This window comes from Tenebrio molitor, chromosome 6 (assembly GCF_963966145.1).
Source record: "Tenebrio molitor chromosome 6, icTenMoli1.1, whole genome shotgun sequence".
Classification (NCBI taxonomy): domain Eukaryota; kingdom Metazoa; phylum Arthropoda; class Insecta; order Coleoptera; family Tenebrionidae; genus Tenebrio; species Tenebrio molitor.
Window position 1 is genome coordinate 4,638,334 of NC_091051.1, and position 282,479 is coordinate 4,920,812.

Here is a 282,479-nt window from a genome sequence, read left to right on the forward strand (position 1 = left end):
CGTTTCTAATTACGCCGCCGTGGAAAAAGCGCCGCACCTGGTGACAATTACGAAATCGAAATGAGCAATAAATTGGAAGATCAAGTGAAAGCGGATGATACAACAATAAGGAGACAAGTGGCCCCGTATTTAATTACACGTCGCTCCGGTTGGAAATGGAGGGTGTTGTCTTAGCGACCGTTCGGGGGCCGAACATCAAACGGCGGCGTATTTTTGTCGCAATTTCGTCGATACATGCCATAATTGGCATTAAAATATTACACCGAGCACGGCTTAGAGTGGATGTTTTACCGGCGACGGCGGCATTAACGACGACCGACGAGCATTCAAGGATCTCATTAAATTCCTCGGATTGTCGACGACACTCGAGCGGCGGGGGCGCGGCGGGACCACGACGACGTCCCCCACGTTCCGGACGTGCAGAATTTCAGAAATCGACTGTTCGCCATTCCCGTCCGCCATCCTTATATAGACTTGCCGAATTTTGTGGACCACTTAACTAGAAAACCTTACGCTTACACAACTCGCTGCAAATGCAAAATTACACGGTTCAACTTAGCAAGCCGTGAAACCGGTATTAAGCGGTTCCGTGCATGGACGCACCACTGGGCCGAACGCCACGGGGCGGACTCAGGGGGAGAGGCTCACGGCGTCGAAGATGATCGAGGGGCGGATTTCGCAGATCGAGAAATTGATAAGGAACGGACGAAAAACACACACGCAAAATTCAAGACACTTTTTGGCACAATTTCTATTTTAAATTATGGCATTTTACCTTTGTAGAATTACGAAAAGGAACCGTCCACTGGAACCGATTACAATAGACAATCAACATGCATTGTTTACTATCTTAACTCGAACCGATCGATTTGTGTAATTTTACACTCTACTTGACGCCTCATGTAAATTTAATCCTTTAATGTAATTTTACAACAATTTACAAGTCAAAGTGGTCAAATCGAAAGTCGTTAAATTTTGGATTTTTACATTTTTAATTAAATGACAGAATATGTAAACTTAAAATTACATTTAAATTGTGGAGATGTTTTTAAATAGACGATAAAAAATATTTCGTCTTTTTTTTGCAATTCCTCCTATAAGAAATTTTAGCATTTTTGCTTCATTATTTTTACAAATCAGATCTCATTGCTTTTTTCAAAGTCTTCCTTGAGGAAGACTAACCTCACTAACCTAAAAAGCCGTTAGAAGCAATTTTATGCTTTATTGAAAAATCAGGCAATCCCTCGATTAGAAATTTTTGCATTTTTGATTACATATTTATTTTGACAACGTTTTTTAGTTTATTTTCCCTTCTCCAAAATCTTCCTTGAGTAGCACTAACCGAAAAAGCCTTTATAAGTACCGTGCGATCGAAAATAAAAAAAATCGAGATGGCCATGATTAATACACTTCAGTTGCCTTGATTATTTTGTTTTTCCATACCTGAAAAACAACGTGTTCAAAAACAGGTCTGGCACAATTTCTGAATTAATACAAGTAATTACTGATAACTGATAACTGCAATTTAATTGATGTCCCGACTTTCCGAAGGTCATTTGAAAACATGAAGCAAAGAGAGTAACATTATGACTGTTTGGAAGCTGAAGGCAGACATTTCGAACTCTAGATCGTAAATACGATTGGAGCTCCTCATGATTCTTTTACAACGGACGGGTCACACATAATGCACACCTTTATGAAAATCAAGATTTCAACGTTCTCAAAATCACTAACCTAACTTTTAAGACTGACATTGATAATTGAAATTTTAACGAATTGCCAACTGAAATTTTTGGTCACAGACAACTCTAATTTTTTTTTTTCGATCTCACGGTACTTTTTTTTATATTTTTTTAGATTTTAGAAGATCTTCCAGTGCTATAGTACAATATAAAAAATGTTCAAAAAGTGTTTGTAGCTGTTGTCTGTTGTAGAAGTTATTACCACTCCATCCAGTTCATCCCTAACCTTAGTAATTTGTTTCGTTCAAATGATTTTTTCTCAGTTTTAGAACAATACGTCAAAGAACCTGATTTTAATCCTTTCTCATTTAGATGTTCCCAAATATTTGACGAACTTGGAGTCTATGATGTGATATTCCATTTGTAATTTGCACTTCCATAAACTATTTGTTTATTAATAAGAGTCTATTAAATTCTCTCTATTTACATATTTTCTATAAGTTATTTCATTATAATGAATTTTCTCCGTCTTTCACAAACACATATCGTCTTTTTCGTTGTTGCACCACTTGGATTATCTATCATTTTATCTTGTACTAGCTCCATATTTTCGTCACTACTCAATCCCCTCGCAAGATAGTTCGATAGTTTGTGTACTCAAATGCTAGTTAAAGAGACACTCTTATTACCAGTGAAGATCTCAATAAAATCTGTACATTAGATTTTTAGTTATAAGTGATACATACAAAATTTCTCATTTTAATAATATGTTAAAATTATTTAATTTAATGTAAAAATCATAATGTAGCAATAGACAGGAAAACTGTAGTTAGTTAGTTCTAAAAAGATCTATTCTTTACAAAAGAAATCATTTACACCGCTGCTTGTTTTCTGAATAAATGACGTTTGACATCTGATGAAGCTACGCCATACGTTAACGGAAACAAAAGAAAGCACCAAGCCACTGGACTACACATTTTTTAACCCTCTTTATTAGATACACTGGATTCTACATAATTTGTATAAAAAACTCTACAACTTTGTGAAGAGTTGTTGAAGAGTCGATTGTCAACGCCAGCTTTGATGAGAAATTTAAATGAACACCCGATATTTTTGCTGTTGAGAGGTAAAATTTTTACAACGTTCCTGAAACATTGTATAGTTTCGTCATAGCTTCTTTCTTTTCAAAATACAAATCTCGTTTAAAAAATAGTATATTATATATTGAGGGAGAGAAATGCATGATTTTTCCTAAGGTGCAGTTTGTAGCCAGAGGGCGAAGCCCGAGGGCTACAAAGCACCGAGGGAAAAATCAGCATTCTCTCCAGAAGTATATATACTATTTTTTTCACGGTAGGGAGTAGAAACAGCACAAAAATCTCAAATTTTAAGAATAAAAAAATGATGACAAATGAGTTGTCATCTTTCGATGAATTTAATGGAATTAGTAGTTGCCTTGACAACACAATTAGATTTTTGTCACAACAGTCAAAAAAAATGAAAACTCCCTTTAGATTTTTGTCACAACTGTCAAAAAAATGAAAATTCCCTAGGGAGCAAATATTTGCAAATATTTGCTCCCTATGGAGAAAATGCTCTACTTCTGTCACGATGTTGACATCCGAAAAGTTGATTTCTACTCCCGATCGTGAAAAAACAATTTTATTTGTGAAATATTAAATACACACGCTTCAAAATTTTCACAAGAATTAATGTAAACGTACCGATCATCATGTACCAATTTTTGTACCATCTGACTTGTTCTTTTCTCATTTGAGAGGTGACAAATAATTGTTTGAATTCTGTGACCCATACCAGTAATTGAATCTGGTGTAAAAATATTCCTTGAATTTTTATTAATTTATTTCCTTTTGAAGTAGTTAAAACGATAGATTTTGTGTTGGGGAGTTGTCAGCCTCCACCCCTGCGACGAAATTACGTAAATTTTTCGTCAGATTAAAACGTCGGTGGCCCCGTGCGCCACCATAAACGAATTTTTATTCCGGAGCTGTGCAAAACGATCCTTAACGAAATACACACGCTCCACTTTATCCCTTAATGGTTTCTCTGCCAGTTGAACCGCGATTTTAAGCAAATCGATAAAAACTGAATAAAAAATGCCGTGGGTGGCGACCGACTTGTTTTTCCTCGGGAATTATTTATATATTTTCGCGAGAGACGGACCCGGAGGCCTCCGGCGTCGCACCACCGGATCAATCCCGTCCTCACTTATTCAGATAATCTCGTCTGGTTTATTATTGAAATCGGCCGAACGGCTCTGCCCCCCGCAAGATGTGAAGTGCATCATTTTATTGTGGAAATCCATTCCGGCGCATCTGCCTCGCTTATAACCCCCATTGTCTACCTCTTCTTCTTATTCTGCTTATCTCCGTTTCCGTTCCCCGATCATTTCCGGCTAGTGCACTCGAAAACTGGCAAAGCCTTGCACTGCGGTCTTCTCCGTTTTCGACCGATATCTATCTATTATCTGCCATTCCTATTCAGGACATAATATTCTCCGGGGCCATTGTTAAAAATTTTCTGCATTCAACACGGATCACTCCGCACCCTTCTCCCTCGCCACTTCACAAATACTAATTCGATTCCGTCAATATAACCCATTAGCGAATCATCGCCGAGTCATATTTTACAAAGGCCGTGTCAGAGGATCGCATCCGGTTAATGCACGGCCTTCAATCTTGAGTCAATACGGAACTAATTCGATTTGCATGCAAATTCCGACGTCGAAAATGACGATCGCAGCTACACCACCTCCCATCTACACGGTGATCCAATTAACTACCTCTGCAAGCTAACGATGGATCTCAAAACGACAGAATCTCGAACTTTTTCCACATAAATATAAATCACACAAATGACAGCTAAAATTGAATTTGCTTTTAGGTTGGCAACACATTTTAAGTGTTGACATAAGCGATTTTCAAATTCAAGTATTATAGGTCAGTACATTTATTGTAATGCGGATTGTAAAATGAAAATGGCGATTGGATGTATTCACAATCATTGCCATCTGACGTCACAGATTTCATCGAAAAACGAATTAAACCTCCAGAATTTAATAAAAATAGTAAAATTTTTGGTTAGCACTTTTTTTTTAGTAGAACGATGTGTTTAGGCTTTACAATTACTGCCTCGTGGAGTAAAATGCCATTACTGAGGCGAAAATTGTCATAAGTGAGGTTAAGTTTGTGTATTTATTGTTTTTGCCTAATTTTTTCTTTGTGAATCATTTAAATAACACCAAATCACAACAAATGCTTCTTACATCTTAATTATAAGTGTAGCACATATTTTTTCAACTAAATTGTACTTACAACGACTTACAATCACGAAAATGTTGATAGGTTATAAAAATACTTACTTACCTACCAGATTTCAACGTCTTCTGCGACGTTCGATGAACAGTAAATACGCTGGTATATAGCAAGCTTTTGCTTATCTCAGAATTTTCAATCTTCGATAAGAATGATCAAAACACCGTATTTGATACTTTCTGAAAATGTAAACAAATTTTGACGTTTGGTCTTCTTGGTGACGTCACACGCTGTCTGGCCTTGTGTTCTAGATGGAAATGTCACAGCGGTCGGTCGCGATTCCGTCCGTCTTTTATCCAACAAATAAGGTATTAAATTAATAATAATTAACCTGTTCTTATAATCTTTTGTGCTTCAATTTTCTATATTTCAACACGTTAGCTCTTCAATAAAAACAATTTGGGCCCAAAGGTATCTAATTTGTTGGCCCGCGAAATGTTAATAAAAAACAAAGAAAAAAAAGGTCGAAACAACAAAAGACCGTACAAAGTTTAATTGTTAAAATAAAAAATCTCCAAATCAAACGTTTTAATTTTCCAAAATCGGCAACGTATTTCTCGTTAAGGTAGGCGCCCACTAGACCGCATCGTCCGCACGCCCATTACCATCATAAAACAATCTAGATTTATGCCAGTGTCGCATGTTCCATTTGTCAAAATAAACGTCACATCCTCCGCCATCGCTGCCCCTTTTTCGACGAACTTCATTACCCCGACATCGGTATCTGCGTCGTATAAATATTTATGTCGGTGATTTTGTTTGCGCGACTATATTATTAGGGTCTTTCGACACGCCCATTTGATTGAAATTTGTGGCCCGAGGCAGGTGAGATAACACGGGGTCTCATCTCTCCCTAACTGGGGGAAGATGAGTCAAAGTATTTGTTCACATTGTCATCCACACGCAAAACCAGTGCGGTAAGCCATAGGTGGTTTTATTCGAGATGCCATTGTTAGAGCAACGCCTAAAATGGCCGACCATTTTTAACAATTTTAGCAGATGTGCGGGTACCGTTACGAAAATTAACTGGGGTAAAAATTTCAACGGAACAAAATGCGAAACAAGAGGATCGCAGATAGGTTTAGGGTGAAAATTAAATAAAATGACTTGGCGTTTAGTTGGATTTTTTGTGGCTTGTTAAAAAATATGCTTCTATAGCCGGAACGTTATGGATGTGGATTGAGGACTTGTCGTTAAGTTGGCACTACCAGCAAAAGTAACTAAACGCGCCAATAAGGTTATTGGAATTTATGACAGAGACAGATCTCACTAATGTACAGTTCAATCATACGTTTTAAGTGACCTTGAGTTTGACAATCCATATCCAAAACATTTCGAGTATAGGTGTGTTAAAAATAAAATCGTCACGTGCACATTCAGTTGGATTTAAGTCCGGCCAATTGATAGGTCAGACAATACTTCTGGTCTTCAAAACACGACAAATTTCTTCTGTAAAAACATACGCGCACAGTTTTTGATCGAAAATATTTTGACTTCATAGCTTACCTTAATAATGGAGATATCAAGAGAGGTTGACAGTTTCAGACTTTTCATATTTTCAAAATTCACAATTCTGTGTGTTTTAGAAATGTAATATTTTAATTGGTTCCACAAATACTTAGGATTAAGGTCATGGTAATACGATGACGACGGCATATGTTATGATCCTTTCACAAATTTGAGTCGTGATTTTCTTTTAACCATCTTATTCCAAATTTTTGCAATTTCTAAGAGAGAAAACAGAAACGCTCAAAAAATGTATTTTATTCTTTTCAACTCTCATAAATTCTCATTTTTCTCCTTTATAAACTACCTCTTAACTGCCCTAAAGCAAAATAAGTAGATAACGAACCGTTGCCCTAGACAACACATTCAAGGTTACATTTCTGACAGGTCTTGAAAAATTTGACAAAACTGTCAAAAGCAACTGCGAAACCATTTTTAAAAGATTTGGAAGCTTCAGGGACGTCGTTTCAAACAATACAATTTTGTATGCAACTCGTTTCTAGGTAAATTGGGCTTTTCTAATTGCCATCGAGGCCTTAAAACCCTCGCTACGCTCGTGTTTTAACTTGTCCTTAGAAAAGCCCAATTTACACAGAAACTCGTTGCATAAATAACTATTAAAACTCATTAGAAAGCTTTTTACTCTAGCCTTGTCTGTTTTAGAAATGCAATATTTTAGTTGGCTCCATCAATACTCAAAAAGCAATTGGATTAATATCATGGAAACATGAAGGCAATATAATGTTATAATCCTTTTTAATTTGAGTCTTTGTTTTCTTTTTACGAAATCATTCCAAATTTTTGCAATTTCTAAATTAGTGAAAGAAATGCTTAAAAATGCATGGAATGTTCATTTAAAATTATCCTAAAAGTAGGCGTTGAAGAGTCGATTGTGAACACACCACGGATTACAGATCACGGATCAACTGTTTAATCTAACCTTACTTTTTGCGTTGTTTGCGCTTTTACTGTGCAGACTGACCAGTGGTGCGTTCACAATCGACTCTTCAACGCCAGGATTGAGGATAAATTTAAATGAACACCTGATATTTTCAACTTATTAATTAGTTCTTTTAAAGTTTTTTACCTTAGTCTTGTCTGTTCTAGAAATGCAATGTTTTAGTTTACTCCACAAATACTCTATACTATAAGATTAAAATCAAGGCAATATGGAGGCAATATATCTTTTCACAAATTTGAAATTATTCCAAATTTTAGTAATTTTTAAGCTAGAGAGAGAAACGCTTAAAAAATGTACTTACAAAACTTACTAAATCGTTTCTTTTAAAAGCCTTTTATTTTAGTTTTTTTTATATGGTAAGTCTTAGAAAACAATTGCTCTTTTTATTCTCATATAATTTTTCAAAATTACAAAGGCGACTCAGTTAAGCTACTAATGGTGATTTAAACTCGTCGAGGAATTTTTTAATAATAGGTAGGTATTTTATACTTTGTGTATATTATTAAAAATATGATTTATGTAAATCTCACTGAATTATGTATTGAGCGTTCAAAAAAGCTCTCTTTCTTACAACCGTAGTAGGTAGGTTTTTTTAATTGATATGCTTTGACATTTCTTTCAGATACATAACCTCACCTTGACCCTCATCATACCACACTAAAAAACCCAGAACAACTCTCATCACTTAGTTCTTAAAAGAACTGTTTCTCCCCAAAAAACCAATTCACACGACTTCTTGTTCGCTGAATAATCGGCGTTTGACATCTACATTTTGACAGCTGTTGAAGCAGCGCCACACGTTCCGGGTAGCAAAAACAAGCACTTTCGCTAATTTTTTGAACGCTCTTTAATCAACAAAGCAGAATTAAACGAATAATCGGGCAGCGGAACGATCAATTCGTCGTCCAGAGAATAATTGGAAAGTTGGAAAGCTTTGCGCTTTAAGCCGACTTGATGAACCTATTAAGGTAGATTGATGGGTCGAGTCGAGAGTCCTGTTGCAAAATATGCTCTTCAAAAACCCTCCAAGTCGATTGAAATTTATCAGATTAGAACGCTGTGAATTTGAACACGAATTGAATTGGAACATGCGGCGAAAATGTAGCAAGAGCATCACAGCATCTTCTTTGTTTCTGGTTGTTCCATTTTTTTTTCTTCCTCTTACCCTCAATAGTATTATCTACTTTACATGTTTTTATAATATCTTCACTCCTTGCTCTCTCAGGGTCTTATTTAACTGACTCTGCTCTGGGTATCTACTGATAAGTGTTTGTTCTTCCATATCGTATTATTGAAGCCTTCTGCTGCTCTGTTAGCTTAATTTATTTTTCCCTAGTTTACGCCAACTATTTAGTTAATTCTGGTGAATTCGGTGTGGCACTTTGCCCTCGTCCCAAATCGAAAATCAGCGTGTTTGTAAGCATCGCAATTTACAAGCCAATCCGAATAACTGCCATCAAGTTGCACATATTCGGCGCAATTACGTTAATAGCCTGTTTGTAACAGCGGCGGCTTAATCGCAGCATCACACAACAACAAAATCGAGCAGACTTTGGAGTACCATCGACCCCACAACAACTGTATCCCATGGCATAATTTAGTCGAACAATACGTCGCCCTAAACGCCACTTTGTCCCAGCGCACGCAATTACTCCGACATGACTTGCAATCGCCATTAACTCGATTTGGTCGACGGTGCTTGACTCGCCCTCGAACAAGACATTTTTTAGCAAAACTGTTTGGACAGCCCTGCGCGTTATTAACGGCCCAACGAACGCCGCCGCTGCCTCCGACGTGTGTCAAGTGCAGCCGAACGCCGGCCCCAATGATCTCCCCGTTAATTGGATTGGATTTTTAATTAATATGAAAATTTGCACGTTTAATTCTTGTCCGGGCTGACGTATCGACGGGGGCGGCGCCGCGATCGTTCCGGTGCTAATCCACGGTGATTTTATTTTTGGGACGGTCGTGCATCACCGGAAGAGGGCTCACGAATAATTACGCTGTATATCTTGCTCAAGGGATTAGCGCCGAAAAGCGCCAAAACGGCCGCACCGACGGATTCTTCTGATCCAATATCGGACAAATTGGATCGGTCGGATCAAAGGACGTTTTCATGGTCAAGGAGCTCACTTCCGGCCCTTGCCTATATCCGCTCGTGACTAAAACTACGACTTCCTGACGGCAGAAACGCTCAGACTCCAGTAATATCGTTTATTCAAAAACAATTCAAAATTACAAAAGTTCTAACAAAAACGAAACAATCGATTCTCTTTGCAGGAAACGAGGCGAATGACATAACTGATGGTGAAAGCGCAATTTAACCCAATTAATTTTTATATTTACATTAAAATATGTTTTTTTTTTTGGCTCTCACATGCAATATTTTAGATACACTATTTTTAAGACACCTAAACGAAACGGTCGAGCCAAATAACTAAGCATTTGAAATGCACGTATATTTTTTTTTAGATAACTCTTTTTATAATTTGTCACGCGAAAACAATGTAAACCCTGCTAAATACAGTTTAAAGCTTCTAATTTGTCCCTAAGTTATGTACACAGCTTAAGTAAGAGACCTAGTTATTTATATACTTACAAAATGGAAGATTGTTGTTTACCTTAAGAAAAAATAGAAAAATGTGTGATATATAATGCTGTATGTACTTTTTGAATATGAAAAAACGATTACAAAAGTGATTATTATTGGTAAATAATATCGGTAAATATTGCTCCCTATCGAAAAATGCGTAAAACATTGTATATTGATTGAGCAACTTCGTAACTCAGACGTACTCGAAAATATCTTGTGGCGCTCGGAGAACGCACTCGGCAACACGTAAATAGTAGAAATTTGGCAAAATGCAATACACACCGAATCCGGGACAACATCCAAAAATTCATATTTTTATCACAAAAAAAAAGAATTCGAAAAGAAGCGCGCCGGCAGTGTTTCGAGGCGTCCAGGACCGGCCCGACTACTGCTCGAGTTCGCCGAAATGCGTCTTGGTGGGTGTCTTCTGCTGGTCGGGATCGGCGGCGATAGAAAGCGTGAGCGGCTTCATCTTCAGAGGGTGTCCGTTGGTCTTCAGGTCTTTGAAGTCGCGACTGTGCGACGACACCGAGCCGGGACTGACCGCTGGCTTGCTCTTGCTCTTGCTGGTCACTTGGTCGCGGACCGCCATCTGGTAGGCCAGCTCGAAGGCCTGGCCTAGGGTCAGGATGATCTCCGTCGCTTGCTCCTAAATGCATGCTGAGGTCAACACGAGTGCGGGAGGGAAAGTACGAAAGAGATGGGGAGATGTGGAAGGAGATACGGGAGAAGAAAAGGAAGATCCGAGGGGGATATGAGAAAATAGGGGGGAGCACAGGGAGAACCAGAACAGGAAATATAGAGAGATCTGGGAAGGTACAGGAAGTTTTGGAGAAAATCAGATACAGGGAAGTCTAAGGGACATACAGGGAGAGCCGAGACACATAGAGGGACATCCAGGGTGATCCAAGGGAGATACAGGAAGATCTAAGGGACATACAGGGAGATCCGAGGGACATAGAAGGAGATCCAAGGGGTATATAGGGAGATCCAGGGTGATTTAAGGGAGATACAGGGAGATCCAAGGGAACCCAGGGAGATACAGGGAGATCCCTGGGAGATACAAAGAGATACAGGAGATCGAAGGGAGATACAGGAGATCTAAGGGCGATACAGAGAAATCCGAAGGAGATACATAGAAATCCGAAGGAGACCGGGGAGGTACGGGAGTGCCTCGACCAATTTCACAAGATGGGAAATCCAGGGAAGATACAGAAACATTCGTAAGTGATAAAGAGAGAACCGGAGTAGGGAGGGTGAGATCCTGGGTAAATATTGGGAGATCCAAGGGAGATAAAGGGAGATCCAAGGGAGATAAAGGGAGATCCAAAGGAGATACATGGAGATCCAGGGCGATCCAAGGGAGATACAGGAAGATCTAAGGGACATACAGGGAGATCCGAGGGACATAGAAGGAGATCCAAGGGGTATATAGGGAGATCCAGGGTGATTTAAGGGAGATACAGGGAGATCCAAGGGAACCCAGGGAGATCCAAGGGAAATCCCAAGGAGATACAGGGAGATACAGGAGATCCAAGGGAGATACTGGAGATCCAAGGGAGATACAGGAGATCCATGGGAGATACAGGAGATCCAAGGGAGATACAGGAGATCCAAGGGAGATACAGGAGATCCAAGGGAGATACAGGAGATCCAAGGGAGATACAGGAGATCCAAGGGAGATCCCGAGAAATCCGAAGGAGACCGGGAGGTACAGGAGTGCCTCGCCCAATTTCCAGTGGTTTCTCCCTTGGGTGAAGGTTTCGGGGGACTTACCGAAGTCGCCGACTGGAACACGTGACAGTAGAAGGAATCGCCATCCTTGGTGATGTAGGCGAAGTAGCACTGATGGTCCGAGTCCTGACAGGCGCAATTGATGTTGCGAATCTCATGCTCACAAATGGTGTTCTGCAAAAGGCCCCCGATTGTCAAATTTGACATTTGACCACCAACAAATTTGAGTCTCGAAGAACCTACCTTCGTTATCGGATTGATGAACTTGACCCCCCGGTAGGAGATCGAAAGCGTAATCTCTTCACTGCCCTTCTCCTTGCTCTTGGCCACCTTCTGCATCGACTTCTTCGTCGACTCGGTTCCCTTGAACTCGATAATATTGGTCGAGCCCAAGTACTGAAACAGACGAATCAATCACAGCGGACGCTTTCCCCGCGAGCTTACGTTGGCCGAATACAGCACCACTCCGGTGATCAGGAGAATGGGTTGGTGTCTCCACTGCGATTTAATCGAGTTATTCCCCCCGACGAACATCTCCGCTGGCTTCTTCTTCTCCGGTTCTTTTTCGATCTTGATCGGTGGCGGAGGCGCCGGTCTGGACTTCTTGTGGCGGTGTCTGATCGTACCGGTGGAGTGAGCCGACGGCGACTTCATCGCTTGACTACTCCTCTACAAAGCAAACTTCCAAACAACTCCCCACGCGCCACTCGTACTCACCAGATTTAGGTCGGCGTTGATTTCTTCGAGTTTGGGCCCGGAGATGATATGTTCGCCGCTGCTGACGCTCGCCAAGATGCGCTTCCGATGGCCGATCTTGTCGATATCCAAAACCGCCGACAACTCCACGTCCCAGATCCTCTTGATGCGCTCCATGTCGTGGTACAGGTGCTTGTTAAAAGTGTCGAAGTACTGCTCCAGGTGGATGCGATTCAACCAGGCTTCCACCGAGTTCTGCTCGTTGTTGTTGTTGTTGTTGAAGGCTTGGTTGTGGATCTTGAGGGGGAGTTGCTTGACCGCGTCCAAGATAATCTGACGCTCGAGCTCGCTCGTGATTCCCATCTCCCCCAAGTCGCTGTCTTCCAGCACTCCGTTCTTTTACAAGCAGCGACACTTGGGATAACTCTCTCGACAACTCCTCTTACTTACCAGAAAGTTGACGTCGTCGAAGCCGTTCGACATGAACAGACCGACGTAGTCCGCCATTCCGAGCGTCTGCAGCCACTTCTCCACCGAGTCGGCGTTGAGACTGTTCTGCGAGCAACTCAGCGTCATCAACCGGCTCTGGAACTCTTTCTCCAGCTCCGCCACGAAGACCGACTCGCGCACGATGCCGGTGCCGAACGAGGCCATGATCTCCTGGATCTTGGCCCACTCCTCCTGCTCATCAAACGGACTGAGCGCCGAGACTCTCTCTTTGTTCTCTTTATTCTCCGACTCCTTCTCGGAGCTCGAGGACTTCTCGTTGTCGCTCTTTGGTGCTTCGCTAGTGGTGTTTTCGTAAACCCGTTTCAGTTTCTTCAGCGTTTTGGGGCGCTCCGCGGGGGTGTTAGAGCTGATGTTCTCCAACACCCGCGTCGACCCCTTTATCAGACCTACAAGTCAATAACACGTTACTCGCGAGCGCCTTCATTAAGACGGGTGCGGCGGAGCGTTCCCAACAAATAAAACCAACACGGAGAAATTTAATATCGTGTAAAACAAACGCACAAGACGGGTTTAATTAATTTCGGGTTAAATTCGGATTTGGAGCGCGCATCGATCTGGACTAGTACCTGCGAAAGGGGCGTCCGAGTGGTACTCCTCGATAATATTGTCGACGCTCCTGTCCGACAGCGAGACGCTGCTCGACAAGCTACCGCTAGACTCGTCGCAAATCAGGAGGAACTCTTCCTCGGTCTCAGTCTCCATGTCTTTGGACTGCCTCTTGCTCTCCTGACGCAATCAAAATTACTTCTAGCAGAAAGCGTGGAGTGATCATGCGACATGCCCCTATCCGTGCGCCAATCAAAAAAATCGGACAAAAGAAGACAAACAAGCAAACAAAATGCAATAAGCTTTATTAAATAATAGTAACAAATACATAAATATATGTAACAACGTAACGTAACGTAACGATAACATAAAGTAGTGTGTATACGTGGGTCGTGTACAAAATATGACGGAATACTGTTCATGCTACTGGTACGACATCACAAGCTTACCTGGCTAAGCGGTCGAATTTTCTCGTAAATTAAACTCTCGGCTTGCAAAGCGGAAGGAGGAGGATGGTCTGGGGTGGGCGGTTGTTTGTAATGAGTAGGACTGATAGGATAGTTACAATTACTTTTAGTCTCGTCATTATCACCCGACACCATGATGAACGCACTACTAACGTAAGTGGTTTCCGGTGCCGAACAGCTCGCGATCGGCTCTTCTTTCTTCCTAAAATCGTACTCCTCGTACACTTCCGGGTTCCTTCTCAATTTCCTCCTCGGATTCTGCTGCTTGATTATCACGTTCTCGTACATCGACGTTATAGCTACCGGTTCTAGTCTCTTCCTGCAGTCCAGATCTTCGCTCTTGCCTCGGTGCAACTCCTTCGGCCGCTCCTCGTCCTCGTCGAGCGCGATATTAAACACGTTCATCTCCACGTATTGGTCCATGCTCCGGCCGTGCATCAACCGCTCGCGCCGACTCTCGTGCTCCACGTCGCTCAAATTGCTCTGGCTTCTGGTGCCGCTGTGCGCCAGGAATAAGTACTCGTAGGCGCTGTTGCTCACCCCGTCCACCGACATCGACATCGGCTGCAGGTGCGTCGGGGAGACGGACAGGTTGCGCCGCGGCGGCTTCTTCGGAGGCGTCGGCTGCCAAAATAATCAGTCATAACAACAACCGACAGTCTTCTCTACGAGCGGCGAAAAGACTTTCTACGCACGTAGAGGAGACTACACGAGTGGCGAAAAAATTCTACGAGACCAGAAACAACTCTATGAAGGTGGGGAAATCTCCGTCAGCAGAGAAAACACTACGGGTGTAGCGAAGACTCTTTGTGAGCGGGGAGAAGACTCCACGAGTGTAGAGAAGATTCTGGGACTGGGGAAAAGACTACAATGTATAGAAAGCTGTCTCTACGAACGCAAAGAAGACTCTACGAGCACAGAGAAGACCTCTACGGGAGTAAAGAAGACTCTACGAGCGTAGGGAAGATTCTTTATGATGAACGAAAAGACTACGAGACTAGGGAATTCTCTCTGCGAAGGTAGAAAAGACTTTCTACGATGATGAATATGACTCTCTGCGCTGGTAGAAACGAGTAAAAAGTATAGAAGACTCTAAGAATGTAGAGAAGACTTTCTGGGGGCGTAGATGAGACTTTGGGAACTTACCGAGACTTTGCTGTTGGAGCTGGGACTGTGCCCCCCTCGCACGTTGTTCATCGGTATGTAGAGGGGCACGCCGCCGCTGTCCGGTCTCCTGGGGTAGCCGGAGCTGGACGCCGTCGACGACAAGCTAATCTGATCAGACTCCCTGCTCGTGCACAAATAGTGTAGGTCCTCCGAGTGGACGCTGGTGTCCATGAAGGCCTTCGGCACGCAGGGTATCTGATACAGACTGTTGTCGGACTCCCTGGAAGAATCAGAGTGTGTCTCATCACCGACAAATTCGCATGCCGTATAATATGTATCAGTGGAAGCGGTGCTGTCTTTCCTCAAGGACAACCGTTCGACAAAGGAAAATGTTATGCCGTCCAATGGTGAAATGTCAGTCGACGACCGTGAGGTATTATTCGTGCGTTTTTTAGTCGGCAAGCTTTTGTACGGTTTGGTGTTGCGCCTAAAACATGCACAAAACTAAGAGGCCGGACCAAAACGCCGACGTTCTTACTTATCGTGGCTAAAACCATTCAGCTGGGGACTACTGAATCATGCTTTTATTTAAAACACACGAAACTGACTCGACTTACATGGAAATCCCCGAGACTCCGGAGACGCGCCGGTCGTCGAAGGCTTCTGGCGGTCGGGCGTGCCTCTGGAAGTCCCACCTTTGCGGCGAAGTCCCCGGCGACGGATCCGTCGTGGTGGACCTGGCGTTCTTCGACGACGGCCTCACGTTCTCGTACGGACTCCCGATGTCCGAGTCCGTGTTGGGCAAAGTCGGGAACGGGTGACTTATGCTCTCTCCGTCGCTGTCCACTATCGTGATGCCCCTCTTGTGCCCTACTCCCAACTCCTCCTTCACAAATCCTCCAACATCCGCCAACTTACTCTTTAGTATCCCCATGATCTCCTGCGATGCCTGCGCCGTGTTGAACTGGCTCAGCAGATCCATCACCGTGTAGTTGTGCGAGTCGCGGATCGCCGTGTTCACGTTGTGCTCCAGCAGCGTCTTCACCACCTCCACCTTGCCGCAGAGGGCGGCCTCGTGCAGCGCCGTCCCCGACTTCGTCCGCATGTTGACGCTGAAGCCGGCCCCCAGCAGCACCTCCACTACGGCCCTGCAATCCGCGGATTAATCGACTAAATGGTGTACACCTGTGGTGGTGCTTGCGAATGGCAACGCATTAGCGAACGGTGGATGAGCTGCAATATGTGGAGCGATGGCATGTGTATGCAATCTGGTTTCGCGTTCGCATGGCAGCACACGCATATTGCGTACATAACACACGGAGGGGCGGCGGGGGCGGCATGCGAACTGCCACAATGCCAAAGCCGACGGGTTATTGCGGCGTTTCGGGAACAGCCAGGAATTCGACCCGCACCGACGGTCAAGAACTGTTAAAAATTACCTACGCCCTATCAAATGCCATCACAAAAGGTGACACAGCATCGAGGCCGCGTTTATTTTCATTTCTACACCCAGATGCACACCGAAATCGAGCGATCGACAAAAAGGACGCCCGCAGCTTGGGCCACCCGTCCAAATGTTAACCGCGACCACTGTTGCTTAGCTTTTGTAATCAAACGATAATTGGTGTTTTCGACTCGCTATCGTTATTATTATCATCAGACATGTTCTTAGATAGAGAAAAAAAATTGGAGATGTTATAAAAACCTCGAGCGATGTGTTTTTTTTCCACCAGCTGTCGTAATGGATCAATTTGTGCGATTCGGGGTTGCCCGATCGCGCTATAAAAAGACGCTCGAGTGCGTCAGCACGTTATTGCACCTGCACTTGTGATCGGGGGGTGTTTCTGTGCAACAGCTTGTTTACCCCGTGCACCTACGAGCACACATCAAACCGGCAATTGTGGATCGTGCTCGTCGATTCATGCATCGTCGATGATTAAGGGAAGGACTGATCGGGGGTTGTTCATTTAAGGGAAACAGTGCGAGGGCACCCCCGTAGCAACAGAAATCGAGTCGGATTCTCCGCCACTCACTTGTGTCCGTTCCTGCTGGCGAGATGGAGCGGCGTGTGAGGGTAGACGGTGTCGGGGGCGGCCCGCCGCAGGCACTGGATCAGGCTGGGGTCCGTCCTGACCAGGAGCTCGACGGTCTCGAGACGGCCGTACTGGGCGGCCAGGTCGAGGGCGGTCTCGCCCCTGCAGTTCCTGATGCCGGCGTCGCAGGCGTGCTGCAGCAGGAGGCTGACGACGGTGGTGTGTCCGTATTGTGCGGCGCAGTGCAGCGCCGTTTCGTCGTCTTTGGTCTGGAAAGGAACGAAACAAGAAAACTTCAACTATCGCCGAGTCGGTTAATTGAATATAACGAGGAAAGTTTGCGCCGGCTAAAAGAAAGAAACGGCCGTTCTTCGGTCGAGTTTAGTTTTAAATTTTAAATAGGCGAGCTGTCTGTCGGCGGCAGCTACGCCTCGAGCCGGTGGCATCCGAATTAGACGCTGGTCCAACGAACACGGCGTGGAATTGAAAAGATCACGGACTGGCGTTCGCGAGGAGTTTTACAATACAGTGACAAACACGATTCCGTCTCGTCACAGAAACACAAAAACCCGGCTGGGAGAAAAGCCGAAATTAAAATATTTAGCGCCGGCCGACTCCGAACAAACCGGATTATCTAATCCGGGATGGGGGCTCCCAAAATTCCATTTTTACGGTCGGACCTGCACCACTCAACAACGAAACAAAAACAAAACAACTCGAGCAGAGGAAGCGGTCATTAGTCCAGTCAAATCAAAATTTCGCTTGAATTTGCAGAATTTTTACACAACATGTAGATTTTCTGGGAGTTACGCGAAATTGAAACATTTCGCGGTGCTTCCTTGGGTAATAAAGCAATTTGTTCAAGTCATATAAAGTATATTTCTTTGTAGTCTTGACTGTCTTGGAATGGATACAAGTGATGACAGGGATGCTGTGGTAGATTGACTGGTACTGGAGCCGCACAAGGTTCGACAATAGGACCGCTGTTATGACAGCACGGTATTAATTTGAAGAGAGAATACTTTCGTCGTGATTGTTCGATTATCATTCGGGTTAATCCTGGTCCTTTTGCGTATCTGTGCGGGAGCATTAGCGCCGAATCTCGATAATATGACTATGTGACGGCGTCAAATCCGCGAGCTTTGCCACTTCCACGGCTAATCCTTTCATACGGCAGCTTGGCCGGGGATCGAATAATACCCTGGATGGGCACTTGTGTCGGCAATTCGGAAGGTAATTAAGATAGTGGATGACGCGACATTGACAGTCGAAAGGTCGTTCAAGTGGGCAACGTGAAAGGGATCACCGGACCATTATACGGCCCGATGGTGATTAATCTGCACAAACGGATCCTTGCGCTGCCAATCACGTCGATTGCTTGTTTGACTTGCCCCGGCAATTCACTTGATTTACGCTCACGACACGAAACTTATTAGTTCGATTTCCCGTTTACAAGGGATGTGGGGCACGGTCCACGATCCACGTTTTTCCCGACATCCATATTCATAAACGGTGACGGCGAACGGCGCCTGGGAAAAACCGACCGCGAGCTTCCTAGTTGCGGTCGACAATTACTCCAATAAAAATGTGCAAATTTACAGGCGACACCGAAATAGCGAGTGAACATCCGCCGGAATGAGGTCCGATGCTCTTGTTCCTACAAATTTAATGTATTGATTATGAAAATTGACTTTTTTAACGAAAAATCGTAAAGGAAGTAGTACATACTTTTTTCAATCATTTTATTCAATTGCATAATTCCTTTTAGGCCAAATTTCTCAACTTACCACATTATGCAAAAAAATATCGTGTACAACACGTTATGAAAGTCTCTTTTTTTTCACTCATTTGCTTGATTAACTCGGGCTCCGCCCTCGTTAATCAAACTGCAAATTTACCAAAAAAAAGTATGACTTTCATAGCAAGTTGTACAATATACTATTTTTCAACTGTTACACCGGTCGTATTTAATTTTCTTTCATTCAAATTTTATTTTGAGGCTTTATTACAAATAAATCTAAAGCGCTCGTATTTATTTACAGAATATTAAATATTTAAATACTCTTTCAGACGCAGTAGTCATATTTAGTTAGTCTCGATTCTAGATTGTCTCTCATGGGCAAAAGCAAATACCGTTACAACAGAAACGAGTGTGATGTTTGACACAAGTTTGAGAGTAAAAAGTTCAGCCGTTTGCTTATTGCGAATTTTTAAAGAAAACGAATCAAACATTTTAATTTCAATAAAACTGAGCTGATTTATGTAGACATACACATTCAAGGATCCGTGTCCTTCCTACGCAAAATTGGGAAGAACGGAGGTCGGAGATGAACACCTTGTTGGAACAACTGTGGAAAACAACGATGCTGAGCGTGACACGATTTTGGAGGAACGACGATTTGGGTTAAACTTTAAAATATTTTGCTTGAAAAAAAAATTACCTAAAAAAGATGTCTAAACGATGACCAAAAAACGAAAGAGTGACAACGTCTACTCGCTCTACAGTTGTTTTTTAAGATTCTACAAACTTTTTGCATTGTATTTTTTAACTGTGAACGAAATGTGGGTGGATCCATCATTATGATCCATAAAGAAAATAATCAAAAAAACAGACACACTTTGATTTCCTTCGCCTCAAAGCAGCTTCATGTTGAAAAGTATGTTTTGATGAAAACATGCAAGATAATGCTTTTACTGATAACCTCTCGTTGCATTGAATTAGGCTTTCAAGTGCTGATAGTCCTTCATATTTGCCGGATTTAGCACCTTCGACTTATCATAGACTTCCAAAATTCAAAAAGTACAAGAACAAAAGGATGCTCTAGGGAAGTTTTAAATGTGAAAATACGCATTAATGATTTAAAGCAAGAAGTATTGGAAGACATTTTGAAAGTGAGCAGAAAGCTGGATACCGAAATTTCTTTTTGTCCTTTTACTGAAATCGAGAAAAAGAAGTTATCGATTCTGTGGCTACTGGAAGTGAAACTATAGTTCCTAATTATGATCCTCCTGAAAGAAAGTCGAGAAGTTCACCAAGCCTCGAACAAAGAAATACGAAAAAAGATTATTAAATTTTTTTAGGGTTATGAAAATATTATTATGATTGGTTTTAACGAAAACAACAAAGAACAATTATTGCAAAGTCAATTAAGAAATGCTATTAAAAAACAACGACCTGATGAGCCGTCTCAAAATCTGCAAATAACAAATTTAAGACTGAAGAGATGTAGTTTGTGTTTCGAAGAGAAATAAGAATTATTTTTAGAAAAACAAGTTAACCGGGCGCTGTGATAAATAACAATTTTGCTGAAGAAAAGAAAAGTTTTCTCTTAATACTTGTCTTAGAATTTTTTTTTTGGTATCATGTTGTATTGGTAGGTGCTAATTAAGTTATTCTTTGCCAAAGAATATCCGACAAACAAAACATTAAACACAGGAAATAACAACTTAATGAAAAATGATAAAAGTTATTGTTTAGGAAAAATTTTATGTTATAAAAAATTGTCAAAATTTGAACAGTATTTTGAATTAGTATCTCATCTTGTCAAATTAAAAATTTACACGTAAAACAACCGACAAAAACACATCATGGAAGTAGCGCAAACTTTTCAATAATTTATTTAAACAAAACAATTCGGTTGCCATGGTGACCATAGCTCTCCCGATCTTTGAAAATATCCCAATTTAACTATTATAAAAAAAAAAAATAAGCACAAATATAATCTCAAGATAGCAAATATAGCAAATATAGTTCAATCATTTCGTCAAACTACGTGTTTAAAGGTTTAGCATTTGAAACCTTAGGCCCTTGGTGCAAAGAAGCCATCGATTTCATTAATGTCATCGAAAACCGACTTATCGCGGAATCAGGCGATTCAAAATCAAAGAAATTCCTTTTCGAGAGGATTTCCCTTGCCATTCAACGTGGAAACGTTGCAAGCATTCGGGGCACTTTTCCAGATTCCGCAATATTATCGGAAATTTTTGTATTATAAAACAAAAATGTTTATGTAATTATGTTATTAATATAAGCTCTTACTATTTCAAGATTATTTATTAAAGAAATCATAATGAGTCGCTTTTTGTGCCGATGAGTGTATTTAACAACCAAACAATTTTTTATTGTTATTACTCACGATATTTGTTTACATTTTTCCATAAAAAAATCAGAAAAAATGAGTCAACAGTTGCCACGCAGCCTTCTAGACAAAAACAACTGAATAACTTTCTTCAAAATTTATTTTCTTAAATATTATTCACAACAATTTTCTACTTGCTGTCGCGGCAAAAAATTCTGGTCGTCAATGTCATTTCAAGATTTGGTTAGATTGTCACAAATTAAACATTTTCCCTGCCTGAGTATGCCCATGTCAACAAAGTGTCAAAAAAATGACAATTAATGTCATACAACATGATGATAGGTTATGATATTTACGATCGTTTTACAATGGAGCATTTTCCATTGTGCCAAAGCTTGATTTTGACGACCGGTTTTTTTTTGCTCGCGACAATACTTTTCATCTAACTTTCCATGACGTTTATCGCATACACTGACAGATAAAGATGGAGATAATTTCGTCGCCAAATGTGTCAAATAAAATACTGTAGGGAAAGATACAATCTTCTTTTTTTGTAATTAACTATTTAAATTTTTCCACCGGTTTTTAACCAAACAAACAAAACCCAACCACTATTTTTATCGAAACCCATTGTCATGACGTGGAGTCTCAAGATAACCGTGTGAATTAATTCATTATTAAACTTCCCTATTTGCTTTTGCTCCAAAAAATTATCTTATCACGCTGTTTCAAAACAAATATTATCTAAACCACTCTAAAAATACACCAAAAAACGCGTTTGCCTGCCAAATTTATGTTTATTTAGTTGTTCACTCGCGCCACCCAACAAAACAAATAAAAAAAAATCTCAACAAGTACAAATTATTTCACCACGTGTACCATCAAGAACAAAAGTGTCTCCAAAGACATTTCTTTCTTTCGAGGACGGAATTTAATTCCGACAACGAATTTTCTTCTGCACTCTGGTTACGAGGTAGCAGTTGCATAACTGTTTACTTCCCGGAGCCAATTTTCTCTACGCCATTTACGGACACCGCTTGTGCGCAAACAAATTTTTTTTGGTCAAATAGACGCCAGTATTTGCAAGATCTTCGCATCCAAATAGTAGTCTCCGGCGGCAAAAAAAGCGTGCTTTTGTCGCAGTCGGTAGGATTCGAACCTACGCTCCCAGAGGGAATCTGATTTCTAGTCAGACGCCTTAACCGCTCGGCCACGACTGCTCCGCTGCACTTTCGCGGAGAGTCGAACACGACGACACCGCCGTCCCACTTTCGAGCCGACTTACCGTCAAGTTCACATTGCAAATCGATGGTCCGCTCAGCAGCAACCTGACGATATCGACGTTTCCCGACCAGGCGGCCAAGTGCAGCGGCGACGACCCCTTCACGTCGACGATGTTGGCCGAGGCGTCGTGCTCCAGCAGGAGCTTGACGATCTCCCTGCAAACAACGAGTGACGTAGGTACACCTGCGACGAGGACGTCGGCGGCTCCCGTACCTGTGTCCGTTGAGGGCGGCGTGGTGCAGCGCCGAATATCCGCTGCTGTCCTGCACGTTCGCCCCCGGCCCCCTCCTCAAGCTGCAACATGAAAAAAATCCATTCCTGCGGACCGGAGTGGCAATAACGCCGCGATTATTGCCACTCGACGATCCGACGATTTTTCTATTAGCGCCAAGGTGGCACGGCGAAGGGGTGCGAGAGAAGAGGACACCGAGGTGAGGGTGTGGCGAAATAACTTTGCACCGCCGGCGGCATTTATATCGATCGACTGCTTCCTTTTCGCCGTTTGCTTGGCCTGCACGCGAATTGACCCTGTTGCGAATACTGTTCACGGACTATTATGTTATGACGTAATTACGTCCATCGACGTTCGCGTGTCTGGCCCAATTAATTTTATGGACCCACCCGACCCATATTCGCCCCAGACGACCATTCACGGACAACGAAAATTCACCGACGGCAATCAACACAACCATTCGTCTCCCGATTACGACTCCAATTTAGATAGGGCGCTTATCTTCGCGAAAATATTCATGCCACATTCTCAAATCGTTTATCTCCATCATGTCCAATTTCTCCTGCAAATTCCACAACATCATCATTTTTTGTTTACGATGCGATAATACGAATATATCGGATCGTTACATAAACATGACTTTTACGACGTTCCGCTCCGTTCGGTTCTCGTCTTCGTATCTTGACTTCCTCGCGAAAAACTGAGTCCGTTCCCGCACTACGTCTCCTCAATGGGACTCGGATCGGGCAGGTCGCTGGCGCAAACCGGCCGAACAAAGTAATTCTTTATCGCTTCCATTCTCATTTTATCTGTTGACTTTAGAAAAGGATTATTATGATAGGCGACTAACGACGGCAATAAATAAAACGTAAACAAACAATACCGAAATAGAGAGTTTGGAAATAGCGAATTATGTAACGCTAGGGTCGTGACACGCAATCGGTGTCGATTCTGCATTCTTGCGGCTTAATGGGTTAACGATCGTCGATCTGATAACATCGCAAGTGGTGGAAAGTCGATGGATACGAATCGCAACCCAGTTGGGAACCTTGACCAAGAAAGGAGAAGTAACAGGTTATGGAGAAAGTTGCTGCACTTGTCACAAAAACCGTCCGATTGAGATTGATGACCTTCCAGTCGTCGGCGGAAGTTCTTGGATTGGTCGCGGCCGTAATGGAGAAATTCTGAAAGAAGTGGCCTCGCGAAACGTTTGATTTACACCCAATTAGCGTCTCGGTTTTGCTAATTTGCAATGGTAATGTTGAAGGAATTCGACCAGACCGGTCCGCCGCCTGTTGATCGAACCCATTCGGCGAAAAAACCAATCGTGATGGTTGGTGAATCACCCATTTCTCGGAAACAAGACCAAACAACACCCGGTTACTAATTACCGGATTGCTCACGAAATAACAAACGTGTGTCGTTATCGGTCGGCGGCGTGAACCCGCACCCACCCCTCTGTTGCCCCGAGGTGTCGCCGCCACCCTTTTAATACAGAACCCCCGAAAACCGAGCCGAGACGTGCCAGCTGATCACAACAACCCACCTTGCGAGAGGGCCACTCCTTTTGGCCCTTTGCCCTAGGATCTTGTCCACGACGGCTACGTTGCCTTTTCGGGCCGCCTCCAGCAACTCTTGGTCCTTCCCCATTATCCTCCGCCGCCGTGATTGACCATTTAAAATAAATTCATGGCACAACACTAATTTACTCACTACCGTAGTACAAATTCATTGATCGGCTGTCAACCATGACACAACCGCCGCGCCTCTACCGGACTCTTACACAACCAGAGATAACAACAAGACGCGATCGCACATTTCCCCTAGACGCGCAGGCGCGATCGCGTTCTCGTCTTAACGTGGTGTTTTTATTTTGATTATCACAGCTGATTTCGCGGGATTTGGGTCGATATTATGCGAAATGCGACTGATAGGGGTGTTTTTGTTGTGTCTGGCGGTGGGCGAAGGTATTTTCTCGAACTTATGTAAGTGACTGTGACATAACCTATAATTTCAGGACAACTGGTAACCTTCGATTTGACCGACTACCAACCGGGGAACAAGACAACGGAGGTGCACAAGGCTTTTGTTAATTTAACCGCGGGTGTGGCGAAAGTTCAGGTAATTAATGTACCTAGCAATGTCGGGTTTTTTGTCATACAAGTCCACGCGTATCGGGACAATGTCACACTCTCCTCCACACGCAAAATGAAGAGTCACACCACCGTCAAGGGTACTAATGTAGGTCTCGTATCGTTCTCTCACGAAGACACGACGTTTTACGTTAAGAACAAAAATGACACCAAAGCTCTGATTGTCATTGTAATCTATGACACCAAAGGTAAATCTGCACGTTCGACAGACAAAAGTTACAGTTTTGGCCAACAGATCCCATACCCGGGGGTTGCAATTTGACTTTCGACACCGAGTACGCACCGTACCAACTCGTTTCTAACACCGACGACTTGATAATCGTTCAAAGTCAGCCGCCGTCAGCTTTTGACTCTAGTTGCGACAAAAACAAGATACAAGTAGACATGTACCACTTATTTTTACACGAGAGCAGCTACGACCAGTCGGGTTATTTCGACGCCGTCGAAAACATGCTCACTGTCGATTCGATCAAGTCTCGCGGGTACAAAGTCACAACTGTCGACGGCTACTACAAGTACAGAAAACTGTACAGCGCGTACAGGGGAGTGGGACAGGTGTTCGCCATCGTCGCGACCCACCACAACAGGAGCTCCGCATACGTCCCCGCAGTCTCGTACGGCTGCGACCTCGCCAACTTTGACGAGAGCTGCTACGGCCCGGTGACCCCTCACTGGAAACTCCTCTGCGCCGTGCTCCTCATCTTCGGTGTCTTCACCAACTTCTTCGGTCACAAATTCTTCAGGATCACTCTGTTCCTGGTGGGTCTCATGGTTGGGGTCTTCGTGACTTACGTCATTTTGTCACTGAGTAACAACCACCTCACGGTAGCAGGTATTTTGCAAGCGTCGACCAATCAACCTAGTATACAGGGTGTTTTAGAAAAAACAACAGTCTCGCTCATTATCGGCTTGATCTACGGGGCGATCTGGCTCGCGATTTGGTGGAAATTCGGCATTCCGATTCTCTCGGCTAGTTTGACGTTTATTTTGGCGGGATTTCTGATGGCGTCGATCGTGTACTACGCAGGCGTCGGTGAGACCCACTTTTTGTGGCCACCCCGTATATAGTAGTGGGATTTTTCAGCCGACTTGAACGTTTTTCACAACAATGTGAATTTCTGGGTGACTTTTGCCTCGATCGTGCTGGCTTTTCACATGATCTGGACCATGTGGACTCTGGAGGGGCACGTTTTTGGGTGCAGCTTCTTAGGGGCGTATGCTTGCGTAGCCGCCTTGAACTACTACATAGGAGGGAATTTGCAATACATCGTTATCAACTCGTTCAGGAGGATCGCGGTCAAGGATTTCAACATGGCGACTGTAGACCCGCCGTTCCAAATTTTGGGTGAGTGTGAGATTCGCCTCGATCATAGATTTGGAGAGGGTTGTTGCAGATATTTCGCAGAGCATTCTGCTGGTGGTGATGACCACTTTTGGGTTTTATTACCAGATGAAAGAACAAAGGGGAAAGCCTCCTTTCCCTCCGAATCGGTACGCCGCCGTTCAAGAAGGGGTGAGCGAGACTACGGCGCTACTGTGGGACGAAGGGGTCCTATATTCTGATATTTAAATGGTGATACTGCATGGATTTTGTAAGACTCTCTATGTTTAGTGAGACTGATAGAATTTTTTATTGTTGAAATAAAAAAATATTTTAGTGGATTACTCGTTTATTATTCCACGAATGCACTATGATTTTTACACATCTAACAGCAAGTTCTAGTCTACATAAAACTTCAATGTATAATTTAAGTTAATCACAGCAACAATAATTTACACGACATTGAATAATACTTGAAATATATCACTATAGACTATTATAAAAAAGATCGGAGTAAGCATTGCGTTTTAGTAACTAAAAACTGCCTAAAAATTTGGTTGTAACACAGTCCATAACATCTATTTAATATTACAAACATGGCTTAAAGTAAGACATACAATTATTGCTATGTAATTATTTTAAGACAGGTAGTTCGGTGGCTATTGCAAAAAAACGCGTACCGTATCGGGTAAATAAAATTCGGCACCATGCCCCGCAAGAATTATTGCAACTGATTGAAACGTCGCCCTGAAGTTGCGCTCACTGCGTCAGAAACGTCCCTCTGTACACTGAAGTCCCGCGTTATTTACACTATTCACAAGTACCCTGCAGTCCGTGGGCCACTGGTTCGCCAGAATCCGGGCAGGTGGCGCTTCGTCCATTAGGAGGACTCCTGGTCGGCGGCGGCGGCGGCCGGGATGACGGGGGGAGTCATGGAGGTTTGCAGAGTCGGGTTGTCCTGGTGCACGAGGATGCTCGGCGGAGGAAACCCGAAAAGTTGAGATCACTGAATCCTCGGCCAGTAGTTGGAGGTGAGGTTGGAGGAGAGGTCGGGCGTCTGGCTGGGTATCTGGACCGGCACGGAGACTCCCGCCGATATCACGCCTGCGAAAACACACAATGAACAAAAGGTACCGAGGTTAAGCGGGGTCTCGAGAGAGAAGGTACCAAACGAAGCTTGCAACCAGAACAACGGTGTCCCCACCCTCGCTTTAGTTCGCACATTATTGAGCGTTCGCCGAGCCGAGAATTGGAAACCACCCTCCGCCACTTTAAACTGATCACGGACAATGAAATTTACGGCGGCGAACCGGGAAAACTGCTAAACTCGCTCCTTTCTATCAGATAACCGACCGACGCTCGTACATGGGATTGCGGCGAGGGCACGAGGGCACCACCTTGCCGCGGCGGGTCCTTCTTCCGAACGAGAATTCCACGGAATAAATGACCAAATATTCCACTAGGATTTTAACGAGTCCATTACAGAAGGTTTTAATTCGCGGCGGCGAACCGCGCTTTTCTGTTTTGGCGTGACGTGAAATAAAAGCACCAATTCAAATCGATCCAATGCTTTCCTCGCAAGAGGTTTTAATTGATTTTTGTTTGCACAAAATTAAAAATTCTCAATTGTTTTTCAGCTTCGCGATACTTTCGATGTGTTCCTTACAGATCTGATTTCACTTTTCTAAACCTCGACATTGTCTCGGTCTCTGAACTTACCACAAAAAGACTCACTTCTACTCTTAATGATATAATCCACTATTTTTATGTCGAGAAAGTTAAAAAAATACTTTATGAATGCGGAATGTCTTTGGAATAAGTTTTTTTCCTTTTTTCAAATATTCTATTTTAATTTTAACACTTTTGTAGCTTTAGAAGAAGGAACCTTTTAATCAGGTTTTAAAGAACTTTTGACGAACATTTCGTTTGCTAAAGCTTCTTTGAAAGTATGAGTATCAAATAAAAATACGAATGTAAATGATTCTTCGTCTTTACTTTTTTTGTCGTTTTTAGCTTTAAAAAGCTTTCAATCAAATCCTACAGTTGTCCTTGTACTTTTGGAGCTTTTTTAAAAGAACTACAGGAAGAATTTTACTTGAGACATTAGGATGATTTGTAGATTATTTTGGGAAAAAAAATTGCAAAATTCTTTTTTCCTGTTCTGTTTTCTCTTTTAGATTGCAAATATCAAATAAAAACGCTAACACGAACAATTGTTGTTTCTTTCCTTTCCAGTTTTTCCTTTTGCAAATATAATTTTTTTTTGAGCTGACGAAGCTCACCACTTTTTCTGTTCGCCGTTCGACAAATTCCGAAAACCCATTTGAAGCATCCGCCGCCCAAATGAATTTTTCACTTGTCAGGTTGATCGAATTTGCGCTTATCAATTGTGGGGGCGATCGCCTGACCCTCCGCCCTCCTCAAAAAACATAAATATTCATCGTTCGATTTGAAATTGAACGCCGGAGGGCGGCGCTCGGCGAAACCTCGCTTTATAAAGAAAACATCTTGGCGGCGAAGTTGGTGGATTAAAAATACATACCGGTTCCGGTGGAGGCAGGTACTGAAGTGGGGGTCGTCCCGGAGGCGTACGACGGGTGAGTGGTCGGCTGGGCGTGAGCCACCGCCGGATTGCAAGCCGTGGCCCTCGAGTTGTACGAAGAACTCAAAGAGTGCAGCGGATCGTGAAACATGTACGGATAACCGGTAGCATCGCGCTGCTGGAGACAACTGCTGCTCAGGCCCCCCGACATCGAGCTGGAAAAAAAAAGACGATTTCATGAGCGCCACTCCCCACGAAACTATCTCGTTTCCAGATTAAATCCGGGGCGAATGCTTCGCCGTTATTGGGAATTAGGCGCTCTTCTACTTAACGACTCGTCGTGGTAATTGTGTTTCGGAATTTGAGACATGCCTCCAGTTTCTAAGTTCCGTTTACGGTGCTTGACATGAATGTTCGCGAATTCCTCCCGGGCCCTACAGCTGGACTTTCTACCTATTTAATGAGGCAAGAGGATCCCGACTACCACCGGGATTCCACACAAGAAAAAAATAAAACAGTTTTTTTACTAACTGGCTGAGGTTAAAGCACCGCTAGTTGACAGTCTATGATGAACAGTCGACGGAAAACTCTTCGTAGCGCAAAACATTAACCGGTCACATCAGTTAGCGCTGATGGTTTAAGCTGGTAGTGCAGACAGTGTTTGACAGTTCACAGTTTGAATGGGAATGTAGTCAGTTTTTGAGGTTTGGCGAAGAATGAAGATCGATTGTTGAGTTTGAAGATGTAAAAATGATAAACAACTAACGAACTAACCTCACACTATGACGTTTCTGCACGTAGTTGCCAACCTAACCTATCAAATATATTACAGTGTTGTCACGTCTATACCTGAGAAATCTTTGAATAAATTTACTTATTCTTTTTATGCTATTTTTAAATGTCTTGATTATGTGGATTCATTTTCCAATAATATTGATTTTGGTTTTATTTCTCTTTCATTTACTTACCTACCCACCGAATGTCAAATGTCAACTGCTAACTCCAAGAGTGTCAACATTGAACAGTGAGTTTTTGCGGATGTGAAATGTCATGTATTACTGGTGTATTTTAAAAGAAAAGTGTCTTTATAAAGAAACAAATTGAACAAGTGACATTGTCTTGGTTTGGAGTTTAGTAAAAATTGGCGTGGTCGCAAACGTCCTTGGTAAGATACCGGGTGATTTTAAACGAATGTGACTTTTTCATAGGTTGGTAATATTATTGTTGCTTATTCTGCTTTTTAATGTGATAGTTGACATAAACATAGGCGTCCTCGCCTATTTAACACCATTTATTAATACATAAAATGTCAAAATGATTAAGGTATCAAGTTTGCCAAAATAATTTATGCAAAATGTTCCCAACTTAAGAAAAAAAGTCACAATCATTTAAAATCACCCGGTAGAAGTGAGCAAGAAGGACTGTTTGAGTTGGCAATAAAATTAAGAACATTTTTTATTTGACTATTTGCAACAGTGCAACCATATATCTTTTGTTGGTTTATTTGACAGATATCTGACGTATGAACGACAAAATGGTAGGTTATGAGAGTAAAAATTAACGGCAAAAAGAAATTAAACTTGCAATATGAAAAAATTAATGAAAAGAAATATTCGAAGTGCCCCCCATTTTACTCTAAATATAATTAGGTTCTCGAACAGATTCACCAGCACGTTTAATTTAATTTGAAATGTCAAATGTTACTTGTCAGTGATCGGGCTGTCAGTGTCAAGCCGTCAACAACCGGAAGTAACTCCAGTTGCACCATTTAAAAATAAAAATCAGGATTACCAACTCAAACGGTTGTTTTTGATCAGTTTGTTGTAGATGGACAAAGAGACAATGAATATTTTTTGGGTTAAACTGTCAGCAGCGGGCTTTCGCCCTTGTCCCCACTAGCTGTGGTAGTGCGTGTAGAGAGCAGCGGGTGATTTTTTTGGCCCCCGAATTAGCATCCAGCCAGAGCTCCCCCAGCTATCAGTTATCTGGCATCGGAATCCCGCATAAACAAAGGTGTCTGTCGGAATCCGAGCGACGTGACGTGCTCGCAGCGGTCACGTCATGTCGGCGGCCCGCCAGAGGATTAGGCTGTCGTCCTGGACAGGCCGAATCCCTCCACTTAGCCCCAGCAGGGGTCTCGGTCCCCGAGCGTCTCGCTCGTCGCTACCGTCGCTCACCTGTACGTGTCGGCCATGGTGGCGATGGGCTGGGGTATGGACGAGTACATGGAGTTGAATCCGGAGTTGATGGGGAGGCGTCCGGCCGACGCCGGCGGGCTGACGGCGCCCACCTGGTCCACGGCCCTCCGCTGGTTGCGCAGCTTCTCCTCGCGACGCCACTTGGCCCTCCGGTTGCTGAACCAGACCTGGGGGGAGAGGCCGAGTTAGAGGGGCGATTAATCTGCGGCGACGTTTATTCGCCGGGTGAAAAATGACAATTCAACTTGTTTCCCCGCGGAGATGTGATCTATGTACGGTGGGCATTTCTTTTATTTATGTGGCAGGGCGATGACATGGCCAATATTGCGTGGTCGTTTGCGTTAGACACGCTCGACGGACGACGGTTTTTGCACATTTTGTGTGCCGGCCTTGTTCGCAGTGCTCAAACGAGCTGGTTAATTGTCTTTTTTGCGAGCACGTGCGCACGATGATGCCGCCACGCGATAATTGGGACGGAGATGAATTCCGAGACGCATCAAGAGGGACTACCCAAAAACGGGACTTATCGTCGAGCTCCACGAACTGACGGCTAAGGAATGGAAACGCACGCCTCGCTGGGCCGATGCGAAGACGCGAAGCATCGAGAAGTGGTGCAAAAAAAAATTGCAATTTACCTACTCCACACCAAAAGGCTCGAGCGTCTCAAGTCCGAAGTTTCGAAAAGATCAAAAAGATACATCGAGTCCAGAAGGATTTCAGTCTGGCAGATTTTCAGAAGATCTTTCAATAAAGAAGAAAGGGACGTAACGGTGTTGGAAAATGAAGAACAAATGAGTTGGAAAAGAATTTTGAAGGGCACAAGATGAGGATGAGGTGAAAAAGAACTGTTCCAGTAGGTAATGTGTTCTGAAGTTGAAAGAAGTAAATCTGGTTGGAAGGTCAGAAGATTAGAACTTCTAAACCAGAAAAATACTTCAGTCAAATAGTGAATTTTTTTTAGATAAAAATGACCTCCGAGATGTACCTATAGTCCATTTTTTTAACAATTGTCAATGTCAAAATTCCCTCAAAGACCCGGCTGTACCACCCTAAAACCTTTCGTTTCGGAACATCCCTATCGTAAAACTTCCCTAGATCAGATTTGAGGCCATCTCAATAATTTTCAAAAGTCAGAAAAGTTTCAGGCGTAAGCAAATTTTATACCAAAAGACAAGAAATAAAGACGATAATGAAATGACATTGAAAAATACAACTGAAGATATTCAGTAACGTAAGCGTCTTTACATCAAAATGGCTGACATAGAATTGACGTTTAACTTTGCCAACCTAATAAGCATCAAATTACTATGGGCTCATACCAACATGACAACACTTTGACAATTGTTTTAAAGAAAAAATGAACTATTCGAGGATCAAGATTTTGGCAAAAGTTGGCAAAACCGGAAACAAAGAAACTAAACCAAGAAGACGGAAAATTCTTAGCCCGCAAGCTCCAAAAGGAAGATTGAAATTTGGTTAATGGAGGTGCTGAAAGGAATTTTCAAAGAAAAATATGAAAGATTGTCCCTTGCAGTGAATTTTTACAATTCAATACAAATTTATTGTTCGAACTGATCTTATTGTCATATTTTTCTGTATTAAATACTGACATTCTGAGAAACAAAGTCAATTCTTAGATTTATTCGCACAACTGTTCACTTCACATGTCCAAGTTTCAGTCCACAGATATAGTATAATTCAGAATAAGTGGCATCGCGGTAGGCGTTGATTTTCTAAAGTGAGCTTTATGTTATGTCCAAAAATTTACTAAACATGTGAAACCGTCATTACTTTATTCTGAGGTTATGCGTTACATAATTTTGACATGGTTTTCACCCACAGTAGAGATAACCCCCAGGCAAATAATACACTTTTCGTAAATAAAACAAGGAAATTCCAAATACTTATAACAAGAAAATAAACACAAAACGATTCCAATGATAATATCAAGGCCAAATTAAAAGCGAAGGTTACCTACAGCATCGAAACTAGGGTATTATTAGCAAGGGTCTTGCTGCCAACGTAAATTTGAATTTCCAGCGCCTACCGCGATGCCACTTATTCTGAATTACTTATAATATACATTAATTTTTTTATAGACGTATTTTTGATGCTTCCTGAGAACTTGAAGGAAATTAAGCATTCTTCTAAAAAAATTCTCTTTTCGTCTTTTATTCCAAAATTAAAATTCTCTTTTCTTTAGGTGCGTTCATTATTTACGCAATTTTAACAATAATTTAAAAGTGGGCTGTGGTTTTGTCTCTCTTTTATTATTAACATTAACTCTCTTTTATTATTCAACAAACGAAGCTCTTTTTAGTTCGTATGCTTTGACATTTCCTTTAGATACATAACCTCACTTTGATCATGTAAATTCAATAATTACTTTGAAGCAGTGATTTGATTGTTATTGCATTAAGAAAACCAGGAAATCATCGATCTTTCTAAATGACGTTTGACGTTTCTGGTTTGACAGTTGATGAAGCGGCGCCATACGTTAACGGAAACAAAAGCAAACAGTAGACCATAGATTTTTTTTTTGGACGCTTCCTACATCAACGTGTTAAAAAACTGAAGATATTTCCAAACTACAGTCTTAAATATTTTTCTTAAATGTCATCTTCAAATCTGAATTCGCAAGTCAGACAAACATCTGAATTCTCATCGTGATTCTTTCGCTTTTAAAGCTTTAAAAATATCATAAAATGTTTCAAAAATCTGTAATTTACAGAATATTTGAAAATAGCAAATGTTGACGTTTTAGGTTGTATTTTTTTTTTTTAATATGTATAATCAAATTCCAGTATCTTGGGGCCAGGCAAAGACCTACTTTTTGTATTATTGAGACAAAGATTTAATTTTTCTTTTATGGAAATTTTTGGCCCTCAAAACTGAAAAATCTTATGACATTTTTCAAAACCCCCTAATTTAAAAAATATCTTTGGAAATGTTTTCCAATTTACTGCTTTGTTTATTATTTCCGATAAACTTTCAAAATTCCTTTCCTTTCCAACTTGAGTTTGTTCCACAAATTGTAATTTTTCAATAAATAAATTCTTTAAAATGTGATATTCAAATTCATTTTTAGCGGTTTTGTTGACGAATTTTCCAAATTTTTAATTTAGTCATGGTCATATTTCTCTTCTTCAAGACATGTATTTAGAAAAAAAAATGAAAATTTCATAAATCATATTTTTGACGCGTCCTAACAGAACAAATTTTCAGATAACTTTCAGTCATACTTCCATTTAGAATAAAGACAACGATGACGTTTTTACATTATTGTAGCTAAACCCCATCTCCAAATAATAGTATATTATTACGTAAGCAAGTAAAGAAGGTTTTTTAGCCACGAAAATGAAGATTGCCACACGAGCCTAAGGCGAGTGCATGTAAGCATTTGAGTGGATAAAAATCTTTACTTGCGAGTATAATACTATAGTTTATCTACGATCCAATATACAAAAAAAAAATCCTAGTTCAATATTTTTAAATTTTAATGTTTGTTTTATTACCATGACTACGTTCTTGTATTTGCTTAATTGTCTATGTTACTGCGCTTACTGCAAACTCTTACCAAAATGACAATGGTGGAAAAATAGAAATTCCAATATTTCTAAGTTTGATTGGTCCAAATCCCGATGGATAAAACATCCTATCAATTTTTCACATCAATAATGTTGCTTTTATCTGATGATCGTAGATAATAAATATTTTGATTTTTCATTGTATCATACCTAGCTCCCCATTGTGTTCCCTTTGTTGAAAAGTCAAAAAAAGTCCATTTTCATTTCTTCAACATTAGGACATTAGGTACGTTTGTTTTTTTTTATTTATTTAATTGAAAGTGGCGAAGAATGTGTAAAATGATTTTTGTAAAAAATTATGTTGAGTGGAAGCAAAGTACATAATTGAAAAAGTAAAAAAATCAGTAAACAGTGAACTAACTGAAAGATATTACCTAAAGAAAAAACTAATTTATTAGAAGCTGACATCGTTGATTAAAATTTTTCCCGGGAATAAATATTGAAACATTTGAATAAAACAAAACAGCGAATTTATTTTTTGAGGATTGATGAAAGGAAGTTCCTTTTTTCACATAGATAATCAACCCGCACAACGTGTCCTGAAAAGCGATGTTTTCAATTTTTATTTCTAGTCCACACAACTCCGACTCGTCTTTTGAAGCCTTTCCATCCCACCGGATGGTGATATCTCTCAGGTAAGTTTTTCAAAACACAAAACTCCCTAATATCATGACTTATTAACCAGTTGGGAAGTTGCGAAACTTTTCGCCTTCTATTGGAAAACTTGTCTCAATTCAGGCAGCGAGAAACCGATCGGCCGACTTTCATGCCGCCTAATAAACATCACACTCGACATCGTCCGAGTTAATCCGCGACGTGATCCCGACCTCCACACACTCGCCTCAATTTAAGCGAAACGCGATCTCATCTGAATAAAGTCGGAAAACGCTCCGGTGGGAAAATTCGCGATGAAAATGAGCAGAGAGCGATCGGTGCGGATTTGGCGTAACGTTGTGCAAAAATACGAGCGTAAACACATCCGATTCAGGTTTGGCACTCAGCGTGATCAATACCAGGGACCAACGAAGCTTGAAAACATGCGTCAACACCGTGCGGCTCGAATTCGGCGGAGGCAGCCTCTATTTGCCGGGGAGCGAACCGCCGCCGCCGCCGCCGCCGCTCCCGCTGGGTACACACTATTTACATGCAATGATAAATATTATGACGTGAAAGATTAGAGGAGGCCCGAGTCGAGCACTTAAACGTCATATTGAAAGCGAAGCACATTATTAAGCGGTACGTGTGTGCTGTTTGCCGAGAGTCTTATTGGGGCCCCTCAAAAGAAACCAAATAAGGGCAATGTGCAAATAACGAATTTTGCGTCAGGAATCAAAAGATACTCCACAAAAGTACGTAATCATTTCATGTTTCTAAACTCGTCCTGTTTATGTTCACATAAAAGGCACGTTTTACAGCTTTCAGTTGATGAAAAGCCTGTCTGTAATTTAGATAAAGTATCCATGCGAGTTGCGCCATTTTGCTTTTCATTCACCATCCACGTTACTTATCCAAATTGCACCGCTCTCCTGTAAAGACCCGCACCACCGGGAACTTTGATTCCTCCCGGAGATATTTAATTAACGCACTCTTACCTAAACTAAGTTCCTACTGATTTTTGCAAAAAAAATTGTTACCTGGATACGTGCCTCAGGTAATCCAATTTTCTCGGCAAGGCGCTCCCTGGCGAACACGTCGGGGTAGTGCGTGCGCTCGAATTCTGCAATAAACGATTCATGAGAAGGACACCACACAAAGTACTGATTAACAATGGAAATAAAAGTAACCAATAAGACTCATTTCTATCCTCTAGATCTGCCTTGGTTAGAAAAGTCACGCATTTTAACACTTGATACCCACCTGGGGTCATCGCTGACCCCGACCATAGAAAAATCGAAAGCAAAACTATAGTTTAAACTACGCTTCAGTATGGTAGTCACTCCTTGACGTCAACGAGAACTCTGTTTGACATAAATTTCAACGAGTTCTTGAGATAAATCAGTTTATTCTCCCTAGGGTACGAATGGACCCCTGGAAGGTCTACGTTGTTATAAAATGTACCCTTGAATTTTTTCACTTTACTTTCTTGAATTACTTTTTTTTTTAACGTGAAACAACCAAACTTTGTTGCGCATTCACCTGTAAGAAGTGGCAGTTCCAGCAACAACAAAGGAAAACAGAAAATGTATTTTATTTTTTATTTGTAAAGAAAACAAAAATAGCATCATGTGGAGTTTATTAAGGTCTCTTTTATTATGATTTCTGTGAATTAAAAATCTTCTTTTAGAAATTAGAATCTTTTGTAGAAAATTCGTTATTGTTTTTAATAAAAAGGGTTGTTATTGTACCTACGATATATTTCTGAATATCAGAACTCAGAAATATGAGTCTGTCTATTTGTACCTACACTTTCTGGATGATACATTCTCTTGAAATAATTCAAACGCGATATTATGGTGTTGGGTCAAATTTGACCCTTGATTTTACATGGTGAGAATTAAGAAGGAAAATGCATTTTCGCATCAACAAAATCAGAGTAACATATTATTTTACGTAAAAAAATTAAAAATTTTGTTTTCAGGACTTTGGGAATTTCCGAAGACAGAATCTTTAACGCCAAATAACTCATAACTTGCCAAATATGATATTTCTCATGTTGAAATACTAGAAATGATTTGGTCTTGTTGATGCTAACTGACTTCGTGAACAGAATATAATTTTTCATTGCAAAATTCAAATTTCTCGAATTGAAAATTAGTTTGGAAAACACAAAACAGCTTCTGGAATTAGTTCGTACGCTTATTCATGGCTTGAGACGTCTATTCACGTTTAGTATTAGTCATTTTGCTCTTTTATACTTGGTGGGTATTTTACTGCTTAATAAGGATTCTTTTTTTTTCAGTTTTTGTCTGGAATATGTTTCATTTGTTGAAGTTTCAACGAAAAACGATTTAATAAACTTTCCGAAACTTGTAGTGCTAATTAGCTCATACATAAAGGAAAATCTGGAGTAAAAGAGAGTTGGGCAAGTTCTGGAAAACTAAACCGATTCTTAGATTAATTCGTACTCGTCTTAACCTCACTTATTGTCCAATTTACTTTTTGTAGACACATTTTTGGAGCTAACGACACTTCTAGTCTTTAATCACCATTTATCTTAAGAAGATTAAAGTGTTTGGTAAAGAAGGTTCAATAAACAAAGTGAAGATAATGAAAGAGGAATATTTTATATCATACTTTTTTTTTGGTCTCGTCTATTCAAAAATTAGATTTCTCTTGTCGTTACGTCCATTCATTATTTATTCAATTTTAGCAATTATTATGTGTTATTTATTGGCAAAATTGTTCAAATCCGTGTTTTTTGTTTCCTTTTTTGTGAAACCCACATTTTGGAGTTATCCATTTTAACAGATGTTATTTATGCAGATTGAAGAAAATATTATTTTACGTTAAAAAAATTAAAACTGTTCTAAGAACAACAAATTACTTTATGCGAATAAATCTCCGTTTCAAACTGAACACAATATGCTAACCGTGGAGGGTTGACTTTTCCTATTTATTAGAGCAGTCGGGGAGTGACAGAGATCCAATTTGGGTCCCTCGCTCTTGATTACATTTCTCACTGACTCTGTCAAATTACAATTCATATACATATTTAAGCAAATGATTTTTACATCGTTACTCATTTTTATTGCAGCACCAAAAAAAATGTATTTTTAAAAATTCCCAAAAGAACTTAGGACCAATTAATTATAAGTTGTCACGAAATCGTCCCTTTTTCGCTTTCTTTTAACAAGTTCAGGTCTAAAACACATGTTGAATTGTTTTTGTGATTGCTGTAGTGTTTTGGGGACGCCACAAGGCCCCACTCTAGGTCCGGTTCTTTTACCCAGATATATCGCATTTTCAAAACCATCACTAAAGCATGATTTTTTTTGTGCGTTACCTTTTTCCAGACTATCGATCTGCTCGTTGGTGAAGGAGGTCCTGTTCCTCTGGAGCTTCCTCTTGAGCCGGAGCCTCAGCTGGGAGTCCTCGTCTCCCGAGGAGTTGTGTTCGGAATTGCCATCGGACGTGTTCTCGTGCATCGCGTCGGCTGGAATAAGAAAACATTCGTGTGAAGGGTCGGTGTGTTTTTTCGTCGTTTTGTTGTTATTGTTGGGGTGTTTTCATTAAAAACATGGCCGCGATTCGGGAATTGGCCAAAAACGGAGCGCGTGTGTTAGTCGAGGAACTCCGGCACCAGGGAAGTTAACGTCTCTCCGTCGTGCATTTCCCACCCTGTGTGCGCGTCCCTATTTACTTCCGCTTCTGTAAACTCCACCCCATTTCATATCCACCCTCGCCATTTCATTCTCCTTGTTTTATTTCATCTTCTGATCCTATTCCCTCTCCCTCCCTGTTTATGTTTTCCACTGACGAATCTCGCAACGAGCCGAATTTGCATAATTTTAGATTTCGGCGATTTTTTCCCGGCGGATCAGCGATCGCTTTTGACCGCCGCCGCGGGGGCGGTGTCGTCACGCCGGCCAACTTCGGCCTTAATCAGGTTCTTGTCGGGAATTGTTTTCCGGCCGGATCGCTCCGGAGGGTGTTTTTTGCGAATTTTAATGGAGCCGGGCCTGGCTTGTCGAGTGTTACGATGAAATTTACCGCTAACACAATTACCGGTTTAGATTGGGCAGCAAAAGTTCACTCGCACGGAAGTTATGTTCATTTTGAAACGACCGCCCCCTGCAAACTAAATTATTTTATCTTTCCTGCCTCCCTCGGCCTCCGCGGGATCGCCATAAAGGACGCTCACCTACGAACCGAGCGATTTTATGGCGCGGTCGTTGCCCACTTTTTCCAACAGAAACCGCTTCCACGGGGTAATTAATCCCCAGTTTTCGATTCCACTCCCTTCTCCACGATTCCTCCGCACCGGGAGGAAAGAGAAACTGTTGGCGAGAGAGCAACAGGATTCGACAAATTTCATCAAAGGACGAATCGAATGGTCATAACTAAGGCTGGAATGGTCGTCGTGAAAGCAGTTTTTGGACTTCGCAAAGGAGGAATTTGTTGTTGGAGAACAGTTTGTTCAGGATCATCATCCTGTCAAACATTTCGTTTTAGCTTTACTTTCGAGAATATTTAGGAGAACGAACCAAGTTCTTTTATCGGCGAATCGTCTTTAGGTGGATTGATTTTAAATGATTCTTATGATAAATTGCTCCTTAAAAGAACAAGAGACTCTTCTTTAAAAAAGAAATCCAATTAAAAAAGTCGACAAATTATCCAGGGAAAAATCTATTATTTAGACAGTAAGTTTCTGAGTCGCGGGTTTTTGATAACAATTTACACAAGAAGAATTGCTTCTTGGTGCAACAGTTTCGCAATACTTTTCAAAATGTTCTGTCGCATTTACCTTTGTTTCATAATACGTAATGTATTCTCAAAAACAATCTTTTTTAGTTCATTCCTTTTAAGTATGAGACAAAAATTCATTTAAAATTAGAAGAATATTTTTTGAAGGAATGATTTATGGAGAAATTCATCGTAAAGAAGTAATTTGTAAATAAATACCAACTATCTTCAAATTCTTCAGAATCTTCCTAAAACAGTTTCTTCTAAGTAAAGCCAAATATTATTATTGAGGGTAAGTTACTGGAAAAATAAATATTTAGAAAAATACTTCCTTGGTTGTGTTGGAAAGAGAACTGTCTTTAGAAGATTTTGAAAAATAAATGTATTATCGTCCGATAATCAAAAATAAATTTTCGATTAAGCAAAGAGTTATTTAGAATAGAAGGATTAAACAGTTCCTAGAAAAAAACATCGTCTAATTGCGAAAGAGATTTTTTTTTTTATTTGACAGAAATTTACTTAGAAGAAGTGCTTCTTGGTGGATGATTTTTAATGAAACAATTCAACAATCTAAAAATATTATACACAACATTTTTTTAAGCTTCCTTGTAAATAAATCAATGCATTTGAAAAAATGTTAACTTAGAAGAATTTCTTCTTGGTCGAACGTTTTACAGGAAATACTTTTCAAAAGGTTCCATTTTATTTCCTCTTATTTCATTTAATGCATCTTCACGAAGAATTTTTCTAAAAGGGTTTTTTGAGATAGATTTATCAGCAGTATTAGAAAAAAATTTACCTAGAAGAATATTTTTTGAAGGAGTGTTTTATCTCGATTAATTCCCACGCACCTACATCAAACCTGCGTGTTCAGCCAATCAGAGCGCTTGCTTTCATCAAATCAAAAATGTTTATCGCGGTAAAAACGTCCTGCTACTCTGTCATCTGTCAAAAGTGATTAAAATTGCATGCTACTCCTGTCAGATTTTCAAATTGTTTTTAGTAATTGTGTTTTTAATAACTGTAGGTCTTATAAATAAATAATTAACCTTAATGTTTGTATTCTGGAATTAATCTTGCCAAAAATAACACGACCTAATTTTTTGTATCTGATAAATTTCCCAATTTTCGCTTAAACATTTTTGCTTCAGACAAATTTACGAGTTGAATTTGGGCATTTTTATTCAAAGGTTAAACCCTTGAGGTAAAGCTCTCAGGCTTCTGGTTAGGCCCGAGAGCTTTAGCTCGAGGGTTTAACCTTTGAATAAAAATGCCCAAATTCAACTCGTAAAATTGTCAAAGCAAAAGTTTTTCGTGAAAATGAAAATTGTATCCAATAAAAAATTTAGGTCTTGTTATTTTACCTTCGATAATTAAATGCAGTGTCTACAGATTCTAAAAATTAATCTTTCTTGAAAATGTTTCTTCTAGGTAAATCATTGATATTTATCAAAAATTATTCTTGAGGATCAGTTACCCAAAAATTTTATTTAGAAGAATTATTTCTTAGTTGTTTCAGATAAAATAAACTACCTATCTCAAGAAGATTCTGATAAATACATTTATTATCTCCGATGTTTTTATTTTGCATTAAAAAGAGAATCTTTTTGGACGAGTTCTTGTGCACGCAATTATGGCACCTAACAGAAATTTACTTAGAAGAATTGCTTCTCAGTAGAATGATCTTTGATGAAATGAATTTAGCAATGAAGCAATGAAGAGATTTTACAATATAACAATCCTTTGAAGAACTTTTTTAAATAAGTGTTTTTGAAAAATATTTACTTAGAAGAATTGTTCCTGACAAAATGCTTTCGAAAGAAATGCATTCAATGAAATGTCTCTCTTTACATTTTGATAAAAATTAAAAAAAAAACCAGTCCTAGACTGTGAAACAAATTTTTTTTACTTTGCTTTTCTTGAGGTAAACTAATCAGCTCAGAAAAATTGCTTCTTGGCAGAATAATTTATGAAGAAATTTATTCAACAAGATATGTACATCGTTTTTTTTAATGTCTCTTTTAATTTCGTTTCGAATCTCTTCCAAAAGCTCTCCTAGGGAAATTTGCTTAGAAGTTTTGCTTCTTGCTTTCTTTGGAACGTCGCTCCAGCAAAATCTTTCCGATTCCGAGCAAGAACAATGTTTTTTTTATAGTACGTTTTGGATTTTTTTTGTAATTTCTTGCAATTTTATTTGGGGGAATCCCGTTCCTCGCTCGAGCAGCCCCGGCCTTTGCCGCTCCCTTAATCACATCCACCCTGCAGAGCCTCCCTTAATGGCATTCGTACGCAATATCCGGTGATAATAATTTAGGATATTAATGAGCGTCCGCGCCGTGTAATTTGCAATGCGCATCGAATTTAATTCGAATGTAGAAGTGCAAACAGAAAATGCATGTTGTTTGCACATCACGATAATTTATGAATGAACGTTACGGTTTTTGATTAATTAAATTCGGTTTATTTTAATTGGTCCGTCTATGTTTTCGTGCGAATTCACTTTTCCGGCCGGCGAAAATAAACACCGGTTAAAATTACGGTTTTACACAAATATGAGCGCAGCCGATTTAATTAAACAAATCTCGAAAAATTCACCTCGCTTTTGCAGGTCGTCTCTGGAAATCTGGGCGGTGAGGGCGGCGGGGGCCGGCGGCAGGCTGAGGTGGGGCGCCGCGGGGGCGCCCGGGTACCAGGCCCAGCCGGGGGTCTGCCCGTTGAACATCCTCAGCTTGTCGTAGACGCTCTCGTTCTGGGCCGACGCTTGTTGCTCCTTCTGCGAGGCAAGGTTCCGCAGCACTCGGTTTATGGACGAGACCTGGAACATTGGCGGCGGTGGAGATTTTGTGGGAAAAGTGCGCATGCAAACAATGCCGATGCCAGATGCAATACTGTGCAACTCACGCACTACAAACACCCTAACTGGCTTATCCCTATCCCTGGATGGATGTTATTATGGACTATTCTTCGCGGCTAACCAAGTGGAAGCACAACACCTCGTCACTGTACGTCACCAACAGGCGGACTTTTCTTGGGGTAGCGCCGCTCCCCGTGCTACCCCGTTGCCGCAAATTCACCAACCGGATTAAATCGAAACCGTTTTTTGGAAACTCTAATTCTATTTAAAAAAATCACACATAATTACATAAAACGCGTTCAAAAGCTCTGGCTCAAGAAAATGTTCACAAAAAAAAAAAGAATTGCAGAGTAGAAGTGAGTCTTTTTGTGCTGAGCCCAGAGATTGAAGACCGAGGCGAAGTTGAGGTCAGCAACTGGGACATATTCGAAACATTAGACAATCCTGAATTTGTTGCTAAACGAGGAAACAATGTCCTTTTTAATATTTAATCCTAATGGAAAACAACAATGTGGGAGCGTTAATCACGTACTGTTCGCATTTATTCCATCCCGTTTCCATTTGTATTTTGAGCTAATTTGGTTCGTAATTTAGCATTGCATTAAAAATTAAAAACAAACATTTGTTGTGTATCAACCGTCTGCATGTGTAATGTATTGTTGGTTGCATACTTCCGCAAACGAATCGATCGTTAATTAGGTTTTTTCCGTGGACTACCCTATCAACCCCTTCGTCATTTATCTGGGTGATCGAGCCTCGCAGGGAGTTTTTCTTCGGTCGTGCAAACCCGTCCGTAATCAGCGCCTCTTTGACATCGTCCTGCATCTGGCGTGATCAGTCAAGTGTCCGGGCGTCGGGTTCCGGTGGCCTCCGATAAAATCATCAATTAGTCCGTTCCTGCGCAAACACAATGGTCGTCGCCGCGGCGGCTGATTCCAGTTTTAAATCGCCGTCCGCCAATTAGGGTAATGAAATAAATGTAAATGTATGTAGAGCATGCGGCATTGTGGGGCCACATGTCATCGAGTGCCCCCTGTCTCTGACAGGGCAGATCGAGGAACCGATATCCGGTGGATTTGCGAAAACCGCTTCACATCATCCGGTTTGCGTCGCACGTCATTATGCCGTCCACTATCGAGAAAGGGAAAAAGGGAAAATGTGGGGGGCGCGAGAGAGGGAAGAATTTTTTTGAATAGGATCAGCTAAGCGTGTTGTACAATTCGTGTTCGGTCATATGTGAAATAGCCCGGCTCGTGGATGAGGGACAACCACTGCCGGGATGTCTCCTCTCGGTAATAATGCGAATTTCAAAATGAACTCGAAAGAAATTTATCGTAAAATGTAATTGAATTGCGCCGTATTAAATTGTTCAATTTATGAAACCACAGTGATTTCCCTTTCGACAAGCCGCTCCATTCTCCTCGGGCACTCCCCCGGGACAATGCCTCCTTGATGGTAATAACCGCCTAACTCCCGACGCTTTAAATTATAAAACACCCGATTGTGGCGGCGAACTCACTCTTTTCCCGAGGTGCCCAACAAATCGACCAATGCAAATACACTTTCCCGACGAGACCGCACCGGATCTATCCTGTGGAAAGTGCAAATGCGCTCGCAGGTGCCACCCTTTCCACCAAATCAACCCCAGATCTTGGTGCACCCCATTAAACCATCACTTTTTACGTCTCAAATTATTTGACAATCGGCCAATGTTTTGCGAGTTTGTCGATAGAGGGCGCCAAATATGTTGTACTGAAAGTGTTTTAAATCTGTTTTAAAAATATCAATAACTAAACCTTGTCGTATTTTTGACTTATTTAAATTTTTAACTTGTTCAATTGACGAAAAAACGTGAAATTGCTTGGAGTAAACTCATGGAAAAATTCATGCTAAATGCATTACGTGTTGGTATCACTGATTAAACTAAAATTAGTAAACCAATCACAAACACGCACTGTCCAACAACATAACCTCTTTTGTTCGGAATTTTGTTGATCCAGGTTTTGTTGTGAAAAACTGTTTTTGTGAGTTCCCTGTTGGGCTAATTTTGCAGAAGTTATTGTTTTAGTGATTTTAACAGTTATGAAAAATAGTGATGCAGATAGATAATGATAAGTATGTACAGTTTACGTTAATATAACTCATTTTTTACTCTTGTCATGTTTTTGTCGTTTTGATTTATTTACACTAAAAAATAGTGATTTGCGGCATAATAAGGGGTAGGCAGTAGATGCAACCGATGATTTAATTACACTCACTGCGCATAACTCAAAATTCAAAAAATGTCAAAAAATGCTGCCCGAAATTTCGATTCCGGGACTCTTTTTTATGATCAATTGATCAACGAAAAAATCAGATTCAACAAGCATGAACAAATGTACCGAGTGACTATAAATGATTGAAGGAAAATAGTGGATTGGCAACACTGATGCTGTTGGTAGTGCAAGTTTCTCGTGCATCATTTGTCAATCATTTCTATTTAGGTTAGGTTAAGTCACGAAGTACATTGTCGATTTAGATTTTTTTGACGTTTGTTTCAGTTTTAAAAATTGCGTGTGTCATGCCAACGTTGTTGCCAACTAAAGATTTCAAATGTGTTACCAACATAACAAAATAATTTTCAATCATTTATAGTCACTCGGTGCATTTAATCACTTGTATAGTTGGAGCCTCGCCTTCGACCCAGACGCCCAACTTTCGTACTCGTAATTAAACGCACTATTTTGCTCACTTGTATTGAAAATAGCTGTTGTTCATCGGTAGTTCGGAAACTGGAATTTTTTCAGTTCCAAAAAATCCAGAAACATTTTTTTTTTAATGAAAGTTTCGTAAATTTAAAAAAAACCACTTCAAGAATACCAACATGATCACTCTGATTATTGTCTGATTTTTTTTTGTTAATGTAATTTTGAATAAATTTAAACGAAAAACAGCAATTAAAATTTTGTAAAATCTAAAATGTCTTTCTATCTTTACCATTTACAATGATTTAATTTTTGAATAGTTATTTACCTGAGTACGGTAGGTATATTTTCCAGCGCGACAACTAGGTTTCAGGCGCGAGGCGAAGCCGAGTGCCTGATTAGTTGGAGCAGTGTAAAATACCTAAAATATCCCAGTTGGGGAAGCCGAAAAATATTTTTCGATACTTTTGAAATTGGAATATTTTTGAAAATTGAAGCTTCGTAGACTTGGTATGATTTTGAGGACAAAATTGACGAAACAAACAAAGCTCAAACGTGCTCATCCCTTTGATTAAATTTGGAAGCAAAGATTGTGTGTTTTTTGCGAAAGCAATTTTGGCTAGGTAACGGGTCCCGTTTATTTATCATCCAAACATCACGTACGCCATCGCGAATCCCTCTCGTCCTGTTTAGTTCTCGTTTAATTATCGCGCTGTATATTTGTGCGAAAACCGAGTCCTCAGCTGAAAACAAATAATTACGTGAAGAGAGAAAGGACAAGCCTTGTCTCGTAAAGCAAGTTCAGTTGTGTAGTTTGATCGGTGGCGGTTCGGTGCGCGTCGGAACGGCCCTATTTACAGACATTTTCCTCCTTACAGTGGCGTTTCCTGTTCACGTTCGATTGCCCCCGAATTGTTTGACCTATCATGGCAGTCTCGCCCCCAAAGCTATTTATGTCAATGATGAAACTGCCCTCCGATTCCGGCGCCGTCCCCACGCATTGATAACCTTCAAGTGTTACAGCACGCTGCCTAATTCCGAATTCCTCTACGAGTGCGTCGTCCTTGCGGTGCTTCGCAGGATTAGGATCGACTGGCGCAAAAATTTTCGTGAGGCGAACATCTCGTCCGCCACAGACAGGACCTCCATTTTCTGTAATCTCTATCTATTTTTATAATCCCCGCGTTCCAGCTCGCCCGCCCTTGTTGCCGTTACCTTGGTTACACCAACCCCAAAATACCGACACACTCCGATTTCCCTCTTTCTTATTTACTCTGATTTTATTTTCGGTAAGCATTTTCGTACACGATGCCAATTAATATCGATGCGTTCCGCCATCACACATTTACAACGATTACCGAAAAAACAAACACCCTTCGTGAAAATATTCCACTCTTCCCTCAAATTCCCCAGGACTGTCGATAGTTGGGGAGGGTAATTTTCAGGAGCGACGCTCGAAATTTACTGTTAATGTATCAATGTTCAGTAGTTGCGTGATTTTATCAAATTATGAAATTCTGTTGAATGGTGAACAAACATAAAGCGCAATGAACTGTGCAACTACCTAACTAGCAACTAAACACATTTGTTCAGAACAATTCCGAATATTTGCTATTTCAGGTTCTTTGATTTCGTGTTTTCGGTTTTAAATTTGCTGGACATTTTAATTTGCAAATTTTACAGCGACGAATTTCGATTGGTGATGAAAACAACACACACACAAAAACTGGCCTAATCGCTAACAGGATTAGAAGAAAATGGTTTTGAAGCAAAATAATTGATAATGATGAGGATGGTGGCATTTTCAAACGAAAAAATTATACAGGTGTCCCAGAATTGCCTCCCCAGAGAAAAAAAAGGGATTATTTGGGTAAATGTGATGATTTGAATTTTAAAGAAAAAAAGTCCTATCTCAATCGATAGTCGAGAAAAGACATTCTAAACTTGACCAATCAGAGTTGAGCACCATCAAAGTAGGATGATCGCAATTTTGGGTTTCGAAGTCAAAATTCCAAGTAAACTTTTCGCTGATTGTTGCGATATCAATAATAATTATTTTTTCTTTGAAATTTTCGTTCAATTTGCTCAGGTTTCTCGTACGTTTACATTTTTTTTTGCAAGTTTCAGTGTTCAACTCAAAGTGCATTTACGTATTAATTTAAAAAAAATCTGATAGATTTATACAGGGTGTCTCAAAATTCGCGAATTCCGAATTTAGAGCGTGGTAGGGAAGGACCCAGTGGAGCTCGAAAAATACTTGGAAAAAAAATTGGCTCTTCCTAAAGAAGATATAAGCACTTTAATTTTGTTCAATACATAGCAGCCTTCATATCCACAGTGACAAAATACTATTCTAGCTACGTTGCCGTTCCATTTAAAAAAAAAAATACAAAAAATCAAGATTTTTTTACTTCAAAGTAAAGCTATTCTTGAAAAAATTGTTTTACGTTATTATTTTCCACAATCATCTACACCATAAATAACAATAAACCGATTTTTTTTAATTTCCATATTTGGACTGCTGAAGTGATCCCCTACAACGCTCTGGATTCGGAATTCGCGAATTTTGAGACACCTGTACATTTTGTAAACTATTCTAGTTATTAAATTTTTTTCTAAAGTCCTATTTCCGTCTCTGCGAAAATTCGTTGTTTTAGACATTTTTCATTTCACAGAAAATCGTTTTAAATTCTTTCAAAACATACAAAATCATTTCTTGCGCTGAAATTGTCAGTTACAATCTCTCTAGTGCCGAAAATTTTTCCGGGGTTGCGAACGCTTGTGTTGTGTCTTATTTCCGAACAACAAATGCATTTGTGAACTGGGAAACATTTTCGGAAACTACATAATAATTGACATCAAATAATTATCGAGGAGACTAAAACAGTGTCTAGAAAATGTTTTGGTCAGTTTATTCGTTTTTTTAAATGGTAAAACATTTGCGGAGTTTTTTTACTTCCACATTCCCTAAAGAAATGGAAATAGGTACGCTGATAGGGTTGAAAAATCATGTCCGAAATAAGATCAAATTCTGATTGTCCTTTGCTCAAAACAAGGAAAAGTGGGAAACTGTGCGTACGTCTGTGTTTCTTTGTGGGAAATATTTATTTTTGAAAGGATTCAATTCATTCATTCATTCATTAAAGCATTCATTCATTTTTTCATTCATCAACTTATTTGTTCTGCGAAAATGCACCTATTGGACTGTTTCTTTCTGGAAAATATTTGTTTTAGTGAATTTTCAACTGATTCATTCCTTAAACCATTTATTTATGCGTTCATTCGTTAATATTTTTTTCTTCTTAACTTCTGCAAAAAAGCATCACTGGAACATTTTTTTCTGGAAAATTATTTGTTTTCTTAAGAATTCAATTGATTTAATCGTTAAAGCATTCATTCATTCGTTCGTTGATTTATTAATTTTTTCGTTCATAATAACTTCTGCAAAAAAGTATCATTGGAAGATTTTTTGTGAAAAATATTTGTTTTAGTAAAGATTCAATAGATTCAATCATTAAACCATTCCTTCTTTGATTCATTCATTCATTCGTTGAAACATTCATTTGTTCGTTTATTAAATTATTAATTCATTCATCGATTTTTTTGTTCACGATAATTTCTGCAAAAATGCACCAACTGGAATGTTTCTTTATGGAATTTTTTTTTAAGTGAATTTTCAGTTGATTCATTCGTTATTAATTTTTTCTTTCACAATAACTTCTGCAAAAAAACATCACTAGAACGTTTTTCATATTTGTTTTGTTAAAGATTAATGCAATTGATTCATTTATTAAAGCGTTCATTCATTCGTTACTTCATTCATTCATTCATTCGTTCATTTATTAAATTATTCCATTCATTCATCCATTTTTTTGTTCTTCTGAAACTTCTGAAAAAATGCATCAATTGGAATGTTTCTTTATGGAAAATTTTTTTTATTGAATTTTCAATTGATTCATTCCTTAAAACCATTCATTTATTCTTCATTCGTTATTAATTTTTTCTTTCACAATAACTTCTGCAAAAACCACCACTAGAAGGTTTTTTCATGGAAAATATGTGTTTTGTTAAAGATTCAATTGATTCATTTATTAAAGCGTTCATTCATTCGTTACCTCATTTATTAATTTTTTCATTCATGATAACTTCTGCAAAAAGCATCGTCGGAAGCTTTTTTGTGAAAAACATTTGTTTTAGTAAAGAGTCAATAGATTCAATCATTCATTCATTCATATTGAAATATTCATTTGTTAAGACATTCACAAAGTTTTCATTACGAAAAAATGCCCAGATTTGAATTTTATTTGTACCAAATATTTATTGTCGGCGCCAATTGGACTCGTGGTTTTGGAAATATGTAGGTATACGAAACTTTACGCAATTTCTTTCGTTCACGATAGCTTCCACAAAAAGGCACCAATTGGAATGGTTCTTCCTGGAAAATATTTGCTCCAGTAAAGACTTAACACCTTTTAATTTTGCAGCAAATCGGACAAGTTGTTTTGAAAATATGAGTACTTTTGCACTTATCGACTGTCTAAATAAAAATCTGGCCAAAAGTCACATTTTTTTTTTATTTCCTCTGTGTTGTATTAGTCGTCGAACGTTAACTTCTGCAATGAATGGCTTATTATTTGACAGCTTCTATTTTTTTAAGCATTTTGGAACATGTAAATTATGTATGATTCTTCATAACGAGACTTTCACGTTTCTCAAAATTATTGTTAATAACAGGGAAAACAATCTTTCACTCCAAATATTTACTGGTGTACTTTCCAAGTTTCCCTGAAAATTAGCAAGTCAAATGATTCGACCATCTGATGTAGTAACACACTCCACAAACATTCCACATTTAATAAAAAGATAACCAGCATCGCGTGCCGTCCTTTGTACTTGTCGAAGACCGCGTCAACATCCCGCTCTAGATTTGCCCCGTGGCCTATTAATGTGATTTCCCAGTGCATGTCTCGCTCCCAATTACGGCAATTTCATTTAAAGGATTAATGTTGGGCGTGTGTTCGTCCATATTCTGCCACCTCGGCGCCGTCTCCGGGGCCCATCCGCTTAATTACGCTCCTCGACTCCTTCGCACACTCCTAGGCCGACCACCTGGTGACGCTCCCCACACCTCCATTACCATAAAAACAAACGACTCCATCTGCCCAATGGCAGACCGGAAACGCCGCCATTTTCTATCCCCCTGTCCGAGCGCATCCCTCTTTTTAATCTATATAAGGCGCTGACAGCAATTCCGACTGGTCCCTTTTGATGCTTTCACGCAATGCGTATCATAGTTACTATCGATGAGCCGACCTACGCACGCGCCAAATTACCACACTTTAACAGATTTATCATCGTCTTAAACACGCCTGCACACACGCCGGAGGCTCACCAACTCCACAGGGGCAAGCATTTCTTCTTCCAACGACAACTAAAATAAAAATTTCAAAAATACGTATACAGGGTGGATCTGAAATACGTGTGTTCATTTTAACCAGAGAAAGAACTCGCTAATTCATTCAACTTTTCTCTGTAACATTTTTACGAAAAAGCATTACAAATTGATTTAAAATTAAAATTAAAATTGTTTTGGTAAAAATTGGGGAGCAAAAAATTTTGGAATACTTTTGCGAATTTTGCAAAATGTTATAGAGAAAAGTTTCATCAATTGGCGAGTTCTTTCGCTGGTTGAAATTAACACACGTATTTCAGATACACCCTGTATACAGTGTGTACCAAGATTAGTCGAAAATTGTGACTGATCGTCGGTTCGTGAGATTTTGGGGATCGTTTTGTACTATGTACATACTTTGGAAAAAAAATTCCAAAAAATTTTCGAATCTTTGGAAGAGGAGTTGGAGCGAGTTAGCGCTTGAAGTGTTAATTTCAGCGCAACAAAGCTTGGAATTTTTTGGGTTTTGTCGAAGGGAGCCACCTTCGGATGGAGTGGCCCATTTGTTCCAGTTTCATTGACCACGCCGGTCGTTGTCAAGTTGTTTGTTGGTGGACGAGTGGGTCGGGCGGTCCCTCCGGGTCCCATTCTTGGTCGACCCGGTCCCTTTGAAGCCCGGAACGCAATTCCGGCGACAAAAGTGCCTTTCTGCACACAACATAAATCTCCTTAAAGTGACGACAAGGACATTTGTCGCGGCACAATGCGCACGAAACTAACCTATTACTGTTTCGAGTATCGTTTTGATGAATTTGTGTGAATGGGGTCGATCGCATTGTCGGCGAACTACCTGAGATTCTGTCAGCGTTGGGTAAATAGAGCGAGATCTTGTCACTAATAGAGTTTGCACAGGCTGACATACGACATGTTACACAAACGCGGGCCAGATACGAGCACTCGGTGCGAGTGTTTGCCTCTGGGGCGGCGGAACCGCAGGTGGAGGAATCGTTAAACACTCACGCTGGGGATGTTGTCGTTGTTGCAGACGCCCTCGGACAGCAGCCGGTCGCGGATCTCCCAGGCGAAGATCGACGGACACTCGCGCTTGAACTCGGCGATCTTGTTCACCACGGGCTGGGTCGCCACCCGGGGCTTGGAGCCGCCGATGGCGCGCGGCTTGATCGACCCCGTCTCGTAGTACCTGGGGACAATGCTTCCGAGTCATCTTTTCTGCTAAAAACGGACTTCTGGTACAAGGAATTTTTCGTGCAAAGAGAACAAAATTTTTTACAATTTGGATAAAGGGCCGTGGTGGTTGTATTCAGGGTGGAGGGTAATGGAAACTTTCTCTTGAGAATGTTTCAAGAGTGTTTTTCTATGCAAAATAGAAAAATACGAAAATATCAAACTACTAGAGGATTTTAAAAAATTAACAAAGAAGAAGGAATTATGAAATCAATACCTAGGATTAAAAATTAAAAAAAAAAAAAATAAGAAAGTATCGAGAAGTCGTGGAGGAGAATTAAACTAAAAAGTAGATGTGGAGAGGAAATTCAGAAAAAAAAAAGTTTTGTTGATAAGTAAAGAAAAAAGAAAAATCAAATAAAGAACGAGAAAAACAAAGAACAAAAGAAAAAGAAAGAAGCAGAAAAAAAATAACAACGAGGAAAATATGTTGAAAGCTTAATCCCAGTATATTATGAAAAAGTGAAGGAAAAAAAATTATTGAAGTGAATTGCCTGAAAAAAAGCGGGAATAAAAATGAGATAATTGAAGAATATTTTATGAAGTTACTACAGCTAACAGTGCCACGAAAAAACCATCTATGACGCAATAAGAAGAAGGAAGATAAATAAGAGGAAAAGCAGCTACATATTCAATAAATTGACAAAAAAGAAATATTTTGAAGATTTAGATGGGCATTTGAAATAACTTGGAAGAGGTGAAATAGAAAAATTAAAACAGCTGAAATGAGGAAACGTGTTTAGGAAAATGAAGGATAAATAAATATCGAGTGATAATAATCAAGCAAGAAAAAATAACTCGAAAAAATTTATTGTTTTTCTTTTTGTAAAGTGATGTAGAGAGTGTAAAGGACACAGAAGAGTATAATATAAAAAATGAAGTACATATTTAGGATCTAGGTAAATATACAGGGTGTAACAGAAAAAAGTGCATTTATTTTAACAGGTAATAGGATTCATCTACTACAACAACTTTTCTAAATAATTTTTTTTCGAAAACAAATTCTGAAGGGTTTTAAAAATTAATCTAAAAATACTAAAGATTTGCTTATTCGCCTATGGAACGATTTTAACCTAACTACATTTAATAAAGAAACAAAACAAGGAGGTAGCAAAAACAAATGAAAGTGAAACCTTTTTATTCATGAAGCGCAGTTGTAACTTCCCATGACATTCAAGAAAAACAGCAGTAATAAAAAAAAACAAACGAAAGTGAAAACATTTTATTCATCAAATGCAATGCGAAGGGAGTAAAAACATTCAGTTTTTACGATTCCTGTTGAAAAAACTATTCAGATTTATAAAATTGCATTCAGCGTGAACGGCACGTCAAAAGAAAGGGAGGACAAATGGCAATTCAAGAAAAGTTGTTGTAATTGAGGGGTACCTACTATTACCAGCTAAAATAAATGCACTTTTTTCTGTTACACCCTGAATACTAATATAGTACTATTAAAGAAGAATTAAAACACAAGGAAGAGACGAAAACAATGAAACAATTAATTGAACTTTTATTATGGGATTTGGGGAAGAAGGTATAAAAAATGACAATAATACAAAGAAGAAAATCTGTGATATAAGAACAAAACAAAAAAATCCAGAGAGGTAATGATGTTTGAAAAAAGAAAGAAAATAAAATTAAAAGAAGACAAAAATTATATAAATAATAAAAGAGGTGGATAGATCCATGTCAGAGAGGACAATGAAGATAAGATGGAGCAAAATTAAAATAAAAGACAGATATGTTGCAAATTAATTATGATACAAAAATGTAAAATATGTGTTTTCTGTAAAGTAGGCCAAAAAATTAAAGAAAAATGAAGTAGTAAATCATCCTGGTAAAAACAGATGAAGAAACAAACAATATGCTTTTGGTAATGAACTGCAGAGCTAATCGTTTTAGTTATCTTTAGAACTGAATTAGATCAGAGAAAAAAATTTAGGTATTCCCGGAACGTTATAGATGTGAATTGTGGACTTGTTGTTAAGTTGGCACTACCAGAAAAAGTAAGTATACCTACTCTGTTTCTGAGATCGATGCCGCTAAGCCATAAAACGACCGAAGCGCTGACAGATTCCAGTGCGTCCAACACTTTTCATGAATAATTAATTATAAGCAGTATAGGCCATTCTACTGGTATTAAAATGTTACAATTCAACTTTTTGGATTTCCTGCTGTAAAGTACTAGACATCTTCTAAACATCATGTTTTCTCACTGTTACGCCGCACATAGCTTTCACGAGGATGGCCAATTTGTCAACGTGAGCCAAGCGCAAGTACATATTTTCCCAACAAAAGAAATTTGCTTGTGCGTGTTAAGCGGTTTTACGACTTACCGGCATCGAACTCAGAAACGGAGTATAGGCGCGCTTGTAAGGTGTTTGGAATTTATGAGAGATTTTTCACTAACGTACAGTTCAATCATAAGTTTTAAGCGACCTTGAGTTTGACAATTCACATCTACAACGTTTTTACTATAGGCTGTTTTCCCTAATTAGCTTTATGCTTTTGTGTATGTTAATCTATATGCTTTTTTGGCGTTAATAAATCATTATCATTAAAGGTCGAATGTTTTTTTTCATTTTCTATTAATGTCTTTTCGAACTAAGTTCGTGATGAAAAAAAAAAGAAAAATTTGAAAATGGATCAATACCTTTTGGTATTGTTGTTTAGAAAGACCAAAAGAAGAAAAATAAATGGACAGGGGAGGAACAAAGGCCAGATATAAATGAAAAAGGGTCCCCTGTATCAATTTCAAAAGAAATGTCTATAACAAAAAAATCTAGAAGTAAATGTGAATTTCAAAAAAAAGAATCAATTACTAATAAGATGAGGACAAGGTAGTGATAATAGTAAAGGAGCTTTCATTGTTTTTTATTAAAATTAAAAAAAAAATTAAATTTGGAGTAAATATTTGCTGGTAAAATTGGAAGATTCATAACAAAATAAAATGAAAGAAATAAAGAAAATTAAAGAATGGTCTATTAAAGGGAAAATTAATTGGAAAATATTTAGAAGGAAAACGATAGACTGAAAAGATGAAGGAAACAATGACAAAGGAATTGGCGAAAAGAAAAATTCATATAAAATTTACGTTTAAACTATCGCGCGTTCAAATAAAATCCTGGGCTGGAAAGGCGCTGGAAACCGTCAATTCTTTTGCTTTTTTAAAGCGTAGATTAATTGAAGCATTTTGACAACTAACCTAAAATTTGGATCTAAAAAATCATTCTTTTTTTCTTTCTTTGTAATGTTTTACATTAAAAAGAGAATAACTTAACGATTCCTATCCTTGAAGCAATTGTCTGAGGGCAGCCTTTTGCTCAAAACAAACATGTTCAATTATGTCCCGATTAAACATAAACAAATGTCATTCGCGTCAAACGGCGGGAAATTCAAACTTTACACTGTTCTAAACCGTTTAATTTTTCCAACGCCTACTCAACCCAGGATTTTATTTAAACGCGCGATACAAACAATAAGGAAAAAGCGATAACAGTGTATGAAACATGTGGCAACGTGGAAATCGTTTTTGTTGTTGACGTTGAGCCCTTTTATCTACATATTTAAAGATGAGCTGGTTAAATATCTGTACAAATGATTTTTAAACGAGATACGAGAGCGACCATTTTCTTTATTTTCACCACAATTCTCTCCTGAATACAATCCACAACTGATAATCGCGCCAGCAAGCATTTTTGGTCACACATTTCGTCTCTATTTTATTTATGAAAAACGTTCACAGACTCGGAGGTGTTTTTCAACGAACCACCGCCTCTTCACGTGAAGAGACACAAACGAGCTCAAAGCCGAAACGAACGTCGTCGTCCAATTAAAACACTTCTCGTTTAAACGTGCAAAGCGACTTGACAGTAAACGTTTCGCAAAGAGAATCATCGCATTTCTAGTGTGGAATGAGATTTTTCGGACGTCGTCCGACGGCCGCCTAATCTAATCAAACTTGAGCCTTATTACCTCCCCAGGATCTTCGAGACGCACCCGTTGGAGACCTGCAGTATCCTGGAGATGTCGCAGGGCCTGGCCCCCGAGTGCGCCAACTCAACGATTTTCTGCCTGGTGGAGTCCGGCAGCGGGCGGCCGTTGACGTAGACGCCCCCCAGCTGGTTGATGCCGCTGTGTCCGGCGGTGGAGCAGCCGAAGATCGTGTTCTGGCCCATGGAAGCGTGATGCATGAGGTCCTCTTCTGGAAGAATCGATCTTTGTAGTGATGTTTTCGCGATAATAACGGGGGGAGTGCGTGAGCGCAATGCGAGCTAAGGATAGGATTTAATCTATGTCCTATTTTATGCTCGCTCGAGCACGCCCTTCCTCGCTTTGAATTCGCCGAGTGCAGATTAATGTTGAATTACAAGGAAAATTCTTGGGTATTCACGACAAATAACTGTTTCGCCCCGCTAATAAATATCCCACAATGAAGCGCGCGGATCCGGATTTTTTCCGGCTGGATCCCGGAGTTAATCCCGAATGTGTGGCATCAGCCTCGGGCACATGAGCGAATTGAATAGTTGAGGAACTTAGCAACTTCTCAATCCGCCCCCGCTTTATGCCGCCTGCAGAATTACCTCAGTCAGCCTCCTATTCACTAATGTACGAGAGATTATAACGCACTTAAACCCCTTTTATCTATCTGTTCATCCTCTTGTCCATTAACTACTTTGCCGGAGGTTGCCGAAAACATAACCGATTGATGGAATCCGCCGTAATCTCTGGAGAGGTGAGACGCGACCTTCACAGGATGCACTTAGACGCGTCCCGGAGGAATCCGCTCCGCCCCCCTTCCCGGACTCGTGAAAATGGCGGCTCTTTGTTGACTCGGTAACCCGGAGTTCGCGACACTCGCGTTCAAATTGCATTAGCCTTAACATTACATGGCGAATTGAGGATGTACCGAGACGTGAAACTCCGGAGTGGGGAAACTCTTTAGTCGGCAAGATGGTGACAGCCTGGCAAAGTCGACCAGACATAAATTAATGGAGGAATGGAAATGACTGAAAACTAATTCGCGACTCGTGCATAATTCACAACCTAAAAAGACGAAATCTCCACGAATACGCCCCAGCCAAATCAATCCATTCCTCACCTGCACAATTATCCTAATTAAAATCACCACAACTAATTTTACTACTTTCAAACTGTCCCGAAGCTCTCGAACTCCAATTTTGCTTTTAATTGTTTTCAGACGAAGCGGATTAACAGTCAATCGGTCAAAGGCCTTTGACTCTCCACTGTCACTTTTGATCAATAAGTGAGCCAAAGTTTTACTATTTATTAGTAGTGTTTGTAGCGGAGAAAAAATGACACGAGCCTCGATGCACAAACAACTACATATTGATTTGGACAGGTCCCAAAGTGTTGCCCTGAGGCACGCCAAGTACTTGAAAATAATTTATTTGAGAGAGATCTGAACGACAGACTTACAATGACGATCATAGATTTAGAGAGAGAATCCGATTAGGGAAATATTTGGGAGTAAAAGAGAATTGCCTGGAAAAATTAGCACCAAAGTGTCTTTTTGGAAATGTGACAGGTCCAATGGTTTATTGACACATTTGTGGTGTCCTTTGTGCAAACAAAAGTGCTAACCACACCCGTGAAAGTCAGGAAATGATTTATTGCTGGCGAACAAAAGATCTAGCCGAAGGGTGTACTTTCTCAGTTTAATCCTCGAAATATTTTAAGCACGGATGATACACTGTCAAAAGTGATTCCAAAAATCACTTTTCTACCTTGTAGAAATGAAATTTGAAACAAATGATGCTTTCGCAGATTAACCAAGAGACATTTAGAATGTACAGAGTGTCCCAAGCTTAACCCTTTTCGCAAAATTAGTCACAATAAACCAAGAATTTGAATATTATACACTGGGCGACAAAAAAAAGTCTTCTCTCGCCTGTTATTGTCTTCAATTTGGAAATTTTGGAAATAGTTTGCGTTGCTCAAAAGAATGCGAATTTATAATTCTAGACCAGTTAATTTTCAAAACAGATAAAAACCAGTAACAGGATAATATATAAATTTTTTTACGAGACAACTTCAATTGTTTTATAATAACTGTTAGGTCTTGAACTTGAATTTATTGGGATTATTAAATAAAAGCATAAAAATATATGGTGTGTCGTTTTATACCTCCAGATTAAAGTCATTTCCAGAGAAACAAAATTTGAAAATGAGAAGAATTGAATTATAAGAAAACAATTTGTTGTTTTCAAAATCTATAAATAACAGAACAAAAGCCAAAAGATATGATTAGTTTTTTTGTCGCCCAGTATATATGATTTTATACACAGGAATTTAAATGTATTGGCACAACTGTATTCACAATAGACGCTTTAATAGCATCGCAAACATAAATTGTCAATAATATTTGTTTAGGTTATGCAACCAAAAATACATTTGGTTGTGACAACACTAATTTGCATTAAATAACGGAATTATTTAATAGTGTTGCAGGCTTGCAAAATGTGACAACCAGAATGAAATAACTTATAAAAAGAATTAGACAAACAGTTGAAGGCCTGAAAACAAGAGAAAGTGAGAAAAAGAACTGTTAATTATGTAATTCTTTTTGTTATACGTTAACGATCAGCTAGGGTGTTTCTGGAGACCAAATTTGGATTGTAAAAGCACTTTCAAATTCTGTACAAACAAAGAGTGTTCGAGAGACACGAGAAGCACTTCAAAACAGTTTGAAGAAATGCTTCATAAGTGAATAAAATGTTTAAACTAAAGAAAAAAATTCTCTTTAGGTTGTCGTTTCAGCAAAAATGTTAATTAATTACCCAATTTGTTTATCTAAAATGAAACCTTTTAGCAATTCTCATTCACCGTAGTGCTGTAACAAGCAGAACTGAAGCTTCCAGATTATTAGTTTGAAAGTTTTTAAGAGCAGAAAAGTGGCAAAAGAACTGAAAATAAAATAGAATTTTTGATAGAAGCTGGCGAAAAAGTAGAATGTTTTTGGGGGTCATAACTGGACTATACCAAGGAAGAGCAGCCTTCTAAAGAAGCGAAGAATCAGTTTCACTGAAGAACAATTTGAAGAAATTCGTCGAAAAGTATAAAGAAAACTTCACTAGAAGAATTTAGATGTTATTATGCCAGATACGTTTATTTTAGGAAAACATTTATCTAAAATTAATATTTTTGAAGAAGCATAAGAGCAAGTAAAGTTGCAAAAAGAAGAAACAATAAAGTGATTTTTTTATTTTATTTAAGTTAGTTAAAAACCAGAATTTTTCACATTTTAAACACATATTAAAGAACAGCAATCTCTAATTCTAGAGGAGTCTTCAAGACACACGCAAGAACTATGTGAAGAAATCCTCCCAAAGTGAAGATGTAGTGTGAAGAAATTGTTTGAGCAAAAATTTCACCAGATTTTTTTTTTGTTTCGTTCTTTCAGACAAATGTTTTTCAGAATAGAGAACAAAATAAAATTTCTTTCAGAAATTGGTATTATATTTTTGCGAGAACCGCAACTGAAACTTCCATAATCAATCAGTTTTGAAGCTTTTCAGAGCAATGAAATGTAGAAAAAAGAGTTGAAAACAAAGTAGAAATTCTTGCCATAAGTTAGTAAAAACTATAGTGTTTCTGGAGGTCGCGTTTGGGAAAAGTTCTCTCTCAAATTCTAGAGAAACAAATAACGTTGAAGAAACACGCAAGAACAGTTTGAAGAAGTTCTTCAAAAAGTAAAAAGAAATTATTCAGTAATCAAAATTTTTCTTTGTTGTCACCATCAAAAAGAAATGTACAGAACCTGGATATAACTAAACTACCTGTTAATCCAATGTTATTCAAACAGTTGCTTTGTCAAAGCTGATGTCAAAGAAACTCTCCAGCAGGTAGTGAAAACCTCAACAAAAATTTTTCGGTAGTTTTTTAATTATAAGTGGCCAAGTGACACCGACATACATACAAATGTTTCAAAACTGCAACAAATTTGATCGGGGATGAATCAAACGAGGTTAGAAAAAGAGAACGAGCTCCAAGAAGTTTAGTTTTGTCGAAGACACGATAATAGGAGTGGAATAGAATTGAACAATAACGATTTGAGGAAGAATTTCCGCATTTTTACGACAAACAAGGAATGGAAATATGTGCGTGGGTTTTATTTTCGCTTTCATCTTTCCTCGTTAGTGGGCGCTTCTTCGTCCTGCGTCCGGATTAGACAGTCACACGTGAGAATCGTCCTTTATCCGGTCGAAGAACCCGTCTTAATCGCTCGCACTAATTGCCTAATTCGTTCGCAAATCCTCGTCGAGCGTCGAAAAAGGGTCCCGATCGTCGTCCGCCGCCGCGATTCCGGGGGTCCACTCGAAACCGCACGGGATTTGCAAGTCGATGACGCGGTCTGTATATTAACTCGATCATTAGAAGCGGGGTGAACGGGAAAAAAACTCGAGTTAATTGCAGCTTGATTAAAGACCGCAGCGAGGGCGCGATCGCAAAGGGGAGCACACACGCGTCTCGTAATTGCAAAAATCGACCCACCTTTATGGGGCATCTTCCACAAGGCCTCAGCACACGTCGATTCCCTTAGCGAAAGCGTCTTCGCCGCCGAGATCACTGGAGAAAACCCGCCCGGAGTCGGGACGGGTCCGGACGTCGCTCCCAGGGTGTCCTCTTCGCACCACCTGCAAACCAGAAACAGTCAGTCCGAGTGGTACTCGCGCCGATCATGGCGAGGCGTCGTGTTGGGGTCGCACTTCATCAATATAAATCATCGCCAGTCGAATTATTCACTTGTCAGACCCCGAAAAGGTTAACATCTTGTTCAGCGATCGCGCATTGTTCGGTTTGTTTTAGCCGCTATAGAGGGTGATATATGAACATGAGTAGCAAAGATCTATGACAAGCTTTGGCCATTGTTCGCGACGGGTGGTCGGTAACCACCGCGGTTAAATGAAGACAAATTCAAGCCCGCTCCGAGGAGCTTTGAGCCAGACCGCTGATTGCGCGCCAACGAACTTGACGACCGCTGACCGAGCTTTCGTTTTTACTTGTTTTCCAAAACGACGTGGCAAACGTTGTTGAAATATTTTCTCCTGTTTTGGGTGCTCACGTTGTCTAATCGAACAATCAGGTTGTTGCTTGGCGCGGAAAAATCTGCTAAAGGGGAAATTGGCGACGTTTTTAACACTCGGACTCGATTTTAATTAGCAATTAAGGGAGCGACGCCCCACGGCAGGTTTATGCTTAATTTTGTTTGCAACAAAACAGGTGAGATGTTTTCACTTTTTTCATTTTCAACGACAGTTGCTCAACTATTGTTTCTTTCAAAAATATTCAAAATGTTTCTTTTTATTTTATTTTTGAGTCTTTGTAGTAAGTTAAAATTCCGTAACGAACTTACAGATTAACAAAACTACCAAGTCCTAAGTAAATAAATCTGACACAGAATTTGTAAATCATAAGGTTACCAAAGGCTTTATTTTATTTATTACAAGTAAGAGAAATTTCTTATTTGATTAGATATTTTTTCCGTGTTATAAATTTTGTTTTCGAGCTTTCTCCATCGCAATTTTCCGGATTTTTTTGTTTTTTGTAATTTTTTTGTGATCGAAATCTGCAAAATAAATGCAAGCAGGGTAATTATTAAATATTTTGAATGAATGATAATGATATGGAAATCAAACAATGTTTCGATTTGTTGCCTAATTTTGTCATCACAGTTTTACCAACATTGAATTATAAAAATAATTATTAAAAGACATCTTTTATTTTGTATTTTTTTCTTCATCCTCGAATTGTGTTCTGATTTTTATTTTATTAAAAAAAAGAGAAAAACTTCAAAAAGAGAGTCAAACAAGACAAAATCTTGTATTTTTTAAATTTTAACATTTTCATAAAATAAAAAATATAAATTGTAATAAGGTAAAAAAATATCATTTAATAACAGAAGTAAGTATTTGTAACATTGCTAGATATTGTAGGTACGTGAAACTTTACGCAAAAAAATATTTTCTGGGTTTTACAAACATTATTTCCCTATTTTCTCACCCCCCTCCTATTCCCTTCATCCCCCCCGCTACTAAACAGAAGGAAAATATTTCTAAATTTGTTGATAACCTTCACATTGGTTTAATTTACATTAAATTATCAATTAATAATTTGAAGCGCCAGTGAGATCCGAGTGAGAAGTTAATTTCAGTATTTATATTTTTTACATCGCATAGTTTCATTAGCAAGAAAAAACAGAATACATTTTTTTTTGTGATTTTTTTCCCGGCTTCGTATGTTATTATTGTTCATTTGTTTCATTTTTAAATTTTATTAGAAATAAATACGCAAGAGTTAAAATTTCACATTTTTTAGAAATTCTGGCAAATGTCAACATTTCGTTTTACATTATTTGCTCAAATACGCACTTGAATTTTTTTGTAAAGTAACAAAAATATCATGATAAAAGAGAAAAAAGTGGAAGGTTTCAATTGATAAGAGAAATAAGAGAAGTTGCTTCTAATGTCGATAAATATTCCACTTTCAGTTTTATTATAAAAAATATCCAAGGAACGATTGTTCGGATGTTATAAACATTATTTCCAATTTTTTTCAGCTTCCTTGTTGTCACTTTTATTTTCCTTCAGCTTCCGGAACCTCTACGTAAATTTTTGATCTTCGTATTCTGTTATTGGTTACACTTATTTTTTATTTTATTGAATTAAGTAAAAAAAGTATCATTTCATTATAAAAAAAAGGTTTCATCTCACAAGAGATGTTGCTTGCAAAGTCTTCACACATTGCACATTCAGCTTTCCTCAAATAACATCCAATTAACTATTGTTTTGTTTTTATTATTATAAACTTTATTTCTTATTTCTTCTCCTTCCTTTGTTCTCACCTTTAGCCTCTTTGGCCAGACTCTACTAAACAGCATAATCCGAAAATATTTTTAAATTATGTATATAAAATCCTCAGGTAGAAAATTGAAGCGCTAATGAGAGCCAATTGGAAAACTGTATCCATTTATTTATAATCTTATACATCACTCAATTTCATGATCAGTAAAAAATAGAACAAATTATTCCTTTACGACTTTTCACCAGTTTTTTATTTCACTAGAAACAAATATCCAACAGCTAAAATTTTAGATTTTTAAACGTTTTCTGGAACCTCAACATTTCTCACTACATTATAAAATAAAAGAGAATCAAATGGAAGGTGTCATTTGATACGAGAAGTTGATCGCAATATCGCTAAATATTTCCCATTAAGCTGTCATCATTTAATATCCTATCAATCATTTTTTATTATCATGAACGTTTTTTCCTATTTTTTCATTGCACTTGTTAACACTTTTATTCTTCTTTGACTTCATACAAAATAAATATAAACAGGATGATTTTAAAATTTGTTGACAACCTTTGTATACATCGGTTTAATAACAAAACAAAAGCGATTGTGTAAGCTGCATTTAAATTTCATTTAAAAATATGCAAAAGTGAGTGGATTACTTATATTATTTTTCAAATTTTCTTTCCCCACAACCAACAAAACACAAATCTATCAATAACACTAGATGCTCAAAACAATTCTACGAAAATGAATAATACATCTTTTATAATTATAACAGTTTACAAACGAGCTTTTATCTACATATTTAAATATGTAATTGCTAAATAAATTCAGCTCGCATAAATAAATTTATAAATTTTACAATAAGAGTTGTGGCGGTTTTTGTGATTCAAAGCACAGAATATTCCAATGGAAGAGCTTGATTTTGTTTGTTTAAAAATGTTCAGTTCTCTTTGTTGTGGGAAGTCGACAGCAGAAATTAGAACTTTAGTTGTGACAACTTTGCAACTACAAATGAACTACTTAACTAGCGGTGTTAAGCCAAGGCTAATTTGAATCGGCGAGGTTTGAAGAGTAAGAAAAAACTAGCTTGACGGAAAATTCTTGAATTGGATGAAATTTTTGGGGGTGTCGTTTTGACAAACTGAGGGAAACATGAAGTCTTGGGGTTAATCTGGACGCACCGCTGCTAATCCACGGTCTAGCCTGTTAGTCAAAAGTGCGTGTAAAGTTAGAAATTTACACAACACTAGCAGTGTTGCCACAAATGCTTTTGGGTTTAATCAAGTGAATAGTGGTGAGCTTTGCGAAAGAAAATTTGGAGCGAGTAGCAAATTTTTCGATAGAAAAGAGCGGTTTGTTTGTTGAAAAACAGAAGCGACGGGTCCATTAGCTGAGTTGAGAATTTAATTGAAATAAATATCCCGATACTTTGGCAACAGCTAATGGAATGTTTACCGAACGTCCGTCCGCATCGTATTTTAATTGAACGAGCTTAAAACGAGCTTTTAACAAAATATGACCCTCTAAAAAAATCCGCCCCAAAGCCGTCGAAGAGAAACGATCATAATCAAAAACTGTCTAGTTATTAGACGAGAGGGGCGCCGCCGCCGCAGCGGCTCCGGCAAAGCGAATCTCGAGCTTAAAAATAAAGTCAAGTATAAAATCCGGCGGAGCTTTGGCGTCGTCTCACAATAGTGCACCTTTTGACGAGGAAGCTCTCTCGAAATGCAAAACTTGTTTGTCCCTTTGAATCGCTACAATTTCTCGTCAGTCAAAGCGAGAGCAGCGCGTCTTTGTGCGGTTTAACCGGCGGATTAACAAAAAAGCTCTTTGATCGCGGAGCCGCATCCACCTACGTCGTTAACTGGAAAAATGTATTTCTAATTGCGCGTCGAGGGTCGTTCAGAGCTCCCCGATTTGAATGCACCCTCGAGCCCGGAGTCCCGGAGTAATTGGTGTCGGTCGTTACCTACCTTTTCGGCAAATCACAGACCGCACATCGAAAAACCCCACTCGCGAACTAAGGCCAGTCGCACACTACGCGCTTTCGCTCGATTAATCCGGGTGGTCACGTGTCTGGTCGACTGTCAGAGAGCGCCACTGTGCTTCACCATGCGGAGCGAGCCAAAGACTGGCTCAGCTTCACGTCACTCAACGTTCAAGGATGACTTGATCCGCAGAGGGGCGTGTCGGCGCGCGCCCCGCCCTCGTGGTGGGGGGATCTTCGCCTTTCTTCCGCGATTTCTTCGATATCGGCCGGAAACGATCGAGATCGATCGAGATCGCGCCGATCGCGGCGGCGGGCCCGGCTGCGGCGCGTGCGGCGTCTTCGGGGCACGAGAGGCGGCCGCGCCTCGGCGGCCCCGCAGTCCCATTGGAGGAGGGCCGGACGCCATTGTTTCCGGCGGGGCGCGGCGGCGCACCGGGGCCGACGCTCGCCTGCAGCGCCGTCGGAGGACATTAGCGGCCCGACGTCGACGACGATTCCGCGACGCTCGGAGCTACCAGGTTCTGTTGTTCATCGAGTTTGGCCCGGGGTGTGTGCGGGAGGCGACAGGTGAGGAGGATTTGCGTGAGGACCTAAAACAGATTTGCTTTGCATGAGGTGACCACGTGCATGGCCAAGACTCGACGGGCGCGCCGCCCCCGGGTCATCTCTTCTTCATTTCCTGCTAAAATTAAACCAGGGCGACACGAGCCGAGCGGCGGCGCTCTTTGTTGTCCTCACCGGTGGCGGAGTGACATTTGTCATTCGCGACATGTCGACGACGGATGCGAGGCACGCTTGATTACAATGCATTTGTCGATACACATGACGGTAGGCTGTGCATGACGACGGAAGCATGTCCCGGATTGATTCGTCGGTGCTGCAATCGATACTCCTTTTTTTGCATCTCTGTTTTCAGGTTGGCTTGTTCGTTTTTGACTGTACTTTACACAAGATGATTCAGAAAAGTATTTTTTTTATTATTGTTTTTATTTTCAAGCACATCATTCAAGATTTACAATTCCTCTGGGTCTACTAGGATTGTTTGTAGATATGATTAAAGAGAGATATACCTACTTACACCCAGAAATGACATCAACTCTACTTTTTAAATAAATATTAAATTTTGACCAAAAATTAAAAATTATTATTGTTTCGACTAATTTACAAACAAAATTTTTCCACATTTCAAAAATTTGACAGTCTTGACTGAAATTTGTTACATATGTACATATTTAGACCTGTTGTTTTTTCGAAAATTTGAAAGCCTATAAGAGACAAAAATCAATCACAGGATAAATTAAATAGGTACAAAGGAAATCAATAATTATTTAGGAATCACTCTGTATATGTGGTACTTAAAAAAATCATAACTACGTAATAAGAAATATGGAAAATATAGAATTATGTATTGTACCTAAGTTCAATAAATTGTGACCCACTTCTATCGGCTGTTCATTTAAATTTTTCCTTAAAGTTGGCGTTGAAGAGTCGATTGTGAACGCACTATGTAGTCGTATTATGGATTACGGAAACTGTTTAAATCTAACCTCACTTTTTGCGGTGTTTGTGTTTTTACTCTGCCAATTGACAAGTGGTGCGTTCACAATCAACTCTTCAACGTAACTTTGCGGAGAAATTTAAATGAACACCCGATATTTTTCACAGATGTTAGATGAATTGTTTTATTAAATAAAATAATTATTTATCTAGGTTCAGATATTTTTTTTATATATTTTTTTGTATTGAGTAGTTTCGAACAATTTTAGAAACAAATAAAATTGTTGGGAAGTGGTAAATGTTGTTTTTTGGTTCAAATTTGAAGAAATATTTGTACAAAAAATATTTTTGAAGAAATCATCACAGGTTGGTCATACGAGTAAATATACAAAGTGTTCAAAAATTATTGCGGTATCGTAGGTTGCTTGGATCGGAAAAAAAGTTTTTGTACTCATAGCTTCAAAATTGGTATTTCCCGGTTGTCCTCGGAGTGCGGAAACAACGATTTCCCGCACGCGGTATTTTTTACTTTGCAGCAGAAACTAGGGGAAACTGCATTGTCAGATTGGTGATTAATGACGTAGACGGAAACGTCAATTCCCTCTAAACAAAATGGACGCTTCTCACATTTGCAATTGTAAAATTAATTCTCAGCAACACAAGAAATAAGTGATTTTATTAAGAATACAATCAAAAAGGTAACAGGGCCTTGAAAATGTTAAACTAGCTAAATAATTTACTGAACTAAATTTGTTGTATATGTATTACGTTTGTGCTTTACGTTAAAATATGTATATTTTGAAACACTCAGTAGGTACTTCTAAAATATTCTGTAAAAAAATTAAACTGGGCACAAGACTCTTAATTTGTTGATCGTTATAAAAACATTCTTTTTTCTTTTGACCAACAGCCATTTTTCCATCTCTTGGTCCAATCTTTCTTGGTCAATTCTTTTCCAGGGCCGCCCGGAATCCCAAAAAGGCCGCCACAACCCCGTCCATAATCAGATGCACACACGGCCGCTTCTCTTTTTTCTTTTAAGCCGCGTCCAAATCCGACGACATCAACTGTCCGAGCCGAAGACAGAAGACGAGGGACCACCCCGGTCATAATCCTCCCAACTCTTTCCCAAAACTCCAACAATCCACCTCTTATACTCTCACCAGCGAAAATTCGCGGTAGCGTTGAAACGAGATCCACTTGAGCGCGCCGCCTCTGCTTTCAATTATCCCAATTAGCAGCGTCGAGCGGGTTGGAATCAGGTGGACGCGGCGGCCAACTCTGGAGGCGGCGTTATCGATAGGTTTGTTTGCGCTGGTAATAATCGATGATGAGTGTGGGCCGAGTTTATCGTGTTATTAGTTGCGTAATCAAGAATTAGGTCTGTCGTAGGGGCGCCACCCCTATTCGAGGCCCTCGCTATTTACATTATTTGTAACGATTCAATTTCTATTGCTTTGATGAATGGGGGTGTTTTCATCCCGTTGCGACGGCTAAATACAGTTATAATAATTGTATTAATCCACCACCGGGAGGAATCCGGCTCCGGGAAAAAATCCTACGAGATAAACATCGACCATGGCTTATGAACTAAATAATCGGCGGCGCCTTTGAGCCTTACAAACATCGTGTAGAAGGATGAAACTTCCCACTGATCCCAAGAAAGGACGAGGTTTTTACATTATAAGGATTACACGGAACACAGGTATCGAGCCGCGCCAATATTGCGGCTTCAGGATTTAAAAGATTGCCGAAGCTTATCTCGGACTTATTCGAGCACTCGCATCCCTCAACCCAGATCGTCGCCGCTGTTGTTTGGTATTTTGTGGGTACCACGCCGCCCGATTAATCAGTACCACCGGCGTCTTGTTGCCTCCCCCGGGACGCTAATTCGCCCCACAAGTAGCCGCTTCCTGGACGACAATGCAGGCTCGAGTGCTTGCGTACCCTAATTTGCCACCGTCTGCCAACTGCTGTTTTGCCGTTTGATGGACAGGCAAGAATTCGCCGACCTGACGGACTACTCAATTAGGGGAACTTTCCCCAGATTTATTTTTATGTTTTACATAGTTAAAAGTTGGACGGAGCCGGGTTGCTGTTTCGCCAATTGAAATTTTGATTATAATTAGGGGAGTTTGACGGAGTTCGTGCAACTGCACTTTCTTAATAAGAAGACTCTTTCTTTCAAATGTCTGATGCCTCTTTGTTATGCTTCTCTTATCATATTATTCGTTCATTTCCAACTTGGTGTGGTAACAATGATGACGTCCTTCGGCGAGTTGGAACAGATTCTGGGCAGGACTTGAAGGAAACTTCAACATTTTTAAAGTTGCTTGTGGTGAGGAATATCTTGTTTGTGTCAAGACCACTCGTCAAAATTTCTATTAACACTGACGCCGTCTCCGGAAATGCCAACAACATGTTCCAGAGACGGTTTAAAACTGGTCTAATTTGATAAATGAAAATTAATAATAATCTCGTTTATTTTAAAAAAATTTAATTGCAAATATGTTTTTCTGTGACAAGAAGATGTCTGAAGGATGAACAAAATGTAGGGACTCACTCGATATCGCAAGTAAGGACGGTCAAGTAAAAAAAAAGTGTGAAATAAGAGATGACAATGAATAAAAAGTGTTAAAATGAATAAAGATAATATAAAAAAAAGGTGAGAAAACGCAAAAAATGAAATTGAAACATTTTTGCAAAAGGAAAAGAATTGGAAACTTCGTTGAAAATTACAAGCAATAAATACTTTTTAATTTCAACATTGCAAATAAAATTCATTTGGGTTTTTATTAAGAGATTTATTTAACAATTTTCATTAGATTTTCTTAGGTCTAGAATAATTTGTAAAATAATTTCATTTCATTTTTTCCAAAATATCCAGATTTTAAATTGCTTCAAAAATTTAAGCCTAATTAATATCTAATCAAAATGTATTTATAATTTTAGTTTTAGACTTAAATAAATTGTTATTTTTGTAATTTTAATCCATTCTAGCGGATTCTTAAAAAATTTTAAACCTTGAAAATTTAGATCTCGTAAAAAATAGTCGAGCGTGGGTGCAAATAATAGAAAAATTGATAAAAATGTGCATTCTAGCCTTAGCACACTTTCAAAATTATAAACAATTTATAATTAATCAACTTAAGTATGTACATAACATTTTTGGTTTACAAAAATTGTTTCTTTACATTTTCTAAAAAGACTAAAAAGTAGATATTTTTTCTTTGGATTACACTTAAACTAAAAGCTAATCTATAGTCGATGTTTTCAGTTTTCGCGCAGATATTTCCAAGGTCACAGCCCATGAGAGAATCCATCACCTCTGCCTGCTACTAATGTAGACCAAGAATTAACAAGATTTTAGTTATTTTTCAACTCAGACGACTATTTCATCCTTAGCAATTTTCATGGATTTATTCTTTTGTATTCCTCTTAGTACAATTTTTTAATAAATCTTGCCCATTAATTCCACAAACAGCACTCATAAATCAGTTTTTTTTAATTCTTTCATGAAGGTCAAAGTATCTGTACAATATTTCGGTGACATTTTTTTTAATTCAGTAATTTCTTGTAAAAATTCTTCTTATAATCTCCATAAGATTGCCTGTTTTTCTTTGTAAGAATCTATGAAATATTGTCAGAAATGACATATTTATAGTAGTAGTTGATAACGAGCAGAGAAACAAGATTTGAAATAAATGAAAGCAGAAGAAGTAAAAATAATAATCTAAAAAAAATAAATAATCAAAATTACAATTTACAGACAATCAATGTAGGAAGAGATAATTATAAATGTATCCAGTGTTTATTTAAATTTTCCATCAAAGTTCGCGTTGAAGAGTCGATTGTGAACGCACCACGGATTACGGATCATCAACTGTTTAAGTCTAACCTCACTTTTGGCGTTGTTTGTGTTTTTACTCTGCCAACTGACGATTGGTGCGTTCACAATTGATTTCTCAACGCCAACTTTGAGGAGAAATTTAAAAGAACACCCCATATATTATTTTAAAAATCTGTTGTTTCCATAAAAATGTATTTTCCAAAAATGGAGCATAACCATGTTCTTGAAACTTTTACAGAGACTTATAGTTAGATTTTTTTTTAATTAAAAAGTTAAAGAAGAGAACAAAGTCTAAATTGAAAGAAAAAAGGGAAAAATTAAAATAGAAACAAAGTAGGCAAACAAAAACAGAAAACGTGAGCGCTAAGAGGAGGTTTTACTAAAGCTAGAACTTCTGGAAGGTATGAAAAAACTCTTGAATTGTAAATGACAATGGTAACAAAATTTAAAAAATGAGAAGAGAAACGAAAAGTAGGTAAGTGGATTAAAAAAAAAACAGAAAAATAATATAATTTAAAACATTAGCAATTTGACAAAACAAACTCGAATTTCAATTGATAATTTAACTTTAATTGATCCATAAAAGGTTAAAATATGTAACAAGAAAAAATTGTACGGAAGCCAAAAGAAAGAGAACAAGGTTTGAATTGAAATAAACAAAACAATATAATATGAAATACAAAATAATATGAAAAAATAGATAGAACTAAAAAATTAAACATAGAAGACTGAGAAGAGTTTTATTGAAAGTGGAATCTGTAGGATATAAAATAATGCAATACATTTTGGTTAAAAAAGTAGGAAAGAGACTCTTGAACAGTGAACAATAATGGTAAGAAAATTATATAAGAATTAAGAGAAAAGAAAATTTAAGAAAAGAATGTGGAGACATATTTAATTTAATTTAATTTATTTCTACAAGAAAAGAATTTGATCCTTGACCCTTGACAACTTGAGATGACATTCTTAACTCTTCTGCCCAATCAGTCCCAAATGAACTCAATATGCTTGAAATATGTTTTTTTTTCTTGATCAGTCGGCACATCTTAAACATTAGCCTGACATGCTTTACAGATTATAGATGAAAGCGCACCAACTTTATTTTGGATTCATCTTGAATCCATTGAAACGATTTCTGAAGCTCTTCTCCTTTCATCGATCGAACCCGCCGGAAACAAAGTTCTTTGCACCTCGCACCACCGTCTAAAAAAAACGGTTTTCCCAGCCTCCCCCTCTTCTTCGCATTTAATAGGTCGATTACCGAAAAATGATCCGAGCGGCTTGTGCCCCCGCCGCCCCCCAAAATAAACAAGAGCCCCCGCCACCGCGTGTGAATAGTCCGTAATTTTGAATAGGCGCAATCCGAGATCGTGGCCACCACACGATCCTCCATAATGAGACGTGCAGCAAACAAAAAGAAGCTCCGAAGCCAGTAGCCGAGTCCATCCAGATCAAAGGCGGCCATCGTTTAAGAAAGCGGAGTGACTGTCGGAATTCCTGCGATCATTATGAAACACCGCCGTCTTTCATACGGATACAGTCGGATGTAAAATTCAATTAGATCGAGTATAAACGGGCCGCTCTGTATATTTCGCGGTCCCGCTTTTGTGCTCCGGCAAGCAGGCCGCAATAATTAATCCGCATCAGGTATGCCGTATTTGCCATTTCGACCGCGAACGAGGCTTATCGACCAATCGATTAATTAACTGGGATAACGGTGAAGCGGCATTGTTGGCACAGAAATCGACCCCTCGACGACAAAAGACAGGTGAAACCGAAGCTTTTTATCGACACAACCAGGTAATTCCATACGGAACGCTATCTGCGTCAGAAATCAGGCCGGGATGGTGAAATGTCAGTAAGCTGAACCCTTCTCGGGTGTCGACGCCCCCTCGCCAATTCAGGGAGGGCGGGTGGATTAGGGTTGCCGGGGGAGAAACGGAGACGAGATCATCGCCGCACCTGTGCCCCGAAAGGAGACCGGAGAATGTTTACATCTACACGAGACTGGAACTGTTTTGGAATTGCCCTCGCACCCCCCCACCAGCACCCAACACAAAATTCTTCTACACAGTTGGAGGATAAATTGACACCCAATTAGTGCGAATCAGATTTCTTGGAGATATTTCACGATTTTACTGAATTTCCTGATGGCGGCGAAATCGGTGACGAAACTTGGTATAATACAACTGTAGGAATGGTCTAGGAATGGTCACAGTTATGCGAAAACACCTTTATTTTAAGGAAAAAGGAAAAGATGTTGAATAGATATTATTTTTTAAATCAGGTGATTTTAAAATTTGTAAAAAATTGAAATGTCATCAAGATCTCAAAACTTGTGGAAAAACATATGGTTAGAATTTTTAGATTTTTACAAAGTTCACAATTCAAATAATGTGTGAAAGATTTAATAAAATACAAGTTTGTACAAAAGTGAAAGAGAAATTAAAAAAAAAACGTGATTCTAAGAATAGATTACCTAAATGAAATTAGAATCTCGAGAAGATAATTAGTAAATAATACCTAAAAGCAGTAGAAGATAAGAATCAGGTAAGTAACAAAATTCTAAAAGTAATAAAAATTTTGAAGGATGACTAAAATATGTTTGTGACAAAATCAAATTTTGAAAATTTATGTATTTCCAAAACTTTGTGGACTTTTATAAAAATTAGCAATTAGATGATGATGATTTTTTGAAGCCATTTAATTGAAAATTTGGCGGATATAAATGACCGTTGAGGGAGTCATATGATATGACGTCATAATCAATGAAGGTAATTTTCACAAATCAAGCGAAGTTTCGCTTTAGTTGTTCTTCGGCCCGAGCCTGACGATTTGAGCGTGACGTTTTTAGCGTGTCGCATGATACTAATTCACTGCCCGTGTAGTGTGCCTAAAGAAGTTTTCACTTCAAAAAATGTGAATCTAAGAACAGATTAAATGAAATTTTAATCTCGAGAAGATAATTAAAGAAATTTTGGGCGAAAAAAGGGGAGAAAGACTACTGAATTGTGAAAAATAATGAAAATAAAGAATAAAAGAAGCAGAAGATAAGAACCAAATAAGTGACAAAAATTTTGAACTAATGTGACAAAATCAAATTTTCAATATTTATTTCCAAAAACTTCTGTGGACTTTTATAAAAATTGACAATTAGGTATAGCTTAATAATTGGTGAATGAAAGATAAAAAAAACAAGTTTGGACAAAGTATGAGGAAAGGAATAAAAAGATTACGAGAAATGAAAAAAGTAAAAATAAAAAAGCGAACAAATTAGAGACAGTGAAAGTTAAACACACAAAAAAAACATGAGCTATTTAAGAAGAAATTTTAACCTAATCGGAAGATAAAATAATAAAATATTTTTTTTTTAAAGGATATGAAGGAAACTTGAATTATGCAAGACCATGGAACTGAAAGACAGGAACAGAAAATGAAAATCAAATATGTAAATAGTAAAATTAGAAAACTAATAAAACTTTAGAATAGAAAAATGTTTAATTCGGCAAATTCCAATTTCGATTTTTTTTCTCTCTAAACATAGACCATCCCTGTGTTCTTAGAATTTTTTTAGATTCATCTGTTTAGAACTTTTGTAGGTTTTTCCAAAAAATCGCAATTCAGGCTTAATTTGTGTATGAAAAATAAAAAGAGATAAATGTGTACAAAAAAGAAAAGAATGACCTAGTTGGTAAAAGATTAAGGAATTAGAGAAACTAAAAATAAAATACCTACAAAAAAAAAACCAAAACGGGAGGCAAGAAGAAATTTAATGAAACTAGAGGGAGGCCACAGTAAATTTAAAAAATTCTCAAAAGGGTATGAAAAAGGCTCTTGAATTGTAAAAGACATCGATAATAAAATTTGAGAGGCAGAACCAGAAAACCAAAACCAGGTAAGTAACAAAATTAGAACATTTACGAAATAGAAATTTGGAAAAATTTTCGGTAATTGTTCACTTTAACTACTTCTGGAATTTTTGCGTTTTTTCTGGCTAGACAGCCACAGGGCGTCCTCCTAGATCGTGTCCCACCACTCAAACCTTGTGCAAATGCCTTTTTTTTTCTCATTTGTTGTGTTTCAAGGTCGCGTCAAGGTCGCGCCAAGTCTTAGTATAACTAAAGTGTAAGGAAAATTTTCATTTGCACAAGGTTTGAATGGTGGGAAACGATCTAGGAGGATGCCCTGAGACTGTCTAGCCAGAAAAAACGCGAAAATTCCAGAAGTAGTTAAAGTGAACAATGACCAAATTTTCTCCAAACATCACGATATTTTTAGAACTCTTATTGATTTCGTTAATATCTATGTATTTCTGTAATTATTTTCAAAAAGCAATCGTTCAAGTTTCATTAAAAAGAAAAATTCCATGGTAATTGTGACGGTTTACTGAGTAAAGTATACGACAATTTTTCAAAATTTCCCAAAAAATTATCGAAAAAAGACAAATTAATATTCTTTAGCTATAAATTGTATTGATAACCTAATTACATTACATTTTTGATTTACAATGCAAAAATTTCCGATAATAATGCGGAATCTGGAAAAGTGCCCCGAATGCTTGCAACGTTTCCACGTTGAATGGCAAGGGAAATCCTATAAATTAACTAACTCTCACTAGCACAATAAATATAAACTAACAAATTTTGATTTTAATTACGTTCAAAAAGCCAACTAGGCTCTGATGGATCTTGATAAAAATTTTGAAAAGTTGGTATAATTTTTACTAAAGTTAGTCAGAACAAAATATACTGTGCACTCTAAAAAAATATATGCAATCTTTGTCAACCGTTAAGTTTTTCTATTAGCGGTTAGAGTACTTAAATATGTTTCTTTGTCCAAAACAATGTTTAAACTAGGGCTGCCAACTGAACCATAGAAGCGGTACCCTCTGAAGAACGGTACTTGGCAACACTGACAAAACGTCTTGAACGGTGATAATAAAATGTTACTGTTGACTTTTAATTGCCATTTTCTTATTCTTTAAATAAGCTGCCTAAAGACCATACGTGGAGCATAGTGGTACCTCTGAAACATTGCTAAAATAGACAACAAATTTGTAGGTGTCCAATATAATTTTTTTATATTCAACATCAAAGAGATAATCAAGTGCCCGAATCAAATCAGTACCCATGAAATAATCAGCTGTTTTGCAAACTTTGAATGCTTTAATTTTTTATTAAAACATCTAATAAAACTATGTGTGTATGAATTTTTTTCTCAATGGACTATTTGAGCAAAAGTAGTACCTACGAGTACTTGCAGTACTACTGGTGAAATAGGAAATGCATAAATAGAGAATCAAATCTGACAAGAATTTTGCTCAGTTTTAAAACTCTAACGAATTCTTGCTTGCAGACTCTCAAGTACTCTCAGTACCTCAAGAATTTAGCCACAATTTTTTTCTTTCCCTGTCTATTTTTTGCAGAAACTTTTCTGAAATATTTGTTTTACTCTATAAATGCACAAGAAGTAGTACTGCATTTTGCTCGACTGCAACGGTACTACTAACGTTGCGCTTTCAACTCTTTAACCTTCCTCCACGACCAGAACAATCCGAACCTATCTAGCCTCGGACCACCAGCACAAGCCCCGATGTAGCTCCGCAGCGATATTGCGATAACAACTTGTCATCCATCATAGTTGTGGACGAGGACACTTCTTTAATGAAGCGACAGCCGCCTGGTACTCCAGTCATGTTCAGATAATGAGAGGAATAATATCGAATGCAACATAATTAGCCCATGCCCAGATAAAAATTTCTATTTAATAGATACGTCGGGATGTTATAATAACAATCACTGAAATAATTGACACTGACGAGGGGCGTTGTTGCCTTTTTTTCTTCGCGTCGGAGCGCACCGTCGTCGTTTTTACCACGACGAAAGTATATTTTATGCATCGACAACTTGTCCGATTCACTTGTTTGGATCAAATGTTCCCGGACAGCATCCAAAGGCCCCACACGCTACGCATGTTATCTAACAGAGCCGTCGTCTTCAAAGGAAGAATGCCGTGATGATGGCCGATCAAGGCGGACGAGACGGGGACAATCGCGATTTGGTCAGTTCGTTGCACCACCAGATTGCCAACAGTTAAGTTGTGACAAGGGGGGCGGCGAGTTGACTGGGCCACCAGAAGAAGTGGTACCAGAGCAAAAACGGTACCAAATAAGAAATCTTTCATTGTTTTTAATTTTGACAGCAAGGAGAAAAAATTCTTTTTATTTTTTGTCGGTACTGCTCACTGTTTGGTCTATTGTGGAACGGTACAAAATTTACATAAAAGTGTCTTCTGGCCTCTTGAGTTCTTCAAGCCTCTTGGTAAAGCCAGCTTTGTGTGATTTGCTACTCCCATAGACGGTGGCAAAATGTTTTGAAATTCCATCACGACTTCATTAGCCGACCATTTAATCCCAGTTAACACTCGTACCAAGGCAAATTTCGATTTCGAACAATTAATCAAATAAACGTCCATAATGAGCAAAACGAATCTAGTGAATAGGCATTCAACAAGCTAAAATGATTTACGGTGTGAATGTAGTACCTTACACCCATCCTACCTCCTGAAAAGGTGCTATTCTTTCGCAACCACTTCATCCATCTCTTTTTCCGTATGCCCCAGACAAAGAGAGACGCGATGATTGTCCCTCCTCGATATCTCCATCTCTTGCCGGGATCGAGGCCACAACACGACGAAGAAAGAGCGCGCAACGAGGCTACCATCAAACAGTAGCCGATCATTACAAACCATGAGGCAATAACAACTAAGTAAATACAATAAGAAGCCGCCTCAATAGGGGCAGATTTGTTAGACACGTTACTTGTTACAGGGAATAAAAGACTTTTTCTTGGCTTTTTTCCTTTCATAAAGCCGACACCCACGGAATTTTTCCATGAGAACGCGAAACACACTAAAACAGTAGCCCCCACGAAGACGTTATTTACTTGGCAATCTCATGCTTGATTAGGGGCGACTGCGGGGGGCCCGACAGGTAGCTCCGTGTAATAAGCACCAGCAGGGGGTTGGTATAATTGCCGTTGTCTGAAGAGGGTACACTTACGAAGAGAAATCTAGCCGTCACGAAATGCAGATGCCCCAAAGATGGCAGTTTTGACGAGATTTTTTACGAAGTGTGTGGGAGGAGGTGGCGATGGCGCAAATTAAGCGATTTTCGATTACTTCATTAGTGGGGTGTGAACGGAAGTGGCGGCGCAGGGGCGGATTTAGTGACAGCGGGTCCCAAATATCAAAATTGGAACCAAACGAACAACTTTTCAGTTGCTAGGTTATTGATAGGGAATTTTAGATAAAACTAAATCCAACCGCAGTTGGTAACTCTCGGAGGCGCCATTTTGGCAGAAACGTCTCGCTGACTCTCTGACGTAACGACTTGCGCAAACGTTTTTCGACGTACACTGTGTGCGCATTCTATCAAATTTAGTTTTGGTACAAAATTTCCGAATTCAAAAAGAAAATGCTTCAAGTTGAGATCAAACGGTTAATATTGACTTGTTTCGAGGCATTTATTGAAGCCAACGCAAAACAACTGACAAAGACGAACATCACCAATAAAGTTAACTCTATTTGTGCTACTTTGTTGTACATTTTGGCTAGTGTTGTAGTTTGATGCCTTCTGCCTTTTCATCCCCTATAAAACATTTTTCTGAACTTATTGTTTCTTGCTGTCTAATTAGTTTTTATCTGAAAATATTTTTACGAATCAATGCAAATTAATTGAAAGGTCTGATTACCTACCTTTAGTAGTTCCCAGGATTTTTTCGCGTTTTTCTTACTGCCAAATGACTCATTTCCTTCATTCTTCATTTAGTTATATTGGGAATTGCATGAGATGATTTTGAGGTTTTGACATTTAATGATTTGTACCTGGACATAACCCCACTTTTCAAGAGACGTGATCACAGAATCAGACAGACATTTTTAGTTTCTCCTACTACAAATATTAATTTCCGTTATTAATATTGACAAATACATTGAGATCATTGCTTTACCACCATTGTTTTGACAATTTTGACATTTTCACATCACGTTTACATCACACAAAAATTTAGTGCAAAACGTAGATATGCAGCTCACAGCTAAACAGCGCCTACTATTTTTTCCGTTGCGACCACAATCAAAGTAGATAATATACAGGGTGTCTCAAAATTCACAGCCCATGAGAGAATCCAATACCTCTACTTAGATCACCAAAAATTCCCAACATTTTTCTGTTCTTTTATCAACGAAACATTTTTGTCTTTACTTATTTTATTTTACACTTCTTACAGTTAATTGAAGAAGACTTATTTCGAAATATTTTTCGAAACAGGTCCTGACCCAGATCTTCTCCTGACGGTGTTAATTAAAAAATTCTCTGAAAAATTGTCGGTGCTCAGTCAACATTTTTGAATGCAAACTGCCCCAAGATCGTCCACGCACGAGATAACATCCCCCCAGTCCGTCCCTGCTCCGAGCCTCGTGTCGTTTTAATTACTTCGTGTAAGATATTATGCGGTTAAATCTAGTGTGAAGAAAGACCCCTATCATAAGAGTAACAAGAAAAAAACTCTTCCAACCCAACCTCTTGATTTTTGCCCCGACCTGCTCTAATTAGTCCTGCCAACATAATTACGAGTGTCGTCCTTTTTCGCCGCCACAACCGTTGCATTATTTATCGCCAACCTGAATTGTAAGCCACGCCGTCGTGAATTAATAATCGCAATTTCAAAAACAAATACATACAACACTACACTCCAATTAGGCAAACTAGCCGACCGATTTCGACAAATTACATTTGGACAAACTGAAAAAGTAATTTTATGGTAGACAAACCGGCGAATTCAATTACCGCCGACCCGAAATTAACAACAAACAGGACAAAGACGCGGTCCCGGAATTGTAACAGTTAATCTCGATGACTCCATCACCTGTTGTGCACGATGAATGAAACCAATGACGATTGTCTCTTGAATGGCTTGATTAGCTGGTCACGATTAAATTATACTCGTCGAGCTTCAAAGCCTCCGACCATAACTGTGTTCTCGTTAGATGGAAAAAACGGACCGTTTCACGACAATAAATTCGGAAATCTCGATTGTGTTGTCGACGTGGTTAACCAACCGAGGTAATTTAATTATCCAAAGAGTGCTGATTCCGTATTGCGACACCCCCGAACAGAAAGACACGCCAAAATGGCACTCGATTTCGCAAAAAAACAATCACAGGAGGCTATTCCGCGAAAAAAACTTGAAAAATCAAGTAGGTCTGGATTGTTGCGAGTGGCGACACCTGCGGGCCAACGGCGCAAGTGACAGCTCACCAGGAACCTCCGCGAGAACTGTTTTACCGGCTGAGCAACAAGCGAAAGGTGGCACCATGTGTAATCTGGTAAAGGTGAACATCACAGACCATGAGCATGATGGAGAAGATCTCTGTTTTTATTTTTTGGGTCTTCACAGGTACCTCTAATTTTGAATGTAACAAGTTGTTGGTTGGGATTTGTCTCCGAAAGTTTCGGTTTCAAGGAAGAGGGACTTCAGGACCGCAGGTTCGAGAGGATACGTCCGATGTATCGATTAAGTGAAATTTTCGTAAGTGACGTCTGGAAGCAATCGAGTGGGGTTTCACAAGAGTTTCATAAAAAATTCATGAACGGAGGTATCGACCTGACGGAGCTGGCAGCCCTTCCGAATTAGAATTTGGTCGGCTGCGGCGGAAAAATATTAAAAAAGGAAGGAGATAAGATGATTGGAATAATTGTCAAGAGGAAAGACATCGCAAGGTTACGTAAAATAACTAGTTGGGTGTTATCAACTTATCAATTATTATGAAGGTTGTTTTTTTTTGGGAGGAATTATATAATTTTTTGTTTGTGGAATTATAAATGAATCTTGATTTGTACAAGGCGGTGCAATCGCGCACACTGCAGGAGTGAAAGAATTGGTTATTTTGAGCGATGGATAAAACGCAGTAGAGTTGTTTTGGGCGAGATAAAAAATTGTAGTAAAGGAGAAAAGATAAATAAAAATCGCAGAGCGATTAATTGGCAATCTCTTGTAAATTTGCAGCGTGTCTGATCCACAAAAACACAAATCGCGTTGCATAATGGCGACCCAGTTTGCCGCCGCAAGAAGTTGAATGCAAATTCGACTCTACCATTAATCCCAACCATTATTGTTGTTTGTACAACAAAATCGTTATCTTGTCCAGCGGACGTCCAAGGCTACGACTCAATTATTTTTCATCGCTATCACCGACACAATCCATATTCATGCGTTGCACAATTCTCTATTAATTTCACCACTCGTGCTAAAAATTCTCCCACGCCCCCGTCAATCAAACTGTCACAACGCATTTGACATGACAAGTCAAATGTGCAGTGGTCCATTGAAACATGACCGTCGTGAACAGCATCATGGATGAATTCGCAACGCCACGGTGAGTTTATCTGTTCAAGTTTTCTCCAGATGCGCCGCGCCGATTGTGATTACACGGTTTGACAAGTAGGAAATGATTGAATTAGGTTAGGATTGAAAAATGACGGATTTTTATTGGGGCTCCGAGAGTCAAAGTTCGAGAGGTTTTGCGGCGAAGGTCAACAGCAGCGCTGTTGAATTGTTGGTCGTTGTCTTGTAGCCACCGTTTTGTGTTTGGCTAACCTAGTTACAGTCAAAGGACCTGCTAATCATATTTTTGAAAAGAATCAATGGGAAAGGTGTGGTTTTGTGGTTTTGGTAATGTTGTTGCGACATTTTGAGATCAATGTAAACGTAAAGAAAATAGAAGAAAAGACCTCAATTAAAAATGGAACAGTTACTGAAGATACTGGTGAAAAGTGAAGAGAAAAAAGTGAGAGAAGGCACTGTTGTGAAGCAGAAATAAAATTGCAAAGTGGAAAAATATTTAATTAACAACAATGAACTAGAAAAACTTTACTTGCTATCAAAAAAAATTGTTCTGATCTGTGAAGAGTTTTAAGATTTTTAAAATTTAATTTGACAAGGATTTCCTTTCAGAGGAAACTGTTTTCTTTAAAGCTCTTGATATTTTTCAAATTTGCAAGAATTGGACTTCCTTTCAGAAGAAACTGTTTTTGTTCAAGCCTTTGATATTTTCCAAAAAAGGTGAATAAATTTAAATGATAATTTACAAAGACACAAAGTTGATAAGAGAAGAATGCAGCAAGGTAGAAGTCTTGGATTTTGTCATGGACTATGAGTCATATCCTCGCAAACGACGAATATCGGTCTCAAGTAGGCGCTACAAACCGACAGGAAAACATCGTCATTTGTTACGTCAGTGTGGTTTCTCTCGTAATGTAGTCGATGTTTTCAGTTTTCATTGACAAATTCTTCACTGGTTTATCACTCCGCCTTCGCCCAGATATTTCCAAGGTCACAGCCCATGAGAGAATCCAACACCTCTACTTATTCTTGGAGTAGATGTGTTAAACGTAAAAAAATCTGTTGTTCTAAAATGAAGAACCACAAAGCCGATTCCGTTGAGTAACTCTGTGACATCCATTAAAAATGATTTGTTATGCAGTTAACACGATAACAAAAATACTTCCTCCTTCCATTTATGCAAAAGAAATAATTTCGATTTTGTTGAGAGTAAAAGTTCTGCATTTGTAGGAGCAAAGATTAAACAGTTCTTCTAGTTTTTGTAAAATGAATGATGCGAATTACGTCGCTGTATTATACAGCAGTAAAAAGTTCTGGATGATAAAACCCAAAAAGGTACAACAAAATTGTTGACGTATGATGTAACAGTAGATTTTTTTCCATGCTGAGTTACTCTCTGATTGATTACTTTGGATACACCAACATGGGAATTATGTAAGAGTGCTCTGTAACCTTCTTGAATCATTATCTGTGTTAATAACTTGAAAAATTTTACCAACATCAGTGCACATCACGATTTCAGAGACCGTAACAGATGGTAAGACTAAATAATCTGAAGGTTAGCACGTCCAAAACAGGTCCTTGAGAAACTCCAGATTAGCCATCACACTTAAAAAATCCGAAATTTTGCCGAAGACGTTCCGTTTTTACAAAATCGATTTCCTCATTGATATTTTTTTGAAATGACTGTTTTTAATGGGTGGGAATTGTTGGTCAGAAAACAATCACTCTTGAGGAAGAGACAAATTTTTCACTCCTCATTTGGATTTTAGTTCAGAGGACTTGATAGAAAAAGAAAATTTTGTTGAAATATGGACACTTATCTTGCAGTGGAAGTGGAACGTGAAGTACAAGAAATTGCTATTTACGAGGGTGGGTCATTCTAAGATTCACCATAAAAGTGAAGGATCTGGAAAACTTTTTTAAAAATCTCAAAATCTCTTCAGTTCAACATATTTCGTCAATTCAATACTGAAGAGCTTGGTGATGTCAGAAAATGTTTTTTTTGCTTCAACACTTTATCATAGAGCAAATGGATACCACGAATTTAATTTTGGAACCACTGAGAACAAGTTCTGGCGAGCAGAGAATATCTCCCTACTGGAGAGTTGTCCTGATGAAGCAGTTCTTTTTATCCAGATTTTCTTTTTTTGCTTCACAATATCGCTTACCTTACAACAATTTAAAGCATTCATCAGAATCCCAAAAGCTGTTGTAAGTTTAATCACAAAAAGCAACGAGGATAATAATTACACGAGGGATGAAAAGGCCCTTTAGTGCACGACGTGATGTCTCAGTTATTCAATCATAAATGAAATTTGTTCAAAAAGACACCAAAACAGGACACACTAGATTTGTCTTTTTGCTCATAACACGGATCAATGTGACAAAAAAAATGTTACCATGAGCCATTAAACAAACCTTCTCTGACTTGCCTGTTAATTTTCTGCTTCCTCTGGAGCCCCACTTTTCGACGTTGCATTTTGGCTCCTCCTGCCGCCTTCCCGAAATTTTTCCGTCCTCGCAGCAACTTCAATTCTCGCTAAGAGCAACGACTTTGCCGTCAGCAATGTTTACAAACTGCAAATCCACTTTCGTAATAGTCGCAGTGTCGAGAGAGGTGCGCTCGCGATGAAGCCCAAGAAGCGCTACTCCAACCACCAGGTAGATTTTTGCACAATTTAGTCTTTTCGGGGGTGGAGTATAGAGCACGGTTGCCGCGACTCCTCCCCAAGTCCGGTCATTATCTCCGTCGTGGGTCCGGTTCGGGATGCTCCAACAGTATAATTAGCGACTCGAGTGACGTTTCGGATTTCGCGTGCCCTCCTCATGGATTGAATCGGCGCTGACGCAAACCAGTCGCCCTTGACTGAGAGACCTCTTCGCGGTGGGCACCGCTAACCTTTAGAACGTTGCGATACAGCCGTTATGCAAGAAGAGATCCCATTTTTTTCGAATCGGTCGTGACCTCATCGAATCGAAAGCGACAGTGACCCAGAATGGCGCGTGGAAAAAATGAAAAGCGAGCGGGAAAAAGAGACAATTCGTGGCGGCCTTCACCTTTCGGACACTGTACAGGATTGAAGTTGTTTTGAGTGGATTTTTTTTTTTTTTTGTTGATTTGTAATTAAAATGTGCGGCCTTCGCCACTTGAACATGTCACAATCGTCTGCTTTTAAACGGTTGATTTATCGGCGTTTGTCAATGCTGCGGAGATATTGGCAAATTCGGCGCGGATGGAGTGATAAGCGGTTGCTGTCGCGGAAACGTGACGAAATGTGGTCACATTTGGGGTGGAAAAGGAATCTGGTGGGATTGTGGTCGCTGCGCCTTTATTTGCAACCATTTGATCAATGGGTTTGTATTGCGTACGACTGGCGCTTGACATTTGACTTAATGCCTTGTTCAAAAAGAATTGTGCAAATTGAATAAACCTAGAAGGAATAAGAAAGGACTGGTTGAAAACGCTGTGTCAGATTTTATGCCAAAAAATATTAGAAGGAAGTAACGAGCGTTCAAAAAATTTGTAGTCAAGTCGGGGTTTTGACATTTAGTCAAAGTTTAGTTAAAACAACTCTAGTCACTTAGTCCTAAAAAGAACTGTTTTTTACAAAAGAAATAATTCACACCATTGCTTGTTGGCTGAATAAATGACATTTGATATCTATGGTTTGACAGCTGATGACGATAAAAACAAGATCACTTGAGCCTGTAAACTGACATATCAATAGCATATGAAAAATGAAATAGACTGTCAAAAAAAAATTTTTTGTGTCTTGGCAAGTACGTGAAACTCCTTGAGGTTGTGTCTGGAAATTACGAGAGAATTAATCCTTAACGTGAGACAAAGGAAATTAAGCTAAAGAGGTCACAATAGCGATTAAATTTTTTCACATTTTCGATAAAAAAAATCGAAAAAACTAAATATGAATGGATGTCCAGAAATATTTTTTACAAATGATTACATTCTTAGAATTGATGGATGGTACATCAACAAATGTGACGCATCTGAGAGTGTCTCGTTTAAATATGTACCCTCAAGCAGAAATTTGAGATGAAATTCTTTGTTTGGTTTCTGAGGAGAGAAAATATCGCGCGTTCAAATGAAATCCTGGGCTGAGCAGGCGTTGGAAAAATTAAACGGTTTAGAACAGTGTAAAGTTTGAATTTCCCGCCGTTTGACACGAATGACATTTGTTTATGTTAATCGGGACATAATTGAACATGTTTGTTTTCAGCATTGCTTTGAGAATAAGAATCGTTACGTTATTCTATTTTTAATGTAAAACATTGCAAAGAAAGAAAAAAAAGAAATTTTTTTTGGCTCTAAATTTTAGGTTAGCTGTCAACATGCTCCAATTAATTTACGCATTAAAAAAACACAACAATTGACAGTTTCCAACGCTTTCCCACCCCAGGATTTCATTTGAAACCGCGATACTTATTTGCGTGACAAGGGAGGAAAGTGTCGTTTTCTCCCGGGTGTGGAATTTACCCAAGGGAGGAAATGATATTTTTTACTTCAGAGTTATACCTACACCTGAATTTTTTACACACTACACATTCGTTCCGGTGGTGCTTCTGGAGAAATCATCACAAAGTATATCGTGAAAGACTAATTAACAAATAAAGTGTGCTATTTTGATAAATCTAATCTCATTAGAAATTATAACTTGTTAATATGTCAAAGATCTACATCTACCAACTGTTGAGTTATGTTGGTGAAGCAATGAATATCCCCATAATCCTTTCTAGTAACTGAAGACGATACAAGTTGGCACAACTGATATGACATTTAGCTGAATTAATGCATGTGCTGTAAAAAATCTAAATTCAACGAAATGCCGGAAAAAGAATTGAATTTATTAAACAGGAAATTAAACGTAAATACGGTGTACGCAAAAATTGAAATTTAACCTAACTTTTCATGTCTCCCTAAATCCTAAACCAAAATTCAACAGCGTTGCCACGTGGGTCTCCGAGGAAATATCTCCGTAAGGTTCTATTTTTAGGTTTTTAAGAAAATATTTGTGACCTAATATTGACAAAATAAATGTCACTGTTATAAAAATGATCAAATCCTTTCCTAGAACAAAGGATTTTTTTTTGGGATGTCAAAGCCTTTCTCCATCATCACACGAATTTGTTTTGTCCGTAATTCTTAACAAGGAAAATTATTTGAATTTTCCTGTCGTCTTGCTTTTGTCAGGAACAAGAAATAATCAATCATTGTGATACTTAGGGGAACAAGTAACCTTAAACCACCCCAGCTTTCCAATTCCAATTATAGTAATTGTACTCGTACAGTAAGATTTATTATCACCGCCTGATAAATTCATTTTGGACAAAGTGGCCTTCCAAGAGGAGCAGACGGTGAAGATTATTTTGCCAAGGTTAGAAATTAATGGAAGGTAAAATAACGAGACCTAATTTTTTCATGGGATAAATTTTTCAATTTTAGGTCATTTTTATTCTGGTTAGGCCCGAGAGCTTTAGCTCGAGGGTTTAATCTTTGTATAAAAAAATGCCCAAATATCAACCAGTAAAATTGTCTAAAGCAAAAATGTTTAAGTGAAAATTGGAAACTTTGTCAGATATAAAAAATTAGGCCGTTGAATTTTTGGCAAGATTAATTCCAGAATACAAACTTTAACGTTAAGTAATTATTTATTTGTAATACAGTTATTAAAAATACGGGTGGTGGAGGTTCAATTATTAAAATCAATTTGAGAATCTGACAGGAATAGCATGCAATTTTGATCACTTTTGACAGATGACAGAGTAGTAGGACGTTTTTATCGCGATAAACATTTTTTATTGGATGAAAGCAAACGCTCTGATTGGCTGAACACGCACGTACGTGGGAATTAATCAATATTAATTTACAAATTTGATCATTCCATCTTATTTTGACAATTTACGATTGAGCTTCCATCCTTCATTTTCTCATTTATTTTTTATTTATTGCCCTTTGATTTCGTTCGTTTGACGTAACCTTGAACGCATTCATGACAACTAACACCTTCCACGTGTTTCTTTACATTTATTCCCACACTTGCTCATTATCTTAATTTTTTTACCCTTTCTCTAAATCACCCCTTTCAACATTTTCTTCTGCCTCATCTACCCCCGATTCTCGATTCATATTTCCCTTCTAATTTCACTTAAATCCTGTCCCTTCCATCGATCCGCTCCCTAATCCTGATCCTCTCCAAATCTCCTCTCCTACACGCTCCCAATCTTGTTTTCGCTTTTCCTCCGATCATCCGTCGTACAACAAAGCAAATGGACGTCACAAATTCTAGTTCCGCCTTGCTTGACAACTCACATTACACATTTTTATTACACCGGTTCAGACAACGCTCATTCAACCTCTCTACACGTGTTCCCACAATCCTAATCACACACCACCAAGCCAAGAAAGTTGCTTTTCTCAACCTCCAATCACCATTAACCAGCTCCCCGTCCTTGAATCCTCCTCGTCTTCCCTCATTCTCTAATGAACCCCGACAAATATTTGCTCTTCAATTACGTCACGTTTACACAACCTTACTGCTGATGGTTCTCGCCTAATAAGTGTGGGACCGAAAGTGATACACTTTCTACAAGACGGTGCGCCACCGCATAGCGCCAATTTAATGGCGCGAATAAAAAGTGAGATCCACTGAGGATAGTTTTAATGAGCTGTTTACACCGTTAATTGAAAGTCGATTAAAAGTGCAAATTAAAGACTCGTTAACAAAGGAAAAACGTAAATGGATGACTCGCGTGAGCGCGCTCCGGAGCTCCGGAAAAAATCAACAACTATGTATTGTTAATCACGATGATAATTATTAATTTGAGAGAGGAAAAAAATTCTTGTTGGGGATTCAGGTGTTGAATTATTGAACGATTGGAAAGTGATAATTATAAGAAATAAGCTTGACAAGAACAGTTAGGAAGAAGAAGTAAAAGCTTTTAATTTCTTTTCTTTGCTGTCAATTATCTTATTGTTAAATAACTAAAAGAGAATTTGTTTTTAGTTGTTTTAGTGGTGGGTTTTTTGGTAGTTTTCTTGATTGGAGTAATTGCGCTTTGAACCTTGAGGTTGAGAGGTCCAGATTAAAAAAATGTAGATTTCGGCCGGATTTTATGTAGGTGATAACGTTCCTTCCTCGATCTCGTACGTCACCGTCGACACTGACACTGACAATTCCAGATAAAAATTATCCAATTAAGCAGGAAAAAAATTATCGCAGCAGTAAATTGCGTCTGTTTTGAAGAAGCGCGACGTTTATCTGGTGCGCGCAAAGCAGAGGCACGAAGACCGCATCTGATAACGTATCAGTGCGGACACGGCGGCGACAATGGAAGCGAACGTGATTTGCAAACGATAATTGGCGGCGGAAACGCGAAGAAGTCCTCCGAAGGTACGGCCGCCGGATCCGGTCCTTGCCAGTGGAATCGAGCGGTGAAAGTGAGAACGCGGCCCCCTGCCAAGGGGAGCAACCTGGTCAATAATCGGTGCAACGGTGGTTGTGTTGTTTGCGTAAGGATTTTCGGAGGAAATCCGCCGGGGGCGGCTTGCGCAACTGCCATTGTTGCAAATTCGGGACGCGTTCGATAATTAATGGCACTTTCGATCATCGATGCAATCGGACGCGACCAGAATCGATGGTGAGGACGTGGGCTGGAAGGAGTGAGACGCTAGGTGTGGACACGTGAGAATGACGGGGATGGCTGCTAGGCTTGCGGGACTGTTTGCCAAAATTTTTGACCAATGTCCTGGCCTGCCTAAAGTTTCCTAACGCTGATCAATTTATTTATTTATTCTATTACTTTTGACTTGGTGCTAACCCAAAAAAAAAATTAATTATTTTAAAAATATGCATCGTTAACCATCTACAGGGTGTTTGAAAATTGCTAGTACAAAAAAATACTGGTAATTGGTGATGGTGAGTTAAAGTCATCGGCAAAGAAAAATTTTAATAAAAGTCCTCTAGTTTTCGAGATAAAAATTACTAAAAATTGGGTTAGTGCCATTGTTAGTTGCCAAAATCTTGCAAAAAAATATGTATTTTTCATATTGTTGTATAGTCCTTCATTATCACGCTTGGTTACCAAGGTTTAAAAAATACTGCCCCGCCTGAGGCGTAAAATATGCTGGGATAGGGTTACTTTATCCCTTTTGTTTAAAAAAATTAAAAATTGGTTTTTTGGATTTCTTAGGGCTTCTAGATGCCACTGTTTTTTTTTGTACTAGCAATTTTCAAACACCCTGTATACAGGGCACAAGTTTCATTATAAAATTTTGATTTTATTTGAAAAATTTTAGTTTTTTATTTTTTTTTTTTGGCTCTTGAAGAGACTTCCATTTCAAATTTAGGAACTAATAAAATTATCGATGCGTTTTCAAGGTGTCAAGGTAACAATAAGAGCAATGGGTCTTTAAAAATAAAAAAAATAAAAAGAAATAGTTATTTCTGCAACAAGTGAGTAAAGTAATACTTTTTTTTACGAGGAGGAAAATTTGCCGCTCGAGCGAAGCGAGTGCGCAAATCTGCCGAGTAAATAAAAGATACTTTACTAACAAGTTGCATACAAAAAATTTTTTGACGGATTTAAAAAAAAAATTAAAACATTCAGGACAGTAGTTGGTCTGTCATGGTTTGAGAAAAATTTCTAAATTTGTTAACGATTGGTAAAAATTGAAATGATATGATTCCTGTATGTGACGTCATCACTGTGTCGAAGAAATTGAATCACATATTTGGTCGCGTGACTCCAGGCAATTAACCGTTACTAAGTTGGATAATTAATGACACTTTCGATAACAAAACGAACACAGGTGAACGCGATGCGAATATGTTTTGGTCAATTGGAGAAGAAATGTTGTCACAATGAGCCGTACGTGGAAGTAATATTTCGAAAAATACATATGCATGTCTGGTACTAATTGGCTTACGGTAGTTTGATTAGAAGTATGTACTTTTGAATAATTCTTCACTTTCATTTGGCCGCAATTGAGATAGAAAATAATTTTTCAGTGGATTTTTTTTTCAAAATTCATGTGTTATTTTGTACGTCATAAATTAGTAAATTTTGGAAATTTCTGGAGACAACCCTAGAGGCACATTTTCTAAATCCTGTTCTTTAAAAAAGCGATTGTAAGAAACGTATTTGTTGACATTTCTAGATCAGAATGCCCCCTTAAAGGACAAGTCTCGCCTGTCTATCCATATTTGGCCCTCTTTGTCTCGAGCTCTCAGGTGGGGAGCCTTTGCCTTGTCCCCAAGACATTGTCCCAAATCTCGTAACTCAACACTTCTACCACCACACGCGGAAACGATATCTTCTTACGCAAGCGTTTGCGTAACTGGACCAAAACCAACGTTCGCGAGACAGTCCCGAATGGTCTTTGTGCCGCCTCCGAGCGCGTAATAACCTCCTCATTCAATTATTTCGGTGGCTCTTCACTAATTGCTCCTCCATTCCTCATGCTAATGCAGCTTATGACATAATTATGCATAATATCCGCGCCTCATTTTTCCCTCGCCAGATTTTATTCAATCGAGTTATGCAAACAACACTTCCGGTTCTCTCGACCAGGAAATTCGTTCCTCCGGTTCGTAGGAAACACACGTCGTCGGTCCGGTGGTTCCGACATCAGTTGGGCTGTTGACAGTGATCAAGTTTTTGATGGATTCGTTAGTGCTGGTGCAGGTGCGAAGAGTAAAGACGCGTTAAGTGGGGACGAAGATGTGTTAATAAATTTGGTTTAATTGGAGTGTTGGTGAGACCAATCAGATGCTCCCGGTGCGTTCCAGGCCTAAAAGTAGGTAGAGTTCATAAATACAGGATGACCAACTAATCTGGAGTTGTCATCAACCTCGGCTATCTATGTTTTATGGGATTATAAATTTGACACATGACATGACCGATAAAGACGGAAACTTTTTTCGACTAGAATAAAATTGATTCAAAAAAAAATCGGGTTTGTTGCCACCGCATTTATCACACCGACATTTATTTCTTTAATGTCGTGTCATGAAGTAATCTATAAAACGATATTAAATTATTACACTGTCACTAGAGTAAGAAATGCAAACACGAGACGTAAATAATTCCGATCCAATCGTAATCTGTTCGAACAACAAATACAAATAGTTTGTGTGTGAGAGTGGTGGAGTCAATAAACTGGTGCTGCCTCTGTTGGTAAGACTTTTGTAAAAAATCTCCAAAAAGTGTGATTCGTTGAGTGTCACCAGATGGCGACAGTTTTGTTCTCTCGCGCCTAATTAGCATCCGGGTCAGTATAAGAAGCGCGCCGGTGTCGTTCGAGACTTCTTTGTCCAAATTGATTCGTTTTCGGTTAAAACTGAGCGACAGTGATAGATTTGAAACGGCAAAAACTCCACTGAGGATGATTAGTCCGATTCTCGGTGAAAGTCTTATCTGACACGAATCACGCAACGATCTACAGCGACGCTCCAAAACACAATAACTAATCAAGTCTTATTTGTTTTCCATCAACATCATTATCGTCGAACAAACACTTAATTAAAGAAACGACAAGCAAACAACACTCTTGCAAAATGTAAACAATGACGACCGTCCGATACGATATGGCGAAAGAACAATCGAAAAAAAGTCCTGTGAGAAAACGAACAAATTTGGAATTTGCGTTGCGTTCGTGAAGATGGTGCAACCTGGTTGAAACAAGTCCATTCCGTTATCGTCAGTTAACTCCAGCTGTTGCCATAATCCTGACGAAATATGTAGCATTTGGGATTTTTTGCATGGCTGTCTATTTTTGCGCAAACTTTCTCTTCGATTCTGTCACGATTCGTGGTTGGTTTTCTGAAAAGGCCTTCCAGTTCGATTCGATCTTGCCGGACGGGGACAAGGTCGCCGCGATTTGGTACTGGTTCGGTGGAAGGCGTGGAGCGGGTACCACTTTGTCAACATTTTGACAGATGTCAAAAGGGTTAAGAACGAGCGGGAGGCGTGGCGCAAGTTTCGAAGTACCGTTAGGGTCTCCCTTCAAGAACTTGAGTTTTCGAACACTTGCTGAATCTTCAAATGAAGAATAATCGATTAAAAAATACAAAAGCATTGAAGGTACACTCGCGAGCAATAAATTTTGGTCGTCAAGGTCATTCTTTGACGCAATCGAAAATGCTCCATTGTAAAACAGTCGTAAATACCATAACCTATCATCATATTGTATGACATTAATTGTCATTTTTTTCTCAATTTTTTGACACTTTGTTGACGTGGGCATAATCAGGCAGGGAAATTTTTTAAATTTGTGACAATCTAACCAAACTTTGAAATGACATTGATGACCAAAATTTATTGCTCGCGACAGTACTTGATGAGTCATCATGTCAAATTTCAAGAAAGTAGTCTAAAAGACTGAAATTGTAGTACTACTAGTACTGCACTGGGGATTATTTTTTTAACGCTAGATGTAGAAATCTAGACTGATTGTACTCTCATCTATGGTAAGCTGAAATCTAGAGAAGGCTTTACAGTTTTTGTCGTTAGATTTGACGAATTCAATGACAGAATCCTGTGTGTGACGTCATGATCGTGTCGTAGAAGACGTACGTCACAAGCCCTACAAAAATTTTAGTTTCTTGAGCCTCCTAAATTTGCTAAATTAAATTAAAACCTATTAAATTTTCAAAAAAATTGTCAAAATAAATATAACAAAAATAAAAGAAATTTAAAAATCTTCAAAATAAAAATATCAAAAATAAAACATATTTGACGAAAGGTGAGGTGTGATTATGTCAAATTTGAGCTAAACACAACAAAATAGTCAGAAAAATACTCCTGAATTTGAAGTGCTACTAGTAGTGTCCTTGAGATTATATTTTTTCAGCACTAGACGTAGAGATTTCAATCTAGAATAGGTTCTGAAAGTTTTGTCGTTATTTGGATCTGATGAATTCAGTGACAGCTTCCTGTGTGTGACGTGCCCTTCATGCTCTCTAGTAAGCATAAATTTGGAAGAAGTTCGATGACAGGTCCTGTGTGTGACGTCATGATTGTGCCATAGTCGCAGATCACGTGCTCTTCAGCTCCACGATGCGTAAATAAAAATGTTGTAGCGAGATTACTTTTTCAGCGCTAGATATAGAGTTCTGAGCTTTTGCAGTTTTTGTCGTTTCATTAAAATTTTGTGATTTCGATGACAGATCCTGTGTGTGACGTCATCGTGGGCGGGAAACTGTACTCGCGTGTAATTTCTGGTTGCATGACCGCGAACAATTAAAAGCGTCGTCTTCTGGGCAGCAGTCGGCCTCCTCGTCGGCGATTTCCCCGTGGAGGGTCGCGCAGCCCGCCCAACGGGATTCCGGGCGCATACCATCCTCGTCCCGGGTGAACAACCGTCTCGCGAACCTCTCGCGGCTCCAGTTGCATTCGAGGGCGCAATTAAGCCTCCAATTATGTGATACCGCGCGCGCACCCAAGGACTCACCTTGTGCACGATATTCTCTGTTTCAGGTGTCAGTCGCGGCGAGAATGTGGGGCCGGGCGCAGCTGCTCGTGCTGCTGACCGCTCTCTCTGCCTACGGAGACGACGTCCAAGACGAGTCGCAGCTGCGGGTGGGCCGCTCCGTCGACGTCTTCACGCGCTACGGCTACCTCAGCCTGAGCATGAAGGTGGTGCCGCGCAACGACTCCGACTTCCTCTTCCGCGAGCCCACCATCGACATCTTCGACGACCTGGACCGGTTCGCGGTGCGCACCGCAAAGGTGCCCAAAAAGCAGCGGCGCATCTTCGCCGGCGACTTCCACATGGAGTTCTGCGACAACGTCAAGCAACTGGTGCAGGCCTACTTCAGGGACTTCGCCTTCGAGCGGATGGACAACCCCTGGAAGGCCTTCTCGGCGAGCTGGTCTCTCGACACCATCGCCAAGAACCTGGGGATAAACGCGTCGTTCGTGCACAAGGAACACTGTTACGTGCTGGTGAGGCTGTCGAGGTTCAGGGACAGCGTCAAGCTGACCAAAATTCCGAATAATGTGAATCTGGTGGACGTGGTGGCGCGGGAGATTGACAAAATACAAATCGGTGATGTGACCAGTGTTATTCGATTCATCAGGAAGTATGGCTCGCACTATATCGAATCTTACGTCACGGGGAACGCGCTCTATCAGGTACTAAAATGGTTTTTCTCTAATTAAAACTGTAATTAGCAAACACGAATTGAAGTGAACGTAGAACGTTGCATAACAAGCCTTTTTAAAGCTCCAATAACCACTAGAACGATTTTTCTCAAAACCACCACCTCTAGACTTTTTCACGCTCTTTACATAACAGTTCAACATCCAAACCATCAGAGCCACCAATTAGATCCACATTAGCCAGACTGGATTCACGGTCGTCGCTCACATAATCGATTGTCGCTCGAAAACTTTACTTAACTCGATTAACCACAGAAAAAAAAAACAATCGTAACGTCGCCGTTACTTCACATTCTCCTGCTGGAAGACAGTTATCCAAAAATCATTGTCCGACTTCCTAGAACAGTGATGCTCCGGAGTTTGATGGACCGGAACGAATAATTAAGATTAACTACCAAATCATCCATTAGTTTAATTTTGTAACAGTCTTTTTTGTGTCTCGAAAGGTCTCTCTGATGTAATGCACTAACGGGAGCAAAGAAACGTTTGAAATTTACCGAGCTGACCATATGGCGTACTGATTAAATTTCTCCGCAAAGTAAAAATCTCGGCGGCGGCGACTCTTCAATAGAAACTGAAAATTTCCCGAGACAAAAAAATAAAATAAAAAAATCGTTGACGATGTGACCTTTGACGACAGTCCGGTTTGAAGAAATCGTAAAATTCCGGTGTGATTTACTAGGTGCGTGGCTAATGGTACAGGTGTTCAGGAATGGAGGATATCAGTTGGCCATGGAATTTAGCAACCGTTTGTTTTTATACACATTGGTAATAATTACGTTACAATTGTTTCTTTTTTATCGACCGAAAAAATACTTTCCAATTTCGATAGTAAAATATTTAATAACAAAATGATTGTTCGGTTTTGAAAGACAAAACCTTCACAGTTTAATTTTTTTGTTGTAAAATGACAAATTAAAAATCATATTTGTTGAGTAACTGGTAGATTGTACAAGTCCAATTTAAAAAAAATGTGACGTCAGAGTGATCTTAAGATTTTTTTCTGAAGTAAATAACGAGGAATTAAGACCTGTAATTACCAGGTGTACAATTCAAATTAAGTAATTATTCGGTAAATTATCGCAGCCATCTGTTGCAAGAGACAAGGTTTTGTCACGGTCAGCCCCGAGTGGATTTTATTCCTAGCTTGTCTTCGGTCTTGGTTCTAAGTGTGCTTGCGAGGCCACGCTGTATATGCTCTGAATGTCAAATAAGAATCTGACGGGTTTTGGGGATTTTTGGCAGCCATGTTGGCAACAGAGCCTAACGTAACTTATTCCAATAAGAGGATTGAGGTTAATTTGATTTGAACAGGTAATCACGTTAGAAAAACTTTACAGGCTTCTCTTCAAGGCTGCATTTAATATTCGTGTGTTTGAGAATTACCATAAATGTGATGTCAACAAAATGAAAACAAAATCGATTACAGAATTTAACAGAAAATAATTAAAATACGTGTTCTCGAGGACTGGCATGGTAATTTTTATGATCTCCACACCTGCAGGATCTCCATTTTGCCCGATACTGTCCCGAGTTTGTCGAAAATTTGATAAAAGAGAGGGAAATCTGTGAACTGTGCGTATACAGGGTGTCGCATCAAAATGAACACTGGGATGAGAAAATCAATTTTTCTCGCTTTCCAGATGCCACAAAGAGTAAAATTGTGGATGGAATTCAACACAAAGTGTCAATTGTGATAAAACGCGTTTTCAAAAAAGTGTAAATTTGATTTTTGTATTGACAGATGTTTGACATAAACTACTTAAAATGATTTCCGATCCACGCTTGACTGATGTAAAATTTTCTTTTTCAAAAATGATCTGCACCGAAATTTATTTATTCAGTGTTAACAGTTCTTGCGACTCAAAAATCAAAAATTTACAAATTTGCTAGTTTTTCGTTGCCGTTGTGAGAACATCGTTGATTTCCAGTGAATTGTTGTGGTCTTGGGAAAAGCCACAAAAATAATCTTCATCAAAAATTTAATTTATTATGCAGTTTGCGGAAAGGTAAAAAAACCTTTTTTTTCATTTGTTTACGAAATATTCAATCGGGTGGAACACTCGATACGAAAAAAATGATAAAAGTTCCTAAAAATAGAGATATTTTCATGTATTTGTTGTCAACATGGGGGACTACCGCACACCAGAATTGATTTCTCTGAATTGTTGTTGGTGTTGTGTAAGATCTAGTGTAATCTAAAAAATTCCAAACGTGAAGGAAAAGCTGTATTTTTATCCAAACCGGTGTGCTTTTAGAAACACTAAAATTTAGCAATCTTGTTCTACCAGTCCTGACCTCCGACCTGACATTATGCAGGTGATTTTAGCAATCAGCGAAACTGCATATTAATTAAGAATGTAAATTAAATGACGCATCAAGTTGAATGACGCCGAAAAGACCAGTCTGGGCACGGTTTCAGGTGTTGAGTTGCATTTTTCAGTACTTTTTTTTGGTGCGAGGCCCAACCGCCCACGCTCCCAAACATACCCAAACAGAATGAACACATTGACACAGATCCGAACCGGCCCCTAATTATGCGCATAGTTTCGAACAAGTTCGGCATTACCCAATCGATACACCTTCTTCGATCCCGTTGCATTATGCACACGCACTCCCAAAATCCCCCCTTGCGCGAGTCTTAATTCAGGCGATTTGTGCAGGTGTTCGTCTTCCGGAAGCCCACTTATCTGCAGATCAAGGAGCGCCTCAAGACCCAGGGCATCTCCCATCTGGACAAGCTGGAGCTGGGGCAGTACTTCAGTCCGTGGTTCGCCGAGCACATGGGGCAGATCAAGGTGGCGAGCGGCAACAGGACGGTGGAGCAGTGGGCGGCGTCCAAACTGCGCGTCCACTACTACATCTTCACCTATCCGACGCTGCTGAAGATCCACGGGGACGCCCAGATGCTGACGGTGCTGAACGACCTCCTCCGCAACGAGGCCATCCTACAGATGGGGATGAAGACGCTGGCGCCGGCGTTTAAGGACCCCAAGAAGCGGATGTTTTTTGTAGAAGTGCTGGACAATTTTTTGAAATTGTGGGAGAGCAATTTGTAGAGTGCATCCTGTTTTTTGTGATAAAGCGTTGTGATAGGGACGCCTACCAGCGGTGGCAAACCTTGAGTAGGGAGGAAAGGAGTGACTCAAGCGAGTTTTTTAAATAAGTTTATTGCGTATTAGAAACAATACAATTAATTGGTCCTCTATTCTAGTTTTTATTGTTTGCATTCGGAATGAGGCTAGTTCACAGTGATTTGTCTGCTCGAAAGGCGCTTTCACAACGAACGTTCCACACAATCTCGCCCGACATATTTATTTTTATACAACAAACTCTATTTTAATACTCCAAACCAAATATGTAAAGTTTTGTAAAAACCGCAATAAAATGTAAGCAACTGATCACCCCCGATGTTTCAATTCAGTCACTGCTTTCCCGGTACTCCCCCCACAGAGACAAACACAAACGCAGGTTCCCACAAAATCACTTGCAAATATTTTATGTTAATGCACACCACTCTGACGTAATTCAATAATTTATTGTTGTAAAAAATTAGAAACATAATAACTTTCATTCGCTTTCCACATTGCACTCAGTTCTCATTCTGAATTCCAAACAATCGAGTTAATAGTGTCAATCGAATTTTTTAAAAATGGACATCTGCACTCCGGCTTGGAGATCTCTGTTAACCTTTTTACCGTTCACAACCATCACTAGAGGAGTTTCGACTCTGATCAATCGGAATTTATACTCCTGAAACACGAACGTGTCACACTGGTCGTGTGAAATCGGTCCACTCACGTTATCTTTATACGAGAAGTTCACATCTGTGACGTAGGGCTCGGGGATCGCGACCGAATTCCCGATTATCACACCTTTACCGTCGGCCAAATTGTAAACGGTGACGACGACGCAAGTTCCTAGTTTGTCAACCAAACAGAATGTACTAAAAGTGTACACGATTAGATATTTTCGTACTGTAATTTACAGCTAATAAATTTATTACAATGGTACGGAGTCTTCATTTTGTACAGTACACACCACTTTACCCAAAACCACTTTCTCCTCGTTTAAACCCGGCTTTAGGTGCGATAACGAGACTTCGTTCAGTTTTACGGTTTGATTGTGAGACGAAGTGTAGCTGCCGCCCCCGTAAGGTCCCAACTGTTTCGAATCAATCGACTGAAAACATTTCCAATTTCAAAAGCGAGTTAAAAACGAACCTAACCTTACTTTTTCAGAATCATGTTTTTATGATAAAAAGTGACAAGAAATCGATTAAATATAAAATTTTTGCAACACGTAACCATTTCCTAGATCGCCAAACGAATTATAATCGATCAGAATCGAATAAATCCTATTTTTGCGATTTACAATTCAAAAATGACGCACGCGTTGCCAACCTATTTTTTATTATTTGTGAGGTTAGGTTGCGTTTTGCCGTTTTTGCACATTACTTGTAATATCTGCTGCAAACGTTTCGCTTTCATCTTTCCATTTGTTGTAACTAAGTCGCTAATATCATTTAAATACTTCACAAGCTGCCTCTCCTTAATTTTGGGTTGTTCCCAAGTGGGGTCGTACAACGCAGCTTTGTTGAAAGATTCTAACGCTAATTCATACTCTTCTTCATATTTTAAAGTCTAAAATTTCATTAGAGTCACTCTAACAACTCAATTCATACTTACAATTCCTTTATTGTAATGTAAATCAGGTGTACTTTTGGCAACAACATCTTTTTCCTAAAAAACACAATTGCCTTGTTTGTTTTTTGCAAAGATTAAGAGCTTACAGCTTGAGAGTAGGCACTTAAGCATTGTTTAAGAGTTTTTGGGTTTTGCTGAATGCCAAAAAAAGATGACAGGTGCGCATTTCCTAAAACAGCCCAAGAAAGTCCATCTTGTGGGTCCAGCTGGACACCTTCTTTAGCATAGTTGAGTCCCTTTTCAATATTTTCAACTAAATTTTCTCTACTGCTTGAACTTTCTTGCCTTGCTAGCATTGAAAGATTCCTCAAAGACACTTTATTTTTACACTGAAACAAAGATGTGTTACAACTCAATCAACTACAAACTGTGTCAATACTTCTTTTAAAGCCCCCTCAAAACAATTTGTGGCTTTTTTCAACTCATCATTCTTCCAAAAACACTCTCCCAGCTCATTCCATGCATCAACCAGTTTAGGATCAAGCTTGATAGCTTTGGACAAGAGATTCTCCGCCTCTTTACTATATTTGGGAATGACATTCAACAGTCTCCCTCTAAGGAAATTGTACCTGGCCCTATCAGTCTCCAGAGCGCTATTTTCATGTCTGTCAAACACATCTAAAATTTCTGCTAGTCTTTTCTCAATGTCACCATTTTTATGGATGGCATCTTCAATTTTATGATTTTCAAAATAATGATCCCTGTATAAATACAAGCTATTAACTTTGTCCTGTAATAAAACACAATAAAGCACCACTCCTTTTAAGGGATTGAATGTAGGTGGGCGCACCTGGTTCATAATTAGGTCGACAACTTACCAGTAAAAAAGCGATTACGTCCTCTTCGCTTTTTTCAGCCTTATCACCACTCGAGTCCATTATTTTCGAATTTTATGCACGGACATCTCACACTTGTGCCTTCTTGTTTTGACAAGAGAAAAAGAGGTTATGTTGTTTTATTGTCGTTTGATCAGGTGGGGGGAGACATGGGCGTCGACTCGTCACCAACAAAACCAAATTAGCGATTCTCACCTTTAGAAAATATTTGAGAGCGTGTCAATATTTGTTGAAATTATAAAAATCACGTCTGAATGCGCAGTCGAGCGTTTTCGCTCGTTTCCCTTGTAAATTAAATTTTCGATTGGAATTTGTGACGCACGGCGCCTATGGGTAGAGGGCGTTTGACAGGTAGTTGTCATAATCGTTTCGATCGGTCGTTTTGGGCAATTATAAGGGTCGCGGTTGATGAGTGAGAGTTGCGAGGGGTTGATTTGTGCAAGATTGTTGTAATTGTGGTGTTTTTGGGGCGAGAAGTTGTGTGCAGCGGGGTCTACCGGTAGATGTCGCTAGGATACTGCGGGTTGCGTCAAAATAAGTAGTTGCAAGTTGCAACAAGAAACAGTTCAGCTGGTGGTGGCGGCGCAGTCGCGTAGAAAGGTAGCTTGTAAAAGTTGCACTGCATTGTTAGATCCGAGGAGGTCGTTTGTCCGTGTTTCTTTTGGTGTTGGTGTTGTGCAAAGCGAATTGTCGGGTCTGTGTTCGCCCATCCTGCCCATTATGGATAGCTAGAACCCAGTGGTTGTGTGCAACACCCAACAGCTTCATGTCGTGCCATGGAGTAGTGTTGTGACCGTCGAATAATTGCTCAATCTCGTCGAAATCCGAGGATCTAGGATACCGATCGAACCGAGGGCCGAACCATGTCCGGGAGGCATATTCCAGCTGATAAGGTAATTGTCTTTCGAAAACCGCACCCTTCCTGTGCGTATGTGTGTGTGTGGTGCGAAGACATAAGGCGACCTAGTTCGCGACTTTGGGCCCTACGGCCCCCTGCAGCCCCGCCGCCCACGCCCGACCCGGGGCCCCAGCTTTCTCGCCACCCGCCGCTCGTTAGAAAGTTGCCCACGAAAACAACGGATCGCGAGCGCCGCCACTTTTCAAAAATTCACGAGCGCACGTCGAAGAAAGTCAGATAAACGGCGAGCACTTCCGCTTCCTGGGCCGAATTAAAAATTGAGAAATTGCCTCCCCCGGGATCCCGTCCGATGGTCGCTAAATATATTAGGGCCGCGCAAAGAGGGTCGCGATGATGCGGCGGTGTGGCGCAACTTGGGGGCCACGACGCGGGGGAGGCGTGAAAATGCAGCCACAACGGTGCTAATCGCGATGGATGTGCACGTCACACCTTTAAATTTCTATTTGTTTACAGTAGATAGTCCCAGCAGGTTGATAAATAGACCTGGAGCCGCTGTTTTGCGCCGCCGATATCGCCAACGCAAATACCTGCTCCCTATAGTTGCAACAAAGGGTTGCAGACAGGTTCTGCACCCGTTGTTTGCCCATTTCCACCAACAATAGCACCAGAACTGACTTGAAAATACAATTCTCTTCGAGCTTTCCCGAACAGACGCCAACTCGCAAAAGCAAACTCGCCGTTAATTCAACTTTTTCAATAATTCCTTGCTCCAAATTGGAGTTCTGGCAAAGTCGGCCGCAATAAATATAAAAGTGGTATTTACGTAAACACCACTCTACGGAAATATATGTAAATGATACCTAATTTGGGATTTCCAGAACCCTGGGACTCTTGTGGGACGGCAGAGTAGGTAGAATTCCTGTCTGAGCTACGGTCGCTCGGACGATCCCTCAAAATTGTTAAATCTAAATCGAGACCAGTTCGTTTCAATCTTATCTCGAATTTTGATTCACATTCTGTTAACTGGAGTCTAAAGAGTGTTTTGTAATTTATTACAGATCAAGCCAAGTATGGAAGTCATCCTGCGTGTCCAGAATATCATTAGAACCCATTACAATTCCAAATTGATTTATTTCACCGGACACATTACAATTTTTTTTTGGTAAACATTTATGCGATAGTTTCCCATTTCGAATCGGTATCGAGTGCGCTCTTTGTTTTGTTTGTCCAAAGATTATTCAACTGGTAGCGGATTTTGGAATGATGAAATATTTCGACAAGTCTTGTACGTGTTTTTCTGCAAACGGAATTATTTATTCGAGATGACAGGACAATTAGAATAACAAACGTGATCTTTAATGAAGGAAACAAATAACGTCGTAACTACTGTTCCATCAATTCTTCAGATGAGTCACCACTCTGAATCTGAAAAATAGTCTTTGAGGATGAGACCAATAAAACCGTCTGAAATTAGCTCGAAACTTTATTTTCGGTCATGACTACTTAATGCCGAGCCACAGCCAATTATGACACAGATCGGTTAACTCCGGTCCACTTTCCGGTGTCCTGCTGTCAAATGAATTTTCTTTGACTGGTGCGACCTGCGAGTGTCGAGTGTCTCGGCTGCGATGACACAACTTCCCTCTGGTTTTTTAATCAAGTCGTTTATTGTTATTTAGGGGTGGCGGAATGGGGGCGTTGTTTTTTCAATAATTCAGGCGCCCCTGCCAGGCACCTGGTGCCGATCGAGGTGGGATGCGGCCCCTGTGAAAAAATGAAACTGTGGAGACCATCTGGGAAGTCGCGAACGATTAGTCGACGGGGCCTTTGTGCGGCACTTTTTGGAAGTTAATCGATAAACCGAAGATGTTTGGCAGGAAAACGGATCGAGTCTGAAAGTCGCCCCGGCACCGCGATAAAGCGAAAAGATTGAAGCATCCTCTGGAGGATAATGGATTATGAAAAGGCGTGAATTACCGCGATTATGTTGGCGGTTATCGATGGTGGCGGCGGGATTTCGGAATCGCGTCCCGGAAGTCGATCCCGCACTCATCGCAACACCGTTAGAATCAATTCGCGGCCCGTTCTTTCGAATTAATTGAGAGAGGAGAAAATGGAGTTAGCCGACTGTTGCAATAATTATTCTTGCAACGGTTCGAGAGAAACCGACCAAAAAGTCGGAGGCGGGAGCGAACCGAGGGTGGAGCGGAACGGGAAGAGGGACGCGACGGAGGGTTTAATGCAGAATTCGATCAGATTGGGAGAATTTATGGAAATTTACTTTTCGGGACGAGGGAAAAAATTCGGCAGGACGACGGTTAGTGCGTCACACGTGATGTCCCGATAAGTCGGTGGCGGCTCCTTCTACCACTCATAAATTGTGAATGTAGAGTAGGCATACAGGTTCCGAAGATGTTGTGCAATTATGACAACATTTGCTAGTTTTATGAGTCTTCGTCGTCGGCTAAAATGTTTGTGCACACACCAGACCCTTTCTAAATTGAGATTTTTACAATCACGGTTTAGGAAGTGGTTGCTTTTATGACGCTCTACGACGGAACGCCGCGTTAAAAGGTCATAATCGCGCTACATCTCACCAACCGGTATACCATCTGACTCGGAGCAATCCGGAACAAGAAAATATTTTCATTTCGGAAAAGAAATGCAAAACGATCACGTAAACGAACCGGATGCGGGACCGTGTACTAAAATCCGGGGCTGTCCCGGAAAATCCGGTCGTGACAGTTAAAACCGATTCCGAATCGAAAATAATGCCAGTTTTGATTTTTTACTCTTTATTGCACAACCTTATAGAGCACCTACGTTTTTATCAAAGTCTAAAATATACACCGATAATGAATCTCTTGTTGTTGCGTCTCATTATCACTGTAATTCTTGTTTATTTGTTTAACAACGTTAATTTGCATCCGCGTTTGCTGTATCTGGAGGTCTCTTCCTTGCAGTGATGTGGTTTTGGAAGTTTTTAAGTAAATTAGCGTTCGATAAATACGAGGGGCTACTTGTTGGACGATCAATCACAAACTTTTGAATTTTTAGAGGGACTTGGTCTGACGTCACAGATATGCACGAAACTCAAATTTGCTTTAGCGATTTTCCAGAAAGCAAACACTCCCGAACAATCGCGATAAAATTTTATTGGTTACTTTGTAGTAAAACAGATTTTTTGTGTGCGATAATGTTTGCACTTTCGTCGAGGAGAGTATTGTTCTTTAATCTTCTGAGATATCGTCGTTTTGGTGCTTTGTCACCCCCGTGGAGGTAGAGTGTCGCGAAACACAATAAGTGAAACCTTGAGGTTCGCGTTACGCCGGTAACGCAATCCTTTCTGTTGGAATTTTGCGCAAGAAAATGTCGGAGAGTTATCGGCACAGGTGAGAAGAGTGACCTGTCCGTGATTATTACCTCCGCTCGGGAAGGATTCGTACCTCCCGCTAGATAAATCAAACGGCGTCGAAGAAAACATAATGTGGCGTGACGGCACCTTCGACGTTGCCGCCTTTGTCCGCATTCAAATGGCGGCCCGAAGAACCATCCATCTACCTGCGCGGGTCTTTTTGTGTGTACAAATTCGATACAAGATAGAGTCCGAGCCGGACAAAAGGATGGAATTCGAAGTGCGTCCGGTGACGGATCGAGGCGGCGTCACGGAAACGCACCGCCGCCAATTAATGCAAATCGTTTGGCGGCGCGTCGATTGCCGCCGCCGCCAGAGCTGGAAAGTCTAGAGGACAATGGAAGAGGTCGTCGACCACCGAATTGTGAACCCTTCCGCCGCAAACATTTGCATTCGTTGCACAATTTCCTCGATTACAAGGTAAGCGCGTTGCACCCTAATAAATTTCGCCGCACCAGATGGTACTAATTGCACGGCGCATCTGTTCGGGAGTCTTATTTTCGGACGGTTTCGGAACCGCAGAAATGAGACTCCGGGAGCGGATGCGGTCGCGACCGAGTTGTGACGAAATGTGTCAACGGCTTAATGACCAGGTGGACATCAGGAACAGTACTGGATGTGGGCCAAGACCAGAAAGAAATTTTCACGCTTCGGTCGTCGAGGCTTGCACAACCGCTTGTGCAACACCGTTCACTCAAGATTTGGAAGGAGCTTTCGGGGAGCGCGTCCGAGGATGACGGAGCGGAGTTAACAAGACCCTCGACTGGATCTCGTTGTTAACGAGGCGTCTTAAGAGCCGACCTCCGGGGCCTTTTCCGGCGCGCCAGTTTAAGCAGAATTTAACTGTACTTTCTCTAGCGGATGCCTTAATTATAACAGTAACGTTAGTATCACCGTGTAATAATAGACGTCGACGTAAAAAGTCGCACATGAATTATAAGAGACTTGCGTCACGATCCACACAAATTTCCTCGCCGCCCTCAATTATTAACGGGCGAAGGATCGATCCTGGGAGTTGCAGCGGCGAGGAAAAAGTCAGACAAAGGCTCAGCCCCCCGACGAGGTGCTTCGTCTAGTTTGTAACTGGCGCGTGATAGCAGTTATCGCCGTTTCCATTGTGGAAAGTCGGATTTTCACGAGTGTGCCAGCCGAGGAACGGTCGAATTTCCACGCGCCTCAGGTGATCCGCCGGATAGCAACAACGTTTCTGATTACTGCTGATAATGCACGGGTCGAATGCTCCCGAAGAGCTCGAGGCCATCACGAAATCAACAATTCTTGTCCGGAGCACGATCCTTGGGAAATGTGTATCTTGGGCAATCGCCATAAAAACGAGGGAAACTTTCTTTCGCGCCGCGTTGCGGAATACCCGGTTTCGTCAGGCCTGTCAAAGAAGAGGAGGGCTCGCGGAGACGTGACCAGAACGCCGCCACCAAGGATTCGTACTTGCCAGACTCGGTACAATGAGGAAGTGTATTTTTAGATGCGGCCGTGGGAGATCCCGATTACACGTAAAACGGTATTTTCTCATTTGATACGGACGTTAAGTGGGCGACGACTAGTCACAAGCAGACATTTAACCCGATTGGGATCTGGTGCCAGGACCAGGAGGAGTGAAGGGAAATGGTTGGTCCAGGAGGAGGTGAAGAAACACCAAAAGAAGCGAAGCGAAATGGTGTGGTTGGTGTGGTTCCACCTCTTTTTTTTTTCTGGAGTTGTCGTTTTGGTGAAGGTGAAGCGACACGTGCGTCAGCGCGCTTCTCGGGGTCCCACTTATTATCAATAAACAAAATCCGGCCTTGTCCCACCGTCATAAAATTAAATTTACACGAGGCCGGCCGAAAATAGAGCGCCACATTTCCGCCCAAGTGGCGTTTTGCGAAGCGACGAGATGGTCCCGGATAAGAAGAAGCACCACGTCCCCTAATTCGCCGCCGTTTGTAACGACGGTCGTTTTTGGACGGCGTAGGGGGCTTAAGGTTAGGACGAGACATTTGGAGCCGGATCGATAGATGGCGATGACAATATGCAGGTTTTTTATTGGGCGACGGCGGTAACAGCGTAACGGTAGATTAAGCGAGTGAATCAGCTGTTCGCGATTCGAACCTGTGTCGGATTTCTTATCTGGCGGCGGCAGATCGGCCCTCCGGCGGCGGTAAAGGTCGCGCGTAGGATTCGCACCGCCACCGGCGATCGATGGCGGTGCTGGAGCGGTGCCAAACAAATAAAAACTGAACTAGCCACCGCACCGGCGCCCCCGAAAAATCGACGCCAATTTGACACGGATTAGACGTCGCAGTCAAATTAACCCCCACCCCCTCCGACGTGACGCGAATTTAATCGCGGCGCAATTCCGGGGAGAGAGTTTATTACAGGTGGACCGGCAAGAAATTCGATTTCGGCAAGGATTTTCGACGGAACGAGGTCGTTACCTTAAACTTAGCCTTGCCGCGCGTTTTTTGCATCTCGAGCCGAGAAATCGCTCTGCCAAGCTGACCTCTTGACATTGCTTATCACCAACAGCTGGCGAGTGCATCCCGGATGCTCATGGCGAGGAAGTCGTTGTGGAACAATGTCCTAATTGAAAGAGCACACGCTCCGGGAGGAGAAGAAGCGGTCCACGCGCGTCGCGTAAACAATTGTGTCACTCGGACCATCTGTGTGTATCCTTAATTGTTTTCGCAATGTCGGCGATCGAGGCCGATCAGGATCGCGCACAAATCGGCAGCGAGCGAGCGAATTCAGGTTATGGAAAGAGATCGGAGCAGGAACTGTGGAAGGTCAAAAGTCGCCGAGTCGACTGAAAAGTGGAGTGGAGCGAAATCGCCACCGCCGCCTCCACGTGTCGGAACGGCGAAAGAACAACGGGAGATGTTCGACGATATAGCGCATTTTAACTGACGGGCGTCATGTGTTTGCAGAAAAGACGCAATCTTGGAAGTTTTCGGCTGGTCCCTCGCCCCCACAAGTAAGGAGAGACGCTCTCCGCGGATGGCAGAAACGTCAAGCGGCGAGCTTTGAACGTGCCAACCGGTGGAAATCGATAGTCCACATTTGGTTCCGGCGACAAGAGCAAAGAAATACCGAAGACAGCTCGCCCTCACTTTGTTAACGTCCAAAGGAAATTGGCGGAGTCGTAACGAATTTGCCGCAGTCGGGACAAACACGACCAGAAAAATGGCACAGCGTCGAGGGTCGGTCGCAGATGTCTGGACGCTGTTAACACGACGACATCCAAAAGAAACCGCTTCAAAAGACTGGATTGAGTGAGAGGTTGACAAATTATTTGTCCGTGTAGAATTGAGTAGATCGCGAAAGCAGATGCTGGTTCCGAAAATTTCAAAATGTTTTATCGTGGTTTTGGTAGTGAAGCGCTTGCTGAAGAACTACAGAGGGACAGACCAGTGACAATCTTTTGATCGTCCCGCGGCACCATTATTGAATTGGAGAAAAATGTCACCACCAGTTCTTTTCACACGTGGACTGCTAAGAAGATCCAATCTGGTGATTTACGTTTCGTTTCCGTGTTACACTGATTCGTCCAGGTTTCATCACCTGTTACAATATCAAAGACGCTATAAAAGACACCGTTACGAGATTTGTTGGGAACTTCTTGGTCTCATTCTATGCGGATGCGTTTCTAAGCTTTTGGTGAAAGTCTGAAGCAAAGGTGACGATGTAAAAGGAAATCACACTTGGCAAACTAATCGTCAATGTCCCGGAGTGTCATAGGGTTGTCCTCTCCCATCCTATCGTCCACCAGACCGAAGTTTCCTTCACGTTCAGCGGTTACCAGACGTTCACTTGTTCTTTGGTCCTTCATGTAGCACTTTTGAGATCACTAAATTACCACGCGACGGGGCAAGATCTTTGAAAAAGAGAGTTGTCGGAGTCTTCAAGAGCTCTAGCAGATTCTCCATCCAAATGTGTAGGAAAAACGATTTGTTTTCTCAATACCTGGACCAGTTGCAGTTGCTGCTTTGGGTAATCGGAGCACAGAATGGCACAAGTTGCACAATCGCAAAGGCGTTACAAAATCGTAGTTTATGACGTCTGAGTGAATAGTTTGGCAACAGAACGATGTTTCCTCTGATGTTGCACAACAATGCATTTTTGGACACCTTGGAGTGAAATTATGCGAACACCTGCCTGGCCTTGCATTTTGCACAGGTGGGTCATCTAGTCTCGATCAAGCCCTTGAAGGTTTTAGTACTTTTTGTCTTTTGAAAGAGAAGGGTTTCTAGTGGCCGGAAATATTTCCAAATTTGGCCACAAGTCGCGTTTATCGTGTCCGTCATATATTTACTCACAATCTGCCTTTGACACAATCTAAATGTAATCTTGCCGGAACTAATTACTTCGGCGGTTGCGGATTCGGTTTCTCTCGTTAGTATTCATAGAAAACAGCGAGTCCCGAGCCCTCACCTGGGGGAGGATCAGTCGAAACAAAAAGTGGTGACGTCGATGATGGGACGGGTCTTCCGTCTTAATTTCGTCTTTGTTTGGATTGCAAGTATCGACTCGCTCGATAGTGCTAAGCTCATTATGTCGGTATGGCAGGGCGCGAGTTTAAAATGTTGTTTGCGTGTCGACTCTTGTACCCTGTCAGGATTTAAACGGCTAAGTCAGGGGGGCGGACTTTCCGGCGGCGGGGGCGACGACACACACTCTATTAAATCTCGTTACATCAACGGGGGCAGATTCTTCCGTTCCGCCGCCCAATTATGCACCGCGGGAATTGAGTAACAAGCTTCTTTTTGCGGGGATTAATTGCGACCAAGAGAAATCACCGGTCGCATGTTCGCTCCCGACTATTTCTATTAAGTCGCTTGTAGGAGGCGTCCTCTTAGGATTTAATTCGGTAGAATTTAGCCGGAGTAATTTTATCTGGGTGTCGTATCTCAAAAAGAGTTACGAGTCTCGTTTTTTCCGTCCCACCTAAAAGGAATAGAAGAGCCGAAATAGAATTTATGCTGCGGGGTGTTGAGATACTCGAACCAGATGTGGTTCTCGTCGATACGTGATTTTGGGGCTCCTCCGGAGGTGTGGTCTTGTGGGCGAGAACGCACGTCGGGATGTGTGGAAGAGCCGCCGCCCCCGGTTATTTATGTCCTCGCAGAAGGGCCACTCTGCCCGCGACGCTAAACGGCGACCGGCGAGGTCTCCGGGGGCGCGATTCTTCTCGAGGGGCGGCGGAAAGAGAGCGACGCGCCGTAATTATCGGCGATCATTAATTACAGCTTGTCTACGCCTCCTCTTGGTAATTTATAGTTGCGACATGTTGGCCGCACCAGAGCGTGGATGATGGACCGTCGGCCACTATTTATTTTCTAGGTTTATAGTCGACACGACTAACTGTAGATCGTCTCTAGATTAACAGTTTTGTAAGTGGGACGCGCCAACAACGGACCCGTTCAAGAACAAGAGCAAAAAGAACAAGTCCCTCCACGCCAACATATGAAAAGAACGCAATACATCATGTAGAATTAACTTAAACCTTTCGGATCCAGACCCCGTGCGTAGACTTTTAGGCTTTTTATTGAGTTAAAAACGAGGGCGAGAGCGCCGTTCCGGGATCGGGGTTGCCCTTTTTCCGCGCCCGACTCCGAATATAATAAAGGGGCACGGCGGAGGGCCGCGGATAAACGGAACACGGGACCGAACGAGGGGCGGCGCCGTGTACGGGGGACGGTCGCAGGAACGCATTCCTCCACCGTACGTGGAAGAGATCGTTAATTGGAGATTTCTTCGGATGAATAATTTGTCCAATCCTGAAGTTCGATTGGTGCTGTCTGAAGTTTCTACGGTACGGTTTGACTTCGCTGCTAAATTAGATTACGACCTCAACAGTGAACATAGCAAAAGTGGGTCAATATGTCGGTAAAAGAAAAAAAAGTAAAAGTGCAGTTAGATGGAAAAATTCGTCGGTGGCGGTAGTGAAAGTGATGGTCTAGAAGAGCGTAATAAATCAGAAAACACATTAGAAAATAATTTAATTGGGGCGATTTGATTGCCGATCATGATGAACTGGTTTAATTTAATCAGAAATCGATATAGGATGTCAATTAGCCTGAAATAGATCTGCAAAAAAACCCATTTACTATCTAAGTGTTGAAATAAATATTCCAGAGTTTTTTCAATATTGCAGAATTTTCTGACGCATTCCGAACCGCTTTAAAAGTGGTTCTTGCAACGTGAAGCTCTTCTTTTTATATGTTTTTGAGAATATTCCCAAATCTGTGAGGATATGAAAATATGTATTCTGTTTTTTAACGCATTGCAAAAGACTTTTTTTCAACAACAACCATATTCGCGGCTATTGTGAAGGTTTAGATATCTTTTCACATATGAAGTGGAATTTTATTTTTACGTTATTGGACAATGACGATATTCTGGAAATATGTATATGAAAACGGTAATTTTACGTACTCACAAGCGGACGAAAAGTAAGTCTTTTTCGGACGCTGATCGTGGCGCTATCAGTTGGTCTGTTTAGTAAGTTAGCAACAAAACCGATAATTGTGCTGTCACCATAAATTATGTAAATAAGTAATTGTAATATGTACATACAAATACATAGTAAATTTCTAATTTTGTTGGCAAGTTGATAACAAATACTATAAAAAAAATTGTTAGTTGCCTAAAAAATGTAATGTGCACCTGTGCCGAAAAATACCTTTTGTCCTCGCTTGTTTTCAAGCCTCGGCTGTCCCTCGGCCAGAAAACCCAGAGTCGGACGAAAAAGATGCACTTTTTGGCCTTGATACATAAATAACTATTAACCCTAGTATAATATTCCAAAACAATAAAATTTCCTAATCATTACAGCGTTTTAATACGAGTAGGAAATTTGTTTTTTATATTTACACAATGAGATCATCTGGGAGTATTCTCAAACTCGTAGGAATATGATGATAAAAAATAAATATTTTTAATTAAATATCAATAAATTTTCCTTGTTACAGAAAATTTTCTGGTGCATTCCAAACAGCTCAGAAACCTATTCTTAACTATTTGAGGGGAAAATTCAATTTTTTAAGTTCTCGATTAATGAGAACATCCTGACAAAATTCTTAAGTGTACGAGAATCTACCAAAAATGTTTCATGAGTGTACAATTTTTAATGGAATTATCTAATCACTCTCAAGGGCTTACCAATGTGTATTTCTTTTGATTGAAGTAAAAAATCTTCTTTTTTACATCTTTGGACAACAGAACATCAATATTCCTTTTTACTCTTATTTTTACGATGAATTGTATAAACTGATTTTAATCACCTCTACTAAACACTAGACTAAACAAGCAAGCTGAATATTTCAAAGAACTGGACACTCTTTTCACCGTACATTTAACGGAGAAGCTTTTGAGGAAATTGAACTGGACACGAGGAATATTTGAAAAAGGAGATTCAGCCTGATTTTTATTATTTATTCAGGATTTCTGTGCATAAAATGTAGTAGCGAATGTTTGGACGAAACTATTCACAGACTCATAATGGAAAAGGTAGAAAAGATTCATAAATCCGAAAGCTCTATCTAGGAATTTCTATAATTTCTCCCATACTGAAAGGGTAAAGGATTTTACAGCAAATTATTTATAATGGATGGATGGATGCAGTGTTGTATGAATCGATATTTGCTTCGGATCGAAACTAAGTAGGCGGACACCATCTTGACAACTTTATCAATCTAAGGAAGTTGCAGTACTTGCGATTTAGCGCCTTATCGATAGACGATCGCACTAATTGCCAAAACTTTTGAGTCCTCACGAACATGCAGCAAGAGAGAAGAAAAGCGAAGAAGAAATATGCTGGGATGATGAACTTGGAGTTAAAATGTGAAAAAAACAAATCTGATTTCATTTTATAGTTATTTACGAACCAAGTGCGGGAAGACGATGTTCCCGCATGAGCGCATTTTTTAAAGCACGAGCGACGAAGGAGCGAGTGCCTTTAATTAATGCGCGAATGAACGGAAGATGTCTTCACGCAAGTGGTTCGTACAATATTTTTTGTACAAAAATTAAATTAAAATTTTTTGTTTGAATACATTAAACATAAACGAACATAAAACCAAGTAGGCAGTGATTTTTGGTTATTGGAAACAATTGCTTCACTTGCTATTTCAATTTTTGCAATAATTTGTGAATTTTGTAGGAACAATTTTCAACGATTATAAATCTTTCCGTAATTGTTTAATGGAGGAAAACCCAGGGAAGTTGTATTTTATGAACTAAATTTTATTATTATCAGGACAGATTTTTTTTTGAATGCCTCAAAGGGCCAGTGTTTTTTGCAATTTTTACATTCGAGTCGACCGGGAAGCACTCGTTTCGGAGCGAGCGTTGGATGTTGGAAGCGTTGCTTTCAAGGCTAGAAGTACAAAAAAGATTTTGTAGTGTACATATTGTAAATGAATAAATAAGGACGTTTTGATGGATTTTTGACAACTTTCACTATTAAAAGTATGAAAATGATTTCTCGATTAAATTCTTTCCTCCCGAATAACAAAGTTTCGTAAAATTGATTCGGCATTTTGGCAGCGTTTCAAAAATGTGATCCATTCTAGTCGTTCACTGTCATCTTGATTGAAAAACCTGGCCCACTTGTGTTGAAATATGTAACATATCTGGGCCACTGTATACAACAAAGTGTGTTGTTGCGTTCGGTTCTTGCGGATGGTCGTGGGTTGGCCTTTTCGTCGTGGCAAACACCGTTCCCCATGAATGTTACATAAGTGTCAGCTCACGGAAATAATTTGTGTTGAATTCTGATTAGACCGTCCCGGGTCCGGTATCGGTCGTGTCCGAGCTGCAGTTGGTCACGTCAAATCGAAATAATTTTAATTAACCGCCGAAAATAAACAAGCATGAAGGATTTACCGACACGGCAACATCAATACTTCACCGGTTAACGTGCATTTCGGTGGGTGTGTGTGTCAATTTCGAATATTCCGGGTTTCCCCGGAATCAGGACGAGGGACAGTTTTAATTTGTTTCTGAGCCACCCACATAAACATGTTGTTAAAAGCGATCGATGGTCCACGGAGGAGAGGCTCAGGATTTGTCATTTTACGACGTATCAGCCAGTAGATGGGGCTGAGTCATTAACAGTCGGATTTATGTTCGGCGTTCTGTCAATGACACCCCACCGCGCTCTCACCCACACCAGAAAACAATATTAATAGGAACACGGCGTGTACGTGAATCATCCGGTATAACAGTCGAGGAGACAAGCGGAAAACCCATATATGGGTTATTAGCCGCAGATGGAGGCCGCGATAAAAGGGAAAGGGCGATAAAGGGAAATTACGAGGGGAGCGAGGAGAACGGAAAAACCACGCAGATTTGTATCGTTTCGACGGGAGTGACCCCGACGATCACCAGGAGTCGTCACGAGGGGGGACATAAACTTCACTTGATAAGTGCAACGCGCTTTGCCCGGTTATCGATCCGGCGCCGGGGGCTCCTCCCCTCTGACCCAGAACTAGGTTCCTTGTGTCATATACGCCCCTTTGCCTTTTCGCTCTCCACGACTCATTCCGCCGATGCTCCGGTCTCTTATTCATGTCAGGAAGCCGCGGTCGTCAGCCCACGCGCCCAGGACACATTTTTTATCTTTCACTTTTAACAAGGAATTACTGCAACAAAAGTCTAGATTCCAAACCGGCTCACCTTCTTCAAAGAACAACTCCCAAAACAGCGTCTCTATCAATTATCAATTATCAATCTGGAAGCGAAGACGAACTTTCGTCGCCTTTACAGTTATCTAAAAGTCGACAGTAATTAAATTTCTTGTCTTGTACATTAGACGTCACTCGGAAGAGGTAAAACAAAGGTGTGATTAATTCCAAAGTGAAGCTTTGATAGTCGCATAGACGACACTCGTACATTCGCAACGCATACTTATTGTTAGTTGCTTTGAGAGTCGAGATAGGTGAGAGGAACAACCTAAGACGGTTGTCTATCAAAAACCTACGCCTACATGGCTCAGAGATTGTCTGGAAGGAGAAACTTTTGTAGTTGCAGTTCAAGAACAAACTTGTATGGAATTTCAAATAATTTATTTAACAGTTACCAAAATAATTTTGTTGGAGGAGAGGGATTTTGATAATATGTAACTTGTTCGTAAGGGTGGTCGATGGAAAAGTTTGCAAGGCAATAATAGAAACTTCATCATAACAGACATGTCAGATTGATAAATTGATCAAGAAGTAGCAAGTCAGTTGGGGCATTCGGGAGAGTGCGGGAGAAGAATGTGAATAAAGTGTATTTAGTGAATGATGGTACGTTTGGATGCGAGTCGTGGAGATGCAAGATGAAGGCTTGACGTTTAGCTTCTTGTGGAAACGAAGAGGACCGTAATTCGACGTGGCTGTGATTCTCCAGTGAAACCTTTGGAATCGAAATATGGCCTGCACTTGTGCAGTTTCGTGAGATTTGTTCATTTGTAAATGCATTAATGCCGTGCAATGGTGGGTGCATCGGAGCTTTGAAATCTTTTATTTGGAGGTCAAGGGCGAGATGGAAACTAAGAGTTGGAGTGGCAAAACCAGAAGTGACGGTTTCAAAAGGACCTGAAGGAATTAGAGAGCTCGATGATGATGTCTTGAAGACCGTGATAGAATAGAATCAGAATCGGTTGTTGAGGAATTTGCTTTTTGGAACAATGGAAAAAAAATCTGTATGCATCTGCAAAGTCAAACTTTTCTGAAAGGAATTATAAATAGGGAAAAAATTGATCAAATTCTTAATGTTACGATAAGGAACAAGTTTGGGAGAATTTCACAGCAAAAAGTATTTTGAAAATCTTAGCCAAAAGAAAATATCAATGGAAAAATGACCTATCAAGGACTTCCTTTATTAGTGAAAGTGGTGTAAAAAGGTTTGTTAGGGATAAAACTGGAGAGGATTCAAGGGTTTCGGAATAAGAACTGCACAAATTTTGTATTAAACTCGATTCTGAAAAAATAAACCAATTAAGGGAATTGGGAACCTCATCTTAAGCGTCTTTGTAGCATTATTCATTGTTAGGAAACCTGACTCACCGAATTAAATGCGTCTAATTGTTGTTTACGATAATCTGTGCTGGTTGCAGTGTTGTACTTGGAGCACAACCCAAATTATCGTGTTTCGAGCGCCTTGGGTCAAAAACGACCCGTTCGCGACATTTCCCGGCCCACCAGATCGACAGAATCGTTTTTAATTAACATATCTTTCGCCCAATTTGCTCGTCTTCGTCCCGACAAGAGATTAACGCATCAGCGTCGGGGGGGGGGGGGCGCACACCCGTCTCCAAACCGGGGTAGATTAATTGTATTGAATTTCACCCCAAGAACTCGACATATTTCGTCGCGCCTTCTCCCCTCGTCCCATCATCCCGTATCGGATTCAACAGACTCCGATGTTTGAAATTACAGTGGCGGAATTTTTCCACCACCCCCGACGGCGGTTCCGTGACGCTGCACCGCGCATCGATCCGATTATTGGGAATTGTGATGTACCGTGTGATTAATTTAATTAAAACGGTTGTTTAATGGCGGGGTACGAGGTCGTTGCGCTCCCAGTCGCCGCTCTTATCTCCACCCCCGCTCGGATGCGGCGAAAATTCCGCTCTCTTCACGATTCAAATTTAGATCGACGCATTTTGACCGCACGGTTTCTGTCATTTTAGCTGTCAAGAGTGGAGTTATTGTTGCGTCGTGCGTGTCGTTCTCTTCTTAGGTTACCGGACCCCCACGTACGCCGCCCCCAGAAGTCTCAAAAGGAGCTGCAAAATCTGACGCTACACGATTTAATAACAGCGAGTTTGTCGTCTTTGTAAAGGTCACGTGTCTCAAATAGGTGGAGCAATCACAGACTTCACTTGAGGCTCTCGCAACTCATTAAAATTCTTCTTTCGGTCTAGTTTTTGCGATTGCGAGCCTCCGGCAAACGTAATTGCAGTGTTGTTTTTGTGTCTGACGGTGGAGAGGGTCGAAACGCGTCGGTACCTCGTGGAACACCTCCCGGGGTGTGTTTTATTGTCGACGTCGGTTAAAAGGCGTCGGAATCTGTGACGTCACGCCGTGCCGGCGCTGTTTGTCGGCAACATTGTAATTTGCAAATAGCCCCGAAGAACCGTCAATTTGAGTCGTGCTTCCAGGGCACGGTTCGAACACCCATTCCGTCGGAGGTCGCGTGACCCCCATACCCACGTCAAATCCGGAGTGTTGTGTTGTATTTTTTCCCTTTCGCCTATGCAAATCAACCCCCGATTCCGCATTAAAACGGCGCACGGACACGCGTTCCAATTCCGGGGGTGATGTTTACGAATGTCTGTCGTAAAGCGGGGCCGGCGAATTAAACGGGAAAAAATAGAGGTTCCCCGGGATGATTTGTCGGCGGCGCTGAGGAACCCGCCGCGACGGAGACGACTTCCCGCCGCAAGTTCGCGCAGACGGCTCGGGGACGGCGGGTCAAGCCTTCCCGTATCGCGCTCACCTACAAATTAAATTGTTTTTACCCTCGGCGTGCGCAATTACGACGCGACTCCAATTACGCCCCCGAATAACTCGGAGTTGGGGCGGCGAGGTGGGTCCGCACCGGTCCGGATTTGATTTTTCACACTAATTCCGGCAGCGTTCAACCCTTCCGCGCTCATTAAAAAAAACACGGCCGATCCTCGGGGGAGTCCTTTCCAAACAGGACGCGCGCTAAAAAATCGCAGGATAAACGAGGCCCGAATTAATATCAAATAAAGCCGAGATTTTTATCGTGGGCAGCCAAAATATTTGACCAATTAGTTTATCATTTTTTTTTTCGATTAATCTACGTCGACGCCGTTCATGGAAGTCCTAGTTGCGATTTTACAAGTTCCAATAAAAACGCGAACTACACTGAGCTACACGGTATTTATCTAGCCTTGAGTGGGAAATTTATCATTTTAATGGCAGCTAGGAAAGTCTATAATTTTTGAATGATTCGCATGTTCGAATGTGTTGTGCAAGTCGCTCTCACTCCAACGGAATTCGTACAACCTAAATTAAAAATTATCAGGCGCGTTTAAACCAATGTTTACTTGTTCATATCGCATAATTAGAATTTTTCTTTATTGTGTTAACAGATAACGCGGGATAGACGAAACAATTTCGGGCAAAATCCACCGCATTACCGAGATTTTTGGAAATTGCTTCGAAGGTCAAGGATAAATTGCCCTGACGGCAGTTGCATCTTCACGGGAATAATTTGCATTGGCGTTCATTTAATCAGAATGTATTTCTGTGATGTGAAGGTTTGGTATTTCAGTCCTTGGAAAGCTAGATATTAACTCCCAATTAAAAATTTACAACATATTGATTAAATTATTATTGGTGATGATATAAATGAAATAACCATCACCCACGCTATTTTTCCTTCAGTTTTGAACTACTGCAAGACTATTTGGACTCTTTTATCGAGAAGGTCGTATCCCAAGGGTTTTTTTTATTGGTAGGGTAAACATTTCAGTACGCCAATCGTCGTCTGACAAACTTTATCACGTGACTTCCAGTAAACCTCAAATGTGACACAAATAACGAAGAAATTGATCAAAAAATCAAAATTCCAAAATTAAATTTCAACTGGACGTAATAAATTTTATTTAAAAAAACTCATCAAAAATATTAAATTGTTTATACTGACGCGAGATAAAAGAAATATTATACAATAAAAATATTAATAAACGAAAAAGTATGAAATTGTGTGGGCTGGCTCCCACTCACCACAATTCTGTGCTTTGGTAAATGCCGTTCGTAAAAGCTTTGATTTATTTGGTGTAAGTTTAACACGTTTTAAACACAGACTTGGAGAAATAAACTCACCATTAACTGGGTAATTCCAAATTAAAAACAACCTAGGCGATAATGATTTATTTTTCTACTCCTGTTAAATAATACCCTCATTACGTATACGCTAGGTCTTAGTAATGCTATTCATTACCCACGGCCGTGAGTTGCACGGGTTATAATCAATTATTGCAGAATCGCGTAAACTATATGGGTGCTATGATAATTACCTATGATATAGTTATTGCTGTACAGGGTGATTTCCCCCCGCACGATAAACCCTATTAAAAAATTAGTAAAAATTATGAAATGTTGGGGTTACATTCCCTTCATATAAGGCTTCAAATGTGTGCAATCAATTTTCCCATATCACTTCATTCAGAGCCATAAAATTTAAAAAATCGATTTTGATCCAAAAAAAATATTTTTTTTTCGTACACGCTCGTAATTCACAATTAATTCAAAAAACACATTTATGAATTTCACATCAAAAGAAAATTGTTAGTTTTTGAATTACATATCCCAATTTTAACATTAAGCGGGAAAAATGACCAAGATTTACAACTGCAGTGTCATAAATAAATATGTACCTCATTGTTGGGTAGACATCTGTTGACAACTTTTCTAGTAATTCTCAAGTCCCTAAAGGTTACCATGAACAAGCCATGTCAACCTCTTTGGTGGAAGTGACCGCCCAATTTAATAATAAATCATAGCTAAATCTTGCACGGTGATGTTTTTTTTTCATGATTTCAATGACACCAAATTTTTCCAAAATGTTTGAAAGGACTCTCATCGAAAAATTATGTAAATTAATCTAGCGGTTATTGAATTAAAACGAAATATTTACCTGTTTCATTAAAAAAGTTTAAATTTTTACAGAATGTTCTACAGCGATACACAATCATTCCTGATTTTTTTGAGAATTTTAAATCGATTAGAAGCGGGTGTTTTCGCTCGGGCGGTAAAACTTGAATTGTACAGCTCAATATTCATGTTTGTTTTGAAATATCATGTAAAAGTTTTTTTAATAAATAAAAATTAACGAATTTTGATAGTGAAAATGATAAAATTTGATTTGAGTAGTAAAAGTGTCATATTCTACTCGCATGTAATGCCTAGTGTCCACTCTTCCTCGTGAGTAAGAGCCATCATTACACGTCCGTTAATAAAAATACTATTATTGGTTGTAATTTATATTACTTTTTTCTTTTAAAAAAAATTGACAGGCTTTGTTCACTTCTTTGGCTGCTTGATAGTCGTGCGAATTCATTTGTTGCCGCTGTACTGCCGTGCGCTTAAACCCATCGATCTCGCGTAGAGTTCATTAGCAAAACAATCGAGGTGATCGTTCGATTCGATTGTCCTGAATCTCAGCTTGACTCGTCTTAATTCGGCGCGATCTCCATTGTAGTAATCGTCAGTCGAACCTGGAGAAATTGCGAATGGCCGGTTTGAAGAATGCCTCTGCGGCACGTCCCGTCGTTCGGGGACAGCTCCTGTCGCCCCATTAGGGTTACTCGCTGGCGATTTTCCACCGGAATCCTTTTTCCGGAGACAGAGGTCCTGATTTATGCGGAGGAAAAGTTCGATAACTGGACGACTTTGTTCGCGTCCACGTCATCGATCCTGTTCGCAAATTGGATTTAGTGAATTACTTGGGCGTTATTACTTGGAAGTTTTGCGGTCCGGGGGTTCACCTGCAGCCGTCGAATAAAAGGAAATCCGGGAAAGGAAATAAATAAGCTCGTTTGGTGGCGTAGTCGTTGTCCCACAGTGAAATTTCTTGATGATATTTATTCCGTCGCGACGCAAAAAATCTCATGAATTTTTAAGAGCCGTCGACGGGAAATTACTCCGACTCCGGCGGATCGCATCCTTCGGCGCGGATTTCGATTAAGAACGTCGGCGAAATTGTTTGTGTCATCCCGACCAAGTTTTAATGATCATTTTTGCGTCCGCGGTGGCAGACGTCACCGAAGGGTCGCCGAAACTTCCCGCAAAAGTCTCGATCTTCGCTTTTGCATATTTCAAGAGCCGGATGAAATCTGACGCCCCCGGAGCGGAATATTTTTAATTTAGATTCATGCCGGTGCACCGAGCCGCCTAAATATTAAACGGGCAAGTTGCACCGTTTTGAAAATTTCACGAGTCGTACACGCAACGGTCGGCCAAATTAATCATCCGACTAATTTCGGCTTAATCGAGCGCGACGCGCACTTTCGTGGTCGAGGATCAGGATCTGGCGGCAGTTATTTTAATTAAACGACGAAAGTCGCCGCCGTCTTTGCCGCCGACCCTGATCCGGTGCGGTGTCGTTTAAGGCGAGGCATCAATTAAAAATGCGGGAGAGGCGCCGCCCCTCGGATTGTTGGACGGCTTCCAGGAGCATTTATTATTGGCGAGTCTTCCGTCAACAAACATCCCGATCCGAGATCAAAGCGGGTTATCGGTCACGTGTGTTGGGAACACTTCACAAGGACGTCAGCAGGTGTTCATTCCGGGCTTTTGTTGCAGATAAACCTGCGGCTGATCCTCGTCAGCGGGAAGACAAAAGAGTTCCTGTTCAGTCCGAGCGATTCAGCTGGTGATATTGCACAACACGTCTTCGACAACTGGCCAGAAGGTAACGGATTATTTATTGTTGTCCATTTGGACGACGCTTTTGTGTTACGTCGCGCGCACCAAAAAACACGTCCACATCGAATTGATAAATTTCCAAGTCGTGGCCCGGTTCTTGTGAGGAGTCGACGGACGCGCACCAGGCACTAATCAAATTTGCAGCCGACGAAAAACTTACTTTCACACGAGGAAGCTTACGAGGAGAGGGCTCGAGTGGCGACGCTTTAATCGCTGAAAAATTGTCCTAACAAGGGAGGGATTTTTCTTTTTGTCGAGTGGCTCGGCGAGCAGATGCTTGCCCTTGCACGTCTAGTCGACACGAGGTGAAGAGTGTCTTCCATTAAAACGTCAAAAGGGCAATTTATTTCTTTCAAAAAATATTCTTTTATCGAGTACGTTCCTGGCAAGTCCATTTTTCAGTAACTGTCCTTTAATACGAATTATTCAGTTTTCAATGAAGTAGCTTTGGCCTTCGAGTCATGAGGTTATAAATACAAAATTTTATTTTAGACCTGACTTGAAAAAATCTTGTTTTCTTTTTCACCCAAGTAAATATTATTATTATCTATACTTGAAAAGTAAGTAAATGTTGTAATTTTTTTGTTGTTTCATCACTTCAAGTATTCGTGATTCAATATAAGAATCCGATTCCCTCAAGGTAATAATAATTGGAGGTACATTAATCACACTTAAATCACTCGTGTGCTTTGTCTCCCTTCACAGACGAGCTTCTTGCAGCGTTTCAGGGTCTTCTTTTTTAAATTTCCGGAGCACACGAATGAAATTTCAGCCATAAATTTGCTACTTTTTAGAGGCGGCTCGCGAATTTACTTGTTTATTATAGTAATTCTCACGCTGCCCCCAAGCCTGAGCAACGGAATTTTACTGGCTGTGATACAGGGTCAGCCTAAAAACTTCACATCCGTGTTCATTTGAAATCTCGCTTTCGAATAGGTTTCACGAATCGTACAAATGTTTTCTTTTTTTGTTGTCGAAGCGTCCAAAGTGATATTTTGTTGAGGTGCAAGAAAAAGTTTGTGTTTTTTTGTCCGTTTGTACCGTGAGATCGAAAAAAAAATTAGAGTTGGCTGTGATCAAGAAATTCAGTTGGCAATTCGTTAAAATTTCAATTATCAGATGTCAGTCTTAAAAGTTAAGTTAGTGATTTTGAGAACGTTGAAATCTTGATTTTCATAAAGGTGTGCATTATGTGTGACCTGTCGGTTGTAAAAGAATCATGAGGAGCTCCAATCGTATTTATGTCTGCCTTCAGCTTCCAAACAAAATGTTACTCTCTTCGCTGCATGTTTTCAAATGACCTTCGTAAAGTCGCGCCGGGGAAATCAGTTAAATTGCAGTAATCAGTAATTACTTGCATTAATTCGGGAATTGTGCCAGGCTTGTTTTTGAACACGTTGTTTTTCAGGTATGGAAAAACAAAATAATCAAGGCAAGTTGTTGATAAGTGCCTTGAAAGTCCGGAGTGACAGTTACTAGTGTAATTAATGACATCTGATGAAATTTGAATTAAATTTTTACGTGCTACCAACTGAAGTGTATTAATCATGGCCATCTCGATCTTTTTATTTTGTATTTTTTTGGTGGTGTTTGTCGACTGACCACGAGAAATCTGCAAATATAGCTTCACTCCAGTTGTCGTAACTCCTCTCCACGAGTCCATCTTGGTGGAATCCCTCCGCAGCTCTTGGAAAGAAATCCAAATCAGAATAAAGCGAATGGATTTTTAACGACATCTTGCTTCCAACAGCTTGATGCGAGGAAATCAGTTCTTGTATCAGTTCCTCGTAGTTTTGCATCTCCTTATCCCGAGTATATTTCAGGATATGTTTTCAAGCGCTTCGTTCACTCTCACCGAGTTAGCTTTTGAAGATGGCGTCTTCGTCAAGTTCCCGAGTTTAACGTACTTTTATTTTTGCATCACCAACGCCGGGAAACTTGTCCTCGAGGTGTTTGGCCCCGTCCCAGTCTCTTTATCAACCCCAGCTTTACATGAAGTGGGAGTAAACATATCTTTTCACTTCCACTAAACGTGGGTCGACTGCGTTTTTACGCGTTACTGGGTACCATTTGTGTTCTTCGGGACCATTCTTGTCTCGCACAAAAAACAACAAAACTTTGGACAGTTCCGTTAACGATGCTGCAACTTGAAAGCGTCACGTTCTCTTGTCTTTCATATTCCGCAGGGGCCAAAGGAGCTGAAGAGTGCAGGTTGCAAGATTTTGTTGGCTACTCTTGCAAACAACCAAAATTTAGATTGGGGAATATTGAATGTTTGTCTGATGCAGGCAGTCGTAGAAAAAAAATTGTATGAACAAAGGGTTTTTTCACTCGTGGGATTGCCGCACTCGCCTACGGCTCATGCGATAACACTTCCCACTCATAAAAGAAAATACTGCTCTACGCGCTTGTTACATAAACTATTCTTTTCATTTCAATATTAAAAAAAACAATTTTCGTAATCGTTTTGTTTTTCTGTAATTAATTTGCACTCGAGACCTCCTCATCGCTGCAAACAGTGTGGCACAAATACCGTTGCATCGATTTCCCCAAAGATAAAAGTAGCAGAACGGGGGAAAAGCGTGTAAAATAAATTCAAGGTGTTAAGGTGTTACATTGTCGCACTTCACCTTTACGGTCTACCTAATCTCCGTCAAATCGCCCCACTATCGGCCACTCGAATAATGGAATTCACATATGGATATCGAGTCGAGTCGAGGGACCGGATTCCTCCCGGAAAAAGCTCGTCTCTTCGGGGCACAAGTTCCTCCCTTCCGGTAATTGAGCGATCGCGATTGATCGATTCGCTATCCGATTACGACACTTCCGACCGAACGGCGCTCGCAAATTAGCAGGTGCTAACGAACGCCGGTGCAGATTGTAAAAGTCGGTCGGGGTAAACTGTCCCACTTTTTTATGGTAATCCGGCGTCCGTCGACCGGCTGTCATTGATTTTTCCCGTCTTTTCGTCTCGACATTCCGAACGTCGGTAATTGATGGCGCTTAAAAATGTTACCCAAAATGATTCGCGTCTTTGAGCGATCGACAAACAAACGCGAACGAGATTTGTTCGATGGCGACGTTCGTTTTGATCTGAGGGTTGGTTTTTGCAGATTGGTGTCAGGAAGCCGTCTCGAAGGCTGAAATACTCCGACTCATTTATCAGGGTCGTTTTCTTCATAGTAACGTAACATTAGGAGCACTAGGACTGCCGTTCGGGAAGACCACAGTGATGCACCTGGTTCCGAGGGAGAATTTGCCAGAGCCTAATTCTCAAGGTGGGTTTGTGGCGCAGCAGAGGAGAAAGCGCTCTTTTAATCATTCGATTTTGTGTTGCAGATCAACGACAGAAAAGCAAAGGCGGCAACAGCAGTTGTTGTTCGGCCTCCTGCTGCATCTTGTAAGATGAGTATTTTTGTGATACAAAAATAGTTGTCAAGTCTCGGATGTACTTTAGTTGTCATATCCATGATCGATACAATAAAAAGTGCAAGGAACTACGTGCATAACTGCATAAGTAATGTTGTGATATCAGTGTTAATTTCGATACTCATGTGCCAGACTAGACTGTGTGTTTGTTTTATTGATGAAAATCGTCTCGTTCATTATTCATTGTTATAATTTTTAGCGTATTTATATAGTTACATTGTTTTATACTTTAATGAGGATAGATTATTTTTTATCATCTCATCCCTAGACATAGCTGATGCTGTAAATTATGAAATTTTAACATGAGCGCCCGTTACTTTTGTAAAAAGCATTTCAGATAGGTCGTTTTTAATGTACTTGGAATTACGTTTTGTATAAATATATGTCGGAAATGTGCAACGTATGTATGCCCCCATATATTTATTCCACCCCGTTCAAGGAAAAGCACTAAATCCACTGTCGGTGTCTTCGTCTACAACAACAAATCGTCTTGAGTGCAGTATTAATTTCGATTCTTTTTTTTTCACTTCTCCATGTATTTTATAATAAAAATCAATTTAGTATGTTTTAAAATGATAGTTTTATTTTTATATATAATTGAGTTGATGATGGTTCATGTATATTATTAAAAAAATTTATAGAGTAGAAGATATGTGTTTATATATACTTGAATCAAAGTATTACTTAAGTAGATTTGCAGTTACCTACAGTAACTATATTGAGAGATGTACATTTGAACAAACTTTAGTAGATCTAAGTCCTTAAGCCCAGTTCATCCCTCCATGTGTTCCATTACTCATTATTTATTGTCACTACGATATTATTTCCCCACTTTCTCATCGACTTATCAATAAAAAATAGATAAACAGGGTGGTCCAAAAATTAGACAGTACGTAGATGTTTATATAATGTTATGTATGTTTCATAAGTACAAATCGGCCCTGGACCAGCATCACTTGAGTTGTTGCTTTCACACACCATCGGCTTTGTTGTTCGTTCGATTGTTTCACGACACCAGCCTTTGATGTCATCCATTCGGTGTGTATTTAAACAACGATACTCATGTTCTTTACGTTAATTTCTATCAATGTCATTGTAGAAAAATTTACCATAATGTATGTTTATATAAACTTAAAAATACCGTTCATAGTGAGATGGTGTATGGAAAGAGAGGACTATTGTAAACAGATAAACTAGTCTCGGATTGAATATATTTACTCTGAACTCATGGCGTTAAGACTTTAATCACAATTTGTCTATATTTTAATGAATGTAAATATCATTGTATTAGATTTATCAAATTGTAATTTTGTTTTTATAATACTTGTTCAATATAATTTTGTTTAAATTATACAAATAGAGTAAAATGATTTTAACACGACGTTTCTTTCAACACCCAAAAAAAGATCCTAACCTAAAAAAATTCACCAAGTCCCAAATTTAAAAGGTTACAAAAAAACAACAAGTACATATTACACAAACGATAGTTTTTTGACAAAAATCTTACTTCAGTTGAGTTCTTTCAAAGAAAACAATGTTTTTAGAAATCTGACACAACTAATGAACTGTTCTGACGAGGTGATGACATCTACAGAACTCGTTTTAATTTTTTGGTAAAAATTCTGCAATGAAACATTCTGTTCGATCGCATTTTCTCCCGAATGTCATGTGAATAAAACCAGTCACGTGATTTTCTTTAGCAACAAAGTAACTTTTACTTTACGATGATTGACCCCACTGCTCGCCGTTCCGTAGCCTTGCGAAGTCGTTTACCGTTACTTTGACAGAAATCGTAATTGGCGGTCGAGTTATCGGCCGAGGCGCCACCGTCGCCCCCGTTCGCCATATTGTTTGCTGCGGGTCCGCGTCCTCAAAGATGGCGGACAACGACATCGATTTATATGCGGACGACATTGATCAAGATTTTGCCCAGGTGAGTGATTTTGTGACATAATTCGAGTACTGGGGAGGCCGCGTGCCCCCACGGGGTCGATTCGGGTTGCGACTTGGGGGAGTCGGGCGCCGTCGATCGGTCACTATAGTGGGGAGCGATTGTTGTTGCCGGTACTTTGTTGCGTGATTGTCGACAAGAGCAGGTGTGAATGAATGTTTTGGTGGTAGGACGACTTCGGTGGCGAAAACGTGGATCTGTACGACGATGTGATCGCCGCCCCGGCAGCCACGAATAGTACAGAGACGACCGAGACAAACCACCAGCCAGCGACGACGGCCAGCACCGAAGAGACCAATGGGAACACGTACTCCACGCAAGGCAATAATATTACCCCCAATGTGGGGCGCCGCCACCAACTTTACGTCGGAAATCTAACTTGGGTATGTCCGAATCGCGTTCGAGGGGGCCCCCAGACTAACAGTTTGTTTCAGTGGACTACAGATCAAGATATTGCCAATGCGGTGCACGACATCGGCGTGAATGACTTCCACGAGGTGAAGTTTTTTGAGCACCGCGCCAATGGACAGTCCAAAGGCTTTTGCGTCATCTCGTTGGGCTCTGAAGCCAGCATGAGACTGTGCATGGACCACCTTCCCAAGAAGGAGATCAACGGTCAAAACCCCGTGGTTACCCTCCCTACCAAACAAGCCCTCAGTAATTTCGAAAGTCAGTCCAAAACCCGCCCTTCCCCCACAAATAATTCCAATAATCGCAACCAACATCCTAGCCACGCTAACAATTCCATTCCCCCAGGTCCTCACCAGAATTACGGCGGTCGCATGCCAATGAATAACCAGATGAGGGGGCCCATGCCCCCCGGCATGCCGGGCCCGGGAGTGCCCCGCATGCAAGGACCTCCAGGCTACAACGGCCCCCCGCAGATGAATCAAGGACAACCGCCGCGGTTTCAAGGCCAGCCGCAATGGAATGGGCCGAGACCCAACGGTCCGGGTCCGAATATGGGTCCCATGAGACCCGGACCGCCTCCGCAGGGTCCGCCGAGACCCCCAATGGTAAAATACTGACTGGCGGTGATCCACAAGTCGATTATTAGTACGGTCAGTTCCAGGGTCCCCCTCAAGGTCAGATGCCTCCTAGGGGGATGCCCAATCAAGGTCCGCCTCCCGGGCCGATGCGCCCCGATTGGAGCCGGCCGCCGATGCAGCAGGGCTTCCCGCAAGGTCCCCCTCACATGCAAGGCCCCAACATGGGCCCGCGGGGTCCACCTCCGATGGGGGGCCCGCCGCCGCAGGGTCCGCCTCAAGGGCCTCCGGCGCCGCACGTCAATCCTGCATTTTTCCAACAAGGGGGACCTCCCCCGCAGATGCAGCACCCCATGCCGGGTCCCATGCCTCCACAAGGACCGCCTCAGGGGCCGCCGCACGGACCTCCCCACGGCCCGCCCATGGGGCCTAACAGCGTGCCCCCACACGGGCCTCCGCACGGCTACGGTCCGCCCACAAGCATGCCGCAGCCCCCGTACGGCGGGCCGCCTCCGGATCATCGAACCGACATGCCACCCCTCAGCGAACAAGAGTTTGAAGATATCATGTCGAGAAATAGGACCGTTTCGTCGTCGGCTATCGCCCGGGCGGTCTCCGACGCCGCCGCCGGGGAGTACGCCAGCGCCATTGAAACACTCGTCACGGCGATCTCTCTAATCAAACAGTCTAAAGTGGCGAACGACGACCGTTGTAAAATTTTAATCAGTTCGTTGCAGGACACTCTTAGAGGGGTGGAAGATAAGAGTTATAGTTCTGGACGGAGGGATAGGTCCAGGTCGAGGGAGAGGGCGCACAGGAGAGGACGCAGGGAGAGGTCCTCGTCGCGGTACCGCGAGAGGAGTCGCGAACGGGACAGAGACAGGGATAGGGACCGCGACCGGGACAGATACTATGCAGACAGTTACAGGGAACGGGAACGCGAACGGGACAGGTCCAGGAGCAGAGGGGACCGCGAACGGGAACGGGAGTACAGAGACAGAGAAGCAGACGATGCGTAAGTGTACACCTGTAGCTTTTTTCTTGATTGGTAACGTTGCCCAGCAACGAACCCGTCATTCATTGACGTCACATCAGTTGACGCAAGTATGAAGTGATTTATTCGAAATTTGTCGTTTCAAAAATACCACTGAACATTTTTATATCAAATAACGTTACGTAAGTTACGACACAGTTAAAATTTCAAAGTGTTGTTGCATGTGATGATAATAAAGACATGTTTCGATCTCTTTCTCTCGTTGAGCTCTTTATCTTTTGCACCAGTTTAAAAAAAAAGTAATCCAGAGCGAGCGGAGTTCTTTTGGCGATTGTTGTTTGGACGCCATCTGTTGGTGCAGTGCGAAAAGCGCGATTTGCGCGGGTGCATCGCCCAGCTGGCGATTTGATTACGTTTTCCTTTTCTATCCAGGTCCCGCGTGTCCAGATCCAGGAACAAGTCACCACCGGACGCCGTGGATCCGTCGGGGGAACCCACGTCGAAGTCACGTTATTACGAAGACAGATACCGCGAGCGAGATTCAGGACGACGTGAGAGTGAACGTGAACGTGAAAGAGATCGCAGAGATGAATCTCACAGATCTCGACATTGAAGTTTTTTTAGTCCTCATAATATGTTGTACACCGCATACATGTCATTCATGTATTTAAAATATTATACTACTATTATAGTGTTAGGTCATAATGGTAAAAAAATCTTGAATTTCATTATTGTAATTGAAATGTTCATTATGTTTGTAATAAGTAACTGCTGTGCTGGAGAAGATTGAAGAAAGAAGCTTAACCGAGGAAGATTGTATGTTTTAGATAAAAAATATGGTTTAGACTGAGAATGGATTTTTATTTTTCTCTTTTTTATTGATTAACCAGTGATCGACCTGCTTTTTTCCATTATGTAATTTGTACAAAATGTAGTCGCTCCTAAACTGTTTTTTATTTTATTTTAAACCTCTTGTAAATTTCTTATTGTACACATCTGTTTTAATTTTATTTTGTTTTTTAGTTCAATGTATTTAACAAGGCTGTGATAACATGTCAATTAGTTGAAATTAGACGTTACGAGACTGTGATTTCAACATTTTTACCATTCAAGCTCAGACATTTGGCTTGAATGGTAAAAAGCGACGATTTTTTTTCAATCATTTCACATAAACGCAAGTAGCTTTAAGGGTTGTGAATGTTTTCAAAGATCTTTTGTATTTTTATAAATGATAGGCTTAGATAAATCAGCTTCACTCGAATTATTTCTTTAGAAGTTGATTTATTCAATCCCTGCAAATTGCAGTTCCAAAAAAGAACACCACTCGAATTGTATACAGCTTTACAGTATTTATTTTATATTTTTATTATTTTTGGAATTGTTCTCTTTTATGTAATTTGACGAAAACACAACTTTTTATTTTCCACATCATTTTCATTTGTAAAATTAGGTGGTAGGCAAAAATTCAGTTGCTTTCCGAAACCTGAAAAAATTTCGCAAGCAATCATGGGAATTTCGTTCACCATTCCCTCAACAAAGTACAAACGAATCATGTCAAGTGTAATTTTTTTATGCAATATAAACCATTCAACAAACCACAATGGTCTTGTTTGACAAAATGCGGAGTACTGTCCTGTAATTTAAGTTTCTCGGTTCCACACCAGGCGGCGCTGTTTTTGACGTCTGTCAAAATTCTCAATCCATTTGTTGACTTGTAGAAACCGTAAATTGCAAATCACGCCGAACTTAAAAATTTCAACAATAACGTAAACGCAACAGCGAGACTAGTTATTCAAGATGAGTTCAATAGGAACAGGCGTGAGTATCAATTTTAGGAAATCGGAACAAAAGTAGCCTTGCATAACCTCAAATTTTAGTACGATCTTTCCGCTTCGCAATTCTCGCCGGACGGGCGCGTTTTCCAAGTGGAATACGCGATGAAAGCCGTGGAAAACAGCGGTACAGTAATAGGACTGCGCGGAAAAGACGGCGTTGTCCTGGCGGCCGAGAAACTGGTAATGTCCAAATTGCATGAAGCCGGCACGAACAAGAGAATTTTCAACATCGACAAGCACGTCGGAATGGTAAATTTAACGTTTTCGGTGGATTTCTTGATTGACGTTTCTCGTTAGGCTTTTTCCGGTCTGATCGCCGACGCCAGACAAATCGTCGACATCGCACGACGCGAAGCTGCAAATTACAGATCACAATACGGCGTCAGTATCCCATTAAATTACTTAAACGATCGCGTCAGCATGTACATGCACGCGTACACCCTGTACAGCGCGGTGCGACCCTACGGGTGCAGCGTCATCCTAGCGAGTTGCGGCGAAGAAGGTCCCGCGATGTACACAATAGATCCATCCGGTGTCAGTTACGTAAGTTGCGCCACAGTTGTGGGTTTGTTTTGACTGAATTGCGTCGCAGGGGTACCACGGATGCGCTATCGGTAAAGCGAAACAGTCGGCAAAGACTGAGATAGAAAAACTGAAGCTGACTGGGATGACTTGTAGGGAACTTGTCAAAGAAGCTGCCAAGATGTAAGATTTTTTTTTTGGTGAAAAAAAATATTAATGTGATGTTTTAGTATCTATCTGGTGCATGACGAGTTAAAAGATAAGAATTTCGAGCTGGAGCTGTCGTGGATTTGCGAGGAGAGCCGCGGAAGACATGAGAAAGTGCCAGATAGTGTGTTTCTGGAGGCGGAGAAGGCGGCCAAACAAGCCATGGAAGCCGATTCAGACTCAGACACTGAAGACATGTAACAGAGTTAAATCGCTTCGGTTTTTTGTATTTTTATTTTTAAGTAATAAAATAATAACGATAGGTTTGTGTTTTGATAAAATGAATGACATGATTGACATGACTGGGGGAAAATGACGTCATTAAGATGGAGGCCGGGCGCGCCATTACGCATTTTGAAAAATTGGCTATTTTGGTTTTACTTTTACATAAAGGTAAATCACACAAAGACAACAAACACGATAAGGAATCCACATGACACTACAGACAAGAACACAAAGTTACGTAAACGCGATGAACAAGTCGTTATCTAAGCGAATGAATTGTATAAATTTGTAGATAAAGCGAAGGCCAGCAGTGATAAAGCAACTTCATCGTATTTAATTATGTGATTTGATCAATTTATTTAGTCATTTTGTACAAGTCAAAGTGCGCAGACACGGCCGTCGGGAACGTCCTCGCACAATTTCATGGTAATCAATAAGGCATTTTAGTAAAGTTTTCGCCGGCCTAGAAATTTATTATTTCCCCCACAAAAAGCTCGTTTAAAACATGACTAACAACGAACTGCGTAGACGAAAGGTAAGACCTCAAACCTGTGCTATTAATAACTGATTTGGGCAAGTGTCGTGCAGTAAAAATAAACCCAAACATAAAGTCTCCCTCCCGGTCCAGTAATTTAATGAAAATTCATAATTCAGACCCAATCCCGTGCCTAATGCATCGAAACGACCCCAAAACCACACATGACTGTCCAGAAAGTGGGTTTATCGCAAATCAAAAACATAACCTCACTTGTGACTTTTCATGGTAATCTCGATTTTCAGCATAGAGACCAAAATGGGCGCCCCGCGCCGAACAAGAAACGCAAAGAAATCAAGCCCTCAACCATCCATCGGTCATTTTTTTGTCTCATCATCAGCGGAACCATATTGACAATGTTTATCTGTAAGTAGTAAAAATCCACTTGAACGCAAACTCATCGCGTTTTAGTGCTTTATATCGATAACATTCCGTGGCATCTGGGCCACAAAGCCGTCGACAACATCGCCAAAAAGCTGGGCTACCACAAACCAGTACATGCAGTTGTGATAGATGCCGGAAGCACAGGATCGCGGGTCCTTGCATTCACTTTCCACGAATCCTACATTGGTAGGTTTGAAAGTCGGTTTCGCGGAATTCTAATCGTGTGTTTTAGGGGGCCATTTAGTATTAGATAAGGAGCTTTTTAAGTACACTAAACCGGGATTATCGTCGTTTGCTGATAACCCAGAAAAGGTAGTCGCGTCAGGGTGGAAATGTTTTGTACAATTGGTCGTTTCAGGGCGTCCAAACTATTGCAAATCTTTTGGAAGAGGCCAAGAACGAAATTCCGAAAGATTACTGGAACAAGACTCCCTTGATTCTCAAGGCCACAGCTGGGTTGAGACTCTTGCCACAAGAACAGGCTAAGAATTTGCTCAATTCAGTGAGGGCGTTGTTCAAAAGGACGCCATTTTTGACCAATGAAGAGAGTGTTGAGATCATGGACGGGACAGACGAGGGAATTTTCTCCTGGTTCACCGTCAATTTCCTTTTAGGTCTGACAAGTGACATTTAACCTAACCTAACATTTTTATTACTCCACTGTGTTAACAACCAAATCTACTCAGCAACAAACCTTACTCACCTCTCTAATTGTACCAATTTTCCTAATACTTGACTCATTTATTTATTTATTTGCGGGCTAAGACCTAAAGCAGACTAACCGCTTGTGGCGCCACCTACCACTTCACTCAATACTAGTCAGCTCCTTCCTTTTTACCTCCTGATGTTGTCCTAGTTGTGACGATTTTCTTTGCAGAGTGTATCCATGGCAACCCGGCGAAGACAGTGGCAGCTTTAGACCTTGGCGGCGGCTCTACTCAGGTGACCTTTTCCGCCCTGACTCCGGCCAGCCTTTCGCAAAAACAGTACATCCATCAAGCCGTCGCCCCCAACGGTTTCATTCCAGTCTACACCCACAGCTACCTAGGTTTGGGTTTGATGGCAGCTCGCAAAGAAGTCGTCACGTTAAACCAACCGAATCAGGTGAACGTGACGTCAGATTGCATCAATCATATCATTCAAAGCCGAAAGTTTCATTTCGGGGGCACCGACTATTACGTGAACGGGCCTAAAGAGAATTACCCGATCAGCAAGTCCAAGGACACGACGTACACGGTCGGACAAGAGACTCCGGTTGTTGATTTCAAAAAATGTTCAAAAATCGTTACTGATTATGTGATCGGGAAGGCCAAGCCGCCGGAAGAGTTGCCCACGAAGGTCATCTTCGCCTTCAGTTATTATTTTGACAGAGCCACCGAAGTCGGACTGATCGAGGAAAGTGCAGGGGGGAGCATCGACGTGGACGCTTTCAAGACAGCCGCCGAAAAATGTTGGTAGGTCAAGTGTGGAAACGTCTCTTGATCGGTTTTGTTCCAGCTTGCGCCGAACCCAACGCTGACCAACCTTTTATGTGCCTTGACCTTACTTTCATCTGGGTTCTGCTCGAGAAAGGATTCGGCTTGAGGGGCGACACGAAAATATTTGTAAGTCAGCGCAGTTGTCTCACGCTCGAGTAGAACTCTTTTTGTTTCAGTTATACAAAAAAATTGACGGACACGAGATCAGTTGGGCACTAGGTGCAGCTTACAACCTGCTGAGAGGTTGATTTTTATTTAATTTTTGAAAATGTTGAAGCACACGTGTTTATTTGATTGCTCCACAAATTGACTGTGCCTTAATGTAAATATTTCAAGTATTTAGTTGTTAGGCTGTGCAAAAATTCTTTGGACTTTTATCCATTACCGATTTTAAAAGACGTTTGTAATTTTTTCGTACCAATAAAAGTCACCTTTTTGTTTAATTGCAATGGTTGGCCACCAGGTGGCGCTTAACACAACTGTCACACGTCATATAAATGGATTTTATTATCAATATAGCCGAATACCTTAAAAAATAACAATAATAGAGTTTTTAACAATTAGATTCCTCTGGGAACTTGCGGTAAACACATGTTGTAGTACGCGGTTTTGTCCCAGAAATCGACGCCTTTCCATCCGCACCAGCCCTTGTTTTGCACCGTGTACAAATCGTCGCTGCCGGTGTAGTGCGGATCCAGGATCAAAAACTTCAAGTTCCCACTCTGCGAGTTGTAATCGACCCCTAAGATCGTGTGAGCTAAGACTCCCCCGCCTGTTCCAAAAACGAATAAATCAAAATCAACCTGTCACAAACGTCACCGCTACCGACCAATCATAATCGGTGATCCGTGATTTTCAAAATGGCTGACCAGCTCTGGCCCTTTACTCGCCATCTCTTCGCCAGAACTGACGTATAGGATCTTCGAAGTCACCCCCAAGAGCGTGTTCAACACGTAATTCACTTCAGTCGAGCCGATCCACTGCCTCGAACCGACGAAACTGGACGGTTTGTCGCCGATGTCCACCAGACATTTTTGTATGTCCTTGAACGTGGGCACTTCCTTATCGGTGTAACCTTGACACTTGAACCACGAGGCTAGGGTTTGGAGGGATCTGTAAGCGCAGCCCCAGCCGTTGTCGTCCATTTTGTTCTGACAGTAGTGGTAGTAGAGGTAGTTACCCTTGACCAGCGCCACTCTGCCCCCTGAAATGCGCCCGGCACGCCACTGATTAGTTCAAATAGAATTGGTAAAGTCGGCGGTGTAGTTACCCACCGTTGTCGGTCGGCTTGACTCCCAGATGGGGGTTGACCAGGGTTTCGCCCCCTTGATTTTTACTCTTGAAAATGAAGCAATTGGCTCGTCTGAAGAACGGTCTAGTTTGACACAGGAGTAGCTCCCGGTGAAGCGCTTCCCTTTCCGACACTAAAACCAACCAAATCAACCACAATTTTTGACGTTTCACTAGGTCTGAATCAAGCTCAGACGTGCCTTTTTAACCCCACGCCACATTAATTTTATTTTATGTTGAAATGTAATAGTTACATAGACTCTCGTCGTCGTCGTTCTTCAAGTAAATTTTTGTGACAAAATGGCCGCAGTCTTCGGGATAGAAGTGGAAAACTTCGGGTTGCGAGATTTTATTTTGCAACCGCTCGAATTTGTCCACGATCGTGTTTTCAAGCAGCCTTAAGTTTCTCACGGCACTCTCGACTATGATCTCGTACAAATTTGCGATCTTCGTTTGTCTGGGTACCATAGCGAGGGCATCAATAGAGACAGTAATGCTCAATGTTTTGCACTGTTCTGCAAAAGTGCAAACCAAGTCATAAAAAACGACAGTAAAACGTAACTTATGAGTGTGATAAGATATGATTTTAACGAATGACAAAAAAAAATGGCTCAAACAAAGAATTTCGTATTGTTCATTGTTTTCCACCATTTTTTACTTCCAACTGACGCATTTTCCCATTTTCCTCGCTGTGATGTCATACTTACTCTTGTCAAGGACGCAAAGTGGCGCATGCTCCTTCCCCCCGACCAACCCGTTCTCTTTGGTCATTTTCTTCAGCATGTTCACCCTCATCACGTCAACCTCATAGTTTTGCACCCTTTTCTTCCTAGCACCCCCCTCGCTGGGCTCGTTGGACTCATCGCACAACTCCCCGATACTCGGATTCCCCGTCACCCCGACCACCCCGCTCTCGCTGTCGCCCCCCAACAAGTAAACGCTGCTCTTATTAAACCCAAACGTCATAACCCCCGACGCTATAGTTTTCCGCAAATTGGTGAAAGACTCTTTGACCGAATTTGCGGCGAACTCGCACGTCAGCGGCACGTCGCCCCTCAATCTAACATGGAGAAACTGCGACAGGATTTCTTGTTCATTTATGGGAGTGAACTTGGTGGTTTCTAGTTGCCCATTTATGTGGAAACTAGCGGTGATTTGGTCGGTTTCGACGTTGTAATTGATAAAGACGGGATTGTCGGTGACGTACACCTCATTGAGACTCTCTTTGATAGATTGCTCATCATATTGACCATCTCCAATCTTTATGACCCCACAAAGGTAGATTTCAGCTGGGAACGAGTTAATCAACGCTTGTCCGTCCCCGTTTGCCACATCTATTTGCAAACCCAAGACCACAAGGTTGTTTTTGGCAACAATGCCGTAAACCTTGCCGAAAGAACCGTGATCTCCGTGTGAAAGTCTCTGAAAGTGAGGTTAGAAACATATGTTAGTCGATTCCGACGATCGTGGTCGGTCGAGTCGGTTAAAATGATACAAATCAGGACGGTTTCAGAGGTTTAATGCGAACTGCAACTTACATTTATGATTTTTTGTGATATTTTAAGCGAGGGTGTCATGTTTATGTGCCACTTGTCAATTTAACATAATTTTGACGTTTGCGTATAGGCAACCAACAATACGTCAAAGTCACGTGTCATTTCATCCCCTAAATTGATCGCGATGGGGGAGGTTGTTAGTCGAGTTTTTCATTTGTTGGAGCTTGCTGGTCTCTCCAGAAAAACTTTCGGAGGGAATCTGATGGTGAATCCTGCGGTGACGTCGTAGGTGGAGGGTCTGGATCTGGGCGGATTAGCCCCATTAATTACAGACACGAAAGTCTGAAAGTTGGCGAATTAATAATTGACCACCGTTTGCGGTTTATCGATGTTACAGTTTTGCATGTTTGATCGGATGCTTTCGCTTTTTGCGCTATATATTCCCGGAGTTCTACTTCGGTCGTGGGGGAGACTCCCGTATTACATTCCTCTGAAAACTCGATAAATATGTGAATAATGTAACAACTCATAAATCGAGTTTACCTTCAGTGTAGGTAATGCCATCTAAACTTCTCAATGCGGGTAATAAGCTTTTAACGGTCTGTCGGTACTTCGGAAACTGCCATATTTCATCATTTCCCTCGAGATAAATATGTTCCAGTTTCTCGCATATCGTCAGGAAGGTCAAGGTGCGTGTCATATTTTTCAGCCGGTTCCTGAAACCCCACAGTTCACTCGAGTCGCGCTCGATCCGCCCCCAACCTCCTCAAATCCACCACCCTCAAGCCGCTCAAGAAGGCGCACGGGATGCAGTCCTCGATCAGATTATCCGCCGCGTGCAGCTCCTCCACTCCCTCCAGCCCCAACATGTTGTCCAAGTGCTCGATCCCGCACCTGTTCACTCTCAATATCTTGAGATTCTTCAGGCCGCAGCCCAGATCGCGCAGCGACGAGATGAAGCTGCCGTCCAGAATCAACTCTCTGAGCGCCGGGATGTGGACGCTCAAGTGCTGCAAGGGCACATCTCTGGCAATCACCCTCAATTTCACTTGAGTCACCCTGTCCAGCTCTTCCGTCCCCGTCACTTTCACCTACAATCAACTTAGCACGCTTCGGAGGTAATTCGGGGTTATTGTTACCAAGAGACCCCGAAGGTTGTGCTCCAGAGGGACGACTATTCGGGCGGGGTCGACGTCCTCCTCCTCGGGGTCGGAGGGGGTCGTAGCCTCGTCGCTGTCGTCGTCGGAGAGCGGACCCGTCGGCAGCAAAGGGGCCATAAACAAGATGAAGTCCGAGGGTGGCCTGTTAAGGAAATTGTCGTCCAAATTCGGGGGCATGGCTGCACTTTAACGCCGCACCACTGGGAGTAACGTCGTCATGGAGATTGTAAATAAGTCTATTATCGATTGGAGGCGGCGGCTTTAACGTTGTGTTTTTCAAAATTGTAGTAGAGCGACGATTTTGGTTATCAGAGTAGTAGTGGGAGGTGAGCGGTACGGTCAATCATTAATGGACAGTCGAGTACAATATATATATTTAAAATAATTTCTCTTATTTTAACAAGCTGATATAACAAACATGCATAATTGATATCCAGACACGTAGATCGATAATAAATCTACAAGTAACGGAGACAACTGAAATGCACACTGAGCGTTGAGCACATCGCAGGAGATGCAGTTGGGTGGACTTGGAAATCTTTCATAATTTTGTCCTGTAGGCCGAAACGGTTGCATGAATCCATCCCTGAACGCAAACGATTCGGTGGAGCCGGGGGCGGACGTCGCACCCCATCTCGGTACATCGAGGAGCTGATATGCATCGGTATTGTCGACCAAGAAGAAACCGAAAATAACTCTACAATACAACGTTGTTGCTTATTGTTCACACACATTATAGCGAATTGTCTTTGTGGAAAGTCCTCAAATAGTGTAACACAGAATACTGACAACCTACGGGATGACTTGCTATTCCCTTTCAAGATCATCGCAGCACCACTGGTTCGACTGGTTCCCTTCAACTGGCAGCGGAGGCAGTTCACCTGCAACAGGCGTCGGTCACGCGAAGACCACATCTGCGACCGCTCACCTGCTGTTCAAGCAGCTCAGACTGATGGTGGTGGAGTCGTTGGCGGCGCCGGGGATGTGTCCCGGTATCGACTCCAGCAGCGGATACCACTGCGCCACCGGTCTCCTGGGATTGTCGAGCATCTCGAGCCAGTGGTCCCGACCGATCCCTATGAAACTGGACCCTATCGCCGTGCATCCCATCAGCTCGTTCGACCCGATCCTGCACCAGTGAGGAAGGTTAGGGAGAGTTCAACGGAAGAGCGGGGCGAGTGTTAAGGTCGAGTATTAATAGCAACAACGCAAAGGGTTCGTGTCTTGTTATAGTCTTGTGATTTTTATAAGCGCCTTCCGATCGAGGCAGTTACGAAAGAAGCGAAGAAGAAACGACAAAAAAACACAATTAAACATTTCACAATGACTTCTTGCCAGATACAATTCTCTTTTCGTGTTATTTGAAGCCAGGGACTTGATCCGACAGGTTAATTTATTCTAATACTCGATTCAATGTGAAACTGAATATTGTGAAACTTGGGAAAAATCATTTGCATTTATAGTGTTTTTAAATTGCAAGAAGGATTGACCAAAGCTGTAAACTAAGCGAGTCCACACTAACATTCGTTGCAAAACATGTTAACAATTCGGGACTAAGATTTACAATGTTTTGACACAGTGGGAACAGTTCTAGCACGTCTATAAATTCAAAATGTCAAACTTGGAGGTTATGTTGCTCTAAATAATAAAGTTGAATCAATATTTCTTAAGTTTTATTTGTACCATGAGCTGTTTCGAGTGTACTTTTGCATATCGGACTTAAATACAAATTAATTGTAACAATATGGCGGTCAGCTGTCATAAATTAAGTGCAACAATAATATACAGTGTTTACCAAGAAGACGACACCATATTGGAAGATTAGGTATTTTATTTATTTATTAATTAATTCCGCAGACATTTTACTGCGTTAATCGTGGCTGTTTGTTTTATTAATATTAAAAATATAACTGACAAGAATGATCACGTGATTTCTGGTACTTACACCGCAAATTTGACACTTTTTAAAGAAAGATTCCTAAAATCATGTTTATGTTAAATATATCGAACGGCGCTATAGAGGAAAGTTGGTTTCAATGAGATTTTATGCCCATGCATGTGCAAATTTTCAGAACAAAAATCGAAAAAAAAAATAGGGTTGCCATCATATTTTCTACAATATTTCAAAAACTGATTCAAAATGATTCCGAAAACAAAAATCACTGCGACATTAAGATGTTCAAGCTCAGATTTGCTCCCTCATGCATTTTCTGCTCGGTCAACTTGAAATTCAATCTTGGAATTTTGATTTTATAGTTGAAAGGGGTGAATTTTGTTTTGAAAATTTACACATACCCATAAAGTCCATTAGAATCAACTTTTGCTTACAACATTTTTCGATATATTCAACAGAAACCCCATTTTCGATTTTTTTCCGATGTCACGTGCTAACTTTGTACACTTGGCTTCAAAAAAAAACGGGAAATGAAATTTGACCTAATGTGAATTGGAAATTTAATTTGTCAATTTTTGTCTGTTTGACAGTAGTATTTGTATTTGCATAACTGACATTTCTGACACATAAGTGTAGTTTTTTAACCTAAATTCTAAAAGACCGTTTCAAACTATAAAAATTTAATAAAATTTGACAGAACTTTTTCTGACAGTTCCCGTTTTTTTTTTTTAAGCCAACCGTACGTCATATTTTTAGTTCGTAAATCACTTATTCCTCTATGTTTTAATTTCTAGACAAGCAGTGACGATTGCTGCAATAACATTTTTGCTAAATCAATGAATAACACATTTTTCTATCTGGTGTGAATTTTTGGTGGATCTAAATTCAAAATGTCAAACTTCTAGGTTATGTTGCTCTAATTTTGAAGTCATTTTGCATTTGCAATTCGTATCATTAGCTGTTGCAGGTACTTTTGAATGTAAATCTTGGAAAAAATGGTAGAAGTGATAATTTTTAAATAAGGTTTTATATTCAAGAACTAATTTTATTGTTGTAAATGTGAGTAAAATGATTTGCGTTTAATTTTGTTAAAGTGGTTTCGGACCGAGACGGTGACAAAATGTTATCGAACGAATGTTTTCTCGGAAAACTCTTGAAATGGGTGAAGTCTTAGAGAGGAAATGCTGTTGCTTTTGTCCGCTCCGTAAAATTGAAAAATGTTGAGGTAAAATTTTTTATTCGCGGGTTGTTTTTCAGTCGGTAGTGTCGCATAAATATGTCGGTATCGCTTACCTGTCATAGTCTATCACTTTGACTATGAGGGAGACCTCTTCGATGTTCTCTGCCGGGACGTCGAACACCAAAGCCTCGTTATAAACCGGCGACAGCGTATTTTTCTTGACTGAAGTCTTTTTCTTCTTTATCCGCTTCCCTTGGCAAAGCAAATACACTTTCACGTAGGGATCTGGAAAATGGAAGAGCGACCTCGTCCGACCGTTGACCTTTCACCTCCCAACTCTACCTGATTTTCCCGTGATGTCCATGGCTTTGAGACTCCTCCCTTTAATTATGGTGATGGTCAAGCGTCCGGCCGTCGGCAAGTAGCACAGCGATAACATCAGTTCGCCCAAATCGACTTTTTCCTGCGAACGAAAGAGACCATCCTCGAAAATCAATAGACAAAAGGAGAAATGCGTCGGGAGAGTCCTGCACGACCTACTTTCTATACGGGTCAAGGTTTCTCCCGGCTGGGAGCTTCCCTAAGGACAGCTGCAGCGCGTATTTTTATCCCCGCCGGCTTAAATTTAGACCGGTGAATTTTTCATCGACTCACCTGCGGAGGACACAAGATGTTCATGGTGTACGGCATCTCCTGCTGGAGGTCGGTCGCGTCCACCAGCCCCTTGAGCACGACGTGCCCGATCAGGTCGTGCCGCGAGAACCTGTCAAAATCGTACACAGAGAACTGGAGGTATCTCTGGCGCAGCTCTTCGTAAGGGACGCTGCAAAAAAATACACAACAAGATACATCATCGCCTGTCACCGCCCTCTGCGAATTATTTTAATTAACCCCGATAAGGTCGCGGCGCACTTATTGCGACTGCCAAGGAACCCCCATCGGTCCCGTTTTAATTATGATCGCGTCCCAATTAAAAGAAAATCTTCTTTGTTGTCTCGCATCGATCGGCAGCCGAATAATGGACTCGTTATTGGTCACTCAAGACTCAAATTGAATTTACCGGAATCATTAACGACCTCTGGGACTCACCTGAATATGAAGGTCTCGTTAAACACCGGGTTCAGATTTTTCCGGTGGACTTTCGTCTGGAACTTCTTTTTCCTGTCCGGGAGCAGGTACAGTTTTATGTATGGATCGCTGCTCCCCGTCGAGTCCTTGATGGGTAAGTCGCGGCCTTCGAACACCTGCGCAAAGTTGAAAAATCAACCGCCAGTTGATGGCGGCAACAAAATCCGGGAACAAAGGCGAATTAAGACTCCGGAATGAATTTACCTTGACGACGAGCCCCTCCACGTCCTTGTCGTATCTGAGGGAGAAGTGTAATTGGCCGCAGATTTCCATCTCGGGCCCCCCGGAGCTATCCGCCGACGACTGCCTCACTAAATCTTTCTTGTACAGCTCTGGCTGCAAGAGAACCGCCCCAAAGTGAGCGCAATATCGCCAAGCTCTCGAAAATTGATCAGCATTGTCTACCTTGATCAACCCCACGATACTGGAGTCGCTCCGGTGCTCCAGGGTGCAAATGCTGAACTGGACGTTGGAGGGCATGTCCAGACGGTGCGACAGCTGTCTCTGGAAGGTCTGGTGGCGCGTGGGCACGATGGGCAGCGTGGTCTGGCGCAGCACCTGCCAAAAATAACACCAGATCTTCACCAACTCCCCGACCAACAAATCAACTCCACCGATATTTCTCTCGATCTGCACCTTTTTGGCGACGACGTCCTTGTGCTCCTGGACATACTGCTGGGTCAGCGGCTCGGTCTGCAGGTCCGGCAGAGAATGACTGATCCTGATCGCGGCCTGTTGCTTCGTTATGGCGGACTCATCAGAGGGGTCCCCGCAGGTCTTGTCTCTTATCCACTTCCAGGTCGCAGCGCACTGATAACTCACCGCGGCTAGAAGGACTAACGCCATCGTCGTTAGAAAAATCACGCCCAAAATCTGATATGTTAGGATACCTGACCAGTCTGATTCGTCTGGAAAAAAACCCCAGGTTACTACCCCCAGCTCGTAATCTGGATAATGGATGCGAACACCCGGAGAAACACTAATCCGTTTTGTGTCCGCCGCCACTCTCGTCGAGATTAATACGCCGATGCTAATTGAGAGAATTCGAGTTGGCTTCTTGGACAAATCACCCAACAGCTCGGCTATGCACGCCGATACGCACGAGACCATTCCTGGATGCATATTTTACGAGGCGAATTCGCATAATCAGGACGCAGGACCAGGAGGACTTTTATGACGGTTTTAAAATGATGAATGGGGAGGAAGCCGCGCGCTTCCAAATCCGATTCCAGGCTGCTACTATTATAGAAATAATTTGTTCCGCTGCTTTGCATGGTAATAGATGGTTGCCTCGAGCCTAGCCACGCAGCTTTAGCTGCATCATTCTCGTAGTTTAAAAGGGGTAAGCAAAAGACTTTTTGTGTTTGCGTAAGACGGCAACCCTCAATACACTCCTGACAGCTGTCAGACAAAAAATTTGTAAAAACATGTCGGAGCTGATATTGGAAAATTTATTGAATCATATTTCTTTCCAGAAACGAATTTAAAACTCAAACAAGTACATTTGTGAATACTACAATGCATTTTTTGGTAAATTTGTACGTGGAACATTTTCCACCATTTGCTTATGACAAAATGTAGTCCAATCAGGTCGCTGCCAAATTTGAATTTCAGCCAATGACACGCCTAGAGAGAAAGAATGTATAACATGTTGCCTAAACAATATTTTTCTTAATCGAAATAATTAAGAAAATATGGCCTTTTCGAATAAAAAGGCTTGTCCCTACGTTACAGTTTTTAATCCTTTGCACGTGCACGTAAAATTCAGTCAGTTGACCTGAGTATGAAAGGAGAAAAGGGTGTTTTGCATGCTCTCCACTCAAGTTGCCCTAATGTCAACAAACGTCAATGCGACATCCACTATTTTTTGCTGGTCTGTCCAGTCTAGCCTTTTAAAGCTGAAGCTGTTGTAAAAGGATCAAACGAAACAATTAGAGTTTCAGAAAAACCCAAAACTTTTAACTCTAATCTGATCGAAGGTTTTCTGAAGTTTGCGCCTCCACTGCTCAACTCTCTTGTTTCTAGCACGGAGCGTTGTTTTAGAGCATAAAATATTAAACATTTTCCATGTTTGTGGGCGCTGAAAAGTTGAGTTATCTGTACGACAGACCAATTTTCCGAACCGGAGGCGTTATCCTGCGAATGCGGATGAGTGACTCACTGTGTACCCTGGCGGCTATTTACAATAAACACATAAAATTTAATGGAGTCTCGCACCGAAACGTGATCGATGACGGCGGCGACAAGCAGCACCGCAAGCAGAAGCTTTGTCCTGCGACACTCATTTGCTTATGCGAAAACAGTCCCCGCTGTCATTCCTGCGTCCCAAAATGCGAGTTGGCGTCTCGAAATGACCGACTCATTTAGTCTCCTGCGAAGGATGTGAAGGACCCAGACGGCGCTGACATAAAAATGAGCGCACGAAAAGCGAGTCCTTGCGAACACGTCCGCGCCCACCAAAACCGGTTTATTTTGCGAAAGGGGCCGCCAATATTTATGGTGGATTCGCGAGGCACGTGGAATCTCCTTAATCAGGAGAATGGATGGGAAAATGCGCCCCAGCAACCCTTTATCGGTTACAAAAGAATTCAGACCTGTTGCGTGATGCAACACCGCTTTAAAGCAACAGTTGGATTACAAAGCTCTCGCTCGCTTTCAAGGCTACTCGCTTCAAATTGATTTTACGTCGACCAATTAGAACACGCGAGCTTTTTGCATTCGCCTGAAAAGCTCTCCGTAGACTGATGAAAACGTGATGGGCAATTAAAAGCCAAACGGCGGATTTTACAAGTGGTGTTTGTTTTGGCGCATTCTTAGCGAAGCTCGCAGCAACAGGACGGTGCATCCAGTGCAGTAAATTAGTTTTTTCGGGGTGAAAAGCGCACAGTTTGTGAACGCTCGGGGATGTTCCTTTAATAGAAGCGTCGAGGGGAGGAATCGATACGAATCATATTAAAAACTGACCCTTTGTGTGGTTTTTATTTGAGGACGTGTCAGATTAACCCTTGCTTACTTTCGTTTGGCGATTTTCCACACGAAAAATTGGGTTCCGACACATAATTATAGCACAGAAGCAAGCCACTGAATTTCACATTATCAATCGCCAAAGCCGCCGTTCAAAAAACTCAACCCTCAATTATCCACGCAGCTTTCACACAACTTTTCCCCACAACAGGACAGGTTCCGATTAATCACCCGGGTTGCAAGAACGTCTTCGATAATTAATGCGTCCGTAAGCAAAGCTTTTCAACTGGAGACTCACGCCACAATACCAAATTTCAAAGTTTCGCCCTTGCACAGACGGGGTTAAAATAACTTGGTAAGTTTGCGATCAGCAGAGAGACCCAGGGCACCGACAAATTTCTAATCAGCAAGATTAACACCTGGAAACCGAGAGGTGGAAGGTCATTTTTACAATTTGCATGGAAATGAAAGCGCTCAAGGTCGGTTCGACGGCCCCGAAACGATCAAACTCACTTGAGCTATTTTCTGTAAAGCTTCTCAAAATCTTCCGTAAAAACATTTATATTCCAATGAACTTGTCTCCGAAGTTTACCGCAGCTTCGCGATTTTCTTCAGCCCACTCCGCTAAAATTTCCTTTGATAGAGGAAACACTTTGTTCTTGTTGTGATGGTAATTAGGTGGTGCAGGAGTCGTATCAGCAGTTGAAAAAATTCGCCCACGACGAATCCATTTCGCAGTTGAGGAATCATACGAATTGCTCGTTTCGATAATTATGAAAACTGCGTGGGCCAGAGCAACAAATGGATAGTGCTTTTCCAATTAGCGTCTTTTCGATAACGAAGAAACTAACCCTGAGGGTGGTTGTTAATTGAATTTTTCTTTATCTCGTTTGTTAAAAAGTGTCGAAAAAGTGCCATTTGAGGGACGTCTGTTCGTGACAAGCTATTATAAGACGTCACGAATACGCAACGTGATTGAAACACGCGACTTTATTTTGACAAAGTGTTAAATACGTTTCGTTCCGGCGCTTAATCGACACGAATCTCGGCAGAATTTTAATTACGCTTTTTAATAAACTTTTCTGATGGAGTCTCGTGCGTACGCCCACGCGCAACAGTCAGGAAGAATAAACAGATCCGATCCTGCAATGGCTTTGTCGAGATCCTGCAAATCGCGCCCGGGGTGGGTTAATAAAAGTGTGTCCGATATTTTGATCCGGTGCGATTAGCAAATCCTGGAAGTGGGCCGCAGACCAATTTGCGTTTGCAAAATCCGAATGAAAAACTCGCGAGCGGCCAAATATTGACGCTGGCTTTTCGGAAAATCTCCGCTTTCCCGTACACGTCCGTGATGTTTGCTTCGCATCCCTGGAAAAGCCCCCTTTGTAGCGAGGCCCGCGGGGGCGCTATCAAGAATCAAAGAGGGCGCGACGCGTATTAAAAATGTTGCGTGGGGGGGTGTATTAATTTGTGAACTCGAGATGAATAATTTATCGCAACAATTCGATTAATATCTCCGAGTCGGCGGCGGTTGGAGCCGGAGGGAAAAAGCGAAACCTTTCATGGTGATTGTTCCCGGTTAACCAGACTGTTCTGGTTCGGTCCGTAGTTCTCCGTTATTAGTTTTATTAAAACAGAGCTCGACTGTGTTGCCGAGGAGGTTTTATGTCCCATTAACCAGACGACAGGTCGCTATCGCCCCCCAAGATGAAGGGCGCGGACCTTTACCTCCCATTAGGGACGTTATTGGGTTTTGAGCCTCGCTTTTTCTCTGTTGCACCTAGGTCAAGGTTCGGGGCGCTCGGTGCCCCCACGATTCACGCCCCACAATACATAGTTCACTTGCCCCGCAAGATTCGACTATTGATCCGCCGTGTAACGAAGTTACTCTCAGATCAAAAGATACGAAAACACGCCTCTCCCAAATTTAATCATTTACAACGGTCGATCATTATCGTTGTATTTAATATTTCGCCAGAGATATCTTTGTTGAATTATCAAACGAGAAAACACGGAGCAACGTTTCCATTACACCTGCCACGTTCTGTTTATTTATGAATTTCGATGACTCGCGAATTCTGTTTACGTGTCTGCATCGATAACACAAATTACGACGACTTAAACAAACATTCAACTTCCAATCGTCCCCTTTTTATTCTTTTTGTAAACGACAACATTTGAGGTTAAGACTCCGCTCAATTGTCAGACTGTCAAAACGTCAACAAATTTGAAAAATTTATCGGCCAGCCAGTCTGGGTCAGACCGAACCCACATTTTTTCATCACGAATTCCCTTTCTGTTTCTGATTTAAATCACGCAACGATTGAATTTGCTTAATTAACAGCCGCGGAAATTTCTAGTTTTTTGTGTCAATGTTGGCACCGCAATGTAAACAATCGACAAATAACGACCATGTGACTAACCTCTCGCGCCGACTATTATCGATCATTTATTGCAGAATTGGACATCTTAGAAATGCTAAATGCAAAGAAGCGACGGAAAATGAAAGGAGGATTTCGTAAATAAGCGAATTTGGGGTTAGTAAACTCTAAATGAAGTAGGGTTATGTTGCGTGCATTGAGTGCTGTAAATTGTTCCGCAGGCTGAAAAGAATCTCAAAATTATAATTAAGTAGAGATTGCGAAGAGCAAAAGCGTGCTGTTGTTTATCTTTGAAATTGTCACGTGACGCGTGACGCCGAGCATCAAACTTCGAAGTAATAAGAGTGGATGCTAATGCCGCTACATCCTTCCTATTTTACTCATCTCCTCTAATGACGATTTAAAGATAACTTCAATCTTTTCAAAATTGTTGGGGCAAATCTTTTTGATTTTTTTGTTGTTAGGTTGGTTACGGTGCAGAAGTGTCAAGATCTCTGCGTTGTTTGAAGTTTTCGTTCAAAATCGAGAGAAATCTGGGTTTGTGTGTAGAACAAATACGGAGAATCGAACCGAGAGCAATAAAAACAGACGTTAATATTTGATCCAGTTCTTCATATCGACTGAAACGTAATTCCAATCTCCGAAATTTGTTACGAAACATTTTCTCATAAAAGGTTGGCAACGGCAAAAATGGAAAACGTGTCAAGATATGCAAGATTAATCAAATGTAAAGTGATTGAACTGGATCACAATACTTGTTGCATCTTTTACGATAACGATTTAAAGATACAGCGTGATCAACAATGACTGAGTCTGTTGGCAATGAAACAATTGAAAATACTAGTGATTTTTTTCTAGTAATTGGCACTGACCACGCACTGGCCGGATTTTTTAACTTGAGATGACATTAAAAACATTCTTGGTTATGTAGGTTATGTTTATACTATTACAAAAATTAACCTTCGTTGGTAAATTTTAAATTTGCCAAATTTCATTGTTACCAACAGACTCAGTCATTCTTGATCACTCCGTAGTTTCAACAAATAGTTTTCATTTCTTTTATTTGAGGGTTGGCAACGGCGCAAAGGTGTCAAGATGTCGGTGCTACGTCAAACTGTTTGAAATTTTGTTGGAAAATTGAGAGAAATTGGTGTCTGCGTGTGGAAGCCGTGCATAAATTTGAAACAGTGGAATGAAGGTGCGCTAATAAATGCGAGGTTATGTTATTTTTCACTTCATCCCGTGAATGTGTCTTGATCTAAAGAAATCCTGAAACCCTGTCCAATTTATCTGGATATTGCTTTACCTCAACACCACAGCGAGACTAAATCGCTCATAAAATGAGAAACGGTAAAAAGTGATTTTATTATTTACGTTATGTTATTACACATAAAGGTTTTTACTGTTTTAGCGACAGTTTTTAGAGTGGGCCACTTAAGTACACTTTACATTTTACTCAAAACTGAGACAGCTTCTTGAACAGTGCTCACTTACTAAAATTGTCATTTAAAACAGAACCAACAACAGATTTTGTCAGTTTTATTGTTCACATTTTTTTTTACTTTTAATAAATTGTAGAGAAAACAACGCCAAATAGGTACGCACCAACACTTTGTACTGGAATTGATATTAACGAAAATGAGAAGTAATGATTTCTATCCACACATTTTACAGTTAGGGACAAATATTATTTCAACGAATAATTCCAACAAATATGTTGCAGTTGAATCATAAAATACGGAAAAGCCGACTAATATTTTAAATTGGTAATTAATTAACATCATTATTCGATTGTTTGATGATTTTTTAATCACGGACAAACATTTTTTGGTCACAGTTGGTTAATATTTACATGTTTTGATGTTCGGACAGAAAAACCATTGATTATGCTCGTGTGGACGGGTTTTGGTTTCATTTCTGTCGAATTCGACGATTGTTCATTGGAACATTGATGATTTCGGCGATGAAACGGTGGATTTAGAGTAACGTTCATATTTAATGGGAAGGATTTTGATGTGGCGACCGTTCTTTACTGCTCAGGTTGTGACATGTTCATAATAAAAACGGCTCTGATGCCGTAAAACTCGGCGACTTTGTCCCACATACCACCTGTTTAATTATTTAACACGCTTCCCGTTGTCTACATCTCTACCCACTAGAAAGTTTGTACGCGTGTGTGTACAAGAAAATTTCATTTATTCAACAGCCAATTACCTCAGCCGCCAAACGTACACGTTGATACAGGAATTAGTCGTGTTGCCCTCAGAGATTTCGATAATCTTTGACATTTAGTGGACGGAAATTGTTTGCGTTGTGGGAGCGGATCGTTTCTTGGAATCAATTTGCGGATAAACACAATTCCACGTCGAGGGAAATCATAGGAATTTCTGTTTTGTCCCGATTGTTAAGACGCGAGCTGTTCATTTCCTGGTCATTACCAGGTAATAAAAAAACCGTCGCAAAGGGAGCACAATGGGCGAAAATGGGATCTATCGGAGCGGTGCAACAACGGTCCATGCAGCGATGCGTCGGGGGTTGCATTCGAAATAATGGCGAGAGTCGCTCAAAGGGTCAATTTTTGTGCGTGCGGGAAAGTTTCGAAGAAGGATCGACTTACGGTTCTGCCGCATCTATGGCCCGATCAGGAAATACACACAGACTCACTAAGGGGAGCAAAGAGCTGACCTGTTTCACTACCGGTGTCCGAGTGGTTGTGTTCTTCACTGGGAAGGACGGGCGTAACAGCAGCAGCGGCTCTCACTAGTCCCATGGTCGGCAGGAAAGTGTGCACTAAAGCTGCGAGCGGCGTCTCGACGCCTCGCCTGAAAGTTGGCGCGTTTCGACGCACGCATCCCGACGTCACACGCGACCTAGGCACCCATTGGCCAGGTTCAATGTCGGCGAGGCTGGGTTAAGGCCAGTCGACACAAGGTAGAGCAGGGATGCGGCCAGACTAACCCTCCCGATACCAAAAAGAACACTCGACGAGTCGCGGACGCCATGCCAGACGCAACAACCCCCGGCGCCGAAAAAACCTGCACCCAGCCAAAGATTGAGTCGTACGGAGGGGTCGAGTGAAAGAGCGAAGCGTTTTGGATCGTTTTTATTCAACACAAAATAAAATTTATACAAATGTTTTAAGGCTAGTAAGGGTTAAAATCGCTCTAAACCTACTTAAAAATAAGTCGTATTGGTATTAAGACAGCTTAAGACTAACAAGATTGCACTCTTTAGACACCAAGAGGGAAGCGGGTAGAACGAGTGGATGGAAGCTCGGATATGGCAATGGACGGTGGACTTCCGGAGTCGAAGATTCGAAGCGTCGAGATTCGCATCAGCATGCACTGCACCTGACTAAGCCGACTTCATCACAGTTCATACATTTCAAAGCGACGAATTCGGTGGTGAAATGGTTCCGGTGTACTGATTTCTTGCTGCCGTTGCAAACTTGGCAAGGCAACAGTCGATACCCACCGCAAACTTTGCAGGTCGTACAGGCGTCCATGCTCTGCCAAACAGACGTTACATTCAAACATGGAAACTTAATCAAAGTTAGTGGACGTAATTAACGAACCGTTATGCCATTTACAAAAGTCATTTGCGCGGTGCGTTGACACCGTCTTGAGAAAACGTAAATAAAACAACGTCCAGACCGATCGATCGGAACGCTTCGATTACGGCCGACTTCCGATACGGCTGAGCCCTAATCGAACGATTAGATCGCCCCAAACTTACCTTGAAAGGTTTTAATATTCTCCTCAGCTCTCCGGTTTCGTTTAATCTCTCTATTGTCTCGGCGTCCTGGAACAAGATATCGAACATTACAACGGACTCAAAAATCCACGCTTATCATCTAAGAAGGATAATGGAAGGACGGAGATGCCACCGATGGACAGGAAACCCTCTGCTAATTACTAATTTCATCACGACGATTGTTCTCGAACAGTTTGAACAACCGGAACACGACATGTTCCGCGCCGAAAACACGAATCTGTTCCAGTTCGCTGGAATGTATATTTACGGCGAATTATTGATTTCAATTAAAACCAGAAACTGAACGAGTGCGGTTGGCAAACAATTATCTAGGAAAAATACGTCGCTGCACATTTTGAAAAGGTGCCGTTTGAACAGGCTTCAACAGGTTGTAATGGGGGCTAATAAGAAGCAGGGCGAGAACGTAATGGTTATGTAGTGTTGGGTGTGGAGATAATCAAGATACATCTGTGAAGTGTACATCAAAAGCAGAACGAGAAGGAATCGTAACTAGTGGAGTGGGGTGTTAAAAATTGTGCAACAGTTTAGTGAAGGGTGTTTCAACAAAGGAACGAAAGTCGATTCGGATCAATTTGGTGGATGCGCAGAATGTACAGATGGACGAATTTGCATTTCCACCAGGGGGCAATGACGCTCTATGCAGTGGGATTACTCGAGCTCGTCTGAGAATGTCACACCGAATTCCAAGTCGAAGGGCCCAAAATGACTTAGAACGAGTCCCGGTGTTGCTCTCCTTGACAATTAGTTTTGCAAGTGAGACCTTCCTACTTAGATCCGCACCGATAACGCGAACATGTAGTGACCAAGCAAGGCCATTTGGTACAGGCGAGACTTTCTACATCATTTTAGAGACAATTGGAAATGTTTGCCCAATTGCTAGTTGGGCCTCTAATGTGAGACTTTCTCGCGTTAATAGTGATAAAATAGCCGGAGGAAATTAACTAGGCATGACGGAGTTTCCAAACAACTCGGCCCTTTTACTTTTCTTCGTTAGTCTAATTGACCGGCATGTGCGAGTCATCTGGCTCGGCCATCATTAACCGGTTAGTTTTTCCAGCAGAAGCACAAACATTAGGTTAGTGTTACGGTAATTATACAAACAGGATGCCGTCCGTACATTATGCAAAAATCTGGTAAACGTGTGTAGGTACGGTTATTAGAGGCGAGCCATCTGGATTAATTAGCCAAAACGAAAACTTCATTGTTGGATTTTTCGTCGGGCGATCAATAGTAAAAGTTGGATTCGGTGTCGGTCTATTAATCGTCGACTTATTTACGAATTCTGGCAGTGAGCAGTTGGGTTTAATTAAACATTCTAAGGTCGGCGCACCAGCCGATACATTGGAACGGCTAATTGAAAAACATCGGCCATTTGCGTTCAGCGGCGTAGATGGGTTTTTTCGCTCGGATATTAAAGGCGACGAGGTGCACCACTATCCGGTATCAAGATAAATGGTGAACAAAAAGACGGAAATAGAAGTGCGGATGGGGCAAGCGTTAAAAGGAAAGTGGAAAGTTGTACTTTGAAAACGAAGACTCGAAGGGAAAACTCATTTTTAGCTCTTATCAGTTGGCATTATTTTTCTACCGTTGTTAATTAGCTGGGATGGGAATTAATTGGAAGGAAGAAAACGAGCGTTTTTGCGACGGTGACAATTTCACTTTTCAACTTTTTTTGACAAGAACGAACTGGGAAAAGTTCGCAGTTGTGACTTTTTGCACATAATTATGAATGATAACGAAGGTGAATCAACGGTTTTGAAGAAAATTGTCTCTTCTCTGGGATAATTAATAATTATGGTACTGAAGGAAGAACTACAAAGTGAGCACTTTTGGCGAAAGGATCTCTGTTACTAGTGATTCATCATTTGTGATGTGATGGAGAGCAGCAATGATGCAAAGATGATTCTCGGGAAAAATTTCACTTATCAGCTTCGATTCTGACGAATAAACAGGAAGGAGTATCCGGAAGCTTTTCTCCGTAGCTTAATTTTTATTGACATTATCAATTCGGAACATCACAGGATATTGTTAATGAGAAAAGCAAGCTTGTATTAGATATTCCATATTAGAGTAAATATCGAATAAAAGAAAAAAGGTATTAAAGTCGAAGTACTAAACACTTAACAGGAAGAACGCCTTGGAAAAGGAAAATGTAGCATCTCTGAGCAAGAAAACTTGAAGGAAAAGCAGTAGCTTTTTCAGGAGGTTTTTCTGTGAAATTTATTCATTAGTTTCGATAGGAATTTATGGAAAAGAAGAAAATTAAGTGGAAAAAAATCTCACTTGGAGAAAAATAAGCAAAATAAGGACCTTTGGGTAAAAATCTCTATTACTATTCATTAATTGTAAGCGGTAAGCGAAAATCGATGTCTCAGCTCTATTCATCGAATATTTTTTCCCAGAAACATTTCTATATTTTGGCATATTTAAAAAGAGCTATTTTTTCTGAACCAATTTTGTAAAAAAAATAATTTGCTATCTTTTTCCGTTAAAAAATTATAAGCAAATTTGTAAATATAAAAAATTCAAAGATACTCGTATCAAAGCATATCAAAAGACAGCATTTTTTTTCACATATTGTATCCCAAGTGCAACATTTTTTATCGGAAATTTTTTTGCTAATGAAAGAAAACATCCATAAATGAGGTCAGAAGACCAATTATTAGCAAATAAGAGTACGAGACGAAGTCGAGGGCTTTTATTTGATAATAATTGGTCTTCTGACCGAATAATTTATGGATGTTTGAGTTCATTAGCAAAAAAAATTGCCGATATTAAAATTTTGCACGAGGGGTATACGGCTGATTATTTCTTGAATAGAATGAAAGCAAACACATTCTTTCCAATCCTTTTTATTCAAAATAATTTAATAAAACAAAAAAAAAAAAATCAGGTACCGACATTTTTTATCAGATTATTGCACATGTGCATTTTAGAGAAATTTTATCAGGTTATTTTTTGTTTTCTCGATTTGATTGGTCAATATTTGTCACGCAATTGGTTGCTAAACACATGAAGGAAATAATTTTTACAAAAATTCTTCAGAAAAATTAGCTCTTTTTAAATATGCCAAAATATAGGTATGTTTCTGGGGAAAAAAAATCGATGACGTCATTACTTCAGTTTCCAAATATGGAATCAATCCTATTTAAGAACCTCTTTTCAGATTTTTTCTATCGTCTTTCCTTTTCTTTTAATAGAGCTGAGACATCGAGTTTCGCTCACCCTGTACATATTTTTTGGTAGAAGATTTTCTGTTCCTATTTATCAATTAGTTCTGGTGCTGAAGAAGGAATAACAAAATTGGCGCTTTTAGATAATGAATTTTTTGGACAGACGAAAACGCGCTGGAAAAAAGTGTCAATTGTGATTATGTCATTCGTTATGTAATGATGGTACCGAAAGCAAAAGTAATGACTCTTGAGAAAATTTTCATTTGCGAGTTATAATTTGAACCAAATTGACAAAGGTTGTTCTTTTCTGGAATGTTTTATATTTACTGGGATTATTAATCCGGTTGAAAATGACATTGTGGAATCTTCCAAAGAAGAATAGTACATTCTTCAATGATGGCTATTATTCAAGAGGATGAAAATTGCAACACGAGCCGTAGGCGAGTAGTGGAATCGTCCGAGTGAATAATAGTCATTCATTATACGCGAATTGAAGACTATACTTTCTCCACGACTATACTAAGAAAAAACAATCTTTGAAAATCTGCCGTTGTAGAATGAAAATGCGAGGGATGTGATTGACCGATAGCCGTGGATTTCAATATACATATTCTAACACATTCTTTCATTGAATATCCAACAAGAATGCATTTATTCTTTAATAGTCGTGAAGAAACACTTTTCAAGATTAAGAAGAATAAAGAATACAATTTTAGCGACAGGAAAAAGAGAAACAGATACAGCATTGTAGTACCGGAAAACATAATGAGAAAGAAGCGAATCTAAATCTGATTTGTTAATTAGTTTCCATACAAATTAACTGAAAGTGAGGGAGTGAGAGTTCTTACCGCGAGACAGTTTCATTTTTCAATTTTGTAAATGTAAAAACTGGGGAAAAGAAATTATTAGTTCTGAGTAATTTAGAGTTAATTATGGTACTAAAGGAAAGACACGCGATGAGAGTTTGGAGGAGAATAAATTTCATCTGAAAAAATTTCAGTTGAGAAGAGTGACAAAACTCAATTAATTGCTTGTGGTACCGGAAGAACGCTGCGAAAAAACTCTCAGTTATAAGTTTTTTCCGCACTATTGGTCAGCTTATAATAGTACCAACTAGAGAAATCATGTGAAGATGACTCTTGTGGAAAATTTCACCTTCAATGTTTTTGTGGGGACGAAAACGCCGTGGAAAAAATTCTCACTTGTAAGTTTTCATTACCAGCTAATTACGGCATCGAAAGTACGCGAAGATAATTCTTGAGAACCATTTCACTTATAATAAGCTTCGATTTTATTCAACCGTCAACAGTTGACTCTTCCCAATCTTCAACCTAATTGTTCGTGGCAGTGAAAACAAATACAGCCTTGAGGTACTCAAAACAGAAACTGGGAAACTACTCTTTTCCCTTTTTATTTGTCTGTGACATTTGTTGTTGGTTTGGTAGAAGTTAATTGGATGCAAGGAGTGTTTTTGCAACGAAGAGAGTAGTACTGTTTAGTTTGCAAAGGAAAAAACTGGACAGAAGAATTCGTTGTGGGTTTTTTGCAGTTAATTATGGTACTGAAGTAAACGTGACGAGATGAGCATTGCAGGGAGGAGAATCTGTTTACCACTGGATAATTAATTGTGGTACCGACGCAAAAATTGCAAAACAAGCACCTCGGGAGAAAATTTCACCTTTGATCTTTTCGTGGAGATCAGAATGTCAAGGGAAAAAATATCAGTTGTGGATTTTCTACGTCGTTCGATGGTACCTCCGGGAGAAACCCCGAGAAGATGAAATTTCACTTTTAGGGTCGATTTTGAGCGAATCGCGTCACTGCGCAACAGTTGGCCCTTCCGGTAATGTTTCGTCCCATCTTGATTTTTATCGGCACAATTAATCCCGAGAAGGGAATCCGTATCAGATTCACACGTAGAGAATGACACCGCGGAATGTAGCGAACCATTGCTCCGGAGCCTGGCTGTATCGACCGAGTTTGTGCACCTGAGGCGACTTAATGGATCCGTCTTGTTTAGCCCCCGGCTATTGCCTCAGAAAACACCGCCGCCGTTCATCCTAATTCCGCACAACGGGTGTGTCTCCGGACGGGACACTTGTTCCTCTCCCCTTTCGAGACCACAGCAAAATATCAATTTTTCAGGCGGCGAGATCGATAAATTTCGGGCCGGCTAGAGTGCAAGGACGTGCCGATCTTAATGGTCCTGCGCTAAAAATTCCGCTGTTTTCGGCATGTGTTGTTGTCGCAGGAGAGGGATCCTTGCAGGACAGTGACCTCGAGCGGACGCTCACCGTACACGCCCCGCCGACGAACTTCGACCTCATGCACCAACGTGGGGGTTGTTTTGAGAAATTAAGCGGTCAAACCAGTCGTAACAATAATGGACGCCCACTCGTGTGCGTGGTACACACGAGGCGGGGGTGGTTTCATTCAGTAAACATTCGCTGCTTGTTTAGCTGATGGAGACAGGACGATTCGCAAGTTTGGAATAAATCAACGCAGGACCACAAATATATGACGGAGATGGTCCTGGAGGTCTTAAATCGCCGCCGGTCGAGTTGCACAAGAACCGAAACTCAATTAAGATTACTGAAATTATTTCGAAAGTTTACGGCGCTACTTTTCGCAATTCTCTGTTGCGTGCATTTGTCGGAAATCGTGAGTTGTAAAGTTCTTCGCAAATTAGTACTTCGCCTTGTAAAACCAATCGGCAACTTCGAAAGTTGTTCGACAAAAAGCCGACGATAAAAAGTGATTTTTTTATTAGCGCCGTTAATCGCCCCATGAATAATTTATGTTAAATCGAGATGGGAATCTGAGCGTCCGGATTCTGGGTTAGCAGCAATAATTTCTCTCAATTTTGGAAGTTTTCGCGGGACAAAGCGCTCGCTTTAAAATCAATGCAGCGGCGCAGTTGCACCGGGGTGGGTCGGTGCGCCCCAGGGGAGTCGTTAAGTCCGGCGCTCTTTCGTCTAATTGGAGGTGTTCACGCTAGGAACAGATGCGATCGGCGATGAAAGCTCGGACGTGATGGTTCAAAGGTCTGCATAAATCACCGGAATTAAACGCGACCTTGGAGTTTTCCACGAGATTTTTCCGTTGCGACGAAGAAGTGACCTCCTTCGACGGCCTAGTGAACCAATAGCCGTCGGTCCGGCGGTCTCGTGTCGTATCCTGCTCTGCGGCCGGAAATTCGCATTCCGAAGCGGCACACGTCCTAGGAAGAGACGGCGGCGGGGTCGAGGACCCCATTTTTCCCGGTCCCGACCGTATTTACAAATAAAGTGGCAGGCTTTCATAGTTTGACGTTCAGAGCGCGTCCGAATAAATTCGACAGGTAATCCTCCCCGTCCCATTGACGTGGTGGAATCGAACGCGGCGCCACAAAAAGCACCAGCCGGGCTGGATCTTTCGAATCAAGGCGCGATTTCCGGGTGATTCGCCGTCGAAAAATTCGTGTAGAAAGCGACAGAGTCGAATTCTCGACGCATCGCTGTCACCCGATCGAGGCCAGCGATGTGGGTCGCGAAGAGATTCCACAAGACAAAACCCGCCGACTCCGCTGTCCGGATCATGCAACACTCTACAGGAGAAAAATCAAATTACGAACGAACGCACACACGTGAAGCGTGTCAAGGCTCCCGCGGATTTTTACAGCGCCTCGCCTTCTTACTTAAAAAGATTGCAAAAGTAATATTTACAAGTTAACGACCGGTTCGCATTTTGCACCGCTTTATGTGGAGCATTACGCTCGAATTTTCATCACCTAAAACGAGCGACCCAGCAGGACCTGGACCCCGTTGATGCGAACAGGTGAATGCGACCTGTCAGGAGAATATAACAGTGTTGTCTTATTTTTTGACAGATTGTGGACTCGCCAGATTTATTTTTCTTCCGGTCTAGGCGAGTGATAAATGATGGTGGATGAAAAAAAATACAATCAAGTCGGCGTGATTTATGGTGTGGATGATGATACGTGTCGAGTGAGTAGCTAATCCGGGGGTCTAATCGATTTCGGTGGTGCCAGTTCTGGAGAGTATCGTGGTCGCTCCGGAAAAATCCAATTAAGACGTCCCCATCGGGCGACCCGCGATACTTCCTCGAGCTTTCGGCGCTGGCTAATTCTCCCCGGTGCCATAAAACATGGAGGGACTTTCTCCCGGCGCGCCGTTTTAATCGGGAGACGGGAAGGCTCCAAGGTCGATCGAGCGACAAGTGTCCGGAGGAAGGGGCTAAATACTCACCCCTACGTGTTGCCCGTCGACGAACACCTGTGGCACGAGGATGTGATCGCAACGCATGCGTTCCCTTATCTCGTTCTGGTATTCGTTGCTCATGAAGACGTCTCGTTCTTCGAACTTGACGAGGAGGGTACGCAGGATCTGCTTCACCTTCATGCACGCCTGGTACGTCTCCCGGAGGATCCCCATTGTCGTCGTGTACACCACCACCTTGCCGGCGTCCTTCTCCTTGTAGTTCTGCAACAACGGGGGAATTACATCGATTGCGAGACGAGGGGGGATAACGCGGCGATGATGGAAATGGGGCTTATCTTCGGGCAATTACCCAGAGCGTTCGCTAAGCGGCCGCCGCTTTAAGCGGTGACGAGTCTCTTCCTTTTTAGGTCGTGCCAGGTTTAAATTGTCCGAATTCAATTTCTTCAACGTTTAAATTATGGACGACCGACTAATTACGTTCACGCCGACACCAATGGATTTCTCTAATCAGCGGGCTTAAGCGATCGCGGATTTCGCACAAAAGAAAATCGATAAAAACGTTTTCCAGCGATTTTTAAACGAGGAAATGTACAATAAAGAACCGGGATAAAGTTTGACGTTACGCAATTTATTAACGAGCGAGGGGGAATTAACAACACTCACTTTAAACTGTCACCTGTCAATTTAATTCGTCAACTGTCAAATTTTTAAGTGCATTGATTTTATCATGGCCTCCTAGATTAAAAGAGACAAAGTCTCTTAAAAGGCCAGTCGCATTTGAGCTACTTTCAGGCCTTTTTCGCGTTTTTAAGAGGGCAGCACATTAAGGGGCATGGAGGGTTGCCTATCTTCGTCGAAATGTCTATTTTTAAATGTCTAATGGATATCCCATGACATCTCCTATAGTAGTTCCCGCTAGGCGCGTAATTTTGAGAAATAAAAAATATTTGTCAACTTATTGATTGACTTTTCGATAATTATGTATTAAAAAAATGAACATAATTTTGTCATTCTCACCGTGAAATTCCAAAATTTAATATTTTTACTGTTCTAACCTTACACTGTTCATTTTTTAAGGTTATGTTACTGAGGATAGGCAACCCTCCAAGCCCCTTAATGTGCTGCCCTCTTGAAAACACTGAATCTAGCCAATGCGGCGGGCCATATAGAGACTTTGCCTCTTTCGATCCAGGAGGCCATGGATTTTATCATCAGTTGACAAATTTCAACCGCTCATGCATTTTTATGAGGGAACATTTTACTTCTTTTTTCCAAAACTATTGATCTTCCAACAACACACATTCAACGTTTGTTTTACCGGAAATGACGACCATGTTTTGTGCACGTGGACACAAAAAAATGGAGCAAAGTATACCAATGAAATACTGTCGCGAGCAAAAAAAACTGGTCGTCAAAATCACGCTTTGACGCAATGGAAAATGCTCCAGTGTAAAACGGCCGTAAATGTCAACCTATCATCATGTTGTATGACATTAATTAATTAATTTTTTTGATATTTTGTTGACATGGGCATAATCAGGAAGGGAAAATTTTTGAATTTGTAACAATCTAACAAAATTTTGAAATGACATTGACGTTGACGTTGTTTCAAATTTTTCGCATTTTTAAGATAACAAAACCAGGAATCACATTTGCTTTTGACACAGATTAGAGATATCAACTACTCGATGGAAATTGACCGATAAACAATAAAAATGACGTTATCAGTTATGCGTTGATAAAAAATTGTATATTTGTGTTTGATAATTTTATGTAATAATTATTCGTCTAAGACAAAATCCACATTAGAATTTTTTGTTTGGTTTTCAACGTAGATTCGCGTGACACAAATATTTTGCGCCATTTTTAGTACACCCTGTATATGTGAATCTTCACATCTATTTCCGTATTTTTGTATTTTTCCTATTCGCAAAGGACCAGAACTAGGTTCAAGGCGATTAAATAAAATCTTGCTTCCGCGTATCATACCCTGGATCTGGATTATTAAAAATGAAAACTCTCAACTGTTACCATCTCTCGAACGCCGTTATATCAGAGCTGCTAATCTCGCACACATCTTGCTTCCGAACAATGGCGTCACGATGGTGGTGTGCATTGCAGCGTCTTTTCTCTTTCTGTTGTGAGGTTGATTTTTGTTTTGGTTGTTGGAGGTCGTCTTCGGTTCCGATGTAACGTTACAAGAGCGAGCGGGTTAATTGAAGAGAAGCTGCTCTAGCGTAACGCACCGCTATGTAATCTTTACCGCTAGAGCACAGAGTGTCACACGAAACGGGTGCGCGGCCGTAATTGATGAAATTTTAGACCGTAAATAGTCTTGGCAATTTTATACGATCAACGGGAAGCGTCAAACAGGCTGGAGTCGGAGGAGGTGTCAGTTGGATGGTCCGGAAGTCCGGTGAAAGTCGGTGGGTCCGAAAATCTCCTCCGGGCGTTTGATAATTACGTCGGATAAAAGCCGCATGTTGCCTCCATTATCGGAACGTTTTTCTTTGGAAGCAACAAAGCGAGTCCGCCACAAAACAAGCTTTTTACGTGGCCCGGCTATTGATATTTCATCGCGGGATTTGTCGCAGATGTAAAAAGTTGCAATTGTGCTTTGGAAATTTTAAAATCCCCCAAAGACCCCACTCCGAGTGGATTGATCAATACAATAAAACTCGAGCACACAATCCGCTCTTTTATTATTAAATTTACAAGACTCGGAGAGAAATCCGGCGATTTGGTCTGGAACGGGCGAATTTTTCTAAATACGTCCGAATAAAATTAAAATGCGCTCGAATCGCCTCATCGATTATTCGACCTGGCCGTGTTTTCCGCTCTCCCAGCCCCAAACAAGATTTTAATGGGCCTGGTGTCCCAACAGGGCCGCCCAATCGATACCCCATTGTGCTTAGGAAGTGATTTGCGAGATGGGGCAATCAGGGTGTTTTTACTCGGGACGCCCCCACTCTAATTGCACACACTTGTAGTGTTTTGCCAAACAACACGTCGCACAACACACGCCGTGTTTATTTGTGTAATTGTGCTTAAAACGGCGTGAAATAGTGGCGTTTTATCATAATTTACCCATCAAAGAGTGCCACCAATTAATTACGTTGAAAACAACACAAATATTATACAAATGGCGGCGCTCAACCGTGAAACTTTGCCACTGCGTTAATTGAGTTAGGGCGCCCTTCCGATCCGGGAAAGAGTGCGACTTACGAGCCCGGAGCCGACACCCTAACCGGAACTTACGGCACGTGTGCCTGTGTGGGACGCCCGATTTATTCACCGACGCTTTTTCAAAAATTCCGATCGTGGAGTGACCTTGAACTTTAGACGATCGCGACTGATCGATCTTCCCGATGACGTTCTCTTCTTCTCCTGTCATGCAAAACAAACGACCGATTTTTGTGCAACTTTACCTCCCGACACTTTCCTTTAATTGCCCGTGGGAACACGACAAACAATCGAGTTTCTACTCGTCATTCTTTTTCCGGACGGTTTCTTCTAATTAAAATCACGCCGCCTCTTTTATCCCGACAATTTAAAAACAAAGAACCAATCATAACAACGAAAACATCTCCACTAATTGGATTTGGAGAGGACAGAACGGTGATCTTTTGACTTTCGATGAGGTAAGTCGAGTGCGACGCCCAAGATTTCCGAAAAATCCACTTTTCCAGGCGACAAGAAAAACGCAAACGGAAGAAAATTGAGAGATGTGGGAAAACGGAGGCGGCCAACGGAAAAACCCAGGACCTAGATTACACACGGACAGTTGAGCGGTCACGTGAGTGTTTTAAAGCAATTTTTTAAGGACTGTCTTTGCGGGGGGCGGGGTTACCTTGGGGCAAAACGCGGAAGTGCGGCCCTGTCATTTTTATTTGTTGCATAAACAATGTGCGAAATGCGTTGACGTAATCGAGCGAGTGATACGGTTTTAGAAAGTAAATCGGGCGATAAATTTTTCCCGCCACGGCAGCTTAATTAATTTTAATTCGTGCAATAAGCAAGTAATTATGACGGAATGGTAATTTTCTGACCGCGGAAACGTGCGTTCCACGAGGGCTGACGCGGCGGCGAGAAGAAAGAGCGGCGTGGGTCGCGCCTAATGAAATCTTTCCAGAGGGAAAAAATCGGAAAGAATGACGGGGGCACGTCACCGACAAAAACGACAAGCCCCGAGTTTATTTTTTATGTGTGCACCACGACCTTATAAATAAATTGACGAGGCGACCTTGCGAGCGCGTATGGAGCGGGTTCGTTTCGCAGGATCGATTATGAAAATGGCCGGATTAATTTCTAAATCCTTGTGTATTTTGGGATAAAGTCATAATTAAATCAGACGGGGGGTGTATTGATTTCGGCTTCGTGATTGCATAAAAATAATTCATTTAAATTACGAGGGGTAGTGTCGAGTGGTCCGACGCGAGACGAAACGTCCGTCCGTTCGTTTTTTGCGGTCGACCGTGATGCCGCCGCCATTGTTTTGTAACAGAGAATGTAACAGTCGAAGATGCAAAAGTCGCCGGACGAGAAAAATGCCGACAGAAGAATGGATCGTAAGATGACAATGGCGCTAGCGAAAAAAAGGAAATGCTAGATGTAACAATCGACGCTCGCAGGTGGAAAGAAATGTTTTCGCTTTTACTTCCACGGGATGGAGTCGACTGTTAAAAATTAAATCAACATGTGTCGGTTCAGAGATAATTAGAAGAAATGCAGTTTTGCTTTCGTGAGATGGTTTCGAGAGAGTTAGAGATGTGCGGTCTCCATGACTTTTCTTGCGTTTAGTTTGCATGGCTTTTTGAAACTTTTTACTGAATTTTGAAAAAAAAAATCGCTTGCTGATTTAGCAGCCTAGAAGAAAACGTGTAATGTCTTTTATTTTTTTGTGTATACAACAAATGAAAAAACTGCAATTTATGCAACAAGTGCGTAAAGTGGTACTTTTTTTCACTCGTCTGAACAGGCGAGTGCGCCAATTCCAATCACAAACCAAATCTGAAAATTTGATGTATCTAAAGGCAAGATCGCTAGACGTCAGTTGCGAATATTTCAGTGCACGTATTTGCATAATGCGCACATTTTTCACGCTTTTTACTTCTTTTCGCTATTATCATAAACAGATGTTTTCTGCACTAAAAATAGTGAAATATCGCGCGTTCAAATGAAATCCTGGGCTGAGTAGGCGTTGGAAAAATTAAACCGCTTAGAATAGTGTAAAGTTTGAATTTCCCGCCGTTTGACACGAATGACATTTGTTTAGGTTTAGTCGGGGACATAATTGAACATGTTTGTTTTCAGCAATAGGAATTGTTATCCTATTTTTAATATAAAACATTGCAAAGAAAGAAAAAAAGAAAGATTTTTTGGCTCTAAATTTTAGGTTAGCTGTCAACATGCTCCAATTAATCTACGCTTTAAAAAACCACAAATGAAGGTTTCCAACGCCTTCTCAGCCCAGGATTTCATTTGAACGCGCGATATACAGTTTTTCTTTTAAAAGGTAGCCAGAAAAAAATATTTTGTCTTACAGACTAATAGACAAATGTATCAAAAACTCTTGTTTTAACTTTTTGATATTTAATTTAAAAAAGTTTTATTTCCATTGTCACTGGGTTACACTATCTGCTGAAAAAATAATTTCTGTTAATTCAGCCATTTTTGAAAATTATTCTCTTTAATTCTTCATTGCAAGTTTTGAGTATTTAGTCATTTAAGAGATTAGTTTACATTGTTATTCTGCAATTTGCCTTAAATGTTAAGCAAATTAACATATACTACAATTAGAACTAGATTTTTTTTCTTTATTTTACCAAGCATCCAGTAGATTATTTTGAAAACATTTTTGGTACCAAAAACTCTTTAAATTCTTTTATATCCACTTAAAAATATAACAAACATGCGTTTGGATTAAAATATCTTATGGAAATAATATTTTTTGAAGTTTTTCAATTTTCAAAAATTGTGCACTTTGATTCTTCGTTGTTTACGAGTAGTAATTTTGAAAAAACTAAAGATGTTCAATAGATCAATTTGTAATATTCTTGTGCTTCTTGTCTTGAATATTTAACAAATTAGCTTAACTTAAAAGTAGATTTCACCCCTTTTTTTACTGATTTTTGAAAAACAAGAAACAAAAATATCGGGTGTTTTTTTAAATTTCACCTCGTAATGGACGTTGAAGAGTCGATTGTGAACGCACCACTCGTGTAAAACGTAAGATTTAAACAGCTGATCCGGGATCCGTAACATGTACATATAGTGCGTTCACAATCGACTCTTCAACGCCTACAAGAGGTGAAATTTAAAAAAACACCTGATACATTTGTCAGTTTATCACAAAAGATGGAATTTAATGTGAAATTAATTCAGAATAAAAGCGCCTATTTATTTATTTGGTTTATGCAACAAAAAAAAAAACGATCTTTAGTATACAGGGTGTCTTAAAATTATCGTATTCCGAGTTCGGGGCTTAGTAGGGGACATCCTGTGGACCAAGTAAAAATGTTAAAAATGTTGAAAAAAAATATCAAAGTTGCCAATATTTGTTCAAATGTAACTGATTAATATTCCAGCTGTTCCAGCCCTTTTGAACAAAAATTGGAAAAATAAAACTTTTATTTTTTCGAGATAAAGCTGTTTTTTCAAGAAATGTGTTTTCATTTATATTTTAATATGTATTTTACATAATCATTCTCACCATATTTCAAAATGAATGTCAACCATTTATATTTTTTATTTGAAAAAAACATTTTGAAAAGTTTGATCCTTCAGACCCATATATCTTTGTAAAGACCCCCTCTATATTTTTTATTTGATTTTTTCGAGATTCCTGAGATTTTTCCCTACCCCCGACTTGGAATACGTTAATTTTGCGACACCCTGTATTTTGGAAAAAATTCTCAAAAAGCTTTTGTCTCACTTCCTTCCTTATGCGTATTCATTTAAGAATGATTTGCTATTTTCAAATATATTACATATTATTATTTTAACGAATTAATAGATTTTGTAAAAAAAGACTCATTCTTGCAGTGTCAATTGTTGAAAATTATAATAATTTATTCGCTTCGATTCTTCGTTGCAGTCATGCTAAGGAAACAGTTATCACATTAGTTTGTTGTGCATTTCAAGACCATTCGAGAAGAGATTGGACGGAAATATGATAATTTATAGAGAAGGTCAAGATGAACCAGCGCATCATTCAACAAAAACTCGTTTTCCATAAAATCATTTTGGAAAATATTGATCTTAGAGTAACAGTTCAGTTCCTGTTTCGGCAGAATTGACCTCAATGATTTGTGTATAAACTGTCACACTTGTCTCCGGTTCGAGAAGAATCGATACAACAAACTCTTCCACTGTGTACGTCTTTTGTGACATTATTTTCAAATTTGTCACACATTGAAAGAAACGACTGAATCTGATCTCGATCTAAATTCTCGAGAGTGCAATCACTGTGAGACAAGTGGTGATAAGGTATTACATTCCTGATGAAGTGATGATGAGTGAAGATAATTTTTGGAGAACTTTGAAAATTTTGTGCAGGTTGTTGGGTCCCCTTTCGAGTTTTCCTCCACCGTGACATCACCCGATTAGAATTCTAATCAAACTCCAGCACACCTGCTCACCGTTCTCGGAAAAATCGAATACCGAAAAAGTCCAATAAAAATTTCTGCGGTTCGCCTCGTTGCAGTCCACCGCTCGCCACGCCTTTCACTTTCGCATTTTTCGGCGCACTATCAACAAATCGCTAATTGATATCGCTGGATCATTTAAATTTGCGCAATGAATTTATCGCCGCGCCGTTACGGCGACTCATGAATAGTCCGCACTGATTGAAACGCCAACAACGAAATGTCAATCGAGCCAGCGCACAATGTCATTATGTTTCTTGACATTTTCACCGCATTATCTTCCATCTGGAGACTAAATATACCGTACAGGAAATTTCGACGAGTCTACGACGCCTCCATTGTTGATCAATCTCGCTGTTTACGGCGACGCTTTCCGCGTCCATAAATCATTTTTTCGCCATCAATCAATTATTACTCCGGCGAATAAAATCCGTTCGGACGTTTTCGCGCGCCAAATGCGGTTTCGAACGACCAGGCCAGTGCCGTACGCCCGTACGGTTAAGTCGGCTTACCTTAAAACCTAAACTTAAGTCGGTGTAGAAGGTGACGGTGTGCTTAACGCGGTCCTTGTGGCCCCGGACGGTACCTTGAAGGCTAAGGATCTGGACTTCGGGGGTTAACATCTCGAGACACTTGGACTGTTCTCATTCGACTAATTTTTCGACACATTAGCGACAACCATCGCAGGAATTGTAATCTACGATTGCTCTTATCTAATTGTACAACTGATTGCGGTAATCGACGATTAATAAAGACTCACGCGGGACCACCAGATTTTTTTTAAATAGGTTATAAATAAACAATAGAGTGTGTTGTGCAAGGTGGCTATGTTGTGATTAAGATACTCGGGGGATTTAATTTAATTACGATTAAGCGGCTTAGAAGATTCTATGGATTAGAGGATCATTCATGTGTCGATATTTAGACGAGGCGGAACATTATTGTCCACGATTCTGGACACGTTTCGAGTCTAATTTACAAAATTTTTAAACTGCTTCTTCTGTAAATTGTTGAGGATGAGGCAAGTGATGAATAAAAATTAATTCCAAATTTGTAATTTCATTTGAGACAAATGGAACGACTGAACCGTAAAAAGTTGATTGTTGCAGTGTGTTTGACATTTTGTGAATTGATTATTATTGCTTTATCTCATTTAGAGATTAACATCGTACCTATTCCATAAATGATTTAATAAAATGAATGTAATTTGTTGAAAATCCGCTCCATACAAATTGTGTTAGCGTTTGATGTGACAGTTGGACTCAAATTTGCTTAGCGAGCGGGCACGATCACGCCAATTAGCATTTTTGCAACGATCGCAGCAATTTTTTCCTTTGACCCGTCGAGAATTCTATTATTAATAATTAAAATGGCATTTTGTGAAAATGTGACTTATTCGACCTTGAACTTTCCCCGTTGTTCGGCACGCCGCTGCGAGTTTTTGTGTGTCGAAAATCGTATCCATCGCCTTGCAGAATGCCTCGCATGCCAATAAAAAAAGAAATCGGGCATACACCAACTGTTGCATAACTGAACATCTGAACGGCGGTAACAGTCCACTGTGGTATTTAGCGGAATTCTTGTGACACTAATAAATAGCAAATGGAAAAATCGGAGTTGGTGTCCTTACCTTCGAAACCGAGTTGATCTGGAGGAAAGTGGCGATTCCGGCTCTGACCCGGTTCTTGACCCCCCGGACCGTCCCTTTGGCGCTGCGTATGGTGGAGGCGCCGTCGCCGAGGAGGTCCTTGTACCCGGCAAAAGTCTCGTCTTCGACGACGGCCTTAGCGGGCGCGTCGTTGTCCTCACTCAAGTGTTCGTTCAGGTGGAATTTGTAAAACATGTCGGTGTCAAAGGGCAAACTGTTGGTGGTGTTGTTGTTGTTGGCGTTTTCCTTTTCTTCTTTGCGCTCCTCGTACGACTTGACGATGGCGTCGTCTTGGAGCTTGGCGTTGCGCTGCCTGATGTCCTGGAGGAGCGTCTGGGGGAGGACGGCGCTGCTGGCGTCTTTACTCACTGGCGAGGCCTTGCCGCTGGTGAGCGAGTCGCAGCTGATGTTGCTTTCGTTGTCGTCGCTGTCGGTCAGGCTGGAGGCGCGCTTGTGTTGGATGAGCGTGACGGAGACGGCGTTTTTCTTCTTGGGGAGCGGCGGCGGCGTCCCGTCCAGGTCGCTGCAGGTGCCCGAGTCCAACGTATCACTCGGCGACACTTGCCCACTAGACATCACCGCACAGTTGTAGAAGAAGTACGCGGTGGAGCGTTCGGAGGCGGCGTCGCCGTTCGGGATCATCTCCGGCGTGTTGACGCTGATGCGGATGCACGGGGCCACGTCGCATATCACGTTCTCGTCGGGGTTGATGCGGATCTTGACGACATGGCTGCTTTGCGAGCGGTCGCCGTTCACCTGGTCGGGGTACGCGCCGTACACGTCAGAGGTGGCGGACGGTACCGTTGCCGAGGAGGCTGGAGGGGACCGACGGGTCTTCGCCGGTAGCGGCGGAGGTGCCAGGCCGACCTGGTCCATTGTGACACGAGAATTATCTGGAAATTTATTCAACGTTACAACGGGATACCTTTCTAAAGACAAGGCGACCGTCGAGGACTCGGCGCTCGGACAACTTCGCCGTTGGGTAATTGAGCCCCGACACAATATCCAGCCCCATGAACTGGGCTTCGAAGATGGCGGCGATTGACGTCACCGAACACATTTTTATCGCATTCTTATGGAAATTTTCGCACAAGGCTCAAATCGCAAAAACAACTTCCACAAATTTTGCTCCAACGAAACAAAAAATTATTTATTCATTCGTGTTGGCCAAAGAACAGACATTAGAGCTTCGGCTCTTTAGCATAATACACAACATCAATTTCTCGTTGAACATGATTTAATAGTCTTCAGGATACAGGTTTATTAGTCACAAAAAATGTTGATACGGAAATTATGCGTTTAATGAGGACGGCTAATTATTTACCATAGATAGTTGTTGTTGTTACACTTGTGAAGGTAGTTTCGTTTTTATCATCACGAGAAAAAAATAAATTACGGCATTTTGTGGTTACCTTTGGCAAGGGTCAGAAATCAACTTTACCGTGATTGAATTACCTTTTGCAAGTTAAGAAAATAAAAATGACCATTAAGTACCGTGAGATCGAAAAAAAAAAAATAGAGTAGGCGCTGACCAAACATTTCAGTTGGCAATTCGTGATATTTCAATTAAGAGATGTCAGTCAGTCTTAAAAGTTAGGTTAGTGATTTTGCGAGTGTTGAAATCTTGATTTTCATAAAGAATTTTGTGTGACCTGTCAGTTGTAAAAGAATTTCCTCAGCTAGTGCAATGAAACAATGAGATTTAAAACTCCCGCACCTTTATTTAACGTCAACGGTGAGCGCGGAGCACGCGCAGGTCCCTTGTTTATAAATCGATCCAAGATCCAACGATCATCGATCAATCAATATTATCCAGAGAGGTTGTTGTCGGTTGTGGGGGCTCTTTTTGCCAAGGAATAATTTCATGCATAACAGACACACGCTAGAGAAAAAAGTGCAAATCTTTTTTAAGGATAAGCTGAACTGTACCAAATGATAGGTTAGTTTCTTGGATTAATCTCTGCAATAATTCTTTGTTCACCCTCTTCAATATTTTCAGCTGATCTTTTTGTCGGTCGTCTACTGCTTTTTTTGCGCAGAACACTACCTGTTTCCACAAACATGTTTACGCATTTGTAGACTTTCTGGGCAAGTTGTTGGTTAAGTGCCTTAAAAGTCCGGAAACTTTTGTTGAAATTCCTCAAAAACTCGAGGTATCAAATAGGACCAAGCCTTTCTCTATTGCTGAAGAAACACTGGACGGTGAAAATTTGTTGCTCAAAAGTGAACATATTGTAATAGCAAATTTTAATAGTCAATAATTAATAATGACAGTTACCATTGTAATGACATTTGAATGAAATTTTTACGTACTGCCAACTCAAGTGTATTAATCATGGCAATCTCGATTTTGACTTTATCAAATCGGTATTTGAACTTAGGTGTTTGTTGATAGAGTAACAATAAAGTGTTCAGTAAACAAACAAGTCTAATGGTCACTAGGTATTTAATTTTTGCACATTAAAAAGACAGAAACGATATCGAGCATTTAAATGAAATCCTGGGCTGGGAAGGCGTTGGAAACCTGTTTTTTTTAAAGCGTAGATTAATTGGAGCATGTTGACAGCTAACCTAACATTTATAAACAAGAATCTTTCTTTGTTTTTCTTTCTTTGCAACGTTTTACATAAAAACAGAATAACTAACGATTCCTATTATCGAAGCAAATATCTAAGGGCACACTTTGCTAAAAACAAACATGTTCAAGCGTGAGCCGATTAAACATAAACAAATCTCATTCGGGTCAAACGGCGGGAAATTCAAACTTTACGCTGTTCCAAATTGTTTACTTTTTTTAACGCCTACTCACCCCAGGTTTTACGACATTACATTTAGCACAGTAATACTGATCGTTTTATTTTTATTGAGCTTATGTTATTTTTGCATTTATTTTTTTTAATGAACATCTGCGATCTTACAGCATGTGTATTAATTTGTTATTTTTACAAAAGTACTTTGTGCATTTGATTTGTTGCTTTGGGTTAGAGTAATCACACTGACAATTAATTTTTTTAAATAATTGATGAAATTGCACTGTTTATGAAACATTGTCTTTCATTTTCATTCGCAAATCACATTGCTGATAAATTAGTTGCATGCATAAATTGATGCACATGCAACAACAGAAAATACACGAATATGATCAACTTGTGTGGAAAGTTAGTTTAATTAAAATTAAATTTCAAAGTGAATGATTGCAGATCATCTGTTAAATTTGATGAATCGTGGGAAGCAACTAATTACCTGAATTGTATAATTTAAATGTAAATTTATTGACACGACAAAATAGCAAAAGCTGATTTAATTAATAATTTTGGGGTAAGACGATTTTTGTATTATTCTAATTTCTAAATCGAACAAATCTCAATTTCAATTAGACGCAGACGAGTAACAATCGAAACTACATTACTTTTCTTAATTTTTCGTTGCAATTTATTTTATGGATTCACGTAACAGTACAAAATGTGGTTGCAATGATGAAGCGAAATAATTCTGACAATTAATTGCGTTATCACGAAGATAACAATTGCAAATTTAACTTGCATTGTCTTGCTTTAATCAGTGATTTTTCTCCATTACTGTTTATTTGTTTTCGTCGTGAAGGGCACCCACTCGACTTCTCGCCTAAAATCCTTTAAAAATATTTTCTAGGTCAACTTATTCGTTTTTTCAATGTTGTAAAATCGCAAATTAAATTCACGAAATCGCGAAAGATTGCCAATTAGCCTTTCATTATACCGCGAATATGTAAATTTATTGCTGGTAATGTAAAAAAATTAATTTGCGGTTTAATTCGCAATATCAGGTTGATATGAAAGTGACAGAACTACTGTTCCTTAACAATGAAAGGATATTATTTTTACAGCTTCATTACGTTCCTTTTGCGTGCTCTTTATTTAAAATTTTGCATGACCGCTGTGTAAATATTTTGATAGTGCCGTCATTCGGCATTACGACGTACTTAACTTTCAGTTTATTAAGCATGTAATGTCTGAATTCTGATTTCCTGAGTCGTATTAAAATGTAATTTAAATTAGTGAAATTATGTATTAGCACTGTGAAAAAATGTAAAAAGCGTTTTCGAATTTATGAATTAGAATAGCTCAATCTCAATATTAACCGTCCATTAAAATGGTCATTTCGAAAAATATCTAAAAGAAAATTACAGCTTCGAACCGATGTAATTTGCAGTTAGTAATTAGAAATCGTAAGATAAAATTTTTTAGTGACACACATGAGCCTGAAATTAAAATAGGAAAAATGAAAGTATGCAGGAACTGATACATAATTCCATTATCCTGGTAAAAGTGCGGTTCGTTGGGGAATTGCGTGATCATTCTGAATCTCGATTTTTCATAGATAGGATCACCGCTTTATTAAGCCACCGAGTAATTTTTATTGTCACGATTCCCATCAAAAAACATGTTTTTTAAGCGAAAAGTTTACTCGACTCATTAATTTTGTTGGTCTTGAACAATTTAATTTCCATATTAACAGATTCCTTAAATATTTATTTTGCCTTTAATGGTCCGAAAATTTCCCAAGGTTTTGTGAGATTTTTTTTCTTTCGCTAATTCGTTCAAATATTGCGACGACCGTGTGAATTCAACCTTTTCGCGTTCCGCGGAACCTCCTTATTGACAACTTCGCTTCAATTTCGAGCCATCAAACCGGAAACAATTAAATTTCATAAATCTTATACAATAACACACGAATTCCGCATCTGGAAATCTAAATTTCAATCAACATTATCCAACAGAGTGATACACATTACGTAAAGTATCCCACCGGTTCTCATTTTTGACATTTTGAATTTAGCCGAAGGCCGTCCGGTTTAAAAAACGCGCCAGACACTCTCCGGTACCACACAAAAAGGGGCACAATTTCCGCCACTTTTTCCCAAAAAGTTCTAGTCGCGTCTGGATTTGTTCATGGTACTGTAGTCGTACCAGATTGTGTATAAAGTGGTACCGAAAAATCGAGTCGCTTACAGATCTTTGTGCGAGGTGGTAATCTCTTCAATTAGTACCATCCATGGAACCGATACGGTTGGACCAATTCGGTACCGGTTTGGAACATCTGCGAAGCGCGATTTTCGTAATCTCAACCACCCAAAACTAATCACAACAACAAGTCGATATCTTGCACCAGCACACACGCTACGAACGCGGATGGTACCTCAATAATTAACGGAACCGGCGAGTACCGACTAACTGTACGGCGAACACGGCGGTCAGTCGAAGACTACGAAGCCGAGCTGTGCCACTTGTGCGATCGTTGCAGTCTCCTCGGAGGCAGCGGCTTTCTCGATGACATTGGGATATCGGAGGCACTCTCTCCGATCGCAGACGTCGCCCGCTGCCATTTTTGCAACCCCGGAGGTCCGGTACCACCCGAAAATCGCACGTTGGAAAGAGATGATTTATCTCGTGGCGGGTTCTTGAGAAAGTCGCGACGATTCGTACTTGATAAATGCCAAGGGAACGCACAAGTACCCCAAAAAGGGTACTGTCCCGTACCCCGGGCCAAAAACTGAAAAAAAATGTTCTTTCCTCTTCCTAAGGAAGATTTCTTTGCTTGTCGTATGTTTTAATATCCACATTTCGCTTTGAGGACAGCTATGTAAAAAATCATTGATCTAAACCAAAGGTTCCCCAGAGGTTCCCAAACTTTTATTGTGCGACTCTTCGTTGTAAATTTTTTCTTAGGTTCTTTTTTGGAGAAATTATATTTCAATATGTAGTGTATGACATAACAGTACTACGACTACTAACTACAGTACTGAACTAGTTTTAGAAATCTAGAATAGCTATTTTCAATACAAGTGAGCAAAGTAGTGCATTTAATCACGAGTACGGAAGTTAGGCGTCTGAGCCAAAGGCGAGGACCCCAAGCGTAAGAGTGATTAAATGCACGTTTGCTCATGCGTTAAAATCACTGAAACAATAACTTCTACAAAATTAGCCCAACAGGGAACTCACGAAAAACAGTTTTTCACAACAAAACGTGACAAAAAAAATCCAAACAAAAGAGGTTATGTTGTTGCGTGTTTGTGATTGGTTTACTGATTTTAGTTTAATCAGTGATACTAACACATAATGCATTTAGCATGGATTTTTCCAGAAGTTTACCCCAAGCAATTTCACGTTTTTTGTCAATTGCAATCTAAATAACAGATTAAAAATTGGCAAACTGGCATATCGTTCCACTTTGCTCACTAGTGAGAAAATATTTTTTCCTCACTAGTGATTCAATTGCCATCTTTGCTCACTATTTCAATGATCATGGAAAAAAGAATAAATTCCTACTAAGAGTACATTTGACCAATCCCTTGCTTAGTACCAGCATAGAAGACTTCCATTTTGTCCCAATACTACCGGAAATATTTCTGAATAAAGACTTGCAGCACCTGCGTAATGCATACGAAAACACTTCTTGGAATGCAGGTTAGAGTACCATTTATTTGTTGGGGCTGCGTTGGCTGTAAAAAATGTGTGCGTTCGCTTTACTGTAATCTCGCTTTGTTGCAATCCCTGTTTTCTTTTAGTCCACGCTTTAGGACGGAGTTTTATTGGCACACATACAAATTAACAGTACTTCTGCATGCCATTTTAGAATAGCATTACGGCATCTCGTTTAAATGCGCTTTGAATAATTCATTTGGATAAATATTTCATTACAGCGGAGAAAAAATTAATAACAGTAACATATTATCGGACACGTGAGTTGCGCGAACGTGTCACCGTGGTCACGTGGATTAGAAAATGCGGCTTCGATTTCAGCTGCAGAGGTGGTTGGGAAAAAATAATAAAACCATCGGAGCGAACACTCGCCAAATGACAATGAACGCAAGAAGAAATGGATTTTCGTGAAAAAAAGCAGCAGTGAAAGCGAATAATAACTGTCGTAGAAATGTCGCAATGTTGCGGTTTTTTTTTTTTTGGTAAAAATGCAACTGATTAAAAATGGCGCACGGTGTGGGAGAGTCGTTCTATTTGGGTGTTTTCCCAAATGGGCGAGACCTCGTTGTACAAACAAAGGAAACGTTAATAACTGCTAATGTGATGGATCGAGTTTGGAAACAATGGAGAAATATTACGGAGCAGGGTCATAAATTCGGAGTGGAGTGGAGTTTTTAAGAGAAATGGTTATGACTGAGTGATTTACGCACTTTTATGCAGGCGGAAGTAGCGCCGGGACGAGGGGCGACCCCTGAGGTGTATCACTTACCTTGGCAAATTTCGGTTCGTTCACACGAAAAATGTGTCAACACTGCAAATAATTGATTCCGCTCCTTTCCCCTTTTCAAATAGACACTTATTTGTGTTGCATTTAGCGCCGGAGAAATTGTGCACAATGAAAGAAAAACCGTCGAACGAAAAGCACAGGTTGCGCGGTTGTCCCCTGCAGCACGCCAACTCCAACGCGTCCCCCTGTTCAAGGCCACCCAGAAATCCTGCACATTTGACCAACGGGGCGCATCGACCGCCATTACGGATCACTCGTTAAGGCCGGGTTAAGTGAACATTTCATTATTCCATTGAGATGGTCTTGGAGGTTGCCGCTCCGCAGGAATTTCGACACAATAACCGTGTCGAATGGATCTAAGAAGGCTTTGTTTTATTAATTTGCCATCGCCGAACGAGATCGCTCTCGGGGGACGGGCGGGGTATCAATTTGGCAAGGAAATCGTGCACAGCTGGATCAGTGCGTATTGTTTAGTTAATGGAAATTATCCGAGGGATGATTGAAGGATTGATTGATCGCCCTCTTTCATAGCCAGAGAATTATCCAAATTCCTGCAGGAATTGGCCCCATGCCTAAAACAGTTTTTAGTTCTTGTTTGGTGCTTTGGTTTCTCCAGATAGTTTATAATTTCTTGTTCACTAAACTGCAGGATTTTGGAAATTCCTGCTGAGAATTGATACTAGAAACACAATCGAGATGTCTTTAGAAATGTAGATATTTAGAAATTGCTGTATAATGTGTTGTTAAGTGAAATATGTTTTTTGGAGATTTATTCCTGCAAATTCCTGCAAGTCGAGATGTTCTTAGCTAGAGGATACATCAATCATTATTCTGGGTTTTCCAAGTACTACCACGTTTTATTAAAGCACAAAACCAAATCCAGTGTGTTTAAAATTGTAGAACTGGGAATTCCTGCAAGGAATTTTTTAAGTTGAAATCTGATTATCCAGAGCTGGAATAATTCGCAAGTTTAATTAAGTTGGAAGTTCACGCGGCGTGGTTAAAAATGAATCGTCACTTCTGAACGTCTTCAATTTTAGAAATTCCTGCAGGAATCTGTCTAGCCGTTAAAATTAGTTCTTCGAATTTAAGTGGTCTTGTTGGGGCTAGACTGTTAATTATCGCTGGTAGGTATTCCTTTAAGTGTCCTTAAGCTTCACCAGGAACGCCGATTGGTCGAGACGTTCGAAAGATTGATAAATCTTGAGAGCTGTATAAATTCCTGCGGAGAGTTGTTTTTGAGATTTTGTTCTGGGCCCGTCTACGTAAGTTTTATTAAGGTGGACGATCACGTGTCGGGTGTAACGGATCGGCTTCAGCAGGATTTGCGTCTGTAAGTGCAGGCGACAAGTGGCTGTGGAATGAGGCGGTTCACCTTGCCGTCAAGGTGGCCGTTCGCCCACGGCAATGCTGGCCAATTCTACTCGCAGGTGAACGAATTGAAGAATTTCGGGTGGTGTGGGCGCAACCATCCACAGAGTGAAATTCGATGATTGAGAAAGCGGAGATTATGCAATAGGTCGTTGGTTTTTCACCTGGGAGCAGTGCAATTGGTGTTGAAAGAAAACAATAATCGTGGACGTCGCATCTTTTATTTAATTCCTTCAACTGAACAACAATCAATCGAGGAGTTTCTACGGTCTATTAAAAATTATGCACAGATACAGCCATGTGTCTGCACTGGTCGATAATTACACACAAGAATGCTGTCACGACGGGAACAATACTGCTGACTAGGTTGTCGTGGAATGTTACTGACGGTGCAAAACTCCACCTCATCTGCAAATATACGGAAGAAGTCACCAGTTGCGACAACTCTGTACTTTATCACATGAACAACTTTCATTTGAATGTGTTGCGCAAACGGCAAAAACTAGTTAATTGGTCGAGCAATGGCGTTTTCCTTTCGGCGCGTGTCCTACAATTACCCCGATTTTTGTACGAATTCACAGAACCGTGCTCCAGATCGCCACCTTGTCACCTCCGTTTGGAACAATCTCTAGGGAACTCGCTCGAGTACCAAAGCTGTTTCACACGACCAATTACAAAAGTCTACAATTAAGATGAAAAGTAGTGTGTGGATCTCACGAAAATGAAGAAAGCATAAGGTGAATCATGCAGCTGTGTGTTTATCTAATTACCATACTGACCTAGTTCAGACGAGACGTATTGTTATGCACGATGTGTGTTTTGGAAGGAAATGCTTCTTCACTGGTCGCTGGGCCCGGGCTTGGATCGTGACAAGAACCAGACGTTCATGGGTTCCGATTTACCCTTCATAGTCACCGGACCGCGGTACTCGAACTGGAACTGCTCGTCGTAATTGTCCTCTTTGCACAAGAATCTGAAACGTAATTGACCCTAAACCGCTGAATTATCTTAAATAAGGCAACAAAAGTAAAGACACTCAATCAAGACAATGATCCAGTTTCCTTCCCACTAGAATCTAGAGAGTCAATATAATTTCTCATTCGGTGTAGAGTTTACGAATTTGCAACAGCAACAGAAATATAGAATCCGCGATAGAAGGCAAAAGAAGAAACCCGTTTTGTCTTGGTTCAATTTAAATTGGAGCAAAGACTAAGAGAAGTGTTGGAAATTGGTAATGCAAGAATGGAAGATGTTGTCGAGGATGGAATTTAGACGGCATAGAGTGAAGGAGGGAACAATTTGAAAGACCGAGATGATGGTTTCGTTTTACCTTGCTTTGGTTCTAACTGGCGCTGACAAATTGCGTTTTTAAGACTATCGTAAACCCTCAGAAGCCTTAGAATTCTGAAATCCAATAAAGCCGTCTACGCTCGTTAAAAACACCTCTCCACTCGCCTCCACTCGCTGTTCATTTGTTTGGCTGTCAAACACGTGTCATCCGTATGGATCATCTCCTTAAATGTTATCTCGATCAGTTCAAGAGCAGCCCCCGCAACACCCTTCACGACCGACGGAATCGGCGCTCGATGGTCGCCTACGTCAGTACCCTGATCGAGGGTTACATTCGAGGTAATGAAGAATATTCCCCCAAGAAATAATGAGTGCTAATTAGAGACGTAAACATGTTAATCAATTTTGAAGTATCGCCAATAGCGTAGACCGCTTCGAGTAGTTGCACCTGTCGCCGCCTTTTCCTTTTTGCGTCGGTTTTGATGCAGCGAGAAGATTCGTTATATCGCGGAAAAATCTAGCGGTTTCTATCAACATCCGTTGCAGGCATGGAGTGCGATCCGCAGATGGCGGTCCGTGATGCAATCATCGCAATAATACGTTATCACGAAGAGAATCGCGCCGATAATGGGTCGGTATGCATGATGGGTAGATTCCACAACATCCTGTACGTGGCCGTCAAGTTGTGTCACGATTGGCAATTGAAAGACACAGGAACTGTTGTGGCACTCTTGGAAAGCATCTACGCCTGCGAAAGTACCTTCGAGAGGATATTCATCGGGGCGATTTTCGGGAACAGGGCGCCTTATTACATCGCGGGGTGGAAGAGCGATTTCGACAGTCAAGAGGAAAATGTGAGAGCTGTGGTGTACTTCATCGATCACGCCACCACCGGGGGGTTGGAGTTTGCGTGTGGGAGGAACAAGGAGTTGACTAGATTTGTGGACGTTCCGATGGACTCCTGTGGTGGGGACTCGCCCACGCCGGCGAAAATCGCGCTCCAGCTGGGACTCCCCGACAAACTACACATCCTACTAAGATATGGAGCTTGTCTCGACGATAACGTAGTGGAGTATCTGCTCAAGAGATTGATGGAGTTTTGTCACGTCTACCCTTACAATATCGTCGCTTGTCTGCAACTAGTCCTGCGAGTGATCCCAAGAATCGAAGGCGAGAAGAGTGTTATTTTTGACAACTATCCAGATCTGGTCGAAGACGCTTTGATACCGCCGACCAGGTGCGGGGTCCAAGTCCCCGAATTGAAACACTTGTCTCGGTGCTGCATCAGGAAGAGGTTGTGGGAGAACTACCAACTACCCAACGGGATTGGTACTTTGATCCTGCCAGACTCTTTGAGGCGATACCTCGACATAATGTGCGATTAGACCTACTTGTAAGCTTCTTCAGAAACGTTGACTCGTCCTGGTTCTCCTGTTGTCTCGGTGCGACTCGTCAAGTTGACGGTGTTGCCGAAGAGGCAGTACCGAGGCATTCTGTGGCCGATCACTCCGGTAACAACTTCACCGGAGTGAATCCCGACTGTGATCCTCTAAATAAAATACAATACATTTAACCGCGACGAGATTTTTATTTTGTAGTTGTTACCACAGGTCTTCCGTCCAGGAGGACAGATTTGCTGCGGTCCATCATGTCGAGTGCCAGCTTGGCGATGTTGCGAGCGTGGGTGGTGCAAGGCTCTGGAAGGCCACTCACGGCCATGTACTTGTCCCCAACAGTCTCCACCTAGACAGTATTGTTAGTACAATGGAAGAGGTGACCGAATCGGTACCTTGTAAATGTTCGGGTTCTTTTTGGAGTCGGTCAAGTCGTCGAAGTTCGTGTAGAGCTCGTTGAGCATGCTGACGATCTTCATGACTCCTTTGGGGTCGGTGTTGGCGGCGCAATACGCCGCGAAGTCCACAATACCAGAGAAGAGGAGCGTGACGCAGTCGTACCTTTTGGCAGGTACCGGTCTCTTGTGTCTCAGCTCGTTGGCCACGCTAATCGGCAGCACCGAATACAGCAACCCGTCGGTCTTCTTCTTCTCTCTGTCCAACTCGCGGTAGGTCTGCTGGAGCTTGTCCGTCAGCAGCTCCAGGTTGCGAGTCAGCTTGTAATCGGCTTCGAATTGCTCCGACATCAGTACCAAATCGCGTGTGGCGTCATGCAATGGAATGTCGCTGATGTAGAGGCCCCTCCTGCGCACCGTAAACAAACAAAAACAAAGAGAGGGGGTCTACCAGTACCTGGTAAGGTCGTCCAGATTCATCACGCTGGGGTAGCAAAGAAACACGACCAAATCGGTCTCGGGAACGTACAGCATCTGGCCTTTCAGACGCAGATAGCGATACTCGGGAGGAGCGTCCACTTGCATCACCCCCGGCCGGGTCTTGAGCACGTAGATGGTGTTGATGTGCGACAGTATGTTCTCGAAGGTCAGCTCCAGGTGGGGGCGGACCTGCACAAGTGCTCTAATCAATAACCACGCGACCTAGATCCTAGATGTATTGTTTTCGTTTGGGCGAAGGCGTTATTGTTCGCAATGGTCGTTGCCTCCGAGCAGGTGTTCGCGCGGGAAATTACCGTGTCCAAGATGTCTGTGACGCGGCAATCCGGAGAGGTCACCTTTGGGACCACTCTGGCCACTGTCGAACCTGTTTGGACGATCTTCAGGTCTCTGTCGAACATTATGTGGAAAGGGAAGACGCGGCAAAACGTTGCGGCGTTCACCTTGGGCTCTGAAAAAAATCAAGGAAGTTTACCTGAAGACTAACGAACCGAAGACGAAAGTCGACGCGTTACGATTCATTTAAATTCTTTGCCTCAACGAGCAACCGTTCCACAGTGACAGTTTTCGAAGGCGAAGACGAAAAATTTTGGGGCTGGAGGGAAAAACCAGGACCTGGGTAATTGCCTGGTTGTGCGATAATGTAAACGCTACAAAAACAACACCTGGCACTGCGCTGTCATTATTTTCCATAGAATTAAGCGAGATTACGAGACTGATACGTGATTTGCTTGCCATACACGTTCGGTGCAAAAAGTCGCCTTCACAAAGCATGTGCCCCGGGAGAGTCGTCGTCATACTTCCCGTTCATAAAACAACAACCGTAAGCTGCCAGATTTCAATTACAGTAATCCAGCATCGCAATCTGCGAATAATCGTCCAATCCGAGCGATAAATATTGAAACGGTGCCCGTTCGGAAACGGTTCTCCACATAGAAAGCGCAGTATTTCACAACGCTCATTTTCCGTCAATTATCGATTGTGTTACGAAAGCCGTACCCAGAGACAGGGTCTGGATCTCGTCGATTTCGGGATGCTGGACTTTCCCTGGCCCGGCAGTTTCGGTGATCAAGAACTGGACGTGGTCGCATTCCTCTTTGGTCTTGAGGATGTCGACGACCACTTCAGTGCCGTGCAGTTTGCTCGCCACGGTCTGAAAAAGACAGTTGGGGGAGAAGCGACAGGAGGGATCAATCGGGAGACCTTGACGATGCCTATGACGATGTGCTCGAGCCCGGGCCTGTCGGAGTAGTAGTGCAGGATCAAGGCGCCATCTTCCGGCCTGACGGTGCACCGGAAAGAAGGAGCCTTCATTCCGGGATAGAGCGTCCCGAGGTGGTCGTGGAGCGCATCCAGATTCTACAACTCCGGAATTACAGGAATCTGCACCGGTGTCTACACCCTCTGGTTACCTGGAGAAAGTCCCTAGGAGTGGCGCCCAACACTTGTAGGATTTTGTCGAAGCCCGAGTCTTGGCAGAATTCGAAAAACGTCTTGCCGAACAGCTCCAAAATCGCGTTGGCTGGGATCTCTGAAAAAATCGCGCTTTCAGGAGCGTCCTCGACTGACGTTTCTTTTATTACGCAGCACATCCACCGCAGCCCCTATCAAATTGTAGGTGAGCTCGTCTTCGTAGATTTGCCTGACCAGGAAAGACCCTTCCATTTGGAGCTCGGCATTTTTCCTGGAAGGCGACTTTCAGAGCCGGATTTTCCGGAAAATGTACTCACTTGATCTTCTCCCAAGTCTCGTCGCCGAAAGTTTTGACAACCAGGAGCTCGAGAGCGTAGTTGACGAAGCCGTACTGAAAGAAAAGTGTTAGCGTTGGTCCCCACCTGGCCACCTCTGGCCATCGGCGTCATACCATGATGGTCGCGCGACCAACAACTCTCAGGTGCCGACGCTGTTGCTTCTTTGCCGGCGTTGAAAACACTGAAAAAGTCGCTGAAAGTCGCCATCGATTCGGCAGTGAGCGCTTGCGTCTGTCGCTCGTCCTGAAACAAATAGATGGCGCTGTTTCGTGCGTTTTAATCGTACTAACGGATTTTATGGGCGAGCTTTCATAAAAAAGATTAAACGTCTTCATTCGGGTCTCGTAAAAGCGCCCTAACAATTTGAATCGACCCGCTTTACTATCGGGGCGCGCTTATTAATTGGGCGATTTTTCACCCCCCCCAATTTAATTATGAGTCGTTAGTGTGTGTAAATATTACCTGTACCGCGACGGAGCCGAATACGCCAATCAATATTTCATTAAGAATTCAAGAGACGGCGTTAGATGCGAATTCCATTCGGAGGGAGGTCGCATGACCTATCAACTTCCACCCCGGTTCAAATTGGTTTAGACAGACGTATCAGGTACCGCCGGTTATGATTTAATTTATCTCAAATTGAAACACCCCTATTGAAATCTGGGATAATCCAGCTCTGATGGAGATTTTATAATCGGGACGGTCCCGCACCCCTCGCCCTCGCCACTTATTTGATAAGGAGTTAATTTCGAGTCCTCAATTAAAATCCCATTTGTACGAGGATTCCTTCAGGAACGTCGAATATCGAATTAACGCCCTCCCAACAATACGGATTTGTCTTCGCTTTCCTACAACACCTGAGTTTTGCGACGGTGTATTTAATTAGGAGGGTGGTGAGGGTGAAAATTCGCCGAGCCGAATCAAAAGGGTTGCTCTTTGTCGATCGTCAAAGGCGGAATTAAGGGCGATTTAACTTTTACGTTACGGATCTCGGAACAATAATAAAAAAGTTGGACGGTTTTGCTTGCGAATTATCGTGTAAAAAACTTAACGGGGGTGTAAAATATAGATTGCATTTATTTATGGATTTTTTAAAGTGTGATAAATCCGCCGCCACGGAAAGGGTGTAGGCGGATTCAGGTGGTGGATGAGAAATGCGACGAACGAGAAAGTGGGATTAATTGAGGGAGCATAACACAAAGAAGTGAAGTTCCGATGTAACGCGTCATTTGAGGGATGATCTGAATGTTGAGTGAAATTTTTCACGATATCATCTCGAGAAACGCAATCTTGGAATATTCCACTCCGAATTTTACTTTGGCAGTTTACTGTTATTGCTTTATCTTATTCGGTGCTCCTGTCAGCCAGATCTCACAATTTAAATTTTACCAAACTTGGTAGAAAACTGTTGGAAAATTTCAAATCTAGTTATTCACACTTGCAAATTACTACACATTTTTTTAATGAATACGAGACGTAAGCGTGACCCCACACTCCACCTCCGAAAGTTTTTACCCACGGAGAATTGCAGTTTATGGTACAAGTGGATGAGGCAGTACTTTTTTCACGAATGGTAATACCAGTTTTGTTCGTGGCACTCTGTGGCGCGTTTGGTTCCAAGGTGACGCCGGGCGAAATTCGTTCATTTTCGTTCACGCTCTAAACGTGTTCGTTTCGTTCACTCCTTTCCACTCCCTCTACAAAACAGACTGAGGCTTCCTAAAAGCGAACTTTTCTTTGAGACCACGACCGAGTACTGTGGCCAAGCGCCTGGCGCGACACTTTACATTCGGAAAGTCCCGGGTTCTAACCCCGGTGCCGCCTGACCAGGTGTGGATTTTTCTCAGAGGTTTCTCCACACCATTGTGGTATGTCTCATATCACAGATAAGGCGAATGCTGGGTCAGTATCAATGACAGTAAATAGAAATAATAGAAATATCTCGTGTTTCATTTCGAGACGGTTTTGGCAACCTAAATCCTTCTCGTTGATAATAATTCATGTAACATTTTTTAAATTCAATTGATCTGATTAAATACAGGCTGAAAAGTTCAATGTATATTGTTATTAATTATGGTGTAGATGATTGTGAAAAATAATAACGTAAAACAATGTTTTGAAGAATAGCTTTACTTTGGAGTAAAAAAATCTTAAATAATTGTAATTTTTCTTAAAAATGGAACGGCAACGTAGCTAGAATAGTATCGGGCTTTCAAATAAATATATATTTAGAGTAAGCGTAGGCGACATTCTAATTCTGTTAACAGTGTAATGTAATTTTTGTAGGTAACCAATTATTCTCCGGAGTTACACAGGTTACATAGTAAGCTTTTTCCCAATTTCATATTGTCATATTCCGTGGAGGGGGAATAGGGAGAATGCACTATAAAAATTAAAAATATTTTCTAACCTAATTTTATTTCGTTAAAATGTCAGACGTTTCTTGTGTCATTTTCTACGCTGGAAAAATGTTGCAAACAATTGAATTTACATAGGTTGCTCTAAATATAAATTTATTTGAAGGCCCGTTATTCTGTCACTGTGGATACGAAGGCTGCTATGTATTGAACAAAATTAAAGTGCTTATATCTTCTTCAGGAAGAGCGATTTTTTTCCTAAGTATTTTTCGAGCTCCACTGGGTCCTTCCTTACCACGCTCTGAATTCTGAATTCGCGAATTTTGAGATACCTGTATAAGAACACTTCTTTATTATTGATTTGTGCGAAGGATGTTGCTATCAAAAAATAAACTGGATTGAATCGATCGGGTGAGTTATTAGTTCAAAAAAGCAAATAGCGTTAAACAAATCGAAAAATACAGTAAATATCGTGAATACTTTGCCGACGAAGAACAATCTGGTATCAGGCTTAAGGTAATATTGTGTTTCTGTGCCCAGTTAGTCAACGTTTCATTAATGTTTTTATCCAAGTTGTCGTCTACGAGCAAAATGACGATTGTCAAATTATCTTCGGTTAATCCTGATATTTCTTCAATCTTATTTTGAGTTAAATCAACATCAAAGAAATCGTGTCCGTTGAAAATTGAAATAGGCAAAACGTGCAATGAGTTGTTGTCCAAATGCAAAGACATCCTTTTGGGAGTTAATCCGTCGAAAACGTCTTCACTGATGTCTTCAATTTGATTATTCGAGAAATGTAACTGTGCTGTATTGTTCGAAAGAAAATCAAACGACCTCTCGCACAACTTCTTGATCATGTTATTTCTCAAGTCCAAGTATCCTAATTTCGGTAAATTTACAAATGCTTTGGGATTGAAATAGTCCATCTTGTTGTCGCTCAAGTGTAGTTCCGCTAAGTTCAACAGTTCGATGAAAGCTTCATCGTCGATGGTTTCGATCAAATTGCTACTCAAATCTATATGTTGAACTTGAAGCTTTTCGAAATTGTGTCGACAAATAACACGAATTTTGTTATTATTTATGATTATAATTTCGACGCAATTTGATCCTGGAGAAATTGGTCTTCGATTTCGGTTACGCTGCAATTATCAATAAACAATTCGCTAATTTTATATGTCAGATTGAACAGCCCGTTGCACAACTTGTCAATTTTCTGGTTCCGGACAGTTACCGAAAGAACTGGCTGTGATGTTGAAATAACAGATGTGCGGATTTCTGTGGTTCCGTTGTTGAAAATTTGATATTTGATAGGATAATTCGAATCCTTACATGTTAGTGTCACAACTTTGCAAATAAGACACGACATCAGCAGTTGTAATGGCCGCATGACGACGGCAAACTGAACAGTGTCAAAAAAAAAGCGGCAATAAATATATCACAATTGTCAAAATTAAATGCTCATTAAGGTTAACAACAGTTTCGAAGTTAGATGGAGTGAATATGTTAACTATGTGTTTATTACGCAATAGGATACGTCGGCAATAATAACGTGTGAAAAATATGTCGAGTAGGCCGCGGTCAAAAATCTATCGAAATAATAGAAAATAAACCGAAGATTTCGATCACAACAAATGGAGGTATGATCAATGAGAGGTTATCTGAACGAAATGTCCAAAAAAAGATGTGTTTCGCTTGCAAATCATCGAGAAAATTTTTCTGAACGCTCGTTACCTAATGATATTATTCCATCAGCGTATTAAATGTGTGTAACAACTTGAAGAAATAAAGTGGACACATTAAGATAATTACTGCCCAATTTGAAGAGATATTGAGAGTAACGAGCACGAATTAACAGAGAAAATGTCAGTTTTAATGCTAACTAAAACGAGTAATAACGGCTCTGAATAACGGATTCTATGGACAAATCGGGTCTCAGCTCTAGAAAAATATTAATTGTTTATCCTCATTTTATCAATTTCTTTACATTTTGTTAAATCCCACATTTTGTGTCAATGACAATTCTTAAAAAAAAAATTGTGCAAATTGAAAATGAATCATCATCGAATGAATGTTCGTCTGAAATTTTAATCTTACTCCGACCTGTCATTGCAAACGAACTAGAAACATCCCTCACATAAGTTCTTGATGTTGTCGTTTAAATTAAACATACGTAACTTTGATAAATTTATAAAAGCGCTCTGGTTTAGAGCTTTTATTTAGTTGATTATTAATGGAATCTCTGTGAAGCTCAGCAAATCCATTAAAGATTCGTCTTTGAGTTTTTTCAACGTGTTATGTTTTATAACAACAATCCTATTCATATATAAATATCCTTTTGGCAGGAGCTGGATCGTTAAGGAAATGATTTTCAATTTCTTTTACTATACAATTTTGAATATGGCATTATTCGACTGGATATGTCAAATCGAATAATTTATTAAACAGATTGTCAAGAGATTGGGCTAAAAAAGAGATGACACACAGATATAACACGAATTGTATCATACTTATTTTTAAAACTTTGACAGGAGCTTGACCGTAAAGAAACTACTTTTCGATTTTTGATTGAAGATGTGTATCGGTGTTCATTTAAATGTGTCTTCAAAGTTGGCCTTGAAAACTCGATTGTGAACGCACCACTCGTCCGTCTGCAAAGTAAAAACACAAACATGCAAAAGTGAGGTTAGATTTAAACAACTCATCTGCGATCTCTAATCCGTGGTGCGTTCACAATTGACTCTTCAACGCCTACTTTGAGGATACATTTAAATGAACACCCGATATATTTTAGTCTCGCTCAGGGTTTCCAAGTAAAACAAATTAAATGCAAACATTTATTACTCAACAGGACACGCTTTACTTAGAAGATTGACAACACTTCCGGTGTATTACTTAACTAATTGAAGGATTTAAATAATTGTGAAAGCACACAGGCCACCGTCATTTACTTTTCTTAGTGCAGAAAAAATCTTTTGTGCAAGAAATGAGACATTTACAACAATTAGAATTGTATCGCTGACCTAAGTTATCTATGTAAATACAAAAATATAACAAATACAAATTTAAGTAAATACTGTGAATTTTGCATCGGACATGAGTGATTATACAAAAACTTTAAAAAAATACCGTGTGCTTCTGTCCAGTTTACCAGTATTTCGGTAGTGTTGTGATCCAAGTTACCACCATCAATATTAAATGCGCTGATGACAAAATTGTCTTCTGTTAAACCTGAAACTGTCTTAATCTTATTATTACCAAAATCAGCATTAGCAAAATCGTGTCCTTTAAAAATTGAAAAAGACAAATTGTCCAACTGGTTGTGGTTCATATCCAAAAACACCCTCTCGGCAGTTAACCCATCGAAAACATGTTCATTCACGTCTTGGATTAGATTATCTCCAAAACGTATCTCTGCCTCCCTTTGTGAAATAAAATAAAAGGACCTCTCGTCCAACTTCTTGATCTTGTTATCACTCAAGTCCAAGGACAACAATTCGGGTAAATTTACAAATGCGTTTGGATTGAAATATTTGATTTTATTGCTGTTAAGCCTTACGCTTGTCAATTTGGACAAATCAGTGAAAGCTTCATTTTCCACAACTTCGATCAAATTCTTGCTCAAATCAATCACCTGAATTTGAAGTTTCTCGAAATTGTGTCGAACAATAACACGGATTGGATTCATACCAATTCGTAGAGTTTCGACAAAATCTTGGTCGTGAAGAAACTGTTCTTCTATTTCTTCTACACCGCAATTCTCAATACGTAGATTGACGATTGTATACGTGAAATTGAACAATGTGGTGCACAATTTTTCGATTTTCTTGTTCAAAACTTGTAGTGAAAATACCGGCTTTGATGTGTAAACAATAGGTGAATAGATTTCTGTCTTTCCACCAAATCCTATTACTCGATATTTGATTAGATCGAAGTAATACGGATCACTACATTTTAAAGTGAAGATTTTACAAATGCTGCACCACAACGTTAGCAAACGTATTGGCCGCATGTTGTCAACAAAATGAAAATATTCTTCAATGCAAGAGGGAGAGTTTCCAAGTTAAAACACAAATCAAATCGATTAACCTTATTAATTTTATACGTGTTGCCCAATAAGTTACCACTTTGTTACCTAACATTAGCAATAATAAAGTTTAAAAGTTTTTTTGACTGCAACATTTGACAAGAAAAAATCATCGCGGTGTAGATTAAAGAGAAAAAGAAAACCATTTGTCTGGAGTGATGAGTAATTAAGCAACGTTATATTTGGATGGGTAGCCGTCGAGAAACACGTCCCATTTTCACTTTATTGTCACCGCTTGATTATTTGCTAGAAATATCTATAACGATAAATAAATCCGGTGAATCCCGTAAATAATTCCGCAGTCCCGTTTTCATCATAATGATAACTCGTTGCATCATTAATCCGACTCCACAAAAGAACTTTTCAAATCAATAATACTATTATATTCGGCTGGACCGAAATAATTTGAATCATCCGAAGTTGAAGCATCAGAGCGTTAACAACCGAAGGGACGGTATGACGTTACCATGCAAAAAATTTTAACGATGAAACTTCATGTCCCAGCTAGAATTAAACTGTCGTTAACGCACATAATATAATATTCAACGTATATTGTTAGTTGCTTTGGAAATATTGTTTCGCAACTCAGGTGACATTTATGAGTGATGACCACAACAAACCTAATTGAAAAAGTGGTTCGGATGGAGGTTTTCACCTGCTCATCATTTAAAGTAATTATTTTCATCATTCTGAACAAATGTATGCCGACGTTAAAGTGTGTACAAGAAGAGATCAATTGAATTTAAAATTTATTACATGAATTATCAACGAGAAGGTTTTAAGTTGCCAAAACCGTCCAAAAATGAAACACGAGATTTTTCTGCGATATTTTACATATTTTTAGGTATCCACGACCAAAATCACATTAATTGTACATTTTCGTAAAAAAAGTTGTGCTTTACACACATGTTGCATAAATACTTATTTTTCACTCGTGGGTAAAACTACCCACTGTTACCACCGGCTCTCTGGAGCGGTCGAACTGTCGAATCCATCTGCCTCCTCCACGCCGGAATAACTCTGGGAAGAGCCGGTTGGGTCCGGCGCATTTGTAAATTTACCCGAATTGTTGTCCTTGGACTTGAGTGATAACAAGATCAAGAAGTTGGACGAGAGGTCCTTTTATTTTATTTCACAAAGGGAGGCAGTGATAAGTTTTGGAGATAATCTAATCCAAGACGTGAATGAACATGTTTTCGATGGGTTAACTGCCGAGAGGGTGTTTTTGGATATGAACCACAACCAGTTGGACAATTTGTCTTTTTCAATTTTTAAAGGACACGATTTTGCTAATGCTGACTTTGGTAATAATAAGATTAAGACAGTTTCAGGTTTAACAGAAGACAATTTTGTCATCAGCGCATTTAATGTAGATGGTGGTAACTTGGACACTACCCAAATACTGGTAAACTGGACAGAGACACACGATATTTTTTTAAAGTTTTTAAATAATCACTCATGTCCGATGCAAAATTCACAGTATTTACTTCAATTTGTATTTACATAAATAACTTACAATTCCAATTGTTGTTAATTGTGACATTTCTTGCACAAAATATTGTCTCCGTACTAAGAAAAGTAAATGAAGGTGATCTGTGTGCTTTCACAATTATTTAAATCCTTCAATTAGGTAAGTAATACATCGGAAGTGCTGTCAATCTTCTAAGTAAAGCATGTCCCGTTGAGTAACAAATGTTTGCATTTAATTTGTTTTACTTGGAAACCCTGAGCGAGACTAAATTATATCGGCTGTTCATTTAAATGTATCCTCAAAGTAGGCGTTGAAGAGTCGATTGTGAACGCACCACGGATTGGAGATCACGGATCAGGTGTTTAAATCACCTCACTTTTTGCGTTGTTTGTGTTTTTACTCTGCAGACGTGCGAGTGGTGCGTTCACAATCGAGTCTTCAAGGCCAGCTTTGAGGACAAATTTAAATCAACACCCGATACATCATCACAGTTGGATTGTTCGATACAAATCTTCAATCAGAAATCGAAAAGTTGTTTCTTTACGGTCAAGCTCCTCAAGTTTTAAAAATAAGTATGATACAATTCGTGTTATATCTGTGTGTCATCTCTTTTTTAGCCCAATCTCTTGACAATCTGTTTAATAAATTATTCGATTTGACATATCCAGTCGAATAATGGCATATTCAAAATTGTATCGTCAGAAAATTGAAAGTCATTTCCTTAACGATCGAGCTCCTGCCAAAAGGATGTTTATATATGAACAGGATTGTTGTTATAAAACATAACACGTTGGAAAAACTCAAAGACGAATGTTTAATCGATTTGCTGAGCTTCACAGAGATTCCATTAATAATCAACTAAATAAAAGCTCTAAACCAGAGGGCTTTTATAAATTCATCAAAGTTACGTATGTTTAATTTAAACGACAACATCAAGAAATTATGTGAGGGATGTTTCTAGTTTGTTTGAAATGACAGGTCAGAGTAAGATCAAAATTGCAGACGAACATGTCTTCGATGATTGACATAAGATGTGGGATTTACCGAAATGAAAAGAAATTGATAAAATGAGGATAAACAAATAATATTTTTCTAGAGCTGAGACCCGAAATGTCCATAGAATCCGTTATTACTCGTTTTAGGTTAGTTTACTTTTCTTGTGCATTAAAACTGACATTTTCTCCGTTAATTCGTGCTCGTTACTCTCAATATCTCTTCAAATTCGGCAGTAATTATCTTAATGTGTCCACTTTATATCTTCAAGTTGTTACACACATTTAATATCATTAGGTAACGAGCGTTCAGAAAAATTTTCTCGATGTTTTGCAAGCGAAACACATCTTTTTTTTGACATTTCTTTCAGATACATAACCTCTCATTGATCATATCTCCATTTGTTGTGATCGAAATCTTCGGTTTATTTTCTATTATTTCGATAGATTTTTGACCGCGGCCTACTCGACATATTTTTCACACGTTATTATTGCCGACGTATCCTATTGCGTAAGAAACATATAGATATTCACACCATCGAACTTCGAAACTCTTGTTAACCTTAATGAGCATTTAATTTTGACAATTGTGATACATTTATTGCTGCTTTTTGGTTGACAGTGTTCAGTTCGCCGTCGTCATGCGGCCATTACAACTGCTGATGTCGTGTCTTATCTGCAAAGTTGTAACACTAACCTGTAAGGATTCGAATTATCCTATCAAATATCAAATTTACAAGAGCGGAACCACAGAAATCCGCTCATCTGTTATTTCAACATCACAGCCAGTTTCTTCGATAACTGTCGAGAACCAGAAAATTGACAAGTTGTGCAATGGGCTGTTCAATCTGACATATAAAATTAGCGAATTGTTTATTGATAATTGCAGCGTAACCGAAATCGAAGACCAATTTCTCCAGGATCAACCGTGCGTCAAAATTATACTCATAAACAGTAACAAAATTCGTGTTATTTGTCGACATAATTTCGAAAAGCTTCAAGTTCAACATATAGATTTGAGCAGGAATTTGATCGAAATGATCGACGATGAAGCTTTCGTCGATCTGTTGAACTTAGCGGAACTACACTTGAGCGACAACAAGATGGACTATTTCAATCCCAAAGCATTTGTAAATTTACCGAAATTAGGATACTTGGACTTAAGAAATAACATGATCAAGAAGTTGTGCGAGAAGTCCTTTGATTTTCTTTCGAAGGATACATCACAGTTATATTTCTCGAATAATCAAATTGAAGACATCAGCGAAAACGTTTTCGACGGATTAACTGCCAAGAGGATGTCTTTACATTTGGGCAACAACTCACTGCACGTTTTGCCTATTTCAATTTTCAACGGACACGATTTCTTTGATGTCGTTTTAACTCAAAATAAGATTGAAGAAATTTCAGGATTAACGGAAGATAATTTGACAATCATCACTTTGCTCGTAGATGACAACTTGGACAAAAACATTAATGAAACGTTGACCAACTGGGCACAGAGGCACAAAATTACTTTCACCCTGATACCAAATTGTTCTTCGTGGGCAAAGTATTCACGACATTTACTGTATTTTTCGATTTGTTTAACGCTATTTGCGTATTTAAACTAATAACTCACCCGATCTATCCAATCAAGTTTATTTTTTGATCCTTCGCACAAATCAATAATATATCAATATATCGGGTGTGTCAAAAAGGTCGGATAAACTTTTAAGCATGTTTCAGAGATCACTAATTTGAAGGAAATTTTTTTGTGCAGACATCGTGTAGCCAGTAATTCTTTAAAAAGTAATGACCAAAGCGGCAACATTGCGCTATGTTACCTCAATAGCGATAGTCGAAATTAGCATCAAGTACAAATGTTTCCTTGGAAACCAGAAATAGATATTTTTACAACAATTAAAAGGAAACTATAGAAATATTACAATGTTGTCATTTGCTACTGCACATTTAAAGCACTTTAATCCACTAACTTTAAGTTGATTAAAACCAAACTATTCTGTTAGATAGAACAAAAAAATTCAATAAAATACTTTAATTGTTTTCAACTGTCATAAATTCTCATTTTTCTCCTTTGTAAACTGCCTCTTAACTGCCCTTAAGCAAAATGAGCAGATAACGAATCGTTGTCCTAGACAACACATTTCTGACAGGTCTTGAAAAATTTGTCAAAACTGTCAAAAGCAAATGCGAAACCATTTTTAAAAGATTTGCAAGCTTCAGGGACGTCGTTTCAAACAATACAATTTTGTATGCAACTCGTTTCTGGGTAAATTGGGCTTTTCTAATTGTCCTCGAGGCCTTAAAACCCTCGCTACGCTCGTGTTTTAATCTTGCCCCTCTGGCAATTAGAAAAGCTCAATTCACACAGAAACTACTTTGCATAAATAACTATTTTCTAGAGCTGGGAGGAAATTTGTCCAATAGAATCCGATATTCAGAGCCGCTATTACTCGTTTTAAGTTAGTTTACTTTCCTTGTGCATTAAAACTGACATTTTCTCTGTTAATTCGTGCTCGTTACTCTCAATATCTCTTCAAATTGGGCAGCAATTATCTTGATGTGTCCACTTTATTTCTTCAAGTTGTTACACACATTTAATACGTAGATTAAATAGTATCATTAGGTAACGAGCGTTCAGAAAAATGTGTGGCCAAGCAGGCCGCGCTTTTTTCGATGTTTTACAAGCGAAACACATCTTTTTCTGACATTTCCTTCAGATACATAACCTCTCTTTGATCATATCTTCATTTGTTGTGATCTTCGGTTTATTTTCCTTTATTTTGATAGTATTAAATATTTGACCCCGGCCTACTCGACATATTTTTTACACGTTATTATTGCCGTGTCTTATCTGCAAAGTTGTGACACTAACCTGTAAAAATTCAAATTATATCAAATATAAAATTTACACCGGCAGAGACACGGATATCCGCTCATCTGTTATTTCAACATCACAGCCAGTTTATTCGATAAGTGTCTTGAACCAAAAAATTGACAAGTTGTGCAACGGGCTGTTCAATCTGACATATGAAACTACCGCATTGTACATTAATAATTGCAGGGTAACCGAAATCGAAGACCAATTTCTCCAGGATCAAGCTTGCGTCAAAATTATAACCATGAATGATAACAAAATTCGTGTTATTTCTCGACACAATTTCGAAAAGCTTCAAGTTGGACATATAGATTTGAGCAAGAATTTAATCGAAATGATCGACGATGAAGCTTTCATCGATCTGTTGAACTTAGCGTTTCTACGCTTGAGCGACAACAAGATGGAATATTTCAATCCCAAAGCATTTGTAAATTTACCGAAATTAAGTTACTTGGACTTGAGAAATAACATGATCAAGAAGTTGTGCGAGAGGTCGTTTGATTTTCTTTCCACGGATACATCACAGTTAGATTTGTCGAATAATCAAATTGAAGACATCAGTGAAGACGTTTTCGACGGATTAACTCCCAAAAGGATGTCTTTGCATTTGTACAACAACTCACTGCACGTTTTGCCTATTTCAATTTTCAACGGACACGATTTCTTTGGTGTTGATTTAGCTCACAATAAGATTGAAGAAATATCAGGATTAACGGAAAATAATTTCACAATCACCATTTTGCGCGTAGACGACAACTTGGATAATAACATTAATGAAACGTTGACCAACTGGGCACAGAGGTACAATATTACTTTAAGATTGATACCAAATTGTTCTTCGTTGGAAAAGTATTCACGATATTTACTTTATTTTTCGATTAGTTTGACGCTATTTGTGTATTTAAACTAATAACTCACCCGATCGCTTCAATCAAGATTATTTTTTGATAGTAACATCCTTCGCACAAATCAATAATAAAAGAGTGTTTTTATATAGTGTTATTTACTTAACCCTCCACCACCCGGCGGCACGGCAATTTTGCCGGAGTACATACACTATTACGGATAATACTGGTGCAGTGCTTATCAACATAATTACCGACGTCTCGCCTTCACATTTTGACTTTTTTGTGTTTTATGTTCTGTGTCAATGTTAAGGAATTTCCTCACGATATGACATGAGTATAATAATATAACTTTTTGCACGACCTGTATATAATGAGCAACTTTACTCCCTAATTGTATGGAGCAAAGTGTCTCTTTTTTCCCCTTGGGCAAAAAACCGCAGCCAATTCAAGCTTTTAGTCATCTTTTTTCCCCTTGGGCAAAAAACTATAGCCTATTCAACGTTTTATGGTACATATTTATTTCGAATTAATTTTTTTTTCACTAGAGGTGCAGTTTATGTGAATTTGGAACAGCTATATCTAAGAGATATGCTTGCTTTTGTTGTTTATTTAAAATAATAATGTCTGGTCTGTTATGCTGAATATGAATGTCAGTTAAAACTGTACGATCAAAATATAATTTGTAATTGTCATTTTCCAAACAACTTCTGGTTTATAAATATAATGTGGTTGTGTATCCTTTAATAAGTTGAATTTAACTGCTAAATTCATGTCTATAATTTTTGCGAATATATCATGACGTTTCTTATATTCGCTTTGAGCCAAAACAGTGCAAGAAGAAATGATGTGTTCAATGGTGTCCCCTTCAGTTCCGCAAATCTTACATTTATGACATTATTAATATTATTTATTACATAATTCTTTCGAAGTATTCTGCTCTGCTTGGAAGAGTTCTAGTTCAAATTTACTCCACCCAAGAGTTTTTGAAGTGAAAACTTCTTTAGGCGCAACTCTTACGAATACATCATTATTCCCGAGCAGTGAATTAGTTCTCAACCGTCACGCCGTTACGTCACACGCTCCGAGGTGAAAGGGTCATTCGACTAAGTTCGGGCCAGCCGAGTTTAGCCGAGCGAGCGAGAAACCGTCAGCTGTGCGTCACTACATTGTAAATTCACAGACGGTTGTAATCCTAGTATTTGGTAATAATATACAGGGTGATTTATAATAGATGTAAAAAACTTTGACATCGTGTTCGGGAAGTCATTTTAAGAAAAAAATGTTATATAAATATAGGTCATATTTTGTTTATTTTCAGAAATACATCAGATTTAAGTTTTATTGAAATAATTATGAAAGTATAAGTTTAAAATCTAGTACCCATGGAAATAAACGACATAATTTGTAAAACAATTACATATAACTTGTTGATAGTTGTCAAAATCAATGAGTTTACTGTAGTTCCACATACAGATATTGTTTATATGTGTGGATATTGTGATGGTGTCTAGTCTAGACAGTATCGCCGGAGATTTCCTGATAGATGTTTTATTGCTTGGCTCCCAAGATCTCCCGAATTAAACCCCTTGGATTTTTTTTTGTTTTTTGGGGCCAGTTGAAGTATTTTGAACTGTTTTTTTTTGTAGTAATTTATTTTTCTAGTTATCTAAAATTTAAATCTGATGTAGTTCTGCAAATAAGCAAAATAGGACCTATATTTGTATAACATGTTTTTCTTAAAATTATTAATTGTATATTACTTAAAGTCAATTACAAACGTCATAGAAGTTTTCGCATCTGTCGTGCGGTCTTAAACACACACTCTTTTTTTTTTCTCTTGTTTTGAAAACTGTTGAAGCAATTGAAGAAGAAGAACCGACTGTGTGTCGTCCGCATCGAAATTCCTCGTGAAGTTTCTCTTCTGATAAATTTTTAACGACGTTTGGTGGAAATTTCCGCTCCGAGACTCATATTTTAGCGGAAACTTCCACATTTAATTCAACAGTTTTCACACATGTTTTGTGTTAACAACAGCTTTTCCCGGAGGAGTTGTAGCAGTAAATTTTCTTAATTACTGTAAGAAGATAGACCGGGGGGCATTCCTTACTCCTTACTCGGAACATCCTTGAGAGACAGTTAAGCCGATCTCGGGAACTAATCGGTAGTTAACCTGGGTAATTTGATGGGACACTCTATATATCGGTGTGGTCGGCGGGAGTTGTAATCCCCCACAACGAGCAAACTTTAGTTTTAACTAAAGCATTACGAATGTTGTGCACACCCTAACCGGTCCCAATTATTGTATAAATCATGTCGTTATAAATAGCACAAGGGCTGGAGAACGGTGTTTCCCTCCACTTCCAGCCCGGAGGTATCCAGACGTGTGGGTAATCCAGTGACTTATGCGGCTTCAGAAATCGACTGTCGAGTTATCACCCCGTTATTACTGTATTCTCGAGTTCATCCCTTATCCAAACACTTATTTTTTCACATTTCGTGTAATATTTTTATTGCAGCGATCGGAAATTGTTTGTTATTTGCCTACCGAGCGCCGGGGGAGATCGATCGATAATCGCACAAACAATCGACTGAAATTTTAATAATCCCGATTCGGTATCGTTCATGTTTATTTTACAATTAACAGTAATTGACGTCAGTTGCGGCAACATTAACGGCGTCGATGCTCCCTTTTCAAATGATTTAATTAAACCGGATCGCTCTGTCAGGTGCGAAGGTGAAGCCCCCCTAATAAATACGAATCGGTCTGTGTTTATTTTGTCGAACAATTATTCCGGGGAACTCCCGGACGAGGGACTCCCGTATCGGCACGGCCATTGTTCGGGGCCCGATTAAAATTTTAAATTGAAGATAAACAAGTCTCGGCGTCTGGATTGACAGCTCCGAAAATATTTTCGCCTCGGCGGCGAAAAAGAAAAAAGGGAACACAGCGCCGGGCGCCGCTCCGAAAAAACAATTGTCAACGGGTTTTTGCACGTTTTAATTGAGTGCGGCCATCAAGACGGGTTTATTCGCACAATAAAAACCCTTTACAACCCCCGCATAATGCCGGTAATATTTATAAGCGGCCATTATTGTCTGGCCGCTGCAATCGATTTAATGTTGCGCCGTTGACAATCAACTAAATAGTGTTGTATGTCCGGCGGAAATGAGAGAAGGGCTGGGGGCGGTTTTTTCGCCGGCCCCGAGTTTTCGCCCGAGAGTATCTTGGCGGGTGCGTATGAATATGTAACAATCGAATCTTGACTAATCCTGTTCGGGACGAGAACCTCGGTCGGTTATTTGCATGTTCGAGGATGCGGTCCAGGGGTGGCTGTCAATGTTTCATGGAGTTGTGCCGAACGGGGGTAGAAAGTCAACCGGGTTGGTCCTGGGCGAGGGTGGATGGCGACTTAGTAATGCAATTTTTTTGCCAGGAACGTGAGAGCGTGAGCGAAAGTGGGAGGAATATCGGAAAAAGGAAAGGATACATCTTTTATTCTCCCCCCGAAGGGGGGCGGGCCGCTGAAGCTTTCCAGAGCCTTTTCAACCAGAGGAAGTAAGGTGGTAGGTACTTAGAGGTTGATACTGACCCAGCATTGGCCTTATCTGTGATATGAGATATACCACGATGTGATGGTGTGGGAAACCTTTGAAAAAAACCCACCCCTGATCAGGCGGCACCGGGGTTAGAACCCGGGACCTCCCGAATGCAAAGTGGCGCGCTAGGCGCTTGGCCACAGTGCTCATTTATTAACTAACACTTTCGAGACACATATCAGACCTCCTGCTCGACGAAATGGTGAAAGCCGAGGAGGAAAAAGACAGGAAGAGACATTCAAAACCGGAATTAGTTTTTCTCAATTTCTTGGAACGAGTTAAGTTCGGTTAATCCGCCCGGTGAAGTTCATCTCGAAACTACCGAAAAGGCCTCAGGACAAGACGAAGCAAATTCATTCGAATTACCCGAACGCATCCATTCGGCAAGGGGGAGCACAACAAGGCCGCTCATTAGGACCACTCGAATGTGCAAGTCTCACCATAACGCAATTAGCACCGTTACAGTTGTCACAACGGCGCCCCCTGCGTCTGATCCGCAAGTGATTTGTCCGACACACCGCCGCGGGGCGGCAAGGGGGTGCTAATTGCCGTTTAAGCCCGAACAGTTTGGCTCCCATCCAAATTGCGCGTTTCGACCATGCACTAGCATAATGGCGATAACTGAATTAAAACGACACTACATCCAGTTTATCCACTTAAATATTTGTTCAGATGGCAAGTTGCAACCGCGGGGGCCATCTCACCAAGGAGCGTCCTCGCTCGAGGCGACATCTGTCGCGCGTGTGGACCAGGCTTTATCGAGCTTTTTATTTATTTTGTTGTTGGGTGCCAGCTGACGGGGATCGCTTATCGTTCTTGTATCTAAATACCGATTTGATTGACATCAGAGCAGGGCCGGACTGGCGGAGAGACAGTTACTCTTCGTATCGATTGGAGGAGCGTTTAAAGGAGATGTGGAGATTTTAGGCGCTAAATCAGGAAGTTGTCGAGAAGCTGATCCGGAAGATTTCTTTTTTTTTTGCTCTTGTCCTTCATCCCGGACATTACGAAAAGAGTAATATTTCCCTAGTATTGAGAGGGCTTTTGCCGAGCACGGACGTGTCCGAAATACGCAACGCCGCCCCTTAAGATGGATGCCGTCTGCTTTATCAAATTCGCGGCCGGATTTGGGATGCCGATAGAATACACTGGAAATGAATAAAAAACGCCGTTACGTTAAATTACCTCGAGGAAAGTTCGTTTGGGCAATAACCCGGAACCGGAATAGCAATCGGCGATTTGTAATTCAGGAAGGCCGGAGGAAGTGATGGGCCCCATCAATATGTGCCATCCTCCTGGATGTTATATCGAACGATTTTGCAATTTAATTAGTGACAGTGTCGGCGGAGCGGCTGAAATAATTAAGTTAGAAAACAAGACGGGGGCGGTCCACAGACGAACAAGAAACTCTACTTTAGTTAATAGTGAATATCGGAAAACAAGCGCCGCATCGATCGCTTAAAAATTCGTCCACCGGAAAAATTTTGCAACAACTCCGGAGTTGCCTTGGCTATTTGTTTTTGTAATTTAGAATGTGGGTCTTCGCGTGCCGCGACCTGAAACACCGACACGTAGTCTTCGATCGGCAACAGCCGGAGTTTTTTTTACGGTCCCGTCAAAAATGAAAGGGGCCGCGAGCAACGAATCCGGAACATTTATCAAGCGCCTCACCTTCGCCGCAGCTCGTTCCGGAGTCCATTTGTTCCGGTGGACTTCATTAATTATTCTTCTTCAGACATTTATACCGGGCCGAAATCACGGAAACAGAGGCTGTGGGGCGGTTTTGTGAATTATGAAGCGTTGCCGGAGTGGGCGATCACACAACATACCCCGACGGATGTTTTGCGAAGACATTTTATTACGAAGCCGAGTTGCTTTAATGGTGGACATAAATCGGCCGGTTCGGGAAAATCCCCACGGATAAAATAGACCTGTCAAAGTTAAAAAACGTATGCAGGTGGGGGATGAGAGTCGGAGGCGGCAAAATCGCAAAACAAAACGACGGAATTTATGTATCGGATTTCGACGGCGCGATTGCTAATCATGTTCCTGTTTTCCAACTTTACACCAAGACAGTTCGATTATTCACGCACGGATGCCCGATTTTACACCAAATGATAAATAATTTTCCGAAGCTCTGCAATAACAGTTTGCAACGTGCGTACCACTAAAATCTAGAGGCACTATCCACTATAATGTTGCGGTGGAAATGCTCCAAGACGTTACGAAAGTAATTTAATTTGCCATTTCCGATACCCACGGTGTATACAGCGTGTGCGAAAGTAAAACTCGATTTAATACGCAATCTGGAACGTTCTATGACAAAAATATTTTTCTGTGAAGTTTTCAAGCATAAAGCGTTTTCCAGGAATGTTTCTGTTTTTCTTCTACTCCGGAAAAACTTGAGTGGACTTGTGGCTTTTCTTTAAAAAGTGTAATCTAATTTTCACGACTTCTTTCGAGGTCTTCCTGGACGTCGATTAATACTTTACCACGCAAAGAACTGGAGAAACTATAGAATTTATTTATGCGCGAAGTTTTGTGAGTTGTTTGTTTTTCTCCACCCCTGCATTTTTCCATTATTGAATAGTTGTGAAACTCTAACTGGTCACAAAACTATACGATTTTTTCGCTAAATATTTAAATTTTGACAGAAACGTGAGATAAAAAACTTTTGCTTGACACTCAAAGAAATAAAAAAATCTTTTACATGTAGATATTATTTTTTTGATAAAAGTTTTTTTTATTTTTATTGACTAATAAATAATCATAATCATAATATGAAAAATACAAAAGCCGAAAAATCTAATACAAATGTCGTACGGTAGCTATTTTACAGCGTTCCAAATGATCAGGCACTCGGCTTCGCCTCGTGTCGGAAACCTGGTTTTCGCGTTGTAAAATACCCCTACCGTACTCTAATGCGTTTTGTCCATATACGATTTTGTCTTTTGTAATTTTGGAATAAACTTTATGACCTTTAAGAATTTAAAATACAAATAATTTCTATTTTCATTAAGGAAATTAAATTTGGAGAAAGCAATTACTGCTTTTTCCGAATAATATTTGAAATGGAATTGAGACTGTTAAATTAAGAAAAGTAAACGAACAATTTCAAGTGGTGCTCTTAATTAGGACTTGAGTAATTCGTCTTTTTCCCAATTTATTCCAAATACAATAAATAAATGTATGTTTTTTTACCATTTTCATCATCTCTTACGATACACAATTAGTCGAGTAGATAAAAATTCAATTAAATAAAAAACAGTTACGAAATGTATTACATAAAAAAAAATCAATAACTCAAGGTCTTGCATCTTCTGGAAAGCTTAATAACAATTTTCTAGGAGTATCGAGTTACTGATTGGACTAATTAATTTGTCACTGGAGTTGTCATTGGATGAAATTCAAATAACAGTGATCTGATTGCAAAGAAAATTATATAAAATTTTCGCATTAACGTCTTCGTGCATAACATTTTTCCACCGCTTTTATTTTTTTTTTTTTTTAGGAAATAATCATAATGATTCAATTTATTATTATTCAGTGTTTCTTTATGATGTTGATATGATTGATTCAGTTCGCCGCACTTTACCGCACTAGTCCGGTGAAGTGTCACTTTACCACATTAGTGCAGTAAATAGTCATTCCGACATTCAAACGTATGTTGTAAAATTTCAATTATTATTTGATTCTACCTTGACGAGTCAAGTTCATCCGGAAGAAAACTTGCATAAGTCGTAGCGTGGAAATGTGTATGCAGGGTGTCTCAAAATTCGCGAATTCCGAATTCAGAGCGTTGTAGGGAGTCACTTCAGTAGTCCAAATATGAAAATTTAAAAAAAAATCGGGACTCCCCTTATAAAGATACATTGGTCTGAAGGTGCACTCTTTGAACTGCGTTTTCTTCAAACAGGCTGGAAAGTTGTGGAAAATAATCACGTAAAACAATTTTTTGAAGAATAGCTTTACTTTAGAGTAAAAAAATCTTAAATTTTTGTAATTTTTCACTGTGGATATGAAGGCTGCTATGTATTGAACAAAATTAAAGTGCTTATATCTTCTTCAGGAAGAGCGAACTTTTTTTTCCAAGTATTTTTCGAGTTCCACTGGGTCCTTCCCTACCACGCTCTGAATTCGGAATTCGCGAATTTTGAGACACCCTGTATATTACAAAAAATTGTATTATGTATTTTTTTTTTCAAATATTAAACTGGTGTAAGTTTTCTGTTTGACTAATAAAATAGATTAATTTGGGGATTTTATTTGGTGGGGGTCAATAGGATAATGAGAAAATGAGGTGTTTTGTGTTTTTGAAATAATCACTGTGTGTATATTTGTAATATTAAGTTCTGTTCACGCGAAACCCCCGGGAATCCGTACTTTCATATTTAATATTCTTCCACATTTTTCTTTCCGTTTTCGGTCCATTAGAGATATTCTTAAGCCGGTTCCGTGCCAATTTCGATCCATTAATTCTCCTTGACACCTCGAATAAATATTTAAAATGTTGATTTAAAAATACTCCTGGTGGGGAGTTACGTGTTAAATAACGGCGATACGTTTCACAAAGCACGCCAACATAATGAACGTTTTACTGGTCGGAGCTCGGCGAAATGTCAAGGGAATGGCGACACTCGACGTCCTCCAGAATTCCATCTATCCAGAGTGTCATATTTTTGTGTTATCCCTCCGACCGGGCGTCGACATGTTTAATCCTGGAAGTCACGGATTCGCATATTTTAGATGGAGTTTAATACTTCGCGTAAACAAAGCCAAGTCAGAAGTGATTGTTCGCCCTTTACCCCATAATAACGTCGACAATACGACACACATAACTTGGCAAACAAGAATCCCTTCGACTGGCAATCCTCCCCCAGAATCGCTCCATCAACGGGATCGCGACAATCGAAGTTTCCGACCGTGTCGCCATAAAAATCTCCAATTATTAAAACAAGAACAGGGATCGTGGATTGACGGGCGGGGGTTGTATCGGTCTTGTGCGGATAATGAAGCGAAAGAGACATCGTATTTTTCCTTCACTATATTCCCTCCACTCGGGGTTGCTTTTTATCAGATACAGATAGGACGAAATGTGGTCACAACTGAGGACAAAAAGTCTGCGTTTAAGCCACATCATTCGTGACACTTGACCGACTTTACATACGATCATCGTCATCGGAGTTTGTTGGCTCGTTTGTGACATTCTTGAATGTCGTGTCCTTTCGCGTCGTTTAGAAAAGGGTAACGTTTCGAATGTTTTCGCAGCACTTCTGGATGTCGTGGCTGCATTAATAGGGCGGGCATGTCGGATATTAAATGATCGATTTGCACCGGATCGCATTCCGGGCGATTTGGAGATGGTCGCAATTCCTGCGGATTATTTCGCGGCCGGGGTGGTAATCTTACATTCCGCACGTGTGCGAACACATATTTATACGAAAGTGATTATTTCTATGAGCAGAATTATTTTGCTACTTTTTTTAAATTAAAATAGTCAGTGATATGTTATGTACGAGTATTTGCACGTATAAAAAATTGATAATATTAATGAAATATTTTATCTACGACTTGTGACTGACAGTTCTCCCATCATGCTTTAATATTGCGCAACGTACTCGTAATTATTAAATTATCTGCATAACGTGTCATTATTTATAATTAATTTTATGTTTTTAGCCTGATCTCTCCTAAAGAGTAACGCAGATACCTATTCTTAGTTTTCAGTTCTTGGCTTTTGATTTGTCACTATCAAATCTCTAAAGACGCGGGTTATATTTGATTTAGCTCAAAATATAACGGCGAAATTGTTAGATTTATTAAAAAATATCCCAGCGCCTCCACCATTGACAAAATACATTTTTGCCAGCTGCCAAAGAGACAGTGATGAGTTCTTTTCCCATCTATTCGTTACAATTTAATCTACAAAAGATATATTTGATCTAGCTCAAACAATAAGAGAGATGTTGTTATGATTAATGAATAATGATAAATATCCTGGCGCCTCCACCATTTTGGAAGAAAAAAGTTTTCTCGGCAACTGCTGAAGATAGAGGGGTCAGTGAAAACGTACGTTCCTTCCAATAAAAAAAAATGTTTATAGCGATAAAAACGTCCTACTACTCTGTCATCTGTCAAAAGAGATTAAAATTGCATGCTACTCCTGTCAGATTCTCAAATTGTTTGTAATAATTGTGTTTTTAGTAACTGTATTATAAATAAATAATTGACCTGACCTGACCTAACGTTAAAGTTTGTATTCTGGAATTAATTTTGCCAAAAATAACACGACCAAATTTTTAGTATCTGATAAATTTTCTTCTTTTCACTTAAACATTTTTGCTTTAGACAATTTTACTCCTTGATATTTGGGCATTTTTATTCAAACCTTCGAGCTAAAGCTCTCGGGCCTAACCAAAATAAAAATGTTCAAATTCAACTCGTAAAGTTGTCAAAGCACAAAGTTTTCGTAAGATTGAAAAATTTATCCGATAAAAAAATTAGATCTTGTGATTTTACCTTCTCCAGCATTTACTATAACACCATTTGTTTCTAGGAGTGATCAAATGGATATTGTATATTGTAACATAAAAATAATATTTTATAATTTCAGTGAATGCTCTGTTCTATTGAATTAATCAACTGAATCGTTATTAAAACAATAATATTTTTCACAAAAAAATATACATTCCAAGACAGACAAAAGTTACAGTAAATGCATTTTTGGAGACGTTATCGTGAACGAAAAAATTAATCAATGCGTCTATGAATGAATGCTTTAATGAAATAATCACATATTATATCCCAAGTGCAAAAATTTTTATCCGAAATTTTTTTGCTAATGAACGAAAACATCCATAAATGAGGTCATAAGACTAATTATTAGCAAATAAGAGCACGAGACGAAGTCGAGGGCTTTTATTTGATAATAATTGGTCTTCTGACCGAATAGTTTATGGATGTTTGAGTTCATTAGCAAAAAATTTTCCGATATTAAAATTTTGCACGAGGTGTATACGGCTGATTATTTCCTGAATAGAATGAAACCAAACGCATTATTTCCAATCCTTTTTATTCATGCATTTTTGAGAAATTTTATCCGGTTATTTTTTGTTTTCTCGTTTTGATTGGTCAATATTTGTCACGCAATTGGTTGCTAAACACATCAAGGAAATAATCAATTAAAGCATGTGTAACAAATATTTTCGTCATAATTAACTATCGGGTGTCAAAATAGGCGGTGAAAAGTCGATTGTGAACGCACCATTCGTCAGTCTGCAGAGCAAAAACACAAAAAACGCAAAAAGTGAGGTTAGATTTAAACAGCTGCTCCGTGATCTGTAATCCGTGGTGCGTTCACAATCGACTTTTCAACGCTAACTTTGAGGAGAAATGTAAATGAACACCCGATAGAAAAAACATACTTTTTAAATTTACATAAAAAAAAAACTATGTAATTGGTTTTTCCTTCAAAACTATTTCTAGATACAAAAGTCCCGAATTATTTACTTAACAATTTAATTAATTCTTTTGTTTGTCCTATTATCTTGCAATGTGATATAATAAATAATTTATTTTAAGAAAAAAAAAGAAACAATATTTAACACATTGACAGATAGTTATTAATTAATTATCTATATGTATTATATGTTTTAAATTTAAAATATTTCTAAAAATATACCGGTGATGCTTTTTTGCAATCAATAAAAGTATGTAATGAAATATTCTGTATAAAAGTTTTTACGTGATATTTATGCCGCTACTCAGTTTTTTCCAATAAAAAAAACATATTTAATATTAAATGAATTAGAGTTTGTTTTTGAGCTCATTCTATTATAAAACAAAACACTACGATTATAATAAATATTTCTACATTATATCGTAAATTGTGTATGTAAAAAGACATTAATTACAGCAGTTTCAATATTAACAATAGCTATTTTCAATACAAGTGAGCAAAGTAGTGCATTTAATCACTCTCAAAACATTCACTTTGCTCACTAGTGAGAAAATATTATTTCCTCACTAGTGATTCAATTGCCATCTTTGCTAACTATTTTCAGTGAGGAAAAACCACTAAAATCCAATGATCATGGAAAAAATATTTTGTATATCTACATGTTTAAAAAATCGATCAAAACAGGCGAATATTTAATTTATTGTCATGTATTTCATAAAATATTTCTTTAATTATTCACATTTTAAAGATAAATAATTCTAATATTGTACAGACTGACGCTTTGAATTCTTAAAGACTTTTCACACGAATTATTCATTCGAATGATTTTTCTTCGTCTCGACAGTTCTTTATCTATTCAGTACTCATATATTTTTCACCGAAAACCATTTTCTTAATTTTTGGATCAATATTTACATTTGACATTTAAAATGTTTCAACTTCTCAACGAGCTTTTTCTCGAAAGCCTTGTTTACACAAGCTTAAATTAATTCATCAGTTTCCACAATGTTTCCCATCAGATTTGTAAAATGGTTCCTTGCAAATTAGATTTGTTAGCTCCAGAACATTGTAAAACTTCATAGTGCAGCTGTAATAGCATCTGTAAAGTTTAAGAGAAACCTTCTCTGGAGAGACCACGTATTGCTAATAAGACCAACACAATTCGAGCTCACCGAGGACGCAAGCAAGGACGAAAATATTTCCGGGTAAAAGAGCTGTTAATGTAACCATCGAGACATCAAGAACGTCCCTTTTCCGTGTTAATTTTTGTCGTCCCTTGATAATTTCCTTTTTATCGTCCTGTCGACCGCGATCCCGTCGCATTCCGTGAATAGCGTCGACGACGCTGGCCGAAGGTGAATTAAAATCGCGGGAATTAAAAAGGTGTTTATGTGTGCGGCGGCGGCGGCGGCAGTGCGCTGGCGTCGAAGAGGCATCGTTTCAGCCTGCGACGCCTTCAGTTGGTCGGTCGTCGCGGTGCCGCTACGTCGTCGAAGGCTCCAGGACGACTCGCGTCGAATAACGAACACGTGACCATCGCAGGACAAGAGTGGACCGCGAGCAGCGAGGCGTCGGCCAGGTCCCGTCATGTAAGGATCATCCGAGCGTCGTCCTTCCGTCGGGGTCCCAAAGGACCCTTGAAGAATTAATATCCAAATGATGGTGCGCCGACTTGTTGCCAGAGGGGTTTATGGTGAGTTTGTGGGGTGAGGCAGTCGATTCTGATTGAATTAAACGACCTTTTTACGCCCATTTTATTCTCTTGGAAATGTCTCGACGGTTCTTCAACCGTTTCCGGTACCCTCTTTATGTCATCGGGAGAATTTTTGCCGATCAAAAGAACGACGGGGGTGCTATCGCAAATTGGGACGGGGATGCGGTCGGGGGCGAATTTACAAACCGGCCGGATAGGCGCAGATGCTTCAAAGGTGGCGACAATAAAATAATTAATGCGCGACATGACAACGAAAATTAACCACCAAGGTTCAAGTGGAGGCCCTTTCAATTCATTGTTATTACATTTTCGTATTTGTATCATTCTAAAAATATAATGGATCTAGGTCATGCAAAGCGGTAATAAAATCCCGCAGAGTAAAAATTTTATATTTTCTCTCGAGACACGTTTTTAAATAAATGGACATTTTATAGACTACCGTGATTTATTAACTATTGCAAATTCGCAAAAACGACAAAATACATTCCTGTTGCTTCGAAAACTGGCAAAATTACAACATGAACGATGTCTAATTGGAATTTAATGTACTGGATGTTGATAACGATAAAAGTAATATCGAATAATTGGAAATATTGATTCACGGAATACAGCTAACGTGTTTACAAACACAGAAATTGATTATTACACGGTTGCAATGTTACTTTCGATATCGTGTGGATATACAGGGTGTCACAAAATTAACTTATTCCAAGTCGGGGGTCTTGTAGGGAAAAATCTCAGGAATCTCGAAAAAATAAAATAAAAAATACAGGGGGAGTCTTTACAAAGATATATGGGTCTGAAGGTTCAAATAAAAAATATAAATGGTTGACATTCATTTTGAAATATGGTGAGGATGATTATGTAAAATATTAAAATATAAATGAAAAGACATTTCTTGAAAAAACAGCTTTATCTCGAAAAAATAAAAATTTTATTTTTCCAATTTTTGTTCAAAAGGGTTAGTTAGAATATTAATCAGGTACTTTTGAACAAATATTAGCAACTTTGATATTTTTTTCAAAGTGACAGCAATTTTTTTTAACATTTTTACTTGGTCAACAGGCTGTCCCCTACTAAGCCCCGAACTCGGAATACGATAATTTTAAGACACCCTGTAGATAAAAGTACGACTAATATATCATTGTTTTATTCTCTAGTGTGTGGATAAAAAATGAAAATAAACACAGGGATTACGTTGTAAACGTAAAAGATACAAGTTTGTTCAGAATAGTGTTGTAGATATAGATAAGAAAGAACCGAGCTCGGCCGAGCATTAATTTTCATAGAGAATCAGCGCCACTAGAGAAATCAATTCAACAGAAATCTCATTAGAATTGAAATAGAAATGTAATGAATATGGAGATAGATAAATCTTGTAAATCCGGAATTAATTTGTTAATTCATTCAAGAGTAGATAATTCTGAAAATCTGTGCTGATACAGATAATGATGTAAAAAACCGTGAAACATACTGAAATGACGAAAAAGCTAGTTGTAGTTTGACGTTATGAGCTAGATACTAACGTGGATATAGATAAAACATTGTCAAAAGAGAAATTGATTAAATAGAAGTATTAGAATATACGGGGAGGTAATTAATAATGTGGATAATTCATGGAAACGGTTTTGAAAATTTATTTAGATATACTTAGATAAATAAAACAAACACATACTACAGAAAAATTGCAACAATGCGAGTCGGATTTGAATAACAGAATAAACTGGAAATTGTGCGAATATAAATAATAGTCTGAATATGTCTGTAATGTTTCATTACTTCATTTTTATCTGCTTTTCATAATTTCTTTCCTGGATATAGACAAGAATCAAAGAAGAATAAGAAAAAAACCTAGTGATCTGATCTGATTTGGAAACATTGTAGACGTGTTGGATACTCTCATAGGCTGCGACCTTGGAAATATCTGCGCGAAGGCGGAGCAATAAACCAGCGAAAAATCTGTAAATGAAAACTGAAAACGTCGACTACTTTAAACGCAAATGGACGAGAGAGAGAGACGGCAATAACGTAACGAATGACGATGTTTTCCGGTCGGTTTGTAGCACCTCTTTGAGATATTCGTCGTTTGCACAGATATGACTCATAGCCCATGAGAAAATCCAAGACCTTTAACAAAGTAACGAAACGAGATATAGATAAATCTCATACAATAGAGAATAGATAGTTTACAAATTAAGATATAGATATCTGATTGCAATGCAATGAAATGCACCAAGTGCAAAATTGCATCACCGACAACTACTCATATCAAGAACGAATTGGAAATTATGTGGATGTAGATAAAATCAACTTTTACTATTCTCATTAAAATTGGAATTAATAGATTATTTTTATTCGTTCATAAATGGTCAGATAGTTATAAATCCGTTCGGATATTGATAAAATAACGTAATGGATGGTGAAATATAATAATTACTTAGTGAAAAAAAATTGTAGTAATGAGAGCTCTGGCTCGCCGCAGCTTGCAGTAATAGAGATAGACATAAAAGTGACTAAAAAGAAAACACATCAGAGCAGGCGTTGCAAATTATAGGTCATGTCGTAGCGGAATCCTATGCAAATAAGAATCAACGCATGGGCGTAGAGAATTTGTGGTCTCAAACGCTACTCTGTGCATTTTATTATTATTATGTGATAATGAACAAAATTTATAAAATAAACAAGAGCAACATTTTACATTCGTAAAGGTAATGGGTAATTTACCAGCTTTATTGCCAAATCCGACGCCACTGGCAAGCAGATTTTTCGGTGAAATGTCAAAGAAACGTCAGTTTTAAAGCAACGGTGTTGAAAAAAAGTTTTTGATTTCGACGAAGTTTCCTGTAATTGTACCCAACAATTATCCCAAAATAAATGGTAAAATGAATTTTACCATTGAAGATAAAGCATTAATTTATTAATAATAATTAATTAAAGAATAATAGATTTTTTGAGAGGTAGGCAACCAATAAAACGACTGTGTATAGCAAGTATACATATGTGTAGGATTAAGCTAAGACAGAAGGGGTAGCACTCTTGATTTGTATCTAACAAATTGTAGGTATTGAAAAAGAACCAGATGTCAACAGTGTCGAAAGAGAGTTGATGTTAATATCGTATTTTAAATGCAACAAATGATATCAGACGGAAATAGATAAATCTAGTAAATCTGGAACAGCTTTATTAATTGATAAAACATAAAACAACAGTGAAATCTAACCGGATAGAGATAATATAAACGGTGAAATAAATTATGAGATAACGGCAAAATCGCAACAACAAGAAACACTAACTTATTGTAGCCGAACGTTATAGACATAGATAATAAGAAAGAACCGGAGATTAACTCGGAATAATGGCTTTCATATGGAACTTGGTTACAGAGAAATTGATTCACCAGGAGTTGCATTAGAGTTGCAATCAATATGGATGCCGATAAATCCAATACATTTGAAACTGCTTTATTCGCAAAGGATCAAATAGTTGTGGGATCTATGCGGATTTAGAGAAAATGGTGCAACGGAACTTCAACGAGGAGCAAATCGCTTCAGCCAGTCAGATAAAAATGATCGAAATCGAAATCGAAGCGGAGTCAGAAATGTAAAAAATGGGACCATTTAGTTATAAAAAACTAGAGATAAAGGGGCGTAGTTCTGATTGTGGGTGAATTAAGCCGTCGTTTCAGTTCCGTTATGCTCTCTTGTAAAAGTTCCGTAAACTGTTTCCGATTCGCCCCCCGTCGCAAATTTTAATCAGCGAATCCCCGATATCCACCGCGTCTGCAATAAATCCGAATTTTGCAGTCGAACAATTAAATATAACGAACCGTCAGTCTGCTTTTGAAACCCTTGTGCTGGGGTGGAAAGCAGCATAAACAATCGTCGACGATTAACACCCCTCCTCTATCACTTTCCAGGTAAATAAACTATCCGCGATGAAACATAGATGAGGCCGTAAACGCGCCGCAGTGAAGATGGCGTCCTGTCCTTTCCGACGGACCTCGTCGCACGCCCTCCCCAACGGGGCCCTGAAGAGATCGTTCACGTCTCGCCAATCCTCCATCCAAATCCCCAACGACGACCAGGACGAAGAGGACAAGAATACTCTCAACTTGAAGCACTTGAACGACGCGATCGTGACGCTGACGGCGCCGCCGGTAAGTCGAAGACATTTCAAAGGGTCGTCCCCGCGGAGTTCATCTGCATGCGCATAAACAACAACGAAAGTTTCTCTCGGAGGAGGAAGTTCAATAATGAGCCGGGACTGAAAAACTCCTCGAGACACGGATACAAGCCACGATGATAATAATCCAATTCGCACGTCCTTCAAAGCCGTTCAAATATTTGCATCCAAATAGATGCGGCGGGATATAGATAATCAATGCGGTGTGTGTGTGATTGTAGCGGAAAAAGAGCGCCGCGATTCATGCGAGGCGTGAGAGGTTGCGCCTGCATTATCTACAGATAATAGAAATAGCCACAAAACCAAGACTTCGCTCTGAATGCTAAGTGGATGCGGATAATGAATGGAAACACTTGTTTTAACGCGCATTATCTGTCTAACCGCAAGGACTAGACTACTCCGAAATGGATGTGGGGAACGGCGGGATGGCAAAAATTATCTGTTGATGGGGTAACTGACAGTTTAAGTGATAATAACGCGATTAATTACTCTGGCGGATATCGAGTTAACCGGCGCATCCACCATTTATGCAACACATTTTCCAACAGATTTATTTTCAGATTGTATCTGCTGGGCTGGGTCGTTTCGCGCTAAATTTACCGTTCCATATTTTTCTTGTTAATTTTATCAACATCAATTTCGCTCAAAATGAATCTCTCAAAATTGATATTGATCTCGAATTGATTCGACGCATCAAATTGGAAACGACTGCTGCTGCTTTTTGTATCATTTGTATCATGCTTTTAGTTCGAACGTTGTACTTCTGTATCACGAACCAGCCTTATTTTAACACCAGCACTGTTCCCACTGCCTTGATATATTCGATGAAAATATTTCCAGAATTGGCCACAAGAGCCAATGTAACTTTTTGCTGATCATTTAAATATCTTTTGACATTATTTCTCACTAAAATTCCATTAGAAACATCAAAACGGACTATATTGATATTGATCAGTTTGCGAATTGATAATGAATCAAAGTATCAATCGTTTCTTATTTATTATTTTTTAAAAACCATCTTTTTTGATATCACGATCGAATAGAAATTGTGATATTATTCCACTGTTCTTAAAAATATAAAGTCAGTCACTGTCAAAATTAGCGAAACCAGTATTGATATTGTGATATTGATCTGTCATTAACGGTTCATTCTAATTTTTTAACGTTGTCTTGTCAAAACAGACAAAGAGGCCAATACTGATAATGACGTGACAGATTTGATAGGCAGAATCTTCTATTTTGGTAGAATATTCAGAATATTCTTTAGCAGAATTGCCAATATTACTTTTTGTTGATCATTTAAATGTCTTTTCATATTTGTTTCTTACTAAAATATTTTCGGCCAGTAATTGGATAACCTAATATTCCGTTAGAAATATCAAGACACACCAAAATTGATATTGATCAGTTATTGAATTGACAATGAAGCAAAGTATGAATTGTTGCTTTGTTATTATTTTTTAAAGACCATCTTTTTCTGATATCACGATCAAATAGCCAATGTGATATTGTTCAAGTGTTCTTAACAATTCTAAAGTCAGTCATAGTCAAAGTTAGCGAAACCAGTATTGATATTGATCTGTCGTTACTGGATAATTCTAATTTTTTGACGTTGTCTTATTAAAACAGACAAGAGGCCAATATTGATAACAAGATGTGACAGATTTGATTGAGGGAATCTTCTATTTTGGTAAAATGTTCAGATTTTTTTTTAGCAAAATTGCTAATATTACATCTTGCTGATCATTTAAATGTCTTTTTATATTTTTTCTTACTAAAATATTGTCAGTCAGTAATTGAATGACCCAATATTCCATTAGAAACATCAAAACTGACCAATATTGATCAGTTACTAAATTGATAATGATCAAAGTACGAATAGTTGATTTTTTATTATTCTTTAAAAACCATCTTTTTATGATATCACGATCAAACAGCCAATGTGATATTGTTTAAATGTTCTTAACAATATAAAGTCAGTCACAGTCAAATTTAGCGAAACCAGTATTGATATTGTGATACCGATCTGTCATTAACGGTTAATTCTAATTTTTTGACGTTGTCTTGTCAAAACAGACAAAGAGACCAGTACTGATAATGACGTGACAGATTTGATAGACGGAATCTTCTATTTTGGTGGAATATTCAGAATATTTTTTAGCGGAATTGCCAATATTACTTTTTGCTGATCATTTAAATGTCTTTTCATATTTGTTTCTTACTACAATATTTTCAGCCAGTAATTGGATTCCGTTAGAAATATCAAGACAGACCAAAATTGATATTGATCAGTTATTGAATTGATAATCAATCAAAGTATGAATTGTTGCTTTATTATTATTTTTTAAAGACCATCTTTTTCTGATATCACGATCAAACAGCCAATGTGATATTGTTCAAGTGTTCTTAACAATTATAAAGTCAGTCACTGTCAAAGTTAGCGAAACCAGTATTGATATTGATCTGTTTTTAACGGACAATTCTAATTTTTTGACGTTGTCTTGTTAACACAGATAAAGAGGTCAGTCACTGATAATGACATGTGACAGATTTGATTGGTAGAATCTTCTGCTTTGATAGAATGTTCAAAAATTTTTTTAGGAGAACAAAATAGAAATATAAACTCTATTAAACTGTCAATATCTAACACACTAAACTATTTTTAAGACAATTTAACGAAAATGCAGAATCTGTAAGTTATAATCAAGTTACGATCAATATCACTTTCTTATCTGTCAACAATGTTTTTTAGTTATTTATCTTGCTAAAATAGTCAATATCAATTTCAATCAAAATCAGTACGAATCAAGATGCATTGATATTGATTATCATTATTTTATTTTTTGTTAATTTTGATATTGGTGCTGAATTGAAGGCCTTGTGTACTTTAGCAAAATACTTATAAAAGCAGAGTTTTGGCAGAATCCTTTTTAAATGATCTACGTGTAATTAATTCAGAGTTTGCAAGTTTCGTGGATGTATTATAACATCTCAGCAAAGAATTTTATTCGAGCTTGCACTGTAGAATTTCTGTCGAGAATCTAAATATAATTTATTAATTTGCTTGCTTGATATCACAATTAAATTAATTAAACAAAACACAATGCAAGCAGAAATTCGTGCTCGTTTTAAATACATCTAGATAAGCATAAATTCGAGAACGCCAATAGCAATTTACAGACAACCGCACAGGTAAATAACGTAAATTGAAGCCGCAAACGGAAGGTCTGAAAAATTTAAAACATCAAAGACTCTCTGGATGCAGATAAAGACATCGAACTCCCGCCGACATTTACATGTTGTACTTTTTTTCCAATTTACAACTTTTATTCCGTTGTTTCGCGCGTCTCCCGTTAAAACGTAAGTTTTTGTCGAGGAGCGAGGGAAAAGTTAGATAAGAAGCTACGGTGGCCGTTTCGTTTCATCAATCCCCGACAAAAACCACCCCTCCGGCATAAAATTTATCAATTCTTGTTATTGTAATGAAACGTATTTTTAACCCTCTGGCAAAAAGCTCTTGGCATTGTCTGCGGTCGTTCATCAAGCGACGATTTGACAGAGGACCGTGGAATCATAATCGTTTTAAAAAAATTAACCCGGGGGTGTATCTTGACGGGTCCCGGTTATGCGGGCGGCCGTCCAATAAATCACGCCGCTTCCCGATAAACCTGCAAAAAACACCCACCCGGCAATCTCTGGAACACTATAACGTGATTAATTCTAGCAGATGAAATGTTAACTCGACTGTTAAACTATAATCTTACGCCGCCCCCGGCGCGAACCCTACGGCCCGGATTAAACTTGAGAAATCTCGCACGAAATTCCGGGAACGGCGGGGACTTAGCACCACCGGATCACGTTCGATTACATTTTTGGTAGAATCGAATTCGCCCCCGCGGAGATTGCGGGATCAGCCGGGGGTGGTCCCGCGATTATGTGCATCCTATTAAGCCCCCGGAACAGCGCTGCGCACCACTTCCGAGACTCGGACTTTTAAGCGGCGGCGGTTATTAAAATGACAATGAAACCGCGACCTGGCCCACCACGTGGGTTTGCGGCGGCGATAAATCCGCATAAAAACGTGGCGGGTGGACCCGCCCCCGGTAATCGTGTAATTTGATTTGATTAGGCAGACGAAAAGTTTCGCAATATCAAGTTGGAGTTCTTGCTTTAGTTAACGAATCGGATAAACAACAGACGAGTGTTCGGGAAGTTGCGTTACACGTTCAAAGTTGCGAATTAATTAGGGTTTGTTCGAAATTCACACATGGCCGATTTTTTACATGTATAATGAGTCCCGTGCAGGGGTGAAAAAATAACAACACAAAAGGGAAGTTAACAACAAAGCTGAATTAGTTGAAAGCGTGGACCTGCACGATTCCCTCAGATTATTATTCGCGCTTTTAACGTGCAAAATTAATTTCTGGGTTCACCTTGACTTCCGTTCCTTTTTTTTTGACGGAAGTTGGTGTCACTTCGTTACGGGATTACGATAAAGAAAAATTATTAGGTGGAAAGGGACAAAAAAATCGCTTTGGATGCTAATAGCGCCTAGGTAATTGTATCGCTCTTGTGAACCAATCATATTTATTATACACGTCGTTTACAATGCGCAAACTGTACCACCATTCGATAGTTTTATCAGGCAGTTTTCATTTTGAAGAAACTAGAAACTGCGGAAGTTCAAGAGAGTTTAAAAAAAACGACTATGGTGCAGACTGTCTATAAAAGAATGTAGGATCGCAGATGGCTCCGGAATTTCTCATGAAATACTAATCGCAAGCTGTCAAATTTTCACAAGCTTCAACTTAACCTCATTTCAGCTTTCCAAGTCCTCCTCTGTTGTTTCTTGCGTTTCCGGTGTTTATTCTTAAAAAAAGCTGTTTTCAGAGCTAGATAATTTCCGGTGGTGTTATAAAGGTATTGTCTGAATCTGTTTTTATTAATTTGCTTAATTTTATAACCTCGCAAATATTTACTTTTGTAATTGCTAAAATGGTCTTCACACTTGAACAAAATAAGTTCATTATAATGTCTTACCGCAACGGTGTTAAAAGAGACGAAGAATGGACATATTGATGCTATTTACCTTCTTAAGTGTACAATAAATACGTAATTTGTTGAGTGTTGAGACCTATCAATAATGCATTTCACTGTTTTATTTTTGTTTCATTTCCTTTGTAAAACACCTATTTTGTCAAGCCACGCAACCAGTAAAACCAATTTGTTCTGAGGATTGCATACCGTAGGCGTAGATCATCCATTATTAGATTTCTGGTGAAAGAGTCGACAAACTTTCAACGCCTACTAGGATCCCACATTCATTGAAGACACTCTGTAGAAATAATGTGTGTGCACTATTTAGATATAATTTCTTGCTCTAAAGATTTAGGTTTTGTTTATTTGTTTTAACACAGCACGGTTCATAAAATGTTAGATTTTATCTGGTCAAAAAAAAAAAATAAATAATCCAGTGCCTCCACCATTTTTCGCTTCGTTTGTTATTTCTCAAGACTAATTTTATGTAATTAATTTTTATGTTTCATCACGAAGAAATACGTACTTACAATACAATTTTTTCATTTTTTTTTATTTTCTTTTCTACATTCTCTTTATTATCTGTATTTCTATCAAGCACTGTTAAATTTAGAGCGATACGGTTTTGTTGATTTGCTTTAGAAAGAACAAGGTCTGCAAGTTTTAATGTTTTTTCTAGCGCAAAAAGCAATATAGTTAGTTAATTTAATTTTAAACAATCTCGGCGCTTCCACCATTTTCATTATAAATTTGTATTTTTAGCGAGTGCTGTTTTAGGCTAGATAAATACGATTTTATTCCTTCGTTTTGGCACAGCAAAGTATACAAAATACAATTTTTTTTAATTTTTCTTGTGCAAGAAACAACCAAGATATCACAATTTTTATTTCAGAAAGATATTCAGGCACTTTAACAATTTTTATGAAATATAAATATGTAAATTTTCATAATGTATAACATAATATACAGGGTGATTCATATAGTAGCATACAACTTCAACCGGTGGTAGATTCCAACCCCTAGACACTCTTACAAAAATGTCTAGGTTCCAAGGTTAAAATTGTTGAAGATAAAGCATGTTGAAGAGTGTATTACCACCTTTTAAGAAATGCAGATAAATGAAAATAAATGAAAAAAGTGGAATAATTTAGCGAAGAATGGCATTTACTAATAGTGAAAAAACCGATATGGTTATTTTTGTCAATTTTTGATGTATGACTCAAAATTTTATTGCCAAGAGCCTTCTGAGACCGAAACCTGCCACTGGTTAAAATATTTATGAAACTATATGAATCACCCTGTATAAATCTAAATTTTGCCTAAATGAAAAGATGAGATCAGGATTCTTGATAAACATGTGACGCCTTTCTCACAAATTTTCAAATCTAATTTTGAAGCAGTTTTCTTGCATTAATTAGCAAAACAATTTTTAAATTATATCTAGCACAATAAATTTGTTATTTTAACGATCGTTTCAGAGAAATGTTATGTTAAATGTTGATTTCCCACAACAATATCTACAAAATAGAGGTTTTAGATCTCTTTAGCAAAAAAGGGACAATTTTTATTTGACAATTCAACTCGAAAATTTTTAACCAATCGAATTGCAGCATTTTTCAAATTTGGACCAATCAAATTGATTTATAGTGAAAAAACACCGAGCAGAGGGAAAAACAACCAGATGAGTGAAAAAACAACTAATGGTTTTTCAGCGAAAAAATGTATGTCAAAATGAAACGTCAAATTAATTAGGTCAACTCGATAAAAATTTTCTCGGTGGATTGTCAAGTCGAATACAATTCGTGGTCTAATTTTTTCTGCAAAATTTGTCATTTAAGGCATTCGTAGCTTTTGCTTTTGGAAAATTTTCGTTGCAAAAGCTACTCATGTCTTAAATGACAAATTTTGTCGGAAAAAATTAGACCACTTATTGTATTATATATGAAAAAATTGCTTTAAAAACAGATGGGATTTTCTTTGATTGCTTCGTCGCAATAGAATCTACAAATCTTGGTTCCTTCCAAGCTGCAAAAACACAACAATCATTTTCGTGTGTAGATGTTATCTAGCTCAAGAAACAACAAAAGTGTCTTCATTTTAATATTTAGAATACCCGGCGCCTCCACCATTCTTACTATCATAAACTTGTAAGTTTTACAACTGTTGTTGGAAATGAACACGCGGTTGTAAAATACAATTTGTAGATTGCATCTTACCCAAGAAACTGAAAGAATTACTGTTAGGTATGATATTTTAAAGAATATCCCGGCGCCTCCACCATGTTTCAAACTACTATAAAATTGTTGTTTTAGCGATCATTGTTTTCTTGATATGTTTTGCAGCGGGGTCTACAAAACACATGCTTCAGATTTTTTTAACTCAAGAAAGAGGAGAAAATGAGACAAATCATGATAAGGAGGAAACACAATCAACGACTCACCATGTTTGAAATCCAGTTCAGAAAATAATTGCTTTGGAAAGAAGGCAAGTAACAATTTTTTGTGCCCGTTCTCTGAACAATTTTAAAGATCTTAGAGAAAATTGCCCAATTATCTTAATCGTCAAAAATAAATATAGAAAAACGACAGACAAGGTCTAGACCTGCAGGCATAAATGGTATTGATTTGGTGTGATTTCTGAGTGATTAGACGTTAGATTTCGTGTAAACTATTAAACTGCCTGGAAACAGTTCCAATGCAAAGATACGGATCAAAGATGTAAATATTCACAGAATATCTGGCAGAGTAAATATTCTTCTCAAATTTCAGACCTGCAAAGTGCAAATATTTTGCGTAACAACAAAGCAAAACAAACAAAGCGAGATTTAATTGTTGGAAATGGGTGTTACAAATGTGAAAATTACACGAGGGATAATAAAAACGAGAGGATTTCGGCTCTCGGCGATGATAGATGTCTAAATCGTGAGCGGTACGATAATCTCGCTTGCAGCTATCAGGATGTAGATAACGGCGATATGATGTAATGCAGATGCGTTTAGATATGTCGGTATTTGCATTACGTGATTAATGAAACATTGTCGAGTCGTCAAGGACTCGTGTAGAACATGGAAGGAACGTCTGCCGCAGAGAGCAGATTTATCGAATGGCAAAGTTATAACTAATCGGTTCGCGTCGAAATACAAACAGACAAATATCCCAGTTGAACACAGTTCCAGATTTACAAAGTTGCAGATAATCCAATCAGACACGAGACAGACGGTTGGGCGAATTTTAACAGAGCGACCACCAAATGAACCACGTCCGTGGAGGCCACGCCAAATTGGCCTCGTTGAAAATTCACACGTGGCCGAATTTTTCCCTCCGAGACATAAAAAAAATGCCACCCACATCAAACCGAAACGTGTCCGGATAAACACATTACCACCGCCGAAATTGTTAATCTCCGGGTGACCCGGAGGAATGCGTGCCCCACAAATAATTCCATTAATTTTACGAACAATAAAGTTGCGTTCTAAGGGTCGCCGAACGAAAACAAGTTGTCTCTGCAGGACGACGTCAGCATTTTTCCCAGGTTGGAGTTATAATAACGCCGAGGATAGTGCCTATTCAGCCGGAAAAGGATGAAAGGGGTCCTTTCGCCCGGGGCAAAAAGTTCCTCTATTTTTATTGGGCGCGTATTTATTCATTAAATTAAAAGAGGCGGTCGTAATTTTTCCCAGAGGTGCGTTAATTTTTCAGGATTTTTTATAGAGGGCCACAGAATGAATTTTTCAGCGGAGAGAGAGGAGCTGATGTCGCCGCCTCCGTCGCCGATTGATTTTTCCCTCGCTCCGAAATCCGTTACATAATTCTAATCAGTCTACAAGACAATACAATTAGAGGCAGAGGCTGGGGCGCTCGACGGAGCCGGTCCTCGTTTATTTCATTGGGAATTGTTAAGGAGATTTCATGTTTAATTCAGTTGGAAAAAGTCAGACCGTATTTTAAATTTTAATACTCGAAAGGACGAAAGTAAACCCGAGCTGTTGAAACGTTTAATTTGTGTAGAAAAAGCATTACCTTGACTCCGGATAAATAGCTCCGGGGTTTTCGCGTGCGTCTGGTATTAAAAATTACGAAACCGGAGTTTCCGAACCGGGATCCTCAGCTACATAAAGTAAATTATTTTAGTCGCTCCTGCCAATTAGACGGTTTCACTTCGTAACCGGATCGAGCAATTCGACAGTGATTGGGCGGATTCGGTCCCACACACACAACTACAAAAAATCGATTGATCCGATCGAACACCGGTGCCAAATTTATTTTATGCAAACTGAAATGGACCCCTTATCTGATTACATCGAATTGACACAACACGTCGGAAAAGCTCGATCGAGAGCAGGTTTGAACAAGTCTGCGGTGGAGGTGATCGGAAGTGACGACGGGAATTAGAACTTTTTGTAAATCCGGTGATCAGACGCCCCCGGATTGGCTGATTTATTTTTAGATGCTGCTCTGAGGAGGAGTCAAGTGCAGATGCCAATCTAAAACATTCCATTTTTATTCCAGCGGATAAAATTAACATTTTTTACCACTTATTCTCATTTGAAAAATTTCCCGGCGCATCCACCATTTTTGCAAATCGTAATTTAAAAAATTGAAACTACGTCATGCGGTTTTATTAATAAGCGTGGCATAGCGAAGTCTATCAAATGCAGTTTTCAGATTTTAGCTAGACCTAGAAATAGAGGAGATATGGTTGGTTTTAATTTCAAAATATCCTGGCGCATCCACCATTGTTGCAGATTATAATTTCTATTTGTGGAATTAGCGTTACAAGCAAAAACGTTATGTTTTCATCGTTTGTTTTGTCACAACTAAATCTATAAAACACAGGTTTTTGTTTTCTCAAGAAAGAACAAAGATTGTACGACTTTTGCAAGCGAAGAAATTTGTCATTTTAAAAATGTATGTAATCAAAGTGCTTTTAACATTTGTCTGGTCGTAACGAGTCTATAAAATACCACTTTTAGATTTTTTCTACATCTATAAATAACCAGGACGTCCTTATTGAGCTGAACAATTTTCTGAAGTATTTTTTAAGACACTATGATGTATTGATTGAAGAAAATTGTAGATGTGTATTTATATATCTTTGCAAATAGAAATTTCGGGGGCAGACAGATGAAAATGCGTCCCTTTATTAAGTCTCGATTTTACATTTGGCTGTAAATACAGAGTTGCTTACATCTTGTTTCTCCTCCAAATGAACAGCCGGGCGGATACGTCGAGCAAAGGAAACCCGAGCAAAAAGCTTTCATCTCTCAAAAAAATTAAACGGCAACATTAGAAGTGATACGAATAGAGTACAAAAAACCCCTGAAACTGGACGAACAAAAGGCAAATTTTTTGAATGGGCAGAACGCCCGAATCAAATCAGAAAACGACGAAATAAAATCACACAGCGCAAAAACAAACCAGACGTGTATCTAAATTTAGAAGCCGAAAACCGTGGCGCACAGCGAAGGGGAGAATCGCTGACGCGGTCCTTCGAGCCGGATCGGACGGCCTTAAACAACGCCGGATTTCCGTCGGTTTTGCCGTGAATATCGAAACGTCAAAAGTCGCCGCGTTTGCGGTTCTCGTTTTACGAAACCCAATTTAAAAAATGGACGAGGCGGTGTCGCAGGTGTTATTTATGCAACAGGTGACTGATTGACCATCTAATCGAGGCGGTCGCTGGATAATTAGGTTTTTTTTCAGTGTTTCGTCCTGCGATACATCACTGACCGGCTGACAGCGTAATTCCTCGCCCCGCGGCCAAACAAATGTCCTGATTTGTTGGTGAAAGATGGAGTGGCGGAATTTCGCCCCGAATCGATACAACGCCGCCATTAAGGTCTTTATCGATTAAATTTTTTATGCGATTGTATCGTAAGACAACGTGGTCGTTCCGTTTTATTGCCCTTATAAATTCGGCGGTTTTTGTGTGGACTCCCCCCGGCCACGTAAGGGATGCGCGCCGGATGTCGCCCAACTCTATTAAAAAAATTTACATGAAGGAGAAGAAAATTAAACCAGATAAATACGCGTTCAAAATTACAAGATCAAAAAAAACACTCCAGAGATGACTTGAAAAAGACGAAATTATTGCTTCACTTGGTGGTTCTGCTCTGGTAATTATCAAAAACAAAGAGGAAAAGTGGGCGAATTTGGTAGTGAAAAGCCGATAATTATTTTCATTAAATGGAAAGCTCTCCGCGGAATCGAATCATCGTTAGGAATCACGTCAAAGCTCCCGCATTATGGAAAATGTGAAACGGGACTCGTATTCCCAGGCACGAACAGCATCAATTGCACATCTACATCACAAAATTAATCAAGCACCGGCCATAAATTACGCGGCTAATCGAAAAACTTGGGCCCCCTGTTGCGACATATTTCGAATGTGACGGGGAGAATGTCGGACTGTTCGATTACCGCCAGCGCGACAGCTGGGGATGAAGTCGTCCCGGCGATCCGGCTCGAAGGACCAACTAAAAAATCTTCCATCTTCATTATCGGAAAAACAAATCCGTCCGCTCTAATGTATCCTGGAGGGTGGTCGCAAATCCATCAAACGAGTGTAACACTAGTGGAGGCAGTCGCAGTAATTAATGCTCGGGGCCCAATTACATTAGGACTAAGCCGAAATATTAGTTTACACGTTCTGCATCATTTCATTCGGAGATTGTGTTAATTAATTTTTGAGGGGAGACGTTTTATTGTCGATTAGAGAAGGGGGCGGCTGTTTAAATTCCCACAGTGTCTTTTTTTGCGACGCTAATACGGCGGATTTATATTTATAGATAGGGAAACGGAGATGGCGGGAACAGTATTGTAAAGTTCATGCTTCGGACGCTCCCACTTGGTTTCATTAATCAAACAAAAAAAGGGGAGAACAAAGAGTGCTAGTTAAGGGGCGATAAATAATTCATCCGTTGAAGATTTTTTCCGCCTCGTCATCAATTGGTTTATTTATTAAAGGTTGTATCAAGACGGGACATAAATTTCCGGTGCGGTTGCTCCTGTCGTCGACATGCTCCAGACCACAATAATACCTTCAAGCTTTGATGATTTATCTGTATCGCGGTCATCAAACAGACCCTCAGCATCCTATTTAATTAGTTTCCTCCAATTCTCCGCACAACTAATAGTACCAGCACCACTAAACCAATCTACAACTAATTACATTTCATTTGTGGCCGGAGCGGTTTCGCAAATCCTCTCCCCGACACAATGAATCACGACGATCGCTCTCGATCAAACTACTATCGATGCCACAACGAACTGAAATGCGAAAAAATTTGCCCGTCTGGGGACAAAAAAAAGAACACAGCATCAAATATTTTAGAGTCTGGTACTAAAAATAGAATCAGGCAGCTTTTTTTATTGAATTCCTCACAATCCAATCTATATCGTTTTTAGAATTCATCTAGTCGAAAGGGCAAACAGGATATCGGTATTTTTTAAGACAAAGTTACCCGGCGCCTCCACCATTTTTGAAAAATATTCAAAAATTAATATTAGAAATACAGTCGTGCAGTTGTTTCCACTCGATTCGGGACAAATAAATCGATAGAATGCAGTTTCTACACTTGACCTAGCTCTGCCAATAAAAGAGACATCAATTGAATGGGAATTGCAAAATATTGTTGGCAGTTTCTCAACTAATATTTGAAGTAAAGTCACATACTTTCTTGCACTATATACACCACTGCTAGTTCTTTCAAAAGCAGCTTTTAAATCTGATTTACCTTGACTGATAACAAAGATATCCGCAATTATATAAGAAAATCCCGGCGCCTCCACCATTTTTGAGAAACATATTTCGATCTTTTTTTCCAGGGCTGTTGCTAGAATTAGTCACGCAGTCTTTTTGCATTTGATTCTTCACAACAGAATCTATCCAACAACGTTTTTAGATTTTATCTAGCTCTACTGATAAAAAATATATCAGTATTTGTTCATAAACATTTTCCCAGCGCCTCCACCATTTATGAAGAATGTACTAATATTTTTTAAATGAAAACGAGAAATACAATTCCTTGCACTCCATTCGTCATAGCAAGTTCACTAAAACGCAGCTTTTAGATATGATCTAGCTTCACCGATTACAGAGATATCGGCAATTTATTGAAATATCCCGGTGCCTTCCACCATTTCTGAAAAATAAAAAAAAATAAATGAATATTTGAAGTACAGTCATGCAGTTGTTTACATTTGATTCGCTACAAATAAATCAATAAAACGCAGTTTCGACACTTGACCTAGCTCCGCCGATAAAAGAGATCAATTTAATGGTAAGTGCAAAATATTATTGGCAGTTTCTCAGCTAATATTTGAAGTAAAGTCACACATTTTCTTGCACTACATACACCATTGTTAGAGTAGCTTTTATATCTGATTTACCTTCACTGATAACAAAGATATCCGCAATTATATAAGAAAATCCCGGCGCCTCCACCATTTTTGAGAAACATATTCCGACCTTTTGCTCTGGGCTGTTGTTAGAGTTAGAGTCACGCAGTCTTTTTGCATTTGATTCCTCACAACTAAAATCTATTCAACACTGTTTTCAGATTTTATCCAGCTCTAATGGTAAAAAAATTTTCCCAGCGCCTCCACCATTTTCAAAAAATGTAATATTGTTTAATTAAAATGGGGAATACAATTATGCACTCCTAGCACTCCATTCGTCAGAGCTAGTTCTCTAAAACGCAGCTTTTAGATATGACCTAGCTTCACCGATTACAGAAATTATTTGCAATTTATTATCCCGGCACCTCCACCATTTTTGAAAAATAAATGTTTGCTATTTTTCTCAACTATTGCAGGCAGAGTCGTGCAGTTTTGTGCATTCGATCCTCGACAGCGAAATCTACAAGAGCCAATTTTTAGATTTGATCTAGCTCAAATAGCAATAGAAATATCGTAATTTTTTTAATTACAGGTGATTCGTTTTCGTGGAGCTTTTCGTTCATCTAAATTAAATCGTGAAAGGATTTTTCTTTCGATAAAATGAGTCTCCATCCAGAAACGCCGAAAAAAAATGTTGCTCATAAAAATTCGTCGGTTGAAAAGATGCCGATAATCTGTGCTCTCGCCCTCTCCATGTAGCCGTTCTGATTAAACCCTCTCCAATAAACCGTAAGAATATTCGCGAATTTACGAGGCTTTTATAATGTTTGCCCAGATCCTACACGAGATTTCGACGCGCTTAATTGGAAGGATGCTTGTTTAAACAGGTTCTTAACCAGACGTGATCTCGCCAGCCGGAACGAAGACGTTACACGCCTGAAAAACTCACCCTGAAATAAATTAATTAAAACACTAAAGGGAAAAATTAATGGACCACCACAAAGGCACTTTGCAAATAATACAAGAAAAATGCGCTCCACGCAAAATTACTAGTTTGAGCTTTTACAGTATCACAGTGTTTAGAAGCCAAATTGACGTCATCACGGTGATGACATAATTTGATTATAATTATATTGGGTCATGATATAACCTAATTATCATATCATTATTTCAATTAGCCCACTTGCGCGACGTTGTTACATGAAACAACAAAGGACGCCAAAGAAATTCAATAGGACCGAGATCGGGACTGGGAAAGTGTCGATTAATTTGTTTCCAACTATTCAATTATTTGTTTTGGAAAATACTTTCTTATTTTCTCTCCCTGTCTTGGTCTTTTATTTGTGAAACTTCTCCCTTCGGATGATCTCCCAATTTCACCTTTTTGGTGGCAATAAAGGTCCGTTTTAACAATCGTAACGTAAAAAAATGCGACTCCAATTTATATTTTTTACAAGCAATCTTTCCCCGGCGCTAAGTTAATGCAAATCCGGAGAGCACTCTCGTCGAGAAATGAAAAATAAATTTTCATTGCAAAGAGTCCCACTTGCGAGTCTAACGCAATATTACCTTTTGTGAAGTTGGTTGTAAAATTTCAATATGGAACTTTCCCTCCATCCGGCCATATCCCAAATCTCATTTCGTATGTTTTCATACGCTCATCTATATTTAGAGGGCTTAGTGGAGCATTATGGAATGATACCGGCGAAAAACTGGGCGATTTTTCGCGTGGCGGAAGGACGGGGGCGGCGTGATCGGGACGCACCAGAGCGTGCGGGTACGCACCCTCGGAACAGTCGAAACGGTCACTGCGGGGAGTCTGCCAGAGTGACAGCTGTACAATTCAATTAAAAAAAAAAGTACGACACGGTGGAAATCTTGACGTTGTGGTTTGTGACTGACAGGGCAGAGTTCACAGGTCATAAAACATTCCGTCAGAAGATAATATCCAGGGGAGTATGTAGGTCCCGATTAATAATGGAATCATCCAGATCCCGGATTTGCTATAATCAGCGTAGGCCTGAAGGAAATGGATCCAGAATCGTTTGGGAAAGTTTTCAGGTGCAATAAAAGCCGGAAAATTTCAATCGATTGCATCTAGAACGATAATGATTAAAATAGTATATTATATCATAAAGAGTAGAAGTGAGTCTTTTTGTGCCAAGCCCAGAGATTGACGACCGAGACGCAGTTGAGGTCGGCAAATGGGCGAAGCACAAAAAGACCTTCTAATCTGAATGATATATACTATTTCCATTGTAATATTATTGCTACTTTTCATAAATTTTTTTTTGCAAAATGGTGGAGACGCCCGGATATTTTTTCGCTAAAAGTGATTACATTTTTCTCATTGTATGAGCTAAACCAAATCCGAAAGCTGTTTCTAATAGGTTTAGTTCTGATAAAAGAAATGTACGAAATTGGATAGCTCTATCTCTAAGTTATTTACGAAATTTTTTTTTTTTAATATTGTCTGTAATCCGTAATGTCGCATGAGCAAATTGTGGATATCGTGTAAAAAGTGGGCGGATACAAAATGTAAAGGGTAATATACGAAATTAAAGAGTTTATCAATGATAAATTAACCGGCCTCGATGCCGTGCCCCTTGCAGCAGTAATAATCCATGAATATGGAGAAACGACAGTGGTTGGGTAAAGCGGGTGCCCTTCGGGGTCAGTTGATGGGGTGAGTTGGCAAAAAGGGGGCGCTGTCGAATTATCTATTAACGTGACAGTTCTGGGGGTTTTTAACGGTTTTAGTCGTCGAATAATTAAGTGGGAGCAGATTAGGCCATTCCGGAGTATTTACCGAGTCAGGGCAAGTTTTTCGATTAATCACGGAACCAAATCCAGCCCCTGGTCGATTAACGAAGACGCATAATTGATACAGTTCGCGCTTGGGGGTCGTCCAATAAACCGCCACCGCGATAATACCTTTCGACGAGCTCTCACACACGGCAATTTAATTTCGCGAAAAGCTTTCAGCATAGTCACGGTATCATTCGAAAATCAGCGCCGAAAGGAGGAAAAAATCCGTCCGGAATTGGATCGTCCGACGCATCTGCAAGTCCCTAATCAAAGTAATCACCGGCGCCGGAAACCCGATTGTCCGTCTGTTTTGTCGGTACACTCGCCCTAATTAAATCCGCAGATCCGTCGTTAAGTTTTTCCGGAGAATTATTGCTTATGCTTACCGGAGTTGCGACAAGATCAAAGCGGGTGGCAAGTGAACAAAGATGGACTTTTCGGATTAAAGCCGTGACGTTATTACCTTCACATGCGGACTTATTAGGCGAGGGTGGATTTTTACGGGGCCTGAAAGGGATGATTAAGATCTGAATACGTTCGCAATTCGTTTCGGATTTTGTGTATTTAATTGAGTGTCGGCATATTTTAACCGTTTCATTTTACGGCGCCGCCGTGATATTTGCGACATTTTAATGCATGAAGGTACTCGGATCGCATAATTAATTTTGGGGTACGTGCGGCGGCGAGGCGATGCCGCCCCGGCTCGAAACCCGACACTTTTTTTTCCGATTTTAGCGGCACATTGACAGGCGCTCGGTGCCAGCTCTTGCAACAAAATAAACTGCATTTAATTACTTTGCATTCTCCCAACTTCACAAAAGACTGTTACGTAAATTCAATTTCACACAAATGCTTCAATTTTTCCCAGGCGAATGTTTCCGCAATAACGAAATAAATCCCATCTTCAAAAATGGTGGATGCGCCGGGATATTTTCCCCTTTTTTTTTTCCTCTTGCTTTTCCTAGTATTTCATTAACAATGTTTTTTTTTAACAATCATTGAATTTCAGTGGTCTTTCCTCACTGAAAATAGTGAACAAAGATGGCAATTGAATCACTAGTGAGGAAAAAACATTTTCTCACTAGTGAGCAAAGTGAATGTTGTGCGAATTTGTCGATAGATGGCGCCAAATATGTTGTAGCCGTACGGTTGGAGTCCTCGCCTTCGGCTCAGACGCCCAACTTCCCTACTCGTGATTAAATGCACTACTTTGTTCACTTGTATTGAAAATAGCTATTTGTGACTTTCAGATTTGTGATTTGTTCCCCTAAAATCCCTTGCCTCGTCACAGAGAGATGAAAATTATCTTTGGATCTGATTGAAACGTGAAATCGCAAATGTGACGTGTCGCCTATCGATTCCTCGTCCCTTTTCCGCCATGAAAATTTGCGACATCACTTACCTGCAGCTAGATTGATAACGGCCGGTCCATCATGAATTTTGCATAAAAGTGTCCGACGCTCGTTAATCATCGAGGCTTTATTGACAGAGCCCGTCGAATTTTTTCCGCAAAATTAATATTCGACGATGCACAACACCGAGCGAGTCCATAAAAAAAATTCCAATTTCCTAGTTTTATAGGTGCACTTCTCAAGTATGCGCATTTTTGTCGGAGTGTTTCCCTTCGGTAGACGAAGCACGACATCCGTTCGTTCGAAATTTGTGTTCCCGGAAGTCGATCCGGTAAGAAAGCGAAGCTGCCTCGTCGCTAATCCCAGAAATATGCATAATAATTCCGCAATAAACAATCTCCCGGCGAGAGCTCTCCCGTTTCAATTGAACAACAAAACCCCCTTAATTAACATCTTGAGTCGGTTCGATGTAAATTCAGGAAAGTTCCGGCGAACTCCACTCGTTTTCCAATTCAGCCACTTGCAATAATTACGACATTGTTAATTATTTAAACGGCCCCGAACAATTGGATTAAGTAAAGGAGCTTAGTCGATACACCAATGGCAAGCTGCACGCGTTACGTCAAATTGGATTAAGAGGCAAAGATCGACAATAACGTCGCTCAAAATCGCCGGAAACGATGTTTTCTTTGAGCGCAATAACCTCGCATCGATCCTACAGAAACCGAAAAATAATTGGCGGAACGGCGGTACGACGGGCGGTTTTCAATATGTGTACAAATCCGGGGAATGTGCACTCGATAAAAGAGAGATATTCATAAAGGCGAAATCCGGACGCCTCCGGAAGCCACATTGCTCGGGAACTGGAACACCGGAGTCGGAGGATTACAGCTGCGACACACTTCAAGCGACGAATCAATCCGCGCCGTTACGATTTCACGAAAACGACAATTGGACTCTTGTAAAATGTGGCGCAGATTTTTCGAAATGTTCTCTGATACATCACTCGATAAAGATATGATCTAGGTCTCATTTCCTACATTCTAAAGAGCTTCGATCAAGATTTTAACGAAAATTCTTGACAACATGCACAAATATCTTCTACAATTAATAATCACTAAAAGCTCCACAGATTTCTTTTTTTCTTAATAATGAATAACGCAAATTTGATGCCATTTTAATATTTAATACAAATCAAATTATTTACAAAATGAATTGTTTTATTTATGTCATTTCAATAGCGACATGTAAGCCGAATTTATATGTATTTTTTGACAGTTAAGTAAATTTTGCTTGTTCGCTTTATAATAATATGTAATTACAAACTTTCGGTTGCCCAAAAAATGTTGGCCGCGAAATCGTTTAACATTCTCGAGATTGTCTTGCCTCGGCCGCAAGTTGCCTCGGCGACAATTTTTCTCTCGATACGATGATTTCGCGGCCTTGATATTCAAATAACTATTACTTTTGATCTACTATAACTAAATCTATAAGATACTGTTTTAATTTGAATTGGAAAAATATTCTGACATTTCCATCATTCTTGCAAAATATATGTATATTTTTCCAGCAAGTGCTAAAGACAGAGTTATGCAGTTTTATATGCCATGCGTCTATAAAACGCAGTTTTTAAATTTCCTCTAGCTCAGACAATATCATTTTTAGTTTACAAATATTCCGGCGCATCCACCATTTTTGCAACATGTACTATTCAATTTACTCGTTTAATGCTGGCGGTAAAGTCATGAAACTTTTGTGTTCGGATCGTTGAAACTTAGTTCATATGACACAGTTTTTAAATTTGACCTAACTCGAGTGGTAACCCAGATACCGTTTTTTAAGGAGGAAAAATTCATCCGACCATTTTCGTAATATACAGGCTGTTTGAAAATTGCTAGTACAAAAAAAACCTGGTAATTGGTGATGGTAAGTTGAAGTCATCGGCAAAAGACAATTCTAATAAAAATCCTCTAGTTTTCGAGATAAAAATTACTAAAAATTTGGTTAAAATTGTTAGTGCACCACTGAGTTAAGGTATTTTAAAAAGACACTTCACGTCGTTAAGCAATAACGAAATAAAAAATTTGATGTTCTTAAACTGTCAATCTGTGGTTGCCAAGATCTTGCAAAAAAATATAAATTTTTCATATTGTTGTATAGTCCTTCATTATCACTACGATCATCACGCTTGGTTACCAAGGTTTAAAAAATATTGCCCCGCCTGAGGCGTAGAATATGCAGGAATAGGGTTACTTTATCCCTTTTGTTTTAAAAAATTAAAAATTGGTTTCTTGGATTTCTTAGGGCTTCCAGATGCCACAGTTTTTTTTGTACTAGCAATTTTCAAACATCCTGTATTTATTTTCTCAACAGGTGGTAAAAATAGAGTCATGCAGTTTCTTGAACCTGATCCATCACAATTAAATCCACAAGACACACACCTTAGAGTTTATCAAGCTTGAAGGATAACAGAGATATCATAATTTTTACTGAAGCAATATCCTGGCGCTTTCACCAAGTTTGCTAAATATTTTGCAGTTTATTCATCTAAAGATAGAGAGACAGTCGTAGAGTTTTTTGCATCTGAATTATCACAATTAAATCTCCAAAATACAGCTTTTCTGTTTGATTTAGTAAAATAATATATCTGGACAACTTCACCATTTTTGCAAAATTTAAATGTATCTTCTCTCAACGGTGGTAGAGATAGAGTTACGCAGCTTTTTGCGATCGATTCTTCACAATTACATCGACAAACGCAGTTTTTATATTTGATTTAGCTTTAACGATACCAGGGGCATCATTATTTTCAGTAAAAAAAAATTATCCTGGCGCCTCCACCATTTTACAAAATAATACCTTTCAATTTCCTTTTGTAAGGTTAGATATAGAAGAGTTTTTTCCATTTTTTTCGTCACAACTAAATCTATAAGACGGCAATAGATATATCGATATTTTATTAATAGTATATTAAGAGTAGAAATTAGTCTTTTTGTGGCTAGCCCAGAGATTGACAACTAGGCGAGGCACAAGAAGACTTTCTACTCTGAATGGTATCTACTATTTTATCTTCAACCGGATCACAAAAAAAAAATCGAACATAAACTCACTTATTTTTTTTTCTTGCAGTTAAAATCTTCAAATTTTAAGGCACTAGTAATTTCTACTTCCCTTGTTATTGGTACTTGAAGTTTCGATAATATTAGTAAAGTCTACAATGCTATTCAATCTATCCGATGTACTTTCTGCAAATTTCCACATAAAACTTTCCCAAAATGGTAAATGATCGCGATTTGTAATTTTTTGTATCCTGAACTTTTACTACGATAGCAGAGCCTAAATCTTCGATATCTCTTATTGTCGAATTGGTGAATTCATCGCATCACAAGCTCGGGTCAGACATAACCTACAATAATTTATAATTCTTCGTCGAGGGAACTCAGAAATTTTACCTTTGTATCCAGATCATCGTGATCCATGAGCATTATTATACATACACAATTTAATCATATACTTTTCGGGACTTTGGTGGGACTAGATCCTACGTAGGTAGTTTGCCGCGATCTGCGTCAATTTTCGGGGAGTGAAATTCATACGGCACCGGACTTCAGTTATTTGCTAAATATAACAAAAATTATCAAAACGTGAATAGCAAACGATTACATCTTACAGCTGTTTACTTTTCAACAGTGAACGGTTATCATGCGTTATTTTTTAATTTTGACATCATGGCATCTGACATCCATGCTGTGGCCCCGCCCACAACGCCACAACGGGCGGTTTGTGACAGAATATAGGGGACGCGGTTAAATATTGGGTAAGAATTTCGTTATTTCGCTTTTTTAGAGGCTTTTCTTTAATAATAGTTATTACATATTTCGTGCAATTGATAAATAAATCGTGACAAATATTTCAAATGACCTTACATTTGACCCGGCCGAGGCGCCTGTGGGACACTTCTACTCCGCTCAGAAAAAAAATGACAGTTTAACCGTCTCTATGGAGATACACAAAGGCGCGATTTTCGACCGCTTGAAGATAAAATTATTTGGGCACCTCCACTATTAAAAAAATCATTTTCACGGCCAATACCAAAGGTAGACTTTGTCAGTTCCCTGCATTGTATTTGTCATAGTTATGTCTATAAAACGCAAAGATATCAGCAAAAGTATCCCGGCGCCTCCACCATTTTCGTTATGTCAATTATTTGACTGTTTTTTGAATTTTATTTTAATTTTTAAACTTCAGTACTACAGACAAATCATTTGATTGGCCACAATAAGATCTGGCACAGTTCTTAGACGTGATCCAGCTCGAGCGATGACGAAATCCAAACCACAGCAATTAATTTAGTTGATGTACGATTTCGGTTAGCTCCCGAATTTCTGGCGCACATTTGGGACAAGACCCGAGCGGATCGTGCCGCAAATTGTACCTTTGTGGGCGAAAAATTCCGCATTTAGCGTTAGCGTGCATTAAAAATTCAGACTCGTCTGAAGGAGCTCTCTTATAGAGTGGCGTACATTATTTATCGCGCCGGAGGACGATGCCACAAGCATAAAATGCGTCCCAAGTTTTTTTTCTCGTGAGGCGGTTGTAATTTCGATCCTGACAATCCCTGTGCAACCATCGCCGGAATTCCGACAAATAAAACTCCTTCGATGAAATTAATCACGAGAGGAAAAAAAACCTTTGAACACCTGGGGTTCTTCTGGTGAACGTGAAAAAGCGTCGAAGGGATTTGGCCCGGATAAAACTATGAGTATATCGGTGAGGGCGTGCGGAGGGGTCTTAAATGAATGTTGCCGCCGTTTATCAATTTCGTTCGATTCCTCCGCCGAATATTAATACGGTTTTTGTTGTGAGAGATGACGCCAATCGATGGTATTACTTAGTAACGGCGGCTTTCATCGCTCTAATCCCGGTCCGAGGCTCATTCATATGCAAATGACAACGGCCATCGCTGGAAAAACACAACAACAACAACAGCCCTGCCATCCGCAATCACTTCCACGTCTCTTGTTTCGGTTACTCTCTCCGACAGGATTTTACTTACATGAGACGTCTGCTCTCGGCTAATACCTTGTTCCTTTGTTTACTGGATACTGTTATCGCAGCGCAGGAGGAATTATACACTCAAAGGGGCGCGGCGAAATTCTATTTCAGGGCGACACGAATGATCATTTCACGGTCTCAAGTTGGCAGCGATATACCCGGAATTCTGCATAACGAGGTGGATATCATCTGTTGAAACGACACAAGTGAAATTACATTCGCGATTTATGGTCGCATTTTTGACTACTCCCAGCGCCGGCAATTAGACAACCAGATATACGCGCACACCGCATTCGAGCAATCTTGAGCGTGCTGTCGAGTGAGCACCCACCTTTATCTGTCTCGCTGTTGTCTGTCGAGACTCCACCCCCTCGCTAAATTAGTTTGGGTTTTGTCTGCCGGCACCTCTGAATTTTTCAGCGACCCCCGGAAGAACGAACTCCCCGCCCGGAACAATATTTAAACGAGCAATTTCCGGGATTCTTTCCCGGAAAGTGATAGCGTTGATTCGGCGCGACTTATTTTCGCAAATATTTGTCGAATTGTTCAAATTTGTTCGAACGTGTTTTTGGAGGGATGAAGACGTCGTCGCGACGCCTCGCCGAGATTTTTGCGTCGGGGGTGGCAAATAATTGCACACGTTAAATATTAACAGACGAGGGGCGGCGCGTTCGAGACGGGCCGGCGGACCGGAGTGCACCGGAGGAGTCGGGGCTGGCAAAAACATAACCGAATATTTCGTTTGAATGGAATTGTGGTAAACAACGTGATTAATAGCGCGGCGAGGCTGAGGAAACGCCGTCGATGACACACCTGATTTATTATGGGCTGACGGCCGGAATCGCATTTGCTTCAAATCTGACTCCGCTCTCGGATGTTGCCTAATTGCGACAAATAATGATCCGGGGAAGTGGAGGGGGGCATTCTGCTTCCTCCATTATTGTCGTCGTGTGAAAACCACATACATTTTATTCCTGGGCAGTGAATTTGTTTCATGCGACACGCTAAAATCGTTCGCATCACGCTAAAATCGTTCGCAGCAAGCTAAAATCTCGGGAATCGAATTTGCTGGCGCGAAACAGTCAACTGTGCGTCACTATGGATTCTCTCATAGGCTGTGACCTTGGAAATATTTGCGCGAGGGCGGAGCGATAAACCAGTGAAAAATGCGTAAATGAGAAAAAAAAACAGGGTATTTTGTAAGTTTTTTAGAGTGCTCTTGAGATAATCTTGCATTATTTTGGGAGATTTTAACGGTTTTTTCATGTGCCCAATTTTTGGTGGTCTACAGATATTTGGGTACTTTTGGGGTGCATAAAAATTCGGATTTTAGGTATTTTTCGATTGTTTACTTTTAGGAAAACACCTAAATTGTTGCATTCTGCCTTGTTTTTTAAGACGCCAAATATCCTGGCCCAAAAGTAACATTTTCAGTCCTACTTTTTTTCATTGCTTCTGTCTTTTTCGTCCTCACTTTGCCCTTCGCCAAATTCCTCTCTCCCCTGCCCCCGCGAGCGCCAAATCGCCATGAATCCAATGTTTATGTCCCGCCGCCCCACCGATCACGGAATTAATATCATGCATAAAATTTTCCGATCAGCCGGCCGCGATGTAAATTGGATTTGTTGCGATCCAAGTCGACCGCCTCCACTTGCGCCGCCCCACATCTGGCACGCTGATTGGAATTTGCAAGAAGTTCCGTCGCGAAATAATCCGATACGTGACCGCGATTGATCTGTCAATAGGATGGGGGCGGCGTGCGACCGTGAGAGGGCGCTTAATGCGTGATCCATCTTAAAAGCTGTCATTCGCCGATAAAAGGGACGCTAAAGTTAAGATCTGCGGCTCGACGTGTGCACGTCGTGCTCGATTTACCGCCGCCAACAGATAACTTCGCACTTTGTCTCTTTTATTGCGCCAGAGATAAAGTTTCGGCGGCGGAAATTATACGTCGTCATGGCGGATCGTTACGCTATAATATGACAGGTTAAAGCGATTTTTATTGCAAATCGTCGTTCGGAGTTTAATCGAAAGTTCCACCGCCACAACATGTAAACTTCTGGTCTTGTACACCTAATTGGATTTTTTGTGGGGGCGACCTGGCCGGCCAGATGTCGCCCCGTTCGTGTGGTCGTATTTATTAAATTCTTCTGCTCGCCAGGGATGTTTTTTAACAAGAGATATCGCTGGTTCCGGGAATTTAATATGTTAATATTTCTCGTCCAGGACGAAAAGTCAAAACATCATTCAAAGTACTGAAACAACCCCATTCGCGTTTTGTTTGAATCTAGAACTTATTGCGCCGTGTGATCTGCACACTAAACCATTTTAAGTTTGTCGGAATATGTCGGCGACGTGCACTTCTGACATAATAAATTCTATATCGGCTTAGACGCGTTGCTACGTGGAACGGCTGCACAATCTCCTTTCGGCAGAGTCCACAACAAATATATTCTATTCATTTCGTGTTTCATAAAAGTCGACGAAAGTAACGCCCCAAAAAACATATTACTATATGTACGCCTGGTGCGTATGCAACCAACAATACCGATGCAAAAATCTTTGTTCGTTTGTGCGTACCACAATTAAACAAATTATTTTTTAAATGAGACTCGCCGGAAGCAAGAGTAGTTCGTCCTAACTTCATTGCCGCCGTCCAGTTCAGGTAAATTTTCCCATTGTTCAAACACAAAATGTGCTCTCCGCGCTTTTGCAAACATTCAAATTACAAGAACAATTACAACAGAGATTAGTCCAGAAAATGCGCACTAATTATTCCCGGCAATAATTCACTAGGCCCATTTGGACTGTCGTTACATTAATTGCCGAAAAAATGGTGTCATTTAAATTCTGGTTTTACGACGCAATTTACGACTGCGGTGACGTAAATTGCGCACAAAGTGTGTGTCTGCCACACAAGCTGAGACTTAATTGGTGGAAATGATGAACTAGAAGGATTACAAAGTGCTACAAGGAAGAGAACGACGATTCTTTCTGCGAGGAACGAATCTAGGAATAGATATTGATGGTGCGCTATTGCGACTCTTGTTTCGGTCTGCTTCGAGAGACATCTTCCTGCAGGATGATGCAAAGTCGCACACTGTCAGCGTAATCGGGTAGTAATTATCAGCGATCCGCGAGTAATCTCCAGATTTTGACAGCATCCACAAACAGCCTGAAACGCCAATCGATAGAATGTGCAGCAACGGTTGCATAACACTTCCAGCAAATCCGCTCTGTTAAATTCGGGGATCGCACAGCGAGAGGGAGTCTATCGGAATTGTGTCGGGTGGCAATGTAGAAAGTTATCGGCCCGGATCTCGTCCGGAGGGCAAATCGCGGCTGCCGAGTCCGGTTTTTCGCCATTTCCAGCCTTTACAGCGTCTCAACGCGTGAAAGAAACAGTTCCAATTGCGGTTGTCCGCGTCGGCGGTTCGCACAAATTAACTCGAGTCGTCAATGCGATGTTTATGCTTCGGTACAGCAATTGTGAAGCACAATGCACACGGAACAAACGAGGTCGAAGCATATTATTCCGGGGTCTCCTATCAAAAGGCATGAATAATTCGCGGCCTCTTCATTGCCTGATGCGGATAAAGACAAGCAAAAGCTTTTACAGATGATGCTCTCGGTCCGGGAGAAAATAGTGCTGGAATTGTGGCTGGCGAGTAACAGCATTCATATCTTGCTTGAAATCTTGGAAGAGAATCTGTTGAAGCGGTGCGGGTTGTAGTCCAAAATCACGCATGTTTTCTTAGGTCTGATTTGAATGTCACCAGGAATTAGCAGGTGGGTAGGCAACCAGACATACACTCAGCCGAATGACCTTCAATTGGTGGACGAAACTCCACAAGAAAATACAAGAGATGTTGGACTAGAACCACTGTAGCTTATCTACTTTCAGGATTAGTACAAGTTTGTTCACCTGAACTGGAGCAAATCCTGAAGGAAGGGACCTTCTCCCCAAAGTTGTTTTGCCAGTGAATGTTTAAAAGAGATTCTCGATTTTTATTCATTCTTCCATTGTGTGTTATTGAAACGCGTCCGATTTTATTTTCCAGAACGAAGCGCTTCAAGTCGCCTTGGAGTCTCTCCTCCATAAGGAAAACGAAACTAATCCCAGTAGGTACTCCTGTCTGTAAGTATATCTGATTATTTTATGCGAGATAGCTGTGCACGGAGGTATTTTACGTCGTTTTTAAGCGATCGTCAGTAGACACTTTGACCTCAATCCGGCTCGATAAATAATTCAGCCCCGCCACTGACAGCCAATTAAGCCGGATAATTACCGCGGAAAATTAGCTGATTGCTTTTTGCCGCGATTTTTGCGTCTTGCACGTGAAATCGATTCTGGAAAATCATCTCCGGAACTTACCCAACGTTTTCTTTGTTGGGCACTTCCGGTGATCCGTCATTAAGTGTGAACGGCCACGTCACGCGAAAAGAAACAATGTCGCCCACGCATATTACATTTCGCGCTGAAAGCTCGCCTGAAAATATCGAATATGCAACTTTTTCAGGCACGACCCTCGAACAATTCAATCCCGAAACGTCCTGTCATCCCTCTAACAAGCCGTGTACGCGCGTCGCTCCTATTTTCTCGGCCACAAAGATTAATGGCGGGGCAAGGAGGCGGCGACGTTAAATTTCAATACGCGTCCGATACGTGTTATTGGGGACGGAAGGTTTTCAGGAATTCAGCAATTAATCGATGGGGACGGCGAGCGTCATGAATTTTTCACCGATTAGATTAAGATGCCGCGATGGTGCGGTTTGTTTTCATAAAAAGGGACCGACAGTGATGAGAGTTAGTCTTAAACCGCAGCATGTTTTGAACATGTCCTAAAGGAATTCACTCCGCACGACAGTGTCTAGACTGCTGTTGTGTTTAATAATTTTCAAAAGGTGTTTACGAAGGTGGTACGTCGTGAAAATCGTTGAGTAACAAAGAGGAAACAACGAAGTGTCATTTATTGACAGGTTTAATAAAACAATTCTTAAATTTCAAAAAACGTTTTTATTTTTATTTGCAAAGAGTACATTTGACACAATCAATTAAATTAGATTGTGCAAAAAATAGGATATACTCGTATACCACGAGACTAGAGTCCTTTTCATCTCTCGTATAATTATTGCCCTCGCTGCGCTCCTACCATAAACTTAGTGTGTTGCACTTAAGATGAACACAACATAATTTTTCGTTATACAGGGTGATTCTGAAATAAGTTTGGAAAACAACCCGGTAATTGGTGATAATGAGAAGAAGTTATAGACAAAAAAAAATCTTATAAAAGTTTTTTCGTTTTCGAGATACAAATGATTGAAAATATGGTCAAAATTGCTAGTACGCTGCTGAGGTGATTACCTGATTATCTTGGTAGTTTAGCAACAATAATAATCAAAGGTAAAAGTCAGTTACAAACTCCTCTCGATCATTTCCATAGAAACATTTAAAAAGCAGTGTGCTTGCACCTACGACTTTATTGTGGAGTTGCTAATGAAATGAGCAAATTTGGAGAAATTTTCCCTATTCATAGGCGTTGAAAATACAAGAATATAGAGCAATTTCCATCCTTTTGATTTCACCTCCAAAAATCATTTACGCAGAATTAATTTGTGTGAAGGATACTCCACATTTTTTTTCCAAACTTATTTCAGAATCACCCTGTATGTATGTAGGAGTAGAGATTTCCATTTTTTCACACTCGTAGAACTTCGTAAGAAGTACTTAACTCAACTGGAAGTTGTAAACTCAACCAACTGCGATCTCACAAATAAGGTCAATTCGGGTCGAGATATCGAATAAAGTTGTTCAGAATCCAATTTTGACTCTCTGTTGCAACGCAAAATGCCCCTTTTCATTTTTGAATAATTGTAAATAATTCCTACTTTCAGAATCGAATTGTTCTCAAAAAGTGTTTACGACGGTGATTCATCATATTGTCCCAACATGGAAATTAATTCTTCAATTTTTATCGAATAAAGAGTAAATATAGTCGGAACGTTATAGATGTGGATTGGTGACTTGTCGTTAAGTTGGCACTACCAGGAAAAGCAACTAGGGGCGCTTATCAAGTACATATTTGGAATTTATGACAGAGTTCTCACTAACGTACAGTTGAATCACAAGTTTTAAGCGACCTTGAGTTTGACATTCCACATCTAAAACGTTTTGACAATAGTTTGTTTTTTTATTTGTTTCTGATAAGCTCTTTCGATTTCATGTAGCTTTATTAAAAAGTGAACATTTTTAATCAAGAATATCAAAATGCGAATTTTCCATTGAAACACGGTATATGGGATCAAAATTAGATTCTGAACAACTTTTTCTCACAACTCCTTTCAATAACTCCAACGGGAAGGAAAATGTAGAGAATTGGTACTTTTACAATTACAGTTCAGTCGAAATTCTTTAAAAATACATCTCATTCAAATCGCTATTCCTACAGTTGACGAAAATACTCTTTCATATTATTATGTACGACACACTATATTATTTTCATGCCGCCAGTCGTTATCGACGATTTTGCATGATTCAAAATCCGTCGGGAACGTTAAATTCCCGGCCTAGTACTTACAAAAGTGACCTTGATTAAAAATTCGCTAGAGAATGGGCAGGCAGCATTGATTCTTAAATGTCAACAAAGTTTGACATAGAAGTTACTTTGGTTGAATTAATTAATAATAATTACACGTCCAGAAAATGTTTTGCTAGTGCTCGTGTTGCCGCGCCTCGGCTAGGCGCCTTGGCTACGCAATACCACTCACACTCGCAAAATATCATTTTCTGGGCTAGTGATCCAAATAACTGTATAGTGCAATCTCAATCATGTAGCGTTTTTGTGGACGTTTTTGTTGCTTTTTTACACGTGAGACCCCACGTGTGGAAAAACACTCGTCAGCATTATTATTTTTCGAGCGGTTTTGGTCCGAAACGAGGGTGAAGTGCTGAAAATTACAATTTTCTCGGAGAAGATCACTTTAACATGCAACAATGTAGCGTTATGCAGCTTTACGAGCCATAAATTCACGTCCATTTGGAAAATTTCGCGATTTATGGCTTTCCAGCTCCGGGGGAAATTATCAAATTATGAAATTTCCACCTTATTAGTCGTGTTCTAATTGTGTTTATTCAAGCAGTCGTTCCACGTGTTGCTGGCATATTTTTCCACCGCCACGACCAGGGGGAAATTGTTAAAGTAAGCGTTCTCACCCCATCTGATAAAACACAAACCCTGGGTCATAACGAAGCACCTGAAGACGACGCATTATTTAAATTACGCAAAATAACGCCGACACGTCTATTTCACCTGTTCCCCGCCGTAATTATGTTTGTTTTTCGCGTGTGTTCCTTTGATTTTTTCGCGGCCCGAGGGCGCCCGTGATTAAATTCTAGGGGGGTGATTTTCGTGGGGGTGTAATCGAATTTAGACGGTCGGCCGCTCGCGAAGAACCACCTTTCGAGGGAGAAAAGAGTTCTCCTCCGAGTCGGACAAATCGAGGTCTTATCGGGTTTTGAAGGGCTAATGCTGGCCCTTTTTCGCCGGGGAGGCGCAGTGGAGTGATCCCGGTTAACAAACACCAGCCCGGGAGTGTTATTCTTTATTATAATTCAGTCGAGCGTGAAGAATCAGCTCGAGTTGGAAACACGAAAATTCTAAGCTTTATTGGCGAGCTTTTTCTCCGATGGGAGAAGCTGCTCTTATTGCTTTTCGGTGCGGCATTGTTGCAAATAAACATAATAAATTACGGAAAGTCTTGATTTACGGCGTGAAGAGTCGAGACTGTCGGTTGGAAGGCTTCGGCCAAGAATTAACACTTAATTGGCTTTGTCAGGGGGAGCAAAGAAAAAAACTAAGCAAACTGTTTGAATTTAATTTGTAAATTCTCCTTAGCCGGCGAGAATTAATTAATCAACAAAAGAATTAATTTAATAAGGGATCCAGTTTGGAAATTAATAACTCTTCCAATTAAGGGGCAGATGTGAAACGTGAGCAATTAATTAAACTTCGTCTTTTGTTAATTGCTCCGCTTAATGGGCGACGTGAGGCGCTTGCAACAAAATAATTAACAAAATTAACGAAACGACGAAAACATTTCGAGAAACGGTGACAAAGCGGCTCCAGATTTTCGATTTTGTGACATTGTTGGTTTTTTTTTTGTTGCAGAAAGCGATTACCGAGCAACGTCAGCCATTGTAGCCATTATGCCTATTTGGAGGACCTCTACGACATCATTTCCTCCGAAGACGGTGAGTTTTTATCGAATCCCCTAAACTAATATCAAACCCGCGACGGTTTCTTTGATGTCAAACTTACTAATCAAGTTTAAAAGTGAAGTTACACAGAGAGAATAATTGATGAGGTCTTTGTTGTTGTTACATTTGCAGAGATCGACGAGGTGGACTTCCTGGACCGCCTCGGGCAGGAGCTGATCTCGACGACGTGCACGGGCCGCGTGGAGCGCGCCTTCAAGTGTCTGGGCGGCGACCTGAAGGAGTTCCTGACGACGCTCGACGGCGTCCACGACGTGCTCAAGTCGCAAGAAGAGGTGGACCGCGAGGGCGAGGCCTTCATCTGCACGACCACCGAGTCGCACCTCAGACTGGACTTCACGACGGAGCGCCCCGCCGTGGCCTACCTGCTGGTGGGCAGCCTCAAGTCGCTCGCCCGGATTTTGTACGACACCAGGGCGGAGGTGGAGGTCGCGCAGAGCGGCCACGACTCGAGGAACTTCAGCTTTAGGATACGGAAGATCGAGGGCGGGGCGGTGGAGAGCGAGGCGGCGGTCCAGCAGCGGAGTCCCGAGCCCGTGACCGATCTCCGCGTGGGGGTCGCGACCTTTTGCAAGGCGTTTCCGTGGCACTTCGTCCTGGACAGGCGGCTGGAGCTGGTCCAGCTGGGATCCGGATTTATGCGACTGTTCGGCAGGATGCTGACGAGTTGCGGCATGTCGGTTGCGACGTACTTCGAGTTTCACAGGCCGAGGAGCATCACCTTGTCTTTCGGGGAGATCGTTAAGAGGGCCAACACGCCGTTCGTGCTCGCCATACGGAACCTGCCAGGGGTGGAGGCATTTCCAGCGGAAGTAAGTCGGTAGTAATTTATCGCCGGATTTAACAGCCGCCTTACCTGCTTTTTGCGTCCAAAAGTTCAAAGCCAAAGAACTAAAGTTCATTGTTTGGGTGCCAAAACCTTACTCCAAGAGCTTATCACGAACGTTTCACACATCATTGTTGGTCATTATTTACACTCGCACCTATAAATTTGCCGCCTCTCAATTCCTCTGTACCGAACGGAAATTTGACATTTGACAGTTCGCACTTGCCAGTTTACAGTTTTGATTGTTTATCACTTTTCAAAGTGATCAAAGAATCTTCCTTTTAAATTACATTACCTTAAAACCCCTTATTTTTAGGCAACCAAGTAATCAGGTGAATTTACTTTACAGTAGAGAGAACCCCAGAATTATAGAGGGTAAATTTCTACAGCACAGTACGATGTTAGAAACATTTATAATAACTGTGTAGAGTTCCAATTAGAGCAGCAGAATGTGAAATATTGGCATGACAGTCGTCGGGAGAGCTTTTGAGAAATCTGGATAATAATTTATTTTGCAGAGATTTTGGTTTGTGCGAAAGAGCTTTGAAGGGGACCTGTTATTTACTTAGCGAGCCGTCCCGATACATCCATAAACATTTCGGCAAACTATACGGAAATATTTGTTATCAAATTTCCCTTTAACGTGAAGATTCCACAAACACGTTCGAGGGCGCAGTCAAAGAGAGGGCGCCCGCCCGGGGTAGTTCCCATCTCGCAGCTTCGGACCCTTTGAGAGACGCCCTCAATTAAAACATTTAGTGGGACTAATGCAACCTACATACTTCCGATATCTCTCTCTTAACAGCCGTTCCGTGTAGCCGAAATTACCCCAATCAATCCGAAATGGTAGTATTTTTGAGGGAGCGTGGGGGATGCGACACACCCTCCGCCGCCCCCGAAAAATAATTTCGGAGTTGAAAGCGGCGGTTTTCCCATAAGTGGCTGCGCTCCCCCAGATTTATGCCCGCTTTGGACATATAAAGATAAACGCGGCCCCGTCTCGAGACGTGCTCTCCCACGTACGCCAATGATTTATGGCGGCGAAACCCGGCCCTAATCCATTTTTAAATGTCCCGTGAAAAAATGCAAATGCATTTTTAATCGTACAACCACGAGAGCTCCGCAAACAACACAAAAACACGCTTCGCAAAGCAAACACATAATGGGAATCGGGGCGGACACGTTCGGGGTGATGTTTAGGACGGACGGGATGGGTGAAAATGGACGTTTATGAACTGGTTTTTGGACCGACGCCACCAAATGGAAAGGTTGTTTCGGTTTTATTTTACACGTGGTGTCAGTGCTCGCAAATTATTTAAACAAACATAAACAAAAATCGATCACCAGGTCCTGCAGGGTTCTATCGTTCAAAACAAAATTTCAAAACTTTCTGACTTATTTATTGTCAGTTTGTCTACTAAGAAAACATTCAAAAAAGGAAATTATAGTACGAGGGTCAGTTGAAAACTCTGCGACCACCTGATAATGGAAAAAAGGATTTTTCAATTATTCTTACCAATGTCTGCCAGGGAATTTAGGACTTAAAACCTCAGATCAAAATGGAACTGTTACAACTTTATTTAAAAAAAAACAGTATCCAACAAAGTACTTGACAATTCCACTTGACATTTCACCTCTGTTCACGTGACACATAGCGCGATAAAACTTTCAAGCGCAGCCTTCTACATTGTTAATAAATGCATATCTTTATTTTATTTTTCCTGGTGTGGGTAGATTAATTTGTTTTCGTTGCCTCTTGTGTTGCTTTCATTTATACATTTTTTTCGGTGTGGGTAGATCAATTTATTATCGTATTCAAATTGCTTTTTGTGTTATTCTTTCATTTGTAAATTCTTGTGCTGTCGGGTGATAATCCACTATTGTTGTTACGTATCGGGCCGGGACCTTTCGAATGACCCTCGTAAACGAAAATTGCCGCGAGCAGTTTTGGGCAATAATGTAATATTGTTTCTTTTTGAAATCCGATGCTGTTTAAGACAGTCAAAGATAAATAAGCCACCGGAATTTTATTTATCTTCATTATTAAATTTACGCTCTCGCTTTACGTCAGCATCAAAAGACGGAAATAAAAATGTGTAATTTTTTACGATTACTTTTACGACAATATTTACAACGATTAATGTTTCAAAAAATAGGCAGCCGAAAAATCGCTAAAACTTCTTAATCCCCAAGAACAGGTCCGATTTTGATGTTTTTTTATTTTTGAATTGTTGTTTTCATATATTATTTGAAATCAGAAACATTTTGGTTGGGGCACATAAATATTTGTATTGTTTAAACAATAATTATCGTACATTTATTGTCTTTGTCTTTGAGAAATAAAGTCTATATACAGTGTGGAAACTTTAATTGGAATAAAATTAATAACTTGGACATGGGCGATTTTTGTAAAAAAATCCCGAAACAGGTCGATTTTTGTTTTTCCTTGGCTACATTTTGGTGCATATGGTTTTTGCATATCTCCTCCCGGAAGTGCGCAACGACCCCTAACTTTTTTTTTCAAATGTAAGTGCATGTCAAGGGACATTCTCTAGACTCAAGGAGCACCCCCGACGCTTCACCATACACCAACACAATATCTACTTATTCACTACTCAAAAATAAACTCGCAATTTTCACAAAATTTTAGCTTAAATCACAGAATCAACACGTAAACACCTGCTTTGTGGAGTCGGACAAAACTAACTAAAAACTACACCTCGACCGCAGAGCGGAAAAACTGTATTCTAAAAACACAATGTTTTGCGTTGATTTTACAAAAAGTATTATTTCACGGTCACTGTCATTGGGTCAAATACCTAACTAGAAAATGCGAGTAAATAGACAGCTCGCTAATTTATGGGGGGGGGGGAAAAAATACTGAAATGAAAATTGTATTTCGAAAAATTTTGCTGTTCTTGACGAGAACTATCACTGGTTAAAATTAATGTACTTATTTCTGAGACACGTTGTATTTTCTAAATAGGTACATTGTTGCCGGATCTCTTAAATTTGGTCTGTCCTTTTTAAATTAAATTCAATCGTTTAATAGAAATTTTTTATCGTAATAAAATTAATTTGGCAATTTTGACTGTTCCTTTGACGGAAATTAAAATTATTTTTACACAGTTAATAAATCATTTAGTTTCTAACGAATATTAAAATAATAAATCTGGCAATGCGGTGGCAAGAAAATGTCGAACAGACACTGACAAAAAAAAAGCATAGCCAACTCTGTCCCAAAAAGATCTTAAATGCCTAATAAAGTCCATTCAAAAATCAAAAAACCATCACCTGTTGCTTGTTGGTAAAATTTAAAAAACCCTAGGTAGTTATTTTTTAATACTATATTGGTAACCATAAATTATGACATTTATTTAATTCAAAATAAAATTCAATTGCTTTGAATTTCGTTCAAATTGTTTTATTGCTCAGCACGTTTCATTTATTTATTAACTCTTATTAATTTTACTTAAACATATCCAGAAAAACAAGACACTTAATAAACACTTAACCACAAAGTTACAATTCTCATCAAATTTTACATTTGCCGATAGTAATTATCCAGGAAAATGCGACGTTGGTGGTTTTTTGATTTTTGAATGGATTATACATAACGCATACGTATTTCTCGATTCTCATTGTACCGTATTTTTATGTTGTAAAAATTGAATTTTTACTAGAAATTTTAACTTAACAACATTTTGTACTACAGTTTCTATATAACATATTCCCTTTGGAATGAATGCTAAACTACCAAGATAATCAGGTAATCACCTTTAACTCAGCAGCGTACTAGCAATTTTGACCGAATTTTCAATCATTTGTATCTCGAAAACGAAAAAACTTTTATAGGAAAAATTTTGACTTCTTCTCGTCATCACCAATTACCGGTTTTTTTTCCAAACTTATTTCAGAATCATCCTGTGTATGAAAACAAACATTCAAAAAAAAAATCATCAAAATCGGACCTGTTCTTGAGGATTAAGAAGTAAAAACCTTAATTGATTCGACTACGTATCGGTTTTGTTTTTCTTTTAGATTGAAGGAAATGATTCATCAAAGATTCATCACGTTATTTTCTTTCATCGCAACTACCAATTAATTATTTTCTCTTGTCTCCCAACTCATCTCGGGATGAAGTTATTTGTCGTAAATATCTATCAACGATAAATCTTGAAGTTAGGAAAACACTCCACGATTTATCGTTACAATAACGGAGAGGCCTCAACTATTTGGAAAATTTATCAAACCTGACGTTACTTCTCCATTTTACTTAGGTGTTCTTAAAACAGAACAGCGTTCAAGCTTTCCATTTTTTTGAATTTTATTCCTAGTGTCACCTCCGCGAAACAAAGATTCTTGCGTTGGAGCACTAACATTAACACTGTTTCGTAAACAAAATAAACTTTTAATAAGAATTATGCTCGAAAAACCGTTTGGTTTCGGTTCGCCATTTTTGGTGTTACCGGCCTGAGATCGACTTGTTTGATCACCTTAGAAACAAAACAAAAAACAAAAAGTCAAGGGTACGTGAAACAACCTGATTGGTCCGTCACAAAACTCCGGGATGCAAAACTCGGGGTGTTCTGGATAGCGCTTCATCGGATTTTTGTAGGTTAACCTCACAATTTATTTTTTTATTCGTATAAAGAATCAAAGTATCACAATCAATAGAATTAATCAAATCAGATAAATGGATTTACACGTCTGCCACCTACTAGCTCATTTATGAGCAATCCGCTGTCACGAACGGTGAATTTTAAAAGAGCAAACAACAAACTACACACTCTGGAAATTTCTGCACGACCAGAGGACCGGCCCGACGAACAAAATCGTCGGAAAATTCATAAAGACGCGATAATCCCGAGTCGAGTTTATTACCCGTTTGAATTTTTTATAGGGCGTAGAAGTAATTTTTCCGAGTAATAATTAGTTCCCGGAAGTTTTCCTCATTTGCATGTAAATTAACCTTTAAACTTGTGCCACTGTGATTAAAGCCTCCCAACACAAAAAATTCTGTTCGCAGGGGTTGGAGCTGAAGGGGCAGATGGTGTACTGTCCCGAATCCGACTCGATCCTGTTCATCGGCTCGCCGTTCCTCGACGGTCTCGAGGGCCTCACCGGCAGCGGTCTCTTCATCTCGGACATCCCGATGCACGACGCCACCAGAGACGTGATCCTGGTGGGGGAGCAGGCGAGGGCGCAGGTAATTACGAGATCAAGCGGAAAAAGCCAAAGTGGGTTAAACTCAGCAAACATCCCAATTTCCGGGATTGTTCCGTATAAATCAGGGTTTACAACCGGAGTCGAATGACCGGAGTCGGACGCCTTAACGAGTTAATGATGGCTTGTCCGGGCGGCGAGTCTTCCGCTGACGGATAATTGGATAAATCATTCGATTATCGTCTTATCTGGCCCCAGATAGGACCACCACATGGGCCCCATTTGACATTCATAAGTCCGGAGATTGCAGCCAGACGTTGCTCTGGCTGGCGGCCAAGGATCCGGCTCCCGTTTCAAATTTGTGCGGATTTATGGCCGAATCACTCGATGAAACTACCGTTACAGGCTCGGTTTATTATTAAATTAAGCTAAATACGGCGGGAATGGTGGAGGCGCCGGGCGAAAACTGCTTAGCTTTCAAATAAAAATTTCCGCGGTAGAATCACGACGCCTCTGCGTGTTCCACACGTTTATGAATTATTTAAAGAACATTTTGTAGACCATGAAAAATTTCCGCGCTTGTTCAACTGCAACGTTATCTTTCGAACCGTCACAAAACTTTCAACTCCCACAGTTCGGGTGCATTTTACTCCAAAAACTGGAACAACTGGATCTTTCACGACTGTTTCAGTTGTTGCAAACACTTTCAAGGCTACAGAAATTTTACATCGTCTGCGCTTGTTCCGTCACGTCTTTAAGAATTAGCCAAAATTGTTTGTTCGGAAGATGAGGGTCAACAGACAAGATTTCGACGACCGAAAACATTCAACAACTCTCTCCGAACAAACAGGAAGACGCCCACTCTTCGACCCGTTACCGGACTATCATTGCTCGGAGCTCTGCGAGACGCTTTCCAAACTTTTCGATTTATTGAATGGAATCTGAGCCTTCGAAATTTTTCTAATCCGGTTATCGAGAGGAAATTGCTTTAGAGATGAGCAGATCTTGATGGAGATCACGTAATTGATTAAGCAATAATTGTATTCGGCAAGGAACTTTGACTTGGGGGAAAAACAACGTCTGTAAACTACGCCGTCGATCATTTCATCGAAACTAGTTGGGCGAAACAAATGGAGCATGGAGCGGAAAACTATTAAATTATTTGGACGCAATTGACGTTATATTTGGACGTTACGGTTCACTGTGGTAAAGTGCGGCGGGATCGTATTTTTCCTGTTAAAAGTGAAATCGATAGGACTATTGGTTTTCAGAAATTTGGCGGATGCGCCGGGTAAAATAATAAACAACAAATTGAATTCTTTCTAACTTGTTTATTCTTCTCTTACGCTGGCTCTTGTTTCTGTTCGAATTAACTCAGCTACTTTCGACTCTTTTTTCTTGCAGATTTAATCAATTTTTACCGAAAAAATACACAATTGCTCGTCCTTTGTTTTCAATCCGATACGATTTAAAATAGCAGCGGAGATAAATGTGTCTGGAGCTCGAAAGAATCTCGTCTTTTAGAGATAAAGAAACCGCGAATCTATATCGGTGCCGAGAAAAATGACAGTTGATGGTTCAACAATGGTGGAGGCGTCAGAAAGCACAATATTCTTGATACATCTTTCTCCAGCTGGGAATGTTGAAATTAATATCTCACATTCAACAACACAACGTGAATCTTTCATAAAAAGTAGAAAGAGCAGTGGGCTTAGGACGGTACACTGAGGAACTCCACCAGAGATTATACTATAGCTTGTTTAAGATTCAGTCTTGGTACGGGATCTTCTCGGGATAAGAAACAGATTTCTTTTGATAACAATTGAAAAAGATATTTGGAAACTGGAGGGCGCAAAGGACAAAAGGATAATCTCTAATTAAGAAACTTGGGATGAGATCGAATCTGAAGTCGATGCTGATTTCAAAGAACAATTTAGGAAAAGGACCTCGTGGTCACAATCAAATTTGAAAGTATCGGGCCTTCAAATAAATATATATTTAGAGTAGGCGTAGAAGACATTCCAATTTTTTTAACAATGTAAAGTAATTTTTGTAGGTAATCAATTAATATTCTCCGGAGTTGCATAGTACATATGTATAGTAAGCTTTTTTCCAATTTTATATTGTCATATTCCGTGGAGGGAGAATAGAATATTAAAAAATTAAAAATATTTTCTAACCTAATTTTATTTCGTTAAAATGTTAGGCGTTTCTTGTGTCATTTTCTACGCTGGAAAAATGTTGCAAACAATTGAATTTCCATAGGTTGCTCTAAATATAAATTTATTTGAAGGCCCGTTACATTGTGTTGTTTTTATCGTTGGGAGTTTCCGTCATGGAGAAGCCATTTCGTCGATTCCTGTGATATCTACACTCCCGGACTTGTGCAAATCCGGCCCCGCCGAATTATTTATAAAACCGAACGGACTCGATCCGAAAAAATCCCAAAACTAGACGTAATTTGCCGCATTTTATCTGTTAAATCCGACCGAGAGTTCCCAACTTAATCCCGCACTTCCCAACTTTGTAGCAAGTCCGATTTCTGCATTTAACCTCATAAATATTCAACCATCCCCGCATAAATTAGCGTTCTCGCGAAAGAAACTTGACGCAAATTATGGTAATGTTTATTTTTAATTGGAAAGACTCCGTTGTGGACAATTCGCGCGTCTCTTAATGGCACCTTCGGCTTTTGCATTTTATTCGCTCTCGATTTTTATGATTTATCGTCCGGATCGACGTCTTCTGGGACGCGCCCATTTTTTTAACTCTCAACGTAATGACGGATCATTTTGAATTTGGGCTCGTGATGTATCGCCCCATCTCGTCGCTTTTCTGGGGGCTGTTTCTGTTTTCCTCCGGCGATTATCGGTTCTTCTGCGGCAATTTCCGCTGAAAAATGGCCCCGTCAAGGTTTTCTTTTCGAAATGGCCGAACTGTCGATCTCATTAAGTCCGGCGCGTAACGATTTTTCCTCCCGGAACGCGTCCGGCATTGTGGCCGACGCCGGAACACCGGGACCGTAAAAACGAAGCCGCTTGAATTACGAGCTTGTCGTTTCCCCGGGCGCTTACCTATGATGAATCGTTGCGGCTGTGCCCCACGATGTAATAAAGAACATGCCAGAGTAAGTAATCCCGCGTGTCCTATCAGATAAACGCACTGCGATGCATACAATACACCGGAATTTGCCGGAGCGAGCGTCACGTGGCTCTCTCGAGACTCTAATGTTGAGTAGGCCCTAATCAAGTCCACGGAGTGGTGTGGTAAATGCGACGGCTCATACAAAAAAACGTTAGTTAATGCTACGCCACACGGGCACCACGCTGATTTTTTTTTCATTGAAAGCGCACTAAAAAAGTCTCTTGGACTTTAGTTAGCTGTGTTAAAACGTGTTACTTTTTACTTTTTTATCGTCCCGCCGCCCCCTGACAAATGTTCGCTTCGATTTCAGGACGGCTTACGTCGCCGAATGGATAAGCTGAAGAGCTCGATCGAGGAGGGCAACAGGGCCGTGGATAAAGAACGAGAGAAGAACGTCAGCTTATTACATTTGATTTTTCCGCCCGACATAGCAAAGCGTCTTTGGCTGGGTAAGTCGAAGGTGGGGCAGTTAACACCATCGAAATCTGGATCTTTCAGGGGAGACGATCGAGTCGAAGACCCACGAGGACGTGACCATGCTGTTCAGCGACATCGTCGGCTTCACGTCGATCTGCTCGACGGCGACGCCCATGATGGTGATCAACATGCTCCAGGACCTGTACAATCAGTTCGACGTGTTCTGCGGCCAGCTCGACGTCTACAAAGTGAGTCCAGTGGCGCAAATGGAAAGCAAACAGACAGAGCTTCCGCCGGAATCCCGGCAGGAAAGCGCCTAATGAATATTTTCCTTTTGGTCACGTATTTGCCAAAGTGCTTGTCTTCGGAATAAACGACTTGTCGGGGCGGAGATTCCTCATCCTTCGGTGCCCCCCTCACGATTAATAAAGTCGACCGCGACACGCTTTTTCACTCGCTCTGTGTGCACACGACGGAATGCATAATTGATTGTCGCCGCCGCCGCCGCCAAAAATCTCCCGTTATACCTGGGCGACTCCACCGCAAAACCGTAAATCCATTAGCAGGGATTATGACCGAGATGGGCACGCCGACTTCCCTTAATAGGTAATTTAATCGGGGGCGGCACTGCATAAACACCCGCTCGTCGCTTCGACAATGTCACGAAATAATTCAATTTGGGACGACTAGTTTTTGTTCGCTTTAATTGGAGGAGTTTGTGTAATTGGCGATTGCATCGGTGCACCGAAAATAGCTCTCAATGAAAGCAACCGCCTCTCTTGTGTTTTCCTCCGATTGGATGCCGTCGTATTATTTGCAGCTGCAAGAAACACAAACGAAAATTGGAAGTTTTGATGTGGTGGAGACCACGATCTTGTCGGACTCGTTCCTGAAATAAACGTAAATAACAGTTAAGGTCGGCTTCCAGATAAACATTTATTTCTTACCTGCTGCGCTTTGAAATGGCTTCAACACTACATTTATTTCTCCGGGGCTCTGTTCTTACTCTTTTCAACACTCGCTCCATCCATCTCAATCCTGTCCCATTTTTCAACAGTTATCATTTCCTCACTTCTTGCCACACTACACTTGTTACATATCTTGTGCGCTTCCGCTTCCAATTCCATCCGTTATCTTCATTTGCTCTTTCTCAAAATATTTTGTTCAAATATACAGGGTGTGCAGAAACTTTAACCACGAGCTACTGGCCGGAAAAAATATCTAAAAAATTCTATGTCAATAAATAAAATGACATTTATTTTTTGAGCTACAATTTTTTTTAATTCCTTTTAGTCTTCTACGTTATCAAACAACCTCGTAGGTAAAATTTCGACACATTTTAAAAATACACCCTGCATATCATATTTTATAAAATGTACACCAATGCGGTTTCCTTGTTTTAAAGCATATTTCCTATAGGTTACTTCGCATTGGCGTACATTTTATAAAACATGATATACAGGGTGTATTTTTAAAATGTGCCGAAATTTTACCTACGGGGTTGTAGGACAACGTAGAAAACTAAGAACAATTTTAAAAAATTGTAGCTCAAAAAATAAATGTCATTTTATTTTTTGACAGAATTTTTTAAATATTTTTTCCGAGTTCTACATGAAGCCAGTAGCTCGTGATTAAAATTTCTGCACCCATTTCAAAAACATCCTGTATGTTCAGCACTTGCCAGCTGCAAGTACATTGGGTTTAAATTTTCTCCTTCCATCTTGACTCGCTGCGCTAGTGCGCGTAAATTTCCCACTCGTAAAAAAGTAGTGCTTTATACACACGCTACATAAACAACCACGTATTCTCAGACAGCTTTACTTCCGCATTTATTCTCTTCTGTCAAGCTTCCTTGTCTTCTTATTCTCTCTCATTCTTTTGTTTTGTTTTATTTCTTCTTCACTCTTTCACTCCTCACTCTTATTTTTCTGTATTTCTGTTTTTTTGCCCTTGTTGCAGTCTCGAAAAACAATTTATCCCAGATATGTTTCAGGCAAGAAAATGTGGTGTAATCAATTTTTTCCTTCACGCGCTCTATATTTTGTTGAGAAATTTTCCACTCGATTCCCTGGCAAAGCGACGCATCATTTGGCGGTTCAACATGACGTAACTCCATCTCACCCCCCGTAAAACTCTGCCTCATTCGATTATTTGATGTTCCCACCCCGCCGTTGCCGGTTTGTTTTCTCCTAGATTGGTTTTACGACCGTTGTCTTTCATACGTTTCGTTCCGTGGCTTTGTCTTGCCCCGTAAGCAGGACTCCTTTTTGTGCTTTTTCCAATTCCGAGCACGTCCATTTCGTCCTGCATTCGTCCTCCCTGCACTCAGCCGACAAAGTTGAAAATTCCCATTTGGAATTTATCTGTGCTGCAACGATCGTTAGGCAAACTCGAGGCCATTGTCGAGTTGTGTCGGCGTGAACGTCCCCGTTATCTATCCACGTGAATTTACAGCGTTCCGTTAATTGTGTCCCCGAAAAAGCTCCATAAAATCCGGGTGAACTTGTTCCAGGTGGAAACAATAGGGGACGCTTACTGCGTGGCGGGGGGGCTGCACAAAGAAACCGTCACCCACGCCCTGCAGATAGCCTGGATGGCCCTGAAGATGATCGACACTTGCTCGCACCACCAGACGCACCAAGGACAGCCGATAAGGGTGAGTGCGTCCGAAGGGGGTTCCCGAGCTGAAGGGTGGCGTTTGCAGATGCGCATAGGGCTGCACACGGGGTCCGTCCTGGCGGGGGTGGTGGGCGTGAAGATGCCCCGGTACTGCATGTTCGGCCACAACGTCACCGTCGCCAACAAGTTCGAGTCGGGGAGCGAGCCCCTCAGGATAAACATCAGCCCCACGACATACGCGTGAGTATCTGTGCGAGGGTCGGGGCCGCCTGAAACCGACACTTTCAGGAGATTGGTGGCGGCGGGAGGGTTCAGTTTCGAGGCGCGTGACCGCTCCTGTCTCCCCAAAGACTTCCCCAGGAACATACCGGGGACTTGCCACTTCCTGACGGGGTACAAACACCCCGACCTTGACGACGACGCCTCCCTCACTCAGCACATCGAGTCCGGCTTGAAGGACATCGGACTCAGTTCCGACGTGTCTTAATAAACGCCGGAATCGTCCAGCAATAATCTCATTTTTATACCGGTCCCACACTTGTAACATAGCTTCGGATTCGGCAATAAACGCACACTCACCTCTGTACATAATCGGCTTGGTGGAACTCCGCTGGCTTCAAATGGCATCCATCCAACCGACTGGACCAGATAATGTCGCAATAAAATCACCGATGGATCTCGGCCCGGGCCGACTCTTCTCGTTCTCACTGATGCTTATTGTGATTTTTGTAAATATGTAAAAACTGTAACCACTCGACGCTTTGTTACCTTTGCCATTCACTGATCTTGTGGACACTAGATGTAAGCATTTTACTCATAATGGATTTCAACTGTGTTCAAACTGTGGACTCGTACCTGGGCGTATGTATAAAGAATCCCATTTCTATCTACCTGAAAGTATAAAGCGTTTGTTCTAAACTTCGGAGCTAGGACTTTGTAAGATTGTAGTAGGTTGATTTCAACAAACTGTCTTTCCTCAGTAAACTTAAGCTTTTTAAACACATCAAAGACAACTCTTTCGATGTAAATGTATACTAGTGGTAATAATTTCTCGTTGTTGGTTCTTTCATTTGAGTACTGTTTTTGGTTGAATAAATCGTGACACTTGCACAACTTCTCTTCTTCCTCCTCTTCACGTTCCTCAAAAAAAAGTAAACATTTTGACATCGCCATGTTTGTATTCTCATGTTTGGTTGCCTAGCAACAGCCTGGCCATGACACCATTTTGTTTACAACGTGTCCGACTTGTGTTGTGCCAAGTGTGAAGATGTTGAGCTGTTCTTGGTTGAATCAAGAGTGACAACAGTGACAACGCTTGCACGACGACTTTTCTTCGCCCCCTTCCCACATTCCTCGGATCAAATAAAAATGTTGACATCGGCATGTTTGTGTTCACGTGTTTAGTGCGTCGCCATGGCAACAGTTTGTTTGCAGCGTGTTCGACTTGTTTGGTGAGGAGTTTTAAGATGCTGAACTTCCAGCTGACCACGGAGCGGGACCGCCGGGAGGCGGCCCTCATCGACAAGCGCCGCGCCCTCGAGGAGGAGCGCAAGAAGCGCATCTTCAACCCTCGGCAGCGACTGTTCGGGGTGAGGTCAAAACCGGTGCGACTTGACTAATCTAACCGCCCCCCGAACCCAGATCGACTACGAAACGTTGCAAAGACAAATCGAAGAGAAGCGCCACCGAGAAGCCGAGGAGGCGCGCATCGACCGCATCTTCGACGAGCAGCGCAAGAAGAACGACGAGGTGGCGCTGGCCCTCGAGAAGAAGGAGAAGCAGGTAGGGCCGCGCGCCGCAAAACTCACCAGATCAGTGCGAGGGATTGTCCGCAGGAGCGGATGAGGCTCGAGCAAGAGGTGAACTACTTCCGGAGGTGCTGCCAACGCCCGGAGGACCGGCGAGAGTTCGACCTGAACGACCCCGACCGCATGAAGAAGGCCGCGCCGCCGAGGAGCGCGGACGACGACGACCAATGCGGACCGTCATCGGCGCAAAAGTATGACGATCAGTCGGGGGTGTAGAACGGTCGAAGGGTGTTTCAGGTTCGAGGGGGAGGACCTGGCGGGCGCCGAACGGGCGAAGGTGCAGCGGGATCAGGTGAGAGCGTGGCTGGACCAGCAGATGATGGAGAAGGAGGCGGCGGATCAGGAGCGGAAGGCGGCGGAAGAGGCCTACAGAGAGGCGATCTTCGCGCGCGATCAGAGGGCGCTCCAGCTCGATCAGATGGAGAAAGACTGCCGGAAGAGGCTCGAGGAGGCTTGTCTCAGGTTCAACAGAGCGCTGGTAAAGCGGCGTCGTTATCGCGTTATCGGGGGGTTCGTTGCCGAGATAACACTTCAAAAGCGCTCACGGTATAAAAAATTCAAAGGGTGTTTTTATGTGTAAACTGCGCCAAGGTAAGTACAGTAATTAGTTTCTCCTTGTACAAGCAACAAAAAACTTCATTATGCTTATTTGTCAAGCGAGGCAGTCACATAATCAATGCGCCATAATTTATGGCCGTGCAAAGCGTGCCAACTTTACGGTTTTGTCATGAAATAAAACAAAAGTTGAGGAGTACGTACATAACTCCGCCGTCATTTAATACATTCTTGTAACAAGCTCCAAAGAAACTTCACCGCCAAAGCCGCCCTTTAAACAACAATTAATAAAATGAGTTAGGTCAAATTACGATCTTTACGAAAAACATTCAATGTTTTCTTTTGAGATAATGTCGTCATGGATACGTCGTTATAAAGTTCTCTCAGATACGGTCGTCAAGCGAATTTCCCCGGTTATTCGATTTTATCAAGATAATTCGATTTTATTGTGCCATTGTGTCTTCATTGTTGTTTATGCGTCGGCCTTGCGCACGCAAAGTGACCCCGAGTACCGAATTGACACAAAAAATAATTTTGTTTTCCACTTCCATGATAAAAAACACTCAACTGGTTCGATCAATATACTCAATAAACTCGTCTCAATTTAATTATTAATTTTCCCTCTCTCCAGATCATCAAAGAATTTACGAGAAACTTGCCGGAAGGGAGTTTTATCTTTTCGCGTCGTTCCACCAGAACTAATAGTCAAATAATACCGAAATTGTTAATTACGGAGCTAGACTGCTAATGTAAGTCTGCGAAATGTCGCGGTTTCCTTGTCTTACATTCCTCATTGTCTTCCTTTTCGTCGTTTTGGTTAAATGAATTTTACTATCATTGTTGTCGTAGGTTGTGGTTCTAATCCCGCCACACGGAAATTGTTGTTTGTTGCAAGCTCCGAGCGTAATTTCCTTCTAGCTCCTTCACCATCAAGTCTGATTCCGCAGAAATTTCGATTGGAAAAAAGTCTAAAAACTCCTAAACCAGTCGAGGGTTCTAATTTACGAAGAAAGAAATCTTTTTGAAATTACTTTTACTGCAATTTGTTTCAGCACAAACTCTCTGAACTTCAATACGCTTTGCTCAGGATCATTAAAAGTCCTTCAGCTGCACCTTTGACCTCGTCGTCTGAGAGAAATCGCTTTTTTAAGAATCGAGTCAGGTGGATCTGAATCAGGCCAACGTGTTGGATGTGGCAGCAAATCGGACCTTCTGCGACGATGTTTTACGAACTTGTGCATTGTCTTGATGCAAAATGATTTTTTTTGTCTCAAACCTCATCTTCTTTCATGATTTCTTCATTTTAGTTCAGGTGGTCCAGAAATCGCTCGACTAACCCACTTAACATTTGACAGATGTTACGCGATACAAATTTTCGACAGCACTGCCACCTATCGTCAGTTCGCGGACTTTCCAGTCGACCCTCGTATCAACTTCACCGGTTGTAAATTGAGTTTTAAATAATTTAAAACGTCATCTCGACTTTTTCCCAATACGAGGTAATTCCTTTCCAGTCGAGAGCTTTTCGCCCAAATTAGCTAAACGTTCTTTTTTGCGCGTCCTCTCCGTCACTACTCCCTCCTTTTCTGCCACGTGTCCACCTTTATTTTTACGTAATCAAATAAAACAACTTTTGAGAACGAATGGCAGAATATTTAATTTACTGAAAACACAACAATAACAACAAAATTACTTTAGCTCATTTCAGAGAACGGAGTGACAATTATTTCGGCACGTTTCAGGAATTTCTCTGCTGCTGGAAAACACGAGAAACATTTTTTTTCCTTTGAGAAAGTCGAACGAAGCTCTTTCACCGGGTTTATTAAACAATTCCCTGGCGAACGGCACATTTTAAAAATCACCCGAACTTTTCCAAGTGCTCAGTCAAGACGCAGAATTACATTAACTTATTCAAACTCCGATCGCGGATCAAGTTAAAAAACAAGGAAACTTTTAGCGTTTCTTAAAACTTGGACCCGTCTCAATTTTATTACGGCTAAACAAGGAAATGTGTCCGATGGCTTTGGCCGATCCGATCGATCAATTTTCAACGCTCGATTTGTTTATTTCCTTTCGGGCAAGGCGACGCCGCTAATTGAGCGGATGCTCATCAAGGGCCGCTCTTGAAGTGTTATCGCAACAACAAAAGAGAAATCGATGGGGCGCTAATTCACCCTTCGCCCCTGCGTCAGGCCGACGAGCGCAAGATGGAGGAGATGACGCGTCTGAAACGCGAGCACGAGGACTGTCTGGCTGAGATGTACAACTTCATGACGAGCGACCTCCTCACGGAGAACCCTGACGTGTCGCAGAGCAACCTGGGGCCCAACCGCAGGATCGGCTACTTGTACAAGGGCATGACCGAGGAGGAGAAGAAGCAAGTGCGGGAGTACCAGCTGGCCCAGATCGAGGAGGCCAAGGTTTGAGAGACGGTCGAGTTAAAACGGGTTGACAATGCGGTTTTTGTCGGCAGAAGAGGAAGGAGCTGGAGAAGAGGATGGACAGGGAGTTCGACGACTACATCAACGGGACGCAGCGGACGATATCGCTGATGGACAGAGAGGAGGCGCGGAAGCAGAGGTTCGTTCATAAAATCGAAATCGTGTCGATTTGAGGTGTTTTTCGCAGGGAATTGATCAAGAGCCTCGCCGAGGAGAACCGACAGCTGGCGGTGGAGCAAAAGAAGCGCAAAGAATTCCTAGAAAACGTCGTTTATAAGAACACGCCGGCGCCGGAATTCTACGATCAGTTCAATAAATCAACGAGATAATAAGGCTGTCTTTTTTATTTAAGTTGGGAAGTTTTAAAATTTAATATCGAGGAGGGGGCCCCCGTATAAGGCCCATTTCGTGCAGATTTACGATGGAAGTGGCTATAATTCTCGCCGTTTTCTTCAAGTAACCGCCGCTCGTTAGCATCACTATCGGGATGTTGTGGGCGCGGGCCTTGCGAAACACCAATTCATCTCTTTCAATTATCCCCTGGAAATGGCACAAGTTGTGAAAAACTTTTAATAAATTTCCAAGCGACGAACCTGCGGAGATACCGATAAACAACCGAGAGGGTCCCCTTTCAGGATATCCGTCCCCGCGTTATAAACGATCAGTTGCGGACTAAACTCCCTTAGAGCTTCATCAAAGTTTTTGGCAACTTCGTCCAGATACTCCCCGTCCTCGGTAAAATGACGCAGCTCGACTTTTCTATTGATGTAGTCCTTGGCGCGTCCATCAAACGGATAAATCCCTTTATTATAGACGTCTATGATGTAGACGTTCGGATTATCTTTAAAATCCCGCTGGTATCCATTACCCTGATGAGCGTCTAAATCCACGATCATGACGTTTTGAACGGTCCTCGGGTGATGATTAAACACAAAATGGATCAATAGCGTTATATCAGCGTACACACAGAACCCGCCACCTTTGCTCCCGCTGCAGTGGTGGAACCCGCCCCCGACGTTTATCGCCCAACCCCGCTCCAGCGCTAGCTTGCCCGCCAAAATCGAGCCGCCGGTCTGGTACCGCATGGGGCGCAGGTACCCCCTCTGGACCAGATAATTTGGCACCAAGCACAGCGGAGGCACCTCCGCTATGGCAGCCACGTTGAAGCTGCACTGAAACATATCCCTCTCAGTAAAAAAAAAACATACAAATAAAAATCAATACGTTCAGACTCTTGAGGTATTTTTTGGTGTGCACCACCAATAAGTCTTCTTTTGTTGCTTCATTTGGCACCGCGATCCTGCTCTCGTCGACCAGTCCTGCAGTTTTTAACAATTTGAAGATGTTGCCCCACTTGCCGGCGTCGAAGGGGTGGATTTTCTCCAACCCCAGGAAGCGGACGTTGTACTCGGGACGATAAACAACAGGCCACTGCTCTGGAGTAATGTCCAAATACAAACTCGTCCTTGAACCAGAGTAAATCTTTGTTTGTCTATTTTTTTGTGATTTACGACAAATAAATTATTTCCATAATTTTCGAGTAGTTTTATTTAAACAAAAAACAATCTATACTTACTCCATTTGACCGGCGAATTCAAATTTCCCGCCGGGAAATATTGATTGTCAAATGCCCAGATGGTCCCGAAGTGGTCGAGTTCCAACGCAAACACAAACAAACTGCAGCACTGTTTACCCTCACATTTAACCGAAATCTTTTAAATATTTGTAAATAATCGAACACTTGTCCAAATAAACGTGAAAAATTGTCATTTCACCTTGCATCCGCTGTACAGCTGTTGTTAGTTCGCGGTGACCTTCGACAGATGGCTCCGCCACAAATTTCAAAATTTGAAATAAACCAAAAAATGTCAACTATATAATGATGTTATTCCAAGATCATGATCAATTCCGGAGATTTTAGCGTGCAGTAAGTGGTGTGTTTGATCGCGTGTGATCGGCGGTAAAGAATCTTTTGCAGAAATTTTCAGTCACTTATCCAAAACTATGAAGCGGCTCTTAGGGATGTCACCGGTGAGTTGGACACAGTCCAGGTGATCGATTTGTCGCTTCTGTCGAGTCTCGACTGAAAGAATGTTTTCAGGCTGACCACGACACCATCAGGAGAGCTTTGAGCGAAAATACTCACCTGAGCGCTGAACTGAACAGGATTTTGTCTGACAGGGGTAGAGTTAGCGTGGAACACAAGTACAAAGATACCGATTTTATCGACAACTTGAAACTGCAACTCAAGATCGTGGTAGATGAGAAAAATCAAGCGATCAAGCTGTGGCAAAATGCCACCGCGATGGTTGAACAACTGGAAGGGGAACTCCGAGTATACCACGAAAACACGGAGGGGCTCATCCCCAAATCTCAACTAATACAAGCAAGTGGTGGTTGTGTTTTTTTTTCACTCAATATTTTGACAGGTCTTGTAGTTGAAACAGTCATACGAGGATAAACTGAACGAACTGCAAGAAACCGTGACCCGGACCAAGACCAAACTAGAAGAAACGATCAACTTGAAGTCCAAGGAGTTGCAAATCAAAGACAAAGAGATCACTGGGACGCTTCAAAGTCAAGACAACACCTTCAAGATAATCAAGAATCTTGAAAGCGAGGTCTTGAACCTTCAACAAAGACTGAACGATGCGAACGGAGACAAAGACCAGTTGGAAAAGAGTGTTAGGATCAAGAATGAAGAAATGGAGGCGCTCAAGAACAGGGTGAAGGAGTGCAAGGCGAAAGTCGAGGAGGCCTTGCATGTTGTGGAGGCGGCGTTGAACGAGAAGGACGCGGCGCTGCTGCGCGAGGCGGAAGCGAAAGGTTGATTGATCTTCGTGGTTTTTTTGGTGATTTTGTTTTTGTTTCGTAGAAGAAACAGCTCGACTGTCACAGACCTTGTCAGAGTTCATCGACGAGACCGACACGAAGATAAAAACGATCAGAACCGAGCACGAAACCCAAGTGGAACATTTGAAACAAGCGTTTCAAACCAGCCAAGAGATGATCAAGTTGAAAGAGTCGGAAATCGAGAACTACGCAAGAAAGTGCGCGTTCCTCGAGACCGAAACGGAAAAGCTCCGGAAATGCGGAGCCTACGCCGATGACACCGGAGTGTCGAAAATCTTGCTCTTGGAAAAGAGTTTCGAGGGCACTTTTCAAAAATTGGTGAGTTCAAGCGCGGGGGTGATGCGTCGGAAGATCGAGACCGACCGATCGAATTTCAGTTGCTTTCAGAGAAGCACAATATCCAGTTGAAGTCGGAAGTGGACTCGATCAAGAGCGACATAGACAACATGTCGCACTACTACGAGAGGGACATCAACGCCCGCGAGGCGGAAAAGTCGGCGCTGAAGGGGGAGATCAAGAAGTTGAAGATGGAGCTGGACGAGAATCTTCTGAAGGTGAGCCAAAGCACGGAGACGATCGACAACTTGAAGGAGAAGATGTCGGCGATGGAGTTGAGCTTCAAGGAGCAGATCAAAGAGACGAAGAGTTCTTTTCAACAGACGTGCGTCGAGAGAGAGGTGGTGGAAAGTTTCCACAACCAGCTGGTTGAAGAGCTGCAAGAGCAACTGGTCTCGCAGACGGAAATCAATAAGAAGTGGCGAGCGGAGACGAAGAACATCACCGAACAGTTGGAAAGAATCATCACGGAATTGAAGACGGCCAACAACAAGATGAAACAAGAGAACAGAGCGCTTAACGAGAGACTGAAAGAAGCCAACTTGAAGATGTTCGAATATCGGAAATTCCTGGAGATGATCTCGCAGGACGTAACCAAGATCACAACCATAACCTTGCCCGAGAGCACCGGTGAGTGCGCCAGCTGACAACTGTCTGTTCTACTACAAAAACTTCTTTATTTAAGGCGATGTTTATATTGTTGACAGCATTTTTTAACTCGAAGAATCAATACAAGCATTAAACAAACTAGGAAAGTAGTATAATTTCTCATGGGGATTTTGTAAATCCACCCACGCCAGCCCCTGGTCCACCATGTGATCCACGGCTTTCCTCGCCCGCTCCTCCTCCCACCCCAGCTCCCTCTTCAAGTATCCCACAGACACAAACGCCTGACTCGAGTGCGTCACCTGTTGCAAAACGGCAGTGTGGTCCATGCTCAGCTCCCCAGGGATCGACTGCACCATGTACTGCCCTTTGCCGACGGGCACCACCGTGAAGCCGCTTCCGAAGATCTTCAGCTTCTGCGCGGCGCGGATCAAGTCGTCTTGCGTGATGTCCTGGTGCTGTTTGCCTTTGCCCCGCGCGTTGACCAGTCTCGTTCGTAGTTCTGTCAAACTGATCAGGCCGCCGGTTTTGTGGTTCGTGGCCAAGCACACCTCCACTATTTGTACCGCCAATTCGTAATAAAAATCGCCGATTCCCAACACCGACCAGAAGCCTTTGCCCGAGGAGAGCGGGTCGACTCCTATGCTCGCACACATCTCTTGGAACTGGCGACGGAACTCGGGGTTCTTGCGGATTTCGTTCTTGTGCTTCGTCGCGAACTCCTCCAGGTTCACTTTGAACACTTCCAACTGCTTCGTCATCTGCTCGAACTGGTTCTCTTGGATCTCGTTACCTTTGTCTTTGTACTTTTCCTGCTCCAACTTGTGCTTTTGGATGGCCCCTAGGCCGGCCCTGCGCCTCATCTCGGCGAGGTGATTCTAACCGCACTTTTATATTCCTATTCCCTCGAACTGCACGCAACGCTCCCCTCACATATTAGGCCCCCGACTTGTTACTTTTTTCTTACGATAAAACACTCAACGTATTACATTTTTGTAAAAAAATACAATGACGTATTTGTCGAGATTCGGAAACGTCAAACAACCTCAACATGAAAGTTACTGGGCAAGGAACGTCACGATTTCAATTAGATAAGCGAAAAGTTTGTCAGTTTTTCGTTTAAAATCATGCCTGGGGCCGCTTGTCGAACGTGCAAACGTAAGACGCCATACGAGCACTTAATTTGTCGTTTACGCAGATAAAAAGTTCGACGGGAGAGTGTAATTTGTATTTGTGACGTTGGCAACCTTGAAATGAAAGTGATTCGTCGAGGAGTTTGTCTTGAACAATTTTGACTGACAAGAATTAGTCATCGTTTGTTAAGTATGTGAGACGGGGAATTATGTTAAAGTCGGACAATAATGGCCAGAAGTGGACAAGAGGTGGTTTGTGAGGGTTGGCTGACCAAGTCTCCACCCACGAAACGGATCTGGCGGGCGGTAAGTACCGATTTTTCCGCATTTAAAAATGCATTTTCCTCGTATTTTATCAGCTGTAAACTTGTACACAAACGAGTGATTCATCCCATTACTAACGACATACTTGTAGAGGTGGCGACGACGATGGTTCTCATTAAGACATTCCGGAGAGATTCCAGACCAATACATACTAACCTATTATGCAGACAGAAACTGCAGAAAACTGAAAGGCTACATAAATTTAGACGACTGCGAACAGGTCGACTTGGGATTGAAACTCGACGAACGCAAACTGAAATTCGACCATGTCTTTGACATCAAGACTCCGACACGTACTTATTATCTAGCCGCTGATTCCGAAGGCGAGATGAAGTCGTGGGTCGACTGCATCTGCCAAGTGTGCGGCCTCAAATCGACCAGCGACGAGGAGGACCGTAAGTCGACCTTACATCGCGCGTTCGTCTCTGAAATCCTGTTTCAGTGCAAATCCCCAAGAGCGACCCGATCGACATTGACATTGTCTACTGTGAAGAAAAAGACGACAAGAGTATTGTACCTAGTTCAAATAATGAAACCCCACCAGTATCACCTGTTAGTACTAGTCCATATATACCCATTTCCGAATGCATTACAGGGAAGACGCCGATTTTGACGGCGCAAGTAAGTACAAGTCGCCATTTTGTTGTCATGACATTGACAGTTCGAGGTTATGTCATTTGTCAAATCTGCCAGTTTTGCGGCGAAATTCATTTGAATAGGAATGCAAATGAAAGCTCAATCAAAAAAAGTAATTTCATTTTTGCCACCAGAGGCGACCCACTATCGAAATTCAATCGGTTTTTTGTCAAGTACCGTGAAATTAAATAATAATTTCTTAATTGACTACTCATTCTTTCAATTGGCGATGACTGGTATCTCTGACGTAAGCGATCGAGCGCTCGACTTATCACAGATCGATAGCCCCACCCACCACCCCTTTTTATTTTTAGGACTTTAAAGCGCTACTGCAACAGAACATGAAAAACGCCTTCTTCAAGTCGGAATCGACGCACACCAATCAGACTTACGGCATTTCACAACGAAACTATTTCAATTACGTGAACGACATGCAGGACCCCCGATTCTACGACAGTCCGCGGGTCCTGTCCCCGAATCAGGACGCCGAGAACAAGAAGAACAAAAACAATTCGCCCCTGCAGAGTCCCACCGATACGGAGAGCGTCTTCACCGACGACGACATGCCCGACGTGAACGTCGTCGTGAAGCAGAAATTCACGAAAAGCAAGATGCAAGAGTGCAACAATAAAGTTGCGGCGCCACCGAGGCCACCCAAGTCGGTCCACGTGGCGCCCTCTACCTACATCAACTTGAACGTGCAGACGCCGCTCATCAACAAGTATGAGTAAGTAGCAGAGTTATTTGGTTTGATGAAAAGAAAACAATTGATTGGTCACGGTGATCGATCGGTAATGCGTCGTAGTGAGTCACAGTTGCTTATCAGCGTACGATGACGCATTTCAGGAGCGGAGAGGAGGAGAAGAAGCCGCCGACGGGGGTGGTGACCGACGACATGTACGACTTCCCGCGGTCGCACCAGATGAGCGAGGCCGAAGCCGTGCGCAACAAGCTGATGCGGCGGCACTGCTACAACAACGCGGCCCCCGTCAAGATCGAGGGTCAAATCTTCCGCTACGACATCTCCCCCAAGCCCTCCACCAGCACGAATCAAATCTTCAAGTACGACACGGACGACGTGGCCGACGAGCCGGCCTCCCCACTGTCCCAAAGCTCTTCGACCACCGCCTACTCGAACCTCCCCAGTCCGCTGTTGACCGAGAGCCAACTGATGCCGCCCCCGATCGTCAACAGAGACCTGAAGCCCAAGCGGAAGTTGTCGGATTCGCTGTCGTCCTCCTCGAATCCGGAACCGTCGTCGCCGAGGGGCGCGCCGTCGGTCGACAGAAAGCTGAAGCCACCCACGCCGTTACAGGTAGGGGAGGGTGAGGAAAGGAGAGAAAGAGTGTGACGGTGTTTTTGCAGGAGGCCCACAACCGCAAGGTCAAACCGAGTCCGACGCTGGTGCCGAGTCTGGACGAGTCCAAGTGCGGGCCGAGCCCGACCGGCAGGAGGAGGAACGAGGACAACCCCAGGGCGGCGCCGAGTCCGACCCCGCCGGGGCTGGGCCGCTCCCACGAGAGTCTGCTCTCGCAGACCAACCAAGAGGAACAGATCTATCACTACCTGCCCGGAAAGATGCAGTACCTGGATCTGGACCTGGACTGCGGACCCTCGAATCTGTCCACGGGCACGAATACGATGCCGGCGAAGTCGTCAGGTGCTAATACCGTCTACAAGAAGGTCGATTTTGAGAAAACCGAAGCATTTAATCTCACGAGGAACAACCTGGAGAAAGAGCGCAAGGAACCTACTACCTTTCTGAAAAAGTGATAGCAGAGATTTTTTATATGTATATTTTTGTAAGTTTTATAGGGTAGCTTTTGTGCAATTTTTATTGTTCACGATTGTACAAGTAGGGTTTGTTTTTTGGACATTTTTATCACCTTTTTTAGATGTTTTAACTGACAAGAACTTTTTGATAAAGCTTTAATGTTGTTTTTATATTAAGTGGCCATCTTATGAAATTCATATCATGTATTATACTAGACTAATATTTTTTTATTCTCTACGTTATATGCTATAGGGTGTAGACAAGTCTATTAAAAATTTTAATGATGTTATACAAAACGAGTACACAATAAACATAGTATATTACAAAATCGGTCAATTTTTTTTAACGCCTCACGGCTCTACTTTTATAATCGAATAAGCAGCGTCACTCTTATTGCAGATATTTCGTACAATTTTCAGCACATCGCATTCCAATTCACTGAACATTATTTACGTAATCCCTTCGTCGCCAAACCGGAATAAAATCAAATTAATGGAGTGTGAAATTTTCAATTAGGTATTTCCATGACCGCTTCGCGGGACATAATTGAGTTAGGATTGGCACAACCGTAAAAACTCCTCTCCAACCTGTCCACATCAAAATTATCCAAGAAAACGGAGTGCGACCGTTTTTTCTGCCAAATTATCGCTCTTACGTCCGTTCAGCGGAGTTCCTGACAGGACTGACAAAAAGTCATTGCGCAATTTGTAATTTTCTTGGATCTGAAATGTGCAGTGCACCCACTTTCGAGAGAAGTATGTCCGGTGCGGCATTCATTCTGCCACTCATGCGGTCGCACCGCACGAGTTGCTCGGATTCTGGGCAAGAACTTTGTCGTTTGAATAATCTAATTTGGAGATGGCCGTTACGTCAACGGGCAAAATTTTACCGGGATCGTTTGTGGCGTTGCATCACAAGAACCGTAGCTAGCGAGCAGAATCAGAGAAAGTCGTTTTATTTCAGAAACGCCACCAAATCATCCATAAAATCCGATGAAACACGGCGACTTATTTAGAAAGTATAAAAAGTGAAGCGATTGTAGTGAAATAAGGCGTCTCATTGTTGACACCGATGCCCAATTGATTATGAAGTAAAATGTAAATCTGTTACCGTTTTATTTTTGATTTGCACGCCTTATGGATGTATTACACTATCATAAATCCGACTTGTATAATGTTAAAGGGGATAATTCGTATATAAGCGGTGGTCGTCGTCGCCGTCTCGCAGTTCGCTCTTGCTCTTCCGATCTTGATGGTCCGTTAGGTGGCACCGAGTCTGACAAACGACCAAATGTGGGGTGGCAGAAACGGCGGCCTCGGGCTGCTGATAAAGACTTTGTTTTTGTTGAGTGCGTTCGGCGATGTGTTCTCGAGGGTGATCGACGACCTTCAGGTGTCGGCGGCGGAACCGCGTCCGGTTTTTGCCGAACTGCCCAAACATCCGGTCATCCAGAGCTTGCCTTTGGTGTACGAGGTCGGGACGCCGCTGTCGGACGCCAGCGAAAAAGTCGAGAAGGTCTTGAGGACCCCGTTGGCGTTTTCTTACAACAAGAAGAAGGCCAACGGCGACTCCGCACCGGATGCGACTATTGTGGAGTTTTACGGCCAAGATCGACTGGCCGGGGACCAGAAACTCCGCTCGAACTTGGAATATGAAGACAGAGGCCTCGACGGTGCTGGTGGTACTGCTGGCACTTACAAAAATCTCCAGGATTACACTAAGAGCGACGAGGGACTGCTAGCGGAAAAAGCAAAAGCGTTAGCGCAGGATGTCAAGGTAGTGTGGTGCATTTTAACCTTCTCGTGTAGTTTTTCAGAAAATATTTTACTCTTAGGCCGAATATTACGCTGATAATGTACGTCCTGAAGATGTTGAAAGTCATATTGATGGTAAAATCGGTCGTTTACTGGACGAAACCTCATCCGAGGAAAATAGCAAACGTAAAAAAGGAAGAAACGGAAAGCTGAAGAAACGCGGTAACAAGAAAAGTAAAGTTGAACCACCGATCGAAGAAAGTGCCTCCGAAGAACATGAAGATGTCGAGGAACACGAGCATGATGCGTATTATCATGGTGGTGGTGGTGGCCACGGAGGACATGGTGGTGGCGGTGGCGGTCACGGAGGAGGAGGTCATGGCGGTGGAGGTCACGGAGGAGGTGGCCATGGCGGTGGCGGTCACGGAGGAGGTGGCCATGGAGGACACGGCAGTGGTGGTGGACATGGAGGAGGTGGTCACGGAGGACATGGCGGAGGCGGAGGACACGGCGGTGGCGGAGGACATGGAGGAGGTGGTCACGGCGGCGGTGGAGGACATGGAGGAGGTGGTCACGGCGGTGGTGGCCACGGAGGACATGGCGGAGGCGGAGGACACGGCGGTGGCGGAGGACATGGCGGAGGTGGAGGACACGGCGGAGGTGGAGGTCACGGCGGAGGTGGAGGTCATGGCGGAGGTGGAGGTCATGGCGGAGGTGGAGGTCATGGCGGCGGTGGAGGTCATGGCGGAGGTGGAGGCCACGGCGGTGGCGGAGGCGGTCATGGCGGCGGTGGCGGCGGCCAAGGCAAATTCGAAAAAGGAGGCGGCAAGAAACATTCAACTGAACATCATGGAAGCCACGGTGAAAAAGGTGACAAAGGATACAAAGGACATCATCATTACGAAAAAGGAGAAAAGGGACATCACGACAAAGAAGCACACAAAGGAAAATACAAAGATGAGGGTGGAAATAACAAGAAACACCACGAGGAGCATGGTCACTTCGGAGAATATTCTAAAGGAGAGAAAGGAGAAAAGGGCGCTAAGGTAAGATCAATTCTTAAATTGCAAGTCTTATGATTGTAAACAAGACAACCAAGTAATTTTTATTTGCAGTACTATGAAGATGGCAAACATAGCAAAGGTCACAGCACCAAAGGTGAACACAACGTCCACAAAAAAGATGAATTCGAAAAGAAACAAGAATTTTACGACGAACATCACGAAGGAGGCGAACACGAGAAACATGGAGGATTCCATGATGAACACAAATATGAAAAAGTACGTCAAGGATCGTTCTAAAATTTCAACAAAATTAACGTCTATTTCTAGGGCGGACACTCTAAAGGGGGTCATAAGAAAGGTGACCACCATGAAGATCATTACGGCAAAAAAGGACACCACGAAAAGGGAAGTCACCACCATGAAGATAAAGGACATAAACATGCAGCCGGACACGATGTCCATCACGATCACACCAACAAACATGCCAAGAAAACAGACAAAACCGGCGGCAAGAAATGGAGCTTCAAGAAGACCACCGGGACTGGCGGCGGTGGCGGAGGCGGCCACGGAGGTGGAGGCGGAGGACACGGTGGTGGCGGAGGCGGCCACGGAGGTGGAGGCGGAGGACACGGTGGTGGTGGAGGCGGCCACGGAGGAGGAGGCGGAGGACACGGCGGTGGCGGAGGAGGTCACGGAGGCCATGGCGGTGGCGGAGGACATGGTGGTGGAGGCCACGGAGGTGGCGGCGGCGGACACGGTCACGGTGGTGGCGGTGGAGGTCATGGAGGCGGAGGCCACGGCGGTGGCGGCGGAGGACACGGCCACGGTGGTGGCGGAGGAGGACACGGCCACGGCGGTGGCGGAGGAGGACACGGTCACGGCGGTGGTGGCGGTGGACATGGCGGAGGAGGCCACGGAGGTGGCGGAGGAGGACACGGCCACGGCGGTGGCGGAGGTGGACACGGTCACGGTGGTGGTGGAGGCGGCCACGGTCATGGTGGCGGCGGAGGAGGACACGGCCACGGAGGTGGCGGAGGAGGACACGGCCATGGAGGTGGCGGAGGAGGACACGGCCACGGCGGTGGTGGTGGCGGTGGACATGGAGGAGGCCACGGAGGTGGCGGAGGAGGACACGGCCATGGTGGCGGTGGTGGAGGCGGCCACGGTCACGGTGGCGGCGGAGGAGGACACGGCCATGGAGGTGGCGGAGGAGGCCACGGACATGGTGGAGGTGGTCATGGCGGTGGAGGCCATGGCGGCGGTGGACACGGCGGAGGAGGTAAACGAGACAGCGGTCACGGTTATTCAGTTCATGAGAAAGGTAATGTCGGAGCAGGAGGTGGCCACTGGGGTAAACATGGAGGCGGAGGCGGCGGTGGCGGAGGAGGTCATCATTCCGGCCACTTGGACGTCCTCGATCGAATCATTACTAAAGAAGACGAGATCGAAACTCAAGTCGGAGATATTGCAAGCGATGTTGATAGTCCTATTAACATTGAAAGTTTAGCCGACGTCGGCCACTCGATTACTGAAAATAGCGACCACGGCACCGACGTCAGTGATCATTTAGAAGATCACAGTGAAACTGTTAGTCAAGAAGGCGGCGCTGACGAAGCTCCCGTCAGCAGTCCGTTAGAAGAAGATCATGACGAAGTTGAGGCTGAAGAAGATGAAGATGAAAATTAGGCTCAAAAATTGTGATTAAAATTTGTTTATTAACGTTGTTTGTTATATTTTTATTTACTATTGTTGTACGTTATGATTCGATAGTTGTGACGTGTATATTTGTTGATCGATGAATTTATTATATTTTATAATAAATTATTTTATTATCCAAAGAATTATGATTACATTTTATTTAATGACCTGTCAAGTTGTCGACATCAAATAAACAACTAAATTACAGTAAAGAGTCAAGACGCTTTATTTCACTTTCACCCAAACCCACCATCCAGATTAAATGGAGATTAAACCATCCTTCATTTGAAAAGTCGTGACGAGTCACGAGATGTCGGTAAAACAGAAGTTAGTTTTACCTTCTTGATTATTTATTTTTCAAATGGCGTTTGCCATGACCGAATTACTAGAATTTTGAACACATTTTCAACACTGTCATGACAGTAAAATAAATGTACAATGTACGGCCTACGAACGTTAGCTTCCCAAATTTACTGACACGGAGTGACACGACCCGTGACCCTACCACAGAGATCCTACCACGCAGGCGTGACCGTCTGCCATCCGTCATCCGTCATTTGATCTCCATTAATGTTTATATTTATTTTCACGTTCTCGACGTGTTTCACACAAGAATCATCCGATTTTTAAACATAAAGACGATGTAGTTCGGGTCAGCTTCGAATTAAACAGCGAAAACAAACCGAACGCGCCGCATTTAGCGATGGATCATCTCGCCCAAGATTTAAGTGTGGCACTGGAAGAATCGGAAAGTTGCGGTCCCATCACCTTCGCTCACGACGGTTCTGGCAAATGGGGCATAAGGCGACGCACTCGCTCCGCCGGAAACTTACGTAAGTCTCGCGTAACGCAAAGCGCACCCCATAACGACGTCCTCGTATTCGCAGTGGTGTACATGAACCGTTCGCCTGATAATCAAGGCGAGGACAGCACCAGCAGCAACTCCGAGACTCGGAACGAAAACAGGTCGAATTGCATCACGAGCTTCCATCAGTCGGATTCCGACGAGATTTCCTTCAACATGGCAATAGCGAAGGCGATGCACAACAAGAGTTCCATGCGGATGAAGCACGCCTTGCACAGTTACGTAAGGGGGCGGTGCAGCAAGTTCGGGGTGAATCACAGCCTGGAAAGCGACTCGGTGAACGAGAATTCGCCCGCAAGGCCGAACTTGCGGCGCAAACGGAAGCTCAAGAGGATGAGCATCGACGAGGCCCCCATACCGCCTTGCGGCAAACGCAAACGCTCCCAAAGACTCGACTACGTGGATAACGGACGCTCCATCAGGCACACGACGCGCATCCGACCCCTGCACCAGACACTCGTCGATAAAATAGAAAAAATGTACCAGAACGGCGGCTCCACCATGGATGACGTAAATTGAACGTTTCCCAGTCTCGAAGTCGGTTTTATGCGGAATTTTTCGCAGAACAACACCATGGAGACGCAAAGCGTCGACGACTGCGAGTTCACCAGCGAGAGCAGCATCAGCTGGAGCGGCGGCGAGGGCCACGACGGCGACGACGAGCTCACCGACTGGGCCCCCTCCATCGATAACTCCTCCGCCATGGACCAGTCGTCGTTTAACGACGCGGACCCCCGCGAAATCCGCGCCGGTAATCCACCCTCGATAGCGATCTCGGCGCTCCTAACCTTCCCCGTAGGTTGCAGGAGGCTCGGCGACGAACGTCCGGGTTTCAGCATCAGCACGGGGGCTAACGAACGCGTCGCCAAGTTTCTCCAGGACACCACCAAATCCGAGCTGCGATTGTTGGGGGGCGAACGCGAGAAACTCGGGCAGCTGGCGGCCCTCTACTCGCTGGACCTGTGGTTCGACAGCCCCACCTCCTCGTTGTTGAGGAAGACGAGCAAGACGCCGTGCATGCAACCCCCTCAGAAGCACCACAGCGGCATGAGCGCCGGACACAAGAGGATCCGCACGCACGGACGCTTCGTCGGCGTCGAATAATTCTCTGTAGGGGTTTTAGTTGGTTTTTATTTGTGCCTTGGACTTGCGCACGCTGCGGCCGGCCCAACCTCGCCTTTCCGCAACATCCAACAAAATTAATTCGTCGTAATTCACAAAAGGAAAACCAGAGGGCGCAGATGGGGAAATGTTGACGTAACAAATTCTATGGTCATTGGTCACATCTGTCACTTTTGACGTTTAGCGAAATTTTCAAAGTCTAATCAGGAATTTGCAATTTCTATATAGATTTGCAACAAAAAATGCACTAATAATTCTCGAATGCGTCGCGAAGCGTCAGGTTGGGCCCGAGCAACGTGTCCGAGCCATTTAGCGATAATTCGGTGTCTTCCGTGGGTCGAGAAATGGGGTTAAGTTGCAATCAAGAGGCGGAAGACACTTTTAAAATGTCGGAATTTGTGTGCGCTGTTAAGTTAATCATTCCATATCAATAGAGTTAAGTTTCTGGTTGAGGCGTAGAACTGATCCTCGAATAGCGGAAATTAAGAGAAAAATTCGTAGACCACAGATTTCGTCATGATTTTGTTCAATAGAAGCTCAATTCGGACAAGTTTCAACTAGTACAAACTACATTAAGTAATAATGATTGTACAGTATTTATTTTTACTGTAATAATTATTGTATAGGATTAGAGATGTTACTGTTAATTCTTTTTGTCGCAGCGTAGAGGAATGAAATAAAATTCGATAGTTTTAATTTCCGGATTTTCTTGTTGATCAAGCCGACCACGAATGTCTTCGTTTCGGTGTATTTTTAAAGAGCAATCAACACGAACCTGATAAAAACAGAAAGCAAAAAATGAATGCACCTTCAGTGACGTACATTTCAATTTATCGGTAATTAAAATTGTCCACAGTTGACGCAAACACGACGGCAAAGAACTGACTCATTATGGTGTCAGTGTCAAGTGTGAAATTTCACCAGGAAGTAAAATGCAGTCGCGACCGAGCGTGAGCGTCGTTGCTGTCAGAAATTAAATTAACCCCCAGGGATTAGGGAGCAAGTGTTTTGTTCGATTATCGGGAAGATCGATATAGGGCCCTGTAAAAAATCGTCTGACTGCTGGCGTCATCTGTTTTTGGTCGAGGGCAAATCGGTGAGGGAGCCCTGAGGAGCCCTTCCGACGTGGGACGTCTTTGATGGAGCATTTTTTTCGTGATGAGGTAGGCAAGGTAAACACCGTCAGAGCGGCCGGTTTATTGCGGCAATAACAACGCTCATCGAACGGGATTAGGTAAGTAATTGTTATTTCTTGTCACATCATGCACGGGCCGTAAAATTGCGATAAGTAATTTTAATTCAATAAAATCGCCAATCTCGCTCGACGATAAAAAATACTATCGTATACCTGTGCGAACTGCATCGTTATCATTTTTCGTCAGTTCCTGACGTCACCCGATTGGAGTCCGTCAGTGGCGCGACAAAAGGCTCGCATTGTCACTCGGAGAAGTGCGTTGGGGGCGCCCGCGCCTTGGAAAATCCTCGCTTTCGTCTCTGCACTTACGTCACGGCGCACTCGTTCTGAGCAAAATCGTCCAGCCTCGAACAGCTGACGGCAGTCGTATCCAGCGCTCGGTCGGGGCGTCGCACGCTACACTCCGTCGAAGCCGTCGTCCGTCTCAGCGCACAACTATGACAATACATCGAATCTAGCAATAAACATTTTTAAATGAGATGTGCAGAGCGACGTAGCCGGCGCCGGTTCAGTGTCGTGTACGTCGAGGGAGATGTCGGCGATGGGCGAGCGCGAGAGGATATCCAAGACGGCCGTCCGGGTCGGCTTCTACGACATCGAGAGGACCATCGGCAAGGGCAACTTCGCCGTCGTCAAGCTGGCCAAGCACCGCATCACCAAGACAGAGGTGAGTCCGGAACCGCGACACGTGCGGCCTCCTGGACCGCGCTTCCGCGCACACGCTTTTCACGTGGCCGGGGAAAAATCCGTCGCCGGAGATGTTGATCGTCGCCGGACAACATCCAACATCTCCCGGTGCCGTGAACCACGGTGAACTTGCGTCAAACATGACGTCAATCAGCTAAATAAGGCTGTCAAGATTTACCGACAGATTGGACGCTTCGCCGGATGGACGATAATCACTTCTGCACGATTCCGCTTCGCCCCGCTTCTTCGACGAGTCGCGCTCGTTCTTTTTAAGTAGCAGATAAAGCGTCGACGTCTGTCGACGTCAATGCATCGACCACTGACGTCGGTGCTCACGGATTGCCGCCGATTTATTTATTAGTCGCGTTCAATTAAACGGAACATCGAGGGACTCTGTAAGGTAACGGTCGGCCCCAACACCAGTCGGGGCCCGCTTGACGTCACACCTACGTCTGAGACGAAGGGGCTAAACGCCGGTTTTATTTTCGTTTCGGTTCGAATTACGGTGCAGGAATCGATATGGCGCGTCGGACCACATGAAACGGGACGAATTCGGAAAACGACGGCCGCACCGGCCAAGTGGGACGAGGCGACGATTCGAAAATTGGGAAACTGAAGTAAATTTAACAAACGGGAGCCGCCGCCAAAGTCGCACCGAAACCCCTCTCGGATCACGCCGACCGGTCTGGCACCGCACCATTCCAATTCAACTCAATAGACCTAATCCAAAACCGATTTCTTGATAAACTATTAATCTCCCCGGATTAATCAGGATCAAGATCTCATTATTGTCACGAGTAAACAACTTATAACTCTACACTTTGAACGTTCCTCAAATTCCTCTCTCGATTCAACCGGAATTCTCGTCCGCATTGGGTTTTTACTAACGACTCTAACAATGCAATGACTTAAGTCACTCTTGTACTCCATTTGACTAGATCCGAACCCCTTTGTTGCTGCATTGGGTTTTTACGAGTCATAACGATGCGGTGACTTAAGTCATCATTCTCATCCTCCATTTGAATGGAGTTGCGCAAGGCCCAACATTAAAACCCTTTGTTCTTCACTTTTTGTGTGAATTGAGTCACGGTCGCATCAAGGATGAGGTGTCGACGAAATATTTCACCTTAGAGAGGTGAGCGGCGGCGAAAATTTTTCCATCAACTCGTCGTCCGTCAATTTCTTGGATTCAAATCGGTTCCTGGACAAAACAAAATTCATCTGTGCAGCGCAAATATTTGCGCGACACTCTCGTCCTTATTTCAATTAATCGCAGTCCTCGGCTCAATTTCTACTCTCTGCACCTGTTATCAATTGTTGTTTTTCGCCACGTTTTGATAAAACGCGACCATGAATGGGGTCGTGTAATCGGGATTTGCAAAAAACTAAGCCCTTAAGCTTCCGGTTTTGCGGCCGTTCACCTCCCTATCATTTCGCGGTTCACCTCTTTGTGCCGTTTGTTTTCATTTTTGTCGCGGCTGGCTCTCGGCAAACCGCGGATTCTTATTTCCCTCCAGATAAAACGCGCCGATAAGGTCCACAATTTCAAAACAAAATACACCACAATTAAACTCCGTGTAAACAAGCACTACATCGGTGATAAGATCGGAAGGCCGAACGTCCGATAGTTTCGTCGAATCGGTGGAATTTGTCGAGGGGATTGCGTAGATTCGCCTTTGACTAAAAATCGCGTGTCGGTGATCGATCGAAAACGTCATTAAAATGACATTTCGCAGATAAAGCCGAGCGTAATGTGCGTTAATGTGCGACACGTGATCGCGAAAAAACGCGACGATTAGTGCGGAAAAAATGGCAGAGGCGACAAAACATCGCACTTAAAAAAACAACAAGAACAAAGACGCAAGTTTTTAAATTATTCACAATCAACGATTATAGTTTCAATTAGCGCTCCGATGTTTGCCGGAGCGATTAAGGGGGCCGCGTGATCGTTCGGTGCGGGGGAGAGCGTCCGTCGAACTGTAAATAAAGGGGGCACCGGTCTTGTTCCAGGTGGCCATCAAGATCATAGACAAGTCCCAACTGGACGCCGGCAACTTGCAGAAGGTGTACCGTGAGGTGGACATCATGAAGCGTCTGGACCACCCCCACATAATCAAGTTGTACCAGGTGAGTGGAGCGGACGACCCCTCTTCCGATCTAGATGCGAAGTACGTGCACGTCCATGCACAAGTTCGTTAACACCACCTTCAACTTGGCTGGCCCTGACGCCGGCGAGCGCCGATGACGTCACACGGCGTCGCTTGGCAACTGCATTCGTCGTCGCGGTGCACGGCGTCGTTTCCCACAGTTCTGATACACTAATGCCCGATTTCGAAGAATCGACCCGACGGTGAAAAAGCCTCCGCATCCGGCGTGCGATCCAACCGATATCTTCTTTATTAATTTATCGCCGACCCGGCTCATACCGAGGAGAACAAATAAAATTTATTGTTTTGAAGGTTTATCACGAGCATTGTTTTTCACGAGCGTTCATTAGTGACGCAATGACCGGCTGAGGTCGCACCAAGGTTCGGTCGATTTTCAAAGCTCCAGACCGATTGATTCGCATTGAAAAAGCCGTGAACGTCTCGCGCGGTAAAAATAAAACGTTTTTGCTTTACGACATTGTTCTCGCCGGAACTATTTTTAAGAGATGATTTGTAGACGTGTATTTTTACACGTGGCCCGACGGGGGGCACGATCATAAAATCCAACTATTTTAACATGATAATGGTAGAGGTTGGCGTTTGATGTTTTAAATACCGGTGGAGTCGTGCGCGTGCGGTACAACCGCACGACCGACAACCTCACTTCATAACTGCTCCAACTTCGCACAAACACCATCATTTGACCCCCCTCGATGAACTCGCATCAAGCGGAAATGCGAAATCACACGGAAAATGCTGAAACGCGAAAGTTGGGTTAGGAGGTGGGAAGTTGAACAACTTGGCGGCCCCGACCGATGGAAAATTTTACTTCCTTCTTACCTCGACGCGTCGTCAGCGTTGCCGACGTGAATTTTGCAAAAAAGGATGTCTTGCATGTTGCATTTTGATTTGAGACAACCTCCCACTCCATCGACGCCCCATCTGGGGCGGCAAATTCGAATATCGACGGAATTTCTTCGTGGCGAACTTGAATGCCGCAATTTACACACGTAATATGTGTGTTTTCATACAATTACACGATCGGAAATCACGCAAAACCATATAAGTGCAAAACACGAAAACATGCAAGTAGAAGTTGAGTTAAATTATTAGTTAAAAAGCAACTTACGAGCGAGTGACGCAAATCAGGAAAAAATCACTTGCCCGATTCCGATTGATTTATCCTTGCTCGTTGTACTGACTTTTTAATGAATTTCGGTATTTCTGGTCTCCTTCCAGTGACATAACCTCAACTCGCCCCAACACTGAAATAGGCACACGTTAAACTTTAAACTCGTCAAATTTCAACAAAAAACTTCCACGGTAGATTCTTTCGATCCTAGAGCCAAACTTGTTGTAGTTTTCGTGATTTTTGATGATTGTAGTTCGTCACCGCCATTTAATTAAAAAAGTGAGGTTATGTTGTTGTGGCTAAAGCTAAATATATGGGCTAAAGCAACACAATGGGGGCGCAAAATTTGTAAATTCAATTTTGGTTGGATCATTTCGCGTTGAAAAGCACGACAGTAACGAGTTGTCACCGGTTTTAGATTTTCGTAAAAAAGTGTATATTTTTGGAATGATATCGTACGGCGGAATGGTTGCTGAGCGTCGGTAAAAACCTCGGAATTTGTTTAATTTATTGTGATATCTTTTTATAAGTCGGGAATCCCTATTGTATTTAATTATTCATGAATAAGTTTATAATTCTACTTGTACAAGAATTTCCACTTGAATTTTTTATCAATTTCCCAAGGTTTTTTTTTTTGTTAATTTGCTTAGAATAACAACAGCAGCTGGAATTTTTGTTGTTGGCGATCATGAAATCTGCGTAAAAAGTGCGAAATCCCAAATCAGCACGTCCATTGAATAGAATCCCGTCTAACAGCCGCAAATAGAGATCCACACTCGGCATACATAAAACATAAACCGAAAGGGTAGACGGCTAAAAGCCACCATAAATAAATCATACTCCGGTCTCTTGGCCGGACCGAACGCAAAATAAAACCCCCGGAACCGTCCCCCAAATAATTTTTCTCCGTCGTTGCAGGTGATGGAAACGAAGAACATGATTTATCTGGTGTCGGAGTACGCCAGCCAGGGCGAGATATTCGGTAAGCAGAAGCTTCCAGTGTTTGTTTGGCTGATCTTTACGCCCACGCTGCAGCCAGACCTTGACGCTCTGACGTCATTGCGAGCGTCGGTTTTTGGCAGGCGGCGCGGGGAGGGATGATGTAGCATCGACGCACAACAAGGAACATCTCGACCCTGGACCGCTAATTCTCCTTTTCTCGTTGCAGACTACATCGCCAGGTACGGCAGGATGACCGAGGAGCAGGCCAGGACGAAATTCTGGCAGATACTGTCGGCCGTCGAGTACTGCCACAACCGTAACATAGTGCATAGAGATTTAAAGGTAATGCACCCCCCGGTGCCGCGTCAGATCGATTGGGGCCGCGCGTCCGGCCCTCGCTCTAGGGGGATGATCCGAGGGAGGGCGCCCGATCTCACGAATACCGGTGCATTAGCATAACTCGCGATCATCCCCCCGACGTAAAATTCAACATTAAACGGGGGTCTTGGGAGATGCGTCCGGATTCTTCGCCGCGCAACTGGTGCGCTGTTTCCCGAACTGTTGCGTTGATTCGAGGTGTTTGTTCCAGGCTGAAAATCTTCTCTTAGATTCCAATAACAACATAAAAATCGCCGATTTCGGCTTTTCGAATTATTACACGGCGGGCGGGTTGCTGTCGACGTGGTGCGGCTCCCCACCCTACGCAGCCCCCGAAGTGTTCGAGGGGAAGAAGTACACAGGTCCCGAGATTGACATATGGGTACGTAAATCGACGAAACGTCGCTTTTTTTCCATGACGTGTGCGCTTTTTCAGAGCCTGGGTGTCGTCCTTTATGTCCTCGTTTGTGGGGCGCTCCCGTTTGACGGATGCTCATTGCAAGCCCTACGCGATCGTGTTTTGTCTGGTAGATTTAGGATCCCGTATTTTATGAGCTCCGGTAAGTTTTATTCTCTTGTTTTGGGGCCTCTTCGGCGGCCGTTTTATCGCCACGAACGATCATATCTGGAATTTGCGTCAAAGATAAAATCAATGTTTATACAGCGACATTTACTTACGTTAATACTACCACTTACACGTACGCTTGCGTACTTCCATCTCCACCGGCGTTTACCTGTTTTGCAAAAAAAAAAAACACGAAAGAGCGCCGCCACTCCATCGACAACAATCCAACGCCGGAGCCTCCAGAAATTTTCCGGCTCTGGAGCATAAAATTATTAATAACCGGCGGACTTATTTCGATCGTTGTTTTGTTTACGCCATGTGGCGGTTGCAAAAATAAATCCGCAGCTCCAAAATAGAAGTCCCGATCGGTTATTATTTGTTTTGGTTCGATGCAGATTTGCTCCGGCCGAAGGGACCGCGACCGGAGGCATTGTTCCTCTTCTATTGTGTGTCAATTTTGCGCTCGTTCGAAGAGTGCGTGCGCCAGCCGGTGACGCACTTGGTGACGTCAATCTTGAACCCGGGTGGGTGGAGTATCCCTGACTTTTAAACTATTTCCAACCCCCGGCTTGAGTGACGTACCGACACGTAACTGTCCACTAACGGTAAAGGTCATCACTTAAATAATCCTACATGGGACGAAGTGATTTTCAGGTGTTAAATGGATCAGCAAAAAATCCAACAAAATATCATCGGTAATTAAAACTGATGAAATCGGCTCCAGCGTAATCCATTCCCTATATTGGACAAAATGATTTTATAATTATTAGGTACAATTAGTCGTAATTAAAAGAATAACATCGAAAACGTCCGATGTGAGTTTCTAATCTCACCGCCAAGCATACACACATGTCATACTAACTAGCTATGATGCCCCCATACTTAGCGGACACGACTTACATATTACGAACGAGCGACAAAGATTTTTTTTTTTAATTTCTGGAACGAATTACCCAATTGGCAGTGAAACGAGGATCGCACAGATTTTATTTTATTTCAAAAACAGAAATGTATAATTTAACTATGCCCGAGCACAAAATAAATTAAAATATTTTGTTGAAGTATTCTGGGCAGTACTTTGGTTGCTCAGGATACTCATTACAATATGTTGTGACCATTCGGAATTTATTTTCCATTTTTGCTATCCTTTATTTTGTGAATATGGAGGGTAGTCGTTGGAGGAGGATATGGTGTTTGACTCGTAGTAGCAATGTCCGCTGTGGTCCACAGTAGGAACATTTCGTGACCGCTAAATGTTTCCACTTTGACGTAGAGACTATAAAAGTGGATTCTACGCCGTGTCCGTTTGGGTTTTTCCAAATTTTGCGATATTGCTTATTTTAATTTTCCCAAAATTAATTTACATGGTAATGATAATTATTAATTCATATTGAAAATTTTCTTTTCTTAATTATCATCATCACTGCTTCCAGATAATGGGGGGATTGTTTTGGTCTGAGTCGCTGCTTGTGCCACTACACAAAAAATATAACAATTAGTTCACAATATAAACTGCAAAATACAGGTCTATGCGCCCCACGATTGATTTTTATTTCGCTTCCTTCCTCCCGACACCTAGTAAAATTTTCTTGTCTTAAGCAAATGGGAATCCCAAACGGATCCACGGGCTTGAGCTCAATTCGTTGGTCCTCAATTTCTAAAACGATGTCGTATTGCTCCTCATCCAGCTTCAAAATCACGTTTTCGAACCGCACCATGTTGGTATCCTCAACGGATCCACGGGCTTGATTTCGGTGTTTTTATAACAACTTGTCTCGGTCAGTGATAATACCTATCATGGTCTTTGATTGACACTTATAGTTGGCCCTGCGACCCACTGGAGTAATAAACTGGCCAGATCTTCACCTGGTTTTCGGGGGATGGTTTCCTATTGGCGCGCATTAAGAAATATGGTGCAGCTCAATGCATGCAATGAAAGTGGCACTTCTTTACACGCAAAATCGTAGTGAAAGGAACACTTTTTTACACGAAAAATCGTAGTGAAAGTAATACTTTTTTGCTTCATTTTATTCCATCACCTTGGAGATGATTGTCAAAACATACCAATTTTTTTTTGTAGTTTTTCATAAATCTTTTTAGACCAAATTTCTCAACTTACATCGAAAATAGTATGTAGGTACATCAGGTTATGAAAGTCTCTTTTTTTCACTTATTTGCTTGATTAACTCGGGCTACGCCTTCGTTAATCAAACTGCAGATTCATGAAAAAAAGTATGACTTTCATAACTAGTTGTACAAATAACTATTTGATTCAAAATCAAAAAAATTCCTTTTCGAGAGGATTTCCCTTTCCATTATTCAACGTGGAAACGCTGCAAGCATTCGGGGCACTTTTCCAGATTCCGCAATATTATCGGAAATTTTTGTATTATAAAACAAAAATGTTATGTAATTATGTTATTAATATAAAGTTCCTTCTTTCTTTTATTAATAAAAAATGTTAAAAGTACCTGACCTAAAATGTGACCTGTCAATAAGATTTCTAAGTATATCGTGCAAATTATCAGACAAAATAAATATGCCGTTAGTTCGAAACGTTACTTAATTTCTTAAATTCTTTTTCCATTTTATTATACAGGGTGGAACAAAAGTATCAAATATTGGCTGTAACTTTTTAATTTGACAATTTATGAAAAAATGTTTAATATAAAAGTTGATTGGTGTATTATCCTGCATCATCTGGTCTTTCTAGTTTGTTCCTATTTTCTTTTGTTTCGCTGCTATGGCAACCAACTTTGGTTTTTTAAATAGCACCCATACATTTTTTGTGATTTTCAAACAAGCGTATCTTTCTGTATTCATAAATACAGTTTTGCCATTATGGGGAAAAAGAGTAAAATAAAAAAAAAACAAAGGTGATAAAATAAACTTACTAAGTAATAAAATGCAATATCAAGAATGTTCACAATTTTTGTTGAAGGTCATGCATGATAATAAACCAAACAATTTTTATATTAAACATTTTTTCATAATTTTTCAAATTAAAAAGTTGCAGCGATTATTTGATACTTTTGTTCCACTCGGTATATAATTTTTTATTGGAGAATGTGACGTTGTCCAGTAACGGTCTGCGAGTTAAAATTTTTTTTTACTAAATAAAACAATTTATGTAATTATTGTACCTAGCAACTTCTCTATCAGCAAACTTAATTTTAAATCATAAAAAATATTGTAATAATTTGCATATTGAGTTTCCAGTATTTAAAAATTACATTTAATTTTTACAGTTATGAAAACTAGTAACATTATAACTTTTTAAATTCATATGGTTTGTTCAACATCGACAAGACTGAACTTTTTTAATATACGTAAAAAATTTCGGCTCTAAAGACCCCTCAAGCTCAA

General features: G+C 40.8%; 24 protein-coding genes, 1 long non-coding RNA gene and 1 other non-coding gene across 54 annotated transcripts in view; 14 read left to right on the forward strand and 12 right to left on the reverse strand.

Moving 5' to 3' along the window:
- Window positions 1-9,684: 9,684 nt before the first annotated feature.
- Window positions 9,685-24,563, reverse strand: LOC138132395 (ankyrin repeat and SAM domain-containing protein 1A-like). 2 transcript variants are annotated; one of them, XM_069049866.1, is made up of 16 exons: window positions 24,312-24,563; window positions 22,747-22,827; window positions 22,535-22,688; window positions 17,171-17,439; window positions 16,056-16,285; window positions 15,755-16,007; window positions 15,676-15,708; window positions 15,177-15,624; window positions 14,013-14,654; window positions 13,584-13,743; window positions 12,958-13,403; window positions 12,529-12,903; window positions 12,256-12,480; window positions 12,055-12,207; window positions 11,854-11,985; window positions 9,685-10,726 (listed from the first exon to the last, which is right to left on the reverse strand). In XM_069049866.1, exons 1-16 carry the CDS (start codon window positions 24,413-24,415, stop codon window positions 10,463-10,465), a joined length of 3,969 nt encoding a protein of 1,322 aa, XP_068905967.1. In that variant the 5' UTR covers window positions 24,416-24,563; the 3' UTR covers window positions 9,685-10,462. The 2 variants fall into 2 exon arrangements, with proteins under 2 accessions (XP_068905967.1, XP_068905968.1); XM_069049867.1 differs by lacking the exon at window positions 15,676-15,708 and having other exon boundaries at window positions 24,312-24,562.
- Window positions 22,388-22,469, reverse strand: TRNAS-AGA (transfer RNA serine (anticodon AGA)). The gene has a single exon. It is a non-coding gene; the product is annotated as a tRNA-Ser (tRNA).
- A 9-nt stretch (window positions 24,564-24,572) lies between the features above and the next one.
- Window positions 24,573-26,580, forward strand: LOC138132396 (transmembrane 7 superfamily member 3-like). Of its 3 annotated transcripts, none has more exons than XM_069049870.1 (6): window positions 24,573-24,732; window positions 24,783-25,106; window positions 25,154-25,750; window positions 25,799-25,951; window positions 26,003-26,263; window positions 26,313-26,580. In XM_069049870.1, the coding sequence occupies exons 1-6, from the start codon at window positions 24,687-24,689 to the stop codon at window positions 26,486-26,488; spliced, it is 1,557 nt and encodes a 518-aa protein (XP_068905971.1). In that variant the 5' UTR covers window positions 24,573-24,686; the 3' UTR covers window positions 26,489-26,580. The 3 variants fall into 3 exon arrangements, with proteins under 3 accessions (XP_068905971.1, XP_068905970.1, XP_068905969.1); XM_069049869.1 differs by having other exon boundaries at window positions 25,154-25,743; window positions 25,789-25,951; XM_069049868.1 differs by having other exon boundaries at window positions 25,154-25,951.
- toy (twin of eyeless) lies at window positions 26,571-65,047 on the reverse strand. 3 transcript variants are annotated; one of them, XM_069049872.1, is made up of 10 exons: window positions 64,879-65,047; window positions 60,599-60,741; window positions 56,060-56,285; window positions 51,860-52,052; window positions 42,505-42,724; window positions 38,510-38,659; window positions 36,201-36,283; window positions 30,959-31,146; window positions 28,782-28,996; window positions 26,571-27,343 (listed from the first exon to the last, which is right to left on the reverse strand). In XM_069049872.1, exons 2-10 carry the CDS (start codon window positions 60,609-60,611, stop codon window positions 27,243-27,245), a joined length of 1,389 nt encoding a protein of 462 aa, XP_068905973.1. In that variant the 5' UTR covers window positions 60,612-60,741; window positions 64,879-65,047; the 3' UTR covers window positions 26,571-27,242. The 3 variants fall into 3 exon arrangements, with proteins under 3 accessions (XP_068905973.1, XP_068905974.1, XP_068905972.1); XM_069049873.1 differs by having other exon boundaries at window positions 51,860-52,040; window positions 56,060-56,288; XM_069049871.1 differs by having other exon boundaries at window positions 56,060-56,288.
- Window positions 65,048-80,532: 15,485 nt separating this feature from the next.
- tsl (torso-like) lies at window positions 80,533-97,228 on the forward strand. Of its 9 annotated transcripts, none has more exons than XM_069052212.1 (4): window positions 87,902-88,173; window positions 90,184-90,459; window positions 93,141-93,797; window positions 96,488-97,228. In XM_069052212.1, exons 3-4 carry the CDS (start codon window positions 93,159-93,161, stop codon window positions 96,881-96,883), a joined length of 1,035 nt encoding a protein of 344 aa, XP_068908313.1. In that variant the 5' UTR covers window positions 87,902-88,173; window positions 90,184-90,459; window positions 93,141-93,158; the 3' UTR covers window positions 96,884-97,228. The 9 variants fall into 9 exon arrangements, with proteins under 9 accessions (XP_068908316.1, XP_068908308.1, XP_068908313.1 ...); XM_069052211.1 differs by having other exon boundaries at window positions 90,234-90,459; XM_069052215.1 differs by lacking the exons at window positions 87,902-88,173; window positions 90,184-90,459 and adding an exon at window positions 80,533-80,679.
- Window positions 97,229-97,341: 113 nt separating this feature from the next.
- LOC138134125 (tetratricopeptide repeat protein 5-like) lies at window positions 97,342-99,554 on the reverse strand. Of its 2 annotated transcripts, XM_069052206.1 has the most exons (8): window positions 99,349-99,554; window positions 98,910-99,260; window positions 98,617-98,859; window positions 98,513-98,566; window positions 98,282-98,467; window positions 97,831-98,006; window positions 97,626-97,770; window positions 97,342-97,577 (listed from the first exon to the last, which is right to left on the reverse strand). In XM_069052206.1, the coding sequence occupies exons 1-8, from the start codon at window positions 99,406-99,408 to the stop codon at window positions 97,458-97,460; spliced, it is 1,335 nt and encodes a 444-aa protein (XP_068908307.1). In that variant the 5' UTR covers window positions 99,409-99,554; the 3' UTR covers window positions 97,342-97,457. The 2 variants fall into 2 exon arrangements, with proteins under 2 accessions (XP_068908307.1, XP_068908306.1); XM_069052205.1 differs by having other exon boundaries at window positions 97,342-97,770.
- A 242-nt stretch (window positions 99,555-99,796) lies between these two features.
- On the forward strand, window positions 99,797-124,887 carry UBL3 (ubiquitin like 3). Its single transcript, XM_069052216.1, has 4 exons — window positions 99,797-100,259; window positions 119,960-120,068; window positions 123,196-123,360; window positions 123,422-124,887. Exons 1-4 carry the CDS (start codon window positions 100,230-100,232, stop codon window positions 123,484-123,486), a joined length of 369 nt encoding a protein of 122 aa, XP_068908317.1. The 5' UTR covers window positions 99,797-100,229; the 3' UTR covers window positions 123,487-124,887.
- Window positions 124,888-125,285: 398 nt separating this feature from the next.
- Window positions 125,286-128,866, forward strand: LOC138134012 (cleavage and polyadenylation specificity factor subunit 6-like). 3 transcript variants are annotated; one of them, XM_069052068.1, is made up of 5 exons: window positions 125,286-125,444; window positions 125,633-125,845; window positions 125,897-126,478; window positions 126,520-127,463; window positions 127,875-128,866. In XM_069052068.1, exons 1-5 carry the CDS (start codon window positions 125,388-125,390, stop codon window positions 128,053-128,055), a joined length of 1,977 nt encoding a protein of 658 aa, XP_068908169.1. In that variant the 5' UTR covers window positions 125,286-125,387; the 3' UTR covers window positions 128,056-128,866. The 3 variants fall into 3 exon arrangements, with proteins under 3 accessions (XP_068908169.1, XP_068908170.1, XP_068908171.1); XM_069052069.1 differs by having other exon boundaries at window positions 126,529-127,463; XM_069052070.1 differs by having other exon boundaries at window positions 126,535-127,463.
- Window positions 128,867-129,097: 231 nt separating this feature from the next.
- Prosalpha7 (proteasome alpha7 subunit) lies at window positions 129,098-130,268 on the forward strand. The gene is made up of 5 exons (XM_069052082.1): window positions 129,098-129,260; window positions 129,320-129,526; window positions 129,575-129,820; window positions 129,870-129,982; window positions 130,030-130,268. Exons 1-5 carry the CDS (start codon window positions 129,240-129,242, stop codon window positions 130,205-130,207), a joined length of 765 nt encoding a protein of 254 aa, XP_068908183.1. The 5' UTR covers window positions 129,098-129,239; the 3' UTR covers window positions 130,208-130,268.
- Window positions 130,269-130,525: 257 nt separating this feature from the next.
- Window positions 130,526-133,071, forward strand: NTPase (ectonucleoside triphosphate diphosphohydrolase NTPase). Of its 2 annotated transcripts, none has more exons than XM_069052078.1 (8): window positions 130,526-130,766; window positions 131,012-131,132; window positions 131,178-131,336; window positions 131,383-131,462; window positions 131,509-131,764; window positions 132,028-132,600; window positions 132,648-132,754; window positions 132,805-133,071. In XM_069052078.1, exons 1-8 carry the CDS (start codon window positions 130,737-130,739, stop codon window positions 132,874-132,876), a joined length of 1,398 nt encoding a protein of 465 aa, XP_068908179.1. In that variant the 5' UTR covers window positions 130,526-130,736; the 3' UTR covers window positions 132,877-133,071. The 2 variants fall into 2 exon arrangements, with proteins under 2 accessions (XP_068908179.1, XP_068908180.1); XM_069052079.1 differs by lacking the exon at window positions 130,526-130,766 and adding an exon at window positions 130,786-130,945.
- Window positions 133,072-133,117: 46 nt separating this feature from the next.
- Ufsp2 (UFM1 specific peptidase 2) lies at window positions 133,118-135,566 on the reverse strand. Its single transcript, XM_069052071.1, has 6 exons — window positions 135,457-135,566; window positions 134,626-135,340; window positions 134,173-134,433; window positions 133,903-134,052; window positions 133,458-133,832; window positions 133,118-133,400 (listed from the first exon to the last, which is right to left on the reverse strand). The coding sequence occupies exons 1-6, from the start codon at window positions 135,493-135,495 to the stop codon at window positions 133,189-133,191; spliced, it is 1,752 nt and encodes a 583-aa protein (XP_068908172.1). The 5' UTR covers window positions 135,496-135,566; the 3' UTR covers window positions 133,118-133,188.
- A 52-nt stretch (window positions 135,567-135,618) lies between these two features.
- Window positions 135,619-136,820, reverse strand: LOC138134017 (leucine-rich repeat-containing protein 56). The gene is made up of 5 exons (XM_069052081.1): window positions 136,554-136,820; window positions 136,177-136,505; window positions 135,958-136,130; window positions 135,810-135,904; window positions 135,619-135,756 (listed from the first exon to the last, which is right to left on the reverse strand). The coding sequence occupies exons 1-5, from the start codon at window positions 136,749-136,751 to the stop codon at window positions 135,625-135,627; spliced, it is 927 nt and encodes a 308-aa protein (XP_068908182.1). The 5' UTR covers window positions 136,752-136,820; the 3' UTR covers window positions 135,619-135,624.
- A 111-nt stretch (window positions 136,821-136,931) lies between these two features.
- Window positions 136,932-149,116, reverse strand: LOC138134014 (synaptotagmin-10-like). 5 transcript variants are annotated; one of them, XM_069052073.1, is made up of 10 exons: window positions 148,807-149,116; window positions 141,667-141,684; window positions 141,413-141,612; window positions 140,981-141,334; window positions 140,738-140,892; window positions 140,303-140,471; window positions 139,991-140,111; window positions 139,762-139,933; window positions 137,503-137,703; window positions 136,932-137,455 (listed from the first exon to the last, which is right to left on the reverse strand). In XM_069052073.1, exons 1-10 carry the CDS (start codon window positions 148,889-148,891, stop codon window positions 137,452-137,454), a joined length of 1,479 nt encoding a protein of 492 aa, XP_068908174.1. In that variant the 5' UTR covers window positions 148,892-149,116; the 3' UTR covers window positions 136,932-137,451. The 5 variants fall into 5 exon arrangements, with proteins under 5 accessions (XP_068908174.1, XP_068908175.1, XP_068908178.1 ...); XM_069052074.1 differs by having other exon boundaries at window positions 140,981-141,112; window positions 141,182-141,334; window positions 141,413-141,684; window positions 148,807-149,103; XM_069052077.1 differs by lacking the exon at window positions 148,807-149,116 and adding an exon at window positions 148,739-148,778.
- A 92-nt stretch (window positions 149,117-149,208) lies between these two features.
- LOC138134016 (glutaredoxin domain-containing cysteine-rich protein CG12206-like) lies at window positions 149,209-171,851 on the reverse strand. The gene is made up of 5 exons (XM_069052080.1): window positions 171,577-171,851; window positions 166,568-167,478; window positions 157,319-157,552; window positions 149,857-149,922; window positions 149,209-149,629 (listed from the first exon to the last, which is right to left on the reverse strand). Exons 2-5 carry the CDS (start codon window positions 167,459-167,461, stop codon window positions 149,456-149,458), a joined length of 1,368 nt encoding a protein of 455 aa, XP_068908181.1. The 5' UTR covers window positions 167,462-167,478; window positions 171,577-171,851; the 3' UTR covers window positions 149,209-149,455.
- A 3,558-nt stretch (window positions 171,852-175,409) lies between these two features.
- Window positions 175,410-180,754, reverse strand: Gycbeta100B (guanylate cyclase soluble subunit beta-1-like). Its single transcript, XM_069051232.1, is given in 14 exon segments — window positions 175,410-175,612; window positions 175,984-176,177; window positions 177,886-178,043; window positions 178,100-178,237; window positions 178,284-178,692; window positions 178,741-178,952; window positions 179,078-179,232; window positions 179,781-179,934; window positions 179,985-180,140; window positions 180,194-180,312; window positions 180,365-180,465; window positions 180,512-180,585; window positions 180,646-180,657; window positions 180,659-180,754. Coding segments are annotated over 13 exon segments (1,905 nt in total). The 5' UTR covers window positions 180,740-180,754; the 3' UTR covers window positions 175,410-175,612; window positions 175,984-176,041.
- stops (SOCS domain-containing protein stops) lies at window positions 176,685-178,071 on the forward strand. The gene is made up of 2 exons (XM_069051233.1): window positions 176,685-176,833; window positions 177,041-178,071. The coding sequence occupies exons 1-2, from the start codon at window positions 176,707-176,709 to the stop codon at window positions 177,877-177,879; spliced, it is 966 nt and encodes a 321-aa protein (XP_068907334.1). The 5' UTR covers window positions 176,685-176,706; the 3' UTR covers window positions 177,880-178,071.
- Window positions 180,755-205,132: 24,378 nt separating the features above from the next.
- Gycalpha99B (guanylate cyclase 1 soluble subunit alpha 2) lies at window positions 205,133-254,271 on the forward strand. The gene is made up of 11 exons (XM_069051016.1): window positions 205,133-205,917; window positions 209,855-210,094; window positions 236,773-236,849; window positions 240,880-240,962; window positions 241,101-241,798; window positions 246,842-247,021; window positions 250,433-250,571; window positions 250,621-250,787; window positions 253,052-253,195; window positions 253,244-253,398; window positions 253,447-254,271. The coding sequence occupies exons 2-11, from the start codon at window positions 209,912-209,914 to the stop codon at window positions 253,643-253,645; spliced, it is 2,025 nt and encodes a 674-aa protein (XP_068907117.1). The 5' UTR covers window positions 205,133-205,917; window positions 209,855-209,911; the 3' UTR covers window positions 253,646-254,271.
- Window positions 254,272-254,373: 102 nt separating this feature from the next.
- LOC138133205 (RIB43A-like with coiled-coils protein 2) lies at window positions 254,374-258,294 on the forward strand. The gene is made up of 7 exons (XM_069051021.1): window positions 254,374-254,747; window positions 254,800-254,940; window positions 254,994-255,157; window positions 255,204-255,444; window positions 257,714-257,941; window positions 257,995-258,101; window positions 258,150-258,294. Exons 1-7 carry the CDS (start codon window positions 254,541-254,543, stop codon window positions 258,289-258,291), a joined length of 1,230 nt encoding a protein of 409 aa, XP_068907122.1. The 5' UTR covers window positions 254,374-254,540; the 3' UTR covers window positions 258,292-258,294.
- Window positions 258,289-259,679, reverse strand: HDAC11 (Histone deacetylase 11). Of its 2 annotated transcripts, none has more exons than XM_069051025.1 (4): window positions 259,539-259,679; window positions 259,187-259,427; window positions 258,556-259,134; window positions 258,289-258,502 (listed from the first exon to the last, which is right to left on the reverse strand). In XM_069051025.1, the coding sequence occupies exons 1-4, from the start codon at window positions 259,541-259,543 to the stop codon at window positions 258,332-258,334; spliced, it is 996 nt and encodes a 331-aa protein (XP_068907126.1). In that variant the 5' UTR covers window positions 259,544-259,679; the 3' UTR covers window positions 258,289-258,331. The 2 variants fall into 2 exon arrangements, with proteins under 2 accessions (XP_068907126.1, XP_068907125.1); XM_069051024.1 differs by having other exon boundaries at window positions 259,187-259,454.
- A 71-nt stretch (window positions 259,680-259,750) lies between these two features.
- LOC138133204 (sodium channel and clathrin linker 1-like) lies at window positions 259,751-261,898 on the forward strand. Of its 2 annotated transcripts, none has more exons than XM_069051019.1 (6): window positions 259,751-259,889; window positions 259,941-260,013; window positions 260,064-260,348; window positions 260,401-260,788; window positions 260,838-261,133; window positions 261,193-261,898. In XM_069051019.1, the coding sequence occupies exons 1-6, from the start codon at window positions 259,861-259,863 to the stop codon at window positions 261,796-261,798; spliced, it is 1,677 nt and encodes a 558-aa protein (XP_068907120.1). In that variant the 5' UTR covers window positions 259,751-259,860; the 3' UTR covers window positions 261,799-261,898. The 2 variants fall into 2 exon arrangements, with proteins under 2 accessions (XP_068907120.1, XP_068907121.1); XM_069051020.1 differs by having other exon boundaries at window positions 259,941-259,993.
- Window positions 261,807-262,620, reverse strand: lsn (vacuolar-sorting protein SNF8). The gene has a single exon (XM_069051027.1). It carries the CDS (start codon window positions 262,618-262,620, stop codon window positions 261,865-261,867), a length of 756 nt encoding a protein of 251 aa, XP_068907128.1. The 3' UTR covers window positions 261,807-261,864.
- Window positions 262,621-262,963: 343 nt separating this feature from the next.
- dos (daughter of sevenless) lies at window positions 262,964-265,952 on the forward strand. The gene is made up of 6 exons (XM_069051017.1): window positions 262,964-263,196; window positions 263,306-263,609; window positions 263,657-263,835; window positions 264,165-264,577; window positions 264,697-265,165; window positions 265,216-265,952. Exons 1-6 carry the CDS (start codon window positions 263,119-263,121, stop codon window positions 265,621-265,623), a joined length of 1,851 nt encoding a protein of 616 aa, XP_068907118.1. The 5' UTR covers window positions 262,964-263,118; the 3' UTR covers window positions 265,624-265,952.
- LOC138133210 (uncharacterized) lies at window positions 265,712-277,710 on the reverse strand. The gene is made up of 3 exons (XR_011160279.1): window positions 277,419-277,710; window positions 277,226-277,361; window positions 265,712-267,361 (listed from the first exon to the last, which is right to left on the reverse strand). It is a non-coding gene; the product is annotated as an uncharacterized lncRNA (long non-coding RNA).
- On the forward strand, window positions 266,915-270,223 carry LOC138133195 (keratin, type I cytoskeletal 9-like). 6 transcript variants are annotated; one of them, XM_069051001.1, is made up of 5 exons: window positions 266,915-267,400; window positions 267,459-268,424; window positions 268,494-268,658; window positions 268,710-269,661; window positions 269,719-270,223. In XM_069051001.1, exons 1-5 carry the CDS (start codon window positions 266,915-266,917, stop codon window positions 270,066-270,068), a joined length of 2,919 nt encoding a protein of 972 aa, XP_068907102.1. In that variant the 3' UTR covers window positions 270,069-270,223. The 6 variants fall into 6 exon arrangements, with proteins under 6 accessions (XP_068907102.1, XP_068907103.1, XP_068907101.1 ...); XM_069051002.1 differs by having other exon boundaries at window positions 267,459-267,852; window positions 267,946-268,424; window positions 268,710-270,223; XM_069051000.1 differs by having other exon boundaries at window positions 268,710-270,223.
- Window positions 270,601-272,763, forward strand: LOC138133206 (G patch domain-containing protein 2). The gene is made up of 4 exons (XM_069051022.1): window positions 270,601-270,913; window positions 270,968-271,455; window positions 271,510-271,696; window positions 271,745-272,763. Exons 1-4 carry the CDS (start codon window positions 270,784-270,786, stop codon window positions 272,047-272,049), a joined length of 1,110 nt encoding a protein of 369 aa, XP_068907123.1. The 5' UTR covers window positions 270,601-270,783; the 3' UTR covers window positions 272,050-272,763.
- Window positions 272,978-282,479, forward strand: part of LOC138133197 (serine/threonine-protein kinase SIK2-like) — a 13,548-nt gene continuing 4,046 nt past the window's right edge. Inside the window, exons 1-7 of the mRNA XM_069051006.1 lie at window positions 272,978-273,301; window positions 273,450-273,929; window positions 275,960-276,076; window positions 278,147-278,210; window positions 278,397-278,512; window positions 278,760-278,930; window positions 278,985-279,108. Of these exons, the coding sequence (XP_068907107.1) occupies window positions 273,795-273,929; window positions 275,960-276,076; window positions 278,147-278,210; window positions 278,397-278,512; window positions 278,760-278,930; window positions 278,985-279,108 (727 nt within the window). The 5' untranslated portion in view covers window positions 272,978-273,301; window positions 273,450-273,794. The remainder of the gene's footprint in view (window positions 273,302-273,449; window positions 273,930-275,959; window positions 276,077-278,146; window positions 278,211-278,396; window positions 278,513-278,759; window positions 278,931-278,984; window positions 279,109-282,479) is intronic.

Bases quoted from the DNA above. Each gene is read 5' to 3' on its own strand.
- LOC138132395 (XM_069049866.1), bottom strand. From the start codon at position 24,415: ATGGGGAAGGACCAAGAGTTGCTGGAGGCGGCCCGAAAAGGCAACGTA. The intron at 22,828-24,311 runs GTGGGTTGTTGT...TTCATGTTGCAG, and splicing joins AGGAGTGGCCCTCTCGCAAG to CTTGAGGAGGGGGCCGGGGG. The intron at 12,481-12,528 runs GTGAGTACGAGT...TTTGCTTTGTAG, and splicing joins TCAACGCCGACCTAAATCTG to AGGAGTAGTCAAGCGATGAA.
- LOC138132396 (XM_069049868.1), top strand. From the start codon at position 24,687: ATGCGACTGATAGGGGTGTTTTTGTTGTGTCTGGCGGTGGGCGAAG. The intron at 25,107-25,153 runs GTAAATCTGCAC...TTTGGCCAACAG, and splicing joins TGTAATCTATGACACCAAAG to ATCCCATACCCGGGGGTTGC. The intron at 25,952-26,002 runs GTGAGACCCACT...GGGATTTTTCAG, and splicing joins CGTGTACTACGCAGGCGTCG to CCGACTTGAACGTTTTTCAC.
- toy (XM_069049871.1), bottom strand. The intron at 42,725-51,859 runs GTGAGTGTTTAA...CCAATGTTCCAG, and splicing joins ACAACGACAACATCCCCAGC to GTCTCGTCCATAAACCGAGT. The intron at 36,284-38,509 runs GTAACGCACAAA...CGTTTATTGCAG, and splicing joins GATCGATAGTCTGGAAAAAG to AATTCGAGCGCACGCACTAC.
- tsl (XM_069052207.1), top strand. From the start codon at position 83,277: ATGAAGCCCAAGAAGCGCTACTCCAACCACCAG. The intron at 83,310-93,140 runs GTAGATTTTTGC...TCTCTGTTTCAG, and splicing joins AGCGCTACTCCAACCACCAG to GTGTCAGTCGCGGCGAGAAT. The intron at 93,798-96,487 runs GTACTAAAATGG...CGATTTGTGCAG, and splicing joins CGGGGAACGCGCTCTATCAG to GTGTTCGTCTTCCGGAAGCC.
- LOC138134125 (XM_069052205.1), bottom strand. From the start codon at position 99,408: ATGGACTCGAGTGGTGATAAGGCTGAAAAAAGCGAAGAGGACGTAATC. The intron at 98,468-98,512 runs GTAAGTATGAAT...ATGAAATTTTAG, and splicing joins TACATTACAATAAAGGAATT to ACTTTAAAATATGAAGAAGA. The intron at 97,771-97,830 runs GTAATAAATTTA...GTACACTTTTAG, and splicing joins AATGAAGACTCCGTACCATT to TACATTCTGTTTGGTTGACA.
- UBL3 (XM_069052216.1), top strand. From the start codon at position 100,230: ATGTCCGGGAGGCATATTCCAGCTGATAAG. The intron at 100,260-119,959 runs GTAATTGTCTTT...CTTTTGTTGCAG, and splicing joins GGCATATTCCAGCTGATAAG to ATAAACCTGCGGCTGATCCT. The intron at 123,361-123,421 runs GTGGGTTTGTGG...TTTGTGTTGCAG, and splicing joins GCCAGAGCCTAATTCTCAAG to ATCAACGACAGAAAAGCAAA.
- LOC138134012 (XM_069052068.1), top strand. From the start codon at position 125,388: ATGGCGGACAACGACATCGATTTATATGCGGACGACATTGATCAAGAT. The intron at 125,445-125,632 runs GTGAGTGATTTT...TTTTGGTGGTAG, and splicing joins TTGATCAAGATTTTGCCCAG to GACGACTTCGGTGGCGAAAA. The intron at 125,846-125,896 runs GTATGTCCGAAT...AGTTTGTTTCAG, and splicing joins ACGTCGGAAATCTAACTTGG to TGGACTACAGATCAAGATAT.
- Prosalpha7 (XM_069052082.1), top strand. From the start codon at position 129,240: ATGAGTTCAATAGGAACAGGC. The intron at 129,261-129,319 runs GTGAGTATCAAT...CTCAAATTTTAG, and splicing joins TGAGTTCAATAGGAACAGGC to TACGATCTTTCCGCTTCGCA. The intron at 129,983-130,029 runs GTAAGATTTTTT...GTGATGTTTTAG, and splicing joins GTCAAAGAAGCTGCCAAGAT to TATCTATCTGGTGCATGACG.
- NTPase (XM_069052078.1), top strand. From the start codon at position 130,737: ATGACTAACAACGAACTGCGTAGACGAAAG. The intron at 130,767-131,011 runs GTAAGACCTCAA...CTCGATTTTCAG, and splicing joins ACGAACTGCGTAGACGAAAG to CATAGAGACCAAAATGGGCG. The intron at 131,463-131,508 runs GTAGTCGCGTCA...TGGTCGTTTCAG, and splicing joins TTGCTGATAACCCAGAAAAG to GGCGTCCAAACTATTGCAAA.
- Ufsp2 (XM_069052071.1), bottom strand. From the start codon at position 135,495: ATGACACCCTCGCTTAAAATATCACAAAAAATCATAAAT. The intron at 134,434-134,625 runs GTAAGTATGACA...GCACTTTTGCAG, and splicing joins ACTTTGCGTCCTTGACAAGA to AACAGTGCAAAACATTGAGC. The intron at 133,833-133,902 runs GTGGGTAACTAC...GGCGCATTTCAG, and splicing joins AGTCAAGCCGACCGACAACG to GGGGCAGAGTGGCGCTGGTC.
- LOC138134017 (XM_069052081.1), bottom strand. From the start codon at position 136,751: ATGCCCCCGAATTTGGACGACAATTTCCTTAACAGGCCACCCTCGGAC. The intron at 135,905-135,957 runs GTAAACTCGATT...TCGAGTTTTCAG, and splicing joins TGGCATTACCTACACTGAAG to AGGAATGTAATACGGGAGTC. The intron at 135,757-135,809 runs GTAACATCGATA...GCCAACTTTCAG, and splicing joins CCGATCAAACATGCAAAACT to ACTTTCGTGTCTGTAATTAA.
- LOC138134014 (XM_069052072.1), bottom strand. From the start codon at position 148,891: ATGGGACTAGTGAGAGCCGCTGCTGCTGTTACGCCCGTCCTTCCCAGT. The intron at 140,893-140,980 runs GTAAATTCATTC...AACTTTGCGCAG, and splicing joins TGGAGGGGCTCGTCGTCAAG to GTGTTCGAAGGCCGCGACTT. The intron at 140,472-140,737 runs GTGAGTCCCAGA...ATTTTTTTGCAG, and splicing joins AACGAGACCTTCATATTCAG to CGTCCCTTACGAAGAGCTGC.
- LOC138134016 (XM_069052080.1), bottom strand. From the start codon at position 167,461: ATGGACCAGGTCGGCCTGGCACCTCCGCCGCTACCGGCGAAGACCCGT. The intron at 157,553-166,567 runs GTAAGGACACCA...CCGTTGTTGCAG, and splicing joins AGATCAACTCGGTTTCGAAG to AACTACAAGGAGAAGGACGC. The intron at 149,923-157,318 runs GTGAGTATTTAG...ATCTTGTTCCAG, and splicing joins TCGACGGGCAACACGTAGGG to GACGCCGAGACAATAGAGAG.
- stops (XM_069051233.1), top strand. From the start codon at position 176,707: ATGGATCATCTCCTTAAATGTTATCTCGATCAGTTCAAGAGCAGCCCC. The intron at 176,834-177,040 runs GTAATGAAGAAT...CATCCGTTGCAG, and splicing joins GATCGAGGGTTACATTCGAG to GCATGGAGTGCGATCCGCAG.
- Gycalpha99B (XM_069051016.1), top strand. From the start codon at position 209,912: ATGGCGTCCTGTCCTTTCCGACGGACCTCGTCGCACGCCCTCCCCAAC. The intron at 241,799-246,841 runs GTAAGTCGGTAG...TTCTGTTCGCAG, and splicing joins TGGAGGCATTTCCAGCGGAA to GGGTTGGAGCTGAAGGGGCA. The intron at 247,022-250,432 runs GTAATTACGAGA...CTTCGATTTCAG, and splicing joins GGGAGCAGGCGAGGGCGCAG to GACGGCTTACGTCGCCGAAT.
- LOC138133205 (XM_069051021.1), top strand. From the start codon at position 254,541: ATGTTTGTGTTCACGTGTTTAGTGCGTCGCCATGGCAACAGTTTGTTT. The intron at 254,941-254,993 runs GTAGGGCCGCGC...GATTGTCCGCAG, and splicing joins TCGAGAAGAAGGAGAAGCAG to GAGCGGATGAGGCTCGAGCA. The intron at 255,158-255,203 runs GTATGACGATCA...AGGGTGTTTCAG, and splicing joins GGACCGTCATCGGCGCAAAA to GTTCGAGGGGGAGGACCTGG.
- HDAC11 (XM_069051024.1), bottom strand. The intron at 259,135-259,186 runs GTATTGATTTTT...GATATGTTTCAG, and splicing joins AATACCTCAAGAGTCTGAAC to TGCAGCTTCAACGTGGCTGC. The intron at 258,503-258,555 runs GTTCGTCGCTTG...TGCCATTTCCAG, and splicing joins GTTTATCGGTATCTCCGCAG to GGGATAATTGAAAGAGATGA.
- LOC138133204 (XM_069051019.1), top strand. From the start codon at position 259,861: ATGATCAATTCCGGAGATTTTAGCGTGCA. The intron at 259,890-259,940 runs GTAAGTGGTGTG...AATCTTTTGCAG, and splicing joins TCCGGAGATTTTAGCGTGCA to AAATTTTCAGTCACTTATCC. The intron at 260,014-260,063 runs GTGATCGATTTG...GAATGTTTTCAG, and splicing joins GTGAGTTGGACACAGTCCAG to GCTGACCACGACACCATCAG.
- lsn (XM_069051027.1), bottom strand. From the start codon at position 262,620: ATGAGGCGCAGGGCCGGCCTAGGGGCCATCCAAAAGCACAAGTTGGAG.
- dos (XM_069051017.1), top strand. From the start codon at position 263,119: ATGGCCAGAAGTGGACAAGAGGTGGTTTGTGAGGGTTGGCTGACCAAG. The intron at 263,610-263,656 runs GTAAGTCGACCT...ATCCTGTTTCAG, and splicing joins GACCAGCGACGAGGAGGACC to TGCAAATCCCCAAGAGCGAC. The intron at 263,836-264,164 runs GTAAGTACAAGT...TTTTATTTTTAG, and splicing joins CGCCGATTTTGACGGCGCAA to GACTTTAAAGCGCTACTGCA.
- LOC138133195 (XM_069051000.1), top strand. From the start codon at position 266,915: ATGTGGGGTGGCAGAAACGGCGGCCTCGGGCTGCTGATAAAGACTTTG. The intron at 268,425-268,493 runs GTAAGATCAATT...TTTTATTTGCAG, and splicing joins AAGGAGAAAAGGGCGCTAAG to TACTATGAAGATGGCAAACA. The intron at 268,659-268,709 runs GTACGTCAAGGA...GTCTATTTCTAG, and splicing joins ATGAACACAAATATGAAAAA to GGCGGACACTCTAAAGGGGG.
- LOC138133206 (XM_069051022.1), top strand. From the start codon at position 270,784: ATGGATCATCTCGCCCAAGATTTAAGTGTGGCACTGGAAGAATCGGAA. The intron at 270,914-270,967 runs GTAAGTCTCGCG...TCGTATTCGCAG, and splicing joins TCGCTCCGCCGGAAACTTAC to TGGTGTACATGAACCGTTCG. The intron at 271,697-271,744 runs GTAATCCACCCT...CCTTCCCCGTAG, and splicing joins CCCCCGCGAAATCCGCGCCG to GTTGCAGGAGGCTCGGCGAC.